Genomic DNA, 238,369 nt, shown 5'->3' with positions numbered 1-238,369 from the left:
AAGAACAATCACCGGTATACTTGGGAAGGCAGGGGAACCAGATCTGTCATTGACTATATAATAACAGATCAGGAATTCAGGAAGGCTGTGAGGGACACACGTGTATTCAGGGGATTCTTTGATGACACTGATCATTATTTAATCTGCAGCGAAATTGGAATTGTGAGGCTGAAAGTGTAGGAGGTCAGGTCCATATGTAGGAGGATAAGAGTGGAGAAACTTCAGGATAAGGAAATCGGCCACAAGTACATAACAATGATCTCAGAAAGGTACCAGTTAGTTGAATGTAATCAATTACAGTCAGTGGAAAAGGAATGGACAAGGTACAGGGACACAGTACTAGAAGTGGCTAAAGAATGTCTTGGAACAGTAGTGTGTAAAGGTAGGATGAAGCAAACAGCTTGGTGGGATGACACAGTCAAGGCAGCCTGTAAAAGGAAAAAGAAGGCGTATCAAAAATGGCTACATACTAAAACTCAGGTAGACAGAGAAAGTTATCTTGAAGAAAGAAACAAAGCCAAACAGATAATTGCAGCATCCAAGAAGAAATATTGGGAAGACTTTGGAAACACGTTGGAGACTTTGGGTCAAGCTACTGGAAAACCATTCTGGAGTGTAATTAGCAGTCTTCGAAAGGGAGGTAAGAAGGAAATGACAAGTATTTTGGACAGGTCAGGAAAACTGCTTGTGAATCCTGTGGATTCCTTGGGCAGATGGAGGGAATATTTTGAAGAGTTGCTCAATGTAGGTGAAAATACGATCAGCAATGTTTCAGATTTCGATGTACAATGGGATAGGAATGAGGATGGAAACAGGATCACATTTGAGGAAGTGGTGAAAAAGGTCAATAGATTGCAGTGCAATAAAGCAGCTGGGGTGGATGAAATTAAGTCGGAACTCATCAAATACAGTGGAATGTCAGGTCTTAAATGGCTACACAGATTAATTGAAATGGCCTGGGAGTCGGGACAGGTTCCATCAGACTGAACAAAAGCAGTAATCACACCAATCTTTAAACATCGAAACAGAAAGATTCTAACAACTACAGAGGTATCTCTTTAAAATCAGCGTTGTGGGTAAAATCTTCTCAGGTATTGTTGAAAGGAAAGTGCGAGTATTAGTTGAGGACCAATTGGATGAAAATCTGTGTGGGTTTAGGCGTCTTAGAGGTTGTCAGAAACAGATCTTTAGCTTACGGCAAATAATGGAGAAGTGTTATGAGTGGAACAGGGAACTGTATCTATGCTTTGTAGATCTTGAAAAGGCATATGACCGGGTTCCTAGGAGGAAGTTATTGTCTGTTCTACGAGATTATGGAATAGGAGGCAAACTTTTGCAAGCAATTAAAGGTCTTTACATGGATAGCCGGGCAGCAGTTAGAGTTGACGGTAAATTGAGTTAATGGTTCAGAGTAGTTTCAGGGGTAAGACAAGGCTGCAGCCTGTCTCCACTGTTGTTCGTATTATATATGGATCATATGTTGAAAACAATAGACTGGCTGGGTGAGATTAAGATGTGTGAACACAAAATAAGCAGTCTTGCATATGAGGATGACTTAGTTGTGATGGCAGATTCGATTGAAAGTTTGCAAAGTAATATTTCAGAGCTAGATCAGAAATGTAAGGACTATGGTATGAAGATTAGCATCTCCAAAACGAAAGTAATGTCAGTGGTAAAGAGATATAAACGGATTGAATGCCAAAAAGGAGGAACAAAGTTAGAACAGGTGGACAGTTTCAAGTACTTAGGATGCATATTCTCACAGGATGGCAACATAGTGAAAGGACTGGAAGCGAGGTGTAGTAAAGCTAATGCAGTGAGTGCTCAGATACGATCTACTCTCTTCTGCAAGAAGGAAGTTAGTACCAAGACTAAGTTATCTGCGCCACCGTTCAATCTTTGGACCAACTTTGTCGAATGGGAGCGAAAGCTGGGTGGATTCAGGGTACCTTATCAATAAGGTTGAGGTAACGGATATGAAAGTAGCTAGGATGATTGCAGGTACTAGTAGATGGGAACAATGGGAGGAGGGTGTCCACAATGAGGAAGTCAAAGAAAAACAAGGAATGAACTCTATAGATGTAGCAGTCAGGGCGAACAGGCTTAGATGGTGGGGTCATGTTACACGCATGGGAGAAGCAAGGTTACCCAATAGACTCATGGGTTCAGCAGTAGAGGGTAGGAAGAGTCGGGGCAGACCAAGGAGAAGGTACCTGGATTCGGTTAAGAATGATTTTGAAGTAATAGGCTTAACATCAGAAGAGGCACCAATGTTAGCACGGATAAGGGATCATGGAGGAATTTTATAAGGGGGACTATGCTCCAGACTGAACGCTGAAAGGCATAATCAGTCTTAAATGATGATGATGATGATGATGAAACAATATTAATAATTTTATTGTATAAGCGTTTTCACAGGGAAGTATTACATTTTATACTGTAACATGCAGTGGAAATATACGAATTTAATGCAAATTGTACATCCTCCTCCACACTTTTTACAGAATCCTCTATTGAAAACATTAATTTATTGCAATTCGAGTAGTATATGAAACAACTCCATTATACAACCAAAATTTCACAGCTGTATATGATTGGTTGATTTGGGGGAGGGGACCAAACAGCGAGGTCACCGGTCCCATCGGATTAGGGAAGGATGGGGAAGGGAGTAGACCGTACCGTTTCAAAGGAACCATCCCAGCATTTGCGTGAAGCGATTTATGGGAATCACGGAAAACCCAAATTAGAATGGCCGGACGGAGTTCTGAACCGTCGTCCTCCCGAATGCGAGTACAATGTGTTAACCACTGCGCCACGTCTTTCGGTAGCTGTATATGAAATCGAAACGCACTGAACAACTTTTTTGGGCAATCTGTGTATATTACGAATAATGTCTGTCATGGAGATGTCTGCTAGCTTCTTATGGTTCAAAAATGGCTCTGAGCACTATGGGACTTAACTTCTGAGGTCATCAGTCCCCTGGAACTTAAAACTACTTAAACCTAACTAACCTAAGGACATCACACACATCCATGCCCCGAGGCAGGATTCGAACCTGCGACCGTGGCGGTCGCGCGCTTCCAGACTGAAGTGCCTAGAACCGCTCGGCCACTCCGGCCGGCTAGCTTCTTATGATAGGACTGACACAGTTCTAGGTAATAAATACACTTGTCCCTACCGTACACTTCGCAAACAAGACAGTACTCGGAATCACTAAAGCACTCTCTCTGAAGCGATTGTATTATTCACTCATTGACTTCTACAAAAGGTTTTAGTTCAACAATGAATTTTCTTTTAGAGATCAATATTACCATCTTCCACTGCGTAATACTTTATGAATGGAAACTGACTTTTTTACATACACAACTATTAAATATCAGTCATTCAAAATCGACTGTATCAGTATCACTCACTCTTCCATGATGTATGTCAACTTTACCGCCGTTGAAGTAGTCGAGCTAGGCAGAACTGATGGTCGGGAGTATTGATGGTAGACATGCCTTGCAGTCCTTCAGATGAATTAGCACTATTTCGTGGTGACACGTTTTGCGCTCAATATCGGATGGCGGTTGCTCTTTTTCCAACGTTGACTGTCTTATGGTGTGTATTGCACTCCACAGACTCTTCAAGTTCTGTAACGCAGAATACCTGCTTTCATTATTACAATTAATAACTGATAAGTAAAATATATAAATTCTTATTAGTAGCAGTGCCTGTAGTAATTGCATCTTTTGCGAAAACAGCGACTGCGATATTGACTCTGCAAAGATTCTGCGGTTCTGATTCAGCTGAAAGCTTCGTAGCAATTTTTTTCCGGCTTTTATAGTACGCCGGCATGCTGAATCAGCAGGCAAACGTGTGATCAGCAGGCATTAGTCAGAAACTTTTGTAATATTTTGTTTACAACACACATTTCCCAAAGAGAGAGGACCCCTCCCCGAAATTTACCTGGGAACATAATCTTTCATTCTTTATGGATGTGTTTGTTGGAGAGGAAAACATATTAAAGACAGAATTCGCTTCCCCACAACAAAACTTTGGGTTAAAATATATATAAAAAAAACACGGAAAAAAATATTTTTAAAAGGCGTACCTTATTAATTAAAGCGTAATGTACTTAGACACAGTGGTAATGCAAATCATCTGAGGATTGGCTGCGGCCTTGTGACAGATAAGGCTGCAGTTTTAACTTTTGCAGACGTTAGCCGTGCTTTCTCGCTCATCCCGCACTATACACAGCTGACATAAATCTGGGTCTTTATGAAGGTGGCATCTATTCTTTCGGACATGTCCGAAAGAACAGATACCATCTTCATATAGTTAAGGCTAACCGGCCATTGACCTTTTTCTTCTGTGCTGGATACACTCGTATTGTCCCAACTCTCACGAGAGTCGGTAAGATTGTCTGCCGCGAGTAATGAGTGTAATGGGCAGGGGCACTACGAATGTAGTGTGTGGACAGTAAGTTGGGACTGTGGGTCTCACGGGAAGCGTGCAAGGGATAAATCCGTGCATTCGCACTATCTTCTGTGCTCTCGGTGGCTCAGATCAGTCTGCTTTCGGCTGCGGGCGGGTGGGGGAGGGGGGGGGGGGCGAAGACGTCCGCTGCGCCCCGCCGTGCGCGACCGTGAGCGCTTGCTTGTGTTTACCTTCTCGCAGCGCGAGTTGTATTTGTTCCAAGTTGAGTGTGACTATGGCACACACTTGGCGCCACGATACGATCAAAATTACCTTCTAACCAGATCGCGCGCGGCCTCGAGCCTATGAAAAAGAACGGTTCATACACGACGATCTACGTTTAGATCCGATGACTGTCGTCGGAATACATTTTTCTATAACGGCGAGCGTGGTTTATGTTAAAATAACCAGTGCAGAGGTCTGCGCGACAGTGGTGTCTAAATAAGCGCATTCAGTCAGATTCAAACATTCTGACGGGCATATCGGTGCAGTGACGGTGGATCATGCAGGCATGGGCCTGAGGACTGTAAGGGTTTTTCAGCTCCCCTTCGAGATCCCAGAAGAAGTTGTCAAGGACGCCTTCCGATCATATAGCAATGTTATCAGCCACGCTGCAGAAAAGTGGCAAACTTTTTCGACGTATAAGGTCTACAATGGTGTGCGCCAAATTGAGCTCAAGAAACATGTTCCGTACTATTTGAACATCGGTGGCTGTCGTGCAATCATAATGTACGACGGTCTACCGCGTACCTGTTCCGGATGTGGGCAGGAAGGCTGCTTACAACGTAGAACTACGCAGACACCAGTGGGAGACTCCGTTCCCCGACGAGGACGACAATCCTGCCCCTCACGCACGCTCAGACGACGATGCGTACCATAGATCAGGACGAAACGGGAGATTGGGCACATCCACGTCAGAAGGACCAAGGGAGGAAGGGACTCCCGATGCCAACCCAGATGTCACCCCCTCCACATCAACAACAGTAGCAACAGTCCCACGGATCCAGACGCAACATAACATTCAGGACGAGATGGACGTGGACGCGAACATTGTCCCGACCGCGGCTTTCCTAGCGGAAGGTGATACGACGCTGGATTGCCTCCCACATTCGGATACGGATGTCCACGTTCGAAAGCAACGTTAGCCTCGACGACGCAAGCGACGTCGGCGGACCCCTTTTGACGATTGCCTCCTGCACACGGCCGGTCAAAAAGGTGATATCTCGTCAGACGGCATGGATGCTGCTGCTGCTGAGGATCTAAGTGGTGTAGACGGTTCACTTGCCCATACTACGAGTTCCCAGTTACTTCTTGCACCACAGATGGATGGCGCTCCGTCCTCCTCTTCCAAAGACGACATGGGCGAGAGAGATATAGGTGCCAATCAGCTACACAGCATCGTATTGCACCCACTGTGATCGGACGATGTTGAGGAACTTACGGGAGAGGGCACGGGTGACTGGGGAGGGGGTGGCATTGGGGATGCCACTTCTAGTGTGAAAGACTCATAATCTGTAACGGGTTCGGTGAGTCCGGCATCTCTTGCGGTTATCTTCGATTGTCATGGCATCTACCCTAGGTGAAGAGGCTAGGTAGCACACCTTTCGCCTTGCCACAATCAACAGCAATGCGATAAGGGCACCACACAAACTGACAACGCCACAACGCATGCTCGATGCGGTGGACATCGACGTGGCCCTCTTACAGGAAGTATGTGTCGCTAGTTTCCCTGACGTCTACGTATATACCGCCCACATCTCCCACGCCTCTTCTACCGATTGTGGTGTGGCTGTCCTGCTACGGGACGGCTTGGCGGCTACGGACGTACTGTACCTACCGAGTGCAAGAGCCATGGCCGTAACTGTCAACGGTGTACGACTCATCACTGCATATGCCCCTTCAGGATCAGGGAGACGGAGAGATCGAGCCCGCTTTTTTTCGAGAGATATTACGCGCCTCTTTACACGACATGGTGGTCGGAGGAGATTTTAACTTTACTTTATCTCAGTCCGATCAGCAGCCACATCACGCCCCGTGTGCGGAATTGGAAATGTAGTGCGTGACCTCAACCTGCTCGACACGTGGTGCCACATCCACGGCCCAGCTCCTGGTTACACCCATTATACAAGTCATTCGTCAAGTCGGTTAGACAGGATTCACGTCACAAGCACCCTTTCAACGGTGACGAGAGGAGCAGAGCTCTGGCCCACTGCATTCACCGACCACACAGCCTATATTTCCACCATTGCCCTCCAACCTGCACGTTTGTGGCGCAGTAGCCCCCCCCCCCCCCCCCCCCCCGGAAGCCGAACGTCGCCCATCTGGACGATTCGGCATGTAAAGGTGCTATCGAAGAGTCATAGAACGCGTCGTTACAGCGTCGTGGGCGTTGCGGATCGACCCTCAGTTGGTGGATTGAATGTGCGAAGCCTGCTCTTAGGCGCACCTTCATGGCTTACGGCCGGGAAGCGGCGGCATGGAGGAGGAGCACGGAAAACGTTTATTACACCGTCCTACGGGATGTCTTGCTATGGAGCCCTCACCTGACAGGCAGATCATAGCCAATCGCGCGAAAGCGCAGCTCGTCTCCTTAACACGCCATCATTTTCAGGGCGCTGTTATATGGTCGCGTGCTCCATATTATGCAATGAGAAAGGCCGTCTATGCACCACATGCTCTCAGAGCGCACGAGGCGCCGTAGGGCGCTGGTAACCGACATGATAACGGACTACGGTCGACACGTGGTAGAACAAGCAGACATAGCAGAAGCCTCCTATGAGCATTACGCTCACCTTTATTCAGCAGTGCTCCCTAATATGACGACGTAGACATCGTTTCAGCACGTGTCCACGGTACAGTTCCACCAAACATGGTACCGACTTTACTGGGAGAAGTGACAGAAGAGGAAGTGCTCGACACCATTGGTAAAGGTACTCCCCATAAATCACCAGGAATCGACGGATTACCATTAGAGTTCTATCGAGCCTTTAAACAACTGTTTTCTACGTTCTAGGGGACTGATGACCATAGATGTTAAGTCCCATAGTGCTCAGAGCCATTTGAACCATTTTAAAGAACTGTTGGTACCGTGTTGGGTTGACATTTGTCACGAATTGATGTCCCCAGGTATACCGTTGCCTGCACCGTTCTTGGAAGGACTGATTGTATCCATCCATAAGCCGAAGGGACGGAATCATGTCCGCGATTATCGCTCCTTAACGTTATTGAACAGCGACTTCAAGATCTTTTCGAGGCTGCTATCAGAACGTATTCGCGGCACACTATTGCACGTCCTGTCCAGCTATCAGACGTCCTTGGGGGAACCAACAACATCAGAACTGCGTTATGTCGTTACAGAGATCTCATCTCCCTTGCACGGGCGAGACGTTTGCCGTCAGCCCTGGCGTCTATCGACTTTAGCCAGGCTTTTGACCGTATGGGTCACACTTTCCTCATGGCCGTTCTACGGCGCATGGAATACCGCGACCCCTTTATCACAGTGTTGACACGCCTTCTGCATGGTGCTACTTCTCGAGTTCTTGTTAATGGAAGACTAACGGCACCCATGCCGATCCGCCGATCAGTACGACAGGGATGTCCATTATCTACATTGTTATTTGCATTGGCCTTAGAACCTTTGTCATGTGGTCTCCGAGACAGGCTCACTGGGATACAGTTTGGCGGCTCCATCTATCGCTACACCGCATATGCGGATGATTTGATGATCGTCATACGTGGAGCTGACGATATGGCGACGGCTTTGGATTGGATAGCAACCTACGGTACAGCTACTGGTAGCCAAATCTACGTTGAGAAGTCCGTCGCCTTGAGCATCGTGATTGGGCTACCGCAGGAACACATTGCCCCCTTACGCTTCAGTGATACTGTCCGCTGCTTGGGCTTAGATTTCATGAACGACATGCGACGCGCGACGACGCTCAGTTATCGACGCCTCCTTAACCAAATTTGCCGGAATTGCAAATCAGCGCTTGCGATGCCCCAACACCGTTCAGTGGGTGCATTATGCCAATGTATATCTTGCGTCCCGCATACCGCATGTCGCCCAAACGCTACCGATTCCGAACCCCTTGGTGCACAGCATTATGGCAGCGCTGGTATACTTCGTCTGCGCTGGTATGTTACTGAAGATCAGATACGTATCTCTTACCCTCCCCAAGGAAAAAGGTGGTATCGGCCTAGTTAACGTCCATGACAGGGCCATTGCCCTCTATGTTAGCTCACATTTATGTCTGCTGCGCCGTTGTCCTACAAGCACACGAGTTTGCTTCTGACGGTGCTACGACCTGCTTCACTAAGAGCGCCGGTGCCGCCACAGGACATCCCAGCGCCCCTCTTTTATACAGGACGTTTCTATTTAGAACAAAGTTATTCCAGTGTAGCGCTCACGACACCATGAATGGCCGCAATTCGACGCCTATATCACGACATGCTGCAACGTCGCCCCCAAAATGTGGTCGAACTAAAATATCCTGATGTACGGCGGCGCGTGGTGTGGAAGACTGTACACGATGCTATGCTTGATTCCGATGTTGTTTCACAATGGTACGTAGTCGTTAATCTCTACAATATCCACATGGCAGAATCTCCCAATTGAGTGTGTTGCAATGTAGTAGATTCTGACGAGCACCGCCTCAGCTCTGGAGAGGCGGAACCGGTTTGGCATCTAGTGTAGCAGATGCTGGCTTATCTCTTGCGAGTTACGCCGAAGCATATATCTGCATGCACGTTATTGTTTCCGCATGAGACATTTTACCCCAAGACTCGGACCAACTCCGTCACCTGGATACGTGGACATGCGGTCCATTACCTCTATCGTGACGGACACAAGAACTTACTTGACTTCTGGCTCTATTTGCAAGAAAGACATCATGCTATTGCCGGGCCTACCAGATATCGACAATGCTTCGCAAACTACCTATGGAGTGCCTTTCACAGCCCGCCGTGTAGTTGGAATGTTCCAGGCAGTGGTCGATGAGGTCAGAACGAACTGCAAACGATCATACATTGAACTACCTTTATCAGTGGGCGCAGTCGCTGGGAAGCCCAACTACGATGTGGTAGATTTATTTTCATGTTATTTATGTTTACTAAATGGTTCAAATGGCTCTGAGCACTATGGGACTTAACATCTTAGGTCATCAGTCCCCTAGAACGTAGAACTACTTAAACCTAACTAACCTAAGGACATCACACACATCCATGCCCGAGGCAGGATTCGAGCCTGCGACCGTAGCAGTCCCGTGGTTGCGGACTGCGGCGCCTAGAACCGCACGGCCACCGCGGCCGGCATTTACGTTTACTATCTTCGATGGTGTCTTCATTCTGTTTTAGTTTTCCAGGCTTGATTAACTATGACTATTCGCACATTGCTATCTATGTAAATAAAAAAATTAAAAAATTAAAAAATTAAAAAATTCAATAAATAAAATAATAAAAAAATATAGATAACAAAAATATCTTCCGCACCCTCCTAGAAATACCCTTCCCCCCTTCCTTTCTTCGTGTTTTTGAGGGTTGTCGTACACACGTTAGTCCTGTATAGTATAGTTTCTTCACATTTTAGATGGGGGGTGGTTACGTATGGTTAAGAAGGCAACGCCTGAAGAGGTAAGAGTTCATTTTGTTTGGCAGGGACACAAGTGGCGGTGCCCCGTACGGATGCCTATGATTTTGTTTTCTTAAAAAAAAAAACCATTGTGATCCACAATTTTTTTGTTCCGTTTGAATAAATAAAAAAAGAAGGGCGCTTAAAAAAATGATGGATCGAGTATCCGCCATGTAAGCAGGAGACCCCGGGTGCGAGTCCTGGTCGGGGCACACATTTTCAACTGTCCCCGTTGATGTATATCAATGCCTGTTGACAACTTAGGGTCTTGATTTAATTGTCATTTCATAAAACTGGCTCAGTTATTTTCAGATCTTCTGTGGAAGCGAATGTGATCTCTCGCGATCTGTTCCCATAACCTAATGTGTGCTGTTCCATCCATATCAATAAATATGTGGGCTGTTTGCGAAACTCTGAAATGAATTCTTTGCGGATATTTCACAACTGATGGAATGACTCCATATGCAGTGTCTCAGTCTTTCATTGTAGTATTTTCAGCCGGCCGCGGTGGTCTAGCGGTTCTAGGCGCTCAGTCCGGACCCACGCGACCGCTACGGTCGCAGGTTCGAATCCTGCCTCGGGCATGGATGTGTGTGATGTCCTTAGGTTAGTTAGGTTTAAGTAGTTCTAAGTTCTAGGGGACTGATGACCACAGATGTTAAGTCCCATAGTGCTCAGAGCCATTTGAACCATTTGTAGTATTTTCGACCACCATCGTGAACTTCAGTCAATAATTGAAACTCGTTCGCTCTGTACCTATTTATTTCCTCTCTTCAATCCCATTTACACTGAGCTACAAGATATTTGAAAAATTTCAGATGTTTTATTAATCAATAACCCTACAGCATCAACCACTTTCACTTCCAAATATTCTGCAGCTCATTTTGTACCCATCTGCAACGTAAAAGAGAAATGGACAAGATTAGCTTTTTTTTTTTTACTGACTGACCAACACATGATTTTATTCAACATCCGTGTTATGCAAAAATAGCTCACCTTCGGGTCTGAGTCATTTCCACACTTTCATTGTGTTACTAGATATTTCAGTAATCCATTTCGTATCATCTGAAAAAGACATTAATTTCAACAGGATGATTACTACCACGTGATTTTATTAGACGACTATTGGTTTTCCGAAAGGTTTTTCAGCAGAAAATGCTTTATATGCTTTCACTGGTCAAATATTAAGCTCTGAATAACCGAACATCATCCATTGGGATTTTTTGTGATCTCTCAAAGGCTCTTGACTGTGTGAATCACGAAAATCTTCTCGCCAAGCTTAAATATTCTGGTATTGTGAACAGTACACAAATGGTTTGATTCGTATTTAACTGGAATAGTGCAGAAGGTTGAAATTAACAGTACAGATCGTCTGCAAAAATCAGCAGTGTCCTCTTGAGGCATGGCGCCTTATATCGGTCCTGTCTAAAGCCTGTGTAGCGGGAGAATGACGCATGCATGTTGCATGCACAGTGAGAGAGGGTTCAGTCGAGTACGTAGCCGGCCGGGTGGCCGAGCGGTTCTAGGCGCTACAGTATGGAACCGCGCGACCGCTACGGTGCCTCGGGCACGGACGTGTGTGATGTCCTTAGGTTAGTTAGGTTTAAGTAGTTCTAAATCCTAGGGGACTGATGACCTTAGAAGTTTTTTTCGAGTACGTAGTTCTAATTTTCATCTGCTAGAGGACAGTAGCGGACAGGACTAAACAAACAGAACTATGATGTAGTTAAGAATTTTGACCACCAGAGTCCAGTAGTGCACCGTGACATTCAAAAAACAGGCCAAGAGAATGTTTTTGTGACTTATTCTGTTTATTACTTCAAGACCTTTTTGTTTACTTATGTTTGCACAGATTTGTATATGCTTTTAGTAGCGTGAAAGATGTGTCAATGTGGTCTAAAGTAAATATGTAGATCATTCTTCTAATGATGAACGCTGTACGAACTAGTGTGAGAAAGTTATTAGACAGTGCGAATGCAGACGATGGAGGATTTTGTAACATAATGTGTTAAGTAAGTTGATGGTAAAAGGAAAGCTAATTCGACTACAGATGAAAATAGTTTATAGCGTAAAGTATAAAAAAAACATCAGAATGTTAAATATTTATTTCGGGAAAAAGTACAGTTCGAAAGTGTGTCATTTGTTGATTGGCTAGTCATGAAAAGCGCGGACTAACACGGCCTTAAAGAAAACTGACCAATCAGAACGTAGCATTGTTCGCGTGTCTTTTCTCTTTTAGATATAGAATACTACCGCAGTCTAAGGGCGTCGGAGCCCAGTCTTTCAATGGTATGGTCGTGTGTAGTATGAGCTCCGAAGGAAGTTATAATTTGCCGGTTTTAGTTGTGTAAAATCTTTCAAAAGTGTTTTAAAGTGAAGGCATATTTATTCCTGTGTGTTTTTTAGAAAGTAAGAATTTTTAAGTAATTATGTATACGAGAAAAGACAGTATCCCGCGTGGAATATTGAGCAGATCGATGACTGAAAACTTGAGTGCATTAGACACTGATAAACTTAATGGTTTGGTGAGCATTTTGATTTAACAACAATCCATGCTTAGTAGTTTTTCAGATTTCGGGAAATACGTTACCACAAACTTGCTAACGTGAATGAAAGGGTTTGTGCATGGTTGTGTTAAAATTAGCACGGGCTTGGCAGTGAAGGTGTACATCTCAAGGTTCAGAATGTACCGACGTTTTGGCAGTATTTCCACCTTTCATTCAAAATTAAGACCGTTTCCCGATTCTCAGAATAATTACGTTATGTGCAGCCTGCTGCGAGTTGCAGTACGGTAGGTTTTTGCTTGGCTTTCCTACCGGCGATTTGCTGAAACGAGTTTACAGGGAGGTGCAGGTAATGGTCGAAAGAAGCCGCGCCGCCGCACTCTCACTGGGAAGGTATTAAGAACAGTGCCCCACAGGGTTCAGTCAAAGGTCCCTTACTGTTCTTAATATTTATTAATGACTTGCCACTCTATATTTTTTCATGAAGATGCAAGGCTAGTTATTTTTACTCATGATAGAAGCACAGTAATCACACCCAACAAACCAGAATTAGTTAAAGAAAGTGCAAATAATGTCTATCTGAAAATTATTAAGTGGTGCTCTGCAAATTGACTCTCACTAAATTTAGAGAAAACAATATACAGTTGCTTACAGTAAATGGCATAACGCCATTGGTAAATACAGACTTTGAACAGAAGTCTATTGCTAAGGCGGAATATTCAAACTTTCTGGGTGTGTGCACTGATGACAATTTAAATTGCGAGAAACCATTGATGATCTGCTGAAACATTTGAGTTCAACTACTTATGCTATTAGAGTTATTGCAAATTTTGGTGATAACCATATCACGAAATTAACCTAATATGCCTATTTCCATAGCCTGCTGGTAATATCACTCATCACAGCTATTATGATAGTTGAATCTATGATATTCTGGTAGCTAGGGGATAGGACTCACAGAGTTCATTTTGGTGCAGTTGGTTCCGGAGAAGTTTGCTTTGGTGGGGCCCTCTACGTTCCATAGAATTTACAAGTTGCGGCGGTGTAGTTGAGCATGCTGTGTGAGAGAAGGGGGCAGCGGTATCGCCACGGGACGGGTTGACTGCTGCGTATCGTACGTGGCGGTGCTGATATATCCATTGATATGGCCTTTATGGCCTGTTCGGGAGGAGTCTCCTTATGGCAACAACTCAACAGCTGTTGAGTCGAAAGTAGCGGTAATCCTGTACCCTGTTTCGTGATGTTGAGAGGGGAGAAGAAACTACATTTGTATAAGTTCTGTTTACAAACACAGCTGCTGCTTCTCGGACGGTGATATATTTAGAGACATAATTTTGTTGATTTGCTTGTGTTTGAGAACACAATGGGCGGCTTCGAGATAGGGCATTGTGACCACCGGTACAGTGAATACAGGCAGGTTGATTTGCCCTCCCACGGGCGCCACTTGCGCGTGGGCCCGCGTTATACATACATTTTACGTTACTTCTGCACTGTTTGCTGCCATGTCAAAATCAAAAACAATTATAGCGTTCTAAGACGAACAGAACATACACATAGATTGGACAGGGAACTTCATGAATATAAACTGTGGGAGCTGCTGTTATCTAAATGTCACAGTACAAACTGGAGAGGGCTTTGTTACCTTTCGCCCACTCAAGATCGTAATTTTACTAAATCTCCTTATGGCAGTGCCAGCGGCCTTGCCGCAGTGGTAGCACCGGTTCCCGTCAGATCACCGAAGTTAAGCGCTGTCAGATTGGGCTCGAACTTGGATGGGTGACCATCCGGTCTGGCGAGCGATGTTGGTAAGTGGGGTGCACTCAGCTCTTGTGAGGCAAACTGAGGAGCTACTTGAGCGAGAAGTAGTGGCTCCGGTCTCGGAAACTGACAAACGGCCGGGAGAGCGGTGTGCTGACTACATTCTCCTCCATATCCGCATCCATTGACGCCGATAGGCTCAGGATGACACGGCGGCCAGTCGGTACCGTTGGGCCTTCATGGCCTGTTCGGGAGTAATTTCCTTATTGCAACAACTTCCCAGCAAAACGGCATTTCCGTTAGTAATTCGTCCTCCATAAGTTAGGTTTGAACATCATTGAAGATGCCTTGTTTAATAACGAAGAACTTCGGAATATAGGCCTCAAAATTTGCTTTATCTAAGAAAGGATGTTAAACCATGGCATGGGCAGTCTGTACTGACACAGTCTCAATTTTCACACGGTTTTTTACTGCCGCCGTAATATTGATTGTATGCTTGAATAGTGACTCACATTCCGGTCTAATAATTATGCCTAGTGCCATAGAATGGAGCCTGTCTCTGTTTCTGTCTCTTCTCTCAACAAATAAGACGAAAGGCCCTTTGTCGGTAGTTGCGCACAAGTTAGCAGTGCTACTTGTACGTTGGTGGGTTACAGTTCGTTCTTGGGCGGCGTCGACACGTAGCACTTTCTCCATTTTGTCTCGTTGGTCGGCGCCTCCTTCCTCTCCCGTGCCGTCCCTTTGGCGTTTCTGCGAGGCCTGCAGGTCTCTTGCTGTAGTTTCATCGACAGATGGTATATGTTCGGGTGTGTCTGTGTTGTGGTACGAAATTATTGCGTCGCTGATCACTTCACTGATGGGTGCATGGAGTGTATCAGTATCCATTGCGCCGGCCGTTGTGACCGAGCGGTTCTAGGCGCTTCAGTCCGAAACCGCGCTACTGCTATGATCGCAGGTTCTAATCCTGCCTCGGGCATGGATGTGTGTGATGTCCTTAGGTTTGTTTCGTTTAATTAGTTCTAAGTCTAGGGGACTGATGACCTTAGATGTTGAGTCCCATAACGCTTAGAGCCATTTGAACTGTCTGAAGTATCCATGACGACACTGTCTGGCTGGTTTTGCGAAGTTTGTCGAGCACGGGTTTGCGATCGCCACCGTCCATGGTTGCGATCGCAGCGTAGCAAAAATTTTAACGATTTGGCAGAGCCTATGGAAGTAGAACAAGCGCTGAAACGAACCATCACTGTGTATACTGCGTGTGCACTAGCCGAGCAGGAAGTATTTACACCGTAGCGCGTCGATGTTCTCACTTCCGCTTCCTGGAGCGAACGCAGCACGGAACATGGCGCACTATTCCCCAGCGGTGGTTTTCGGTGTACACGCTGCCCAACGAACATTCATCATTCTCCCATGGATGTCTACAGGTGTTTGTCTTTCGGCAGCTAAGAAAAGAAAAACAGCACATTTGTCCTGTTTAGGCGCATTTGATAATGAAGTCACTGTAGTTCACGTTGCCGCATGTACGGCGCAAAGTCTGAAAGACACGAGTCTAATACCCTGCTGGCAAGTCGATGCTTACACACCCGCATCAACAAATCCCTTGCTTACATATCGCTGGTTACATACTCGCATCACGTTGCAACAACGCCCTCAAATGAAAACGTTTTGATCTCCTCTTACATATATTAATGGAACACTTGTAAATAATCAGCATGTATCCATAATTACAAAATAATTTGTGATGTGTTGGTAAAGACTTATTCCATGCCATTATGGTTCAAATGGCCCTGAGCACTATGGGACTTAACATCTGAGGTCATCAGTCCCTTTAAACTGAGAACTACTTAAACCTAACTAACCTAAGGACATTGCACACAGCCATGCGCGAAGCAGGATTCGAACCTGGGACCGTAGCAGTCGCGTGGTTCCGGACTTCGCGTCTAGTTAAGTAGGCTGTTTATGTTTTATATTGGCAACGTTACGTAGCGCTCTGTATGAAAATCACTGGCTGTGCTGTGTGCAGTCGGTGGCTAGTTTGCATTGTTGTCTGCCATTGTAGTGTTGGGCAGCGGCAGCTGGATGTGAACAGCGCGTAGCGTTGCGCAGTTGGAGGTGAGCCGCCAGCAGTGGTGGATGTGGGGAGAGAGATGGCGGAGTTTTGAAATTTGTAAGACTGGATGTCAATTATGACTATTAAGGTAAATACATTGTTTGTTCTCTATCAAAATCTTTCATTTGCTAACTATGCCTATCAGTAGTTAGTGCCTTCAGTAGTTTGAATCTTTTATTTAGCTGGCAGTAGTGGCGCTCGCTGTATTGCAGTAGTTCGAGTAACGAAGATTTTTGGTGAGGTAAGTGATTTGTGAAAGGTATAGATTAATGTTAGTCAGGGCCACTCTTTTGTAGGGATTATTAAAAGTCACATTGCGTTGCGCTAAAAATATTGTGTCAGTTTAAGCACAGTCTTGTATAATTGTTCAAAAGGGGACGTTTCATACTAGAACCGCTTGGCCACCGCGGCCGGCTATGCCATTATTATTTATCGTGCAAGTGATCAATGTAACATGAAAATAACTAACTATGGCACTCGGTACAGTACTGCAATTGTGGTTTAATTAACAAAATACGAGCGTTGTGAGTATCGGACTAGAATTGTAACTGCATACAGTTCCTGCTTTTAGGATAACACTGGAGGCCCCGAGAGTTTAATCACGGACGGTGCTGTTGTTTATAGGAACGTTCTCAAGTTGGTCTAAATGGCTCTGAGCACTATGGGACTCAACTGCTGCGGTCATTAGTCCCCTAGAACTTAGAACTAGTTAAACCTAACTAACCTAAGGACATCACAAACATCCATGCCCGAGGCAGGATTCGAACCTGCGACCGTAGCGGTCCTGCGGTTCCAGACTGCAGCGCCTTTAACCGCACGGCCACTTCGGCCGGCCTCAAGTTGGTCTAACCCTACGCAAGGGTATAGTGGGCATCACGTGATAAGCCATTGATCTGCCTCCACGAAGCTCTGTCTTGGTCACTGGAAGCTGCTTGCTGCAACCCTATATCGCTCAGGATCTTCATCTGCTCCATCCACCGCAATGGTGTGCGTCCTCTTCGTCTTCTGCCGTCGACATTTCCCTCTATGGTTGCTGTTTCCATTGCCTGTTGCCTTCTGGTATTGTGACGAAAATATTTCAATTGATTTTGGTTGACAAGAGTCTAGAGTCTTGCTTTAATGCCGAGCTGCATGATAGATTCACTGGTTCTATGAGCTGCCTATGGTGCTTAAAGTAATCTTTTACGGCACCACATTTCCAGAGCATCAGTCCTGCGATGATCCGTGGTCTTCATCGTCCGAGATTCCGCTGCATAGGTCACGGTAGGATAGATTAGAGTTCGGAAGAGGGTGGGCTATGTTTTGACAGTGATGGAGGTGTCCTTTCAGATGCGAACAAGATTTGTTGTAAAATGCTCACAGTCGAAAGGCGCCTAGGATCATAAGCTCGCAGTCTCAAGTATTCTAAATACTCGAAGTGACTGACGACCTCGTAGCCAGAAATTGTTGCAATGTTATGTCTGCTCTCATTAGGGCGATCTACAATCATCAATTTGGTCTTCGTGTTGTTGGTTTCAAGACCATATCTTTTGTTTTGTACGGCCAGCTTTCGAGTGGTTGTTTCCAACTGATGTTTGTCGGTTGTAAAATTATCAGAGTATGATCAGCATAGCTAAGAGTGTTAGGTATGTGCCACCTACAACGATGCTGCCATATGTGTCTCCAAGAACCTCCCTCATAATGGAGAGAGATTGCAACCTTGTCTCACTCTGGCACTAGAAAACAGGTCTGAATAGGTGTTATTGATTCTTAGCGTCTCCGCGTTCGAAAAGCCCAGTTACCGGATCAGGTATACCAGGTGTCTCGGTATGCCCATCTCGATGAAGATACTCCATAACTTTGACCGTTTCACCTTGTCAAAAGCTTCGTTGAAATCCACGAAGCACATGAAGATCCTTCTTTATGAGCTGCCGGATGTTCAGGATCTGATCATTGGAACGTTACAAGGCCAAGAAACTGCAGCGAAAATCTGCAGAGGGTAGATGACTGGTGCAAGGACTGGCTACTGCCCCTGAAGGTAAATAATTGTAACAAACTGCTCATAAGTATCCGAAGACAGTTTCACTGTAACAATTGAGTCAAATCGCCGCTAAATGCGCACTGGGAATATATACAAATAAAACAAAAGTGATGCCATTTCAAGAACTGGAATTCATAAGAGCCAAAGTTGTTAAAGATGGGCAAATAATTTAACAAGTAAGAGTGTTTAAACACTTAGAGTTCAATTTTAAATAAATTTCCCAAGTCAGATGACGAAGAGCTAAAATTGGCCAGATTCAGACATTTCTGTGGAATTACACTCCTGGAAATTGAAATAAGAACACCGTGAATTCATTGTCCCAGGAAGGGGAAACTTTATTGACACATTCCTGGGGTCAGATACATCACATGATCACACTGACAGAACCACAGGCACATAGACACAGGCAACAGAGCATGCACAATGTCGGCACTAGTACAGTGTATATCCACCTTTCGCAGCAATGCAGGCTGCTATTCTCCCATGGAGACGATCGTAGAGGTGCTGGATGTAGTCCTGTGGAACGGCTTGCCATGCCATTTCCACCTGGCGCCTCAGTTGGACCAGCGTTCGTGCTGGACGTGCAGACCGCGTGAGACGACGCTTCATCCAGTCCCAAACATGCTCAACGGGGGGACAGATCCGGAGATCTTGCTGGCCAGGGTAGTTGACTTACACCTTCTACAGCACGTTGGGTGGCACGGGATACATGCAGACGTGCATTGTCCTGTTGGAACAGCAAGTCCCCTTGCCGGTCTAGGAATGATAGAACGATGGGTTCGATGACGGTTTGGATGTACCGTGCACTATTCAGTGTCCCCTCGACGATCACCAGTGGTATACGGCCAGTGTAGGAGATCGCTCCCCACACCATGATACCGGGTGTTGGCCCTGTGTGCCTCGGTCGTATGCAGTCCTGATTGTGGCGCTCACCTGCACGGCGCCAAACACGCATACGACCATCATTGGCACCAAGGCAGAAGCGACTCTCATCGCTGAAGACGACACGTCTCCATTCGTCCCTCCATTCACGCCTGTCGCGACACCACTGCAGGCGGGCTGCACGATGTTGGGGCGTGAGCGGAAGACGGCCTAACGGTGTGCGGGACTGTAGCCCAGCTTCATGGAGACGGTTGCGCATGGTCCTCGCCGATACCCCAGGAGCAACAGTGTCCCTAATTTGCTGGGAAGTGGCGGTGCGGTCCCCTACGGCACTGCGTAGGATCCTACGGTCTTGGCGTGCATCCGTGCGTCGCTGCGGTCCGGTCCCAGGTCGACGGGCACGTGCACCTTCCGCCGACCACTGGCGACAACATCGATGTACTGTGGAGACCTCACGCCCCACGTGTTGAGCAATTCGGCGGTACGTCCACCCGGCCTCCCGCATGCCCACTATACGCCCTCGCTCAAAGTCCGTCAACTGCACATACGGTTCACGTCCACGCTGTCGCGGCATGCTACCTGTGTTAAAGACTGCGATGGAGCTCCGTATGCCACGGCAAACTGGCTGACACTGACGGCGGCGGTGCACAAATGCTGCGCAGCTAGCGCCATTCGACGGCCAACACCGCGGTTCCTGGTGTGTCCGCTGTGCCGTGCGTGTGATCATTGCTTGTACAGCCCTCTCGCAGTGTCCAGAGCAAGTATGGTGGGTCTGACACACCGGTGTCAATGTGTTCTTTTTTCCATTTCCAGGAGTGTATACAACGTACATTAAAACATAATGTACGAAAAGAAACGTTAATTGAACTCTGCAAAGTGTTAGCGTTACCTATGCTTCTGTATGGTAGCAAATGTTGGATCCTAACATTTGATCAGCTACGTCGAATGGAACCATCAGAGATGTAGTTCCTCAGCTATGTAGAGGGATATTCATAACTAGACAATAAAAGAAATGTCGACATTAGATAATAACTAAATGCTGAATCTATTACAAATATAACAGAAAAATAGCGAATTATCTGGAAATAACATCTCCAACGTATGTCTAATGACAGAACAGCTAAAGCTGCAGTACAGTATAACCCAACCAGCAAGAGGAACGTTGGACCTCCCGTAAAGAGATGGCCTGAACAGTTCTGAAGTGGAACAGGCCAAAAGGCCTGATCTTTGAAGACGGTGATGATGATGGTGGTGATATACATTGTTCAATTGCACCACTGGCGACGGAGATTTACCGACAATCATTCTTCCCACGCACCACTCGTAAATGGAACAAGGAAGAGGAGAAAAGATAGTGATACCAGAAATACCCTCCGTCACACATCGTAAGGTGGCTTTCGAAGTATAGATACAGATATAGATTCCCAAACTGTGGGAAAGCTCCATCCCTCTGCTCACAATGATCAAACGATTTTATAGTTCATGCTACGTCATGGCAGTGAAATAATGGAAAGTAATGGACATTAATAGTAACTCCCACAATATTTTATAATAAGTGTTTGGATTTGTACAACTAAACACACAAGCAGGGCAGACTGGACAAAATTAGTCCCAGGAAGATGTGTGCCGGACTCTCAGAAAGTTACCGAGGATTACTTTGAGAAGATCACCTTGTGAGTCTCCTATAAACGTTATATACTCTGCAAAATTCTGATACGGAGACTCAGTTCAATGTTTCGGTTGTAGCCGTTCTGCTGATGTGTTACGGTCGGGTCCTCTCTAGCCGCTGCAGGACGACCTGTCGCCAACACACACTTGCCGCCTTGAGAACGCTACGTTCGCTTTAAGTTTGATAGAGCCCCCTGCCATGTCTCTGAAATAAGTTTCAAAACCAGAGTGAATAGCTGCAGTTTAATTAATCTAATGAATCGCTGATCCTTGGAACTATAATTTCAGTTTTCTTGCAGTACCGTCAAGTGCTGAAAAATACTGATGCAAGTATACGCCATAAAATTATAAAATCTACATATACATCTGCGTGATTACTCTGTTATTCACAATAAAGTGCCTGGCAGAGGGTTCCATGAACCACCTTCAAGCTGTCTCTCTACCGTTCCACTCTCGTACGGCACGTGGGAAAAACGAGCACTTAAATTTTTCTGTGCGGGCCCTGATTTCTCTTATTTTATCGTGATGATCATTTCTCCCTATGTAGGTGGGGGCCAACAGAATGTTTTCGCAATCGGAGGAGAAAACTGGTGATTGAAATTTCATGAGAAGAGCCCGTCGCAACGAAGAACGCCTTTGTTTTAATGATTGCCACTCCAACTGACGTATAATGTCTATGTCACTATCTCCCCTACTTCGTGATAATACAAAACGAGCTGCCCTTCTTTGTACTTTTTCGATGTCATCCGTCAGTTCCGTCTGATGCGGATCCCACACCGCACAGCAATACACCAGAATAGGGCGGACAAGCGTGGTGTAAGCAGTCTCTTTAGTACACCTGTTGCACCTTCTACGTATTCTGCCAATGAATCACAGTCTTTGGTTGGCTCTACCCACAACATTATCTATGTGATAGTTCCATTTCAGGGTATTTGCAATTGTAATCCCTAAGTATTTAGTTGAATTTACAGTTTTCAAATTTGTGTGACTTGTAGCGTAAGCGAAAATTAGCGGATTTCTTTTAGTACTCATGTGAATAACTTCTCACTTTACTTCATTCAGGGTCACTTTTCACGCCATACAGATATCCTATCTAAATCATTTTGCAATTCGTTTTGGTCATCTGATGACTTAACAAGACAATCTGACTGCTACTGAGATTGTCCCCTACGTCGTTAACATAGATCAGGAACAATAGAGGGACCATGAGACTTCCTTGGGGAACGCCGGATATTACGTCTGTTTTACTCGATGACGTTCCGTTTATTACTACCCACTGTGACGTTTCCGACAGGCAATCACGAATCCAGTCGCATAACTGAGGCGATATTCCATAGCCACGATGTTTGGGTAGAAGACGTGTGTGAGGAACGGTGTCGAAAGCCTTCTGGAAATGTAAAAATATGGAATCAATTTGACATCCCCTGTCGATAGCACTCATTACTTCATGAGTATAAAGAGCAAGTTGTGTTTCACAAGAACGATATTTTCTCAAACTGTGCTGACTATACGTCAATAAATCGTTTTCTTCGAGGTAATTCATAATGTTCGAACACAGTACATGCTCCGAAACCCTACTGCAAATCGACGTTAGTGATATGGGCCTGTAATTCAACGGATTACTCCTATTTCCCTTTTTGGGTACTGGTGTGACTAGAGCAGTTTTCCAGTCTGTATGTATAGATCTTTCTGTAAGCGAGTAGTTGTATATCATTGCTAAATATGGAGCTATTGTATCAGCATACTCTGAAAGGAACCTGACTGATAAACAATCTGGATCGGAGGCCTTGCATTTATTAAGTGAGTTAAGCTGCTTCGTTACACCGAGGGTATCTACTTCTATGTTTCTCATCTTGGCAGTTGTTCTTGATTGGAATTCAGGAATATTTACGTCGTCTTCTTTGGTGAAGGAGTTTCGGAAAACAGTGTTTAATAACTGTGCTTTAGTGGCACTCTCATCAGTGACTTCACCGTTGTTATCGCGCTGTGAAGGTATTGATTGCGTCTTGCCACTGGTGTCCTTTATGTATGACCAGAATCTTTTTGGATTTTCTGCCAGGTTCCGAGACAGAGTTTCGTTGTGGAAATTATTAAAAGAATCTCGCATTGAAGTACGCGCTATATTTCGAACTTCTACAAAACTTTGCCAATCTTGAGGATTTTGCGTTCTTTTAAATTTGGCATGCTTTTTTCGTTGCTTCTGCAACAACGATCTGACCCGTTTTGTGTACCATGGGCGTCAGTACCATCACTTATTAATTTATGTGGTATATATCTCTCAATTTCCGTCGATACTCTCTCTTTGAAATCATTCCACATCTTTTCTACCCTTACACGATCAGATCGAAAAGAGTGAAGACTGTCACGTGAAAAGGCGTTAAGAGAATTTTTATCGGATTTTTTTAAATAGCTGTACTTTGCGTGTGGTTTTGATGGTTGTGCGTGTTACGGTATTCAGCTTAGCAGCAGTTGCCCGGTGGACGCTAATCCCTGTATTCGTCACGATACTCCCTATTTGTCCAGGATTATTTGTTGCTAAGACGTCAAGTATGCTTTACAACCATTTACGCTTCAGTGGCCTCATGAGATAATTGTTCAAAACAATTTTCTGAGAGAGCATTCAGTACGATTTCCGATGACGTTGTATGCCTGCTGCCTGCATTAAACGTATAATTTTTCCAGCATATCGAGGGTAGACTGAAGTCACCACCGACTATAATTGTATGAGTGGGTTACCTATTTGAAATGAGACTCAAGTTCCCTTTGAACTGTTCAGCAACGATAATTTCTGAGTTGGGGGCTCGGAAAAACGATCCAATCAATAGTTTAGTCCGATTGTCAAGTATAATCTCTACCCATACTATTTCGCACGAACTACACTATGTGATAAAAGGTTTCAGGACGCCTTGCCAAAAATGACTTACAAATTCATGGCGCCCTCCATCGGTAATGCTGGAATTCAATATGGCGTTGGCCCAGCCTTAGCCTTGATGACAGCTTCCACTCTCGCAGGCATACGTTTAGTCAGGTGCTGGAAGGTTTTTTGGTGAACGGCAGCCCGTTCTTCACGGAGTGCTGCACTGAGGAGAGATATCGATATCAGTCGGTGAGGCGTAGCACGCAGTCGGTGTTCCAAAACATCCCAAAGGTGTTCTACAGGATTCAGGCCAGGACTCTGTTTAGGTCAGTCCATTACAGGGACGTTATTGTCGTGTAACCACTCCGCCTCGGGCCATGCATTATGAACAGGTGCTCGATCATGTGGAAAGATGCAGTCGCCATTCCCGAATTGCTCTTCAACAGTGGGAAGCACGAAGGTGCTTAAAACATCAATGTAGACCTGTGCTGTGATAGTGCCACACAAAACAACAGGGGGTGCAAGCCCCCCTCCACGAAAAACACGACCACACCATAACACCACTGCCTCCGAATTTTACTGTTGGCGCTACACACGCTGGCAGATGACATTCACCGGGCATTCGCCATCCCACACCATGTCATAGGATCGTCTCATTGTGTACCGTGATTCCTCACACCACGTAAACTCTTTTCACTATTCAAATGGTGCAAATGGCTCTGAGCACTATGGGACTTAACATCTGAGGTCATCAGTCCCATAGAACTTAGAACTGCTTAAACCTAACTAACCTAAGAACATCACACACATCCATGCGCGAGGCAGGATTCGAACCTGCGACCGTAGCGGTCGCGCACTGTTCAATCGTCCAATGTTTAGGCTCCTTACATCAAGCGAGGCGTCGTTTGGCATTTACCGGTGTGATGTGAGGCTTATGAGCAGCCGCTCGAACATGAAATCCTAGTTTGCTCACCTCCAGCCTAACTGTCACAGTACTTGCAGTGGATCCTGATGCAATGTGGAATTTCTGCGTGATGGTCAGGATAGATGTCTGCATATAACACATTATGATCCTCTCCAACTTTCGGCGGTCCTTGTCAGTCAACAAACGAGGTCGGCCTGTATGCTTTTGTGCTGTACGTGTCCCTTCACGTTTCCACTTCACTATGACATTAGAAACAGTGGACCTAGGGATGTTTAGGAGTGTAGAAATCTCGTGTACAGACGTGTGACATAATGACACAAGTGACACCCAATCACCTAAGCACGTTCGAAGTCCGTGAGTTGCGCGGAGTTCCCCATTCTGCTCTTTCACGATGTCTAATGACTACTGAGGTCACTGATATGGAATACGTGGCATTAGGTGCCAGGACAATGCACCTAATTTGAAAAAATGTATGTTTTTGGGGAAGTCCGGATACTTTTGATCACATAGTGTATCTACTTCAATTTCACTACAAGGTAAACTTCTTTTGACAGCAATAAATACTCCGCCACCAACTGTATTTAATCTGTCCTTTCTGAATACTGTTAGGTCGTTTGAAAAAATTTCGGCTGCACTTATTTCCGGCTTTAGCCAACTTTCCGTACCTATAACTATTTGAGCTTCAGTGCTTTCTACTAGGGTTTGGAGCTCTGGTTCTTTCCCAACAAAGCTACGACATTTTACAACTACAATACCGATCGTTTCTACAACTACCTTAGTGTGTTTTACCTGCCGCCTTTTAGACGGACGCCCTTTCTTTGATTTCCTGAGACCCTCTAACCTAAAAAATCGCCCAGTCCCTCCCACACAACCCCCGCTACCCGTGTAGCCGCTTCCTGTGTGTAGTGGACTCCTGACCTAAGAAGCGGAACTCGGAAACCCACCACCCGATGGCGCAAGTCAAGGAATCTGCAGCCTACACGGTCACAGAACCGCCTGAGCCTCTGATTCAGACCTTCCACTCGGCTCTGCACCACAGCACTACAGTCGGTTCTATTGACGATGCATCAGATGGTGAGCTCCGTCTTAATCTCGCAAGCTGCACTGGCAGTCTTTACCATTTACGCTAGCCGCCCAAAACCAGAGAGAATCTCCTACGATCCAAAGCGACACTCGTCATTGGTACCGACATGAGCCACCACCTGCAGTTGGCTGCACCCTGTACTCTTCATGGCATCCGGAAGCACCCTTTCCTCATCCGGAATGACTCCCTCCCGGTATGCACATGGAGTGCACACTGGCTTCCTACCCCTCCTTGGCAGCCATGTTCCCAAGGGGCCCCATAACGCGCCTAACATTGGAGCTCCCAGTACCTGAAAACCCACCCTCTGTGAATGCCCAGACCTTGCGGGCCGAGAAGCTTCCTCTGGAACTGTGTGGACGACTGCAATACATTTTGTAGCGTGGTTCCAATGGGCATAACCAACATAGCAATGAATTTGGTTCTAACATACGGGTTCTCGTACTCGTAGACAAACGTTCATGTTTTAAATCTCGAGGATGTATGTTATATCGCCAGCAACAACGTACTTCAAAGCTCTAGACTGTGGATCAGATGCTGATCGTCCATTAATACCGTGCTAATTTTGGCTTTCCTTTATCTGGTATAGTCAGAATTGAGCTTAGTTTCTATACACCAGCCGGCCGGTGTGGCCGTGCGGTTCTAAACACTTCAGATTGGAACCGCGTGACCGCTACGGTCGCAGGTTCGAATCCTGCCTCGGGCATGGATGTGTGTGATGTCCTTCGGTTAGTTAGGTTTAAGCAGTTCTAAGTTCTAAGGGACTGATGACCTCAGAAGTTAAGACCCATAGTACTCAGAGCCATTTCTGTATAGCATCAAAATAAGACAAATTAAAAAGAGTGTAAGAGACTGGAGCACGTATTGTAAGTTTGGGTTTCGTTGTTGTTTCTGCACTCAGTTAATGAATGTCCATAATGTTCAATGCGTGTAAATATCTGCTTCATCGATTCAGTACCACTGAAATATCTTCTGTGCTCTGAGAAAAGATAAAGTGTTTTAGAGTTTTCAAGACTTTGCAGTGCAAATAAATCTTAAAACATTTTGCGTTGCTGCTTATCAGTTGTGCATTAGAATTTAATTGTCATACACTAAAAGGTTTAAATTCAGATTTGTTACTTTATTTTTTACAGCCTGGAACGATATAACTCAACGAATTATTAGGTCTACAAGTTTGCTTCCACCACTTTTCCCTTAGTTAGAGGCTTTATTGTGAAAAGTTAATAAAAAATTTACGATTCATGGTATTGGCCGTCATTGGCCACTACTTCCTCCCATCCTTCGGACAGCATACGAATCCCGCTGCGGAAGAACTGAGCGTCTTTTGAGATGATCTGTGAATTGATCCAACTTTGCACTTGTTTTTATGACCGGAAGCTCTGGTCAGCCAGGTCATGCGCCTTTGATCGAAATAGGTGGTAGACAGCGGGAGAAATGTCTAGAGAACACGATGGCGGTATAGGACTTCCCATTTCAACGTTTCCAAGTATGTTTCCATGGCTTTTGGTACATGGGGTCCAGAACTGCAATGCTGTAAAATCACTTTTCCACACCTATCACTGTATTGGGGCTGTTTGTCTCTCAGTGCTCGGCTTAAACGCATCGAATGATTTCGATAACGATCTGCTGTGTTTGCTGACGTCGGTTTCAATTAAAAGGGTCCTATAAATCCCTTTCATTATCATTTTATTTGCTTTCCAGAGCACTTTGCGTCCTACAGAACAATTTGGGTGTTTTCGTTGCTAAATTTCGTACCATAGAAGACTACGCTATGATGCAATCTAGCTGAAACCTATTTCTTTCTACGATTTGCAAGCATCATATGGTTGTTATGATGGTTCTTTTGAGACTTGCAAATGCGTCTATAACGCCATTATAAGTCGTCCGTGTTTTTATATGTAACCCAACTCACGACTATGATTCCACAAAATGTTTATCCCTTGTTCTCCTATTCCAAAACTCTCTGGCATGCGTGAGTGAATGAATGTGGGTCTACAGTAGCAGGTTCGAATCCTGCCTCGGGCATGGATGTGTGTGTTGTCCTTAGGTTAGTTAGGTTTAAGTAGTTCTAAGTTCTAGGGGACTGATGACCTCAGAAGTTAAGTCCCATAGTGCTCAGAGTCATTTGAACCATTTTTTTGAATGTGGGTGTGTTTTATTTTGCTGTGCGGTTGTTTAGTCTGCTGCAGAGAATAAGCGGTAGTCTTACAGAATGGCCAACCGTTGCAGTTTTCAGGTAGGCAAAGAGGTTTGTTCCCTTTGTGTGAAAGTTACTGGTGTTAGGTTGGTGGCGGAAGGCCTCATCTCTGAGCTTTTCTGGCCACGGGGTCGTGTGGGGGAAGTTTTAATGTGTGATGGTCAGTCTGCTTCCAGCTCTCCGAGGATCTGCAGCCGAGGTCTCAACGAAGAAGGGTGAGTTGATTTAACCCCGTGGCGCGTTGTCTTGCAGCGAGAAGGGAGCTTTTAGTTTTTAGCCTCGCGTTTTGTCCAATACATTGTTTTGCAAGGACGCAGCAAGGAATGCAAGGCTTTTGCATACTTTCAATTTGATTCCTAATGCTGATTTCAGTCCGTAAAGAGTTTACTTATTGCTCTGATTTTGGAATATTAAATATATCCTGTCTGGATTATTCAATTGTATTTGCGGTTTGTGATTTCATGTTAAGTGTGTATGTGTGGCCCTCGTTGAGGCGATTTCTCGAAACCGAGGTTTAACTTTAAATGCAACCGTGATATTCAGATCACTCTTTTATTTTATCATTTCTCAACACAGCAGAACAAGTTCCTAGTTTCGTTGCTTGTTGGTGTTGGGGCCGTCCTTGTTGTTCTTTGAGTGAATGTTGGTCTGAATGCGAGTATTAAAACTTTCGCGTCCCCCTCTTATTACGACCGCGATTCTAAATTAAGAGATTCTGTTGTGAATCGTGTAGAGTTTCACAAGCAATCGTATGCAGTTACCAGGCAACAGCAGTTATATAGATGTCTTATATCAGTGTCTTAAGAAATAAATTTTTTTTTCATGTCTTATCCAGTGTACCAATGTTACGTCTTCTTTACCTACGCCACTTACACTATAACTTCGAAAGCCTTCCATCGCTGTGCTTGTCTTCGACGTCAAAATAACCGTTCTAGAAGCGATAAAACCAATCTCTGCACGTTTTTTCGCTAATAGGTCTCTCACACTAGGTCTTACCCAGCGTTTTATGAGCTTCAGCCGCATGTTTCTTCATATTAAAGCAGAAAATTGAAACTATGTGCACCACCACTTCCCGCTAATGTCATCTATTTCAAAACTGCGGAAGTGAAGCTGTAGACCGAACATTAAAACATCCGCTATGCACTTTTCAGGGAGTGACTTCGAGTTTTTTCAGCATTTACACGAATAAACAGTTAAAAAATCATTTGACAGTTTGTTGTGTAACTGATGGATGATTAACGACAAATTAACGCAGTTGTGCAGTAAGAGACATAACAGAAGACTAGCAGCATGCTATTTCATAAAAGACTGTTTGAAATTCCACCCTGGCTGTTTTGTCATCGCTCATTTATTTCATACAACCAGCTGATTTCGGTTATGTGGCATCTGACGTACTTACTCATATTGTAACTCTCGTGTTGTTACCAATTCTTTGACTGGATGTTAATTTGACCGTGATAGTGTGTGTAAATGCAAATAATCGGACTGTAACTCTTCACCTGAACATTTACGTACTGAATGCGTATAAAGTTATTCTAGCAGGAATCGAAGCTACAGTATGCTGTTTGAAAAGTAAAATCTGCGGTTACGCAAATAAATACAGTCGCCAGCCTAATCAGACAAGGGTAGTTTCAAGTAAATGTAGATCAAATAAAACTAACTGTTGTAGGAAATTTCAGTTACAAATCTGTTCAGTAAATGGATACGAAAACGACAGCGCACTGTAGCATGCATTAGAGAAACAGCTAGTCATGAGCATATCTGCTACGTTTTTAAGTTCAACAGAAACAAATTTCTTCACACTAACGTACACTGCCTGCTTTACGAGCTAATGTGTGAAGAATAAAGCTAATTACAACGCACCACTACTTTGCATATGAGGTGGCCTTCTAACTTCACTACTGAAAGAACGTGATTTTGGCGTACGAGGCTTGCTGAAAATTAATGTCTCGGAATTTTTATGTGAAAACTCTTAAACTTTTTAAATAAAACAGACGTTGTTAACTACTCTGCTTTCTTCATGTTCACACATTAATTTCTTAACATAGTCACCCTGACGACGAACATATTTCTCCTAGCGAGAGACCAGTTCGTTGATATTGTCATTGTGCAGCGACTGACTTTGTTGACGGAGCCACAACCCCACCTCTGCTTGCGCCGCCCCATCGCATCAAAGACGGTCACCAGATGCCGTCGCCATAGGTCACCCGATAACATCGGCCGGTCACAGAGCGAAATGATAATCAAATCAAGACCTTACGCTGCCGACAGGCTTTGATATACATCAACGGGGACAGTTGGAAATGTATGGCCCGCCCGGGATTGAAACCTGGGATCTCCTGCTTACGTGGCAGACGCTCTATCCATCTGATCCACCGAGAGCACAGAGGTTAGTGCGACTGCAGGGACTTATACCTTGCACGCTCCCCGCGAGGCCCACATTCCAAACTTAATGTCCACACACTACATTCGAAGTGCCCCTGTCCATTACACTCATTACTCGCGGCAGACAATCTTACCGAGTCCCGTAAGAGTTCGGGCAATACGTGTGCATCCGCACAGAAGAAGGAGGTCAATGGTCGGTTAGCCTTAACTATATGAAGATGGTATCTGTTCTTTCGGACATGTCTGAAGATGGATGCAGAAAAATACGAATTGAAATTTCATATGGTAAAATGTAATAAATAACTGTTTCTGTAAGCTCAGTATATTGCATTTTATAATAATATTATAATACCAGTAAATAGAATTACTTAAGTTACGAGAACAAATACATTTTACGTTTTGAGTAAAAAATAGGTTTTGCGTCATTCTACCTCACCTGTGCGGCGCTTAGATACTTCACGTGAGGCACATTGATACGAGGAGGAAATTGTATGAAACTGGTTTCACCTACTAAGAAAATTATTCTTTTATTGTGAAGAAATCGAAATCAGTCTTACATTTAACATAAAAATTCAAATTATGAGTGAAAATTAAATTTTAAATATCTTTAACGAGAATTTTTTTTTAGCGAAATTGCGAGACGAGTTGCCCACTTGAACTTAAGAAAATTGCAAGAGAATTAAAATTGCTAGTAACTGTTAGTACGCTAACAAACAATCGTTCAGAATAAACGACTTTTTAACGTAACATTCTTAATAACAACAGAAGCAACGTCTATTACACATTGTATGCACTAAAATCAACCGAAAAAGCATAGAGATATGAAGTTCGAGGAGAGCTATTTGAGAAATTTCTCTTAGTCTTCTACATTTGGGAACACAAAATAGAAGAAGATTCTGTCTTTTTCCACAACAAAGAACAATATTATGTCTTTTTCTAAGCTATGACGTTTGATAGGGACCCACAATCATCGTATTCAAACACAAACACGTTAAATGGCCAAATTCCAGGCTCTGATAAGCTACTTGTGATATTCTTTGGTGTAAAACATTCCAAGGAGGCCGATTTTGAAAGTTGAGCTATGTTATATGTGCATGAAGTGTTTCCAATGTTTTGAATGTGCCAATCATTGAAAGCTATTTTTAAGTTTGCATTTAAACGGACCAAGAAGACTGTCATCCAATGGTTTTAGCTTGTGTGACGTGTGTGGCGGTAGAGACAGGCAGAATATTCCATTGTCTCGACAGAAGTTGACTGCTCCGATCGAAAGAGGTGTTTCGTGACTGTCACACATAATAAGAACTAGAGTGTCTTTAGTGCATGAAGTGTGACGCTGATCGTTCTCAGAACATGGACGAATAATTCCATTGTTATTCAGCCGCCCCTGCTTGTTAAACCTAGGCTGGACCTCTACTTAAATGTTGATCTTCTGAATGCACACGAGGAACAACACAAACAGGAGGTAGTGCAACATCTGTTGTAGTAACTACTCCGCAAAACGTAACAGGCTTTTCCCGTTCAGCTGACACAATTTGTCCTACTTGTCTCTGTTCCTTTGCAGTCAAAAATTTAGGCGTTGGTAACACTAGTTAATTCCTGTTTCGTCAAGATTTATTACCCGATCAGGCGTAAATTTATAGTGCTTTATTACACGCTCGTAAAGGTAAAAAAACGCAGTAATTGTTGTTTTATCGAATGCAAAACTTATTGCTCCGCATGTATTTTCAGGTTTTGTGAGATTAAGTTCTTGGTTCCTTTTTCTAAATTTTGTTTCCCAATTATTTCCAGCACATGTATTTTTTCCATGATCCTGGAAAAATGCATCCCAAATGTTCAGCGTATTCTTAAGCCAATGTCAAGAGTTTCTGGATGAAAAAAAAATTCTGTAAACATCTTCTCTCGTTGTTTTGTAAATGCCTGAGCAGCAGTATATTTTGACCTGTATGTCGTAGAAGACGACGGGTGGTAATTTTCTTCGTGAGTTTCTCGAAACCTTTCAATAAAATGTTGCGAGGTTCCAGGTTTGACATCGTAATTTTTAGCTGCTTTTCGTACGGATAATATCTGAAGTGTAACTTCGGTTATGGCATCGTTTATCTTCTTCTCATCTATATTGCGTCTCTCAGTCTTTGGTTTATATATACGTACCTATTCCTTGTGAAAACGAAAAATAACTAAATCAGCTCCTCGTTCTAATAAAATATTTGTCCCGCCAGCCATTTCTTCAAATTGGGGAACAAATAGTAGTACAAGGGAGCCAAGTCTGGAAAATAGGGGGGATGTGAAACGAGTTGGAATCCTATTTCCATTAATTTTGTGACCACAACTGCTGAGGTGTGTGCTGGTGCATTGCCGTGATGGTAGAGGACTTTTTGAGGTCCAATCGCCGGCGTTTTTGTTGCAGCTCGGTTTTCAAATGATCCAATAACGATGAATAATATTCACCTGTAATACTTTTACCCTTTTCCAGATAGTCGATGAGGATTATCCCTTGCGAATCCCAAAAGACAGTCGCCATAACCTTTCCGGCCAAAGGACTGGTCTTCGCCTTTTTTGGTGCAGATTCTCACTTCGTAACCCATTGTTTAGATTGTGGTTTGGTCTCAGGAGTATAGTAATGTATCCATATTTCATCCATAGCGACGAAACGACGCTTAAAGTCCTGCGGATTCTTCCTGAACAGCTGCAAATCATCCTTGCAACACTTCGCACGATCCCGTTTTTGGTCAAGCGTGAGCAATGGCGGAACCCATCTTGCAGATAACTTCCTCATGTCCAAATGTTTATGCAGAATATTATGCACCCGTTCATTCCAGGCGCTCACAACACTAGCTATCTCACGCACCTTAACTCTTCTGTCATCCATCACGATATCATGGATTTTAGCAATTATTTCTGGAGTCGTAACCTCGACAGGGCGTCCAGAACGGTCAGCATCACTTGTGCTCATATGGTCACTCTGAAAATTTTGTAACCACTTATAATCTGTTCTAATCGAAGGTGCAGAGTCACAGTAGTGTTTATCAAACTTCTCTGTAGTCTCCTGAGGCGTTTTGCCTTTCATAGAGTAATGTTTAATCACCACACGAAATTCTTCTTCGTCCATTTTTTGATAATCACTAGACTTCCTTGATTCACACGAATGCCAAACACAAATAAATAGACCAATATGGCTGAAACTTGGTGTGCGTTATTTCCAAAGATGCTACTAACTAAATATGACCTCGATACGTGCCGGTGGTGCCATCTCTCGGACTTTGCACGGACTTTTCAAACGCCCCTGGTAGTCCCATCCGATGGTGCTGAAAGCAATAGTTGCCACCCAGCACGTCACTATGGCCAATGGACGACATGAGGAGGAGCGATACTGCAAACATTCAGCTCGCTTGTAACCGCCCGGAGCCGCTTCCCACCTGACACTCGTGCGCACGCAGGTCACGCACGCTGCACTGCCAGCTGTCTAGCCGTGGCCTGAAATTTCGCGTATGGCAGCTGCAGAGGCCCGACTGCTGCTCGCCGCAAACTGTTGCGCAACAGGTGGCGCCGTCGGTGCAAGGTCGCGCCGGCACGCTCTCTACAAGTACAGGACACAGGCGCCCGCTGGCTGGCTGGCCTGCCTGCCCCCAGCCGCTGCCTACTGTACTGTACCTCAGCTCTGCCGGGTACTTGCGCGCACAACACACATGTTCGCCGGGCGCGCGGTGCGGCTGGCCGGACTGGTGGTAGGAACGGCGCTAGCACTGGTTGCCGTGGTGTTCACCTCGCGCCGTTTGCAGGTACTGCCGCCGTCTGTCTCTTCTCTGATAATTATTATTCACCTAGGCGAGTCATTTATTACAAAACAATCGCTTCGTCACTTTGTTGCTAACGCCAGGTACATGAGTTGGATAAAAAGTTGTGGCAACACTGCCATAACATGAAGGATGTGTGACACATGGCATACCCGTTGTCTGTAGCTGACAGCGGGAGGACAGTTGCAGTGCAGAGAGTGGCGACGGCTGTGTTTGAGTCTGTTGCAGTCTGCGGAAGGCCAGTTCAACTACCCTAACAGTGTGCTAAGGAGACACGAATAACGTGCGTCTATCAAGAGTGAACTCGCACGTAGTCGGAGCGCACAACGATTCCCTCCGGCACTGCATCCATCACCGAGCGAGATGCCGCAGTCGCTAGCATACTGGACTCGCATTCGGGAGGACGACGGTTCAATCCCGCGTCCGGCCATCCTGATTTAGTTTTTCCGTGATTTCCCTAAATCGCTCCAGGCAAACGCCGGCATTGTTCCTTTGAAAGAGCTCTGCCGACTTCCTTCCCTCATGACCTCGTTGCCTGGACTCGTCCCCTAAACAACCCAACCCACTGCATCCATCATCCACCGTGACAGTGGTAGCATGTGTGGGAGATAATGGAACATCCTTGCGTACGATTAGGACGTGTTTGCCAAAATGAAAGAACCTCTTCGTGGCAAGCGCTACAACACAAGAGAAGGCAACAACCGTGCCATAGGGCGGTCCTTGCGAGACATCGACAGAGACGCGTACGCTGACAGTGTACGACAAAAAAAAGGTTCAAATGGCTCTGAGCACTATGGGACTTAACATCTGAGGTCATCAGTCCCCTAGAACTTAGAACTACTTTATACCTAACTAACCTAAGGACATCACACACATCCATGCCCGAGGCAGCATTCGAACCTGCGACCGTAGCAGTCACGCGGTTCCAAACTGAAGCGCCTAGAACCGCTCGGTCACCGCGTCCGACCAGTGTACGACACCTAGCATCTGTGTGGGAGAAGGTGATCGAGATGTGGGGCGATTTCATTGACGGCATGTAATACGGGGAACGTCTGTGAGTAAAATCTAGTATGAATTATATCCGTGTTGCCACTACCTTTTATCCAACCCATGTGTTATCGAAGCCGTTTTAGATAGTTCTGTTTTCCACTTAATGAGCTGTAAGTTTTCACTAAGTGACTTTAACTTCCATAAGGTACGTCCACGCGACGCCTTTTTTGGGTTCTACCTCTATGTACGCGCATAAATTTCCAACAGCGTAATTACGCATGCGCATGAGTAATTTCGTAGAAATGAAGGCTGTGCTACGGCAGGTGAAGGACAGGGATAGCGAGAGGAATTTCTGTGTGTATGATAATTCCCTTCCCTTGATAATTTCCTTACTGCTTGCCTCCTCTGTGTTACCACAGATGACGTGTCACTGTCTCATTTCTACTAAGACTGCAGTACACGCAAGGTGCTTAGTTGCTTCCACCGACCTGAGTTCCAGAATGATGTCACCTACATGCAGTCTTCTATAGTTGTTGTTGCCTGTGCAGAAAACAGTACGGAGGACGTGAATCCGCTACCTTGAGGCTCAGCGCGCCAAAATGATAAACATCCGTTACTAATATAAGAAAAAAAGATGGTTCAAATGGCTCTTAGCGAGGAACTGGTACTGTATAAATAATTAAATGTATATCTTTTTGTTTAAGCGGTAAGCCACGCGCTTTTCACTAGCAGAATAGAGAAACTGCACAACTGTAGACCACTTTATGAATTACAAATATTTCCATTATTCACACTTTCACAGAGAGTAAAAGAAGAAGTGAACTACATGTTGCGTAATTACTATCAGACTGGTGCTCAATTATACGTCCAAAAACCAGACATTGCTAATTATGTCTTAACTGATACTAACCACTACAGACAACATGTCTGTCTTCCGAGACTGCCGATCGAGCTCTGATACGACGGCCGAACCAACTCGCCCTCCATCCAAGTTAGCGCGACCGGAAGATTTCGAAAGTGCTTCTTCTGCCTTTCCGTTTAGCAATTGTTTATTGTTCCGTTGGTAATTAACACTTCTAAAGTAGTGGAATGATTAACTGCTATTGAACGGTGCATTTATACGAAATGCAAGTAAATTCACTGTTTAATTTTTCTTATATTAATAATGGATGTTTATCATTCTGGCACGCTACTTCCAAACACAGCAGCCAATCGCGGAGGAGGACCACAATTTAGGCGGTTTTTCTCACGATACATGTACCGAATAAACCATCTGTCACCAGTACCTCACAACAAATTACGTCGTCTTCCCACTGAAGCTTTTTGAACTCCTTTAATAAAACCTTCTTGTAGTTGAATATGAGCTGTAAAGCCAGAACTGAAAGTATTACAGTGGGTATAGCTCAGTGATACTCGCCTTCGGTGGGAATAAAAAATGGTTCAAATGGCTCTAAGCAATATGGGACTTAACATCTGAGGTCATCAGTCCCCTAGACTTAGAACTACTTAAACCTAACTAACCTAAGGACATCACACACATCCATGGCCGACGCAGGATCCGAACCTGCGACCGTAGCAGCAGCACGGTTCCAGACTGAAGCGCCTACAATCGCTCGGCCATAGCGGCCGGCAGTGGGAATCCATTTTAGCAGACGACAGGCAGCTGGGGGCCCTGTGTGTTTCGTTGCGTAGCGCGTTGTCGTTATGCTGTCAAGCGATTTATAATGTGCAATAATGTCCGTTGACTCCCAAACAAGCACATTTAAGTTCACAGATGATTACAGAGGAAAAACGTCGTATGGAATGTCGCTTCTGAAGACAATTGAGATGCGTTGCCCTGGAGAAAAGTATTAGATAAATCGGCTGTGATCATATTACTGTAAATAATAAGAAACCGTAAGTTTCCAAGTAGGAAAACAAAGAACAATAAGCCAGGAATTTATGAAAAATATGTATGAAAACCGTGGACGAATATTGATGCAATGATGATTTAAAATTACAACAACTGAGCAGCCTGACACCTGAACAAAGGAGGTGATAGGGTGTGTGTAGTTCCTCAACAAACTACTAGAAACAGAAATGAAGCGCATTGATGGCGCAAAAAATACAAAATTGAAAACACAGCCCCCACTCTAGTGGGTACTGACGGCTATGAAATTTCCAGATTTGTCGAGTCCGAGGATGTTAATCTACATATCATCTTTTATGATTAAACTTATGTAAACAAGTAGAATGCAAATGACTCATTGAAAGTTAACTAAAAAATGGTTCAAATGGCTCTGAGCACTATGGGACTTAACTTCTGAGGTCATCAGTCCCCTAGAACTTAAAACTACTTGAACCTTACTAACCTGAGGACATCACACACAACCATGCCCGAGGCAGGATTCGAACCTGCGACCGTAGCGGTCACGCGGTTCCAGACTGTAGCGCCTAGAACCGTTCGGCCACTCCGGCCGGCGAAAGTTAACTAACTTTCACTATTAAAAACCTCCCTCAAGTATTTTACAGTTTCAGGAATAATCACGGAAATGCTTTGTTTTGAAATGCGGAATAAGGAGTTCGAACCGGTATATAAATCGCTGGTTGCTAGTTAACCAAATGTTATTGGCAGCCCCATCACTGCGGTTCCCAATTGGCAGATCTAAAATCTCGCTGTGACATCGTTCTGAAATTTGCAGACGAAACGTTGTCGTCACTCTCTGGTTCTCTATTATTTAGATACTTCTTTACCTATTGTCGCTTTGGAGTTTTCTTTCTCTGTCGCCTTTTCATCACATTAAACGCGACACTAGCTCCCAAGCAAGGAAGTAGGATTCACAGCAGACTGCTTGCGCATTGAGGCAACGTGTACACACGACAATGGCGATGCGTACGTGCATTCTCTCCACAAATTTTTGTGCATGCACTTTTATTCGCGTGCGTCTGCGATTGTGGACGACGAAAGAGGCATCGTGTTGACATACCTTTCGATATCAATGTTAATTACAGATATATAGTTACCTAATTCGTATTTTTAAATGGAAGTAGAGTACTTTCCGCCGCTAATAGCTTGTACCTCAGCGACGGACGTCATTTCACTCTCCGAAATCCGACAACTAGTTCGGACATATTACAGTATATACAACTGAGGATTTTTCTGTTTCAACATCAGATATATTGCTGTCTCACGCGGAAGTTCATGAGCCATTGGCAGATTAGAATAACTCCAGACATGTTCTAGTAGAAAACTTCCTGGTAGGTTAAAACTGTGTGCTGGACCGAGACTCGAACTCGGGGTCTTTACCTTTCGCGGGAAGGTCCTCTACCGGCTGTGCTAGTTGTGCAAGGTCCGCAGAAAATCTTCTGTGAAGTTTGGAAGGTGGGAGACGAGGTGCTAGCCGAAATGAAGCTGTCAGGAGCGAGTACAAGGTCGTGCTTGGGTACCTCAGTCGGTAGAGCACTTTCCCGCGAAAGGTAAAGGTTCCGAGGCCGAGTCTCGGTCCGGTACACAGTTTTAACCTGGCAGGAGGTTTCATATCAGCGCACACTCCGCTGCAGAGTGAAAATCTCATTCTGGATGTTGTAGGAGAATGGGCAAACAGAAGCCACCAGTGAGCTACCGGAAGTTGAGAACAGAAGCTCTAAAAGTGAGGTATTTATAATATGCTGTTCATTAGGATAATGTTGCTAAAAAATAGAATACTTGCCTCTCGCAACAAGGGAGACTGCAAGGAAAGAGAGAAAAGTAATATCAACTAATGCCTTCACAAGAAGGGCTGCGTGCCAAGTCTAGGAAGTTCTAGGAATTTCTTGACGTAGCCGTATGTACAGTCAGTAAACAGATCCAGCCCTGTCATTCAGTCTCTCGTTGATCTGTATGCTTTTGGAAATTATGACAGTAGGCAGAAAGCAGAAACATTAAATTCCGCATTCGAAAACGTCGTACACCGTACTACTGTTTGACTGCTACACAGACTCAGAAATGAGAGACATTGATATAAGCAGTACCAGTGTTGCAAAACAATTAAAATTATCTAAAGCGAAAAAGGCAGGAGCCTCGGACACAATCCCAGTTGTACTTTCATTGAATAAGCTTCAAAATTAGGTGCTTTGGAGGATCGTGTTTACAGGAAATCTCTTTGTCCAGTATTTTAATCCTCGTGACGGAAAAGAACGGTGTAAGTCACTCTTTGTTACAAGAAAAGGGTAAAATGTCGGATACGCAACACGCTAACGTTTACCTGTTACAGTATCTAAAGAAAATTCTGCCCCATACAGTGTGACGTTCCGGAAAGAAAAATCTTTTCTCACAGAGTCAGCATTGAGTCAGAAAAAAATTGTTCGCATGAAACAGAGCTTACATCATTCTTACACAATATTTCGCAAATACTAGATGCCGGTGAACAACTGGTTTTCCTCTTTTTGTATTACAAAATCTCATCTGACGATCTACCACATCCTCGGCTAATAACGGATATGCTGTTGTTAAAGGTACTCGTATCTTCACAGATGTGCGATTGGATCGAAGGATTTTTCGCAAATTATAATTAGCAGAATTTTCGCAAATAATAACTACTACGTTATACTGAACAAAGAATGCACAAGAAAAGCGAAAGTAGCTCCTGGCCTGCCCACAGGCAGTGTAATAGGACTTCTAATGTTCTCTGTGTACGTAAATTTTATCAACTAGGATTAGACTTCTGACTGACTGTCGTGGTATGTAGAAGAATGTTGGGCACTAGTCGTCGGCTTTGAACAGTGACATAGGAAACTTGCAACAAAGCAATATAGTGACTATAACGTGATGTTCCCGGAGATTTTCTCGAACGGCCTAAGCTATGGATCAATCTGTCACCAGAACCAGGTTTTTTCGGTGTAACATACGTTGGCTTCGGGAGCTCACAACCAAACTATCGCCTTCCAGCGTAACCCAGATCTCGGGCAAAGCTGCAGATCGCTCTGTCACCACAAGCAAGTTTTTTTAGTAACAGATTAGTTGATTTCGCCATTTCATAACCAATTTTGCCCTCCAGCCTAACCTATACCTCGGGATAACCACACCAAATTTTTTTAGTCACCACAACCACCTTATTTAGCACTTTGTTTTTGTTTTGTTTTAGCGACATACTGAGAACATATGCACCAAAAGCTGACGTAACAGCAGTCGTTAACATTACGTCACCGGCCAAAGCCGACGATTCGTATCCACCATTCCTCTTGACCCCTATCGTGCTGTCGACAAGGAAGTGTCGTTGTTGGACGATCGTAAGAGTTGGGTTGGGTTGTTCGGGGAAGGAGACCAGACAGCGAGGTCATCGGTCCGATCGTAAGCAAACTAACATAAACTTGGGCAAAGTTTACTCGTGCTGTGATGAATGGCAGCTCTCCTTACATGCAAGACAATGCCTACCACAAAGAAAAAGAATTACGTGGAACCTGATTGTATGGTTAGTGGCGAGGATCTAGAGCAGGTGACCCTGTGCCTCTGGCAGGACTGCCACCCCCTCTCCACCTCATCGCATTTTCCTTACCGGCAGCTGTAGCAGGCATCTGGTTTTTCAGGTTAAACGCTTCTCGCTATTCCTGCATTTCTGCGTATTGTTTACTTTGAGCTGTTGTACTGCCTCTGTTGTTCGCGGAATTTATTCACGGAGCAGGTCTGGCCATCTTGTGGTCCTGCGACAGTGTGTCTGATTTCCCAGAGACGCTATGACGCTATTTCCAGACTGCCTCGGCAATTCTTGGAAAAGTGGAGCTGTCTGTTTGAATCGATCACGCAAGTACGGGCTTCCCGCCCGTGTATGCAACTCGCGCGTCGGAAAGCCTCTTGGTAGATGCAAGGCAAGTCTGACGATCCTCTCTTGTATACCTTGTAGCCGACGAACATGACGATCCCCGGCTTTCCCCCACATATTCCAGCACTGACCAGATCAGGGCTACCAGGTGTAGAAATATGAAACCGGAATTTAATTGCAATAACTACACGTCTGTTGTTTGAATCCGATAAACAATGACTTATTCAAAATAATTTCTATTGCTATTTATACATTTCCTCAACCTCTCCGGCAGGTTATGAATGCCACGTCAAAAAGAAAAAGAAAAAAACAGTTCTTATTTTAAAAAAGCGAACTAGTCAGCGAGCCGTTTTGGCACATTTTCATACGAATTGAAGCGTTGTTCAGCGACAGCGTGACCCAGTGATGCAAATAGATAATAATCGGATGGAGCCAAGTCTGGACAATAAGCTGCATGCCACTGTATTTCTCAATTGAACGCCTAGATCGTTCCCCTGCCCCGCTTTGCTGTGTGTGATGGGGCGGTATCATGGAACAAAATGACTTTGCGTTGCCTTTTTCCGTATTCCGGTTGTTTTTCACGTAATGATCGATGTAAATCGATCATTTGCTGTTGGTAGCGATCAGTGTTAACGGTTTCACCACGTTTTAGCAACTCATAATAGATGGCACTCTTCTCATCCCACCAAACACAGAAAATTGTCTTCTTTTCAAAGCGATTTTGTCTTGCAGTGGATGTCGATGGTTTACCTAGACTCACCTATGATTTACGACGCTTAGGATTCTCAAAATATATCCATTTTTCATCGCATGACGCTATTCGATGGAGAAACGACTTTCTCTTGTATCTGGCGATCAGAATTTCACAAGTGGTCTTTTGATTTGCTTGGTGTCTTTCATTCAGTTCATGCGGAACCCATTTTCCCACTTTCTGCACCTTTTCCATCGCTTTGAACCGGAGAGAAACGGTTTTCTGCATCACATCCATTTGTTCCGCAAATTCCTGTTGAGTTTGAGTATCATCTTCATCAAATAAGGTTTGCAATTCGTTGTCTTCTCGCGTCAAAATCACCACTTTTGAATTTTTTGAACCACTCGAAACAATCTTTTTTTCCCCAAGAGCATGTTTGCTGAAAGCTTCGACATGCATTCGATGAGTGCAGCAGTTTTCTTGAAATGGTAACAGAAAACCAATGCTGTTCGCAAATCGTAGTTTGTAGGCACAAAACTCGACATGTTTAGGGGTTTGAAACAGATACAGATGTATCGAACCTGGGTTACTGTGTTTTGATATTCGTCGTGAGCCGTTACAGGAAGCAGATGGCGCTGCAGGCGTGGTCTCACGTGTCCTACATTGACGGTTAGCACCATGTTCAGGGAAATTACGGTTTCATTCTTCTGCACCTGGTAGATATAGCGTTATGGCGCGGTGTGCGGAAAGAGTCAATATTGGATTTAAAAGTCGGTTCAGCACTTTCAGACGACCTTACGCATTCCCTCTGACCTCTTCTATATGTGGCTTCCATGTAATACGCCTATCAAGTACTAAACCAAGGTACTTTGTAGTGGGAGACCGTGGGATTGGACCTCCCACGATCCGCACCAGAATGAGATCCACAGGCACTTTATGCCGTTTTACGATCACTGCCCGGCTTTGAGTGGCGTTAAATTTTAGACGCCACTTGGTCACCCGTTCTCTTCCCTGTAAAACAACCTGTCTGCGACGTTTTTCTCCTTTTAGAATTGTTTTAACTTTATAAGTTGGTTTAATGAGAATGTAGCTGATTGAAAAGTATTGCTTGAACTACATCGAAGAAAAATATGTGCACCACAAATCATATGTATCATTGTAGTAAATAAGTTGTAAATTGCATGAGCTGCCCCAAAAAAGCTGAAAATATTATAAAATCTGTATATTATTATTTATGGCAGCTCTGTGCATGGAAACACCTAATTGTATTTGCTGCTCATAAATTATTAGCAGTGCATAGTTTATTAATTAGAAACGGAAAAATAGCTATAAGTAAGAGCTGAGAAACTATCACGTAGAAGGAATTGAGTGTTTATTATAATTTTATGTTACCTTTCCTTGGTTTTGAACGAAGTGAAGTCATTGACTGTGAATGAAGTCAAATTTAGCAGTTATGTCGTTTTCTATCGACGAGTTAGCTAAAGTAGACAGTCAGCTTTCACCAATACCCAACCTTACTAATTTTTATTATTTTTAATTTGCAGAAACTGCGTTCAGTCGCATACATTGTCATAAACATCCTTGAAGCAATTTCGAGGTTCGGATAAGCAATGGCTTCACCCACACTCTGAAATGCAGTTACGTCGCTGGGTTCCTCTCGTCGCCTTGTTGCTGGCACATCGCTGACGCGGCTCAGCGATGATAAATTAAACGCACTAACTGGCAGCACATTTAACCTGCAATATGTGCTGCTCGTATGGACGCTGTCCAATCGGATACGCGCATACGAACGGCACATGCCGCATGGGACAACTAGCAGACACAGCGAACCCGCCCAACTAGTGAGATTTCGTTATAAGAATTATTTGGGTTAAACGCTTAGCGGAGCGATTGTCAAATAAACTGAAAATTTTCAATTCTTTAGTGTGCGTTAGTTTCATTTGCGCTAGAATAACGAAAAAATAGCTAACAGGTGAGTTAAGGCCAACTTCCAGTGGTCTTGCAACACCAGGTACTAGGGCAACGCAACCGATGGTCTATCATGGGTATTACTGTAAACTCCTGCAATGTTATTAATCAGCCACACAAGAATTATTGTTGAATTATTTATTAAGGCAGCCGATCATACAAACCGAATTTTGAGCGCAGCAAAAGTAATGTATTATCTGAAAAAAATCTTTACAAATATGCAGTCAGATATTGATATGTGCTGTAAAGAGTGGCAACTTCTTTTAAACAGTAATGTAAAATTGTGAAATTTACAGGACGAAAAAATGTAGTATCGTATGAGTACATTATGCGTGAGACACAACTAAAATCAGTCAACTTATGGTACTAATATCACAGAGTTCCAATTTGTTGGTGTATGAAATTGGATTATCTTACGTGCTCAGCACTAGGTAAGTCAAGTAACACACCTTGGTTCATCAATAGGACACTTGGAAAACAGCAACAAGTCTGCAAAGGAGACTGCTTACTAAACATATAGAGGGTATCCCCCTCACAAAAAGGGCCAAGGTTTAGGGACGGTTTCCTTATGCCAAAACCAGAAAAAAATGTCGGTGGACATGGTCTCTAAAATGCATACTTTAAGAGCTATGAGCACTTGTTCATCGTCGATACTGTGGACATACCTCTTCCACTGCACGGACTTCGCTTTCCATATTATGGGAGGAGGTAGTATAGACCAAACCAAATCCTTAAAGATTGGCTCTAAGATGCACACTTTAAAGCCGGCCGGTGTGGCCGTGCGGTTCTAGGCGCTTCAGTCTGGAACCGCGTGACCGCTATGGTCGCAGGTTCGAATCCTGCCTCGGACATGGATGTATGTGATGTCCTTAGGTTAGTTAGGTTTAAGTAGTTCTAAGTTCTAGGGGACTGATGACCTGAGAAGTTAAGACCACAGATGTTAAGTCCCATAGTGCTCAGAGCAATTTTTTTGCACACTTTAATAGCTATGAACACTTGTTCATCTTCACTAGTGTGAAAGAAATCTCTTCCACTGAGAAAGCACCCGTATCTGTTAGGGTACGCATTTTATGGTCCATGTTTACTCCAAATTTTTTTCTTGTTTTGTTCCATATTGCCTCCTCCCAAAATATGGAAAGCAAAGAGCTTGAAGTAGAAAAGATGTATTTGATATTATCGAAGATGAACAGATGCTCAAAGCTCATAAGGTATTCCCATATTTACTACACTTTTTTTCTTGTTTAGGCTTAACTAAGTGTCCCTAAAGATTCTCGGTGTTTTTTCGGACATCCTGTATACAGATGGGCAACACGAATCGTCAGGGATTTGTTACATCCATGGGAGAGCATCACAGAGATGTTGGAAAAGCCTGACCTGGCAGGCGCTACAAGATAACGAAAGCTATCCCGCGCAAGCGTATTTACAAAGTTTTGAGTTTCTAGTCAGAAATATAGAAGTCACATAACTTATGCACATACGTGGATGTAACATTTTTGGGACATCTTGTGGATTGATCACACAACCTCAGTTGCAGCTAATCAAGACAGCACACTATGGTTCGTTGGCTGGATACTAAGAAAATGCTGTCAGTCCCATAATGGAGACTGCTTAGAAATGATGTGAGATCCCATCTTAAAATATTGCCGAAGTGTGTAGGACGAATTCCAGATATCATTAACAGAGGTATACAAAGAAAGGAACACAAATGGTCAGAGGTTTATTTCACTAACTGGGGAGCGTTACGCTAATTTTGAAAACTCATAATTACCAGATATATGCCAGATGCGTCCTGTTGACATGTGTTCTGGTATTCCACCTTGTGAGGAAGGTTAACTGGCGAATCCAGTTATATTCGAACCCTTACGTATCGCTCCTGTAGAGACAGTGAAGACGAGATTAGAGGAACTGCAGCACGCAGTCATTCGTCCTGAGCTCCAAACGCGACTGGAATGCGAAGAATCCGTAACGTCTGGTAGCACGCTGAGTACCCTCTGCCACGCACTCACAGTGGTTTGCAGTTCTCTGCCTTTTGCATTTGAGTCAAGTCGTGGTAGGCATCCACCTGTCATTGATTTCGTTAGGGAGTCAAAGTGTGCATGTCAAAATTTCCACATACCTTTCTCTTAATCAAAACGTTATGTAGAATGTCTTGAACGACTGAATCAAAGATGTTAGTCCACTGGTATTTGTGACACGGCAGTGTTGATACACTAGGGTCGCATGTCAGATACTTAAGACTACCTGACTACAACTGACTGGCTGAATGCACATCTGTTATTTTTCAGATGTTGGTTCAAGCTGGCACCGTATTTACCGCGCTGATGTCGCTTATACGCTGTGAATAAAACCAGTCGTGGTTTTGGACGGACAGTGTACTCTCCATATGCTTTGCTTTCTTCTTCCGCCGTCGCATCTCGCTCTAGCCCTCATGCCGCAGAAATCGGCAACACGCCGGAAGCATTTAGTTACGTAGGGTATTTTCTTCAACGCCAGCTAATTGACCTCTGAGATCGTACAATGCGTTCAACATGAACGTGCTGTAAAGGCGGCAGCTGTCTGATCCAACCCCAGTGTTGCCACGTAATCACGTTAGCGACAGACGTCTGTTCAGCAACTTTCTTAGGGTGCTACTGGGACAAAATAGTACAGTATAAATAACCGTACAATACAGGTGTGGGACGACGGAATGGATTAGTCTTGTTAGCAACGGACAGAAACACACCTCTCCTGGTTGATTCTTAAACCATATTCCTTGCACGTTTTTGCCGGCCAGAGTGGCCGAGCGGTTCTAGGCGCTTCAGTCTGGACCCGCGCGACCGCTACGGACTCGTAGGATCGAAAGCTGCCTCGGGCATGGATGTGTGTGACGTCCTTACGTTAGTTAGGTTTAAGTAGTTCTAAGTCTAGGGGGCTGATGACCTCAGATGTTAAGTCCCATAGCGCTTAGAGCCATTTGACGACTTTCGAAATGGAATGTGCAAAACTTCTAACCCCAATTGTCATTCCGCGTTCAAAGAATGTTAGTCCCCGTCGTGTGGCCATAATCAGGTCAGACACCTTTTCACATGACTCACCTGAGAACAGGTGACTTCTCCGCCAACGCACTGCCCTTTCATACCTTGTGTACGCGATACAACAGCCATCTGTATATGCGCATATCGCTACCCCACGACTTTTGTCACCTCAGTGTGTGGTTATCAGAATGTTTATATACATCAGCAATTCTCAACTTACGGGGCGCACCCCTCTCACACCCCCAACCCCCTAGGGGAGCTTGATAACAATAAATGGCTCTGAGCACTATGGGACTTAACATCTGTGGTCATCAGTCCCCTAGAACTTAGAACTACTTAAACCTATCTAACCTAAGGACATCACACACATCCATGCCCGAGGCAGGATTCGAACCTCCGACCGTAGCGGTCACGCGGTTCCAGACTGAAGCGTCTAGAACCGCACGGCCACACCGGCCGGCGCTTGATAACAGTAGTTGGGGGGGGGGGGGGGGGGGGGGGGAGCGGAGAGAGGTGGGGGCAGCGAGCTTTTTGGATGCAAAGTATATGAATTCAAGAATGTATTAATTTACTAAAAGGAAACTAAGCAAAATAATTGATGGTATAATGAAAATTTAAAATTCAGGTTTACACTAATAGAGTGCACTTATAAACAGGATTGTGCCAGTAGTGAACAATACAGTTAATAAGTAGCTTTTTAATACCAAATGGAAAAGAAGTTTAGTAGTTATTAGTGACTTCCTTGCACCTAGCTTGCAGAGCTCAAAACTAAAATTTCTGTTCCGACGCTGACAATGTTGAGTGGTTATTGAAAAAGTTCAAGGCAATCGTAAAATGCGTTTTAGACAGGTACGTGCCGAGTAAAACTGTGAGGGACGGGAAAAACCCACCGTGGTTCAAAGTTAGGAAACTACTGCGAAAGCAAAGAGAGCTTCACTGCAAGTTTAAACGCAGCCAAAACCTCTCAGACAAACAGAAGCTAAACGATGTCAAAGTTGCGTAAGGAGGACTATGCGTGAAGCGTTCAGTGAATTCGAAAGTAAAATTCTATGCACTGACTTGACAGAAAATCCTAGGAAGTTCTGGTCTTACGTTAAATCAGTAAGTGGCTCGAAACAGCATATCCAGACACTCCGGGATGATGATGGCATTGAAACAGAGGATGACACGCGTAAAGCTGAAATACTAAACACATTTTTCCAATGCTGTTTCACAGAGGAAGACCGCACTGCAGTTCCTTCTCTAAATCCTCGCACAAACGATAAAATGGCCGACATCGAAATAAGTGCCCAAGGAATAGAAAAGAAACTGGAACCACTCAACAGAGGAAAGTCCACTGGACCTGACGAGATACCAATTCGATTCTACACAGAGTACGCGAAAGAACTTGCCCGCCTTGTAACAGCCGTGTACCGCAAGTTTCAAGAGGAACGAAAGGTTCCAAATGACTGGAAAAGAGCACAGGTAGTCCCAATCTTCAAAAAGGTTCGTCGAGCAGATGCGCAAAACTATAGACCTATATCTCTGACGTCGGTCTGTTGTAGAATTTTAGAACATGTTTTTTGCTCACATATCATGTCGTTTCTGGAAACCCAGAATCTAATCTGTAGGAATCAACATTGGTCCCGGAAACAGCGATCGTGTGAGACCCAACTCACTTTATTTGTTCATGAGACCCAGAAAATATTAGATACAGGCTCCCAGTAGATGCTATTTTCCTTGACTTCCGGAAGGCGTTCGATACAGTTCCGCACTGTCGCCTGATAAACAAAGTAAGAGCCTACGGAATATCAGACCAGCTGTGTGGCTGGATTGAAGAGTTTTTAGCAAACAGAACACAACATGTTGTTCTCAATGGAGAGACGTCTACAGACATTAAAGTAACCTCTGGCGTGCCACAGGGGAGTGTTATGGGACCATTGCTTTTCACAATATATATAAATGACCTAGTAGATAGTGTCGGAAGTTCCATGTGGCTTTTCGCGGATGATGCTGTAGTATACAGAGAAGTTGCAGCATTAGAAATGTGTAGTGAAATGCAGGAAGATCTGCAGCGGATAGGCACTTGGTGCAGGGAGTGGCAACTGATCCTTAACATAGACAAACGTAATGTATTGTGAATACATAGAAAGAAGGATCCTTTATTGTATGATTATATGATTGCGGAAAAAACACTGGTAGCAGTTACTTCTGTAAAATATCTGGGAGTATGCGTGCGGAACGATTTGAAGTGGAATGATCATATAAAATTAATTGTTGGTAAGGCGGGTACCAGGTTGAGATTCATTGGGAGAGTCCTTAGAAAATGTAGTCCATCAACAAAGGAGGTGGCTTACAAAACACTCGTTCGACCTATACTTGAGTATTGCTCATCAGCGTGGGATCCGTACCAGGTCGGGTTGACGGAGGAGATAGACAAGATCCAAAGAAAAGCGGTGCGTTTCGTCACAGTGTTATTTGGTAAGCGTGATAGCGTTACGGAGATGTTTAGCAAACTCCAGTGGCAGACCCTGCAAGAGAGGCGCTCTGCATCGCGGTGTAGCTAGCTGTTCAGCTTTCGAGAGGGTGCGTTTCTGGATGAGGTATCGAATATAATGCTTCCCCCTACTTATACCTCCTGAGGAGATCACGAATGTAAAATTAGAGAGATTCGAGCGCGCACGGAGGCTTCCCGGCAGTCGTTCTTCCCGCGAACCATACGCGACTGGAACCGGAAAGGGAGGTAATGACAATGGCACGTGAAGTGCCCTCCGCCACACACCGTTGGGTGGCTTGCGGAGTATAAATGTAGATGTAGATGTAAGAATGGCTCTGAGCACTATGGGACTCAACTGCCGAGGTCATTAGTCCCCTAGAACTTAGAACTAGTTAAACCTAACTAACCTAAGGACATCGCAAACATCCATGCCCGAGGCAGGATTCGAACCTGCGACCGTAGGTAGATGTAAGACTTAGTGTTAGAAGCAGATACACTGAGTTCTTTTACTATGTTTATCTTAGAGCTATAATTTGTCTTCAAGTCAGTCAACATAGAAAAATCCGTTTTGCAAAGGTAGTACGTTGAAAATGGTGATATTACACGAAATGCTTTTATTTATCAATGCAGAAAACTCATCAATACTCCCTGCCGAAAATTCTTTACTAAACTGTCTTTTCGTTTCATCTGTTGTAGCGAAATCTATGAAAATTTCTTCTGCAGGTGAGAGACAACGAGGGTATTTTCAAATGGATCCATACGTTTTAAAATTCTTTTCCAGCGTGATGTTCAATGGCTGCAAAACAGTTTTTTCGTGTTTTTTCGTCACCCGTGTAAGATTTAACATATTTATCAACATTTGCGAATATTTCTTGGTTTTGGAGGAGGAGGAGGATATTAGTGTTTAACGCCCCGTCGACAACGAGGTCGTTAGAGACGGAGCGCAAGCTCGGGTGAGGGAAGGATGGGGAAGGAAATCGGCCGTGCCCTTTCAAAGGAACCATCCCGGCATTCGCCTGAAGCGATTTAGGGAAATCACGGAAAACCTAAATCAGGATGGCCGGAGACGGGATTGAACCGTCGTCCTCCCGAATTTCTTGGTTTTCCTGCTTTAGCGCGCTACATGTAAGACAGAGCTATAGAGAGTCATCGTTTCTGGTTTTGTGAATGTAGATGATCGGTGTTGCAAAACAGCAATGAATTTACTTACGTTGGGAGTTTGTAAGGACTGTATCTTTATCGTATGAGGAAGGGTGGAAGAGGGGCCGATGAAAATTGTGACTCAAACTTGGGTCGCGAATAGTGAAAGGTTGAGAAACGCTGATGTACATGGCTTACATTGATTATACAAAGTCAGGCTGCTGAAAGAACGTTCATGACAGTCCACAAAAGTGGAGCACATTGTGTGAGGGGACACACAAGCGCCAGTACGAGCGGTCTCTTCCTCAAGCACGTAGGTAGGGTGCTACCTTAAATCCTCGTACATCATATAGGCGGGCTTCTTAAACCATTGTCGAAAGAGTAGCTGCAACTATGAGAATCAGAACGATCTCTGTGAAGACAAAAGCGAGGAAGAAATGAGATAGAGATCCACTGGGAAAAACTGCTGCTCTTTCGTCTCCAACAGAAAACTGCAGTGCGTGCAGCTAAAACGACGAAACTGGATAATTTTCAAGAAAACGCAATTCAGTTATGTCTATCCACTGAATAACCAAAGAAACTGGTACACCTGCCTTATATCGTGTAGGGTCCACGCGAGCACACAGATGTACTGCAACACGACGTGGCATTGACTCGGTTAATGTCTGAAGTAGTGCTGGAGGGATCTGACAGCATGGATCCTTCAGGGCTTTCCATAAATCCGTTCATCTCTGGGAGTTTGGTTGCCAGAAGAGTGTTCCTGGAACCACTCTGTGGCAATTCTGGAAGTGTGGGGTGTCGCATTGTCCTGCTGGCATTGCCCAAGCCGTCAGAATGCAAAATGGACATGAATGGATGCGGGTGCTCAGATAAGATACTTACATACGTGTCACCTGTCAGAGTCGTATCTAGATGTATTAGTGGTCCCATATCACTCCAACTGCAAACGCCCCACGCCATTATAGAGCCTCCACCAGCTTGAACAGTCGCCTGCTGACATGCAAGGTCTATGAATCCATGAGGTTGTATTCATCTACTCGATAGAATTTGAAACGAGACTCGTCCGACGAGGCAACATGTTTCCAGTCATCAACGGATCAATGTCGGTGTTGACGGGCCCAGACGAGGTGTAAAGCTTTGTGTCGTGCAGTCATCAAGGATGCACTACTGGTCCTTCGGATCCGAAAGCCCATATCGATGGTATTTCGTTGAATGGTTTGCACGCTGACACTTTTTGACGGGCCAGCATTGAAATCTGCAGCAATTTGCGGAAGGGTTGCACGTCTTTAGTCACGATTCTCTTCAGTCGTCGTTGGTCCCGTTCTTGCAGGATCTTTCTCCGGCCGCAGCGATGCCGGAGATAGATGTTTTGCCGGATTCCTGATATCACCACTTCATCGCTACCTCGGAGATGCTGTGAACCATCGCTCGTGCGCCGTCTATAACACCACCTTCAAACTCACTTAAATCTTGATAACCTGTCATTGTAGCAGCAGTAACCGAGCCAGATACTTGTTGTCTTATACAAGCGTTGCCGCCATATCTGCCTGTTTACATTGTATCTGAATACGTATGCCTATACCAGTTTCTTTGGCGCTTCGGTGTATATTGTAAAACTGTTAAGCACTGAAAGAATATCCAATCCGGAAAAAGCTTCTTCCTTCACTGTGAGATAGTGTGTTGTTTTTTCAGAGGAAAAACCAGTCTTTCACTGGTATTTAGTAAGATAGGTTTACGATTGATAACGTTTTCCGAAAGAAGAATTCTACTTGAAAGGGCAGGATATCGTTTCCTGGATATGCTGTTTTTTGAGGGAAATATCGAAGTGCAAACCTCATGAAAACGTTTGGTTGGACGATTCATGGGTAAATGCTGATCATTTCAGACCGACCGCGTGGACTGATGACAACGTACAAGGAACAATGAAAGTTGTTTTTGGGAAAGGAAGTCGGCACATTCTTTTACATGCTAGAACAGTCAACTGATTTGTTCCAAATACTCTGTTGTTTACATCAAATAAATGTGGGGAATACAAAGAGGAAATTTAAGATGTGCATCGTACACTCTTTGCTTCCAAAGATGGAAAAGAAGTTCAAATGCCTCTGAGCACTATGCGACTTAACTTCTGAGGTCATCAGTCGCCTAGAACTTAGAACTAATTGAACCTAACTAACTTAAGGACATCACACACATCCATGCCCGAGGCAGGATTCGAACCTGCGACGGTAGCGGTCGCTCGGCTCCAGACTGCAGCGCCCAGAACTGCACGGCCACTCCGGCCGGCTGGAAAAGAAGTCCACTATAAAATTCAACCATTCACGATATAATTCTATCCAATTAAACGAAGTCCCTCCATGCAGAAGCAGGATAAGTGGGATGGCTAAAGAAAAACGGCATAGATTCATTTGATAGAGAAATGGGAATCGTAACAGCGCATGAATTACGTAATATCACTTAAAACACTGATAAAATTGCGGAAGAAAATGTTTATAATGTGTTGCACCTACCGCCATATCATTATCATTTTAATGCAATAGAACTCATGTAGTCTCAGGTGAAAACATACGCTGCAAAGAGAAACTAAAGTTTTAAATTAAAGGACGTCCAATTTTTAGAGGATGAGACACTGGGGCTGTGGTACTCCCACTTCGTAGCAATACTGCCTCTCATACGTTGCATATCTTAGAAGAGGCATGGAAACGAGAAGGTGCACTGGACAAAGAGTGCAAGAGTTAGTAATTATTTTAGGAGCTGACAGGACCAGCAGCAGTGAAGATAATGACAATGACATAGATGTGGCTAATGATGACACTCTCATTCTTCCGTGAGATTCAGGAAAGAGATTCACAATCGCATATATTGAAATACCGTAAAATAGTAATCTTTAGGTTGTCTTGACATATTTGCAATCCTTTCCGCTTTAATTACGAAGAAAGTATGTTTCGATCCACCGCGTTTTTTATCGGTTTCTCACGCTTAAGTAGTACGGCGTTGTGACGGCTCTGGACTTTTCGATGTGAAAATCGTAGTCGAGCGAACGACACAGCGTAACAACAAACAGCCGCGAAGCAGCTTTGGCAACATAGCCGCCAGTTGTCATGGACGTTCTTTCAGCGGCCCCACTATAGAGCTTCATAACAAAAGGACAGAAGAAGTTGCCACATCTCAGACTCATTGTCAGTGGCGTAACAAAGTAAGCAGACATATGTGGTAACGCCTACACTTGAAGCTAATGAACAGAAAATGATTAAAACTGCGCAATAGTAAATGCGTGAAGGTTTTAGGAAAGAAACGAATTCATTTGGTTTTTCCCTATGTTTACACAGGCATGATCATACATGCAACACGGTAAATATATGTTCATGCCGTTGATCTTGGCCTCTTTGTGTATTTACTTCCAACTGTGTCCGTTGCCAAACTCGTGAAGTCCTGTGCACCGCAGCATCCTGTCGCCCGGGTTTCGTTGCGTTTCGAAGTGTAGACCTTCTCTCGACTCCATTGCTTTTAGTGGCTCGTAGCATTGTTGACTGGAATACGCCTTGATTCTTGCCGTGACCCATCATATATACCTTTCTTCCTGTTCTGCCGCGCGACAGTTACAGTTCTGCTGCGTAATCGCACAGAAGGGACGCATGGTAGTTCTGACAGTGGCCGAAAGATGTCGGCGTGGCAGCGACTCGTTGTCGAGAGACATCACGTGATGTGCGACGAGGGCGCATACTGGTGGCGAAGGCATTGACCTCGACTCGCTCAGCATGTCTGCCGGAAAGGTACGTACGCACTGTTTGTCCATACGGGTTTCATCGCTCGGCGCTATGTCAGTCAGTAGATGTTCTGTGTATGATGGCAACTTCTTTGATCCGCGTAAGATAATAACTTACGGTAACATCATACTAATCAATGGGTATGTGAACGGTTACCATGTGTTCTTTTCTCTTGTAATGAAGCTCTTAACTCTCAAAATACCTAGGGGGGTGGTGGAGAGGTTCTTTATGCCCACCTTTTGAAAATACTGTTAACTAGCCAGTTACCTAATATTTTAAAATTTTGACAAGTATTTATAAATTCTTCTGACAATCTCCATAAATGTTATCAGTTTTTCAGTAAAACGTAACCCAAAACGTTACTTCCCTCAATGAAAGACGCATTCAATGTTTTCAGGCTCAGAACCTTACTTACACATCAAAATATTTTTTAAAAGTATGTTTTGAGTAAAAATGAACAACAGTTAAAAAATCTGAATTGTTAATTTTTTTTTTTCGTGGCTGGCATAAAGTACCCCCTGCTTGGCGGTACACGTTACTGGAAACGTGTTGATATTGCTAATAGTATTCCAAAAGTTATTTTCAGGTTCTGGACCCTACTTATACATGACTATCTCTTTAAAAAGCATTTTGTTGATGTAAATCAACTACAATTAACGAATATTGTTTCTTTTTTAACATTTTTTAGAGTGAGCACAAAATACTCCCTACCTCCCTCTCTTGGCAACGCGCCATATGGAAAATGCATTGGTATTACTAAGCTAAAATCTTCTTACACATTTCCAGTTGAGTCGCCTATTAGTGGTCAATTACGAAGATGAGTTGTGAAGGAACACTTTCAGTTGACCACCCAAATAGACAGAGCCTTTCGGGAATACTCAGTCATACAATGTTGGATATAACTGATATAATAATAATAATATTTCATCAATATTTTGAATCAATTATGAGAAATTCTTTTACCTGGTTGTATCACATTTTTGAAATTATTCGATTAAGTAAACCTGACGGCTTGTTAATGTTACTGAAATGTCTGAGATCCTTGCTGTTTGTGCACAGCACGTATTGACGCACTTATATTACGCTTCTTTAACCTACCTAATTTTTTTTGGGCTAGGACTCGAGCCTAGCAGAGTGAACAGTTGTCGTACAGCGGTGCCTTATCGTTATCGGGTAATAGTTGAGTTTCCGGTAATGGTGTAGTTTGGTGGTGGATAAAATTAGTGGTAAGATGTCTATCGAATAGTTTGCAAAGAAATGGTTTTGCAGTATGTTGAAGTCCAGTGGCGCTATTGTCTTAATGGTACAGCACAAAATTTTTGTTGATTCCAATGCAAATAAAATAAATTGATACTTACTTTTTGGCGTTATTATGTGGACTGTGCTGAAGTCACCAAGAAGACTCAACAAAAAGAAAAGTACCAAATATTTCTTTGCAGCAAGCGTTCTGGTGCCGTAGCCAAAAAGAGACAAATAGATGTAGCAAATATCGCGAAAAATAAAATTAGAAACACTATTCAACTCTATTTCGCTGCTGTAATATGGATGTTGCTTTCCTTCCTGAAAGCTGCTTCATTACACCACGTTATTTTGTTTATCACGACATTCTTAGTCGACGATGTGCTTGCAGATAATACTCAACAGTATGTTTGTAGAAAGCAATCACTCTAATTCGTTAGGTATTCGCAGCCCACATTTCCTTCAGATTTTTTGCTGTGTGTTCCCCGTTTGCACAGTGTAGAGATCCAGTCGTTCAAAGCATTCTTTGACACAGCTCTTTCGAATTCCTATCTCGGATCTACACGCTGTTCTACCTTCTAAGCTGAATGACTCAATATATTTCCTTCGCATGTTCATGTAACACTGTTCTATATTGGAACGCCTTTGTGAGTCTCACGTGCGGTATTAACAACTATATCGATTTAGTTTCCACAAGAGCTTGCTCTGGCGGCTAAGATATAGAATGACCCCTTGTTTTACGGGTAGTAGCCATACATCATCGCCTTACAGTGTGCTTACAAAGTATTATTAATGCAAGACCTTTTAAAAGCTAAATCATTTTAACATCGTGTGGAAGACGTGCTTTTACAGAGCAAGGAACGTGGGCCTAACAATGTGGCATCTGTTACATTCTCAGATACCAGGTATCTGTAGCCACTGGAAGCAACGAATGATCGTTTGGAATGGGAATGAGAACATGTAGACAACAAGATGTCTTTTGCTTCATGGGAATGTGTAAACCAACAAGTATTTTTTTTGTCTTAGCATTTTGCTGAAAACGGTGCTTTGAATGTTAGTTAAGACAATCAGTATTTAAGTATATAGCTACTTCACGCACGTATTAATTTAAAAACATCAGAGATTTATTGTTTGACGACTCCATGGCGTGTTGTGTGCACCACGACCAAACAGTGGGTAGAATTGGAAGGAAAATCAGCATTGACCGTCTTTTTGTTGTTTTATTGTCAGCAAAATCTATTTTCGGTCACTTAGTGACCATCCTCAGTGCTGTAATATACAATTAAAATTGGTAGGCACTGGTATCAAGCTATAACCACAAGCTTAGAGCGACTATAACCACAAACTTAGAGCTATCAAAAATGGCTCTGAGCATTACGTGACTTAACATCTGAGGTCATCAGCCCCTAGAACTTAGAACTACTTAAACCTAACTAACCTAAGGGCATCACACTCTTGCATGCCCGAGGCAGGATTCGAACCTGCGACCGTAGTGGTCGCGCGGTTCCAGACTGTAGCGCCTAGAACCGCTCGGCCACTACGGCCGGCTTAGAACGATCACATAAACTCAGTGCCTATCAATTTTAATTGTATATTACAGCACTGAGGATGGTCACTAATTGACCGAAAATCGATTTTGCTAACAATAAAACAACAAAATACGGCCAATGCTGATTTTCCTTCCAATTCTATCAGAGATTTATATCCGTTTCCTAGAGGTAACGTTCTATTAACCCGTTAATTTAGAGATTGTTCTGACTCGTTATGTACTTTTGCATATTAGCAAAGGAATCCAAAGCCGCGAGGTCTGAGGCGCTGCAGTCATGGACTGTGCGGCTGGTCCCGGCGGAGGTTCGAGTCCTCCCTCGGGCATAGCTGTGTGTGTTTGTCCTTAGGATAACTTAGGTTAAGTAGTGTGTAAGCTAGGACTGATGACCTTAGCAGTTAAGTCCCATAAGATTTCACACACATTTGAACATTTTGAAAGGAATCCACAATTTTTCAATTATTTCCTACGGGTGCAATAGCTATAAGGAAATAATATGTTGATTGGCTCTTCTAGGAACGTACACCGTCGCAGTTGCGCCAATAAATTACTCTCCGACGCACAACGCGTGTGTTGTAGAGTTGGATGAGCAACTCTGTGACGTTTTCACGCTTTTTAAATGAATCCATGACGAAAAGCGTTACTGTTCTTCGTATCTTTCCACTCAATCTTTTAATTCACCAGACATCACCTAAATAAATGAACTATAAACTGCTTGCTTATGAAACAAGCATGCACATGAACTACCAATCAAGTACTACTTCCCTCATCACAAAGTAAGGTGTGGCGGTAGCCAGCTCTAGGACAAGGACGGCACAAGAGTCCAAAGATGCGAAACCAAAGAAGAGATCACGGATAAAGTTTCACACAAAACCAAGAAAGATCATGATGCAAATTTTTGTTGCCAGTTTGGCAAGAGATACAGTGCTATAATCGACTACGTTGTTCTCACTATCATAAGTTTTTCAGACGCATCGTGCTATGTTGAATAGGCATTTCCGCTGCAGTAATATCATGCGGAACATATTTAAACTTCTTCTCCAATCCACTGCAGTAGTAACTTTCTTTGTCAACAAATGCCAGTACTGCAGTCGCTTGCAAAATGGCCTACATTGATGTTCGTATTAGATAGCGTTCTGTGACAGAACTCTTGAATGGCGAAGGTGAAACGCCCATTCGCGTTCAAAACGGCTTTCAATGTGTACGAAACGGGGAGCAGTAGGCCATTGATTGCAGTGTCTCTACACAACATTCAGAGAGCCGATCACAGCATTCGTGGTGACCACAGATGACTTTAGTCGCGTTACCTCCCTCAGTAAAGGCAGTCAGATGGCAATTATTCAACAATTGGGATACTCAAAGGTTTGTGCAACTTGGGTACCAGGAATGTCAACCGACCAGAATAAAGAGACAAGAAAAACAATGACTCCCGACTCTTGCAGCTCTTCCGTTTGGAGAGAGAGGAGTTTCTGGAAAAAATTGTGACTGGAGACGAAACATGGGTTCATTTTCTTGAACCAGTATCAAAGAGACAGTCATGAAATGGCATTACAGAAACACCGAAGAAGAAAAAGTTCAAAACTGTACGACTGACAACAGTATTCTGGGATAATACAAGGCCACACATTAGTCGACACGCGCTTAAGAGACTGTGAAAACTGGATGAGAAGCGTTGCCTCGTCCCCTGTATAGCACTGACCTGGCACCATCAGACTTCCATTTCTTCGGACGCTAAAAGTAGCTCATCGTGGGATTTACTTTCAAGATGAGGAGGCCATGGAAACGTCTGTGCGTTAATAGCTTGGTGCGTTTTACCAGACTGGAATAAATGCCCTTGGTAAAAGACGGACCAAAACTGTGCAGACGGACGGACATTATATTGCAAAGTCATAAATGAATCGTTAAAGTTGTGGTTTTCAACTTATGTAGTTGCCTTTTAAATTCGTAACAAATAAAAAAAGGAGGCATTAGGTTTTGACTGAGTCTCATATCACACAACTGCTGTGATAATAACGAGGCGGAAGCACAGACCTAAGTTACTGCCGAGACGTAACCAAAATAAACTGAAGGCTGTTGAATAACGAGTGCAAATGGTTCAAATGGCTCTGAGCACTATGGGACTTAACATCTGAGGTCATCAGTCCCCTAGACTTAGAGCTGCTTAAACCTAACTAACCTAAGGACATCACACACATCCATCCCCGAGGCAGGATTCGAACCTGCAACCGTAGAAGTAGCACAGCTTCCAAATGAAGCGTCTAGAACCGCTCGGTGACAGCGGCCGGCAATAATGAGTGCACAATAAAGGTAAATTACTTCTGAAAGTACCGTATGGTGTACATGCGTTTTTGTAACCACATATCACATATTATTCATAATGACGTACAGTTAAAATAAAGATAAAGGACACACATATGAGGTGTATGCATATATAACAGGCGTTGAAGTCGGTGATATAAGGTCATATTGGGAGATGTGCTCTGTCATGTCCGATGAGACGAGTAGCAAACGAGATAAGGTGTACACAGATTATGAAGGGAGCACTAAAAATTTACCGACCTACTTGTTCAACTGACATACAATCTGCTGAAAATGTTCCTAGTTGTTATATCCTAGCCAGTAATGCCACCCGAGCCCGCTGCCAAAAGGTTGGCAGCATCAAAGTCCGGACGCCGTCCGCATAAGCAGCGCCAGCGAAACAGGAAATCGCCGCAAGTCTGCGCGCGCCACCGCTGGCTTCTGGCTTCTTAAGCGCTGGAGTCGCGAGCGCTAGGACAGTTCTGTATTCGCCGCTCAGTTGTATACTCGCCACCGAATTGTGTACTTGCTAGTCAGTTGTGTGTTCATCGCAGCAGAGTTGTTGTTTGTCGTCAGCCGACGCTGACCTAGCCGCTCCGACTCGAACTAGACAGATCTCTGTAGACACGGCGTTCACTACTGTGTTCTGTATCTTCGTTAATAAAGATAAGTACCGACTTTTATTTAATCAGAGTGTTTGGGGCTTCATCTTTCTGTTCACTGTTCCAGCGGACCGGTCGGCCCGCTATTAAAAGTGTGGCGGTGACTTCGTAAGCCGTTCTACAGCGAATTGCTTGTCGCTACGAACACCGCCACAAAACTAGTTATGCCCACAACTCGACGATCCATCAACGCTCCCAGTATGTGTCCCAAAACTAATCGAGGAGCGCTTCGTATTACCTCGAAAAGGGCAAACATGAAAGGCGGAGAGGATAGTACGCACAAGATCCGGGTCGAAGAAAGGCGGTGTTACGCACCCGGACAGTCTTCTGTAACAAAACCATCTATAGCATGATAGTCAACGAGTTTGTGTGACACACGCTGAACATGCCGCCAAGAATAATTGTTTTTTTTCTTTAGGGTCATCAGTTTTCAGACTGGTCTGTTGCGGTCCACCAGGATTCCTCTTCTGTACCGACCTCTTCATAGCAGAACAACAGTTGCACACGTATTTGTTGGACATTTTCAGTCTCTGTATTCCATTAGAGAGCTTCGTCCTCCACAGCTCCCTCGAGTGTTACGGAAGTGCCGGCCGCGGTGGTCTCGCGGTTCTAGGCGCGCAGTCCGGAGCCGCGCGACTGCTACGGTCGCAGGTTCGAATCCTGCCTCGGGCATGGATGTGTGTGATGTCCTTATGTTAGTTAGGTTTAAGTAGTTCTGAGTTCTAGGGGACTGATGACGACAGCTGTTAAGTCCCATAGTGCTCATAGCCATTTGAACCATTTTTTGTTACGGAAGTAATTTCCTGAAGTCTCAACACATGTCCTGCAATTCTGCCCTTCTTCTAATCACGGCTTTCCATACATTCCTTTCTTCAGCGATTCTTTTCTGATTTTACCACAGTACTTGATTCATTTCTCTACCGTGCTACACTTCAGACGTAGAGTCTCAGAAATTTTTTCCTCAAATTAAAATCTATGATATGATTATAGTAGACTTCTTTTAAGAGGAAATGATCTCTTTGCCTCTACTAGTCTGCTTCTTCCATCCCATCTTGCTCCGTTCGCTGCGCAGAACAGAATTCCTCCACTTCGCCCATTACCTACTCCTCTAGTGTTACTCATTACTTTCATCTTTCACTGGTTTACTCCATCCATATTCAGTTCTATTTATACTGTTCATTCCACTCAACAGGTCCTGTAATTATTACGTTCATTGAATACAGCACTTCATCTCCGAATCGTATCACTGATATACACTTAAGCGCCAAAGAAATTGGTATAGGCATGCGTATTCAAATACAGAGATATATTAAGAGGCAGAATACGGCGCTGCAGTCGATACGCCTATATAAGACAAGTGTCTGACGCAGTTGTTAGATCGGTTACTGCTGCTAAAATGGCAGGTTATCCAGTTTTAAGTGAGTTTGAACTTGATACTATAGTCGGCGCACGAGCGTTGGGACACAGCATCTCAGAGGTAGCGATGAAGTGGGGATTTTCCCGTGCGACCATTTCACGAATGTACCGTGAACATCAGGAATCCGGTAAAACGTCACATTTCCGACATGGCTGCGGCCAGAGAAAGATCCTGCAAGAACGGGGCCAACGACGACTGAAGAGAATCGTTCAATGTGACAGAAGTGCAACTCTTCCGCAAACTGCTGCAGATTTCAGTGCTGGGCTATCAACAAATGTCAGCGTACGAACCATTCAACGAAACATCATCGGTATGGGCTTTCGGAGCCGAATGCCCACTCGTGTACCCTTGATGACTGCATGACACAAAGCTTTAAGCCTCGCCTGGGTCTGTCGATACCGACATTGGACTGTTGATGACTGGAAGCATGTTGCCTGGTTGGACGAGTCTCGTCTCAAATTGTATCGAGTGGATGGACGTGTATAGATATGGAGACAATCTCATGAATCTATGAAGCCTGCGTGTCAGCAGGAACTGTTCAAGCTGGTGGAGGCTCTGTAGTGGTGTGGGGTGTGTGCAGTTGGAGTCATATGGGACCCCTGATACGTCTGGATACGACTCTTGATAGGTGACACGTACGTAAGCATCCTGTCTGATCACCTGTAGTCGGCCGCTGTGGTTCTAGGCGCTTATTCCGGAACCGCGCTACTTCTACGGGCGCAGGTTCGAATCCTGCCCTGAGCATGGATGTGTGTGAAGTCCTCAGGTTAGTTAGGTTTAAGTAGTTCTAAGAGTAGAGGACTGACGACCTCAGATATTAAGCCACATAGTGCTTAAAGCCGTTTGAACCATTTTTGATCACCTGCATCCATTCATGTCCATTGTGCATTCCGACGGATTTGGACAATTCCAGTAGGACAATTCGACACCCCACACGTCCAGAATTGCTACAGAGTGGCTCCAGGAACATTCTTCTGAGTTTTAACACTTCCGCTGCCCACCAAATGCCTCAGACATGAACATTATTGGGTATACCAGTGATGCCTTGCAACGTGCTGTTCAGAAGAGATGTCCACCCTCTCGTGCTCTTACGGATTTATGGGCAGCCCTGCAGGATTAATGATGTCAGTTCCCTCCAGCACTACATCAGACATTAGTGGAGTCCATGCCACGTCGTGTTGCGGCACTTCCACGTGCTCGCGTGTGCCCTACACGATATTAGGCTGGTGTACCAGTTCCTTTGGTTTTGCAGCTTATTTATAGAGAGAATACCATACTGTGAACTGCAAGCCAACTTGACAGACAGATTAGAAGAAGCCACACATCATGATAAAGAGCGAAAAAACCGAAACACAACGTCTTTCGGAAGCAACGAGGATATTGGCCTCGGGAGAACAAGGAAGGGTTTCCTGAGACCCTAACTTGCACCCCCATTTCCAGTCACATAAGACATAAGGGTTTAGCAGAATAAAAGTTCCATGCCACTGCAGTTCCTACGTTTCCTGAGCTGTGCCTCAACGCTTCAGGGCTTATCAGTGCGCAACAGATAAGTAACAAAGAACATTCTGTCGTGTAGTAGTGTAATGTAGAATAATAAAGTACAAACCTGTGTGATGTACCACCGCACAGTACAGTACCACAACAGCATGTCGAATGACTTTAGTATTAGCATGTTATCTAAATACTACATACCACAGAGACAAATTATTGTTAACAGATCTATTTCTTGTCATTTTCTCTCCCTCCTTCTCCTTTTAGATTCCCATTATCTAGCTGTTTCACTTGAACAGAACTGTAGAACTTTATCTCGAGAGTTGGCCCAATGTTAAGGCAGTGTTACTGGTGTGTCCCATAGTAAATCACTGCCTACTATGTGGTGGACAGTGTTCAACTGTACAGTATACTGCTGCTCCCCGAACCAGGACCATCTGTGGCTTGTCAATAAAGTCACTGGCACGCAGTCTGACCAGAACTGTTTTTCTCTGGAGTCTCGTTACAATCTTAAACACACTTCAAGTTCGAGGCACATTCAAAAAGTAAGGAAAGGCCTTTCGGTCACAAGATGTATGTATTCATTAGACAAAGCTTTCTTTGGCGGTTTTAGTTTCCTACAAACCTACTTCACTTTTCTATGTAATTGCTGTTCAGTTTACTACAAACCTACTTCATTTTCTTTCATTTCTAAGCACTTTTCGTGCGGTAGCGCTAGCTGCCTCAACTCGTCTGCATAGTAGTTTTGCGTCCAAAAACTGAAACACTTGACAAAAAAAAAAAAAAAAAAAAGGTTCAAATGGCTCTGAGCACTATGGCACTTACCTTCTGTGGTCATCAGTCCCCTAGAACTTAGAACTATTTAAACGTAACTAACCTAAGGACATCACACACATCCATGCCCGAGGCAGGATTCGAACCTGCGACCGTAGCGGTCGCTCGGTTCCAGACTGAATCGCCTAGAAACGCTCGGCCACCGCGGCCGGCTTGACAAGTCCAGCCTTACGATCCTCGTCACTGTACATCGACAGGTTGTTTCAGGTACTAAAAAAGAGATGATAGTCGCTGGGTATGAGTTCGAGACTGCCGGATGAGAGGTGGAAAGTTTATCCTTGGTAAGTATTGCGGTTTGTGGAGGCGCATTGTCGTGTAGATAGACTACTTTTGTGACAGTTCACCCGGCCGTCGATTTTAGCTGATACGTCTGTTTGGTGAACATTTCGCAACACATTTCAGCTGCAGGTGTTGACCCACGATTCGTGCACACAACTAAGAGAATGACATTTTAGTCCCAGAAGACGGTAACCATCATTTTTCGACTCGTATAATGAAACTGATTGTACTTTTTGGTTTTGACGAAGCTGAGTGACGCCACCGCACTGAATGTACGTGTAGGATATTGACGTCTCTTCGCCGGTAACGATGTGGGAAACCATGTTATCCACATCTTGTCGATAGAGGTCCAAAGACGTTCTACCACTTGACATTCTATGTTCTTTGTGTCGGTCGATCGGCAATTTCGGTACCCAACCTGAATACATTTAGCGAAACCCGAGCTTTCCTGTGATAACTGTGTAATAATGGCGTGTACAACTTATTAACCAGAGCACCAACAAATGGTTCAAATGGCTCTGAGCACTATGGGACTCAACTGCTGTGGTCATTAGTCCCCTAGAACTTAGAACTACTTAAACCTGACTAACCTAAGGACATCACACACATCCATGCCCGAGGCAGGATTCGAACCTGCGACCGTAGCAGTTGCACGGTTCCGGACTGCGCGCCTAGAACCGCGAGACCACCGCGGCCGGCCAGAGCACCAACACTCATTCACGAACATATACCAGTTCGTGCTCCACTTCTTGCACGATTTTATGTTTCTGGAAACTAGAGCTGCAATTGCGCTGTTCAACACACACACTTGTACGGCTATTTCGCCTTGACACATTTGTCTAACCTTTAATTCATTCCTTACTGTAAACCCATAAACTAAGCACAATTCCTGATAATTTTGGACTGCTGTGGACTTTTTGCTCGCAAAAATCATGCTAAAGCATGCATTTCACAACTGGCGAGAGTCGTAGTTCTTTACTTACAGTTAAAAAGCTGTATCAAGACTCTAACTTACGCGGCTTCATACACAATAATAGATGATGCTTCATTCGCGCAATTTTGTCCTGAACTCCCAACGGCCCTTACTTCTCGAATACGACTTATATGCCTGAGAGTTATGAGCAAAGAACACCAGCACAGAATGAGTCCTATCGATCTTCATCCAGCAATAACGGTTATTTTAATATTTTGGCGGGCAGAAGTGATCAGGGCTACTGCAGACTGTGCATATTCTCAACAGAGAATTTTGTATGAGGGAAAACTGTGACAGAGTTACATTGACAACCAGTATGGTATGAACTGCAAGGAATGTGCCTCAGCTTCTGAAAGAAGGCCTAAACGTAGGGCAGGTAATCACTGTATGTGTGACAATGAAAAGCGGCCATTGTCAGGGAAAAGGGACAGAGGACAGTGACTTTCATACAGGCCATTCACAAATCTATTCTACTTTTACGATTGAAGTTCTAAGATGACTGACCCATCATATGCCAGTCTACCTTGATATGCTACTGATTCTGATAGTAAATGAGAAGAGTAACAAATAACTTGACGAGACAAGTCAGGACTAAAAGATGATGTATGTTTTGGCGAACGGGAAAGAGAAACCATAACTGGTGTGTGTGTGTTCCTTTTTTCTTTTCTTTTGCGGACCTTATATAGTTTTTATCGAGTTTTTAGGGGGAACCTTTCTAATTTCCCTGACAGAGCAGGCCTCTGTAAAGTAAAGTGTAATAGTTTTTAGCATTTTTTAAAATCAGAATTTTAAAATATTCTTGGTTTAAATATACACAATAAACCGAATGGAGACGCGTTAATATAATTCGCTCGCCTGTTTGCTAGGAAAACGTACACTGACGAACACCATATCTGTCTTGTGCAGTTCATTTACTTTCTCGTCCAAATCATGACTACAAAGTAGTCTGCTCAATGTCGTACCAGTTTCCGAAAGTTCGCGTAGATATAAACGCTGGTTGTACTAAATAAATAAATGTCGTGTGACTAGGGTGATCCGTCAGGTAGACCGTACGCCGGGTGCAAGTCTTTCGATTTGATGCCACTTCGGTGACTTGCGCGTCGATGGAAATGAAATGATGATGATTAGGACAACAACACACCCAGTCAGTGAGCGGAGAAAATTTCCAGCCCAGCCGGTAATCGAACCCGGGCCTTTAGGATTGACATTCCGTCGCGCTGACCACTTTTTTTCTTTTTTGGTCGTTGTGGACGTCACATGACATCCGTTCAAGTTCGTTGTTGATCCTTTAACTCGGTTTTTTTTTATTACAGATGCACCACTCAGCTACCGGGGTCGGACAATTTTGTCTTGTAGAGTACTGTATAACCACAAGTCGTGTTCTTCCTTCAGAACATTTCCGAAACTGTGTTGGAACATGGCACAGCTCATATTTAAGGAAAGTACCGCTTCTTCTCTGATTTGCCTTCTCACCTGACGCATCTTGAGTGTTTAACCTACCGATACCACCCATCGTCTTCGACCCATGACGTCATCAAAATGGCAGAAATAAACCAATAAACCATTCACCTAAATCCAGTAGTCTTAAATAGACGCCACAACAAAAATTATAGTTATTACCGTGACATCACATTCGTTTACTTCACTAACTCACAACCAACCTGTCATCTTTTAGTCTAAGCTAGACCTTTAACACACTACATATTAGTATGCTACTACAACTAAGATTTTATGTTTACATTCCTTGGCTTGGCCATTCACATCCTAACAACCTGTTCTGCGCCTCGTTGTAGGCTCTTGATTAGTCACTCACTACAACCTACAGTCAAACACATAATACCGAAATAAAGTGAATTCCCTTGCCTCTGAGCGCTCAGGTATGAGTCACACGCCGCGACACCATTATGTCACAGATTAATGGCGACGTCTGCTATTGATGGGTTCAACCAAACACGGCACGTCTCCCATAATACGCACCATGGTTTGTGCCTAATGATGCTCGTATATGCCTCTCAGCTTTGGACTGGATCACAAGTTACACACCTGTTAGGAACATTGTTTCTGAAGAGTACATGTAAATACAGTCTGATTTAATGCAGCGAAGCCGGCCGTTGTGGCCGAGCGGTTATAGGCGCTGCAGTCTGGAACCGCACCACCGTTACGGTCGCAGGTTCGAATCCTGCCTCGGGCATGGATGTTTGTGATGTCCTTAGGTTAGTTAGGTTTAAGCAGTTCTAAGTTCTAGGGGACTGATGACCTCAGATGTTAATTCCCATAGTGCTCAGAGCCATTTGATGCAGCGAAATGCAGAGAAGCTCGTAGTCGTAGCACATACACTGAATACTTTTTTACGTCTCTAAAATTATTTATTTCTCTGTAGACATAGGCTCCTGCTTGTTTCAGTATCGATTACATGTTGTACATATTTTATTCATATCTGAAGGTTTCTTCGTGACTCTGCAATTTTATGAAAAAGGCAAGAGCATTGTTCAGATAGTTGTACTCGGCAGTCGTTGTTTGGCGAGAAGTCAGCGATTTCCCCATTGTAGCGCTTTAACGAGGCTAGCTGGCAACCAGCGAACGACCTTGTGCAGTGAACTCGCAGCAAGACGCTGCTCACACACCCGCCGGCACAGATAATGGCAGCGACGTTACGCAAGGCGCGACTCGGCACGCCAGAGTTATTACGACCTCTCGTGAATGTCACACGTGCTTACTACTGTTACGACGGCAAGCGAAGTGCGGTGGCTAGCTTTTAGTTTTCTGGACTGTGAGCTTGCGGCTGCGTTCAAATCTGGTCATTATGTCGGCCAGTGGACTTCAGGAGACATTCTTCAACACTTTGCGGAAACTAACGTACAGGTTCTTTCATGTTCGCTTCTTGGGAGGGCCCCATGTAAAACGAGTGATCTTAGGACAATGAAACTTTGTGCTGACATTTGTAGGGACATGCGGAAGAGAAAATTTGTAAGGACATGCGGAACAGAAATAAGGAATAAACCACTGATAGGAAAACATTTTAATTTGCACGCAACAGAGTAACATTTATTAATTGCGCACCATGTTTACTTTCCAGGTCATCTGCGTCCAAGAGAAATTAGTACCACACTAGAGATACCATTTCACAACAAGGCTTTATAATAAAAATAATCCCTGCCAAAAATATACATTTTTTAAGAGAGCGGAAAGACATTCTAAGTAGTTGTATATGGTCTTGTCATCAACTGTATTTTTTATGTTGCTTCTTGGAAATGTCTAAAAGATTTTGAAACGCTGTGTGACTCATGTTTTAGTGCAGCTAATAGGATATTCTTTTTAAAGTACCGTCCTCACTGACCCAGACTGTTTCAGTCAGAAAATGTAGCTGAGAGTATGAGGGGGTGACTCGCTGTCTGCACTATTATACAGTATAAACCTCATAATGTGCTAATTTTTTACAGAACGAAAGATTAAATAACATTAAAGAAACAACAGAACTGGTCAAATAAATGTTCACTGGCCTGCTCCGCCACTGTCGTCGGATTCCGTCATATCCATGTTTGGCCCACCTTCTTCCTCTCTACGCGCAGTCAGTGTGTTGAGAAAGTTTTGGCTATCACTCGTCACAGAAGGAACTAGCCCCCTGAGGTCATGAGCTTTCGACTTTTTGAGCTTGAGTACATTGTTGTAACTCTGACTGAAAGTTAACTCACCAGGACTCTCCATATTGTTTTGAAATGCAACCGTATACCAAGGTCCTGTATAACTGTCTCGCCTCAGCTTCCTACTTCCTTAGCTCTTTCAGTTTAATTTTTTTTTTTCGTAGACGGTTTGAAGTAATACTCAACAGCATCTTTCGAGATGAATGCCAATGACTGATGCACTTTGCAGCTGCGAAAATGTGTTGGATGTTTTTGAGAAGAGGTAATGACAATGTCCCAGTCATCAGGTACTTTAACAACGTGATTCTGTTTCTTACGTGAAATTAGGGACAAATATTTATCATTTGGCGAAGAAAAAGACCTCTCATTAGAAAGATGTAAGTTGTTGTGTTGAACATTTTCTGGCAGTGCACTAGCAAATACAGAAAATACATAATGTGAAAAATTTTATACTGACCACCGCTTCCATCTGAAATAGAAACTAAATTTCTCTCCAGATGTTGCCTATTTTTCAAGTAATGAAACACTGAAGAGGTCACTTCGTTCTGCCCATTCTTGGCAACTCCTTCGTTACAGCTTCATCACTAGCAAAGTAACGTTCGCCGAAAACATAATACCATTGCTGTCTCGCATAAAATAGTGCATTGTTGTCATCCGAGGCACAGGAGGTTTGCGTGTAATCGAAAGACACAACTGCCACTAACACCAGTCGAGAATACTGTGTGAACTATCTTTTTTATTCATGAAAAGCTTCCAATTTTCTTAAGCCAACTTCTTTTTGAACATTGAATCCGGAATTCTCACTGGCCCTAGTAGCAGATATCTGCTTCGACACGGGTAGAACAACTGTCACACCGAGGATATCCAAATGATTTGTTGAATGTGTTGAACACGTCCCAGATGAGTTTGTAGGGTTATTAATTTGACATTCGTGCAGAAAAACTTCGTGAATTTTCGTCACGGTTGGAATTTCAGTCAGATACGTACTGGACAAATTCTTACGGGATGAGTAATGAGAAATCCTTGATTTCAAGAAATGTGATGTTCAATAAGGTCTTTGAGTGGCCGAGAAACTGAATGAGATATGGTATTGCGCTTGCCTCCCATATCCTTCGGAGAGTCGTTGTTTGAGATCAGATGCTGTTGCACTGTGCGTAGTCGAACTCTAGAAATTGCGTGAAAAGTCATGAATGCCTTTCTGCAGACAGTTACGTTGCTGTAGTAGCCTCGTGAGTCATTCGGACTCTTCTTTATTATATTTCCTTTCTTTGTTGACGTTTCTGCGTTTTAGGCCACGAACACTGTCTACGGAATTCATTACAGAACCACAGACACTGACCCTTCATTTGCCAAGGAGTAGACTGGAATAATCCAACAAGTACTACGAAGGCAACAATGAACATCTAGGTTCTATTGTCGCCTGTTTTCACACAAAAATAGCTCTTGTCAAATGACAAAGGCTATTTTGTCAGAAATTATTTTGACAAAGATTATTTTTGTAGAACCATCACATTTTTGAGCTGCAATAACTCAAGACAAGTGTCATTTCTGCCGAGATGGTTACAAAATTGCACTAAAATGGCGAAAACTAATAAGATTAACAATGTCTGTTCTTGTTAAGAAATCTTTTATTCGTAGCACTTCTCGAACTGTGGAGCATGGCAAGTTCAGCTGTCGTGACACAGCTTGTGCACTGTTTAAAATCGCATACTACGTCCAGCGTTCTCAGCCACGACACCAGCAACTTCTTCAACAATTTGCGGCGTAATTGGCCGTCGGCTTCTCCCAGGAGCATTTCATGAATCTCCAGTTCTTCAACCCCGGCAAGGAAAGAGGACTTCTCCATATTGCTTTAATGCGTCGATACTCCCAAAGAGCAGCAGCAAAGTTGTTGTTGTTTTGATAAAACAGTTTTACGAGTAAAGCCCTGCTCACTTAGACCAGACCGACGTCGACTGTCTGCAGTTGTAATGCACACCGAAAATCCTGCAGCGCACAGTCCGAACATAATTTCTGTAAAATTGAGTACCCATACAGTAAATAGTTTCCCATCTGCAATTGCTCAAGCAGCGAAAGCGTAACTATAGCCATCCCGTACCACATAATGCCGTCCCCCCTCCGCCCGTGCTGTAGATGCTAGAGAAGGTACATTACTTGCATGCCGTACGTCCCACATCGCATACGTATGTTGTAACCACAGGTATCTACAAGCATATCACGCTATCGGGTAGTTGATACGAAATGCATAATGACCCGAAGATGATCAACGCTTCGCTCATGTAGTAGCAGCCGTCCTTAAACACATGAAAGTAAAATAATTCTTGTAAATAGGGGATCATACCCCTCATCGTTTGTCTATTTGACAGGCGATCAGATACAGTACACAGTTATAAGCATAAGAACATACGTACGGGGCGACTTACGGCAGTAGCCTTGGAGACAGCAGTCGCAGACTTATCGGAAGAATAGTTAGGACATGTTATTAATCCGCGAAGGAGGGAAAATGTCATTAGACCAGTTCATGAGTTTCTCTACCTGGGATTTGTACCAATTTGGAGTGATGAAAGATAAAGAGAATATTCAGAGCAGTTGTACTATTCGCCATACTTTTATTTAACAGTGCTAGAGCGTCAGATTAATGATAAACGAAGTCCAGTAGGAAAAGACACGTTGTCAATCATAGATAACGTTCGTCACAAATTTCTATGAATTTATGTTACAATATGAGCCAAGAAATACATTATTTTCCCCATTGCAGAATCCACGAGGGACAAATTAGATAAATACAGCCGTATATAGACGCATACAGACAGTTTGTCTCTGGGGCATCATCAGCGAATGGAATAGGACCGGGGGCTGGACAAGATCGGTGAGGCGGGAGAAGGGGCTGTGAGGTGTGAGTGGGAAGACGACCTGGCCACACAAAGTGTGCTCCGTCACTCTTGTAAGGTGGCTTGCAGAATAATTATAGATGTAGATCGTTTATTGTAGATCGCATCACAGAGACCTATCGGTATATTGGGCACCATCGAAGTGTAGACAAATAGAAAGATGTTTCGGCCATTACATACTTCTATAGCTTGCTTTAAATCTTACAGCAAACCATCATTCATTTGGCGTTATCTATTTCACTTCGAAAACGGTGTATAGGGCGTCTCAGGAAGAATGGTCAATATTCAGGAGTATTACAGGAACGATCATTCTTAACAAAAAGTCTACCAAACATCGGCTCTGAAATGCTTACCGTAAGAGCTGTGAGCACTTCTTCACTAGAAGACATGTGTAGCGAATATGAAGCAGTGCTTTTAACTCTTTTGAAGGGCGGGCATCATTGTAATTTACCACAATATATACGCTTTGAAAGTGCGGTGATCACTGCGGCTGACCACATGGTTTTCTCTCTGTCGGTCCATTATGGCTAGGGGATATCGGCTGGTACGTACTTTTCAATACAATAAACTTTTTATTTTATTTCGAATGCAACCAGTTTCGGCAATTCATTTTGCCATCTTCAGGCCCCATACGCTTTTTTCCAATCAGCGAGCTTATCGTATAGCGCCATAAAACTGGATATCGCGAATCCCAATGGCTGTGCAGCTCATTCATACGAGAGCGTGACAGCAACTACGCTCTCGTATCAATCAGCTGCACAACGATTGGGATTCGCGATATCCAGTTTTATGGCGCTATACGATAAGCTCGCTGATTGGAAAAAAGCGTATGGGGCCTGAAGATGGCAAAATGAATTGCCGAAATTGGTTGGATTCGAAATAAAATACCTTAAAGTGTACGGCTGGAAGATGGCAAAATGAATTGCCGAAATTGGTTGGATTCGAAATAAAATACCTTAAAGTGTACGGCTTTTGGTAAAGTATTGTATTGAAGAAAAACACATATTTTTCTGTTTACCGCTCAGATGCGGCAGTACTAACTAACCAACTGATTATTGGCAGTAGTTTTGCCGCTTGTTTGCGACACGAGCTGATATTTTATGCGTTGTTGGTGGCGCTCGTGGAAGTGCCGCATATTTCTCTCCTCAGGTCTTCTTTATACGCCTATTTTCGATAGTAATTGTTTGTGTGTTGACCTTTCGTCAGTCTACATGTAATACTACTATTTATTCGAGTAGATTTTCTATACTTCACTTCTTCTCCGCCAGCATGTTCCGCCAAAAAAGAATAACAGAGGAAGGTTACTGAATGTTATTTGATGAAATTTTTCCTAGTGATAACAGTGTTGCAGTGATGACAATCACTCGAAATTCGCTTTCGTCGAGGTGTGAAAAAGTTTGTTGGCTCCTTCATATAAAAAGTAATTTAAAACCTTAAGAGCTCAGATCAAGACACACAAGCCATATGTGGACGACAGTATTCGTCACGAAAGCAGTTAGCATCAGTCTATTCACTGATCATCTAGAAGATATGCAGTTTGCAGTTCGAGAAAAACTCCTGTCCGAACTGTGTGGATGTGTTCAGTGTGCAAAGAATCTTTCTGCGTAAGAGCACGCAAGAACTGTTTCAAGAGATACGAAAATTAAAAGAAAGTTACACCAAAGTTGAAACAGCAACTGTCGAACTTGTATACTCTAATGAGGTGATGGTTAGCTGCGGTGTTCTCCATCGACAGGTGTTTAAAGCGTCGTCAGTCACTACCAAGCGACATACGTCGACAGATCTTCGGTTAATCTCATGTTGGTTAATAAATTCAAGGAAACGCTGAACTGTAGGTTGTTCGATATATGGAGTCCCGGTGAAATACGATTTTGGAAGAAGGAAGATGAGATTTTAACATACCGTCGCCATATTGTTGCTGTTAAGGTGAATTTTTACAAACCTACCGTAGAAAACGTATCACTGTTATGAAACCATAGTGTTACAAATGGACAAATTTGAAATATCTAAATTATTGTTGAAGCCCCTTAAGGGTAACTTTTTATGGCGTTTATCTACCTCTCAAAGAGTTAAGGTAGGCATTTAGAGCCCATGTTTACGAGAGTGTATCGCATCGAATGGTCATTTCCTGTCATATTTCCGAATACTAAACATTTCTCTTGCGACACACTGAATATGGGCATGATAAAAATAAATGTAGTCACCTGAGTGCTGTCAACCGTTATTGACTCATAACAATTCGCAGTAAAATGTTTTTATTCCCTACACAGTCTAGAAAACAATAGCCTGACAACAGACTGATGACAGATATACTAATAAATGCTTGAGACATTTGTTTGCTCTTGTTAAATTATTTACGATGGCAGATTTCAAAAATGTAACTGCTGGAGTGACTGCTTTAAATTATTTCCTTGTGCAGTGTATCTATTCTCAGCCTAATGCTTTCCAAGAAGGGATATTACTCGTATGTCGTAAGAGCTGTGGAGGAAAGTGTGTGGAAACTAACGTCCATACTGAAAAAACAGTAAACAGGGCTGAGCAAGGACACAAAATCACCGTCAGTGGACTCTCGAAGCATGACGGTCACCTTGACTGATAAGTGGCAGTATGCACTGACGGAAAAAAAACGCAATACCAAAAAGTAACTGATATAGAGTTATGAAATTTCGGTAATACATTTTGCGTATTTAAGTGATTAACAGTGCAAGATCAGAGGTTAGTTAGTATATATGCGAGATACATAAATAACCCCAGTAACCACCAGAATGTTGAATGCAAGCACGCAAACGTGCATTAATTGTATGTCAGTTTGTGGGATGGAGTTACTTGCCTGTTGCACTCGGTAGGTCAGTACAGGGAAGGCTGCAGCTGTCGACACTGTCGAGCATTTTTGGGTACAGTAGCGATAGGTGGGCGAACGCTACCCTGCTGGAAAACGTCCCCTGGGATGTTGTTCATGAATGGCAGCACAGCCGGTCAAGCCATCAGACTGACGCACAGATTTACAGTCAAGGTTCGTGGAATAACCACAAGAGTCCTCTTGCTGTCATACCAAATCGCACCCCAGACCATAACTCCAGCTGTTGGTCCATGTGTCTAGCACGTAAACAGGTTGCTTGCAGGCCCTCAACTGGACTCCTCCTAACATACAATAGTTATCACTGGCACCGAGACAGAATCAGCTTTCATCAGCAAACACAACAGACCGCACCCTGCCCTCCAGTGGGCTCTCGCTTGACACCACTGAAATCGCAAATGACGGCGGTTTATGGTCAGTGGACTGCACGCTACAGGGCTTCTGCGTTGGAGCTGTCCTTGAAGTAGCCGATTTATGAAAGTTCTTTGTGTCAGTGTGGTGCCAACTGCTGGTCACCCTGCTGCTGCAGTGCCACATGGCCGTCCGGAGCCCGGTCTTCTTGTGACCCTACATTCTTGTGCCCGCCACTGCCAGCACTCATGTACAGTGGCTACATTCCTGCCTAGCTTTTCTGCAGTACTGCAGAAGGAACATCCAACTTCTTGTAACCCTACTACACGACCTCGTTAAAACTCAGTGGGGTGTTGGTAATGGCGTCTTTGTCGCCTTAACGGTATTTTGACTAACATCAGCTCACCACGTCCACTCTCAAAGGCAACTAACGCTCACGACCGTTACAGCGTGTATTTAAAGCAAGCCTGATTTGTATCTTCGGAGTGGCACTACTAGCGCGACTGGCGCGAAACTGGGCTGTCAGACACAGAAAGACGCCAACCAACTGTCGCTTATGTCGTACATCTCCTCCGTAGTATTGCGATTTATTTTCCCGTCTGTGTATTTTGGTACTTGGCAATGGCAAGGTATGAGTACGTTGATAACCTCGTGTGGCGATGCATCAGATTTACGATATGGCACCCATAATGCGACTGCCATCACCTCGTAACACCTACCCTTCCATTACTTACTTCTGCTTGTTCGCCATCAGCCCCGTTTAGACAATATGCCACGCTGTTCATTTGTTTTAGGCTCTTCGTGTCTGCATAACTACTATATAAACGTGGTTTTCTTTGTCAAGCCTTAGTCCCCCACTATAATTTTGACACTCCACTCTTACCCCTCCCGTTGCAAATTAAGTATTTTTTGATGCCTCAGGTGTGGTCCTATCAACCGATCCCTTGTTTTAGTCGTGACATAAATTTCTTTTCTCCTCATTTCTATCCCGTCTCTCTTAATTACTAATCCGATCCTCCCATTTAACGTTCAGTATTCTTCTGTAGCTCCATATTTCAAAAGCTTCCATGCTCTGCTTTAATGAACTGTTTATCGTCGTAGTCTCACTTCCGTACAACGCTATACCCAAGACAAAAACTTTCAGAAAAAACTTCCTAACATTTCAATTTATATTCCGTGTACCAGAGTCTCCCTTTTTCGGAACTTCTTTTCTTGTTAATATCTGTATTATATTTCCTCTCTACTTCAACAATCATCAGTTACTTCGTTAACCAAATCTTGAACGTCTCATTTCCCTATCTAATTTTCTCTGTTTAGCCTGATTTAATTCAACAACATTCCATTATTCTTGTTTTATTTTTGGTGATGTTCATTCTAAAACCCCTTTTCAAGGCACTATCTATCAAAAATGGTTCAAATGGCTCTGAGAACTATGGAACTTAACTTCTGAGGTTATCAGTCCCCTAGAACTTAGAACTACTTAGACCTAACTAACCTAAGGACATCACAGACATCCAAGCACGAGGCAGGATTCGAACCTGCGACCGTAGCGGTCGCACGGTTCCAGACTGTATATCTATTTCATTCAACTACACTCCTGGAAATGGAAAAAAGAACACATTGACACCGGTGTGTCAGACCCACCATACTTGCTCCGGACACTTCGAGAGGGCTGTACAAGCAATGATCACACGCACGGCTCAGCGGACACACCAGGAACCGTGCTGTTGGCCGTCGAATGGCGCTAGCTGCGCAGCATTTGTGCACCGCCGCCGTCAGTGTCAGCCAGTTTGCCGTGGCATACGGAGCTCCATCGCAGTCTTTAACACTGGTAGCATGCCGCGACAGCGTGGACGTGAACCGTATGTGCAGTTGACGGACTTTGAGCGAGGGCGTATAGTGGGCATGCGGGAGGCCGGGTGGACGTACCGCCGAATTGCTCAACTCGTGGGGCGTGAGGTCTCCACAGTACATCGATGTTGTCGCCAGTGGTCGGCGGAAGGTGCACGTGCCCGTCGACCTGGGACCGGACCGCAGTGACGCACGGATGCACGCCAAGACCGTAGGATCCTACGCAGTGCCATAGGGGACCGCACCACCACATCCCAGCAAATTAGGGACACTGTTGCTCCTGGGGTATCGGCGAGGACCATTCGCAACCGTCTCCATGAAGCTGGGCTACGGTCCCGCACACCGTTAGGCCGTCTTCCGCTCACGCCCCAACATCGTGCAGCCCGCCTCCAGTGGTGTCGCGACAGGCGTGAATGGAGGGACGAATGGAGACGTGTCGTCTTCAGCGATGAGAGTCGCTTCTGCATTGGTGCCAATGATGGTCGTATGCGTGTTTGGCGCCGAGCAGGTGAGCGCCACAATCAGGACTGCATACGACCGAGGCACACAGGGCCAACACCCGGCATCATGGTGTGGGGAGCGATCTCCTACACTGGCCGTACACCACTGGTGATCGTCGAGGGGACACTGAATAGTGCACGGTACATCCAAACCGTCATCGAACCCATCGTTCTACCATTCCTAGACCGGCAAGGGAACTTGCTGTTCCAACAGGACAATGCACGTCCGCATGTATCCCGTGCCACCCAACGTGCTCTAGAAGGTGTAAGTCAACTACCCTGGCCAGCAAGATCTCTGGATCTGTCCCCCATTGAGCATGTTTGGGACTGGATGAAGCGTCGTCGCACGCGGTCTGCACGTCCAGCACGAACGCTGGTCCAACTGAGGCGCCAGGTGGAAATGACATGGCAAGCCGTTCCACAGGACTACATCCAGCATCTCTACGATCGTCTCCATGGGAGAATAGCAGCCTGCATTCCTGCGAAAGGTGGATATACACTGTACTAGTGCCGACATTGTGCATGCTCTGTTGCCTGTGTCTATGTGCCTGTGGTTCTGTCAGTGTGATCATGTGATGTATCTGACCCCAGGAATGTGTCAATAAAGTTTCCCCTTCCTGGGACAATGAATTCACGGTGTTCTTATTTCAATTTCCAGGAGTGTATTTCCCAATTGCCGTTTCTACCAGAAATGAAATGTCACAGACACACCCAAAATTTTTAATTTTTTCTCACAGAACTTCAATTCTTGATTTCATTTACTGCATGCTCAGTGAGCATTTTGAATAACGGCGGGAGGAAGTCACAATCCTCCCACTTCTTTCTCAACTGCTGCTTCCCTTTCACGTCCTCCAACTTCTAAACGACCGCCTGCTTTATGTACAATCGTCGATAACCTTTCGCAGCTATATTTTATCTCTGATATCTTCATAATTACAAATAGCGTATCCCAGCTTTCTTTAAATCTGCGAATGCTACCAGTTTTTTCAGTCTTGTGTAGGTAATTCATGTCATAATGGCCCCATCGTGACTTACTAAGTTCTTTATGTGTGAGAGTATTTAGCCTGTCTCATATTCGTTGCACAACAAGTGGAACAATTATGTCGTGTTGTTTCTCCCAAGGATAATAATTCTGAGGGGACGTCGTCTGCTCAAGGACCTTTTTTTTTACTTAGATCTTTCAGTGTCTGTCAGATTCAATCTTGCAATATACTTCCCTTCTCATCCTCATCTACTTCCTGTTCTGTTTCTAGAATATTGTCGATGATATTGTTTACCCTTACACAGACTGACCAAAAATAGTCTGAAAGGCTTGTAAGGGTGTTGCGGGTTAGATTGTGCTGGGAAATATTTGTTAAGAAAAAAATTCAATAGGCTGCGCCGTCTCCACGTCAGTTAACATTGGACTTAGCCAATCAGACCGTTTCGCATGCAAATTCAAGCGCCCCGCCATACCATTGTTCTCACAGCGTAGATAATAGCTACTCAGTGTTTGGCTCGGGTTCGATCCCTATTACCGCCCTGTTCACAGTTTTTGTATCGCTGTCTTGTTCTGTTTTAGAAAGTCAAACGAAGAACACATTTGGCGACACCATCTCTGGTGGGCCGCTTGAATTTGTGCACCCAGCGGCCGGATTGCGTAAATTCAGTGCTGATTAACTCGGCAACGGTGCAACGTATCGAATTTTTTTCTTAACAATTATTTCTCAGCACAAACTCCCCTGTGACACCCTTCCACACTTTCCAGTCAGTTTCTAACCACCCTGTGTGAATCTCCTATATAGTCCTTTCACCTTCCAACTTTCCGTATTTGCTTAGTTCTTGCTTGCATCTGATCTCTTAATATTCATACAGCTGCCTCTATTTTCTCCAAAGATTTCGCTGCATTTCCTATAGGCAGGATCTATTCTTGCCCTAGTCATGTGTGTAGCTGCAGCCTTATATTTGTCTTCAACTCATTCCCAGTTAGCCACTTTCTATCCATCTCATATTTTACACGTTTGTATTCTCTTTCGCCTGCTTCATTTGCTGCATTTTTGTTTTCTCCTTTCGTCAGCCAAAATCAATATCTCCTGCGTTATCCAACGAACTGCTTTAGGCCTTCTCTTTTTATCTACGTGATCCTTCGGTGCCTTTACTGTTTCATCTTTCAAAGCTACACGTTCGTCTTCTGTTCCTTTCGACCTGTTTCACTACAAATTTGCCTAACGTATCTCTAAAACTCGAAACTCTCTGTGGTTATTTGTGTTTATTCACATTCTATCACGTAATATTTACTACATTTTTGTACTTTCTTCAATTTTAATCTGCAGTTCATAACCAATAATTTATAGTCAGAGTCTTCATGAGCCCATAGAACTCTTTTCTAATATAATAGTTCGTTTCGAAACATGGCCGGCCGAAGTGGCCGCGCGGTTCTGGCGCTGCAGTCTGGAACCGCGAGAACGCTACGGTCGCAGGTTCGAATCCTGCCTCGGGCATGGATGTGTGTGGTGTCCTTAGGTTAGTTAGGTTTAACTAGTTCTAAGTTCTAGGGGACTAATGACCTCAGCAGTTGAGTCCCATAGTGCTCAGAGCCATTTGAACCATTTTTTCGAAACATGTGGATACGTCTGAAACCTTCCCCCGTCTCCAGGACTCTTGCACGTATGCAAACCTTCTTGCCTGATTATTAAACTAAGTGTTACTAATTATCTTGTAATACTTCAGTGGATGTTGGCTTTGTATCTATCTTAGCTATGATAATATGCTCACTATGCCACTATGCCATTCATAGTAGCTCATCTGTTTACAAATTTCATGATTCATTATTAGATCTATTATTTCTGTTTGATTTTTTATTTGTAAACCCGTACTCCCTTGGCCAGAAGTACTGTTCTGTCATCTGTTGCGCTTCATTAATTCCCACTATACCTATCTCAAATGTGCCATTTTTCTTCTAAACTATCTAATCTACTTACCTTTTTATGGACTATAACATTCCATTTCCGACCTCAGATTACCAGTTTTGTTTCTCCAAATGATAACATCCTTCTGAGTAGTTCCTGCCCAGATGTCGAAATGGGCGCTGTTTTACTCAGTAACATTTTACCCAAGAAGATGCCATCATCATTCCGCCTTACACTAGACCTGCACGTCCTCGAGAAATGTAACAACTGTAGTTACCTGTCTTCAACCATTCGCAGCATTAACAAAGGATGGCAACGTCGGCTAATGGTACAAGGACATATTCATCAATTATCCAGAGTGTTGCTCCAGCAACTATTAAAACGACTGCTACCTCCTCTACAGACAAGCGAACGATGCGGTTGCACCTACGCTACGGCTACCTGCATCGTTAAGGCACGCAAGTCACACTACCTCCACAAGGTCCATGCTTCGTAGTCTAGTCTGTAACTAATCAAGAAAAATTTCTACAGTTTAAAATGCACACAGCTTAAAATAAAGCGTGCATTTTGACTGATGTCAGAATTGTATAAAACTTAATTCTCATGAAACTCCTTTTACTTTCCGTAGCGTTTCTCCGGTAAACAAACAGCGTCCACACTGAGGGTTACTCGCTTATCCAGGGACTGGTAGTTACTACGTTCTCTGGCCGGATGCCATTCCCACTGCCGCATACTCATTGCTGTAAAACAGTAAGAGTACTTCCCTTGCAAGCTTCGCAGAAGAGCTTTGTGAAGTTTGGAAGGAGACGAGGTACTGACAGCAATGAAGCTGTCAGGCCGGTTTGTGAGTTATGCTTAGGTAGCTCAGTCGGAAGAGCACTTGTCTCCGAAAAACAAAGGTCTCGAGTTCTAGTCTTGGTCCGGCACACAGTTTTGACCTGCCAGGAGGTTTCATATCAACGCATACTCCGCTACAAAGTGAAAATTTCATTGAGGAAGAAAAGTACTTTATGCCACGTACTTGTGAATCGCCTAAACTCTGTTCTTGATTGATGAAATGTGACATCATCACATTTTCGCAGGTGTCAACGTTTGTTATCTATCTGTATGATGTTTAGTAGTGGCGGAGTGAACATTCCTGCTTCATCCTTATCCAGCCTGGGTGTGTGTTCCAACGCGAATGCCTGTCGTCGACGGGCTGTTAAACGTCAAACCCAAGTGATCCTTTCGTTTTGTACCTAGATTTCTTTCGAACAACGTGGAACTTGCAAAGAGCAGGTTTCGTATTGTACTACAACATAGTCTTAAGCTCAAATTTGAGGTTAAGGATTGAACTTTTATTCAAAAGTGAGATTTAATGAACACATAGTGAAAAAACTTAATGTTCCGATCAATAATGATTATGTTTAATTGACAGCGTTTCATCATGTAGTAGATGATGATAGTTATTGATTTTTTTTATGGTGTATTACTCATACAACACGTCGCAAAATTAACTGATCTGTTGTACTTCCATAGGAACGCACATTTTAAGCACACGTATATCGTCTATCGTTTCTACAGTAAATTACACAAAACAAGTGCGCATACAGTATTTTTAATCAGACAGGTGGTACTATAATACATAGATTCGAGTTCCTGAAACGAAATTTCGTAAAATAGAACAATTTATTACAGCTGAAGCAGTATTATGTCACATAGTATCACTCTTCAGGAAACTGGCACCTGTTTTCATACGTAAGAGTGATTCAGGACTTCAGTAAAATAAAATTACAGTGCACGCATGTTGTTAAACTGCACTCATATCTACTTCCTGACACCTGAGTTGGGGAAGACAGCAATTCCGAAAAAGCGCCTTCTGTGTTTTCCAGTTTATAAACAGTGGATCTGTAATTACGCTCCAGCATACATAAAATTGTAGGCATTCTGTTGTTAATTTTGATATCCACGAAATGTGATGGCACTAGTTCGCTTTTTACCATGTAGGTTGCACCTGATGATGCAGCTTTGTGCCGTGAAACCGGTTGTGTTTCAATAAACAACAATTTTACCAGCTTTGGCAGATTTTTTTCTAACATCATGACTTTCAACTGCTGCGGATGCCCGGAATACAAAATACTTCGTCATAAAATATTTGTTTCTGTTGGTATCCTTCGAGAGACAGTGTCAAACACAGATGGTGTCACTAGTTAAACACGTGGCGTCACTAGTTTGAAAGAACACTATTCGTATAGGGAAGAGTATTTACTTTGCGTAAGGAAGGAAACAGAGAACATCCTTCTCACAATAACCACCCTCGAAATCGACTCAGTTGGCTTTCAGAAGCCACAGAAAACACTAATAATATCGACCGGAAAGCCTTCTGACCATTGTGCCACTGCGCTTCTTAAACGCTACCAGCCTCGTTTTGTCGCTTACAACTTTTGTTGTTGTGGTGGTGGTGGTCTTCAGTCTAAAGACTGGTTCGATGCAAATCTCCACCCTACTCTATCCTGTGCAAGCCTCTTCATCTCCGAGTATCTACTGCAACCTACATCCATCTGAATCTGCTTACTGTACTCATCTCTTGGTCTCCCTTACGATTTTTACACCACACGCTTCCCTCCAGTACTAGATGTAGTCCCTTGATGCCTCACAATGTGACCTACCAACCGATCCCTTCTTTTTGTCAGGTTGTACCACAAATTTCTCTTCTCCCCAATTCTATTCAGTACCTCCTCATTAGTTACGTGATCTACCCATCTAATTTTCAGTATTCTTCTGTAGCACCATATTTCAAAAGCATCTATTCTCTTCGTGTCCAAAGTCGTCCATGAATCACTTCCATACATAGCTACACACCATACAAATATTTTCAGAAAAGACTTCCTGACACTTAAATCAATACTCAGTGTTAACAAAGTTCTGTTCTTCAGAAACGCCTTACTTGACAGTCTACATTTTATATGCTCCCTACTTCGACCATCATCAGCTATTTTGCTTCCCAAATAACAAAACTAATTTAGTACTATAAGTGCCTCATTTCGTAATCTAATTCCCTCAGCATCACGTGATTTAATTCAGCTACATTCCATTATAATCGTTTTGTTTTTGTTGATGTTCATCTTACATACTCCTTTCAAAATACTGTCCATTCCGTTCAACTGGTCTTCTAAGCCCTTTGCTGTCTCGACAAAATTGCAGTGTCATCGGCAAACCTCAAAGTTTTTATTTCTTCTCCTTGGATCTTAAGTCCTACTCCAGATTCATCTTTTGTTTCCTTTGCTCAGTATACAGACTGAATAACATCGGGGATAGTCTACAACCCTGTCTCACTCTCTTCTCAAAACTGCTTCCCTTTCACGCCTCTCGGCTCTTATAACTGCCATCTGGTTTCTGTACAAATTGTAAATAGACTTTCGCTCCATGTATTTTACCCCTGCTGTCTTTAGAAATGGAAAGAGAGTATTCCAATCATCATTGCCAAAAACTTTCTCTAAGTCTACAAACGCTGTAGCTAAATGTATGTTAGCCTTTTCTTAACCTATCTTGACCTTACAACTATTACAAGCTCTAAAATGTAAAAAACTAAGCTTTGAAGGCCAAATTATTATCTTGATGCTTAAAAAAGGCTTTGTTTACTGATGAATCAGTATGTCTTTTCTCTAGAAATTACTGGTGTCCGGGAAGTAAGGAAGATTTTTAATTTTGTCATATGACATTTGGCAATCGTTGTTTTTTCGTGTTTTTTATCTACGATCCCTGACATACGTATCCTGGTAGCTTTTGTGTGGTGAACATTGTTGTTTGATGTTTAGTTTCGTCATGGAACAAATGACAACTGAGCAACGTATCCAAGTGATTAAAAAAGTTATTACAAAGCAGTGATAGTCCCACAGCAAACTTCCGTGAATGGCGTGTGGCACTCGGACACAATGCTGCTCCATCTGGATCATCAGTTCGGAAGTTGATCCGTAAGTCTGAGACCACGGGTTCTTTTTCAGATGTTAAGAAAGCAGGACGGCCTCATTCTGTTCGAACACAAGAAAACATTGCTGTCTCGCGTGACATGTGACCGTTAGTCCCAGAAAATCGGTTCACCGACGAGCTCAACAGTTGCATTTATCACCAGGTTCACAGCATGAAATCCTTTCAAAAGATCTGAAAATGCATGCGTACAAGTTTCAGCTTACACAAGAGCTGAAGCTCGCAGATCATGGAAAGAGACATCGATTTGCTAAATGGGTCTTGGGTCGACAAGCGGAGAACGAGAACTTCACAAAAGGCATAATTTTCTTTGGGGTAACGGAAACCCGCGAATGACTGTGGAAGATGACCTGCATCCACAACGCACGACTGTGTGGTGTGCGTTCTGGACAGGAGTGTTCTGCCAATTAATCGCAATCTTTGGTTGGCTCTACCCACAACATTATCTATGTGACTGTTCTATGTGACTGTTCCAATTTAGGGTATTTGTAATTGTTATCTCTAAGTATTTAGTTGAATTTACGGCCTTCAGATTTGTGTGACTCATCGCGTAATCGAAATTTAACGGATTTCTTTTAGTACTCATGTGAATAACTTACCGTTACTGAAACATGCTTTCTGATTGGTTTTTCCCTCTTATTGATGAAAACGACGATCTTTGGTTTCAACAAGATGGTGCGCAATGTCACACATCCCGAGAAACGATTGCTCTGCTGAATGAAAACCTGCCTCAAAAATTATCTCTCTGCGTTGCAACCAAGAATGACCTGCCAGATCATGTGATCTTACTCCTTGTAACTTCTTTGTGGGGATTTGTGAAATCAGATGTGTGTGGAAACAAACCACGAACACTATACACTGTATGATCAAAAGTATCTGGACACCCACGAAAACATACGTTTTTCATATTAGGTGCATTGTGCTGCCACCTACTGCCAGGTACTCCATACGAGCGATCTCAGTAGTCATTAGACAATGAGAGAGCAGAATGGGGCGTTACGCCGAACTCACGGACTTCGAACGTGGTCAGGTGATTGGGTGTCACTGGTGTCATACGTCTGTACGCGAGATTTCCACACTCCTAAACATCCCTACGTCCACTGTTTCCGATGTGATAGTGAAGTGGAAACGTGAAGGGACACGTACAGCACAAAAACGTGCAGGGTGACCTCGTCTGTTGACTGACACAGACCGCCGACAGTTGAAGAGGGTCGTGATGTGTAATAGGTAGACATCTATCCAGGCCATCACACAGGAATTCCAAACTGCATCATGATCCACTGCAAGTACTATGACAGTTAGGCGGAAGGTGAGAAAACTTGGATTTCATGGTCGAGCGGTTGCTCATAAGCCACTTATCACGCCGGTAAATGCCAAAAGACGCCTCAGTTAGTATAAGAAGTGTAAACACTGGACAATTGAACAGTGCAAAAACGTTGTGTGGAGTGACGAATCACGGTACACAATGTGGCGATCCGATGGCATGGTGTGGGTATGGCGAATGCCCAGCGTGTGTAGTGCCAACAGTAAAATTAGGAGGCGGTGGTGTTAAGGTGTGGTTGTGTTTTTCATGGAGGCGGCTTGCACCCCTTTTTGTTTAGCGTGGCACTATCACAGCGCAGGTCTACATTGATGTTTTAAGCACCTTCTTGCTTCCCACTGTTGAAGAGCAAGTCAGGGATGGCGACTGCATCTTTCAACACCATAGAGCACCTGTTCATAATGCACGGCCTGTGGCGGAGTGGTTACACGACAATAACGTCCCTGTAATGGACTGGCCTGCACAGAGTCCTGACCTGAATCCTATAGAACAAAAAATGGCTCTGTGTACTATGGGACTTAACTTCTGAGGTCATCAGTCCCCTAGAACTTAGAACTACTTAAACCTAACCAACCTAAGGACATCACACACATCCATGCCCGAGGCAGGATTCGAACTTGCGACCGTAGCGGTCGCGCGGTTCCAGACTGTAGGGCGTAGAAACGCTCGGCCACCCCGGCCGGCCCTATAGAACACGTTTGGGGATGTTTTGGAACGCCGACTTCGTGCCAGGCCTTACCGACCGACATCGTTTCCTCTTCTCAGTGCAGCACTCCATGGAGAATGGGCTTCCATTCTCCAAGAAACCTTCCAGCACCTACCTGAGCGTATGCCTGCGAGAGTGGAAGTTGTCATCAAGGCTAAGGGTGGGCCAACACCATATTGAATTCCGGCATTACCGATGGAGGGCGCCAAGAACTTGTAAGTCATTTTCAGCCAGCTGTCCATATACTTTCGATCAGATAGTGTACCAATTGAAGGATGAAATTAAAAGGGTATTAACGACACCCCACCAGAAGTTTATGAACGCGTCATCGAGAACTTAAATGAACGCATTGCTCTTCGCCGCTCAGGCTTGGGTAGTCATATGGAGGATATAATTTTTCATTCATGAATGGGAGAAGTTAGTTAATGTGTTTGTCAAAAGAAAATTACATTTTCAATCAATTTTGTTTGTTTAATATTAGATATTCGTTCCTGCTTCCCGAACACCCTCTATAAACGCATATAATGTGCATTTCTGCGGATTTCTTGACTTCCATAAGATGTAGTACTGCGAACAAGATTATTCACAACATAATTCTTCCGGCAACTTATCCTGTGCACGAGTTATGGACAGTCTTCTTCTCTGAAGTAACTTTAATATATTATAACTACTGTGGCTCTTTTCCCAACTGGATGACAGCTGAGAGCGTTACTTGGTAAGAAGAAGCTGAGACCCTTCTCTAGCATAACTCTTCACGAAACTGGTTAAATGAGAATCTCCCCAACCATTGGATTTCTAACAAGGCTTTCCGTGGTCTCCACGTTCACCCGACGCCTAGTAAGTGAAGTATTGTATGTATGCCTGGGCAACCCGCTAACTACAGAAACATGACTGAAACACCAGTCAGATCAATTACTCTTGACTTGGTAGAAACGGTTAGAAAGAACTGGCTTCTCCGCTGGATATGTGCCATGTTGCAGTTATGCTGACGTGGAGTATTTCTAAGACAAAACTGCTTCAGTTACGTTTTGATTTTATGTATTATCATTATAAGTCAGTGTTTATAATTAATCTCTATAAAATTATTACAGTATATTTTGAAAAGTTGGGTACTTCGATGTATTAAGAACCAAATGTTTCAATTTTAGCTATGGCATCCTATGGATAACTGTTGTTTTACACGTCTCTGGCACGTGATGAACCAACAGAAGAAGTGTTAAGTCCTTAGCTTCAGTTCCCAAGTAAACCGAATACTATGTAACATACGCCACCTTCTGATACATTTTCAACGCTGTTAACGAGTCACGTGTTCAATTAGATTTGACACGAATATTACCTACAATCATGCAAATGAAGACGAAGAACCCACAAAGCGCTTCGGGAAGATCTTCCGCGCTTCATCAAATCGAATTCTGAGTACTTTGTATGAGTTTCAGGAAAGCTATACTCCGAATAAATTCTGCCAAAACCAAACCAAACTAAAGTTCACTAGAGGACGAATGTGCTGTACGAGACTCCGACCTTCAAAAGTCAGGCACATTCACTTATCAAGCGCCGACCGCTATGGCCGAGCGGTTCTAGGCGCTTCGATCCGGAACCGCTCGCGTGCTACGGTCGCAGGTTCGAATCCTGCCCCTCGGGCATGGATGTGTGTGATGTCCTTAGGTTAGTTAGGTTAAGTAGTTCTAAGTCTAAGGGACTAATGACCTCAGATGTTTAGCCCCATAGTGCTTAGAGCTATTTGAACCATTTGAACTTATCAAGGGAATAACTAAGCCAAGGAAAAAGTCATGGCTAGTTTATGCAGCACATAAATAATAACAGTTCTGATGAAAAATACCTAGTGAAATGCGTCGAAGGAAAGTTGTTCCTTTGTCCCTATCAGCGTCTTTAGATGCTCCAAAATTCCGAGCGATGGAGGTCGCCAGTGGTACCCAGTGGACAGCTACATCACCATGCTAGGCCGTTGCCCAGCAGCGCGATGGGTAAAGTGTTCCAGTTCCTGCATAATCCTGGGAATCTGTGAGAAGGACAATGGATGTTCTCAGTTGGGAATATAGGCATATAGCCTACTTTTCTCGAATACCACAAAGGAGGCCGTTTGCGGACGGATCACCATCGATAGTGTCACATTCCTCACTTCATGAGACACTGGGAAGAGTGCAGGAGTTTAATCCAAGGCATTGGTGCAGATCAGCAGTGTGGTCAGGAATTTTACGCCACCACCTCTGCTCCTCTTGCCAAAATGTTGTTCACCATCCGGATTCGAAGCGGTGTACCTTCGACTCGAGCGCCACTTAACCTGCACGCGTCAGCGACCTCGGCTACGGCGACAGGTTTTCCTACACAAGAAACTATATACACGTAGCCTAGCGCAGTGACAGGCCATCTCACGCCGTTCTGACAGTCAGTGCCTCAAACTTGTATTGCATTACCACGTAGTTCAGGTGTTTCTCATCTGTTACCAGAGCACATTCCGTGGTCAACTGTCAGACTTGCAATTCCTCGAGTTTCTTCGAGTCACATCTGTGCGCTCACACTCATGTTATTCCTATCTCATTAAAAAGAGATGTCTGATATTACTTTTGAGAAGGTGTTCTCTGTTTCACACGTTCATTGTTCAATCCTTTACATGCTCTTCCAGCTTTTGACAGACGTGTAAGTCCTATATTCCTTGCATTTTCCCTCGTAATGTTGAACTCTTCATATAAAGTTTTGAGCAAACGTATCCCCCTTAGCGATAAATACTTACCAAAGAGAACGGCACTTAACGGTAAATATGTTGACGGTAGGTCGTCTTCGAGGAACTATATGACGCGCGACGAGAAGTTAAGCACTGAGGATTCTTGAAGGCACGAGGAAGCAAACGTAATAACAGCCATTACTGTTACGATGCCGGAAGTACGTGGCCTGATTTATTAACTACACGCATGACGATCCTCACGTAGATCGATATGTATTTCCTGTATACTTGCTCGAACAGAGCACACGCCACTGTTAAAGACCACTGTGTAACATGTTGCTCGGGTTATGGCTCAAATCTTTCAGAAAGAATAAAGCGGTTTTAAAGCAATGCATGTTTTCTTTTTGTTTTTAGCTTTGACCTATGTTGTTAAATGACCGACTGAAGCTCTAGAATCAAAACAGCAACCAGCTAAAAGTATGGATTAACTAGGTTTATTTGTATCAAACCACGACCAGTTTCTGAGTTTTCACAAATCCATCTTCAGATGGGTGTCATACTTTCGTTTTGTTTTCTTGCTGGAGCCTCGTTTTGTATCCGCTATTCGTTGAAAATGACACATTTGTGGATGTGTACTATGCAAGTGCAGTTAAATTCCTTGAAAAACACCTCACGCCACATCTTTATCTGTTTGATTTACAAAACGTGGCCTAGTTTCACGTGAGTAACATAAACAATGTTTTTAAAGATCTTACAGTCGTAAAGATGTAACGTTACCGATGCCTTACGAGTGTATCGATTTGGTAAAATGTGTCGTTGCTACTACAATGGAATTAATTGAAAAAAAAAAACAGAGAAAGAAGTAAAATTGTTTAAAGCAGTTTCTTATATACTGATTGGTTAGAATAACACAGACAAAGGTTTTATATAGATAGTACTAAACAATGTGTACAGTACAAAAGCACAATAAGCTACTATTTCTATTATAGTGATAAAGCTCTGTTTGAACATTGAATCTGTAGTTGCATTTTATATTACAAATTGTAATGTTTTAATACATCAGACCGTGGATATCATTTAGATATGAATTTAGCAGGAAAAAATGTAATTTTTAAAGTACTGTAGCTATCTTGAACTATGAGAATATTACATTGGTTTAAACGATGAGAAGACCTCTCGGGAAATATTTAGGAAGGAGATGTTGGATGACTCTGTTTGTACATTCAGAATGACATAAAAAAATGTTCTCACGTATATGAATCTCAGTCTCCTCTCAAAGACTGATTGTGCCTCCCTTATCTGTGAGGTATAAGATCTGGAGGGCGTTTTCTATGTTGTCTACTATGTGACTATCTTTTGCAAGATGGGTGGCAAAGGCTGATTTACGTAAGTTGTTCACTCGTAGGGCATCCAGGTGTTCCTTACACTTTGTTTCAAATGTTCTGCCTGTTTGACCTTGGTAGAACTTGGAACAGTTACTACAGTTCAGTTTATAGATTCGAAATAAGTCTCGGGAGATATTGGGGTGTGAAAGCGTGTGTACATTTGTCTTCTTAAATTTATTATTGGAGGAAAAATTGCTTTTAACAGTCTTCTGTTTGAATAGGTTGGAAAGTTTATGTGAAAGCGGGCCTAAATATGCTATGACTGCGAAGTTTGTTGATTTTGTGTCCTTCACAATCGCTGTAGATATTTGTTGCACAGATTTATTGTGAGCAATTCTTTCCTTTATTTTCTGGAAGAGCTTATCTATTGGAAAAGCTTATCTACTATTGAAGCATCATATCCGTTATTACGGGAAACTGATTTAATTGTAAGGCTGTAGAGGCTTATCTCGCTAGGGGTAAGATAGATAACTGCCTACAAGAAAATTAGAGACCTTTGGAGAAAAGAGAACCACTTGTATGAATATCAAGAGCTCAGATGGAAACCCAGTTCTAAGCAAGGAAGGGAAAGCAGAAAGGTGGAAGGAGTATATAGATGGTCTATACAAGGGCAATGTACTTGAGGACAATATTATGGAAATGGAAGAGGATGTAGATGAAGATGAAATGGGAGATACGATACTGCGTGAAGAGTTTGACAGAGCACTGAAAGACCTGAGTCGAAACAAGGCCCCGGAAGTAGACAACTTTCCATTAGAACTACTGACGGCCTTGGGAGAGCCAGTCCTGACAAAACTCTACCATCTGGTGAGCAAGATGTATGAGACAGGCGAAATACCCTCAGACTTCAAGAAGAATATAATAATTCCGATCCAAAAGAAAGCAGGTGCTGACAGATGTGAAAATTACCGAACAATCAGTTTAATAAGTCACGGATGCAAAATACTAACGCGTATTCTCTACAGACGAATGGAAAAACTGGTAGAAGCTGACCTCGGGGAAGATCAGTTTGGATTCCGTAGAAATGTCGGAACACGTGAGGCAATACTGACCCTACGACTTATCTTAGAAGCTAGATTAAGGAAAGGCAAACCTACATTTCTAGCATTTGTAGACTTAGAGAAAGCTTTTGGCAATGTTGACTGGAATACTCTCTTTCAAATTCTGAAGGTGGCAGGGGTAAAATACAGGGAGCGAAAGGCTATTTACAATTTGTAAAGAAACCAGATGGCAGTTGTAAGAGTCGGGGGGCATGAAATGGAAGCGGTGGTTGGGAAGGGACTGAGGCAGGGTTGTAGCCTCTCCCCGATGTTGTTCAATCTGTATATTGAGCAAGCAGTAAAGGAAACAAAAGAAAAGTTCGGAGTAGGTATTAAAATCTATGGAGAAGAAATAAAAACTTTGAGGTTCGCCGATGACATTGTAATTATGTCAGAGACAGCAAAGGACTTGGAAGAGCAGTTGAACGGAATGGACAGTGTCTTTAAAGGAGGATATAAGCTGAATATCAACAAAAGCAAAACGAGGATAATGGAATGTAGTCGAATTAAGACGGGTGATGCTGAGGGAATTAGATTAGGAAATGAGACACTTAAAGTAGTAAATGGGTTTTGCTATTTGGGAAGCAAAATAACTGACGATGGTCGAAGTAGAGAGGATACCAAATATAGACTGGCAATGGCAAGGAAAGCGTGTCTGAAGAAGAGAAATTTGTTAACATCGAGTATAGATTTAAATGCCAGGAAGTCGTTTCTGAAAGTATTTGTATGGAGCGTAGCCATGTATGGAAGTGAAATATGGACGATAACTAGTTTGGACAAGAAGAGAATAGAAGCTTTCGAAATGCGGTGCTACAGAAGAATGCTGAAGATTAGATGGGTAGATCATATAACTAATGAGGAGATACTGAATAGGATTGGGAAGAAGTTTGTGCACAACTTGACTAGAAGAAGGGATCGGTTGGTAGGACATGTTCTAAGGCATCAAGGGATCACCAATTTAGTATTGGAGGGCAGCGTGGAGGGTAAAAATCGTAGAGGGAAACCAAGAGATGAATACACTAAACAGACTCAGAAGGATGTAGGTTGCAGTAGGTACTGGGAGATGAAGAAGCTTGCACAGGATAGAGTAGCATGGAGAGCTGCATCAAACCAGTCTCAGGACTGACGACCACAACAACAACAACAATTTCCTTTTGCCATTCATTGGGGGTGAACGCTGTTTTATGCATACGATAACGCATTGACCTGAAGTTAGCCATCTTATGCTATTTCGCTAGGCAGGATGTGTTACTGATGGTAACATCCTTGGTTGTTGGCTTAAGAAGTCTGTCAAAGTGTGTTGTAAGGCATTTTTCAAGGAACTGAACAGTACTTGCGTAGTGCATATCTACAAGTGTGTTATTTTTAAAATTCGTAGCAAAAACGCAGGGCGATTTCGTCACCCAGAAGCATACAGCACGTAAGTTTTCACCACATTTCACGTTGTAATAACCTTAAAACAATTTTTATAAACGCTTTGATAGAGATCATTAAAGATAAATGTATTGCAAACTTTACCAAATAATGAACAAAAAACTTTCCGTCTATCCTAGTGCCAAAAACCAATCACAGAGACAAAACTAAGTCCCAGTAAGAAAACAAAACTAAACGTATAACAACCAATGGAAGATGGATTTGAAAAAATCAGAAACCGGCCATGTTTAATCCAAATAAACGTTGTTAAGCCATACACGAGGCTGGTTATTGTTTTAATTATAAACTTTGTAGTACTACGGCCATGGTTCTGAACATGTTAGTTTTCGTGAAAATGGTGTTTTTGGTTGAAGACAAAATGTCCGGAAAAGAGAGAATCACCACTATAAGGCTGAACTAAGTTACTTGAGATGGTAACACGGTATATTTGCAGTCTTTACTGTACATTACAATGAAGTATTACTGTTAAATTAAACAGCAATTGCAAATTTTTTGCCACAGATATTCAGTGTAAGTTCCATTTGACATAAGGTGTGGCTCTGAGCACTATAGGACTCAACTTCTGAGGTCATTAGTCCCCTAGACTTAGAAACACTTAAACCTAACTAACCTAAGGACATCACACACATCCATGTCCGAGGCAGGATTCGAACCTGCGACCGTAGCGGTCTCGCGGTTCCAGACTGCAGTGCCTAGAACCGCACGGCCACTTCGGCCGGCGACATAAGGTGTGCACGCACGCTCGCAGGCACATACATACACACACACACACACACACACACACACACACACACACACAACACACACACACCGCATAAGCCAGTTATTCCCATAACTTTAGCAGAAAAAATGTATTATTAATGCGACAGCTGTTTTAGTCGTTACTCTTAAATCGGGTAGAACAGATGGTGGCGAAGTCACATAGCAGCACAATGTTTCGTAATCAACGAATGGAAAGATTTAAAGTTTTTAATTACTGTATGACAATAGAATAGAAAATATGTGCTTTTAGGTAGGCAAAACTAGGAAAAAGCGTTGTGCGAGTCTCGCATGTGTGTCACAAGGTTGCATTAATTTTAGATCACTTGGCATGCAATATTGTTTGTCCAACTCGTTACACCACTCATCTGACCAAATAAAAATGCGTTGGTTCTCTTATCAGTTCCGTTGTATCGGTGGCCGTTTCCGTTCACATGTGGAGTGCGAGATGAATGAGTGTCTGTATGTGCTGTATTTAGTCTAATCTTATCATAGTGATCCTTACGGGAGCAACAACTAACAGGTTGTACCACAGTCATATATTCATCAGTTGATACTTGTTCTTGAACCATTTTAGATTGGCTGTGGCGCATAATTGGCTTCTATTGCCAGGTGTCTTCCAGTTCATGGTTAGCAGCTTCACTGTAGAGCTCTAACACGACTCAGACAAACCTGTGACAGTTCCTGGAGCGGTATTTGCAGCGACTGAAGAGGACTGTTACAAAGGCGGTCGAAAAAATCGATTTTATAGTTGATTTTGTGTTTTGTAACGGCGCAGCTAATACTCAGAAGGATTTTATTCAAATTGACACTGACCATGCGCCGGCCGGGGTGGCCGTGCGGTTCTAGGCGCTACAGTCTGGACCCGTGCGACCGCTACGGTCGCAGGTTCGAATCCTGACTCGGAAATGGATGTGTGTGATGTTCTTAGGTTAGTTAGGTTTAAGTAGTTCTAAGTTCTAGGGGACTGATAACCTCAGAAGTTGAGTCCCATAGTGCTCAGAGCCATTTGAACCATTTGAACCACTGACCGTGGAAGCCTACACAACTAATATACACTACTTGGCCATTAAAATTGTTACACCAAGAAGAAATGCAGATGATAAACGGTTATTCATTGGACAAATATATTATACTAGAACTGACATGTGATTACTTTTTCACGCAATTTGGGTGCATAGATCCTGAGAAATCAGTACCCAGAACAACCACCTCTGGCCGTAATAAGTTCCTTGATACGCCTGGGCATTGAGTCAAACAGAGCTTGGATGGCATGTACAGCTACAGCTGCCCATGCAGCTTCAGCACGATACTACAGTTCATCAAGAGTAGTGAAATTGTCGCCGAACACGGATGCGTCCATCATGATGCTGTAAACAGAAACTAGATTTATCCGAAAAAATGACGTTTGGCCATTCGTGCACCCAGGTTCGTCGTTGAGTACACCATCACAGGCGTTCCTGTCTGTGATGCAGCGTCAGGGGTAACCGCAGCCATGGTCTCCGAGCTGATAGTCCATACCGCTGCAATCGTCGTCGAACTTTTCGTGCAGATGGTTGTTGTCTTGCAAACGTCCCCATCTGTTGACTCAGGGGTCGAGACGTGGCTGCACGATCCGTTACAGCCATGCGGATAAGATGCCTGTCATCTCGACTGCTAGTGATACGAGGCCGTCGGGATCCAGCACGGCGTTCCGTATTATTCTCCTGAACCCTCCGATTCCATATTCTGCTAACAGTCATTGGATCTCGACCAATGCGAGCAGCAATGTCGCGATACGATAAACCGCAATCGCGATAGGCTACAATCCAACCTTTATCAAAGTCGGAAACGTGATGGTACGCATTTCTCCTCCTTACACGAGGCATCACAACAACGTTTCAGCAGGCAACGCCGGTCAACTGCTGTTTGTGTATGAGAAATCGGTTGGAAACTTTCCTCATGTCAGCAAGTTATAGGTGTCGCCATCGGCGCCACCCTTGTGTGAATGCTCTGAAAAGCTAATCATTTGCATATCACAGCATCTTCTTCCCGTCGGTTAAATTTCGCGAATGTACGACGTCATCTTCGTGGTGTTGCAGTTTTAATGGCCAGTAGTGTGAATGTTCTGTTCTGTTCGGTTTCCCAATATTTGGTACATACACGATCTGGCCAAAAAGTTCAGAGACCGATTTTTCCCTGCAGTATAAGCGACGTCAGCGCAGTAAGTATGGCGGCAACTTGGATTAAAAACTATAAACAACAGGATGTGTGTCCGGCCAGCCGGTTGTGAGCAGGCGGCGTTTGCAGTGGAGCAACATCTATAAATCAGGTTTTCAAGACATTCTCTAAAATTTTTTGAAGAAGAGAAAAGTGTGTGCAGAGTCTGACCTGCACACCTTGACTTTCGAAAAAAAAGTAACGAAACATGGACACCTGCCGCGACCTGACTGAAATGCAAAACGCGGACAGTTGTGTTCTAGAAAAAATCATCACAGGTGATGAGACTTGGTGTTATCAGTAGGAACCCACCACAAAATGACAAAGCGCAGAAATTCACATGAGGGGTCATGAACGCTTGTACGACATAACCGACATTTAAGCCAGTGTGACCAGCGAAATGAACAAGATCCCAAGCAAAGACTTCTCTGACAATTTTACATCGTTGTATAAACGTTATGTGCGCTGAACTCAGGCGGGGGAAGACTATCTAAGACATATGAAGCATTGAAACAAACATGTTAACTTTTCTCTATTTTTTATTGATCCACTCTCGGAACTTTCTGGACTGACTGGGTATGATCTTCGTCGTGTTTTGGTTCAGTTTCTAACTAACATGTGTGACCTCAAAATGTAGGGCTTCCGTTTTTACATTTATTAAAAAGAAGATAGGGCTCCTATTTCAATTACTTCGTTGGATGGTTGTGTCCTTATTGTCAATAAATTCATCGACTCAATCTTATTACTGCAAGCAAAAAGGAGGAAAAGTAAAAAAAAAGACCAAAATGATTATCTGCCTCCCTGTGTCCCACTGTTCTACCGAACGTACAACTGCAAGACACTAAAATTTCTCTAGTTGCATAGTCAGTTCCTAACGGGATAAATTTAACACTTGTTTCAATAAAAACTATGAAGGAAAGATTAAAGCAACTCTTTAGTTGCATAGCTCAATGCGACAGAAACGTTTAGGAGTATACGTAAGCGGATGTTTCGAAAGCCTAAGCCCATATTGGTGAATGTTCGCGGCAGAACATATTTCCTGAATCGTACATGTATAAATACTCCCGCAGAGATGGTCACTCTCCATTTGCATTGTAGTAGTTACTAGAAAAAGTGGTTCTGCGGACAGCGGAAAATTAACCTCCGTTAGGCTATAGATAAAGGATTCATAAGGAAAATCCTAAGACTACGCCTAACTTCTTGCTTCTGTATATAACCAGCATTGAGATTTCAACATTTACACATCTTGTGGAGTTCACTAAGTTCCTTTACTTTAATTTCTGCTACCTGAGTTGTAACCAATCCGTGACAGCTTCGTTATAAGTATTAGGAGCCCAAGCCACTTCTTTCAGTGCCCGAAGAGATTGTCGATTGGACCCGAGTCTAGACTGCAGTGAGGGTGTTCAAAAACGTCTCATTTGAACTGATGCGACAATTCTTGTGTTTGTCGAAAGACTGTGACCAAGCATTGTCGTGAGAAAACACCGAGTGTCAGGAAACAATGTCGCTTGTTTAGAATGGCTCTCCTCAGTTTTCTTAAGGCTAAGTTCAGATGACGGAAATCTGACGCGCGTTTTCCAATTGCGCATATAAACGTGTAACGTTCAACTTACAGCAGATCATACGGGGGCTGGTTAGATAATGGCGCCCCTGCGCTGTTTAACTGACCGCGCATTTTTGTCGTGACCCGATGTATTTTCTGTGTCTGTGTTATTTTGCTTTGTTAGTAGTTGAGAAAAGTGAGTAAAACCGAAGGAACGAATATTGACATCGACCTACTAATCGACGAAGTAGAAGAAAGGCCAGCATTCTGGGATATAGCGCTGGAATTGTATAAAGAGTGAATCGTCAATCTCTTGAGGAGCGAAACGTTACTAATGATTGGAAAAAAGCAGAGGTGATTCCAATTTTCAAGAAGGGTCGTCGAACACAATCACGAAACTATAGGCATATATCTGTGACGTCGATCTGTTGCAGAATTTTTGAACATGTTTATTCTGGCGTGTTATGACATTCCCGGAGATCAACAATGTCCTCTGTAGGAACCAACTTGGGTTCCGAAAACAACGATCGTGTAGAACCCAGCTCTCTCTGTTCGTCCACGATACGCACAGAGTAGTAGATACAGACGCCTAGGTAGAGATCGTGGTCCTTGACTTTCGAAAGGCATTCGATGCAGTTCCACATTGCCGCCAAATGAACAAAGTACGAGCGTGTGAAATGTCATACCAACTGTGTGACCGGACTGAAGATATTGGTTCAAATGGCTCTGAGCACTATGGGACTCAACATCTGAGGTCATCAGTCTCCTAAAACTTAGAACTACTTAAACCTAACTAACCTAAAGACATGACACACATCCATGCCCGAGGCAGGATTCGAACCTGCGACAGTAGCAGTCGCGCGGTTCCAGACTGTAGCGCATACAACCGCTCGGCCACACCGGCCGGCTACTGAAGATATTCTAACAAACAACACAGCACGTCATTCTGAACAGAGAGAACTCTTCAGATGTAAAAGTAACTTCGGGCGTGCCCCGTGTGTTATAGAACCATTACTTTTAGCAATATACAGGTTGGTCCATTGATAGTGACCGGGCCAAATATCTCACGAAATAAGCATCAAACGAGAAAACTACAAAGAACGAAACTCGTCTAGCTTGAAGGGGGAAACCAGATGGCGCCATGGCTGGCCCGCTAGATGGCGCTGCCATAGGTCAAACGGAGATCAACTGCAATATTTTAAATAGGAACCCCCATTTGTATTACATATTCGTGTAGTACGTAAAGAAATATGAATGTTTTAGTTTGACCACTTTTTTCGCTTTGTGATAGATGGCGCTGTAATAGTCACAAACTTATAAGTACGTGGTATCACGTAACATTCCGCCAGTGCGGACGGTATTTGCTTCGTGATACATTACCCATGTTAAAATGGACCGTTTACCAGTTGCGGAAAAGGCGGATATCGTGTTGATGTATGGCTATTGTGATCAAAATGCACAACGGCTGTGTGCTATGTATGCTGCTCGGTATCCTGGACGACATCATCCAAGTGTCCGGACCGTTCCCCGGATAGTTACGTTATTTAAGGAAACAGAAGTATTCAGCCACATGCGAAACGTCAACCACGACCTACAACAAATGATGATGCCCAAGTAGGTGTTTTAGCTGCTGTCGCGGCTAATCCGCACATCTGTAGCAGACAAAATTGCGCGAGAATCGGGAATCTCAAAAACATCGGTGTTGAGAATGCTGCATCAACATCGATTGTACCAGTACCATATTTCTATGCACCAGGAATTGCATGACGACGACTTTGAACGTCGTGTACAGTTCTGTCACTGGGCACAAGAGAAATTACGGGACAATGACAGATATTTGCACGCGTTGTATTTAGCGACGAAGCGTCATTCACCAACAGCGGTTACGTAAACCGGCATAATATGCACTATTGGGCAACGGAAAATCCACGATGGCTGCGATAAGTGGAACATCAGCGACCTTGACGGGCTAATGTATGGTGCGGCATTATGGGAGGAACGATAACTGGCCCCCATTTTATCGATGGCAATCTAAATGGTGCAGTGTATGCTGATTTCCAACATACTACAAGATGTTTCACTGCATGACAGAATGGCGATATACTTCCAACATGATGGATGTCGGGCACATAGCTCGCGTGCGGTTGAAGCGGTATTGAATAGCAAATTTCATGCCAGATGGATTGGTCGTCGAAGTACCATACCATGGCCCGCACGTTCACCGGATCTGACGTCCCCGGATTTCTTTCTGTGGGGAAAGTTGAAGGATATTTGCTGTCGTGATCCACCGACAACGCCTGACAACATGCGTCAGCGCACTGTCAATGCATTTGCGAACATTACGGAAGGCGAACTACTCGCTGTTGAGAGAAATGTCGTTACACGCATTACCAAATGCATTGAGGTTGACGGACATCATTTTGAGCATTTATTGCATTAATGTGGTATTTACAGGTAATCACGCTGTAACAGCATGCGTTCTCAGAAATGATAACGTTCTCGAAGGTACATGTATCACACTGAAACAACCGAAATAAAATGTTCAAACGTACCTACGTTCTGTATTTTAATTTGAAAAACCTACCTGTTACCAACTGTTCGTCTAAAATTGTGAGCTAAATGTTTGTGACTATTATAGCGCCATCTATCACAAAGCGAAAAAAGTGGTCCAACTAAAACATTCATATTTCCTATTTTAAAAAAAAAAAACGCAGTTAATATCCGTTTGACCTATGGCAGCGCCATCTAGCGGGCCAACCATAGCACCATCTGGTTTCCCCCTTCAACCTAAACGGGTTTCGTTATTTGTAGTTTTTTCGTTTGATGCTTATTTCGTGAGATATTTGGACCGGTCACGATGAATGGACCACCCTGTATATAAATGACCTAGAAGACAACGTCGGAAGTTCCATGAGGTTTTTAGCGGATGATGGTGATGTGTTCAGAGAAGCGGCGACGCTAAGAAATTGTAGCAAAATGCAGGAAGACCTGCAGAGGATCGACACTTGGTGCAGGGAATGGGAACGGACGCATAATACAAACAAATTTAACCTACTGCGAATACATAGACAGAAAGGCCCCTTTTGTATGATTATAAAACTGCAGAACAATCACTGGAAGCAGTTAGCTCCATAAAATATCTAGGAGTATGCGTACGGAGAGATCTGGAGTGGAAGGACCACATAAAATTAATCGCGAGTAATGCAGAAGGCAGACTAAGATTCGTTGGAAGGATCCTCAGGAAATGTTGTCCATCATCAGAGGAAGTAGCTTACAAAACACTCTTTCGAACACCAGCTAACATTGGTCGTCAGTAGTGGATAGAATTGATAGGGAAGATGTAGAAGAGTCGAAGAAGAGCAGCGCGTTCCTTAGTAAGCGAGAAAGCGTCACGGAGATGCTCAGCCGACACCAGGAGCAGACGCTGCAAGAGAGCCGTTGTGCACCACGTTATGGTTTACTGTTAAAATTTCGAGAACGTAAATTCCTGGAAGCATTGGTCGTCAGTAGTGGATAGAATTGATAGGGAAGATGTAGAAGAGTCGAAGAAGAGCAGCGCGTTCCTTAGTAAGCGAGAAAGCGTCACGGAGATGCTCAGCCGACACCAGGAGCAGACGCTGCAAGAGAGCCGTTGTGCACCACGTTATGGTTTACTGTTAAAATTTCGAGAACGTAAATTCCTGGAAGCATCAACAAATTTATATGTAACGAAAAGACCACGAGTCAACTATGGAAACTCCAGGTGGGATTACCAACAATGTAGAAAAAGATAGATTGCTACTTACCGTAAAGAAGACACGTCAAGTTGCAAAGAGGCACAGTTAAGAGATACTTACATAAAGCTTTCGCCCACAACCTCGATCGGTAAAAGAGAGAAACATATACCATTCACAAACATACAAGCAAGCACACCTCTCTCTCTCTCTCTCTCTCTCTCTCTCTCTCTCTCTCTCTCACACACACACACACACACACACACACACACACACACACACGACCGGTGTTCGGCTTACCAGCAATCGGTCTTCCCGCGAACCTTACAAGACTGGAACAGGAAAATGGGGAAGTGAGACTGGTACACAAAGTACCCTCCACCACATACCGTAAAGTGGCTAGAGGAGTGTAGATGTGGATGTAGATGTAGGAAATAAAATTTTGAGACGGCGAAGTTGGGTCTCCTGTGAGGGAAATGACTGAAGGAAAAAGTACAGATATAGGAAAGAAAAACCTTATTGTAAACAAATATACTGTCGTTAGTTAACAAAATAGCTGGTTAATTTAACCCGAAGGTTTCGGTGTATAAAGTGGGTCGTCCATTGCGGGAAGTGCCTGTGAGATTTCATTCCAAGGTACCTTCGTATTTAAATCCCTCCCTCATTCAAACATAGTTGTTAAGTACTATAATCGCTTTCGGCGCAAACAAACTGACATCTAATGAAACATGTACTATTCTCCACTTATTACACATTATTCCAAAAGTGTACTCAGCATATCTATGCGCTAGAGTTAGCCGATAGTTAAATGCCTATTTTTTTCAGAAGTAAGCTGCTTTCCGCCACAGCATCTCATTAAAATTTCCGTCATCCCACAAGCTTCATCACTTAACGATCACGTAAGGAAGAGCCATTTCGTGGTTTTCTGTTAAACTCTTTGTTTCTGTGTATCCGAAGATTTTCAGGTGATTTCTCATATAGGGCGAAGTCTCCGAAAACTGCTGAGTCGCTGTGTCTTCTATAAGTGCGAATGTATATCCAGACGAAGCGATAGTCACATAGCGCTGACAGTACTACAGAAATGAATGCTTGTAAGTCTTCAAGTTCTGGATTTTGTATTACGATATGTTTACTATCGAGAGCTACAATGCAGCGAGGAGCCATTGACATATTTCAATCCAGATAGCGTTGCTGACGAATTACCCCAGATATAGTCCCCTTTCCACACCTGTATAAAGTGTATAGCTCCACCACTGGACAACCACTTGCGAGAGATATCAAACCGAAAAATACCGAGCGAGATGGCGCAGTGGTTAGCACACTGGACTCGTATTCGGGAGGACGACGGTTCAATCCTGCGCCCGGCCATCTTGATATAGGTTTTCCATGATTTCCCTAAATCGCTTCAGGCAAATGCCGGTATGGTTCCATTGAAAGGGCGCGGCCGCCTTCCTTCTCCGTTCTTCCCTAATCCGATAAGACCGATGACCTCGCTGTTTGGTCTCTTCCGCCATATCAACCAACCAATCAAACTGAAATAGACTACAAGAGAGTAATTGCAGCCACTAACGTGCTCTAGTGCTCATCATCTGAATATTCTGGAAATTCATCCGCGCGTTAGCGTGTGTCAACGCGCGCTAAATCTGAAACGAATCTGATGTCTCGCAGTATGTTTCAGAGCTGAATACCCTTCCATGTTCCATAAAAATCCATAAACAAGATTCCTTTACCCTTCCAGATCACTATATCGATAACCTTCCTTGCTGACAGAGTTTGTCATGCAATTTTTAGTTTGTGGTGTGGGACGGCATGGTCGTGCGCCACTGAATGCTGCTTTGTCTCTGCGTTAGCATAGTAAACCCACATCTCACCAGCGGTCACGATTCTCTATGCCGCGAGTTATCCTTCCACATCGCAATGAGGAAACAGTTTTGAAAAATATCCAGAGAAGCAGTCATCCACTGATATTTGGGATTTGCAGAAAATAGTTTCGGAGGCTAACGAACACAGAACTTGCGGTATTGCAGTTGTCTACTCACATCTCATTCAAAACACTTCGAGAAATGTAGAGACCACTGTCAGACGGTTGAGATACGATGAAATGCCTGCTTCACGAAATGTTTCGTCCATTTCCTGTACAAGTTTGTTGCTGCTTATAGATGGGCAGAATCTTCTGTTACCGTGAACATTCGAGTTCCCGCTTTTACACGGATGACGACATTGACTCACGATGCGTAACACACAAATACGATCTGTGCACAGCACAGATTTTGCAATGAAAGTCACCAGAGTTGAGACTTGGTAGCGCCAAACACCGTATTATAGAAGGGATTTCACATTTGGCCCGACATTGACATCCAAAGCTCATTTTTAACAGCTGGCGTAGTCGAACGAGATGCAGTGTGACTCTCTCGCTACCGCAACTCTAAGCCCACTGACCTGCTACATGGATCAGTATATCGATCGTTCCGTTCTCCCCACTACTTCCCATGCTACACGAAAATGTAGGTTATTTAACAACAGCCCTTGTACAATGAAGTTCCGGCTTAGTGCTCGCTATCACCAAAGCTGCACTACCACCAGAGAACTCTTGTAATGCATTGAACGGTAGCCTTTTGAGACTGGAATTTATGTGAGAAGGCTTTTATGAATCCTGCAAACAGCCCATGAACACTCAAATGACGACAATAGATAAAATAGGTGCACTTCATGTACACAAACGTTTTTAACCTATGATATGAAACGATACTTATTCACGTCCGCAGCCCGTGGTCGTGCGGTAGCGTTCTCGCTTCCCGCGCCCGGGTTCCCGGGTTCGATTCCCGGCGGGGTCAGGGATTTTCTCTGCCTCGTGATGACTGGGTGTTGTGTGATGTCCTTAGGTTAGTTAGGTTTAAGTAGTTCTAAGTTCTAGGGGACTGATGACCATAGATGTCAAGTCCCATAGTGCTCAGACCCATTTGATACTTATTCATGTGCAGCTGCCCCAATTGGACATTCCAAAGTACTTGACAAACCCTGCAGACAGACATAACAATATTCCAATTTTTTTAAACATTGCAAAAAAATAATTTTCAATTATTGTTAAGAAACGTATAAATTTACAAGCCAATATTAACTTTTACGTCCCTGGACGTAATCTAATATGGTGTTGCATGAATATCGTTCTGTTTCAGCTAAATACTCTGAGAGAGAAAGAGGTGCAGCTGAAATTCTTAACAGTAGATAAACGAAATAATTATTTCAAGTCATAAAGTGTTCGACATGTCAAAAACTACTCAGAACACTTCGAGCCTATTGCATAGTTAAACTAATATATTCGATATAGGTCCTGGGAACGTCTACCTGTCTCCTCATACTTATGTGGGTGGCATACATGTAACATAGGGGAATGACAGTTAGATATCAAAACTAAAACACCACAATTGGAATCGCCATGGAGGTACTTGATGAAATCATCAAGAAGTTGAAAAACGCTATAGCAACACTTTTAGATTATATTAACCTGCAATGAATCACACGTTTATGCACCAAAGGAAGTTCGTTGAGTTTGTTGGTTTTACTATGTTTATTTATCCCCAAGTAACGAACATATCATTAATAAGCATCACAAGCGTTTTCTTACTTTGGAAGCTCGTAGTAGCGGCGACGAACGTCATCGCAGTCCCGGTACCATAAGGTGTGCAGACTCACTACTCCAGGCAGTTATGCCTTTCCAGGTAAAATTTATCAGTGGATCCCAATCAACTCCCAACACTTGAGAATTACCAGAAAACGTTAGGCGAGGGTCACAGCCTCGACTTGACCCACGAGACGGGAATAAAGGCGTTACCGCCTATATATTACTATCAGATCTGCAGAAACCTGATTACATTGTGTTAAATTCCACATTTCTACCACTCAACCAAAAACGCACATCGCTACCGGTCCCCATTTAATTATCCCAGATAGGGCACTGCGATGAAATAAAAAATCTGAGCAAAGGAAAATTCTCAAGAGCAGTGCTCAAAGCAAGAAAGATCCAAAAGTCACAGGAAATCAAGCGCGTAAGGCCTCCTTTTAAGAAGCCTCTGACCGCTAGTCACTTTCACAATGGATCGCTTTCGATTAACAGCACGAGCTTCTTCTGTGTGTCCAGTTTCCACTTATCGACTTTGACTACAAAATCGCCGACCAGCCATCACTACTGGAAGCTAGACAGTAGTCCCGCACCTCTGCACGTAACCACAATACGCCTTCAGAAGTCAGAAACCGATGCTAAACCTCCACGCCGCGGACACGGGGACGTAACTTAGTGTTCTTTCAGTCAATCCGTACTCGCAAGGTAGCTCATCTGAACCCGAACTAAATAGCCCCAAATAGCTGGAGATCCCATTATCACTGTATCCTGCAGCTCTCTGGATGATATGACTCTACACGTGGAAGTCAGTTGGTAAGTGCATCTGTTCGTGTCTTGAGTGTATATGAGATAAAAAGAGAGGGGCAGGGGGAGAGAGGGAAGGCGGGAGGGGGAGAGAAAGAGAGGGGGGAGGGAGGAGAGGGGGAGGTGGGAGGAGGAAACTGAAGGCGAATAAAAATGATAAGAAATCTTTTAGGTATTTTTGGAAGGTTGCAGTGGATTGCAATAGAGGGAAGAGAGAGGTGAATTTGAAACAACAATAAGTAGCGTTAAACAATTCCTCTTAATTAGTTTCAAGTATGGAGGCAGAGAATATGGGGGGAGAAATGTCATATTCAAAAATATATTTAAAAGAAACTTATTTCAATTAAAAAGTGACTTAAAAGTAAACTAACTCATATTACTGTGTCGGATGCGATTCTTTTCTGTTGCTAAGTGATCTTCCACTGACTTTCGCTGACAGAAAGCGGAGAAAAAGACCGAGTAAAGGAAATAAAGCAATTTAATTACTCTAACGTTTGTCCAGAATCCTCCATTATTTCTAACCTCAACCATGTATCTTGAAAAGGAATCTATGAGGTGTCGGACGTAATTGCCAACTGAGGCAACTTCCTCGTAGTCATCAAGAAAATAGTCCCAAAGGGCGCCAGATCTAGCCATTTGGTTTCGTGGTCTGTTAGCTGATAGTATTCGTGTTACGTCAGCACACTTGCTCTTCGTTGGATTCATATCAGCAACACGTGGCGACCAGCCCATGACGTTGACGCCGATGTAGGATTCTGCTGCGGGAAGAATGCGGGCTAATGCACAGAAGTATGGTCTTCCTGGAATGTGAATTTTCTTTATTATGCATCATTCGCACTGAAGGCAGCATCACATTCTTGAATGTGAGGGCGTACTACCTGCTATCAAGTTTTCTCTCAAGCCTATGACGTACACCTGCCCCCTCTTACAGAAATCCAACCCCAGCTAGAAACCGACAGTCTCCCACTTCTTATTGTCACTGTTACGTGCTATTCACGATGTCTTCTCCCTTGCAGGTTGTAAACCACTGTTGCGCCGTCGTTACTCGTAGGAAACGCCTTTCATCAGCGAAAGTTACGTTTTCCCACACCACGGCGGACGGAGCTCCGCGAACGCCAGCCGGTACAAAACATTTTCCTCACTGAGTTCCTGTTTGATTGCGGATATTCGAGCGTGCTGTCCGGTTTTCCTCCAACTTCGGCGAACTGTGTCTCTGAAGCCGAGGAAGTTGGTCTCACGCTGCAACTGCTTCGAGTTAAGAAAGGGAAGCTATCGGCTCTTACGCACAATCCTCCCGTGTGTGCTCAGTGTCTTCCTGCCTGAGCCGCAGATTCTGTTGGTTCTGTCTCTTTCAACATAATTCTTCCATCTCTTTGCAGTAGTAGGTGGCATGCCACACCCCGTGCCTGCGTCTGAAATTGAAAACCAACCTTGTTCAATCAGAGCTCCGGTTCCATGTCAAACAGAATGCTGTCAATGCGCGAGTGCAATTGTCTGTCCACTATGTGATTCCTGCTTTGCCCTCTTATAATGGTGCCCGGAGGGGAAACAAACATGATTCCGCCAAAAGAAGCAGCAGGAGTGACAGACTGAAGGAAGACGTATTCGAAACTTCGTGTCGCTTTACACTGAGGGGACAAAAGTCATGGGATACCTCCCAATATCGTGTCGAACCTTATTCCGGGCGTAAAGAAGCACCCCGACGTGGCACGGACTCAAGTCGCTGGAAGTATCCTGCAGAAATACTGAGCCATGCAGCCTCTATTGTGAAAGTGTTGCCGTTGCACGATTTTGTGTACGAATTGTTGGTTCAAATGGCTCTAGGCACTGTGGGACTTAACATCTGAGGTCATCAGTCCCCTAGACTTAGAACTACGTAAACCTAACTAACCTAAGGACGTCACACACATCCATGCTCGAGGTAGGATTCCAGCCTGAGACCATAGCAGCCACGTGGTTCTGGACTGAAGCGGCTAGAACCGCTCGACCACAGCGGCCCGCTGTACGAACTGATCTCTCGATTATGTTAGATGGTCTGGGTGGTCAAGTCATTCGCCCGAATTGTCCAACGGGTTCTTCAAACTAATTACGAACAATATTGTGGCTTAGTGTCATGATGTATTGTCATCCATAAAAATTCCATCGTTGTATGAAAACATGAAGTCCATGAAAGGCTTCAGATGGTGTCCAAGTAGCCGAACATAACCATTTCCAGTCACTGATCGGTTCAGTTAGACTCGATGATCCAGTCCATTCCATGTAAATACAGCTCACACCCTTATGGAGCCATCAGCTTGCACAGGGCCTTGTTGACAACTTCGTGGAACCTGCTTCACACTCGAAACTTACTATCCGTTCCTACCAACTGAATTCGGGACTTATCTGCTCTAGCTACGGTTTTCCAGTTGTCTTGGGTGTAATCGATATGGTCAGGAGCACAGTAGACACTCTGCGGGCGATGTCGTCCTTTTAGCAAAGGCACTCGTGTCGGTCGTCTGCTGCCACATCCCATTAAAGCCAAATTCCACCGCACTGACCCCACAGATAAGTTCATCGTACGTCTCACTTTGATTTCTGCCGTTATTTCACGCAGTGTTGCTTGCCTGTTAGCACTGACAACTCTACGCAAACGCCGATGTTCTCGTCCGTTGAATGAAGGCCGTCGGCCACTGCGTTGTACGTGGTGAAAGGTAATGCAGAAATTTGGTATTCTTTGCGCATAGTCTATCGCGGAACATTGAATTCCCTAACGATTTTCGAAATCTAGCTCCAACTAATATTCCGCGTTCAAAGTCTGTAAATTTCCGTCGTGCTGCCACAACATAATCACTCCGGAAAGCTTTTCCCTTGATTCACCTGAGTACGAACGTCAGCTTCGCCAGTGCACCGCTCTTTTATACCACGTGAACGCGAAATCACCGCCATCTCTGTATGTGTATGTCACCATCCCATGATTTATTGTCACCTCTGTGTCAAATCTGCCCGTGGTGGTCGAATGGGCCAAGGTAATGACTGTTTCTCGGAGGTCGTGGGTTCGAATCCTGCCAATGACATGAACAATTAATTCTGTGTTGTGTTTGTGTTCGTCTACGCGTGTCTGTCAGCCCTGAATAAAAGTTCGTCGACTTGTTCTTAAGAAACTTGAGTTTGGACAAAAAAATTGACAGAATGCAGGCTTTCACGGCCTGGATTTGCATTATTTCTGATACATCTTTTATGGGCATTAGGCCGTGTCCAAGGCATAATTCTTTGCCTAACGTTTCGTATTCCAATTATGGAGACATCATCAGGAACTTTAACGACTCAGAAAGCAGTTACAGTCTGAAACGAGCTCAGCAAGGCAAACTGTTGATACGTATCCACGCAAAGGCCGGTTCGTGACGTTATCAGACCTCTGCCAAAGATCGCGGAGTCGCTTTGATGGGCGTTAGGGAGCTTGTAGTGTGGATAAGTTCGTTTTATTTATACTAGAGCCCACTACTTAACTAATTTCAATCCTACTTCTTTTCTGATAAAGTTGTGTTTGTGTTCTTGAATTTGTATGGCAGCTATGTACATCCCAGAGTAGTAATGATTGCTGAAACCACAGTGTCGGACAAACGAATTTGTTGCTTCTCTTGTCCCAGTGCATGATATACTACTGCCTATTTATCCGTCTTGCCCAGGCGGCTGACACTGTGGTTTTATCAAGAGATAATCATTGCAATGCTAGGATTTGTAGGGTTGCCATAGAAATTCAAAAGCACCAAAACAACTTTAACAGAAAAGGAGGAGGATTGGAATTACGCAAGTTGTGGGCTTTAGTGCTAAATGAAACAAACAACAACAACTCTTCCCTTCTAGAGCATTCGACGGCGCGATTCGGCGATCTTAGGCAGCGGTCTGATGATGTCATGATCCGCCAGTTGCATGGATACATATCAACAGTTTGGTTTGCTGAGCTTGTTTCAAGCTGTAACTGATTTATGAGACGTGAAAGCCTTTGATGAGGGCTCTAGAATTGGAAGACGAAACACTAGGCAGAGAATTATGCCCTGAAGCACAGCCTAACACACACAAAATAAATTTCAGCAATAAACCAAATAATTAATTGATAGTTGCAATGCAATGGAAAGTTACTAAATGGCAATAGTTAGCGGCTGTAGCAGGCATTTCTCAGAAGCCGGTTTCTTTAAAACATACATATCTAAATAAACAGGAAAATACCGTCTGTCCGACCTCCTGTTACAGATGAAACTTAGGCAGCAAGACAGAGGTCGCCAGTTCGAATTTGGTCCAAGGCAGGGTGATTTTCGTAGAGCGTTTGTGCTATCTTTTTGCGTACTTGGTGAGCAACAACGATGACGATAAATACTGTAAATGGCTGTTTGGTCTAATTTTCGAACGCCAGTTTCGAGGATAGGAACCGTTGTAACACGTACGTGTCTAACGTCTAATGCTTAAACAACAGAAAAAAGAATCATTTTTACTGGAAATTGCTACAACAGATATATATGCAATGTATATTAGGGTGTTATTGGTTTGTTTTGAATAGCATGCATTTACTAGGTCCCGAACTCAAGTTTACGAATAGATTCTTCACTTTCCGAGGTTCCGACTACCGCACGGGGAGATATTTAATCCACACTTCCCAAAACACAGACGTCTTCCGTTCTTGCAGATATCCTTGAGGTGATTTTGTATAGCATTTGACAACAAATGTTACTGTCGCTCAATCGCTGTTGTGTGGATGCAGGACACCTGCAAACCGATAAACGTGCCATGTGTCTGACACACGTGGATGGCAAGTCACTTTATCTGCATACTGCGGGTGTACGCTGAATCTCGCGGATCTGCAGCTGGGTTCACATTGGAGCACAGGCCGGGCGGTCCAAGAAACTGCTTAAACGCCTTCGACATCACCAACAAGAAAGGTAAATAAATATCAGATCAATGACAAAAGATATAAACCCCTCTGTCAAGACCTCCGTTACAATCATCCATCCGCAGTCAGTACCACGTGAGTGTTACAGTTAAACGGAGGTCAGATTAGAGTTGAACCAAGGGCATGAGTACCGACAGCCGGCAGTGGAACACAGTTGACAGTGAAAGAACAGCGTCAGAAAAAGGATGAAGGAGACTGTAGCATTGGAAGAGGAGGAATGAGAAGGAGAAAGTGGAAGTGGGTGAGAGCCAGTGGCAATGAGACTTTGACAATGACGAAGAGGAAAATAGAGATAGTGACAGTGAGAAGAGACAGCAGCAGTGGGAAAGTGCCAGTGAGATAGTAGCAATAAGAAAGGGCAAGAGGGAGACAGTATGAGTAGGACAGAACGAAGGAGTATGGCTGTGATACGGGGGACAGCGACAATGAGCTGAGCTCCACGAGTGAGTGAGAATGGGCAAGCGGGCATGAATTGGTGTGAATGATTAACGGCGATTGGGTGGTGTGTGTGAGCGAGTTACAATTAGGGGAGCTTGTAGAAGTGTGAGGTGAGTTGCATGTCGAAAAGACCGCGAGTATGTTCCACATGCCAAAATTTTTCATAAAATAGAGATAGGACACGAACTTGACCTTTGGCGGCGTTCTATTTTGCTCCGTAGCTGATTTCTTTCCTAATCGAGTGTCCATAGTTTCCAACAAATTGTATCGCAAGTGTTTTCACTTTGGATCCTGACCATAATTGCAAACCAGTGACGTCATGTAGCAGACGTGAGACGTTAGTCGCTTACGTGCACCGTGGATAACCTCGGCCAGCGTTTCAACGTTTATCAGCGCTGTGCCGGTCAGGGGTCGCCTACTAAAATTTGCCGTTAGTCTGTACATCCAGACTCAATGTTGTGACGAATTTTCGAGAGTTCATCTGTAAGCGCTTGTAGAGTTTCTGTCAATGCGCCGTCGTAGCCGACGCTGCTAATGCCCACTAGTGAGGTTGTAACGATACCACCGACCGCCTTAAACGGCAACCGATGCTAACGTTATACCTCTGAGTTGACCGTGAGATAATCTAATGGAAAAAGAACAAACAGACTGGGATTCGTTTCCGAAACACTCCAGCAGAGTATAACTAACAGTAAACAGGTGGGTCAGGAACAATCGTTCTCCCAGAACAGGAGCAAGTTGTAACATTACGTATTAAAACCGGTCGCCAACCTAATTAGGCATTCTTGTGTCAAGCATATTCATAAAGCAGAACGCAGTGCTAAGGCTAACCTAACCTTCCTTGACACACACACACGAAACTCTTTTCTTATATATGTTCATACTACAACACGGTAATCTAACCACAAATGCTTTACTAACAAATGGCCAATGAAATGGTGAACAACACGTACCTTGAATGAACTAGTTGCAACAGTTTATAAAACCAGTTACCGACACATATGAAATTACTAGGCTAGCAATACTTGACAGGGTAAAGGTGGAAAACTAGGGATCTCCTAATGACCATAATCTATATCTTCATTGCTTAGTACAGGGTCTATAAGCCCGCCTGGTTAGCCGTGCGGTCTAACGCACTGCTTTCCGAGCGGGAAGGCGTGCCGGTCCCCAGCACAAATCCTCCCGGAGGATTAGCGTCGAGGTCCGGTGTGCCGGCCAGTCTGTGGATGGTTTTTAGGCGGTTTTCCATCTGCCTCGGCGAATGCAGGCCTGTTCCCCTTATTCCGCCTCAGTTACACTATGTCGGCGATTGCTGCGCAAATACTTTCTCCACGTACGGGTACACCATCATTACTCCACCACGCAAACATTTGAGGTTACACTCGTCTGGTGTGTGACGTTCCCAGATTGGGAGGGGGGGGTTCCACTGGGGACCGAACCGCCGAATAACCCTGGGGGCGACGGTGGGGTGCATAGCCTGTTGTGGTGGTGTAATTCCATACCATGAAACACCATACGACACAATACAATATAGGATCTCTATGACTGTGCATTAACCAACTTGCATTAGAATAGATAACACAGTAAACAGTTCTTTCTTGGTCTCGCGGTTCTAGGCGCGCAGTCAGGAGCTGTGCGACTGCTACGGTCGCAAGTTCGAATCCTGCCTCGGGCATGGATGTGTGTGATGTCCTTAGGTTAGTTAGGTTTAAGTAGTTCTAAGTTCTAGGGGACTGATGACCACAGCAGTTGAGTCCCATAGTGCTCAGAGCCATTTGAACCATTTTGAACAGTTCTTTCTTAAACTCGGGTTTGAAGCAACTAAACAGAATGCAAATCTAACTACACTGGCTCTGAAGGGAACTTTGCATTGCTTCATTAACGAACTAGCCTAGTACACGAAGGCCCTTAAACTTTTATGGTTTGAAAAACCATGCTCATTAGCAAAATTACACTAGTATATATGGGAAATGCTGAGTATTCTTATGATTAATTATTAACTAAGTAAAGCACAACAAACTACAACTCTTTAAATAACAAATGTGCTTTCATAAACAGTCTTTTGACCTACTCTAAAGCGTAATTGGCTGTGCAAGTGGAATGTCTGACTTTGTTGACTCAGTTACAACCTCACCTCTGCGTGCACCACTTCATCGCTCTCAAAGTGAAATCCTCGAGCGCTTTCGTTAAGTTTCGGAAACAGATGAAAATCGGATGGGGCTAAGTCAAGACTGTGATTGAGGATTATCGATGTCAATGAACTCAAAGCGTCGGACTGTTGAATATGTAGAAGCGCTCGTGTGTGGCCTGGTATTGTCATGCTTAAGGAGAGGGTGCACCATATGTTGACGAAATCTTCGAATTCGAAATTCGATTACAGCACGCCGTTTCTGACGCACGGACATAGTTACATCATACACCACCATATTACACGCCACAATTTAGAGCCTTCTTGCGGTGGAGAGCTTCAAATATGTGGAGATGAAGGATAAAGGTGTAGAATGCTAATAACGTTTGTTTTATTTAAAAAGCTTTAAGAGTTTTCACATAAAAAATTCGGAGGCAGTACACTTTACATGCCTTCTGAATATTTCATCACCTATTCTTAGTCGGCAAAAGAACAAAAACCGTGATACCCTTTTTTTCGTTGTCTAATGATTAGGGTCGCTCTCTGTAGATCGCGGAGTCCTGGGTTCGACTGCCGGCTGGGTCGTAGATTTTCTTCACTCTGAGAGTAGGTGCTTGTTTATTCCTAATCATTTCACCTCATTTTCGCCTCAAAGACACGAAAGTCGCCAAGTTTGAGTTAAACAGAAAGATTTTCATCAAGCAGCCGAGCAATGTCAGACGGAATCTCCCGGCCAGTAACGCCGTGCGATCATTACATTTTTTTTCATTGTAGTAAATATAGTTAGCTTCTGCCACACGGTCCTTTATTAACTGCAGTAAATACGAGGAAAGATCGGAAAGTAACGCACAATAATTTTTTTATCCTCTGATATTGCTGCTGGAATGTTGAAATTTCACGACGACGTAGTTTAAAGTCTGCGTTACAGAGGGTATTTTATTTTCATGTGCAGCTCTAGCGAGAGAATCCTGAACTCTGAAAAAAAAGATGCGCATATTACTGTCAACTTGTGAAGAGCAGCGAAACGTAGTGTGCACAGGGAAGGCTGTATGGGCCTTGGCAAAATCTCCAAGTCGTGTGCATTCTTTCAAGAGGGCCGTGTGAACGTGTGTGATTTGCCATGCTCCGGGCGAGCGGTAACAGTAACAATCCCGCACAATGTCGTAGCCGTTGAAGCAGCAATTTTGGACGATAATTCTGTGCTACTGCGAACCTTATCGCAGCAGTCCGACATTTCCTATGGTGCGGTGTACGATGTTGTTCACCACACGTTGAAATTTCGTAAAGTAAGTGCTCACTCGGTGACGAAGAGTTGGGTTGATTTGGGGGGAAGAGACCAAACAGCGAGGTCATCGGTCTCATCGGATTATGAAAGGATGGAGAAGGAAGTCGGCCGTGCCCTGTCAAAGGAATCATTCCAGCATTCACCTGAAGCGATTTAGGGAAACCACGGAAAACCTACATCAGGATGGCCGGACGCGGGATTGAACCGTCGTCCTCCCGAATGCGAGTCCATTGTACTAACCACCGCGCCACCTTGCTCGGTGGTGACTAAGAATCTGATAGACAACCACAAGGGCTTGCGAATGCTGCAAGCTTGGATCACTTAATGCTTCACGCTGCAGAACGGCATGACTTTCTGGAGGGAATCGTCACTGGTGATGAGTCGTGGGTGTACCACTACACGCCCGAAACCAAGCAGGCCTCTATGGCGTGGAAACATGCTAGTTCCCTGGAAAAAAAAAGTCAAGTGCCTAGATCTGCTTGTAAAATAGTTGTGACAGTGTTCTGGTATATGCGCGGTGCGTTATTGCAGGAATTTACTGAACACAGGACAGTGATAATGCTGCAGCCTACATCAAAACTTTGTTTAAGTTGTGTCGTGCCCTTAGTGATAAACGCCACAACATTAGTGCTGTTGGTGTCAGACTTCTTCATGACAATGCTCGCCCCCATGTTGCTGCTCTTGTTCATGATAAAATCGCCAGATTTGGGTGGGAGGTGCTCCAGAGTCCACCATACAGTTTGAACCTCGCACCGTTTTTGGTCCCACGAAGAAATTCCTGGCCGGCCAATGCTTTGCAGAAGTGAAATCAGCAGTTCGTAGATGGCTATATTCCAACCAAACGGACTTCTACAAACAGGGCATATTGAAAGTGGTACCACGATCGGAGGAATGCGTTGATAACGTTAGTGACTAAGTGTCCAAGGAATAGAAAAGCAACTGGAATCACTCAACAGAGGAAAGTCCACTGGGCCTGACGGGATACCAATTCGATTCTATACAGAGTACGCGAAAGAACTAGCCCCCCTTCTAACAGCCGTGTACCGCAAGTCTCTAGAGGAACGGAAGGTTCCAAATGATTGGAAAAGAGCGCAGGTAGTCCCAGTCTTCAAGAAGGGTCGTCGAGCAGATGCGCAAAACTATAGACCTATATATCTCTGACGTCGATCTGGTGTAGAATTTTAGAACATGTTTTTTGCTCGAGTATCATGTCGTTTTTGGAAACCCAGAATCTACTATGTAGGGATCAACATGGATTCCGGAAACAGCGATCGTGTGAGACCCAACTCGCTTTATTTGTTCATGAGACCCAGAAAATATTAGATACAGGCTCCCAGGTAGATGCCATTTTCCTTGACTTCCGGAAGGCGTTCGATACAGTTCCGCACTGTCGCCTGATAAATAAAGTAAGAGCCTACGGAATATCAGACCAGCTGTGTGGCTGGATTGAAGAGTTTTTAGCAAACAGAACACTGCATGTTGTTATCAATGGAGAGACGTCTACAGACGTTAAAGTAACCTCTGGCGTGCCACAGGGGAGTGTTATGGGACCATTGCTTTTCACAGTATATATAAATGACCTAGTAGATAGTGTCGGAAGTCCCATGCGGCTTTTCGCGGATGATGCTGTAGTATACAGAGAAGTTGCAGCATTAGAAATGTGTAGCGAAATGCAGGAAGATCTGCAGCGGATAGGCACTTGGTGCAGGGAGTGGCAACTGATCCTTAACGTAGACAAATGTAATATGTTGCGAATACATAGAAAGAAGGATCCTTTATTGTATGATTATATGATAGCGGAACAAACACTGGTAGCAGTTACTTCTGTAAAATATTTGGGAGTATGCGTGCGGAACGATTTGAAGTGGAACGATCATATAAAATTAATTGTTGGTAAAGCAGGTACCAGGTTGAGATTCATTGGGAGAGTCCTTAGAAAATGTAGTCCATCAACAAAGGAGGTGGCTTACAAAACACTAGTTCGACCTATACTTGAGTATTGCTCATCAGTGTGGGATCCGTACCAGATCGGGTTGACGGAGGAGATAGAGAAGATCCAAAGAAGAGCGGCGCGTTTCGTCACAGGGTTATTTGGTAACCGTGATAGCGTTACGGAGATGTTTAATAAACTCAAGTGGGAGACTCTGCAAGAGAGGCGCTCTGCGTCGCGGTGTAGCTTGCTCGCCAGGTTTCGAGAGGGTGCGTTTCTGGATGAGGTATCGAATATATTGCTTCCCCCTACTTATACCTCCCGAGGAGATCACGAATGTAAAATTAGAGAGATTAGAGCGCGCACGGAGGCTTTCAGACAGTCATTCTTCCCGCGAACCATACGCGACTGGAACAGGAAAGGGAGGTAATGACAGTGGCACGTAAAGTGCCCTCCGCCACACACCGTTGGGTGGCTTGCGGAGCATAAATGTAGATGTAGATGTAGAAAGGTAGGTAAAATACGTAAGTTCATTTGTGATTTTTTCTGTTTTATTACCTAATATACGTTTTGGTAGTAAAATTATTGTGCGCTATTTTCCGATCTTCCCTCGTATAATTCCTCTCTGCCGCATCACCTTTTGTTAAAAAGGCTACCGTTTTTTGAAGACTAATCCTCCATCAACTTGAATCTGTTGACCGTGACGATATTATTGAACAGCAGAACAATAAAATAAATTACAATAATGAAAATTAATATTATAACTACGAAAAATGTTTCATTCAATTATAAATCAGTTGACCGTGGACAATTATAAACTATTTGGCGCAAGACGAGTTAATAACCTCCACCTATACGGGTTGTGCCATCTGTTAAGGATAACTATTGAAACAGTAAACTCCATATGGGAAGCATTTCAGTGCTTAATGCGCTACGATCAGACCCAGAGGACCACGCTGCGCTGCTCGATGGCCGTTTCATCCTCTGTCCTACGCCATTAGTTGGATGCAGTGTGGAAAGTATGGGGTCTCCCAGCCGTCGTTGGCTTTCCAGACGTCAGGGCCGTTACTTCTAACTCAGGTAGCTCTTCAGTCGGCTTGACGATGCAGATTATGCTCCGTTCTGGTCCTCTAAGCAATAAAAAATACAGAAAAACAACCCTGATAGTTCCTGGAATTGACCCAGTGGCTTCCGTAGGGCAGGCAGACACCTGGAGCATTTTATTATGCTGGAATTCAATGAGCTACAATGTTGTACTTATGTTGATACAAAGTTTAACCTTTATCAACACATCATATATGGAAACGGATATTCATGGCACAACAGCCGGCCGTTGCGGCCGAGCGGTTCTAGGCGCTTCAGTCTGGAACCGCGCGACCTCTACGGTCGCAGGTTCGAATCCTGTGTCGGGCATGGCTGTGTGTGATGTCCTTAGCTTAGTTAGGTTTAAGTAGTTCTACGTTCTAGGGGACTGATGACCTCAGATGTTAAGTCCCCTAGAACTTAGAATTACTTAAACCTACCTAACCTAAGAACTTCACACACATCCATGCTCGATGCAGGATTCGAACCTGCGACCGTAGCGGTCGCGCGGTGCCAGACTGAAGCGCCCAGAACCGCTAGGCCACACCGGTCCGCTTCGTGATTGTCAAAAGATACCTTTTGTGCGGTTCAAGAACAAGTTTGCGTACATGAATTTTTAAGTGCAAGTTGTGAAGTTGAACGAAATCGATAGCCTTTAATAAAGACCATTGGGGTGAGATGAACAGTGTTAACATAAAACATAGGTGATTATGTTGAGGAGTATTTCAAAGGTATAGCTGTAAAATTTTAGTAATAAGTTTTCTTTACATATTTCAGTGTTTACGAATAATTTATAGCCTAAAGGAAGTTATTGTTCGGATAACTTTCCTATTACCACAGTTTAGATCAGGTTATGTAGCTACTACAGTGCTGTGTGAGAGTGACCATCTTTGCAGTCATATTTAAACACGTACGACTCACAAACTTTGTTTTTCTGCCAGTAGTCACGGCTTTGGACTTACCTTTTTGCAGTGTCGGCTCATGTTAAAGCCTACTTGTAGTCTTTTTTGTCCTCATGTACATCATCTTTAAGTGGAGGCAGGAAATCCATTATGGCGTCCGCACTGGGCGGAAACGCAGTCATTCAGTCGGTAGGAACATAGAAAAAGTATGTGCACCAATATAATCTACAGGTTATAAATCTGATAATGTGACGTAAATACTAAGCTACTGAAAAGGAGTAACTAGAACGAATGCACATGATAAATGTTTTTCACGTAATGTTGTTGACACTGACATGGAAATTTAAGTAACTAGAATTTTGTTGTTGCTGATTCGCTGACTACCAATGTACAATCTCAATATATGTTCATATTTTCTAAACTCTGCTGAGTGTTAATCGAAAATTTATTGATCCTTCCAACAGTTGTTTGAAATGATTCCTTGCATACAGAAAGTAAGTATTCCGTACCAAAGATGAAAAACAGTCTTACGAATTGCAGAGTATGAACTGAATTCACGAATTATATTGTGAATCTGTTTCATATTTCCTACCAGCGCCATTCAGTAATATACATAACGTCGTAAGTCCTCCGGTGGTTGCACGGATTAAAATTTTTGAACCCTGTAGCTGGTATTTAAGACCTGAAATGGTGTTTTGGTAGTCGAAGTCAAGTGAGGGACTAAATTATGACTTTCGTTAAAGGTGCTTAAGTATACAAAATAAAATGCGTATTTACACGCAGAAACTGTTGCAGCAGTTTAAAATTCTTATATATCTGCCTTACAAACTGATTCAGCGTAATTTAGATTCCCAAAAACCATCTGAAGATACCATCTCGTTCCAACGAGCTTGTCGATTTTTAAATAGCCACTGAGCAATATATAGGTTGCCTGCGCTTAAAGAATAACGTCGCATGCGTCTATGGAAAACGGCTTATACGTCTGGAAGGTGGACAAGAAACGGACTTCGCGAGCAAGATCATTAAGTTCTTTAAGTTCTCGACAAAGATGATGAAGCTATGATATTATGCCTAAATTTGACAAAGTGGAAAATTTCACAACATTCGCTGTTAGCAATAAGACTCCACGCAGATCGATTCTGCTACCAGTTAGAGAGAGAATAAGGTACACCCGCACCGGAGGGCGGTTTTATCTAGTGAGGAATGTATCATTTACATCTCAAAATAGCAGCTAATCGCTGACCGAAGTTGGCAAGTTTCAAACGTTTGAGCATTTTCTCGTGGTAAGAGCCTTTCTGTAGATATTCTATATTTAATGTATCAAATAATGACTGAGACAAAATGATGATGGCAATGCTGAAAATGGATTTTAATTTTGCTCCTATTTCAGAACCATTGACGTTAAGTCTTTCTACAAAAGCCAGCAAAGAAGCCCTTGGAAAATTGGCCCATAACTCAGCAGAGGAAATAAGGCAATAAGTTTGTCGAGCAGCTACGAAACCCATTCATAAAACAATATTTTTGTCTGAGACAGCTGCTTTACGTAATGTCCGAAATAGTTCCCAGACCATGCTCCTTATTGCAGGTAAAGGCAATGCCACTGTTCTGCCTGCGAGAGACGTCTAATGGTATATTCGTAATTTCTGAACCAACGTATTGTAAGGCCGAGAAACAGAGCATTGCTCGTGTTCAAAGAAAATATGCTTCGCTTCTGAGTTCCAGCTTCCAATCTTAAGAAGTCATTGCTGATTTCTTGTCACGGGTAGGCAGATATAATATCACTATTTAAGCGTGTGTGTTTCATTAAATAACTAGTGTTGCAACCGATAGACAATATCGCAGTGAGTGGTCAGCTCCCTTTCATCCTGTTAGTGTAATTTTGGGGGTTTTGAAGGGAAAGTGATTAACTCTGCTGTTTTAGAACTTTAGATTACTTCATCGCGACAAGAATCTTCCTTTAAGAGTTTTGCTTTTAATTTATGAAATAAGGACTCACAACATGACGATGGCAGTCTTGGGAACGTTCTAGAGATACATTTACAAAACGTTCAAAATGCGGCCCCATTGTGACAATAGGTTGCTAGAGCTGTTGGAGAATCTCAGCTCCATTTATGGGAATATTAAGATTGCATACAACTGGAGAAGAATGGCTTCGCTTCTGGATGTCCTAGTTACATAGAAGGGAGTTGTGCTTACAGAGCATTCCCTGTGCCTTAAGCCAACCCATGTGGATTTAAAAGACAAAAAAGATGACGCACCACAAAGGAGTTATCCGAATGGAACGGAAATCGGTATGTGTGAGGCACATGTACAGACAAACCAATGATTACAATTTCAGAAAAATTGGTTGATTTATTAAAGAGCTTCACAAATTGAGCAAGTCAGTAACGCACTGGTTTACCTCTAGCCCTTAAGGAAGCAGTTATTCGGCGTGGCAAAGATTCACAGAGTTGTTGGTTACCGCCTGACGGATATTGTGCCAAATTCTGCCCAATTGGCGCGCTGGATAGTCAAAATCTCTAGCTGTTTGGAGGACCCTACCTGTAATGCTCCAAACGTTCTCGACTGGGGAGAGATCCAGTCACCTTTCTAGCCAAGGCAGGGTTTGGCAAGCACGAAGACAAACAGCAGAAACTACTGCAATGAGCGGGCGGGCGCTATCTTGCTGAAATGTAAGCCCGGGATGGGTTGTCACGAAGCGCAACAAAAAGGGGCGTAGAATATCGTCGACGTACTGCTGTGCTGTGAGGGTGCCGCTGATGACAACCAAAGGAGTCTTGCTACCAAAAGAAATGGCACCCAACACCACCACTCCTGGTTCTCGAGCCGTTTGGAGGACGACTGTCCTTGGCGTCTTCAGACATGTTTTCGCTCGTTGTCAGGATTTTTTTCTCTTGAATAAATCATCGTTTTTCTCTTAAATTGTTAACACTTGTATGTCTGTATAAGTACGTCATATCTATCAAATTCCCGTTCCATTCGGATAAGTCCTTCGTGGGGCGTCAGCATTTTTTTTTAAATGTAATTTCAGACGACACCTAGCTGCGACCATTCTTCGCAAACAATGAGTGTCAATGGAACTTTGGTTCGCAGGCCCATGTACTGTAAAGACTGTCGATTACAGTGTGTAAGACGAATGCTTAGAGGCTACATTCAAGGAAAAACATCTCAATAAGAAAGTCCTGGAACACAAAACTTCACACTAACTATGGGACAGAGACAGAAAAGATATGTAACATCTCCGTAATTGTGAATGGCTCTTCAAAAATTGTAAGCGGCATGAAGTTCCTTAGGCTCAGCGCCCAGAACGGCAGCTCTTCTGGGGTTTATGGTGGACGTTCACCTGTAGTATGTAAGGTAAACCACATGCAGTGTATAACAACTGTACGTCAAACAGCGACGACGCACCTGTCTTCTACAATCGACCGCATATGTATAGACTGAGCACGGCATTTCTGAAAGCTACTGCATTAATTACATCATTCAGATTGTTTTCCTTATGGGATTCTGTGAAAGTCAAAGCAGTGGAAATGCAACTGGCAGATGATCTGATGCATCGAGACGAGGGCTTCTAGAGATTCATGGAATCGTGTCACTTCAAGTCTTCGCTATCGCTATCTTTCCTGAGTCTTCTCTGCTTACCATTCCGACACCTAGCATACATTTCAATTACGAACTGTCTGATTTGCAATAGTTATGAATTTGTTCCTCCTCGTGCAGAATCGTGTTCTTTTCCATTCGGCGCTTATACTTTTCTTTCTTTAATACATACGCCTGGTAGCTAAGTCTGATATGTGACTGGTCTCGTTGTGGTCTCTCTATCATCTGTAACACACGTGTATTTTTCCCAGATATAAATTTCATAGCACTGTTCTGGCACCTCGACGACAAAGAGCTACCCTTTCATATTCGGAAATTTGTCACCTACTCGCCTTGATAATGACAGGAAAATTTCACTTTCGAATTAGCTGAAGTGCAAGAAACTATGTCCCACTTGTACATATCGAAAAATTATGTAACAGACACTTCAGTATTTTGGGGAATATATAGGCATCATTTTAACTGATTCTAGTTCTTGGTGAAACATTGCGTATTGAATTAACCAAACGAAACACATCTTTTGCCTTTTTTCGCAAAACTTTATTATTATTGTACAACCTGGTTTTCGGTTTACAAGCCCATTTCCTAGAGCACAGATGATTCCAAAGATGGCAACCAAGTAAAGATAAACACGTCAGTTTCGTAATTTATCAGTTCTTGACTATCTATAAAATTCTGTGTTCACAGTTTTGACACATTTCCGTTGATATGCTACAACATTCGTTAAGGCTGAATAATTGAACTGGGTTTTCTCTTTCAAAAGTAAATCTGAAAATACACCCCTCTTATTTCTAATACTTCTGATTGTAAGGTCTCTGCACCCTTTACCTCTGTATGTAGGACTTTTATATCAACTACTTATTTGTGGTTTGGATTGAAGAAATGATCGTCAAAGAATGAATCTGGCTCCATTAATCTCCAGCTTCTACGGTGCACCCCCTGAACGACATAAATAGCCTAAAAGCTCAACACACTATTTCCTTTTCATGGTTAATATTTCTAATGGAGTAAGAAACATTTTAAAGGCAAAGAGACATTAGATAGTCCCACAGATATTAGACAGATATTTCTTCAATTTAAAGACAAGCAAACGGCCAACATGAAAAGTGGAGTTTGTTAATATGGTGTGCCAAGAGTGTCAGTCCTGCTATATTGGCCAGACTGGGAGGTCAGTCTGTACTAGGCTCAGAGAACACCATAGAAACACGTAGATTAGAGAAGCCAAAGTCATCCATTACCGAACATTGCTTAAAGCCAAACCACAAATGAGTATTAGATGTACAAGTCCAACACGTAGAGGGAGAAAGTACGAAACCTCTTCAATTAGAAGTAATAGAAATTTTTAAAAAATACAGATGAGTGTAGCACCACATTTACCATCGAATGAGCAAATTATTCACCCTTTTTAGACAATGTTACAACCTATAAATAGGAGAACCTCATGCATTTATTCATTAATAAATCCATTCTGCTGCACATACCTCTACTCTAATTTATAATTATTAATAAATGCTGTACATGCTCTCTTACTGAATGTTGTAGAACACAAACATGAGTGTGTCAAAACTGTCAAAAGAAAGAACTTTGACACATTAACGACGGGAACTCGGCAAGCACTATAACTCGATTTCCCAGAAACTTTGCTATGTGGAAGAGGAGTCAAAACCAGCGAAGCCGTATCGGCTTATCCGTAGTTACTCGATTGTTTCTGAGAAAAAGGCGGTCGGAGTTTTTGATGTACGGTACTTTAAGTGTGACAAATTCAGCCGAAGTGATGGCGTAGCGGCTAGCGTCGCAGCATCACTTTTGCGCCTCGTGTTCGAAACCCCATTATTGTTTTTATTTATTTTCATTATCTAACCTTGTCAGCAGAATATTACTAAATGAATGTTTTTCCCTGTGTATGTTGAAACAGCGTTGTCCTTATTCGCTAGTAACTGTGTATCTGGTGAATGAATTAAAGATAAATATAGATGCTTGCTTGGTTCCGAGAAGTACACTCGTTTATAACTGCAGCCTGCAAGGAGAGTGTTGTATTCTACCGATTCTGACCTGCGCAATTAATTTCGTCTCCTCGATGGAATCACTAATGGAAACATATAACTTCCGAGTTGTTTCTCAAAGACCAAAGACAGATGTGGAGCCCCAGGAAAATTCCATACGAAAAACTAACGAAACCGAACCGTAGCAGGGACCTCGCAAACCGATCATCAAGACGAATGCATTAGGGAAGAATCTGTGGATGATCTAAACGAATGTGACGCCGTGAGCTCTGAAACAAGAGAAGAAGTAATTGTTACAGTGTACTATTGTACTGAACTGTTAATTAAATCGAATATAATTAATAAATCACAAACGAGAAAACCAAACTGGTCGATAATCTTGGGTATAGAAAATGCGGAAGGAATCACTGATCTTATTGCACATGAAACAAAATCTTGACTGCAGAGAAACTGTAGATGAAGTAGGTGAGAGGCATATTGCACACAGTCGTCGAAAAAAAACCTTGAAGTTCACAAAAAAAGAGCTAAAAATAGACGCATTTCAGATAGTATTAAAGGTAAACTGAATTCTTTATTTTTTATAAATGTATTCACAAGATTTTTCACGTAATGTCAAAATTTTGGGCAGGGAGTTCATGATATAAAAGTGCAATCTTCATTTTTTGATTACAGTTAAAGTCAGTAAGGCTTGCCGAACTTCATCCGAAATGGACGCAAAAAACGATCACGTCAAAAAACACTCGCAGACTAAAAAAATAGTGAATAGGTATGGCGATGGAATAACCAAGTGAAGAAGGGTGGAACAAATCACGAAAAATTTAAAGGGGTCGATTCGTTGGTCTATGGTCGTTTTGAAGAAGCCAAGAAGTACGGAGATGTTGCTACAACACGAATGTTGCCTCAATGGGCGATGACGGCAGCTACTTTATTGCCGTCCGAAGATCTTTGAAGTATAAACTTCGTAAACGTAGTGTGATATCGTCAAGGCAAAGCATAGCATTTGACAGTGACATGTTATCACATATGTTAGCACAAAGGTAAAACATACGATCGAAGAAATCGCAGAGATGTTTCAACGCCAATCGTGTACTATAATTCCGCACTTCGACACTGATTTTGTGGTCAATACGGATCAAACACTGGTATTCCGGGCCGACAATTTTGGCAGCCTACCATAGGGGATGGACGTGACGACAGCCGCCAGCGGCGGCGCTCCTATAACGTGCGAGCGCCGCTGTCGCCGCCACCGGGCTGTGCGCGGGCCACGGCGCCGCGCTCACGGGTGCCCTGTAAAGCCGGCAGCCCAGGCGCTTGGAAGTCACCCGTACAAGATTTGACAGGACACTGTAGCGTACAAAATGCTGACAAAGACGACCATCCCTGACATCTGTATCAAGAATGTGGATGGTTTCCTCCACAATAGAACCTTCTTAGTTACTCAGCAAGAAAAATGCTCGAGCTTAGGTCACTCGTCGACGGGTACCCCCGAGCGCTCTGTGTTATCTCCCATCCACTTCAAAATTTATGTTAATGATATGCCAGTGGTCCCACACTGCCACCTGGCGCAACACACTGACGGTACGGCGCTCTTTACGACCAGCCGCAACACGGACCAGCTCATTGCTCGTCTCCAGAGGTAGGTGGACGCAACAGTCAACTGGTATCGTTCAAACAAGATTGCCCTCAATGCCGCCAAAACTACGGCGGTCTACTTCACCAAGCGGCGCCAAATCCTCCTCCACAACATCACTATTGCGGGCGTCCAGGTCCCGTGGTCCCCAGATACCAAATATATAGGTGTCCAGATGGACAAAAAACTGCTCTTCCATCAACATACGGAATACGTCACCCAAAAAGAACAGTAGCTGATAAAGCGTTGTACCCGCTCTTCAACAGATGGGAACTGAACTCAGACACGAAGCTCCTACTGTACTAGATGGATGTCCACCCTTCCCTCACCTGTGGCTCCTCCGCGTGGGCCACGATTACTGCCTCCTGGATTCAGATCCTCCAGGGCCTGCAGAATAAGGTGCTTCGGTGAAGACTGCATGCTCCTCCACTCACGTGGGCTGTTATCCTCCACGAGGAGACAAACATTGTAACTCTAAAGACGTCCATTTGAGAGAAGGCAAGGCGTCTCTATGACAAACTGGATGCTCTGCATGGCACAGTCACTGGCTTACACCACATTTTCACTGCAACGATGGCACCGCCACCCTGATTCTCTTACCATCCTCAAGGATTCAGATTAGGACCATGGGTAACGATAGCCCTGTTACAGCTGTTAATAATGTGTCAGTCTTGATAGGCCACTTTATATGTGATGTGCATGGTACAACCACCAGTATCTGTATCTAAGTAGTTGCGTTCCCTCTTATCCGCAACCTTAAAATTCTAAACTTCCACCGTCCGAGGGTGGTACGGGACTTCAGGTCCCAGCGCGACGCCTTCAACGAGCACTCCAATGATGTCATTGCAATGATGTCACTGTAAGACAGAAAAATTTTACCCTTCCTCCAAGACAGTAATAAGACTGCCGCCCATCAAAATTTCACTCGCACCAAGACAGTAAGATCGCCATACACTAGTGACGCTGTACCACAAGCTACAACAACAACAACAAAAACTCAGAAGTCAGTCGTGCTCCGACTGCGCCCATGTATTGTTCGTTTTACCCATAGTTGTTCGGTTCCTGATCTTGCTACGTCTAAGATCTCTGTTTGGTTCGCTTCTCGGACTTGCCATTCTGCCGTATCCCTCAATACCTGTCGCTTTCGTCTCCGTTGTTGCCCACAGCCGTTGCCTTTCTGTGGCTTTTGGCGACTCACCGTCGTCGACCTCGGCTGGTCGGCATGCATTTCCAGCCCGTTTCTGGTTACTAGACAAACAAAATATCACATCAGCAGTAATCGAACATCGTCACATCGAGGTGAAAAAGTCACGGAACTTGCTGTCAACCAATTAAATCACTTGACACAGTCATATACCGACCAATTCGGTATAACTCTTTCCTCCTGCCAATTTTCTTCATTTTTCTTCAAGCAGTCAGCGGGAAGTTCGGCCCTCGAGTGCAACACGACGTTAACCAACGAAGGAGACAACATCCGAATGTTAAAATGGAGCCACGCGTGTTCATAACTGATTCACGGGGTGGACAACGCGATCCTTTGTTACACGACGAAAAATTCATCGATGAAGATGGAATACCAACAGTTCAACCTGTTCGTTTAAAGTAATTTTCCTGAAGTGTACGCAGCTGTGTCAATCCTGTGACGTATATTTTTACCCGGAAATAAAGCATTTCATTAAAAAATGCAGAATTATTCTAGGTTCATTACACAGCAGGGGGATATCACAACTAGACGCGACGCAATACACATCTATGCATTGATAATCAACTGAAAGCGCCAGCTTTCGGAAACAATGATCCGCTATGCGTGGTTTTCTTCGAAATTATTGCCAACGCATGAAATCTTCAGCAGTGTTAACGACGTTTCTTTCCCGAGTGAAATTCCTAACACCATGAGGTTCGCACGATGGCAGGTGTGCCACACTTGCGTTTCCTGATATGAATCATACCGGGAAATACGACTGTGGCTAATGTGCCTTTACGCGATGCTCATGGTCGGAAACACAATGTTTCGAATGCTTCTGCGATCGGTATTACCCAAGGGAATACACCAAATCCTTCTGAGGGATAAACATAAGAATAAAGTATAAGTATTAACTTAACAGTTAGTATAAAATTATTATAAAGATTAATATAGGAATTGTTAAAAGAATTAAATATAAGAATATGAGAATTCAAAGAGGATGTAATCCATGAAAATATCACACACACACACACACACACACACATCCATACAAATTATACAGATGTCTCTGAATGTGTGTGTGTGTGTGTGTGTGTGTGTGTGTGTGTGTGTATGTATGTATGTGTGTATGTCCTACATGTCTTCCCAAACCAATGAATCGATTTCAAGAAAACGTGGTACACATCTCTTACTGCCAGGAAACAATTGCTGTGAGGGTAAGAATCATCTGCATATCATAGTTCAGGAGACAGACGTCATAAACAATGACATGCGTGAGAACCTACCGCATCATGCAGGAGTATCCACATATGCCGCTAAATGTACCTACAAAAGTATATCACAGTTCAGGAGATATGACGTCATAAACACTGAGATGTGTGAAAAACTGCTGCATCATACATGTCGTCTAAATTTATTATTTCTTCCCTACTAACTGTATTCGCAAAGCATTTCGCTGACAGTATTCACGTATGTCGCTGAATGTACCTTTATAAATTTATCATCGTACAACACATAGTCCAAGAGGTATGACGTCATAAACATTGAGATACGTGAAAAAATTGCCGCATCATGCGTGAAGTTTTAATGCATTTCTTCATTACTATACGAACACAATCCTACAGTTGAGTCAACTTAAAGAAATCCCTGACACCTGGCAACGCTTTTGACAGTTTTCGACTGCAAAGCGCAAACTGGTGCAGGCGAAAATGTTAGCAGTCTATAGAGCTATGAAGAGGCGTTGCCATACAGACGTTTTGAAATCGCGTTGTAGACACGCGAAGCAGCTACGCTCAGGGCAAAGAAATTGTCAAGTTTCTTAATTTGGATAATGTACTTACACATTCGGACATTATGTGTATTTTTTTGTACCACTGTTTGATAATTTCAAAGGTGTTTTCACCAATATATGGAAATGAAATTTTTTTCGATACTATCCTACAAACACAGTTCATTTTTTGCTTTCGTTTCGAATAGATCACTGGCAAAATGAACATCTCTTCAGTATCGGGTTTTTCAGCTAGCCGGCCGATGTGGCCGAGCGGCATACAATAAAACACAAGGCACATATTGTGAATCCCTGTTCTAATTATACAATTAATGTAACGCCCCTGTATCCCCTAACTTCATAAGAAACATTCGTGCAGTAACCTTCTACGGACATGCGTAGATAAATGAAAAACAGACAAGAAAAATCGTCTTTCGAGCAAGGAGCACAAAAGGATGCTCCGACGCTAACCGCTGTGACAGCGTTTCGGTTGGACATGTCACGTGCTAAAAGGGCACATAAAGTACGTCGAAAACTATGACCGTCTTTTCTCAGAAACGGTGAAGTAACTACGGATAAGCTGGGACAAGTATTCGCATATTTTGGTCCCTCTGGAACTGAGCAAGTTTCTGGAAAATCGGTTTATGGCGCTTGCTTTGTTCTCCTCGTAAGTCAAGAACTGATAGAGTAGGACGCTGACATGTGTTTATCTTCTCTTGGTTGCCATCTTTGGTATCACCTATGTGCTAGAAACTGGGCTATAACGCGAAACCTAGGGTGTACAACAGTAATTAAGTTTCGTGAAACAAGGAAGAAAATGATTTCCTTTAATTAACATAATATGGATATTACGTTAGTGTTGTTCCATGCTGGTTTTTATTACAGCGTTATGGCTTGAGAGCTGACGTTTTGATAACCGCAGGCTAGTAGGCTTGATGAATGACTCTAATAATATAAAATGAAATAGAGGAAGCAGAAGATGTGATGCAGTCTTTGTTTTGCCTGACGCTAGAGGCCGGCCGCGGTGGCCGTGCGTTTCTAGGCGCTCCAGTCCGGAGCCGCGCTGCTGCTGCGGTCGCAGGTTCGAATCCTGCCTCGGGCATGGGTGTGTGTGATGTCCTTAGGTTAGTTAGGTTTAAGTAGTTCTAAGTTCTAGGGGACTGATGACCACAGCAGTTAAGTCCCATAGTGCTCAGAACCATTTGAACCATTTTGACGCTAGAGATTATTGTACTTAGCAAGAGCAGTGTGACAACTCGGAGGGAGCAGCGCTGTGGCGGCTGTTCAATATTTAGACCTTTGAGACCCAACAATATGAAAAAATACGCAACAGTAAAATTTTCACAAAATTACCCATTATTATCATAGTAATTAGCGAATACAAGAAGAAATTGGCAAAAACCAAACAATCAGTTGTTCTGAAGAGAAGCTACACTTCTCCTAGATAAAATCCTACATCTCGAAACTTCGATGAACTCATAATGGCTACAACAAATTGTAGTCTCAAATAACTAGCAAAAATGGGCCCAAAGTTTAGTAAGTTTCATATCAAAATTACATACTGCCATGCTGGTTTAATTTCGAAAGTACTCAAATGTTCAAATATGTGTGAATTCATAAGGGGCCAGGCTGCTTAGGTCATCAGTCCCTAGACTTACACACAACTTAAACAACTTATGCTAAGAACAGCACACACCCATGCCCGAGGGAGGACTCGAACCTCCGGCGGCAGGGACCGCGCAGTCCGTGACACAACGCGCTAAACCGTGCGGCCACTCCGCGCGGCTCGAAAGCGCTTATAGATGCAGTAGTATGAATTCAACATGCAGGTTGCGATAATGTCAGATGTATCTACTTCCATTGTCAACAGTCTCTTCACTACGACCACTATAAAAAAATAAAAAATGGATGGCACAATCTCCTACAATCACGTAGCACAATTTCCACTCCGACTGTAGCTTTAAACGTTACAAGTAAGTAGTGTCACAGTGCACTACTTTTGTTGAAATACGAGGGCGTCATGAATAGCAATGCCTCCGAATTTATTATGTGCAAACTCTTAAAGCTTTTCAAATAAAACAAACGTTATTAACATTCTCCGTCTTCATTCTTCATGTCTACATATTTATTTCGTGTCATAGACACCCTGGAGAGGAACACATTTCTCTCAACGAGAGACCAATTTGTTGATGCAGTCACGTAGAATGTTTGACATAGTTGATGGAGCCACGACGTCACTTCTTCCTGCACCGATATCAAACAGAATTCCTCGAAGGGGTTTGAGTTTCGGAAACAGATGAAAATCGGATGGGTGCAGTTGGGACTATGTTGAGGATGATCGATGACAGTGAACCCAAGGCATCGGGTCTTTACAGATGTCGCAGCGCTCGTGTGTGGTGTGGCATTGTCATGCTGAAGCAGAGGGTGCTCCATCTGTGGGCTACCACGTCGAATTCGAAGCTCGATTACAGCACTCTGTTACTCACGCACCGACATAGTTACGTTACACGCCGCCATCTTACTGGCTTCAGTTCTGAGCCGTCTTGCAGATATAGAATGTTAATAACGTTTGTTTTATTTAAAAAGTCATAAGAGTTTTTATATAAAAATTCGGAGGCATTACTTTTCAGCACGCTCTCACACCTCAGTGCACCGCTAGATGTTTCTGTCTTGCAACAGCGTCTGTGGTTTCTCGCTGAAGGCTCTGCGACTTCAAAACACAATTAATAAAACGGTGGTTTCAGGTAGCAACTACTGGCACTGACAGGGTTGAAGGGAAGCGAAAGAGCGACACAGGCAGATGTAATATCATCTGTCAACTCTGAGGCGATATGTAGTCTGGGGGTAAAAGATAAAAATCTTCTTTCGCCAGAACAGATCAGCTGTGTACAAAGATCAGGAACGTAGTTTGACAGTGAGAAAACTGAGTAATATCAATCGTGAATCGTTAATATGTTTAACACACGTAACAGATTTCTCACATTTTGAGTCCATACCAGTAGATGAATATTTTCTGTTTTTTTCTACAACCTCAAGAAACGTGATAGCTTACTGGGAACACCTTAAACCAAGTGCCTTGACCTAAAAGGGGACGCCATGAAAAAAAAAAAAGAACTACGTTGGGCCAAAAACGCAGTCTTCGACTGTCGAATCATGAACTTTTCTCACTGTTTTCATATGAGGAAACAAACGGTTGTTGCGAAGTACAAGTGGTCGTTCTATGCTCGCGCAATCTGCCGTTTGCCAATAGTAGGATGTGGTTGTGCGTAGGAGCCCCTATCTGACACCGGCGGTCAGATGAATGAATTGGGCGTGTGAAGGACACTCGGTGCAACGTAAGGAATGGCACGATGACGCCAGTATGAGTACGATAGCTGATGGAGGGAGGGGGGGGGGGGGGGGGAACGGGACGGGGAGGGCAGTGTAAGTGGCCAGCTTAAATTGCCGGCGGCCGCCCGCCGCGCCACAGTACGACATGGCGGCGAGGGAAGCCAGCACGAGAACACCCGCGACCTGCCCGAAGCTCCGAGGGTCGCCACTTCTTCTGACGCTGCTGCTGCACGCCGCTGCTGCCAGACCGGTAGGCCTGCCTCTGTGACTACACCCATCGCTGACGTGTCACTTGTTTATTTATTTATTTTATGTTTTCGTAATTCGCCCCTTCATTTCGCCTCCCAATATTAGGACCGTCAGGCCCTTTCTGACAACCTTTGCAAGTCGGCATTACAATATGCATAGCACTAGAGCAGTACATAACGATAACAATGATAGTAATAACGATAACTGGAAAAAACGAAATCCCAGTGAAGGAGACCAGTGACTGATATATTGTGAACTTCTGACTGATATATTGTGAACTTTCTTTTAATTCAGACGTGAACACATTCTATGTTACAATCATAACTTGTTCTGGCCTACATTGGCCTTCTTTAGATGCTGTTTGCTATGGGGCGGTATTCGGCGAATGAAATGTCCATTACATGTTACAGCCAAAATGCATATCACATAGGATTTTCTACATTGCATTGACAACATGTGTGATGAAAATATAATCTATCTACATCCGGATCCCGCTCCAGCTACTGCCTGGTCTGGGTGCTGACGAGTCCTCTCCATTTGGCTCGGTCCTCCCACCACTTTTCTTCCTCCCCTTGCTGCCAGGTCACACCTCTCCTTTCCACAGATATTTTCACTTCCATTTTCCACCGTGTTCTTGGGCGCCGTCTAGATCCTTTCCCATCCATCTTTAGTTGTTACATAATTTTGGGGAGTCTCTGCCCATGCATCCTCTTAACATGCTCATACCATCTTAATCTCTTTTTTTCAATTTCTTCTCTCATGCTTTCTTGGATAAGGTCCTTTCTAATCTCTACATTCCTTACTCTGACCATTCTTGTTTTTCCCTTAACTGCTTTAAGAAATTTCATTTCCCCAGCTTGTAGTCTGTTCCAGCTCCTTTCTGTCATTGTCCTTGTTTGTCCGCCATAGGTGACAACAGGGAAGTAATAATTCTTATACATAAGGAGTTTTGCTTTTTCTGAAACTTCAGGTGTTTTATTGTTTGGTAGAAATTGCCTTCCTTTTGTAACCTCCTATTAATTTCGTTAGTTATTCTTCCATCCCTAGGTATTTCACTCCCTAAATAAGTGAAACTTTCTACCACTTTGAGGGTTGGTTGGTTGGTTGGTTGGTTGTTTGGGGAAAGAGACCAAACAGCCAGGTTATCGGTCTCATAGGATTAGGGAAGAATGAGGAAGGAAGTCGGCCGTGTCCTTTCAAAAGAACCATCCCGGCATTTGCCTGGAGCGATTTAGGGAAATCACGGAAAACCTAAATCAGGATGGCCGGACACGGGATTGAACCGTCGTCCACTTTGAGGGGTTCTCCATTCAAAGTAATATTTCCGTTGACCCATTTCTCTTTTCCAAATACCATTACTTCACTCTCATCTTTATTTATTTTTAATCCATACCTTTTCATTATTTCCTTCCACACATCATGTTGTAACTGTATATCTACCTTTTTATCACCCCATATTACCACATCATCTGCAAAAATCATCTTTTAGTCTTTTTCTTTTACTATATCTTCAACTGCCCTATTCATTCGCTCCATCACAACATTAAAAGGTGCAGGAGATAGAATACTTCCTTGCTTAAGTTCTTGTCTCATTTCGATGTATTCAGAGTTCCCCAGTGGTGTTCTAATTCTACAGTTGTGTCCTCTGTACATTGTCTTTATTACATTAATGTATCCATCTTCTATATCTATCTTCGTCATTTCTTCCCAGAGTATTTCCCTGTTAACTGTGTCATACGCCTTTTCTATGTCTACAAAAACCATTATCACCCTTTTGTTATACTCCCAACTTTTTTCCATCAGTTGACAGATAGAAAATATCAGCTCGATCTTGCTTCTTCCTTTCCTAAACCCATACTGTTCTTCACTCAGTTCCTTTTCTATCTTTTCACTTATTCGATTTAGTAAAATTCTTTCAAAAATCTTGGCTTTATGACTCATAAGGGTTATTCCTCTGCAGTTTTTACAAAGTCTTTTATTGCCTTTTTTGAAGATGGGAACAATTTCTTCTCTTCTCAATAACAATAATATGATATACAGGGTGTTCGGTAATTCCCGTTACAAACTTCTACGACTTGTAGAGGGGACTGAATTCACAATATTTTGAACTGAAACCGATTTCCGGCAACGTACCGTTTCTGCACTACAGCCATTTGAAAAATGCTTGCTAGCTGGGTACGCAACAGGGAAGTCATGGTGGGGAGTGTTTACGTCGGATTGGCTGATGCCATTTGACGTCTGTCATATCTCTCTGACATGGTTCGAGCCTCATTCACGTGTCTTTGAGCGTCACAGCAACATGACCGAGTACACGTTTGCAGAATACACCAACATAATCCGCCATTATGGCGAATATCAGAGTAACGGAAGGGCTGCTCGTCGCCTTTATCAAGATTGTTACGCACAATGTTCGAGTCCCTTGCATACCATTTTCGCTGCAATAACTCAACGGCTTCGAGAAAGGGGTTCCTTCACCGTCAGCAGGCGTGATTCTGGTGATCCAAGGAGACGCCAAATACCCGAAGTGGAAGAGTCCATACCGTACCACGTTGAAGAGAAGCCGTCAACGAGTTCAAGAGCAATTTCTTTCGCTGTTCAACGAGTGGAACTGTAAAACAAGTGACGTACTTGATCACGCCTAATAAATTACCTGTAAAAGTAGTAGTATTATCAACATGTTTTCAAATGACTGTAGCACATAAACGATACATTTCTGGATTTGGATTCATATTCAAAACATTATGTACTCATTCATCTCTACATGTCGTAGCAGTTTGTAATGAGAATTTCCGCACACCCTGTAAGCTAATATATAAAGACAAGTCGTTGTTTAAAACTGTTACCAAAAATCTCGAAAAGTTCTTAACTGATTTACTTCAAATATTTACATGATGCTCTAATAAATGTTGAGATGAACATAAGATACATACACTAATGTCCAGAATTAAAGCACCAACGGATATTTTGCAAGTTGCGTATATTTTGCCACAAAACAGAATAATTAGGTGATTGTAAAGCAGAAAAATGGTTCAAATGGCTCTGAGCACTATGGGACTTAACATCTATGGTCATCAGTCCCCTAGAACTTAGAACTACTTAAACCTAACTAACCTAAGGACAGCACACAACACCCAGCCATCACGAGGCAGAGAAAATCCCTGACCCCGCCGGGAATCGAACCCGGGAACCCGGGCGTGGGAAGCGAGAACGCTACCGCACGACCATGAGATGCGGGCAAAAGCAGAAACAGTGTAAAGAATACAGAACGTAAACAACTGCAACATCCGTAACAATAGACAAAAGTGCATTTCGTTTTTAGAGATTTGCACACACATTCCGACCACTGGTTAATGTGCTCAGTATGGTGTGCGACCACCTGTGGCCACAATACACGTCTGACAAAAACGGGGAATGCTGTGAACAATATCATCAATCACTTGTTGAGGCAATGACGCTTGTTCTTCAAGCAGAGCTGTTCACAAGTCCTAGAGAGTGGTTGTTGGATGCTCACGTGATGCATCCCGTCTCCCTAGTGGATCCCAGACATGCTCTGTGAGATTCACATCGAGAGAACGAGCAGTCCACGTTGTTGTTTGTTGTGGTCTTCAGTCCTGAGACTGGTTTGATGCAGCTCTCCATGCTACTCTATCCTGTGCAGGCTTCTTCATCTCCCAGTACCTACTGCAACCTACATCCTTCTGAATCTGCTTGGTGTATTCATCTCTTGGTCTCCCTCTACGACTTTTACCCTCCACGCTGCCCTCCAATACTAAATTGGTGTTTCCTTGATGCCTCAGAACATGTCCTACCAACCGATCCCTTCTTCTAGTTAAGTTGTGCCACAAACTTCTCCCCAATCCTATTCAATACCTCCTCATTAGTTATATGATCTACCCATCTAATCTTCAGCATTCTTCTGTAGCACCACATTTCGAAAGCTTCTATTCTCTTCTTGTCCAAACTATTTATCATCCATGTTTCACTTCCATACATGGCTACGCTCCATACAGATACTTTCAGGAAGAACTTCCTGACACTTAAGTCTATACTCGATGTTAACAAATTTCTCTCCTTCAGAAACGCTTTCCTTGCCATTGCCAGTCTACATTTTATATCCTCTCTACTTCGACCATCATCAGTTATTTCGCTCCCCAAATACAAAAACTCCTTTACTACTTTAAGTGTCTCATTTCCTAATCTAATTCCCTCAGCATCACCCGACTTAATTTGAATACATTCCATTATCCTCGTTTTGCTTTTGTTGATGTTCATCTTATACCCTCCTTTCATGACACTGTCCATTCCGTTCAACTGCTCTTCCAAGTCCTTTGCTGTCTCTGACAGAATTACAATGTCATCGGCGAACCTCAAAGTTTTTATTTCTTCTCCATGGATTTTAATACCTACTCCGAATTTTTCTTTTGTTTCCTTCACTGCTTGCTCAATATACAGATTGAATAACATCGGGGAGAGGCTACAACCGTGTCTCACTCCCTTCCCAACCACTGCTTCCCTTTCATGCCCGTCGACTCCTATAACTGCCATCTGGTTTCTGTACAAATTGTAAATAGCCTTTCGCTCCCTGTATTTTACCCCTGCCACCTTCAGAATTTGAAAGAGAGTATTCCAGTCAACATTGTCAAAAGTTTTCTCTATGTCTACAAATGCTAGAAACGTAGGTTTGCCTTTCCTTAATCTAGCTTCTAAGGTACGTCGTAGGGTCAGTATTGCCTCACGTGTTCCAACATTTCTACGGAATCCAAACTGATCTTCCCCAAGGTCAGCTTCTACCACTTTTTCCATTCGTCTGTAGAGAATACGCGTTAGTATTTTGCATCCGTGACTTATTAAACTGATTGTTCGGTAATTTTTACATCTGTCAGCACCTGCTTTCTTTTGGATCGGAATTATTATATTCTTCTTGAAGTCTGAGGGTATTTCGCCTGTCTCATACATCTTGCTCAGCAGATGGTAGAGTTTTGTCAGGATTGGCTCTCCCAAGCCCGTCAGTAGTTCTCATGGAATGTTGTCTACTTCCGGGGCCTTGTTTCGACTCAGGTCTTTCAGTGCTCTGTCAAACTCTTCACGCAGTATCCTATCTCCCATTTCATCTTCATCCACATCCTCTTCCATTTCCATAATATTGTCCTCAAGTACATTGCCCTTGTATAGGCCCTTTATATACTCCCTCCACCTTTCTGCTTTCCCTTCTTTGCTTAGAACTGGGTTTCCACAGGCCACGTTGTGCGTGTAAAATCTTCCATTTGCAAGAAAACATCAACCAACCGTGCTGCATGAGGTCGTGCATTATCTTCCATCACTACGAAGTTTGGGTCCACAGTATTCTGCAACAACCGCACTCCATATCCAAAGATCTCGCTATGAAGTCTGATAGCAAGTGTCGATTCACCTGTACAATTTCATGAAGAGGTCTTCGATTGCTCAACATAAACCCTGCCCCTCCTCCTCGATATTTTGGCCGCGAAATCGTGTTCCACGTTCCCTCCAGAGGCGAATCCGTCGGGAATCACTCTCCAGACCAAACAGGGATTCTTCTGTAAATGAGCATCGGTCCACTGTTAGACCATCCAGGTGGCATGTTGACGACTCCACTTTAGACGCTTCCTTCTGTGAAAATGCTTGACAGGTATACATACAGCGGGTCTTATACCCCAATAACGGTCGTCTCTTTCTGATGTGACACGTGGTCGTCCGTGCCCTCGTCTTCGAGGTACAGTTTCGGTCTCTATAAACTGTCACCACATCCGACAAACAACGGAACGACACACATTAGGCCATCGGGCCACATCAGTTTCCGATTGTCCTGGTTCCATTCTTCCTATGGCCATCCACAGCGATTGTGGATGTGGGACTATCCGGCAAACAGGCATCATGATGTTAGTGTGGCTGTCCGTGGAGTGGAATGCCACCTTCCGTACAGAATACGATCGTACACACATTTCTTGACAGTTTGTATGATTATATCGTGAATTAGACGCAAGACGGGGAAAAAGTGGTTTGTTGCTTTAATTTCAGTCGTCAGTGTATATATGAGCGTTAGTTACATTTGAGATTGGACGTTATGAGTTGGTTTTGGTCAAGAATGCCGTTAAGGTAACATATACGCCATAATCAACACCTCGCTGAGTGTGAGCGAAGTCGGGTAAACAAGGACTACGAGACGCTCGATCTTCCTTCTGCAATATTGCAGAATAATTGGCAGAAATGTAGCCATTGTACACGTTTGCTGAGAGCGGTGGTTGCGGGAATGTATGGTCGCAAGAAGACCAGGATCTGGATGGCCATGTGGCACTACCGAGAGGGAAGACATTGTTTTCGGGGCATTTGCTCTGGAGAATTGCACTGCATGTACAGCAGCAATTTGAGCAGCATTTGGCACCACAGTGACACAGCGAAATGTTACAAATCTGTTACTTCAAGGACAACTCCGAGCCGGACGCCATGTAGCGTACACTCCACTGACCACTAACCACCGCCATCTGCGACTTCCATGGTGTCAAGCGAGAGCTCCTTGGAGGGCAGAGTGAAAGTCTGTTGAGTTTCCTGATGAAAAGTGGTTCTGCCTCAAGGCCAGTGATGCCCTTGTGTTGGTTAGGTTCAAATGGCTCTGAGCACTATGGGACTTAACATCTGTGGTCATCAGTCCCCTATAACTTAGAACTACTTAAACCTAACTAACCTAAGGACATCACACACATCCATGCCCGAGGCAGGATTCGAACCTGCGACCGTAGCAGTCGCGCGGTTCCGGACTGCGCGCCTAGAACCGTGTGTTGGTTAGGACGAGGCCAGTTAAGGGCGTGCAAACAACCTGTCTGTGTGCTAGACACACTGGACCTACACCAGGAGTTATGGTATGGAGTGCGATTTCATATGGTAGCAGGAGCACTCTCGTTGTTATTTCACACATCCTGACTACAAATTTGTACATCAGTCTGGTGTCTCTACGTGTTGTGTTGCATTCGGGAGCAGCATTCCAGGGAGTGTTTTCCTACAGGATAACGCTCGCCCACATACCGCTGTTGTAGCCCAACGTTCTCTACAGAGGGACGGAGCGACCGGTCGGCACCTGTCAATGCTAAGCGCAAATTGTGACGGGTGTATAATCCGTTCGTCATAACAGTAAACCTGATGTAAACAAACACAAACGCGATGATTGGTCATAAGCCGTAGAACACGTATACCGGTATTGTTACGCTCTTGGAAGCAGGTCCTACTTATGTATTAGATACCTTATTACTAAGTTACGTTAAATGAAACTTTAAGATATTCAAATGTATTAACAGCCATCATAGTTTTTCTTAGTTGGCCGGCCGCGGTGGCCGTGCGGTTCTAGGCGCTCCAGTCCGGAGCCGCGCTGCTGCTACGGTCGCAGGTTTGAATCCTGCCTCGGGCATGGATGTGTGTGATGTCCTTAGGTTAGGTAGGTTTATGTAGTTCTAAGTTCTAGGTGACTGATGACCACAGGTGTTAAGTCCCATAGTGCTCAGAGCCATTTTTTTGACTGATGCCCACAGCAGTTGAGTCCCATAGTGCTCAGAGCCATTTGAACCATTTTCTTAGTAAAGTCGTGTACGGTCACAGCCGCTGCAGCCTTGTGCTCTGATTTTCGCACTGTTAATGCGCAGTATAAAAATCGCTGACGCTGCTTTCTGTTCCGTAGTAAAACACGCGCATGGAACACGGTTAAAAAGTGCCGAGAAATAGGCTGTTCTTAATGTTTTTCATAAATTTACGGAGATTATCGGCTTTGAAGTTCTCCCAGCGTTGTATGTAATGCAGATAATAAATAAATATTTGTTAAACGTATAACGCAGTCGGTAGCGTAATGGAATGTAAACTGAATGATGTAGTTATTGTGTTGGTTCAAATATCTCCAGTGTCGTTTTTTTTTCTCGTTCAATTTGAAATACCTACATAAAACTCATCATCATTTTTCATGAATTATGCACTTCTTCTTGTTTCTAATTACATATTAGACGTCAATTTCCTGTTTCCATTTCAAATACAAATGCTTAATTATCGAAGTTTTATGAAAGAGTGTTCATAAAAGTTGTTTAAATTACGAAAACATAGCAATTTAATTTTTAAGGCAAAAATTAAAAACCAAATCCCCTTTATTTGGACTATTTCCATCGTTTTATACCACAGAAGTAGATAAGTATCCTAGAAACATGAAAGACAATCATTTTCTCAGCATCGTGCACATCATACAAATGCTGCGTTTTTACATTTGCTACTGTAGCATGACAATATGAACTCAACAGAACTGATTTGGAGCCAAGCTGCGGGATTTGGCCCGAGAAGTAACAAAACTGTTAAGCTGCCAGACGTACTGGAACTAACGCACGGCCGGCCGCGATGGTCTAGCGGTTCTAGGCGCTCAGTCCGGAACCGCGCGACTGCTACGGTCGCAGGTTCAAATCCTGCCTCGGGCATGGATGTGTGTGATGTCCTTAGGTTAGTTAGGCTTAAGTAGTTCTAAGTTATAGGGGACTGATGACCACAGATGTTAAGTCCCATAGTGCTCAGAGCCATTTGAACTAACGCACGCAGCTTTTTCATACGTCACTGCCCAACGCTGGCGGGTATAGAGTGGTTCGTCATAAAAGAAAAAGAGAAAATGCGGCGCCTGGTTGGCTTCGTGAATTCTGTTGTTGATAGGCTCGTTATCACTGTAGCAGATGATACTTTCAGAATTGAAATGTATTTCTTGAATTCGGATAAGGAAGGAGCTAAGAGATTACCAGACGACTTACTGTAAGTAATACCTTTAATGGCTTCAATATTTAACTATACGGTGAAATCCTTCAGTACTCTCTTACGTTACACACACCTTATGCAGAAAAATTACCCTGTGGTTAAGTCAGGAATTTTCGTCATTCTTATTTCTAATTACAATAGTATGTTAGCTAAAAACGATAACGTGTTGCGGTTTTCGTCTAGTATAAGGAGCGTATTGTGGGAGATTTGCAGTGTATTACTCGTATTTCATTCTGCTTATAAATTAAACGACATTCGAAGCTGTACTGCTCCTCTTCTCGCCTCGTTTTACGTGTGATCTGCAGCTCGCCACGTGACTGCAGGCTAGCTGTACCAACTGACCGGCCAGTGCTGTCCAAGTTAAAAGCGCCGGTAAAGCTGTTGTCCCGTACTAACGCTACGTGAAACGGAAATCCAATGAGGTTACAGCAAACGCGGAAGAATACATAATGCAATGTTTACATCACGTTCATTCTTATGATGAACGGATTATGGTACGTGTTACACTAAGCGCGACGCGCACGTTCCGCACATGTCGCGCCGGTCCTGCGCCTATTGAGACGCGTACACATACTTCGCAGGCGCCAATTGGCGACGTTCTGCGCTGCCTATAATTTTTCTCAAACGATTTTACAGAAATTATTCAGTGAAAACATTTGATTTTTGCCTTCCTTGTACCGTTATACCTCACCTTCGTGGCGAAGTTCTCATTATCTCGCTAGCGGTCATACTTATTGTGATATACACAGTTTTGTAAGACACTACGCAGAATTCAGAAAGTTTTCAATGGAAAATAGGCTGTGATTTTGCGTTTGGTGCGTATTACACCATATGTTGCTGCGTATGAAATTTAGCTAACATATTGAATTTTTGTTTAGACTTGGGAGGTGGTCTCTATCTGTCTCGGAACTCGAGAAAATGGATCCTATGTAGCGCATTCACTTCCGATCTCACACCCGTGGTAATGAAATATTCACATCTGTCATATCTCCTAAACCGCTCGAGGTATCGAAACAAGAATTTGGCGAATGATGCCACACAAGGAGGAGAGTACTTTGCTAGTTCGCAAGCACACTTATCTATGGCGATACATCAGAAGTTGTACTTTCTATTTTATTTTTTTTTCATTTCTGTTACTGTAATTCTTTAAGAGTTATCGACAGCTAGTGAAACAAGAGTTTCCTAGTTTGAAAATAAACATGAAATTTCTTCTCTTGTGTTTCCGCAAACCCACACAATGAGGTTTTTCGCAAGCTATTGAGCTCTCTGGCCGCCAATTACTTGTTTAATGAGACACTATGTTTCAGAATTCTGTCACAGCAGCGTGTGCAAAAATAAGTTGATGCAAATTTCAAAAGAGATGTTTAGTACGAATCCTGCTGCAGGCAGTTTCTTTTGTAGACTGTCATCATTATTTTTATTAAGTTAATTGTAGCTGCTTGGTGTGACACCCAACTTTACAGGGTGAACATTATGTTATTAAAACCAACGAGCTCCCGGGACAGATTCCTGACTAGAAATGGAGGAAAAAATGTCATGAACATGTGTCTGGAAACGCATCGTTCTCACGGTAGATGGCACTGACGAATGACAGTTCCTTCGAAAACGTGCCACTTGTTCCTTGTATGTTGCAGGCTGTGTAATTGGGGTTAGGTTGTTTGGGGGAAGGAGACCAAACAGCGAGGTCATCGGTCTCGGGAAGGATGGGAAGGGAAGTCGGCCGTGCCCTTTGAAAGGAACCATCCCGCCGGCATGTACCTGAAGCGATTTAGGGAAATCACAGGAAACCTAAATCAGGATGGCCGGACGCGGGATTGAACCGTCGTCCTCCCGACTGCGAGTTCAGGGTGCTAGCCATTGCGCCACCTCTCTCGATCTGTGTAACTGACGCAGCGCACTGTAATCAGCAGAATGGTCCGGTATTCATGTCGGGAACGAGCCGAGCTGGCGTCAGTAAAATGCCAAAAAAAAAAGGTTCAAATGGCTCTGAGCACTATGGGACTTAACTGCTGTGGTCATCAGTCCCCTAGAACTTAGAACTACTTAAACCTAACTATCCTAAGGACATCAGAAACACCCATGCCCGAGGCAGGATTCGAACCTGCGACCGCAGCGGTCGCGCGGTTCCAGACTGTAGCGCCTAGAACCGTTCACCACTACGGCCGGCCTAAAATGCTAAGAAGGTGAAAAAAGTCGAGAGGCAGCACACTTATACCAAAACAAGTAACGTCACAGATACCAACCACATCACACATTTCAAATCTTTTTTGGGCATATGTGTGATCATGGGTCCTTTCAGACATACGAACGTGCAGGGAGACGAACCCTACTGCAAGCTCCAAGCAAGGGCCCCCCAACATGGTGTACGCCAAAGCACGATTATGTGTATCCTGCATGACAATCGCTACTGTCCCATCACCTGCAGTCACATGGAAGCCACTCTGAACATCTGTTGTGACGTGGATACGATGACGCTCTGTACTGTGTTCTCGGAAAATTTGTTGTCGTTGCACACATACTCTCCATTTCCAGACACATGTTCATAGGACCTTTTTTCCTCCATTTCCAGTTAGAAATACGACCCTGCAGTTTGTCGGTTTTATTGGTGTTAGCCCTGGATATGTTGTTTCAAAAGATGATCCCAGCCCAGGGGAACATCCTTGTTGATGGCATCCGTACATCCTCAGCAGAATGCAGTCCCACATCCCGAAGTATTTTTTTTCATTTCTCTGCCGTTTATGCCAAAACCGAGTGTGAAATTCCAGTTCGATAATTCTGACAGGGGTATCGTGAGGAAAACTACACAAAATTTTTACTTAGTGCAAAAAATTGTTCCTCGTGTGCCGAGTCCTCGGTCAGTACTCAACGAAAAGATCGGCTGGAGTTGGGGCATTACATCTCTAAGGCACATTTTGTTGTCGATGGGATTTACTTGGACAAAGGTGCAAAATAAAAGGACTTATTTTAGAGTCCGGAGATCAACAGTCACGTTTCATTGTACATATGAAACATATTAAGGAAGCAAAGAGTGAAATATTTTATCTGAATGAAACATGGATTGACAGCGACATGAAAGTTGGGAAATGGTGGCAAAAGGATGATGCTGCCATGGAAGCCGAGCTAAAATTCTGAGCAAATTCATCCACAGATGACTACCAGGGTCAGATGAAGTCCCAGAACTTTTAGAGATGGTTCATGGATATGGTCTTCCCAAATCATTAACTGTGTTGGACAACGCTTCATACCACAACAGACTCGTGGACAAACCACGCACGCAATATGACTCGCGGATGATGGAATGGCTGCAGAAGAGGAATGTTGAGTCAATGAGACCACGAGAAAGCATGCCCTTTTCTCTTTAATTCAAGAGAACAAACCTACGAAGGAGTGCTATATGGTCGACGAAATGGCGAAAGAGAAAGGCCACACAGTTCCCTACTTGCCTTCATATACTAGCGACTTATGAGTTGGGAACTAGTATCGGCAAAAATTAAGAGATCGTTTAGAGAGCGAAATACTTCTGGCGATACGTCAAATGAAAATTTGTTTACGATTGCCAGCTAATCCCTTCTGGCAGTAGCTGCTGAAGACGTGCAAGCATACTGCAGGAAAGTCTAGCGTCTGGAAGAATATTATTGGAGGCGCGACGGTGTTGTGGAATTTACGATAGAGCAATTCATTACTGATTGTGCCGAACTGGACGATAACAGCTACTGTTGAGCACATGAGGAATGCAATAAGACAGATTCAGTGTGATTGATTCGTGTGTTTTTTCTAGTTATTATATGTTTCATAATGATTTATCTTTTATAATTATGTGTTGCATATGTTAATAAATGTTCGAAATGTTTATCACTCTTCCTTGTTGCTACAATGTAGCTTATATTTCTGGCACATTTAATTTCGAATTGTCTGTGAGAACTGGCATGGAATTAGTATCAGCGTGTACCTTGATTTCACACAATACTATTAATTACAATATCACGAATCTTGTAAGCATTTGTTACGCCCCTGTTTTACTCAGTTTTTGATTTCGAGGATACTGCCGCCGTGGCAATAAGTAGCAGTTGATATAGCAGCCAGCAGGTGACACTGTCAGCGCCTCTTGGAACATAAATTTATTTGTGACGATAAGTACTTTGTCAGTACTGCGTTACGTAGTCTCGACATGGTCTTCCAAAACTTTCCTGCAGATTGATTTGACGCGTATTGAGATTCGGTGGGCGGAGCTTGCTTCGTCCGCTCCCCCTGCACCGCCCCCTCAGAATCCGTTCTTCTCGTTCTGAACAGAAATTATATGACGGAGGCAGAAGGGGTGGTGAGGGGGGGGGGGGGGGAGGAAGAGGTGAGAAAGCTAAAATCGATTTGTTCATACGGTGGAAAATTCCAGTGGTGCTTTTAAGACTTTTTAATTTCAAAAATTGAAGACCTAAAAGTATTTCTCCTCTCAGTTCTGTGTGCAGTATTTCGACATTTCAAGAAACTTTGTGGGTGGTTTCTAAACGTTGGAAGTTATGGGTGTTGATAGCAGCTTTCAAATGGCTCTGAGCACTATGGGACTTGACTTCTGAGGTCATCAGTCCCCTAGAACTTAGAACTACTTAAACCTAACTAAGCTAAGGACATCACACACATCCATGCCCGAGGCAGGATTCGAACCTGCGACCGTAGTGGTCGCGCGGCTCCTGACGGTAGCGCCTAGAACCTCTCGGCCACTCTGGCCGGCAGCAGCTTTCAACAAACGGGTTTGTCGTGGTCGCAGGGAGAACTAGCCGTGACTGCCGACAAAGAATTGCTCGCACGGTAGAATTTGAGATGTTGTAGTATCTCTTGGGACAAGATTAATCAACAAAGGGCCGTCAACTTGCTTGTGGAATGGAAACTGCAAAAAATATGGAGGTGATACAAACCATGTATCGACATTCCCAGTTTTGACTGTTCTAAATTTCACTAACAGCACTTCGTCATACGGCGTGTGATGCATGAGCGAGTGTAACTTCCCGGCGTAAAAATAAATAGTATTCTAATACACGAGGAAAGCCGAGTACCAAGGATGTTTCTTAGCACCGATATTTCGAAAACTGCAGGCGCGTGTCTGGCGACAGAGAGATTGCTTGCAGAAAACGTTCTTCTAGTCACTCAGTTCTTAACCAGTCTGCCAAGACATATAAAAAGTAGTTGGCTGTTGCATTATTCAACGCCAGCTCCCAGCCCTCGTAATCCGCTTTAAAAAGCTGCGCTATTGCATCACTTATTTTTTGAAGGACTGCTTAGCAGCAAGGTGAGGCTTTAACACAATGCTCCGTAATTTGACTCTGTCTGCCTACAACTAAGTAGCACGATTTTCTCAAATTACCATACTGAAAAACACCTACTAGCTGTATAGTTATCTTTGTGTGCTCTCACAATGACCAGCAAAACGTCTAGGTTCATAGTAATAGCAACAATGAACACAATAACTTCGTGCTTCTGTATGCCACTCCCTTGCAGTTGGGAACTAAAACCAAGCAACACCGCGTCGCACTGGTCTAGTTTCTACCAGCAAGTTTAGACATTGTGCCTAGCTAGTTTTAAGTAAAGGACATTCTGAATTCTTATTGGTTGTGCTTGTCTGTACTTAGTCCTCTGGCTGTGTTGCTTATGCTGTTGACAGATGAAGCACTTACAGCCGTCTCCTACATCAGCCATTCCGCACTTGTCTGTCTGAGCTTTTATGACATCAGAACAAGATTATATAGTGAAATGGCTTCCTGTTATTGCACACAGATGAGGCCAGAGAATAATTAGGAATGGGAAAAAGTGACCGGTTAAAACTGAGACCGATATTTTAGTTCCGAATAAGTGGTATTTTTCGACATTTTTATGGTCTCCAATATATCAGGTTTTTTTCGTTTTTTGGCAACAACAGAGTAAAAATACCGGCATAATAATTTTCCGTGACACTAGTGCTTAACTTTTTGGTTTTTAAATAAAATTGTTTTTAAAACACGAGTAGTGTTGATTCGTACAACTTTAATTGCTTTGAAATCTTGGATTATTTAAGAACTTGGAGAAAGCAGTCAGCATTATTTTAATAACAACGCATACAGTTAGAAACTAGTAACAAACACATGAGATAAGAATTGGTACGGCACTGCAGACACAATAATGCACCTGTTGCCGTGTGGCGTAGCCTATTAGACGGACGCGTGTACGTGCAGTGAGCCCGCGACTGGTCTGTAGAGCAGTCCCTCGCTGGTGTCTTGCAGAATAGTACCATCCCTAGTTAGGAAGTATTTTACGACGTCGCGGTAACAATGAAGTACACTGTCCATTTGGATAAAAAGAATAAGAACGGAGGCACAACAAAGTTGCAATATCATATTAGGAGAAAACGTCCTCAGTGTTCCGTGGAAGGAAAGGCAGATCTGATTTATTTACCTATAATTCTTTTGACATGCTGTCAACTTGGGATAACAACTGAACTCTTGATTTTGTGCTTGCTTCAGGATGAAAAAGTAATACCATCCAAAAGTGAAGATGCAGGGAAGTCATCAACTTGTGACCTTTCGTTTTCCTTGTCGCCGTGCCCGTCATTCTCACCTTCGCAGTCTTTGCTGAAGACAATGAGACCTATTTCTGCAGCGGCCTCATTTCATTCTCTGGTATGGGTCAGGACGGGTAGTACGAGATGCGAGCTCTTTGGAGTTCGGTTCTTTTCAGCCAACTCCCAGAGACCTGGGAGCTGGTCAGTGCAGTTCCAAATTGTAAATTACGACGAGTTACTAGTTCCGGCATTTTCTTTACACCTAAGAAAAGCCTCCGATATACCTTAGCCGGAACTGTGGCATTAATCCCACACGGATCGTGATATCCTACTCCTTCACTTTCATTAGAATTTTTCAATCTTCGTTCGACGTCGACGTTTATTATCTGGAAGTAATAAGAATAAAAAAACGAAAATCGGTTATTTCAGAAACCGGTTATTTTGAGCGGTTTTAACTGTCAGGTTAAGCTTCAGGCGAAAGGAAACGGTGTAACAGAACACCAGTTGTTTCAGCTATAATTGCCATCCGAAGGGTTAACCAGCAGCGTCAACCGAGCTGCATGTGTCGCGTAAGCCGAACATTCAGCAGACTGTTCCAGTGACTTGCAGACGTGAGATCATTCTCACTGGGAGCAAGGGATCGCCGTAGGACTTGCACAGTTCACACAACGGATATGGAGGGGACGAGTGTCGAGATGAGTAGGTGAAAGTCCTGAAACAAGCGTGCGGAGAATTGGAGCTGTGGAAAGCATAGACCATGCTCTGGCCGGTAAATACTGCCCCAACAGATAGTTTATCCATATCACTTGTAATATGTGCAAGTCCTTTTTTGCTCAAGATCGCCATGCCACCCTGCAGTTCTACCGCTGGATTATAACAGTGAAACAGAGAGGAGAAGCTTGCATTCGATTTATAAAGTAGCGGGATTGTCACATAGCGGTATAATAAATCACCTCAGTAATTCGTAGTGACTAGACGCAAAGCCACGAGCGATCGCGGAAACAAGGCATCACCAGGTTCGCTTTAGTATTAATTTGTGTGAGTGAAAGTCGTCTTGTGGTACACTTTACCGGACAAATGCTGATTATCAGCAATTTGCGAATGAAGAATTGGAGAAAATATCACTTGCAGAAAGACTGCGAATGTAATTTTTGCACGATGGGCTGTGTTCTACGCTGCGTACGACAGATGCATTGGTCAAGGAGGACCTCCTCGTTCACATGTCATTAATATCTTACTTTTCCGTCTAAGGGCATATTTGAAGACAATAAGGTGTTCGATACCTATTGGCAAGAATCACACGTTAGAGAGAAGCGTGTGCCACATCCATATAGCCAAACCCGAGGACAGCCAAATGTGGTCGCAAAATTTCGTGATTATACTAGAAAGAGAGAAAGATCTGTAAGAGCGTGTGATAACCTCACTCAACATCCCCTGTAGTAGCTAGAGACAGACGGCTGCCACAAAGCCGAATGAGCCGTATTTCAAAAAGTATGTTTCCAGTCACATACGAGGTCCGTTCAAAAAATTACGGAACTTTGTCCACAAATTTTTTCTACGCATACGTTTTAATTATTGTGCATGGTCTTCTTGCAAATACCCTCCTCGACAGTTGATACACCGCTCCCAACGACGTCTCCACTTCCGGAAACAGTCTTGGTACGCCTCTTGCTACATCACGCGAAGCGCCGTCGGCGAATTTTCTTTTATCTCGTCTGTCGTTGCAAATCTTCATCCTTTCAAAGGGGTTTTCAACTTTGGAAATTAAGGACGTCCGCAAGGGCGAGGTCTGGAGGACGAGTCAGCACACTGATTTGGTTTCTTGTGCAGTAGTCACGCACCAACAAGGATGAATGTGTGAGTGCTTTATTGTGATGCAATAGCCATGAATTGTCTCGACATATTTCAGGCCGTTTGCTTCTCACATTTTCTCGCAGGCGTCGCAACACGTGTCGATAGTAACATCGATTACCAGTTTGTCCCTCTGACACGAACTGATGATGAACTAATCCTTTAAAGTCAAAGAAAACTATCAGCATGGCTTTGACATTTGACCTGACCAGAATAGCTCCTTTTGGTCTTGGAGAACCTCCTTTCCCTACCCATTGTGAAGACTGCCCCTTGGTCTCAAAACCATTACCGTAGATCTACGTCTCATCACGGGTTATGATTCTCTTAAGGAACACCTCGTTCTCATTTGCGCGATGCAAAAGCTCTTCATGGAATGCTGGGCGAAGGTCTTTCTGGTCTTGACTCATGAGCTGTGGGACGGCCGGCCGGGGTGGCCAAGCGGTTAAAGGCGCTACAGTCTGGAACCGCGCGACCGCTACGGTCGCAGGTTCGAATCCTGCCTCGGGCATGGATGTGTGTGATGTCCTTAGGTTAGTTAGGTTAAGTTGTAGGGGACTGATGACCTTAGAAGTTAAGTCCCATAGTGCTCAGAGTCATTTGAACCATTTTTTGAGCTGTGGGACGAACTTGGCGGCAACACGATGCATTCCAAGATGCTGGGTCAGGATTTGATGACATGATCCAACGGAAGTGTTACATTCTTCTGCAATCTTTCATTGGCACGCACAATTACGTTGACGTTTCTGACATGAGCGTCGTCGGTAGACATCGAAGGGTGTCCTGAGCGAGGGTCATCTATGACTTCTGTCCGGCCATTTTTAAACCGTGTGAACCATTCGTAACATCGAGCACGGCGTGAGCACTCATCACCGTAGGCTTCCTGCATCATTTGTATGTCTCTGTAAAAGTTTCCTTGAGTTTCACGCAAAACATCGCTTCAGCTACCTCATCTCTTACGGTACCCTTTCCGCGTCTCAAGTTTTGATGATGTTTATCGACTTCTGGATTAAACATTCCATGCAGGCAGCATACTGTTGAATACCGGAACGAATTTAGAACGAATATTTTGCTCTGTAACGGAGTTAACGCTGTAATTGTAGGGGGAAGGAGGGTAATACAGGCAGAAATGCAACTGTGCGGGTGGATCATAAATCGCGTCTGAGTAGCTCAGTAGTGGTAAGAGCAGTACCGAGAAAAGGCAAGGATTCAGGTTGGTATCTCGGCCCGACGTAGAGTTTTAATCTCTCAGGAAATTCCTGTCTTGTTGGCATTTAGATTTTGAACGTAACATGAAGCATAAGTGTTAACAGAAAGCATTAGTGTAAGAATCTATAGAGTAATCAATAATCGATACTTGCACTACCATGTGTGATAACGGACAGAAAATGTGGTTATTATCTAAAGCAATTAAAATATGCAAAGAAAAAGAGGATATCAATATTGATGTTCGATTTTATGCTAAATTTCTGTATAATTCTTATGATCATAATATAGCTTCCACAACACACAGTACTGAAGAAGACACTACATTTTGATAGATATTATGCTATGAATAGATGCTACTCTCAATGAAATTACGTATGCTGATATATGTGAAATTCGGATTTATAAATTCCATCGCGGCATGTTTTGATGTACAAAAATTACACTAGTTGGAACATGTGATTCAGGCTGCTTAATCTCTCAAAAAATAGTTTTTATCGTTTTCCGTTGTGTATTTTGATTGCTTTAGAAAAGAAACACATTTGCTGTCGGTTATCACACATGACAGTACAAGAATCCGTTATTGATTACTCTGTAGATTCTAGTACTAATGTTTTCTGTTAACATTTACGCCTGTGTTATAGTTCTGTTAAGTTCAAAATCCTAAATGTCAACGAGATATGAGTTTCCTGAGAGATTAAAAATGTATACACGAAAATAGTAAGGGAGTTAATGTTACCCTCTCTTAGTGTTGCTGTTGTGAATAGCGTATCTGCTTTTGAAAGCCACGTATGAAGTCAAAATTTCGCAAAGCACTCAATGAAGTTTTTCCTTACGATACTCATGTCAACTTTCTCACATGGGTGATATAGAAAACAGTGAATCCCTGAAAATCGTCGTAAATGCCAGTCACTTCTTAGTTCGACTAGTTACACCGTCCATCTCCATTTTTATTCAACATCAATAAACTATTCATACACATATTGCACCACTCTCTCTACAGTTTCACTCTGAAACGTTAATTCTGCTTTCTCGCCTGCTTTTGCATTATGCACAGGGTGAGTCAGGAGAAACGGTACATGCTTTGAGTGGTGATAGGATTAGTGGTTCTGAGCAAGAAAACGTCGTGTGGACATGTTCCCTATTCCGAATGGCCACGCGAGGTGACGCAGTGGTTAGCACATTGGACTCGCATTCGGTAGGACGACAGATGCATCCCGCGTCCGGGCATCCTGATTTACGTTTCCCGTGATTTCCCTGCATCGCTTTAGACAAATGCCGGGATGGTTCCTTTGAAAGGGCTCGACCGACTTCCTTCCCCATCCTTCCCTAACCCAATGAGACCGGTGACCTCGCTGTTTGGTCTCTTCCACCATATCAACCAACCAACAAACCTATAACGAATGATTTTCGAGATACATTGTTTTTTATTTTCTGTATGACTCAACAGTTGTTGTTTGCAACGTACCACAGTAGTGTAGAAGAACCCGAGACGAACGATTTGATACGGACCCTTGTGGTCTATCAAGTCGGGAATCTACCTCAAACTGGCCCTCAAGAACTACATAAGCTACACCGCGTGCGCCTCGCGCGAGATTTTCAGGATTCCACGCTCTCTTTGAGCAAACTATTAGCCCCAGAGAAGAAATGCATAGGACTTTTTTTGTAGGATATTTAATGTAGTTTAATTTTTAAGTGATATTAAATGTGTTCTGTTTCAGAAACCATTCGGAATAGGACGTATGTCTGTATGAAGTTTTTTTTCTCAGAATCATTGTCACTATCACCACTCGAAGCATGTACCTTTCCTCCTGACTCAACCTGTATTGCGAAGACCTAGGTATCGTAATCACCAAGCCTTGCAGTCGAGAATGAGGTTTACAAAAACGAAGCGCGCTTACAACCACATCCTGAATGCCCAGCGCTTCCTTACAGCTGCCACAGAGCGTAACTTCCGTTTGCGCTTTCGTTTTGCAGCCTCTTCCTCAAGAGCAGCCTGTGGTGCGCTTAGAAGAAGGCCTTGTCAGGGGCTACGCTAGCCTCACCGTCTATGGCTTCCCGTACGTCAGTTTCTCTGGTATCCCTTACGCAGAGTCTCCAGTGGGACCACGCAGATTTAAGGTAAGATAATGTAACATCATTCCAAAAAATTAGTGTAACTTGCTTACTACAGTAAATGGTAGCCTTACTTAGTCAGAAGTGAGCCAACGCTCTCACAAACTGACTCTTATGCTGCTGTGGTAAAGCTATACATCATGATAACATGCCAAACACCTTCTATGTAAACATTAATAAGAAAATGGGGCTGAGCACAGCTTTCTTTTAATTATATACACCAAACGAGATATATTTAGGACCTACATCATTAACTGTTACACCATGATTACACTGTAGAGAAGCAGTTTGTAATATTGGCACGTCTGGGTGGAGACCATCAGTTGTTTGGAATCTTATATCCCGGCCTAACGGTGTTTCAGACTCCGACTAAGTCATCAATATCGACACAGTACAATCACCGACAGACGCAGCGGCACGCCCTAGGCAGCTTTCCCAGCAGGTAAAGTGCTGCCCTCAACTACGGCTGAAGGCCAGTGTGAAGGGTGTCAGAAACAGTCTCAAAAGCTTGCAATGGTGTTACAGCGTTGGTTGTGCTGAGAAATAATTGTTAAGGAAAATTTCCGTTGATCTGTTTCCTAGTTAATTAGCACTGAAGTTAGCCAATCAGGCGGCTGCGCTCGCAAATTCAAGAGATCCTTTAAGGACGTCGCCAAACCTGTTCTTTGTTTGGTTTCCTAGAAACCAACAACAGAACGATACGAAAATCGGACATGGGACGGTAATAAGAATCGAACGCGAGCCCAAAGCTGAGCAGTCTCGTGAGCTTTCACCTATGCTATGAGAACAACTGATATTATATTGTATCTGGCAGGCCACTTGAATTTGCGCACGCAAGGGCCTCGTTGGCTAACTTCAGTGCTAATTAACTCGGAAACGGCGCAACGCATCTAATTTTTTCTTAACAATTATTTTTCCAGCACAACCTACCCTGCAACACACTTACAAGCTTTTGAGACTATTTCTAACTACCCTGTATAAAAACCTGGATCGGCCACGCAACAGCATTTCGTATCTTCAACCTGCTTGTGACATACCGTGAAACGATTGTGAAAGCCTACCGTTGCCAGTGGATTCAGATACGCATTGGATTCTCGTGATGATTGTCTTAGGTATAGCGTACGATGACTTGACTTTGACCCCCTGACATTCAGCTTAAACTATATTGTTCTGTTTTGGCCTCTTGGAGACGTTAACTCAATACGGCCTGATTACGAACTTGTACACTTGTCGTACTGTGAAAGTGGAATAAGAGTACTCGTCAGGTCCAGAGTAGAATACTTCATAGATCAATACAGAAGACGTCTAAAAGTCAGTCCAGGACTGATTAGTGTGACATCTAAAATTTACAAGACCAAAGGAATGGCGGAAGATTTGTTTTTGGTTTCTTTGTGTAGGTGGTTATCTGAAGACAGTTTGTATCCTTTGGTAACAGGAGGCGGAGCCTAAGAGACCATGGGACAGCGTGCTGGACGCGTTGGCGGAAGGTTCACCCTGCGCCCAAGTGAACGACGCGGGGGTCTACCTGGGCAGCGAGGACTGCCTCTACCTCAACGTGTACACACCGCAGGTGAGGCAGGAACTCACCCACACTTAATGTACTGTCTCCTATCTGTTTACATACCTCCCAGAGATATCAGTATAATGGCTTATCACTTACATCAATTAGCACGCTCTCAAATGACCATGCAGATATATTACAAATTACTGAGTGATTTCTTAAGGGCCGGCCGCGGTGGTCTCGCGGTTCTAGGCGCGCAGTCCGGAACCGTGGGACTGCTACGGTCGCAGGTTCGAATCCTGCCTCGGGCATGGATGTGTGTGATGTCCTTAGGTTAGTTAGGTTTAAGTAGTTCTAAGTTCTAGCGGACTGATGACCACAGCAGTTGAGTCCCATAGTGCTCAGAGCCATTTGAACCATTTCTTAAGGGCAGGTTTTCGCCAACATTAAAACATTTCTCCATGACCGTAAGTTCCACACGCAAATTAGATTCATTCAACGGAAGATTCGTGTGTAATACGACAAACGCACGCAATCCAGTCCCGTATATTAAACGAGCGAAAAACGCTGGTTAACTAAACTTACATTTGGTAATCAAGACGCGTTTGTGAGACATAGGTCCATCATCAGGCTACAGTCTTGTTTCTTAGCTCGTTAGCATGTCTCTCAGATATGTTTCAGAACTGTAATACACAATCGTGGACATGGATGATCAAGAGTGAAGCAGTCCCGCTCCCGGTAAGCTTCGTAAGAGGTTCTGATACTTCACCTTCTGACACTACAGCTGGACGTCTTTTTCTCTGACGAGTACCACAGGAGGAAATCACTAATTATCGGAAGAAATCATTAATTATCTATGCTGCCGGAGACCGGAACGGCCATCTACGAAAGCTAAAGTTTGCGACCGATGCATGACCATTCCATCAGCCTGCTACGAGTGGATTCATGTTCTTCCTGACGTTCTGATGGCGATTTCGTGGATCCATGTTTCATTAGTGTCTCTTTCTCCTCCTCTGTTTACAGCATTACTAGGTGGGAGTGCAACAGGACCCTTTCAGCCTGGAGAAGGTATGATGCTGATATAAAAATAATGTAAAAAAAACGTTCAAATGTGTGTGAAATCTTATGTGACTTAACTGCGAGGGTCATCAGTCCCTAAGCTTACACTCTACTTAACCTAAATTATCCTAAGGACAAACACGAATGCCGGACATTTGCCACACCGGACATTTGCCATGCCGGACATTTGCCACACTTGCCCCTTCGCCAGGTAGCGATCCCTCAGGTAAGGGACGCTCTTCCTCGTACTTCTTCTGTCCGCTTTCAAACCGCCGTCTCCACATTTTACTCGATACAACCAGTACGTAAGGACCCTTCTTCTTCGACATCTTGGCGAAATGCAGAACTTCTTTTCCGAAATCGAGATATTTATATCTTTTGGGAAACGAAAGCAATTCCGACGATTATGTCAGTATGTAATTAGTTCTGCCAAGTATAAATATAGATCCCTCTGTCTGTACGGTAGCTTCCTTTCACGCTTACTGATTGCGATAGAAACAGTCCATCGGCATGAGAGCAACAAGAAAGGAACGCTGTAAACAGAATGTGAATGTACGCTAATCATTTCTTTTTGATCGCTGCATTTGTGCCTACTTTAATTACCACAACTGTATCACCAAAAGACAATAAAGAAAGAAGAAATAGGTATGTGAATGTTTGAAAAGAAGGACGACATACTCCATACTATTTTACTCTAAAATCCGATATCCCTTGCGGCGAAACATTAGTTAATAAAGTGTAGCGGGACAATGTTCAAAAGATGACTGAAAGTACGTTCATCAACAGAGATAAGAACATCTATGATTGACGTGTCATCTAAAGTCGACGTACAATTTTAAAATGTTAGAAATATGGAAATGAAGTAATACAGAATGCTATGCTTGTACTGTACGTTGTTGTACTACATTGTGGTATTTACAGGGTCACAGAGAAAGCATCCTAGGTTTTGGAGGGAAAAGCCGTAATTGTAATGATCTTCACTACAACAGAAACAAGAAGCACAACTTAAGGAAAAATAATGTAATGTGTGTTCCAGCTCACAAGCGACATTGAAGCAGGTAGTTCCTGTGACTTAGTATGGACAGCGGTTATATTCGACAACCGGAATAAATTAATTACTGGCTCCTTTTACCAACCCCCGGTCTCAGATGAAACAGTTGCTGAACATTTCAAAGAAAACTCGAGTCTCGTCGCAAATAGGTACCCTACTCATACAATTATAGTTGGCAGTGACTTCAATCTACCTTCCGTATGTTGACAGAAATACATTTTCAGACCTTACTGTAGATAGAAAACAACGTCCATGATTGTTCTAAATGCTTTCTATAAAATTATTTTGAACAATTAGTTCACGAGGCCATTCAAATTGTAAATGGTTACGAAACAACACTTGACCTCTTAGCCACAAATAATCCTGAGCATCACGACGGGTACAGGAATTAGTGAACACACAGTCGTAGCGAGGCTGAATTCCGTAACAAAGAAATTCACCAGAACTAAACGCGAAATATATATACTTATAAAAGCAACTAAAAATTTGGTTGACGTCTTTCTAAGAGATAGTCTCCTATCCTTCCAAACTATTTAAGTGAAGACCATATGTGGCTTAAGTTCAAAGAAATAGTATCAACAGCACTCGAGAGATTCATAACAAATAAATTAATATCAGACGGAACTGATCACCCATGGTACACAAAACACGACAGAAAGCTGCTGCAGGAGCACCAAAAAAGGCACGTATAATTTAGACGAGCGCAATATCTCCAAGATTGGCGAAGTTTTACTGTGGCTCGAAATTTGGTGCGGATTTCAATGCGAGATGCATTTAATAGTTTCCACAACGAAACTCTCTCTACAAATGTGGCGAAAAATCCGTAAAGATTCTGGTCCTATGTTAAGAAAAGCAGCGGAAAGGCTCAGTGAGTACCTTTACTGCGGGTCGGGCGGCGAGTGAGAAGGAGGAGGAGGAGGACGAGCAGGAGGGGGAGACAAGGGACCCGACACTTCGGAGCAGGTAAAATAGTGGCAAATGTCCGCCGTGGCAAATGTCCGGCGTGGCAAATGTCCGGCGTGGCGAATGTCCGCACACCCATGCCCGAGGGAGGACTCGAACCTCCGCCGGGACCAGCCGCACAGTCCATTACTGCAGCGCCTAGACCACTCGGCTAATCCCACGCGTCAAAAATAATGTACTTTTGTTTTTATTTTGTTGGTAAGTGTTACATAGAATTGTACTTTGTCAACCTGAACTGTGCAATACTTTTGTATACGCCACTATTTAAAGTAGTTGTGTCGTAAGGAGTTCTTTCAAAAGGGTAAACTGGAACACTAACACAGCTTAAAGTTGTTTGAAGTGAACAGATTATGTAGTCTTTTGCCACTGTAAACCTATATAACCTATGTAACTTGTAATACTGTGACTGCGGAAAAAGAGGCCATGAAACAAGGAAGCCAACATGTATTAACTTTATTCCTTTTCTACGCTGAATCACTAACCAAATATAGAAGGGTTACAAATCGTGTAAGGAGTCCGCAGCTTCATTTGTAGTAGGTGCGAAATAAGAATTGAAAGCAGCCAAGTTTTCCCTGAAAGTAACCTGCGTGAAGGACGAATAGAGACTGCAACAACAGATGAAAGAATCAAACAAGTTAAAAATATCTTATTGATGGCCCACAGTGTATGGAACAGCCGACTTCCTCAACTCATCAGATGAAACTGTAAGATACAATTTCCGTGTATAATTATGTATGAGTGACGTTTGTATTTTATGATTGTCGTATTAATGAAAAATGCCAAAAGCTAAAGGAAAACGAATTTCTCAGAACCATTTGGACTGCTTTAAAAAGAATCAGGCTGAATTAATGCTTCAAATTGTTATTGTAAATGACATCTGTGTTCACCACTATAGGCCAGAAAGAAACAGCAATGAAAGTTGTGGGAGGAATCCCGTAGAGTAACACGAAGAAAGACGAAGTGGACTTAATTTGGCGTAAACGTAATTAGTGGATATAATCATTATTTATTCTCCCAGTACTCTTCTACTACGTTTTCTTCTGTGTTCACTCATCTCATCTTAATTTTCCTCATCTCTGAATGTCTTGTATTCTACTGTTTCCTCAAGTTCTTCCGCCTCTCATCTCTCTGTCCCCACACAGCCATTGCTTATACAGAAGCGTAGCAACCAGTATAATTATGCGTATTATTGTCGTCTTCACAAAGAAATGTAAACTGTGCATATGATCTGTTCTAGCTATTACTCTTACTACCCTTTCAAAAATTAGAGATTCAAGGCTATATATGAAAAATCTATTCTGAAAGAGTTAGGTCTATAAAATGTGTGATAAGTAACACTATGTAACAAGAATTTGTTTGTCAGTTCAACAACACTTTCTGATTATAATTGACCTTCAGAACACAAAATGATGATATTTTTGTGAAAATATCAATTATTTTATAAATAATGAGGATATCCTTGTGTTTAAAAGACTTAGATATAAAATCTTACGTTCATTTACTTCGATAAATAACCAGTAGATATCACCCAATGCCATGTTGGTTATAAGTTTCCTCTCTATTTCCTTTGTTAATACTGTAGGTTACCAATAGATAATACTAAAGTGCAATATTGTTCCGCTGTTTTTTAGATTATTATGTGGAGATTTTAAAATAACTGCACTCTTTGTAGGACTTCAAAGAGGCTTCACAAAATACTCATGTTTCTCCTGTCTTTGATATAGCTGAGAAACAGCCAAACATTGTGTTAAGAAAGAATGGCCTGTGAGAGAATAGCTAATTCGAGCCATAAATAACATACTGCGAGGAACTCTTGCACCCAGGAATAACCGGCGGTACCATCCCTGCATAATAAATTGGGACTAACTAAACAGTTCCTTAAAGGTTTGGCTAGTGATTCTGCAGCTTTTCATTTCATAATGTAAATGTTTCCCCAGATGTCTGATGCAGAAGTGAAAGGAGAAATTTTTTCCGGACTCCAAATTTGGCTCATTTTGCAATAAAAACATCTGGAAGAAACATTGACTCCAAAACAATGTAATGCATGGGAATTATTCAGAATACTGGTAGATAGGTTACTAGGCAAGAAGTGAGAATTACGCAGAACATATACATGCTTTAATTCAAAGCTGCAATATCTTTGGATGCAGAATGTCAATTAAAATTCCCCTCTTACATTGACAAATTGTGCAAATGGCTCTGAGCACTATGGGACTTAACTTCTGAGGTCATCAGTCCCCTAGAACGTAGAACTACTTAAACCTAACTAACCTAAGAACATCACACACATCCATGCCCGAGGCAGGATTCGAACCTGCGACCGTAGCGGTCGCACGGTTCCAGACTGTAGCGCCTAGAACCGTCCAGTCAGCATTGTCATAAGCTTTATCTGAGTCTACAAATGCGTAGATTTGTTTTTCTTTAACCAATCCTTTGAGATAAGTTTAGTTTTTCCGTTCTTCTGTAGTGAATTCGTGTTAGTATATCGCAGCCATGAATTGTTAAACCGATAGTCCGCAACTGCTTCCCATAGAACTGAACTGCTACATCCTTCTTGAAATATTGAGGGTATTTCGCCTGTCTCAAACATCTTGCATGTCGGATGGAGTAGTTTCGTCGTAAGTGGCTCTCCCATAGATATCAATAGCTCTGATTGAATGGTGTCTTAACTAGACGCTTTGTTTCGACTGGGGTCTGTCAAGTTCATCTCGCAGTATCACATCTTCAATCTGACATTCATCTACTTCCACTTCCCTTTTACTCGTATAATAATACGTCGTAAGTTCATTTCTCGTGTATAGCCCCTCTATGTATTCCTTACACCTTTCTCTTCTTTGCTTTGTGTTAGGTTTTCCACCTGAGCTATTGACACACAGCTGATTCTCTTTTCTCCAAATATCTCTAATTTTCGTATATGCTGTATCGGCCTTCCCCTAGTGAAATGTGCTAATTAGTCTATTGTCAGTAAAAGCGAATATTTTGAATTAACACCTAAAATACTGATTTCAGAAAAAATGGGTTTATATTCTTCATCAGCACAGCAGAGATATGTATAGAAAATAAAAACATGCAGATAAGGCGAGCGGAGTGGCCGAGCGGTTTGAGGCACCATGTCACGGATTGCGCATCCCCTCCCGCCGGAGGTTCGAGTCCTCCCTCGGGCTTGAGTGTGTATGTTGTTCTTAGCATAAGTTAGTTTAAGTTAGTTGAGGTAGTGTGTAAGTATAGGGACCGATGACCTCAACAGTTTGGTCCCTTAGGAATTCACACACACTCACATGAAGATAAATCTCAACTTGTTTAAATTTTGTTACTGTGTGTAAGGTACCAAAAAAACACGAAGACTGGTTGGGCAGATGACCTCACGGCTCAACCTCGACATGATAACCATTTCCATATACACCTAAAGAAAGCAACTTCCTGCTAACTTTCACAGACACATTTATACGCCTACGATGTACATAGCCACTTTTTTATTTTGGAGAAGTTGTCGAGTTGACAAGTGCTATGTAATGTCCTATATCGCCTGCAGCTGCCGAATGACACGGACTCCGCCGACCCCCTGAAGGTGATGGTGTGGATCCACGGCGGCGGCTTCGTGCAGGGCGAGGGCGGCCGTACGCAGTTCGGGCCGGACTTCCTGGTCGAGCGCGGCGTCATCGTAGTCTCCCTCAACTACCGGCTCGGCGTGCTCGGTGAGTAGGCTAGCGGGCAGGCAACACGCCTCACCGGTACCCACTCATCTGCAGCGGCCTAATTTACGAGATCACGGGGAATTACCCTCGGCCTGCCAGTGAGAGACAGGATTTTTGTCGATCAAAATGAAAATATTTTAACTCGTAGTGCTTTCTCAGGGCAATGTACACTCTCAGACAAAAACAAAAACGACACACCACAATGGAATTATACATGTACAGACAAACAAATGATAACGATTTCAGCCGGCCGTGGTGGCCGAGCGGCTCTAGGCGCTACAGTCTGGAACCGCGCGACCGCTACGGTCGCAGGTTCGAATCCTGCCTCGGGTATGGATGTGTGTGATGTCTTTAGGTTAGTTAGGTTTAAGTAGTTCTAAGTTCTAGGGGACTGATGACCTCAGTAGTTAAGTCTGATAGTGCTGAGAGCCATTTGAACCAGTTGATAACGATTTCAGAATATTGGATGATTTATTCAAGAGAAAAAGATCCCCAAATTGAGCTAGTCAGTAACGCACCGGCCCTTTCGCAAGCAATTGTTAGGCTTAGGACTGATTAACAGAGTTCTTGGACATCCTCTTGAGGGATATCGTGTCAAATTCTGTCCAACAGGCGCCTTTGATCATCAAAATCTCGAGCTGGTTGCAGGACCTTGCCCAAAATGCTCCACACATTCTCATTTGGGGAGATATCCGGCGACGTTGCTGGCCGAAGAGTGATTTGGCAAGAACGAAGACAAGCAGTAGAAACTCTCGCCGTGTGCGGGCGGACTACATCTCGCTGAAATGTAAGTCCTCTTCATCGGACACTGACGTTTATCAGCCACAAATTTATTCCGATGTGAGAATAAGTGAAGGTGCAAAAGAAGGGTCATATTACAACAAATCGTGCTTCAACTCTCTAAATTTTTCCCTGCCCGAGCTTTTTATAGTGCACTGCAATTATTTTTTGCAGTCACACGATTTTGTTTATACTTCAAGTTCTGTTTTGCAATTGAAGTCGTTCGTTGGCTGATTTGGCAAAACATTTTTTTCTGTTTACACCGCTGCTAGAAGACGGGAATTTCGTTGGTGTCTACCTGTGAGGTCTCGGAGCACGTAGGATTCCTGCGTTACACGTATCACCATATGTAGTCACTTATAAAGTCTCCGATCATTATCGATCAGTTTCGATCTTATCGACAAGCATAAAGTACACAATAGTAGACGAAGGCCTGATCTTACGAAGCTAAATCGCTTGTAAAATCCGATATCGTGTGGTCCCAAAGTTCTGGCAAGCCACAGTACCCATCAAGCAACTGCCGGACTTAAAGAGAAAACTAATCTAATGCTTTTAACGCAAGTGTGAATGGTCCACCACTTGTAATAATTTTAATAATGTATCCTACTACGTTGCTAACTCATGTACACCTCAAATATCGTATTACGGCACAACACAATATTACGTGTGTTCGGGCTGTCGTCGACCATTTGTGCCCAGTTTCGACTTCTTTCGTATTTTCACAGAGTCATATCGTATAATGATCGTTTAGATATTTCTGTATTTTCGCCAGACATTTCATGTAAGGCAGTACTAAAACTGGTGCTTCCCAACGTTTTCCCGCCAACCTTCGGAAACACTGGTATCAGTGCTGCTTGTCCAAAATATGCAGCTCCTCTTCATACGCTTTAACACGGTAATATGAATCCATAAACCTCCATCAATTTAGTATGCTGTCACTAAGAGACAACAGAAGAAAATTACGTGGTATAAGTTCAAAGCCGCGAGAAGGATACGTGAACAACTACAGAGTTCCTTTACGAGGTTCATGATATTCACGTCCAGTTCGTGCTGAGACATTGCACACGCCTGTAGAACAATTTGTGGTTTTCCTCAGCTGTTCTAGGGAGACTGATGTTGTTGCTTCATAACTATTACTTTCAAGGACAGCACTGCCGACAGCGGTCACAGAAGAACGGTCTCTCTCAAGAATTATACTGGCCCCAATCGTGTCCTACACACATAAAAAAAAAAAAAGTTTTGCGTCACCTAGATTCCGAGAGTTCCGGAACCTGTGTATAAAATTGGAATAGAGATCAACATAAACATCATTTCCGCCCTTTTTATTGCTCATGAAAACCGCACATTGTATGTTGCACCACCATACAGCGAGACCTTCAGAGGTGGTGCTCCAGACTGCAGTACACACTGGTACCTCTAATAACCAGTAGCACGACCTTTTGCATTGATGCATGCCTGTATTCGTCGTGGCATACAATCCACAAGTTCATCAAGGCACTGTTGGTCCAGACTGAGGCATTCCTCAACGGCAATTCGGCGTAGACCCCTCAGAGTGGTTGGTGGCTCACGTCGTCCATAAACAGACCTTTCAATCTATCCCAGGCGTGTTCGATAGGGTTCATCTGTGGAGAACATGCTGGCCACTCTAGTCGAGCGATGTCGTTATCCTGAAGGAAGTCATTCACAAGATGTGCACGATGGGGGCGCGAATTGTCGTCCATGAAGACGAATGCCTCGCCAATATACTGCCGATATGGTTGCACTGTCGGTCGGAGGATGGCATTCACGTATCCTACAGGCGTTACGGCGCCTTCCACGTCCATGAGCGGCGTACATCGACTCCCCATAATGCCACCCCAAAACAGCAGAGAACCTCCACATTGCTGCAGTCGCTGGACAATGTGTCTAAGACCGCCAGCCTGACCGGGTTACCTCCAAACACGTCTCCGACGATTGTGTGGTTGAAGGCATATGCGACATTTATCGGTGAAGAGAACGTTATGCCAATCCTGAGCGGTCCATTCGGCATGTTGTTGGGCCCATCTGTACCGCGCTGCATGGTGTCGTCGTTGCAAAGATGGACCTCGACATGGACGTCGGGAATGAAGTTGAGCATCATGCAGCCTATTGCGCACAGTTTGAGTCGTAACACGATGTCCTGTGGCTGCACGAAAACGTCTGGTCAATGGTGGCCTAGCAAATGGCTAGTCACAATACGCCAGTCACTACTCTTGATGACCTGTGGTATCGTGTTGAAGCTGCATAGGCAGCTGTACCTGTACACGCGATCCAAGCTCGGTTTGACTCAATACCCAGGCGTATCAAGGCCGTTATTACGGCCGGAGGTGGTTGTTCTGGGTACTGATTTCTCAGGATCTATGCACCCAAATTGCGTGAAAATGTAATCACATGTCAGTTCTAGTATAATACACTCCTGGAAATGGAAAAAAGAACACATTGACACCGGTGTGTCAGACCCACCATACTTGCTCCGGACACTGCGAGAGGGCTGTACAAGCAATGATCACACGCACGGCACAGCGGACACACCAGGAACCGCGGTGTTGGCCGTCGAATGGCGCTAGCTGCGCAGCATTTGTGCACCGCCGCCGTCAGTGTCAGCCAGTTTGCCGTGGCATACGGAGCTCCATCGCAGTCTTTAACACTGGTAGCATGCCGCGACAGCGTGGACGTGAACCGTATGTGCAGTTGACGGACTTTGAGCGAGGGTGTATAGTGGGCATGCGGGAGGCCGGGTGGACGTACCGCCGAATTGCTCAACACGTGGGGCGTGAGGTCTCCACAGTACATCGATGTTGTCGCCAGTGGTCGGCGGAAGGTGCACGTGCCCGTCGACCTGGGACCGGACCGCAGCGACGCACGGATGCACGCCAAGACCGTAGGATCCTACGCAGTGCCGTAGGGGACCGCACCGCCACTTCCCAGCAAATTAGGGACACTGTTGCTCCTGGGGTATCGGCGAGGACCATTCGCAACCGTCTCCATGGAGCTGGGCTACGGTCCCGCACACCGTTAGGCCGTCTTCCGCTCACGCCCCAACATCGTGCAGCCCGCCTCCAGTAGTGTCGCGACAGGCGTGAATGGAGGGACGAATGGAGACGTGTCGTCTTCAGCGATGAGATTCGCTTCTGCCTTGGTGCCAATGATGGTCGTATGCGTGTTTGGCGCCGTGCAGGTGAGCGCCGCAATCAGGACTGCATACGACCGAGGCACACAGGGCCAACACCCGGCATCATGGTGTGGGGAGCGATCTCCTACACTGGCCGTACACCACTGGTGATCGTCGAGGGGACACTGAATAGTGCACGGTACATCCAAACCGTCATCGAACCCATCGTTCTACCATTCCTAGACCGGCAAGGGAACTTGCTGTTCCAACAGGACAATGCACGTCCGCATGTATCCCGTGCAACCCAACGTGCTCTAGAAGGTGTAAGTCAACTACCCTGGCCAGCAAGATCTCCGGATCTGTCCCCCATTGAGCATGTTTGGGACTGGATGAAGCGTCGTCTCACGCGGTCTGCACGTCCAGCACGAACGCTGGTCCAACTGAGGCGCCAGGTGGAAATGGCATGGCAAGCCGTTCCACAGGACTACATCCAGCATCTCTACGATCGTCTCCATGGGAGAATAGCAGCCTGCATTGCTGCGAAAGGTGGATATACACTGTACTAGTGCCGACATTGTGCATGCTCTGTTGCCTGTGTCTATGTGCCTGTGGTTCTGTCAGTGTGATCATGTGATGTATCTGACCCCAGGAATGTGTCAATAAAGTTTCCCCTTCCTGGGACAATGAATTCACGGTGTTCTTATTTCAATTTCCAGGTGTGTATATCTGTCCAACGAATACCCGTTTATCATCTGCATTTCTTCTTGGTGTAGCAATTTTAATGGCCAGTAGTGTAGTTGCAAGTGGGAGTGTTCATACATCCGAAAGTCTGTTTTGTGTGGTCGGTACGTAAAAATATTGAAATAGATTGGTGTTTGAGCGATGTGTAACCTATTTTGAAGTAGAATTCAATAGCATTATGACAAATTTTGATACTGATGCCCTCCGTATTCAAAGAAAAATTCTGTAACGACTTCTATTGATTCGGTACAGCTCTTTGTGGAGAAATCCGCGAATAAGAAAGAAATGTAACGCTTTCTTGCCTTATTAAATTTGATCTCACTGTGAACTTCTCAAATCCGAATATGGGGAGAAGCTACAAAAATCATGAATGTCTGTATCTGTGGACGGGCTCAGTGTGGTAGATGATAGCAGTGGATTATGATAATATGTGTTAATGACCTGACAAATGAAACGTTCGAAACAATAAATCGAGAGTAGAGTGATACGGAAGTTATTTAGACTCCAGCCCACTTCGTGAACCTCATAGGGATCGTCAGTTGCAGGACGTGTGAAGCTTACATAGTGTGAATCATGTCTTTAATGCATCATTATAGACATTTAACACATTCATGTTAGCTCCTTTCCATTAATATGCACGGCACATAGTGACAGTGTGGATAATAAGCACAATTTTGGTGTTATGGTAACTAAAAGAAAATTAAAACGAAATTGTTTTCTCCAATTTACAGAGTTAGCGAATCTGCCTATGGAATTCCATTCTATGCCTTGTAGAACCAGATACTTCTTTCTATCACAAGTTTTCGACACGCAGATTCAGTCAGCAGCTCTGTTTTTACACGAAGAAAGACAAATACGATTACGAGGTGTGACTACAAAATAACGTGACTGATGCTGTCCCAAAGTACGCATGCGCCAAGGATGAACGACCAACAGCTGTAAAGCGTTGAAGCCTTCCCTGTCCAATGCGGCATCTCTGTTGTCTGTAGGCAAATCAGTGTGGCCGTGGACTTCATCTGTGTAGAGCTGTTATTTTGTTTTGCTGGAAAAATTACAATTGTAATAACAGAGCAAAGAATTGCCGTGAAGAGTCACTTGAAACTTGGAGAAACTGCTACTGAAACCTATATTTTGCTAAAAGAAGTGTACGGCGAAGACTGTTCATCTCTTAAGCTTAGTTTTGAGTGATTCAAGCTTTTCCAAGGTGGCCGAGAAGACACTGAAGATGACTCACACCCGGGACGCCATTCAACATCAGAAAAGGGTGAAAAGCTCAAAAAAATTGGTAGTGTAATTGGATGTGACCGTCGTTTGAGCGCAACTGTAAGAATTAACAAATAATGCGTAAGGCAAATTTTACGTAACCAAGTTAACAGGAGAAAAGTGTGAGCGAAATTAGGTCCGAAAATTCTCTCGATCGAACAGAAAGAAGCTCGTGAAAATGTTTGTACTGACTCTCTCTGTACCACTGAAAATTCTTCTAATTTCTCGGAAAGAGTGGTAACATGTGACGAACCTTGGCTTTTCCCCTTACGATCCAGAAAGTAACCGCCAATCCATGCATTGAAAGGGGCTAATTTCACGAGAGCGAAAAATTTCGAATGAGCAAATTAAAATGCAAAGCAATTGATATTTGCCTTTAAAAAAAAATAAAAAAAATGGTTCAAATGGCTCTGAGCACTATGGGACTTAACATCTGAGGTGATCAGTCCCCTAGAACTTAGAACTACTTAAACCTAACTAACCTAAGGACATCACACACATCCATGCCAAAGGATTCGAACCTGCGACCGTAGCGGTCGCGCGGTTCCAGACTCAAGCGCCTAGAACCGCTCGGCCACACCGACCGGCTGCTTTTTTTCGATATTCATGGAATTGTGTATCTTCACTGGGTTCCTGAAGGTCATACTATTGCTCAACATTACTACCTTGAGGTTCTTGCTCAACTCCACGAGAAAATAAGAAAAACACAACCCACATAAGTCGCGGGTTCTGGATCAAGACAATGAACCGGCACGTACCGCATTATCAGTTAAGAGGTTTTTAGTCAAATACAGCATTCCAGTGTTAGACTATCCACCTTATTCGCCTGACCTAGCACCATGTGCCTTATATATATTCGCCAACGTCAAATCTGCATGAAAAGTAACAAGATTTCAGTCCGCTGAAGTAGTGAAAGAAGAAGCGGCACTCGTGATCAAGGAGCCCATAGAGGAAAACTTCCAGCAGTTTCCATCAATGCAAATTTCGCTTGGAGCTGTCTAGGGATAGAGGACGGTGTTACATTGAGGGTGATAACAACTAAATATTTATGTTTTTGAAACATACATATCTTACGTTATTTTATAGCCACACCTCGTATTCGCAGATCTAGACAATTCGAAACTGTTTAGCATGCTGCTTTGATGTTGTTACGTTGTAGCGCCTTTCGACTGCACACTCAGGAGTCCCTCCGTGTCCGCGAGCGAGCTTGGCCTCGTCCCGGCTGAACTGTGTCATTGCCGCGCTGACATTGGCGGCTTGTGTTCAGTCAGCTGTTCGGAGCTTAGTCGCTTACGTCACGTCAAGGACAACGCTGCACGGAGACGGCGAAGGCTGACGACTCTCTGATAAAGCGAGGCAACGAAGGAAGACTATAGGGACCAACGTCCTGCCCACGGCGCAGTCATTACACAGAAAAGTTTCCGATGGGACAACTTTGCGAAAGGGAATCGGCTGTATCACATTCAAAGTGTCCAAAATCTACAAGGGCCGTATTTAGAATCTGCAGACCTCTAGCGGAGATGTAGTGGTAACTTACCCGCCAAAGTAGTATTTTAGAGCAAATTAACATAATGTGAAGATGCAGGCCGCTAGTCTTCTTCGCTTGATCCAACCAACTACTTGCTGATCTGCCTTGGTTTTCTGCCGACGATTTTGTCTTGCAAGGTGGTATAAATTATTCCCCTCTCTTAAAATATGCCCAAGGAACTGGAAGTATCTTCGGCTGACACGCGAAGATAAACCTTTTGTGATACTAAGTTGTTATATGAGGGGCGATCAAAAACTTTCCGTTCGAGCGCGTTGTTGCAGCGTATATGTAAAGTAGCGCGATTCACTGCGAGTATACTCGTATTAGTTGCGAGTTTTAGGCAAGGGATTAGCGTGCGTTAAATGCGAAAAGGTGACCTATTGTGAATTGTATAAACCCAGCAAATTTTACATGTATTTAAGTCAAATACATTACATTACCAAAGAGTCAGTCTTAAAATGAAAGTTTTAAATAATGTTATCGCCTTATTGAATGCGCCTACACTATTACTGAAGATACTTATAACATCTTCATAACTTAATTGTCTTAAAATATCCCTTTCAATACCGACCGAAGGTAAAATTTTCCGTCTTCTAACATGGAGATTCAGAGTCTTCTTTTGATGAACTTCAATTCTGATGGTGACCTTTTTCCACTGCTGTTTGTGATCATAAGTGGCAGGTACATCTTAGAATGCCCTAGAAATGAAGGGAACACTTTTGAAACTTTATGGTTCCTGGTTTGAATGCAATTACCTATCGAAGAAATTGTTTTTCGCGAAATCTGACTCATTTCAAACTGCCAAAATTATGTTAACTGTTCTGTTCAGTCCTTGCGATTTTTTCGACTGAAGTGCCACGGGTTTGAACGGGTAACACTGGATATATTGCGCGACGTTTGCGTGGTGAATGGTTGACTTAATTCGTACCAGTACTCCAACGGAAAACTCAGGCGAATAAGTCCCCGCAAAATAGTTACGTCTTTACTACAATAAGGGCGCCTGCACCATAGTATTCAGGAACTTCTTTTAAAAATATTAGTGTTACTGATCGTTTTGTGGTGCGGCCACGATAGTCTGCTGCTAAATGCAGTCATTATACCTACGCCGACATTTTGGAGTGGCTAATACTTTTACAATGCTGTGATGGTGACGTATCGTTGTTATCAAGACGTGATCTGGAGAAGCCCACGTAACAACATTCCACAACATTAATTTATGCGTACACCGGTATCCTCACGTACTTTCTCCTTATATCCAAACAAACTTTGACTAGAAATTCGACGCCCCTGTTTGCATGTCCCCTTACATGCAAACTGGACGTGACGATTGCAGGCTCTGGGATTTAGAAGCACTCAGGTAGACTGCGATGCTGTAACCATAGCTTTGCCCGTCAGCGGTTCGTGGTTTTGTGGGTAACATTGCTGACTCTCAAACACGGGGTTCCGGGTTCGATTGCCGCTACGGTCGGGGATTTTCTCCGCTCAGGGCTAGGTAAGTGGTTGCGCTCACTATCATTTCGTCATCACACACTCGCAAGCTGCCGAAATAAAGAATTGCAAAAGGTGGCCGAACATCCCAGATCGGAGTCACCAAGCTAGTTTTATTTCGCAGCTTTGTTCAAATGGTTCAAATGGCTCTGAGCACTATGGGACTTAACAGCTGTGGTCATCAGTCCCCTAGAACTTAGAACTACTTAAACCTAACTAACCTAAGGACATCACGCACATCCATGCCCGAGGCAGGATTCGAACCTGCGACCGTAGCAGTCGCACGGTTCCGGACTGCGCGCCTAGAACCGCGAGACCACCGCGGCCGGCGCAGCTTTGTCCTGGCTTATCATTATTCACGTGTTTCGCGAAACTCTTCAGGTCCTGGCAGGTTAGTGCGCAAGGATGTGGTTGTCGGACGCCCTACTGCCAGTGCAAGTTCCCGTGACTTCCTTTTTTCCGATCTAGGTGGAAGAATATTGGGAATAGTGGACTAAGGAATTTCAGGCGGCGGCTTGAGGCGTAGCTTACGGGATATAGGTCTCGCTTCAGGCTTTCGAGCACAGCTACTACTGTCCGCGTACGTCCCTACTCGAATAGTTTTGTTAAATAGCAATCATACGAATCGCTACTGCTACATCTCATGTAGAGACAATATATTGCTGAACCTTAAGATTCGAAGGGCGATTTTAACGTTGGGTGAGGAATTAAATAAGATCGTATGATTATTGTAGGGTCGTCGGAAGTGCGGCGAAAAAAATCGGGCTAGATGTAATTAAAATCAGAACATGTGTGTTATTGTAGAGGAACAGAGCACGAGGAACTTTAGGCGTAGGCTTTGTTGTACGCAAAATTGAAGGAGTCTGAAACAATGAAAAATTACTTAAAAAATAAACATAAGATATTTTGTGAAAATGATTCAAGTATATATACCAACATCAACATGCTCATATTCTGACGAGATGGCGAAATACCCCTAGAAAGAGTTAATGAAACTCATAAACGCTATTGCTTTGTGGTAATGCAGGATTTCGGTGCGGTAGTAGGACAAAAACTAAAAAAAGAAAGAAAATTATTCTTGAGTTGGTAACTTTGGGAATGATACCGTAAATGACAGTGGCCACACATTCACACAATTATTAAGTATTAAATGTTAAAGACATTATCATTAATAAAAATGATAAACGTAATTCTAACAAACACAAAATATAAAGTTCGGAGGAGAAGTATCTGATCCATTTACGATTAAAATAGTATTAAGACAGGGAGATGGCTTATCGCCATTACTTTTCAACTTAGCTCTGGAGTACGTGATGATGAAATAGTAAAAGAAAAACCCCCAAATACGTGAGAATTGGACCCAAGAAATATCAAATGAACTTAAATTGATTGGGATTCGCAGGTGACTTAGCCTTATTAGCTAGTAACATTCAGGAACCCATAAATCAAATAACAAGCCTACAAAATGTAGCACAAAATGAAGCACTCCAGATACCATTCGAAAAGACTAAAATGATGGTAGCAGATCCACTAATAATCAACCACATAACAGTAAATAACAGGAAAGTAAAAACACTGAAACACTTTAATTACATAGGAGAAATTATAATACACAACTTGGACGAGAAACCTGCGTTCGATAAAGAAGTCTATCGGTTAAAACTAAATTAAAAGATGGCAAGGCGGTGTTTCAACCAGAGCTGACATACGGAAGTGAAGCTCCTTACAAAGTCATCCAGAAAAACAGAATCGAGAAGCTCTTAAAATTAGAAAGAAGAATAGCTAGAAAACGCATAAATAGGAAATATCAGAAAGACGCACTCTGGTGGATAGTGCCAAATGAAGTGGTGTACAGTGAACTGAAGTCCATTACAAATACCATACTGAAAAAAGGACTTCTTTTTTGGTCACGGTATGAGGACACTAGAAACTAGATAACCAAGAAAAAATATAGAGAAACTTCCGAACATGAAGCAACAAATAGGATGGATAAAGGAAATCAGGGAGGATAAGAAAGAAGTAGAATTAACCTTGGATTATTTCCAAAACAAAATAGAAAATTTAAAAAAATAAAGAACATAAAAAATAAGATTTAAATCAAAAGTAGACAAAAGACAAACAATGAAAAGGTTGTTGGTTTGTTGGATTGTTTTAGGGCGCAAAAACAATTAAGGTCATAAGTACTTATGCCATAACCTCAGATCATCAAGCAGTAAAAGAACTTAAAACCGACTATACGTGCTCTCCCGCCGGAGGCTCGAGTCCTCCCTCGGGCATGGGTGTGTGTGTTGTTCTTAGCATAAGTTAGTTTAAGTAGTGTGTAAGACTAGGGACCGATGACCTCAGCAGTTTGGTACCTAAGGAATTCACACACATTTGAACATTTAACTATACGTGAAGCCAAGTCGACGGAAGGAAAGCGAGATATCAACAAGGACTTCTTCGTAGAGAAAAGTCCACAAAATACGCTGTAGAGACAGCAGAGCTCCCGAAACAAAGATTAAATGTCCTTCGCCATATTGCCACGACGTATAAAAAGTAAAAACGCGACCGACAGCCCGCGCGTCGTTCGCTAAAATAGCCGATAACTCAGACGGCAAATGTACATCAGAACGTAAGTGGTTTAAAACAGGGCATACGGTCAGGAAATGGCGAATCGTCAAAGGTTGACGACAATGGGCACAAAGTGGCGGGGTATCACCACTCAACAAATGGTGATGGCTAAAACGGTAGTGCCCAATACGCACCTAGCTAAAAAGATTCGCGGTGAGAGGGCCGAGAAGTTTGATTCCCTGGAGCTTGTTCCCGTGAAGAGAAGACTAGTGGTGATTCCAAAGTGACACTATCTGCCAACAGACAGCAACATGGAGAGTATCCGAGGGGATGGAAGAGCTAGCGGACCGAGGTAGGAGGACTGCAGCCTTGGCAGCAGGGTCAGCAGCCTCATTTCCCATCAGACCGACGTGACCAGAAAGCCGTCTGAACATCACAGTGGCTCCCTCAACAGCGAGCGAGTGGAAGGTCTTGGACCCGTTGCACTAAGGGATGGACTGTGTACAGTACACAGAGGCTCTGAAGGGCACTGAGAGAACTGGAGCATATGACACAATTAAAAAGCCTGTGTCGCCGGATGTACTAGGTAACCTGACAGACGGTGAAGAGCCTATGAATATTGAGCAGTGCTCTGGAAGCCGATATCGAAAATGATCGATGCCAATGATGAAGGCATACCCGACACCACGGTCAGTCTTAGAGCCATCGGTGTACACGAAGATACTGTCGAGGAGATCGAATCGGAGTAGTTTCCTTAGGAAGCGAATGAAGTCCAAGGTGAACACGGGCCGCCGCACGGGGAACGACAAAAAAGATCAGAAGGACTGGAAAGGTACTGAATAGTTCAGAAAGAAAACATGTCGAAGAAGATGACTAGAAAACGGCTGACTGAAGTGGTCCATTGAGGCCGTAAAAGCAGAAAAATAAGAATGCCAAACACGTTTATTTATTACACATTAAATATTTTCAAGAAGAAGTTTCGACTAACTTTTCGCTTCCGTATGTACTCATATGTCTATACACGACTCTTCTCCTTGCAAAATTTTAATGCGGCGAAGAGAAGCGGCAACGGTGAACAAGTCAATTAATACGCGAAACAGGTGCTCCAGCAGTTTCGCTCCAAGTGAAATACGAAACTTTATATGGATGTCCATGTGGAAGGTCCCTTCGCTTCACACGTTTACTCTTCTGTAGGTCAACACCCTAACTGTTGTGAAATTCGGGTTATGTGAAAAGAATTTAGTTGTCTGTTGACTTTTGGTCGATTGTGGCAGTCCATGTAGCGGCGTGGGAATAGACGCCTTGAGATCCGCACTCACACACTTTCCTAACCAGCGATTCAGCGTGTGATCTACTGAATGTGTTCTATAAGATGCTGCACAATATCAATAAAATTGCCCCTAGCGTGGAAACTACGCATTCGTTCTTCACTCTCCCATAAATCGTTTTCTATACTGTCCAGTCATCCCTTATAATCAATCAGCTGTCATCTATCCTCACCTGATCAAAAATTATTTTACGTTCTTCATAACGTATATATCGAAGAACGCTATATCAGTATCCTGTTCGTTTCTGAATCGGTTGTACTGGCGGTGCTACAGGTTTCCTGAGCCTCGAGAACGAGCTAGCGCCGGGCAATCTCGGACTGAAAGACCAGCACCTGGCGCTGCGCTGGGTGCGTCGCAACATCCGGGCCTTCGGAGGAGATCCAGATGACGTCACGCTCTTTGGAGAGAGTGCTGGAGCTGCTTCCGTGCATTACCACCTACTGTCAGGGATGTCAAAAGGTGAGTACAATTCCACTCCTTTCTCGCAGATGGATATAAAAACTGCATGTCCAGGGAGTAAATAGATGAGGGTAGATGAAATGCAAAGGGAGATGAAAGGCCTAAGCGATTTCAGAAGGTGCAGTGTACAACGTGGCATGTGCTCGGGGTGACAGTGTACAATGGTCTGGTCACACAAAATTCACTTATGCTAAGGTTGCCCATAAAGTAATGCACTGCATTTTTTTCTTCAATATTTCCTTATTAAGAATGATGAGAATTACACACACGAAACAATTATGTTTTACGGACACACCCTATTGTTCCACGTAATCTCCATCCCGTTCTATGGCCATCCTCCACCGCGAAACAAGAGCGTGTATGTCCTGTCGGCTCCAATCCTTGTCCTGGTGGCGGAGCCTGTGCTTCTCTGTGTGAGTCACCTCCAAATCGTCCTCAAAATGTCTTCCGTGAATGGCATCCTTTAATGGCCCAAACAAGTGGAAGTCCGAGGGCACTAGGTCAGGTGTGACAGCCGTGGAAACCCTCACATTTTGACATAGTTCGCTTCTGGGTCAATTCTTAGTGAGCAGATCACGTCCATGAAGTGCGACAGCGTAAGGTCTGAAAAATATCAAACTACTGCTGCTTCTTTTAATCGCAAACTTTTACCCAGGTATGTATTTCTTCGGATGAAGGAAAATCGAGTTAAACGGTCTCAAATCTGGTGAACTCGGAAGATGTTTCAACAGTCCATGCATTAGATCCCTGGTTTCTCAATATCCATATACTTTTGTGGACAAACGTATTTTATCTTTCAATGGGAGAAGACTTTTCTTCTTTGCTCTTATATCCGTGCCTCTTCTCGACCAATTTTCATCCAGTTGACCAAAAAGATTTGCTTACTATTCACCAGTTACTTTGTCACCCTCTGAAAGGTACTTGTGAGGTAACCCTTTTACATTCCACAAAAAGGTTATTATCTTTTCATCTAGACGAAATAGAAATCACTGTTTAGGCATTTGCTTTTGGTCGGCTTACAACCAATTCGGCAGCCATCTTACACAAAATTTTCAGAAAGTTAGAGCTTCATGTAAAATGTGGCGTGAAATTTCTACTGATTTGCCTATGAAGTCATTTTTACTGTACAACATTAATCGGCGATCGAACAATAGTACATTGCTCACTTTCTGAATGTTTTTAATCGAGGCTGTTGTTTAGGATGTCCTTCACTTGGCTCTTCCTCTATAGAAGTACGGTCACGTTCACGTTGAAGTATCAGTTTCTTTAATGTTCAAAAATGAAAGAATGACTTCTCCGAAACTATTACATACAGTTCAAAAAGTTCCCTTGGTGATAAACCGTCCACAAAGAATTATGGGAGCCTGTTATTTGGGATGAACACACACAATACGGCTGCCTGAAAAGGTATAAACAAGTGTGTGTGTGTGTGTGTGTGTGTGTGTGTGTGTGTGTGTGTAGTGTTTTTCAATCAATAGATACTGGAATGTAATAAAGTAAATTGTAATAGTAAAGTGTTGAGTGACATGTTACGTGGAAACCTCTGTCTTGTCACTATTATTGGCACAGTTTCGATTCAGTCCACTCGCACTGGACAACACAAACAAATAGGCATAATGAATTTTTGTTACAAATCGTTACGGAGTATAGCTGTTATACTTCTTAGTGTAGGAAACATGTTTAGTGAAAACAATATTAAGCTTTGGTTTCTATATGCAAATATTACATGATAACGTCGCACCAGACAACTGAGCTATGCCGACTATGCCTCACTTGTGAGCACGAAATTAAGTACAAAAATACCAACATTGCTTTGCAGCGTCGAGTTTCTATAACACTGTAATAAAAAAAACCGATCCAAGTGGAATATTTTGTGATTTAACGAGCAGAGACTTAAATTGAAGTAAAGTATGGGATCTATCGTTCAAATTGATTAGTTCCCGTCGGAAATCATATTGTACACAAATTACGTCTTGGAGACAGACTCCCAACTGAACGCCACCAAGAAACAGTCCTCCTCCTGACAGACTTAGTTTGGGCTTCAAAATTTAAAAAAAAATGCCTGGTTGGAAAGTGTGTGTTCCTCAGGCATGTACAAAAGTTTTGTCAAGTTGAAATGGCTAAAACACCCCCTCCATTTCTAAGGGTTAAGTCTGCATATCAAACTCTATGGTATTGACAATTCGGGTACTCCTTGTCACACACTTTTAGAGGGACTAAACAACTACAGAAGGATGCTAGTACCCTTACGAGGAAGATTCAAAGCCGGTAAGGCAGAGGACTTCATACAGTTTCTAGAACACCTTGATCCGTGCCGAAATATTCACAGGGACGTGGATCCCATATAATTTGGGAATCAACAAAGAACGTGCACGAAAGTTATAAAACAAATAAGACTCTGCACCCTAAAATCATGTCATCGTAAGATAGAAACAATAGAAACATAACTAACTTTGATAACAAACGCCCCAAACTCGACACTTTCAGGATATTTAATTTCTGATTTAACCCTCCCATAGTTCCTCAAGACAACATAACCAACCACTCTCTACCCACATAGGGCATATTGGAGTGCGGATAGTACCTTCTACCAAACCTTGAAATACTTTGTGGCTTTATAACTCAATCGTGGTACATTGGTTACTGTACAGACAGCGAGTAACAAAACTGCGACCGCTATACTGGCAGAAAGTGCTAGAAAACCAGAACAAACATTGTGAAGTATGACAACATTAACTTGAATACAAACTTGAAAATATGGAGCTTACCAGTTTCGTTGGGAAAGTTCGAAAGACAATTAAAGTTCTCATTGTAAAACTTCATAACTGCCCTTTGCGCAGCCCTATTTCTTCGCTAACTTTGATTGCATACGGAACCATTGTGCACAGTGACTATATATTATTATGAGGAAGGACGGGAACACAGAAATCAGTCACAAACCCATTGTTTTTTTATGATTCTTGTACGTCCAAATTTCAGCTTTAAATTGCCATCTTCAGTGCTTAAAAAATACAAGGAAATTATAGAATCAGAATTGATTTGTATAGCTTTAAATAGCCATCTTCAGTGCTTAAAAAATACAAGGAAATTATAGAATCAGAATTGATTTGTATAAAACAATAAATAATATACCACGTTATCTAATAGAAATGATCCACTTTAGTTAACATACCATCTCAGTGACTTATAATGCACCAAACTTCCAGCAGTACATGTTACCATACGATTTTATTAGTGTACTGGAAGAGGGAAACTGAGCTTGTTGTTTGCAACATGTGCAGCAGCCTCAGTTTGCTTCCTGTAATGTAAATAACGCCTTCTGTATTCCAAAAAACTAGCTAACCCAGTTCCTTTCGGATATAGTAATTTAAAACCCATTTTTTATTAAGTAAAATCAGCAAGTGTAGTTGCATATCACATTTAAAATACATCAAGAAACTTCGATCGACGACGTGTTTATTCATACGTTAGTGTTGAAGCGATACACAGAACTGTTACATCACATTCGAATAAAAATTATTTTCCTTTAAGATTGTCTTGATAAACTGTAGTTACATACCAAATGGAGTTCGTAAGAAAGCTAAATTGTGTGTAGTCACTACATCATAGTGGCTTAACTGAGCCACTAAATAATTAATATAAACGAAATATAAAACTTCATACAAAGCGTGTTTTTTAAGTACTGTTAACGTCATAGTAAGATACTGAAAATCAATATGACTTAGTCTACTTTAATCAGGCAGAATTAATAAAAATATACTAACCCCTCTATTGACGTAAATGTCTTACTTATGTTGTAGCTCCAATTGTGGTGCGCTGCTTGCAAAGAACGATATAACGCATTGCCTTATACTGAGTCACTAGCAATAATTGTTCAACGATGTTTCACTTGTTTGATGGTAAAACAGATACAGCAATGAATACTACCAGCAAAATGGAAGAGAAATAGGTCCACTAACAGTAATAAGTTATGTCCTCACACACTACCATGCCTAGTGTTATATTTAAGTAAGGCCAACATTTCATTATTAGTCCTCGTCCTCTGTCGGCTCCTTCCCCCCTCCCCCCCCAAATAGTTTTTCCTCTCCTTCCCCTCCCACCTCCCACTACGCTTTTCCTCTCCTTCCCCCTTTTCTTTCCCATCATCTGTCCAGGTTCCCCCCATCCGTTCTCAGCTGTGGTGTGTCGTATTTGTGCCAACTTTGTAGTGCAGTGTTTTAAGAGAGTCTTCAGTGTTGTGCGTCTTTTCCAAAGTGTTGCGAACAGAAATCATGCTGTCGCTGGGTGTGGTTTTTATATCTCTTGCGAACAGAAACCAGACTGTCGCCGTGTTTTTTAATTGTCTGTCTATTATTTTACCTGTCTGCTTCCTGTGTACTTTATTAGCATCGCCAAAGCTTTGTTTTATGTTTTAAGTTCCACAATTTTCCGCCGTTTTACCATTTAAGTCACCGATTTTATCTCCTGATTTTATTATTTATTATCTTCATTAAAAAGGAAATTCTGTAGGCTGAAGAGCGGCGTACTAAGCTGCTGCCAGCCTGTCCCATTCGGGAGGAATCGAATCTCAATAAAGGAAATTCAATATTAGTTCGCTGCTGGGTCGTGACTTCTCCTGCCCTGAAGCAGGAGACCGTCGATGAGCTCCCAAAATTGGCTGCCCTTCACCAGGATGTGCTCACTGAGTGGGTGAATCCGAGGCCACCTCAGGTGACAGTAATCCTCCATCTCTTCCAGGAGATCCATGAATCTGCCCTTCTCAGTTTCTTTTTTTTTTCTCTTTTGGGTTGCACAAAAATCAATTAGTGATCTTTTACATAGGATTTGTTGGATCGCTTCACCACTGACATATGAAGAAACACATTGTAAATGGACGTTTCTTGATGTATATTAAAGATGGTATTTGCTGATTTTACTTAATAAAAAATAAGTTCAAAACTGCTACGTCGGAAAGCTGCTTTACTTGTTATAAACAACAACCTCAGTTTCCTTCTACCTGTACAGTAACAAGCTCCTATGGTGACATGTACTAATGGGAGTTTGTTCGAGTAGAACTCACTCAAATGATATGATGGCTAAAATGGATCATTTCTATTGTTTACTTATCGTTTTATGTAGATCAAAAGATGGCTATTTGCACCTGAAATCCGGATATGCAAGAATAATAAAAAACAGTGGGATTGCTACTGACTGCTGTGTTCCTGCCATTCCTTTTAAACTGTGTGTCTTGAGAGCCGTCGGCCCTAGGCTGGCCAGCACGGCGGCACTGACCGTCCGCCTTCCTTCGCCAGGGCTGTTCTCGCGCGCCATCGCCCAGAGCGGCTCCGCGCTCAGCCCCTGGGCCTTCTGCGCCGCGCCCCGCCAGAGGGCGCTGTCCCTGGCAGCGTCTCTGGGGCTGCCCGGCGGCTCCAGCGACCGTCAGCTGCTAGAGTTCCTCTCACAGCTGCCGGCCGAGCGACTCCTCAGCGACACGAAGGCCGCTCTTTCCGACCGAGTGAGTTCATGTATTTACTGATGTGTTTTCTCCACAGTGATAGTACTCTCATTTGTTTTGATAACTATCTTCGCAGCCTTTTATAGAACTGTCCAGCCTAATACATAATCTGTTTTGTTTGAAAAAATAACTGTAGTATGTGAGTTTGAGATGTAGTGTTTCAAATGTGGCGATAGTGGGACAAACTCTATTGTCAGCAGCTGATTAGGGAAAGGGAAACACATACAACCAAGGTTTCAACAGTGAAAAAATAAAAATGGAAAGCTATTAAATGTTTGCGCTTTCCTTGGAATACAATAACAGTTACAGAATTTACCATTTTTCATTTCCAGTACATTTTAGTATCACAAATTCACTAGATTAAGTTTTAAAAGTACCGTACAAGAAACTCTGCTGAAATCCGACCTGATACGTTAAACAAGGGTACTTTTAAAATCTACAAATCAAATTTCCTTTTTTAAAAAAAATTAGGTAAGTCACACATATATGATTTAAATTTACGATTTTTATGCTGACCAACGACTTTTAATTGAAATCTTTTGATTAAAATCAACCTTTCAGAACCTTCAAAAGAAATTTAGGATCACAATATTAAAAACACAATAGATAAAAAATTAAACCAAATAGTATCCAACCGTAGTAACTGCCTCTCACTGAAATTACCTGAATTTTTATTTGGGAGCTGGACTGATCGAAATGTACTACTTTCAGTTATCCACAACAACAAGGAATCGCCGGCCGCTGTGGCTGAGCGGTTCTAGGCGCTTCAGTCTGGAACCGCGCTGCTGCTACGGTCGCAGGTTCGAATCCTGCCTCGGGCATGGATGTGTGTTATATCCTTAGGGTAGTTAGGTTTAAGTAGTTCGAAGTCTAGGGGACTGATGACCGCAGATGTTCAGTCCCATAGTAGTTCGAGCCATTTGAACCATTTTGAACAAGGAATCGGGTCCGTGGACATGCCCCTTATACAGACAACAAGATTATTCTCTTGTATGTATTGCATATTAAACCAGGGACCTAGAAACGACGGAGAGGCTTCGTCCCACCCTGGCCCTCAGTGGTTCACAACTCCACAACAGGCCACAGAAGTCCACCCACCCCACCCTCCCCACACCGAACCCAGGGTTATTGAGCGGTTCGGCCGCAGTGGATCCCGGGAACGTCTCACTCCAGACGACTGTAACCCCAAATATTTGTGTGGTAGAGTATTATGATGTACGCATACATGGAGACAGTGTTTGCACAGCAATCGCCGACACAGTGTAACTGAGACGGAATAAGGGGAACCAGCTCGCATTCACCGAGGCGGATGGAAAACTGCCTTAAAAACCATCCACAGGCCGGCCGGCACCCCGGACCTTGACACTAATCCGCCGGGTGGATTCGTGCCAGGCACCGGCGCGCCTTCCCGCTCGGGAAGCAGCGCATCAGACCGCGCGGCTAGCCGGGTGGGCAGATCATTCTCTTACTTAGGTGCAGAACGTTCCGTGAAAGACGAGTACTTCAGGAACAATTCAAATGATTGGTTTATACACAACCACAACACAGCTTTCATAGTAAATACCGACTAACTGCTCGCCATAGCGAGAACAGAGCCAAAAAGCCCATGATATAATTCTATTTTTTTTAATTCCATCTGCCTTTCATACATCCATTAAATGCCATCAATGCTTAACAAATGGAACGTACCATGAAAATATGGAGTCTCGTTGTGTTCACCTATAACAGAGTCAGTATGGAGCGAGACACACCCGTTCCACGATGCTGAAGGAACTCATTATGCTCCACGGAGGCTGCCAAGGCTCCGCTCACTGGCAAAGATGCTTAGCACTCAAGCCATTACGCGTGCTTCCACCCAGAAGAACTTGCACCCCGTAGCCATAGTCACTTCTGAAATGTAGGATATTCATGTAATCAACTGCCCAACCACCGGAGTTGAGTGCATTCTCTGACCGCCAAATTGGCCAGCGGTATCTCCTTTCATCACGAAGAATTATCACTCTGCCTCATCCAGACACTTCCGAAGCAAGCGACACATACACCACTACTCATCAGGCGCGGTAGAGCGTACCATGCGACAGCGCAGAATCAGCTAACTTTCTCTTCACTCCACGCACCTACCCGCTCTAGCCACATGACCCATTACACGCCTCTGCTTCACTTATACTACTGCACGATGGTGCCAACCTTTGGCACACAGATGAACAGATAGCGAAATATCATTTCCTGTCCGCGTCTGTGTGCTCGAACTGTGGGTATTGTGTAATCCAGAGTTGTTTTTCGGTGGTCAGGAAAACAACGAGGCTTTCTCCAGCCTAGAGATAATCCTCCAGAACGGTTTGGGAAGGAGGCCTATGCTGTCGGCTCAAGGGGGAGGGAGACACCTGGATCACAGGTGTCTCCCAGCACCTGTTGGAGGTAAAGTTATGAAAAGACCTGGCAAGAAGGGGCGTTTTACGGTGGAGAGTTATCAGCGCGATCGCGAATTCTCCAGTGAAATTACCTGCAGGCAGTTATTGGTTCTGATTTTTTAAATTTCTTTATTCATGATAATGTTAATGATACTGGTTCTGATTGGTCGAAAGGCCTGAACGTTGAAACAGTTTTCATGCAACGGTTTGGAGCTCGTGAAAACGATGGGAAGATGGTCGAAAACACTCGCGGGTCTGAGGTGGCAAAACCTTGTAGGACGTTGGTAAGATCCCTCCCATGGCCAGCAAGGTCCTCCGATCTCTCTCCCGTAGAACATGGGTGGGACCAGCTCGGACATCAAATGAGTCTCAGTGCCAATATCCTGGATATCAAGGACCAGTTACAACAGTTATGAACCAGATTACCTATGATAAGGGGGCTCCTACTGCCAAGCTCTTTGTAAAATTGACCCACGAAGTTTCATTTTGTTTCCTCGTCCCATACTGGATGCTTCAATATTTTTTCAGGCATTGCAGTTCATTGTATTAGTAGAAGTAGTGGTAATTAGCAGAAGAAACTAGTCATTCTAATGGGCACTATTATATTAACTGTAGTAGTGTTTGCAGTTTCAGTAGTTCCATATGTCTAGATGTTAAATGTATACTGGAGTAATATACGTTGGAAACGACTACAGACTGTGGGTGAGTTAAAGATAACGGATCATGATGTAATAAATAAATTAACTTTATCACGGTTACCTATACATTATATACCTTTAATGACGAACCGTACGATATTGCACCGCGCCTTGCTCAATGTTTTCGTCATTGGCAGCCTGTTTTGGACGTCCTTCACATGGATGATTCCAAGCAGAAGTAGAGCTATGTTAGAATTTAGCCACCTATTTCGTAGATGTAGAAAATACACAGACTTCTCATAAACATTAACTTTTTATTAAAATATGTTGCCTATAAACGGCGCACAACAAAGAATTTTGTAACAGATTAGTATTCTACGTTGTCCGTTTGAATAAAACAGACGCACAGTATGACATTGTTAAAAAGTATAGCTGAAACTATTCTGCCGCTGATGTTGTCACTTGTCACATGTTTTTGACCAACACGCAACAACATAAAAACCTATATGTGTAACCGCCAGATTTGTGTCTGGCCGAGAATTTTAAACCTTGGTGTTGATAAGTTTGATAAATTTCCATGAAATAATGGAACAGTTCTTTTGTGCCATTGTGATTGGTAAGCTTGATTATTCCAAAGATTGTATAAAGAATGTCAACAATGCACAACGTACTGTTCATTGTTGACCGCCGTCTGAATTTGTTAGTATGATGACTACAATTGAAAATGGAATTTAGTGCTGTTATTGCACATTTTCATTTGAAGGGTTGGACTGCCGCACAAATCTAGTTCACGCGGACTCTGTACCACCGTTGCAGACCATTTGCTGTTGGGTAAATGGAACTAAAATCAGTCGGACAAGTATCGAAGCCGAAGCGCGCTCTGGCCGTCCAGTTGAGGTCACCACAAAGGAAAAATCGACAAAATCTATGATATGGTAATTATAGCCTTGCTGACCGAATAAAAATTCACGAAATTTCTGAGGCTGTAGGCATCTCAACTCAGCAAGTGCGTAATATCCTGCACACATAATTGGCTATGAAGAAGTTGTGTGCGAGATGGGTGCCGCGATTGCTCAGTCTGCTAAAAGCACTACAATGTCTAGCGACGTTTAATCGCAATCCGCATGACTTTTTGCGCCGATTTGTGACTGATGATGAAAAATGGATCCATAATTATACATCACAATCAAAACTGCAGTCAAAACAATTGAGAATGGCTGCTGAAAGTGCACCGAATAAGGCAAAGACCATTTTGTCAGCTGGTAAGGTGATGGCCACTGTTTTTTTGGGATTTTCATAGGTTACTTGGAAAAGGTTGAACCACAACTGAACGCTATTATTCTTCATTGCTGGATCGTTTGAAACATAAGTTAGCTGAAAAAAGACCAAGGGTGGCATGAAAAAAAAAAAGATGCTTTTTCACCAGGATAATGCATCTTCCCAAACATCAGCGAAGACAATGGTGAAAGTGCATAAATTGGGCTCTGAATTCGTTCCTCATCCACCCTATTCATCATACGTACCCCAAAGTGACTTCTTCCTGTTCCCTAACTTGAAACTTTGGCTTGCTGGGAAGAAATTTTCATCAAATGAGGAAGTTATGGTTGTAGTCAACGAGTATTTTGCATAGTTTGACAGAAGCTATTTTTCTGGTGGAATGAAAAAGCTGGAGGACCACTGGAGCAAGTGTATACTTCTCAAAGGAGATTATGTCGAGAATCAAGATGAGTTGTTTTCGAAGCAAACATTTTTTCTTGCTTTTTCACCAGACTTATCAACCCATGTCGTGCCACTCGTTGCATTTCAACTCTTTCATTTTACCACCACCATCAGTGTCCATCTCTGAGTGAAGATGTCAGAATCAAGTGCATGTTGCTAGAATGAAGAGTGGAAAACCACATGAGACGTTTGACTCCGCAGGACAGGAGGCGGCTGTTCAACTTCGTGTTCGTGCCGAGCGTGGAACCGGCCGTGGCCGGCGCCTTCCTCACGCAGGAGCCGGCGGCGCTGATGGCGCAGGGTATCTCCCACAGCCTGCCCTACCTCACCGGCGTCCTCTCCGCCGAGTGCAACTTCTTCACATCCAGTGAGTACCTCTGCTGCCCCCGCTTTCTGCGCCCATACAAGGCTGAACGTATTCTACAGCTATAAATCGCAAGCGCAAGATCAGTCCGCTGAATATACACTACTGGGCATTAAAACTGCTACACCAAGAAGAAATGCAGATGATAAACGGGTATTCATTGCACAAATATATTATACTAGAACTGACATGTGATTACATTTTCACGCAATTTGGTTGCATAGATCCTGAGAAATCAGTATCCAGAACAACCACCTCTGACCGTAATAACGGCCTTGTACACCTGGGCATTGAGTCAAACAGAGCTTGGATGGCGTGTTCAGGTACAGCTACCCATGCAGCTTCAACACGATACCACAGTTCATCAAGAGTAGTAACTGGCGTATTGAGACGAGCCAGTTGCTCGGCCACCACTGACCAGGCGTTATCAGCTGGTGAGAGATCTGGAGAATGTGCTAGTCAGGGCAACAGTCGAACATGTTCTGTATCCAGAAAGGCTGTTCAGAGTGCCGTCAATGCGAACAAGAGGTGACAGAGACTTGTAACCAATGGCACCCCATACTATCACGCCGGGTGATACGCCAGTATGGCGGTGACAAATACACGCTTCCAATGTGCGTTCACCGCGATGTCGCCAAACACGGATGCGACCATCATGATGCTGTAAACAGACCTGGATTCATCCGAAAAACTGACGTTTTGCCATTCGTGTACCCAGGTTCGTCGTTGAGTACACCATGGCAGGCGCTCTTGTCTGTCATGCAGCGTCAAGGGTAACCGCAGCCATGGTCTCCGAGCTGATAGTCCATGCTGTTTCAAACGTCGTCGAACTGTTCTTGCAGATGGTTGTTGTCTTGCAAACGACACCATGTGTTGACCCAGAGATCGAGACGTGGCTGCACGATCCGTTACAGCCATGCGGATAAGATGCCCGTCATCTCGCCTGCTAGTGATACGAGGCCGTTGGGATCCAGCATGGCGTTCCGTATTACCCTCCTGAACCCACCGATTCCATATTCTGCTAACAATCAGTGGATCTCGACCAACGCGAGCAGCAATGTCGCGATACCATAAACCGCATTCGCGATGGGCTACAATCCGATCTTTATCAAAGTCGGAAACGTGATGGTACGCATTTCTCCTCCTTACACGAGGCATCACAATAACGTTTTATCAGGCAACGCCGGTCAACTGCTGTTGTGTATGAGAAATCGGTTGGAAACTTTCCTCATGTCAGCACGTTGTAGGTGTCGCCACCGGCGCCACCCTTGTGTGAATGCTCTGAAAAGCTAATCATTTGCATATCACAGCATCTTCTTCCTGCCGGTTAAATTTCGCGTCTGTAGCAAGTCATCTTCTTGGTGTAGCAATTTTAATGGCCATTAGTGTAGGTACGACATATCACGCAGTCCCCTTGTGGAGAAAATCTCCGACCCGGTTGCGAATAGAACCCAAGCCCCTTCAGATAACAGCCTGCCGTGCTGACACCGCAGCTACCGAGGCGGACTGGTGCGAAAGTTTTTATCGTCTGACAGTTGGAGAGACTGGCGCCGTAAGTGCAGAGCAAGCCAGACCCAAAGTTATTGTTTTTTCTTAATTATTTTTCTTCTTAAATCACGAAATTTTTATGATACACTGTCCATCCAGGTTAATGTGCCAGAGCCGCCTATGTTCGACGTCAACGTACTATAATCACTCACAGACGGCAGGTGGCAACACTAGCAGAGAAGCGTTTACAAGGCGTGTAGGGGGGGGGGGGGGGGGGGGCGGCGGCGGCGATGCGGAAAACAGTACAGTCGTCGTAGTGCGGGAACGGAGCGATTTATCTGACGTCCGAAAGGGCCATGATCCTTGACTTTCGAAGCAAGGATGAAAGCATTTCCGAAACGGCTACTTTTGTGAAAGGTTCGCATTCCGCCGTGGTTAAAGTATACCGCGCATGGCAAAATGGCGCTGCCCAAAACCGGAGCTCAGGTAACTCTGGCGGACCGCGGGTCGTAGATGACAGGGGTGAACGACGGCTGTGGAGCTGTGTACGGCGAACAGACCTGCAACTGTTGAGTAACTGACCACCCAGTGAATCAAGAGACTACCAGTAGTGTATTCTGAACGGCCTTTTAGCGAACGTTGCTGCGTGTGGACATCGACAGCAGACGCCTGGTTCGTGCACCCATGCTGACTGCTGATCATCGGCAACAAAGGCTAGATTTGCTCGCCACTACCGCAACTGGACGTCCACTGAGTAGCAAAAAATGTTCAAATGTGTGTGAAATCTTATGGGACTTAACTGCTAAGGTCACCAGTCCCTAAGCTTACACACTACTTAACCTAAATTATCCTAAGGACAAACACACACACCCATGCCCGATGGAGAACACGAACCTCCGCCGGGCACTGAGTAGCGAGTGGCGATAGATGGCCTTTTCAGATGACTCATGTTCTATGTTCCATCGGACAAATGGAAAAAGTCCTGCAAAAGTAGTCGTAAGGGTCCAGGTCGGAGGAGGAAGCGTTATGATCTGGGGAATCTTTTCGTGGCCTTCCCTAAGTGATCTATTTCGTTCTGGAAGGTACAGTGGATTAACACAAGAATACGTCTATCCTTGGGGACCATGACCACTACTAAATGAAGTTTGTTGTTCCTCAGCACGATGGCATCTGCCAGCAGGACAATGTGGCATGTCACACAGCTCACAGTACGCGTGCGTGGTTCGAAGAGCACCAGGATGAATTTACCGTACACCCACGGCCACCGAACTCTCCAGACTGAAACCCAGTCAAGAATCTGGGGGACCACTTCGATCGGGCTGTTTGCGCCATGGATCCTCAGCCGAGAAACCTAGCGCAGCTCACTCCGGCAATGGAATCGGCATCGCTCCATCTCCCCATCGGTACATTCCAGAACCTTACTCTTCCTGCTCGCCTCGAGAGGCCCGCGTTGAAAAAGTTGGTTGTTTAGAATTCTGACAGATGATCACATTAATGAGACCGGACAGCGTACTTTTGCGTCCCAAACAGTAGTAAACTATAAGAATATAAACACAGTATTTCACACATGAGAAGCATATATTTCTGCAGCTATCTGTTCGTATTATGATAGGCACTTTCCTCGACACGTAACAGTTTTGGACAGAGCCTAATGATGCACATTCTTACACTTCACCTCCACTATCCACAACATGAATATTTTTGTAAATGTTATTACATTCTATTCAAAAGACGACTGCATTGAAGATTCTGCCGTTCGTGGCTCACATGTGGTAATAAATGAGGAATTAGTTTCTTCCGTGATGGGGAAACAGTTTTATTGCCTTTGACATTTTATCATCATCTCTATGTGGTTTTCTCTTCAGCTGAAATTGACGTGGCTTATTTGGTGTGTTAAACAATGTAGGTACTGCATTTCATACACTTTTCCTACGTTCCACAATTATCAGTTTGGCTGGAAGTAAAGCGAACAAGACATTAAGTTTTTGTGTAGATATACGGCGTCATGTATTCTGTAGCTTATTAGCCACTTTCTGTTCATAAAAGAAAACTAAATTCTTCGCTAAATGTCCGTAGACTACCTGGTTACAAGATAATCGAAAATACATTATTCTGTAATATGCTGTACTGTTATCATTTAGTTATTTCTGCTATTTTAATCAATACATACGGTCCCTTTCATAAAAACTATGTCACAAATCAGTATAATCGGTACCACTCGCACTCGCCCGATATTTTATTGAAAAGGGTAGCTTACCTCCACTTGAAGCGCCACTGCCGTAGCAGGAGAGTCGTGACAATATGAGCTACAAAGATGTCTCCACTGCACGCCTTGCTCTGCTGTGTTCCATTCGACGATAGAACTTCGGACGGGTTTCGCGCGTCAGTTTCGAGCACCTACCTCGCCCAATCACGTAACGCAATTTTGTTTACATCTCTATGGTAACGCTGTGACGCCGCACTTACAAGCAATAATGTCTTCCAGGCAGTATCGACGGCAGCCTTGCGCTCGAAATGTGGCAACAGCACTGCCATCATACATATCGTATGTATTCGTTACTGAGTAGTGAACATACCAGAAGACTCGAAGTATCGTTTCGTTTCTGCCTCAAAGGTTTCGTTTCTCGCCAGTCTTCTTCCACGCACGTTTCGTACTGAATATGTAGATTTCGCAGTCTTTAAAGTATCTCATTCTCAGCGGAGTAACGGATACATTTTGTAGTAGTAATAGTAGTAGTAGTAGTAATAGCTTTATTGCTAGTTTCCAAGAATGATTGCCTATCGGCGTTGGTGGGCTCCAAACGATACGTATCGAACGTGCGATAGTAAATCGATTATGGAAGTCTGGTGGCGCGCGTTATGATCAATTATTTGTGATCCCCATTTTTTTCAGTTTTGCGTTGTTTCTTCAGTTCGTGTACAATACATTCCCGCCGTAATTGTGAGTCCATTGGGAAATCGACACGGTTTCTCTTGATAGCGAGTGTAATGTCTGCTGCTTCTCACGATTCTTCTGCAGAATGCCTCACATGGAAAACTCTAATTCCATGCCTATCCAGCATAGAAAAATGTTTGACTTTTTGCCGGAAATATGGACTTCTGCCGGACGAGGAAAAGAGGGACTGTGTTGACTGTGGTGCCGCGAAGTCTGTGAAACTTCGTAAGAGGAGTGTGGACACTGAAATGCCGTTGCAATTTCATTGCCGACTTTGCGAAAAGCAAAGCAGCATCAGGGGAAACACGTGGTTCCAGTCCTCCAAATTATCGATTCAGTCGAGCGTAATTTTTGTCGTGCTGGATTCGAGATTACACGTTGCAAGCCACAGCATCAGAAACTGAGTTATGGGCAAATACTGTGTGTGACTACTTCGGGCCGGCCGGTGTGGCCGTGCGGTTAAAGGCGCTTCAGTCTGGAACCGAGAGACCGCTACAGTCGAGGGTTCGAATCCTGCCTCGGGCATGGATGTGTGTGATGTCCTTAGGTTAGTTAGGTTTAATTAGTTCTAAGTTCTAGGCGACTGATGACCTCAGAAGTTGGGTCGCATAGTGCTCAGAGCCATTTGAACCATTTGACTACTTCGAGTTTTGCCAATTAAGTGTGCTACGTGATAGTGACAAATGAGTGTGCCAATTGGTGGACCGAATAAACCAGTAGAAGTAGACGAATCTCATATTGCTAGACGAATGAATCAGAGGACGACCTCATAAAAGTGAAGTGGATCATATTTAGGTTTTCGGTGGGATAGAAAGGGAATCCCGCAAGTGTTTCGTTGTGAGGGTATTGTCCCGAGACAAGGTGGCTTTAGTGTGTCTCATATAACATTCATACCGCCTGGAACAAAAGTCACCACAGACGGGTTTTAGTCATACTGAACTCTCAAAGCTGAAGGGTTCGACAACAAATTCGTTAACCACTCTGTGGAGTTCGTCTCTTCAGATGACGCCAGTGTCCACACTTAGAATATAGAACGGCTGTGAAAGTCTGTCAAGTCTACCATAAAAAGAGAAGGGCGCCCAGAACGAACTGTACTTGTTCCAGTACCTATACTTTCAAAACTTGCGTTTGCAGGGGAAAAAAACAATTGCCCCTGTAGCTTACACATCACGCGGAGTGTCACAAGACGATAACACCAACGACGACTAAGGTAAGTTATCTCCTTCGAATTTAGAAATGCTTCTCTAACGCATTTCTTTTGTCATTGCTGTAGTGACAACTTGAAATATACTCGTATCGCGCGCCACGAGACTTCTGTTATCGATTTACTATTATCGCACGCTCGATATGTATCGTTTGGAGCCCTCCAACTTCGATAGGCAATCATTCTTGGAAGTTACCGCTTTATTCATCCGTAGATCTCTTTTTATAAGGATATAGGACATGTCAAAGTATTTAATAATTGAGATCAATTTAAAATAAGCTAATTCGTATACACAAATATTTGCAGACTTCTAGTTAGAGACAATCATTAGATTTACTCCTGGTTTACAATACTTTTTTTACAAATAACTTATTAAATGATGAAATGCCACATTGTTAACTCATATCTCACTATCAGTCGCTGCACACGCTATACACACATTGTTTCATAACACTACACACACACACACACACACACACACACACACACACAGACAGGTGATCTCTGGGCCATTTTCTGCACCGCAACTTCCCATTTGCTATCCTGAAAAACTGAGTCAGCATCCCTCCATAATGAGTAAGATGTTGAGCTCGGAAAGAGGAAGAGATGTTAGTAATTTTGTGCTATGCATGGCTTGGGGGTAAGTATTTCTAGAAAGGAAAAAAAAACATAAAGTTAAGGTGTCATGTGGAATGTTGGATATTTTTTGTAATCATTATCATTACTAGGCCTATTTATTTGTATAACATTTTTATCAAATCCCTACTCTGTTTTAGCTAAGTAATCCTTCAATGTATAAAATGTATTGCATAACAGGTACTTCTTAGCTGCTTTTTTAAATAAGTGTATTCTGGCAATTTCTTTAATCTCTTTTGGTAATTTATTGTAGTTTTATGCCTTGGTAGAAAATGCTGTTTTGAGTTTTATGTTTATTTTTTCTTGGTAAATGTAAGTTTAGTATATCTCTTGTTGCATGGTCATGGACAGAGCTGTTTGTGCAGTAATTACCAATGTTATTTTTGATGTGTACAACTGACTGATAAACGTATTCACATGGAGCGGTTAAAATCCCCAGTGTTCAGAACAGATCTTAAACAATGAGCTCGACTAGTATTTTTTGTTATTATTCTTATGGCTCTTTTGTGGAGTTTGAAAATTGTGTTCATGTTTTGTGCATTTGTTCCCCAAAAAAGAATTCCATAGCTAAGACTTGAATGTACATATGAATAATATGTAACTAAAAGACACTGCATGTTACATACTGATGATAGGATTCTAAGGGCATAACATGCTGATGACATTCTATTTGCAAGTACCTTTGTGTGTTCACACAAAGATAGCCGTGTTTTCTTTCCCGTACGCAGTTCGTGTTCATTTCGGGTAGATGGCAGAATTACATTTAGTCCCCAATTCCTTACTCGCAGACACCTTCATGCATGCAGTAGATTGCGTGCGTGGTTTCTGCGTGGACGGTGTTTCTCCAACATCACTTGATTTGACCTGCGACCTGCCTACGTTTTTTACAAAATGTTGAGTTCAATTACAAAGTTAAATTGTGATTTGAAGTGAGAGAAGAGATTAGTTCTATTTTATAACCTGTTTCAGGCTACTTTTCGTTCGAGTTCAAAGTAACAGTAATTTAGTTCATTTTCTCAATGTGTGTGAAACAGTCACGAAGAGCAGAAAAGTACATTGTGGACCTTTTCTTCTTTAGAGAAGAGCCAGCAGGGAAAGCGAAGTGTGATTTATGTTGACAATCACATACAGCTAAAGGAGAGTTTACTACAAATTTTGAAAAACATTTGCTCGCAAAACAATCTACTTAATAGTTTTCGTCCACTACAGCTACAACAGCTACCATAGATTTTAACATTCCCACAGCCACTACTACCACAACCGGCCTAGTTTTTAAGAAAACCACTCTACACAACACTTTACCTTCAGAACTATGAAATAAAACCTGTTTGAGACAGAGAGTTACTGTGAGCCGCTGGTAACATTAGTTCCCATGTAGTTGTACATTATTACATTAAAGTCTATAAGTGCATAGTTTATTCCATTGAAAGCTGAATCACTCGTATAGTATTTGCTATCATACAGACAGTCATATCTGTTATCAGTTCTTCAGAGCAGTTCATTATTTTCTTGATGATGGTGTGGAAGAAAACTTACATGGACAGTGGTATTTCTGAAAAAGTGGTGAAATATGTAATCCTTTTGTTTCGTGCACTAAAATTTAAGGGACTACTTCTTGCTGGTTGCAGATTTCTGTGATAGCTACCTTGCAAACCACAAGGAGAAGATACCCTGTTAAATCTGTTTTATCCTGTTTGAATACATTTCTAACTCGTGGGTCACAAATTTATTTCACAGTCGCTGTTTCTGGTTCACTGTCAACAAATGAGAGCCTCAGAAATTTCAACGAGAACTTTGAAGCAATTATTGGGCCTGATCTGCGACTGAGGGAAGTGAGTGATCAGAAAGCAGCAGCTGCACTCATCAGGAAGTTCTACTATGGAGAAAAAGAGATAACTAGGCTCCAGGATGTGACTACTGGAAAGGTAAGCATCACTACATAGATGAAGCCTCATTTTAAAGGAAATGAGTGAATTCAGTCTAGCTCTTCTTCAGCTCTGCATTTTTGGCTGTACTGTATGGCTTATCTTACCCAGAGTGCTGTTGAAAGTATTTTGCAATCATGCTTTGGTTAAGCACTTTGGAGGTTATGAAAGAAACTGATAAACTAGTCTTCTCCATTTTGATATGTAAATGTTATGGCTTATAGTTTGAAACAACTATTGGTTAATCTGTTGAAGTGTAATAAATGACACACATTGGATACCATGATTAGATGTTTGTATACTCTGGATACAAACCTGCATAAAAAAACTTGTTGGCATATTTGAACACATTGCATTTTTGTAATGTCATTTTCTAAAAATTTCTGCCAACTTTTATAAGGAATGGCAATCCAGGCAAATTTTACATGAAACTTCAACCATGTGACACACATTAATCTTTGATTATAATTATTACTTACAGGACCCTTGAATGGGTTTTCCCTTTACTACTAATGTTGTGGAGGAACATGGAGATTTTTGTTGCATTTTATATTTCTTATACATACGTGTCCTGTGAAGTAGATCATAGATATGCTATAGGCTATAGAGCTCCCGTTTTTTCATGGCTAATACCTTACAGGCTGAATAACCTGTTCTTTTCCTAAGAACAACCATACTACATTAAAATATTTTTGTGTGTATGGTTATGGAGCTGTATCTCACAGATACAGCAAAATTCAGAATATATAGATAGATATCACCCCTTTTTATGGTGTATTTGAAAAAACACTGAAAATTGCTGATGGTTGTTTCGTAGTGAGTTCTTTAGTTTTATCTGTTATGCGCGAAAATGCTACCTAACTACTCAACTCCCTTTTATTTGCAGATGTTGACAGATCTGTACTTTGAAGAAGGTATAGATGCAGTAGTGCATAATATGGTAGAAAATGGGTCGGAGCCTCTCTATTACTATCGATTCTCATACAAAGGGCCTAACTCTGCTGTTCCTGATCAACAAGGTAAATGAAAGTAAAAATTGAAACTGTATTTGTCTGAAAAAATAATTAATATTTGTAGTAAAATATATCACATCTAATCAATATATTCAACAATTATAACTGTCGCAGCACAGATTTTAATCATTAAGTCATGTGAGTCAGTCATTAATTAATCTCATTATAATCCTTCTTCTACGTTATGTGGTACAACAATCAAAAGGAAAACTGATACCAGTATCTTGTTATAGTACACAAAAGCACACAAAATCCAAGAGGCGAGACACATCATATTGAGCTGATCACAACTATAGCCTCTGGTATGAACATGTCAGGTATAAGGGTCATGAGATTACACCATCTAGCTCACTATCAAAGTCCAGTTTTGTCCAAAAACCATGTAAATAAGTTCATGTGGTTGAATATTCTTGCAGTACCCACAGAACAGGAATATGCACTTTGCCCTACTGCAAAATCTGATGCATAAATATTGCAACTTGTTTCAGCAGAGTGAGGCATAATGATGGTGACCCAAGCCAGCTAAAGTAGGTTGTTGTACAGATATTATTATGAAAAGTATAGACTGCTACTCACCAAGTGGAGGAGATATTGAGTTGCTGACAGGCACAACAAAAAGGCAGCTATACATTAAGCTTTATGCCAAAAGGCCTTCTTCCGAAGTAGAAAACACACATACACATTCACACAAGCACAACTCACACGTACATGACCGCTGTCTCTGGCCACTGAAGCCAGAGTATGTACAGCCAACTGGTTATGTGTGTGTGAATGTGCTTATGTGAATGAGTGTTAGTTTTCTACTTCAGAAGAAGGCCATCTGGCTGAAATCTCAAATGTTTCGTTGTGCCTGCCTCAACTCAGCATCTCTTGTATATGGTGAGTATCAATCTATCCTTTTCATTATATTGTTGTTACTCCATACTGGATTTTACATTGTCTAATTGTTGTGCAGATATTTTAGGCACCAATACACAGACTTCTAATGTGGCATCCTTAGCATGACAAAAAATATCAAAATGACTGCCGATGACACAACAAAAAATGGCACTCAATGTTATAAGTCACATTGCCATGATATACAGTGTCTGCAGTCCCTCAGATGTGCAGACAAAATGTTGAATCGTGAAGACAAAGCGTTGACGAGAGAGACCAATTTTGAGATAGTTGACCATCCACTATAGAGTTTAACCTCCCGCTACCCTTTCCAATCCAGAAACACAATTGGAGAATCTGTTTCAAGTTCTGTATTATATTACTGTAACCCCAAAAACCTAGTGTCAACTTCCCATTCATAAAGGATCCTTGACCTCAGGAACAACATTTGCATGTGGTCATGATGGCTGCATATCATCAGTCCAAGTTTCAAGGTAGGTTCAATAAAAAATAGAAAAATGGGAAGATGATGGTTTTAATGCTTCAGGTATTTTACTAGTCTTCATCCACTTGAGTACAATGTGCAAAATATTCATACAACCATTTTATGCAGCCAGAGAAGCTGTTCATTGTGATGATGTTCAACTTGTGTTTAGCATTTGCTTCAGTGTCAGTTGTGTTGACAAAGCATTGACGCTTCATGTGTGTTTCTGCACAATGTCATTCTGTGGTACATTCATTTTGATAGCACCTAGTCTCCACAACTGTGATGATTTTCCAGACAATAACTGTCCCCAACCTGCTTCAATCAATTCACAGCAGACATACGTGCACCGCTGTTATTGTTTGGATGTGTGCAGCAAAAACTTTGCCTTACTTAGCTCTTCTTAAGTGTTTTGAATACTTGATTTGGAGGTGTTGCTCATTGAGATTTATGACACAACATTGACACACTATGGCCTCATGTCCACTACTTAATACTACCTGCTTACAACTGACTGGTCAAATTCACATGTGTCGTTTACAGTTGTTAGTTCAAGCTGACACCATAGCTACTCTGCTGATGTAAATTGTACACCAGGAATAAAATCAGTCTCAAAATTTTTTAGATGGATGGTTTAGACATATCCCAACAAGAAGTTGGTCGCATTGGTCATCCATTCATGCTGGTCAGGTGTTTCACCACATGCAGTCAGCACCTTCTCTTCAACAGAACTGTATAGGAGTTACATTATCTCCATATGGCTAACATATATGAGCAGCAGAGGGTGAAAAATTGGATGTGTGGATTCCACATTCAATGTCCTCCTGCAGGCACTGCCCTTGATTGCAGATTGTATTAATGAAAACAGTTTACTGCAACCTGCCCTGCCACAGATGTGGCCTGTATCAGCAGGCAGAAGGTATGCTCAAGTTTCCCTTGGATGACCACACCAACAACACTAAAAATATTATTTCCAAGAAAACATAAAAACCGAGACAAATGTGGATATATGGAGTTTTTAGCAGGGGCAAACTTAACATACACAGCTATGAAAACTTGTAAAAAAGATGTCAAATTTTACTTGATCTATGTAACTCACAAAAAAAAAAAAAAAAAAAAAAAAAAAAAAGAACTACGTCAGACAATTTATTTACCCTGTGTAGCTCAACCAAAATCCACAATACCACCAACCCTCACACAGCCCCAACACCAGACCACACTCCATAATACCCACTAATATAAACTAGTGTATATAAGTTTGGCTATCAGTCCAAACCTTAAATGATAAAAAATTACTCAACATTAGTTACAATACTGACATCTCACGCAGGAGGATCGTACAAACATACCGCCGTTTGAGTCTCGTACAGATTCCCATATGGAGGACATAATGATAGACATCCCTGGGGTTGTGAAGCAGCTGAATGGGTTGAAAATAAATAAATCACCAGGTCCTGATGGGATTCCAATTCGGTTTTACAGGGAGTACTCTACTGCATTGGCTCCTTACTTAGCTTGCATTTATCGCGAATCTCTTGCCCAACGTAAAGTCTCGAGCGACTGGAAAAAAAGCACAGGTGACGCCTGTATATAAGAAGGGTATAAGGACAGATCCTCAAAATTACAGACCAATATCCTTAACATCGGTTTGTTGCAGGATTCTCGAATATATTCTCAGTTCGAATATAATGAATTTCCTTGAGACAGAGAAGTTGCTGTTCATGCATCAGCACGGCTTTAGAAAGCATCGCTCCTGCGAAATGCAACTCTCCCTTTTTTCACATGATATCTTGCGAACCATGGATAAAGGGTATCAGATGGATGCCATATTCCTTGACTTCTGGAAAGCGTTTGACTTGGTGCCCCACTGCAGACTACTGAGGTATGAGCATATGGGATTGGTTCCCAAGTATGTGAGTGGCTCAAAGACTTCTTAAGTAATAGAACCCAGTACGTTGTCCTCGATGGTGAGTGTTCATTGGAGGTGAGGGTATCATCTGGAGTGCCCCAGGGAAGTGTGGTGGGTCCGCTGTTGTTTTCTATCTACATAAATGATCTTTTGGATAGGGTGGATAGTAATGTGCGGCTGTTTGCTGATGATGGTGTGGTGTACGGGAAGTTGTCATCGTTGAGTGACTATAGGAGGGTACAAGATGACTTGGACAGGATTTGTGATTGGTGTAAAGAATGACAGCTAACTCTGAATATAGATAAATGTAAATTAATGCAGATGAATAGGAAAAAGAATCCTGTAATGTTTGAATACTCCATTAGTAGTGTAGCGCTTGACACAGTCACGTCGATTAAATATTTGGGCATATATAAAGTGGGACAAGCATATAGTGGCAGTTGTGGGGAAGGTGGATAGTCGTCTTCTACATTCTACATTCTACATTGATACTCCGCAAGCCACCCAACGGTGTGTGGCGGAGGGCACTTTACGTGCCACTGTCATTACCTCCCTTTCCTGTTCCAGTCGCGTATGGTTCGCGGGAAGAACGACTGTCTGAAAGCCTCCGTGCGCGCTCTAATCTCCTTCAGTTCATTGGTAGAATTTTGGGAAGATGTGGTTCGTCTGTAAAGGAGACCGCTTATAAAACACTAATATGACCTATTCTTGAGTACTGCTTGAGTGTTTGGGATCCCTATCAAGTCTGATTGAGGGAGGACATAGAAGCAATTCAGAGGCAGGCTGCTAGATTTGTTACTGGTAGGTTTTATTATCATGCAAGTGTTACGGAAATACTTCAGGGATTCGGATCGGAGTCTCTAGAGGAAAAAAAGGCGTTCTTTTCATGAATTGTTACTGAGGAAATTTAGAGAACCAGCATTTGAGGCTGACTGCAGTAAAATTTTACTGCTGCCAACTTACATCTCGCGGAAAGACCACAAAGATAAGAGAGATTAGGGCTCGTACAGAGGCATATAGGCAGTCATTTTTCCCTCGTTCTGTTTGGGAGTGGAACAGGAAGAGAAGATGCTAGTTGTGGACGAGGTACCCTCTGCCACGCACCGTATGGTGGATTGCGGAGTATGTATGTAGATGTAGAAAATTATGTACATAAAAAGCTGTACTCTTATAATTACAACCAGAAACAACATAAAAATATACTCACCACCCACAGTAAGCTGCCAAATTAGCAAATTAGCCTAGGCTGACAAACACATGTGCCCCCTGCCTCTCTCCCCCCCCCCCCCCCCCCCCCCCACTCCCACACTTCTCTCTCTCTCACACACACAAACTAAAACCCTAAAATAACTATTACTATGGTTTGTTTCCATCAGGAAAAACATGCTCACTACCTTACTAGTGAGATCCAAGATAGGAGGAAGAGAAGTATGTGTTTTAAATTTTTAACCTCTTTTTGCAAATAAAATCAAACATGGTATGGCACTGCAAACAGATAAACAGTTTAAACTGTTTGTTATCTGAAATAGTAATGCGGTATTACATATGATTTTATTTACAATGAGTCATGACTTGGATATAATTACACTGAAAATAGCTACACAGTAATTGAAATCAATCTGCAATAAACATATTTAAAATTTATGACTGATACTTTGTAACTATTACTGAAATCCACACCTCTGTAACCATACTCCCTAGACACCACCCACCCACCCACCAACTGATACTGTCTCCAACACAATACTTGCATAAAACTACAAATAAAGCATACAAACATAATTAACAATCACAGTAACACTAATATAAGCCTCCTCACTCTCCCTACCACAGTACTCGAAACCACATTAAACAAACCCTTCCCTCTCACAAATTTAACTACCAACCTTAATCTTGTACATTTTCCCTATAAGCTTCAAGAAACACTAATAAGTACAATAATTTTCCAGCAAATTCTTCCTGCAACAATTCTAATCAAAATGGGACTGTAGAGTAGAAGACAGCCTCTTCCCTCTCCCTACAACAGACTTCACAGCCCTTCAAATAACCTTCTATAATATTGGTACAAGTCCTTGTAGTATAATTTTTAAACTCTACACTTTGGTTTACCATTAAATGTCAAAAACCACTGTATTATAAAAAAGTCTGAAACAATAGTTGACCCCTCTAACAGACAACCCCAGAAACAACAGCCCCCAAACCCATATTCCCCCAGGATGACCACCCCTCCCATGCTTAGCTTTCCCAAACTGTGACTCATCAATTCCTAGAACTATCCCCCAATGCCACAGTGATCCCCTATATTTTATAAACTCTGAACAAAGTTCACAGTGAAAATAATACCAATCTAAAACACATCTTTCACTCATACTCATTTCATGCACACAAAACCAAATAGATGAATGATAGCACCAATGACAAGTTAACAAAGTAGTATCCTGTATGGCTAGCCTAGATTGCTCAAACCATGAATCCCTCCTCCAAATATTAATCATCACAATGGCACCATCAGAAATGTTGGTCCCTCATTTGAGAAGCAGCAACTTTTGTCAACTTCATCAAATCTCTATACTGATGACACCTCACGCATTCTGCAGTGAGGCCATACAACTGTAGAAATTTTATGGTATCAGTCATATCCTCACCAACAGCAGCGATTAAAGGACAATTATTAAATTTAATCATGAATGACAAAAACACAAAATTAAAGACCAGAAATGAACAAATTTCAAAAAGTGAACTAACTACTATACTGAAAACAGATCAGTGGCCAATGTCTATCATGGTTAAAATAACTCATTGACAAGCTAACAACCACCACCACCACCTTTGAAACCACACAGTGATAAGCCCAATGCCACATTAACATCACTCACAAACAAATCAGAAACATAAGCATCTAACATAAGAGTGCACTGTTGCTTCCTCCAAGATGCCCTCTGCACACATGCTCCATTTCAAAGGTGCCACACCAAAATGACTTCACACAATACACCACAATGCAGTTACATCATGGATCCGGAAGGCGTTCGATACAGTTCCGCACTGTCGCCTGATAAACAAAGTAAGAGCCTACGGAATATCAGACCAGCTGTGTGGCTGGATTGAAGAGTTTTTAGCAAACAGAACACAGCATGTTGTTATCAATGGAGAGACGTCTACAGACGTTAAAGTAACCTCTGGTGTGCCACAGGGGAGTGTTATGGGACCATTGCTTTTCACAATATATATAAATGACTTAGTAGATAGTGTCGGAAGTTCCATGCGGCTTTTCGCGGATGATGCTGTAGTATACAGAGAAGTTGCTGCATTAGAAAATTGTAGCGAAATACAGGAAGATCTGCAGCGGATAGGCACTTGGTGCAGGGAGTGGCAACTGACCCTTAACATAGACAAATGTAATGTATTGCGAATACATAGAAAGAAGGATCCTTTATTGTATGATTATATGATAGCGGAACAAACACTGGTAGCAGTTACTTCTGTAAAATATCTGGGAGTATGCGTACGGAACGATTTGAAGTGGAATGATCATATAAAACTAATTGTTGGTAAGGCGGGTACCAGGTTGAGATTCATTGGGAGAGTGCTTAGACAATGTAGTCCATCAACAAAGGAGGTGGCTTACAAAACACTCGTTCGACCTATACTTGAGTATTGCTCATCAGAGTGGGATCCGTACCAGGTCGGGTTGACGGAGGAGATAGAGAAGATCCAAAGAAGAGCGGCGCGTTTCGTCACTGGGTTATTTGGTAACCGTGATAGCGTTACGGAGAAGTTTAATAAACTCAAGTGGCAGACTCTGCAAGAGAGGCGCTCTGCATCGCGGTGTAGCTTGCTCGCCAGGTTTCGAGAGGGTGCGTTTCTGGATGAGGTATCGAATATATTGCTTCCCCCTACTTATACTTCCCGAGGAGATCACGAATGTAAAATTAGAGAGATTAGAGCGCGCACGGAGGCTTTCAGACAGTCGTTCTTCCCGCGAACCATACGCGACTGGAACAGGAAAGGGAGGTAATGACAGTGGCACGTAAAGTGCCCTCCGCCACACACCGTTGGGTGGCTTGCGGAGTATCAATGTAGATGTAGATGTAGATGTAGATCAAAGCCGACAGTTGGTATTGCAACTTTTGTTTGACCCCCGACCCCCTAAAGAAACTGCTTACCTCTTAGTTATCAAAATTATCTACCTTCAAAAACTGTAACACAGAGAATTGTCATTCCTTTGAGGTGCAATGAATTTTCTGATCATCTGCAAAATGCAGTTCCTGGGGCATAACACATCTTCAATCTCACCAAATTAGTCACTTCAGAATCTTGCCTTCTTTGGATAAATTTCTGTGGACACCATAAACTATGACAAAATAATTTTAATTTCACAAAAAATCCAATAACTGATACTGATTTTAAAAGTGCAAGCTAATTGCTTTCAAGTTTTCACAATTACGAATTGATTCCCAAGCTCATTCCACCCAACTGAGAATCTAGCAAAGTAAATTATATGGGAGCAAACATAAAATATTCGTGAATGACATTAGAGGGGTTCCTGTTGTGCAGCATCTATACCTTTACTCCAAGCCATGATGATGATGATGATGATGATTGGATTGTGGAGTGCTCAACTGTGCGGATATCAGCGCCCGTACGGATTCCCAACCTTTGCTCAGTCCAATCTTGCCACGTACGTCACACTTAGTGTGAAAGATACAAGAGACAGCTGAAAGACCCTCAAACTTTAGAAAAAATACAATAATTCCAGTACCAAAGAAGGCTTGTGCTGACAGGTGTGAATGCTACTGAACCACAAGTTTAATAAGACATGGAAGCAAAATACTGACACATTATTTATAGAAGAGTGGGAAAACTGGTACAAACTGTCATTGAGGAAGATAAATTTCGATTCTGGAGAAATGTAGGAACACATAGGCAATACTGAATCAACGACTTTTCTTATAACTAGATGGAAGATAGGCAAGCCTATGTTTATGGCATTTCTAGATTTAGAGAAAGCTTTTGACAATATTCACTGGACTACACTCACCAAAATTTTGAAGGAAGTAGGTTACCTACAACTTCTTCAAAAAGCAGACTGCAGTTACAAGAGTGTTTTGACACAAAAGAGGAATCATAGTTCAAAAGGGAGTGTGACAAAGTTGTAGTCTATACCTTATGTAATTCAAGCTGTATATTGAAGGAAACCAAGAAGAAGTCTGGAAAGGGAATTAAAGTACACGGGGAACAAATAAAAAGTTTCAGGTTTTGCTGATTATATTGTAATTCTGTCAGAAAAGGTAATGGACTTGGATCAGTAGTTGAACGAAATGTATAGTGTCTTGAAAAACGATTATATAAGATGAACATCAGCAAAAGTAGAACAAGAGTAAAGGAATATACTTAAATTGAAATCAATGGGATAACTCAGTGTCAGAGAGATTTTATATTCTAGTGTAAAGTGGAAACATACTATATAGGAGTTCAATTAGGAAATAAGCCAACATGAGCAGCAGATAAGTTTTGCTATCGTGGCAGCCAAATAGCTGATAATTATCAAAGTAGAGAAGATACAGAATGCAGATTAGCAATAGAAAGTAAAGCATGTCTGAAAAAGAGAAATTTGTTAACATCTAACATAAGTTTAAATATTAGCATATATCTCTTCTAAAGGTGTCCATCTGGAGTGTAGCCATATAGGGAAATTAAATATGGACAATAAGCAGTTCAGACAAGAAGAAATATAAGATTTTGTAATATGGTGCTACAGAAGAAAGCTGAAAATAATAAATAAGGCAGTACTGAACCAAAATAAGGAAAAAAAGATGTTTATGGCACAACTTGACCAAGCCAAGGGATCAGTTGATTGGACAAATCTTGATGCATCAAGGAACTGTTAGTTTGGTAATAAAAGGATATGTTGGGGGTAACAATTGAATATAGTAAGCAGGTTCAGATGGATGTAGGTTGTGGTAGTTATGGAGAGATGAAGAGGCTTGTACAGAGTAGACTAGCATGGGGAGCTGAATGAAACCAGTCTTTGAACTTAAGACCACAACAACATCAGCTTTTATGTTGAAACAATGTTTTTCCAAATCAATTCCCCGACTTCATCACCTTCTTCTCCTTTATTTCCAATGGAATTCTGGTTTTGCCAGTTTCTCAACTTGCTAGTTACTCTACAGCAAAGTAATCTACATAATGTACTGTAGGTTGGAAGGGGGAGAAAATGGTCCTGTAGAGGAGTTACAAAAAGTGCGCTAACAGTGCATGGGAAAAAACTAATGAAAAACATTTTCAGGAGCTTGTAAAAATGCACACTCCATTAGAGATGGAGCTAAAGTATAACGGAGGTTGCTCTCATGAGTCAAATAGGTTTGTTTGAAGAGGGAATGGGGTAACTCAGTGTCAGAGAGATTTTATATTCTGGTGTAATGTGGAAACATACTATATAAAACTAACTTAGACATAGACAGTGGTAACAGAGTTGTACTGAAAAGGACAGTTATTATGGGGAGAAATGAGACTTTGAGAACATGTACAGCAGTGGTTGCTTATGTTTGGTAATGTGTAATTTGACTTGTTCCAAATCACTGAATGCTCTCCTTCATAATGGGTTTTATAGAACTGAATGACTGGGTGAATGCAGTGACATTTGGATCAAAGCCAGGAAATTGATCCAGAGGATGGTGTTGTACAAGGGGAAAAAGAAGTGAGATCAGATGGGAAAGAACATTAGGTTTTCTCCCCTACTGTTTGTTTAATGTCAAGTAGAAAATGTCATTTCCATAACAGTATTGCTTATTCTTAAGAAAGAGATTTAGTATTCTACCAAATGGCAATTACCTTACTAAAAATTGTTAATTTTAATTATGAAGTTTATCTAAGTACAGAAAGAACTTTATTTCTTAACAAATAATTTGTGTTCACAAGTTGCAGCTGTACTTAGAATCATTAACTCTTGTACTCCTGCTGGAAAAAAGTACATCTGTTTTGGTTGTGTTAATATTTAAGTTCTTGCTGCTGCAATTGCATCACTGTAAGAAATTCTACCCCAGTTTCAGACTTAAGATGAAGAAGAATGAAATAGGCCTACCAATATTATAATCTTAATGAACTTTTAACACTGTTGTCTGAGTGGAATTTGTATGAAACCTTGTTGAAAACTGATTATGAAGGTTTGCATTATTTTGTTATACCTGTTTTTGTGCATCTTCAGTAACATCACTTTTTTCCCTCTTGAACACAGGTGTTCCCCATGCTGATGATCTGAAATATGTCTTCCTTGATAACAGAGGTGGGCAAAATCTGGACCAAACATCAGATGAAGGCCAAATACGTGACAGAATCATTACTATGTGGACAAATTTTGCTAAATATGGGTATGATGAAAATATTCAGTGATGACAGATATTCATAGTCTCTTAAATTTTTAAAGAGAATATTTAAATTTTGTGCTTTACAATGAAATAATTATTCAGTGTGTTCACTAATCAAGTACATGTTGTTGTTGTTGTTGTGGTCTTCAGTCCTGAGACTGGTTTGATGCAGCTCTCCATGCTACTCTATCCTGTGCAAGCTTTTTCATCTCCCAGTACCTATTGCAACCTACATCCTTCTGAATCTGCTTAGTGTATTCATCTCTTGGTCTCCCTCTACGATTTTTACCCTCCACGCTGCCCTCCAATACTAAATTGGTGATCCCTTGATGCCTCAGAACATGTCCAACCAACCGATCCCTTCTTCTGGTCAAGTTGTGCCACAAACTTCTCTTCTCCCCAATCCTATTCAATACTTCCTTGGTGTCTGAACATGCTGATATCCAGCTTCAGGTAGTTCCTACCATAAACACTATCAGTGATAATGGAGCAACACAATGTGTTGGACATTGACATCTTGTTTTAACTGTATTGCAATGTCTGTTCCTTCAGACATGCATGCAAGTCTGTCTGAAGGAACAGACAGTGGTGATTGTCTGCAGCTATAGTAATATCATGGAATTTTGTCACAGCTATAAATATTTCTGACATCAGCTGCATTAGACGTGGAAATGATACCAATTGGCAACACATGAAAATTTGTGCAGGACCTGAACACAAGTATGGATTTCCTGTTTATCCCAATCTGTCATGGTAAGTGGGCAATCTGTATTCAATCCCTGTCTGGCACAAATTTTCATGTGTCACCAATAGGCATGATTTCCATGCCCAATACAGCTAGTCTCAAAAATATTGAGTTGTAAAAACATTTTGTAACTTGTTTTAAATTGTACTGCCTTTAATGAATGCAAAGAGGAGGAAGAACAGTTTTATTTTGTGTTTATTGTGTATTTATTTGTCCTGCTTTAGCATACAGTACAGATCATTCAGGTGCTATTGAACAGGTCAACAAATTACTTTTTTTTTCTTATTTTGTTATTCTTGTACAGAATAACACATCACATGGTTAGGAACACTTTTAGTTAGTTCTTAAATATTATATCTGAGCCATTTCTATTTGTTATGCTATGTTACTGTGTAATGTTACACCATAGTGGCTTACACTTTCTGGTGGGATGATGACCTGGAAAATGTTTGGTGTACATTTGACTGTACCTGGTCCCATAACGGTACACATCCTTGTTCTGCATTAGTTTACCAGCTTTTGTGAGACAGTCCCTAGCTGATGAGATTGTTTCAAGGATAAAAAATAAAAAATAAATAAAAAATGGAACTGAACCTGGTGTTCAGTAAAATTAAGTTTATAAGCATCCATTCTTTTAAAGCCACAAATTATCCTCACTGCTCTTTCTTTACATTCTGAATACATTTATTTTCTCAGCAGCATATCCTCAAAAATGATTCTACAGCAAAAAGAACTGTTCATAGAATGCCAATACCACTGTTTGTTTACTTGCACCATTTAATATCATCATATGACTCATAGCACACTGTTGAGAGGTTCCTCAACAAGTTACTTACAACTGTATTCCATTTAAGGACTTTTTTAACTTATAGACCCAACAATTTTGTAGTACTAAGATTTTGTACAAGTTTCTTTTGTAATCTTTCTTGGATACTGTTTTGATCAGATTGAGGAGATAAGTTTTGACACACACTTTTTTTTTTCTTCAGAAGTTATCATCAGCTGGTTTGTGCTGAACTACCCAGAAAGCCCTGTCATATATGGGGGTCACTCCGAAAGAAATGTACACTATTTTTGTAAAAATACAGTTTTCATTCTGCATGTGTGGAAGTTTTACAGTGTGTAGATACATCCTTCCCACTTGTTTCAAAACTTAGTTCAACCTGTTCCCGTGAGTGGCGCCATCACAGCATGTCTTCAAAATGGCTGCGACACTTGACATTCGTCAGAAGCAATGTGCTGTCATAGAATTCCTGTGCTGTGAAAACAAGACAGTGGGAAACATCCACAAGAGGTTGGAAAAGGTGTATGGAGATGCTGCTGTTGATTGCAGTACAGTTAGTCAGTGGGCAAGCAGGTTACGTAATGAAAGCAGGCACGGCAATATTGAGGATTGTCCTCGCAGTGGCAGACCTTGTACTGCACACACTTCAGACAATGTGCAGAGAGTTAACAAATTGATGACTGCTGACAGACGCATCACAGTGAACAAATTGTCACGCTATGTTGGGATAGGGGAGGAAGTGTTTGCAGAATACTGAAAGTGTTGGCGTTAAAAGAGGTTTTACCTGGTGGGTTCCCAGGATATTGACAGTGGCTCACAAAGAAACAAGAAAAACAGTATGCAGTGAACTTTTGGGACAGTACGAGAATGGTGGAGATGAATTTCTTGGAAGAATTGTGACAGGTGATGAAACATGGCTCCATCATTTTTCACCAGAGACGAAGAGGCAATCAATGGAGTGGCATCATGCAAATTCACCCAAGGAAAAAAACTCAAAACCACACCTTCTGCTGGAAAAGTCATGGCTACAGTGTTTATTGATTCTGAAGAACTCTTGCTTGTGGACATCATGCCAAGTGGAACCACCATAAATTCTGATGCATATTTGACAACACTGAAAAAACTTCAAGTGTGACTGAGTCATGTTCTACCACGTCAGCAAAAGCGGGATGTTTTGCTGTTGCATGACAATGCACGGCCACATGTCAGTCAAAAAACCACGGCCGTGATCACAAAACTCAGATGGACAGCACTGAAACACCCACCTTACAGTCCTGACCTGGCTCCATGTGACTATCATCTCTTTGGGAAACTGAAAGACTCTCTTCGTGGAACAAGATTTGGAGATGATGACTCCCTTCTGCATGCTGCAAAACAGTGCCTCCAACAGGTTGGTCCAGAATTTTACCATGCAGGTATACAAGCACTGGTTCCAAGATGGTGTAAGGCAGTTGAGAGGGATGGAAATTATGTGGAGAAATGAAAATATTATTCCTAAAGGATGTATCTACACACTGTAAAACTTTCGAACATGTAGAATAAAAGATGGATTTAAAAAAAAAATAGTGTGCATTTCTTTTTGAGTGACCCTCGTAGCTTTCTGCTGTTGCTTCAAACTTTCTATGTTAGATGCGAAAACTAGAACACTAGAGTCATTAAAAACACTGGTTTTGGAGGTCCTTGTGTTCAACAGGATCATACACATAAATTAGATAGACTGGGTAATGGGTCCAGGATGAAGCACTGAGTAACTCCACATTTTGTGGTAGCTCATCCGAAAAGAAAATGCTGTTTCTGATTTCATTCTGAATTTTCTACTCTTACTGAAGTGATATCTTCTATCTGTCGTTTACTAAACATAATGACAAACAGTTATATGTTACACCTCTTATAACCCATGTTCCTAATTTTTCAATCATGATTTTGTGATTCTGTATATCAAAGGCTTTTGAAATGTCAGGAATAATTCCTACAAAGAGTTTATGTTCACTGTGAAATTTTACGGCATGATCTAAAAACTCAAGGATTGCTATTTGGGCAATCTTAATCTTTCTGAACCTTGCCCTTGGAAAGTGAGAGTTGAAATTTATGAGTCTGACATATAAAAGATTTTCTAGCATTTTTGGAAAGTAACTTAATGGAAATGCAAGCCAGTTGTTGGGAGACTATATCAGCAGAACCTTTTTCCAGCAGTGATGACACTATTGCTATTTTGAGGATATCCTGAGAAATATCTGTTTCAAATGAGATTCTGAAAATGTTTGTGAAGGATATTACTATGTGCATAGTACTTGCTTTTAAAATGAAACCTGATGTTTTATTATTTAATACTTTCTTCTGAAAAGTTTTACCAGTTCGATTCCATGAAGAAAAAAAAAAGTGGTTGGACTCCTACAGAGTACATGGATGATTTCTCTAGCTAGTGATGTGGAGTGTTCATTGAATTTTTTCACAACTAATTTTAGATCTGCCACACCTATCATATGATAAAGGTTTATTCAGGCAATACACTACCCACTCTATTATAAATTTATCATTGTTTTTTAGAACAGTCAGCAATTTTTTGGGAAATTGTATATCTTTCAGAGCAGTTCTGCAAAAGTCAGTGTCCATCACAGGACAGTTGTCCATTCTTTTTCGGTCTTGACGTCTGTCATTTTGGTTTTAAGAAGGAAAGGTATATTAAAGTAATAAAGAAGATACTATGGAAACACACATACACCATTTCCCAGTTTTTCTTAGCTTAGTGGAAAGTCCAGTATTCTGATATCTTCAGAGTATGCTCCTTTTTTGTTTGTTACTGCTTTGCAACTGGAATGATGCGTAGTGACTGTGCCTCATTGTCATTATATCCCATACTCAGTACACTGATAGTGAAGTCAAAGCTTTTATCTGAGATTAATCTTTGTGTCTGCTGAGGTTCTTGTTGGTGAGCATATTGTGGGGCTAATTGAATGTTTTTGTAATGTTTGTTAAAAAAGCATCTCCAGCATTGTTGTGTTTTCTTTGTTTCAAAAAATCAGAAAGTCACACAAAGCACTGGCTTAATATTTAATGAGCTGAAGCTATTCAGTAGAACATTCATTTGGTTATAAAAATAGATAAACAATTGCTTGATGCTCTATATAGATTAATATTTATGAAGTTAAGTTCTGGGAGTATGGTTGTAGATAACTCAAAATACCTTTCCACAGAGATAATACAACATAAAATTTCATTCACCCTACTGAAATTTATCTGCTTGAACACAAAAATAGTACTACCACAAAGTGTGAAGGATTCCTTACTATGGTGACTCATTAGTGCAAAGGCTGCTATTGACGTCAATTACATTTCTCATCACTTTATTAACACATAGTTTGTGCTGGAGTAGAATTTCTAACATTATAATATTGTTTTTAAAGGACTGGACATTATGATGTAATACAGGAAAGAGACCTTCATTGCCTTAGTTGATGCAGTTCTGAATACATATCTGATGCTGTTCTGAATACATATCTAATCATGCAGTTACTGTCAGAAATCTTCATCGTTGTTCTCCAGTGTGGTTTCCACTTGTAGATCATCAGCCACTGCTGACTTTATTTGTGGATGTTTTAGTTGTACTGTTTCCTTTGCCATTGCTCGTATCAGGAGAAACCAGTATATAGTGTGTGATTGTCTGGTGCCTAAGTTGGTATTTCTAGTTTCCAGTTGTGGTTTTCCTTGACCTGTGCTGTTCAGTTTAAACCAATTTGTAATCTGTGTTCCTTAGGCTCCGAGTTGATTTAAAGAGATTTCAGTTACTTTCCTCCCTTCATCACCATTCTTTTTGGTTTAAACCACTTGGTGATTTACTCTGGTGGGTCAGTCTTACTGTCTACAACTTGTTTCCTTCATGCATCTGTAAATGTGTCTTCAGCCAGTACCTGCTTGCCTAAAGCATTTAAGTAGAGAGTTCATAAGTGGTATGATATCTTTACAATGGACAGCTTATGTCAAAAAGCTCAGCTTCCTTAAAGTGAGTACATATTTTTGTAATATGCTTGTTCACAGTACATAGGTCCCAATTCGCACATAAACCAAATCTTGGCATTAAATCACAATGATATGTAATATTCAGAATTAATTCATTTGTATGAATTAGTTGGTTTAACTATTTTTTCATTTGTTAAGTTGTATTGTAAAAATCTTGAATGCTTGGTGCTCCACAGCTTTTGGATATTGATTGTAGAACATCTTCTAAGCACCATGAGCTGCACCATAAATCTTTATTAGCCAGACAGGTATTTAGGTGCATAACTCATCAGCTGTGGCATCTGATGCAGAGGAACAAAACAATTGTATGTACATCAGCCCCTACAATATGACACCTGTGTGTATAATAGCAGAAACACAAGTGTACTTACATTATGTACCTATATATCAATGACATGCATGTCAGATATAAATCCTTTGACATTCTACCTGATGTGCACCTAGAAAACATACAACCATGTGAACACCTAGAATCCAATCACACTGATGTCTACATCTGATACACACTGTAGGAGATTGCAGATATATGTGTGTGAGGTGTGCTTGCTTGTTTGAATGAATCCGTGTGTTTCTTTTTCTGATAAAGGCTGTAGCTGAAAGTTAATGTGTAAGTGTCTTTTAATTGTGCATGTCTGGAACTTACTCATCTTTACAGTAAGTAGCAATCATCCTTTCCTTACATTGTTGATATTCCAACCTGGAGTTTCCATTGTTTAATACAATAGAATGTGGATTCCATATTACCTCACAGTAAACAGTGAGTCATGTATGTTACTGCTGTTAGATCTTAAGCAGTGATTTCAGGTAGTCTCATTGCTTCAACACTTTTTTATTTATTTTTTGCTTAAACTACTTAATAATACATATTGTCTTGTTGATTTTACTGTCTGCAACGTGTTTCCTTGACACATCTGTAAATGAATGGCAACCAGAAGCTACGTTCCTGAAGCATTTAAGTAGAGTTCATAAGCTATATGGTATCTTCACAATGGGCAGCTTATATCAATAAGTTCAACATTCTTAAAGTGAGTACATATTACTTTAATTTGCTTGTTTGCAGTACAAATCTCACTCCCTAATATCTGACAATGGTAACATACATGACAAACTCTGTATTGTGAGGTACATCAGATTTGTTATAGTACTGTATTAATGTAGACATTGTTGTAATTAGGTTTTAGATATCCACATGGTTGCTTGCTTTCTAGGTGCACATAAAGTTGAATATCATAAAGAATTTATAACTGACAAACATCATTGATATAGAGGTATATAATGTAAGTGGAATTATGTTTCTGCTGCTGTGTATACAGTTGTCATGTTGTAGAAAGTCATGTACATATAGTTGTTTGCTCATCTGTATCAGATGCCACTAATGATGGGTTATACACCTGCGTATCAGTTTGGCTAAAAACATTTAAAGTGTAGCTCATGATGTTTAGAAGATGTCCTTTAACAAAGTGCCTTGTAAATCTGATTCCTATGAATATCATTTCAGCTGCCAAGCAGCGTGACAAAAATGTAATTTTTCAAACTTATTACTTTGACAGATATTGCTAAATTTGTTACTTCACATTGTGTCTCTATTGTCAGTAAGGCATTAGTCATCAAAAAATGGAAGCAATGATGGATTGTGGAGAGATAGTGAAGGAAATGAGCAATGCCCTTTTCAAAGGAATTATCATAGTATTTATCTTAAGTAATTTAGGAAACCAAAGAAAAATTTGGACCTGGCTTTCTACATCAGATTTCAACCCCAGTTCCCTTAAATGCACATTCAGCATCTTAACAAGTACACAACTTTGCTTGGTTGTTATAATGCTTTAGTTAATCAAGTGTTGTATGCCTCGAAATCTTATTGTTCAGCAAGCCTGGCTGCTAATCAGAGGACCCGAGTTCGATTCTAGTACTGACAGGGATTTTTCCTTGGTGGGAGGACTGGAACAGCATGTACTCAACCTTGTGACGCCTACCTGTATACCATTCACTATTCAAGTACAGTGCAGTATTGTCGTCTTTTCTGGGCATTATGGAACTGATGTGTTTGTTCTTTTTTCATATTTTTATGAAACATCTTAAGTACCTACAATCAGAACACAGGAAGATAGCCCAATTTACAATTTACACAGTTGAGTTCCATCTGCAGGAGTGCCCATGTGTCCAAGCTAGTGGAAGCGATGTGGAAGTGAAGATGTTATTGTTTATTATTGACATCTCAAATGCTGATGTCTACTATCAGTTTGAAATACAGCTTAAAAAAATTGATGCATCAGTTGATTTAATCAGTCATATGATCCTGAATATGAGGAATAAATTGGTTGCTGACATTAACTGTCATGTTTGTGAAGTACTTGATGAACTAATTGGGAGTGTGTCCACAAAAGTCGAGCAAAGGAAAGGGAATGTGTGTAACGGACGACAACAAAGGGCAACTGTCTCTAATGAATGACAAATTGGTACAAGTTGTTGAACAGAAGATGAGGGAAAATCATTGGTTCACCATATGCATTTTCTACTGATTTATTTATCATTTTTGTATAAATTTTTGTTGGACAAGTTAAATTTCTGAAATTCGTGTGTTTACTGGATTTCATGTTTAACAGAAAACAGCACAAAGCAAAAAATGAGAACTACATTATTGTTTTTGACTTGGTGCTATGAGAAGAAAGTTTTTAAAAAAAATTATATGTGGTACTATTAGCAGAATGATACTTTTTAAAATTATACATTGATATTGATTGTACAGAAGGAAGAATTATTGGTTCCAACATGGAGCTAAACATTGTTGCAACATAGTTTGCTTTGTCTCGATTCATGTATATCCATTACAAGTGCTATGGCTTCAGCTGCTTCATAATAAGTACTCAAAATTGCACTTTCAACCAATAAAATTTGTTGACAGTCTTAGGTGAAAATGAAAATGTTCAGAATTTGTACAAAAGGCTATGAATTTGTTCCTCCATTGAACTTTTATTCATATTATATGAACTTTTATCTTCAGGTGCATACCTCTTTCATAACTTTAAATTATCAGAGGTCTTAAGAAGGTAGAAGTTGCCACAGATATCCCTATGTTTTTTCTTAACACACTCTTCTATTAGATATCAAACAGATGATGGACCTGACAGGCACAAATGGAATGAAAAATTAAACTGATTGTACTTTACCAAACAATAAATTGGAGAGGATGTAATGGTTCTAAGCCACTTTGAAACTGTGAATCATCTACACTTACACATGTAAAATACACACAAAGCTAGAGAGAAACATACTCATCAAGCACCATATTTTTTAAAAAAACATACATTATGACAACTTATTTCAGATTAGGGAGGTATGCCAATTTTAATGAAGTAACATGTTCATCATCTAGAAAATAAAGATTGTACAGAAACAGATGAAAGAAGCAGTTATTTAACAAAAGTAACATCTTTCATTAAACAGAAAAAGATGGTGCAGAAATGAAGGAAGCAAAAGATTGCAGGTACAAGAAGGCAACTATTAAATAGCATTTTGAATTTGAAAAGCATTAGAAATAAAATCACCAATGAGGTCATAAATCCAGTTTATCAGTTTTCCTAATTAGGGCAGTTGAAGACAATAATTGAATGGGCAAGTAAAGAAATACACAAAACACCAAATCATGGCTTTGATTGATCCTGGCGTACTAGAGTTTTCAGAACAAAGTTTTAATATTACTTCATTGTATGTGTGTATTACCAGTTTTGAATTATGACAGTGAAACACAGACTTATAATGCGTAAATTGTTTGAAACTCTGAGCTGCTCAGGTAGCAATGGAAAGTTCCATGTTGTGAATAACTAGGAGGATCAGAAAAAAATGAACTAATGGATCAGAGAAAACACTGGAGTGTAACCTGTAATTATGAGTGTAACAAAAAAGAAATACAGATGGTCAGGGCATGCTGATGAGCAAATAGTTTATAGGCCAATGAAGTTCCTGAGAGAAAATAAAGGTTCTGGGCAGTGACCTAAAGGGATACAGGTACATGACATTGAAAAACTTGCAGGAGGAACATTGATTTGTTTAACTGGCAACTACAATGCATAGAAAAGTGTAGAGAGGGCTTTTGTCCAGCTCTGAATACTATCTGAAATCTTGATGGCAATATTATCATATGTCAAAATATTTCACTTCCTCCACGTTCAGATACACACGTTATTTCCAGAATCCAGTGACTATGTGTGCACAAATGAGCTGCAATTTATAAAGATATAAATGTAAATGATTTTTTCAAATGGAAAAGGGCAATTTAAAATAAAAATTAAGTTATCACAAATATTTTGTACATACAGCCACTTGTAAATACTACAACATATTTATTTAGTGGAGTACATATTGTATTGGTGTGCAAATTTTGAGGACAAAAATAACTTTGGCATTATGTCACTGCCAAGTAATGTACCGTATTTACTCGAATCTAAGCCGCACTTTTTTTCCGGTTTTTGTAATCCAAAAAACTGCCTGCGGCTTAGAATCGAGTGCAAAGCAAGTGGAAGTTCTGAAAAATGTTGGTAGGTGCCACCACAACTAACTTCTGCCGTCGAATATATGTAGCGCTACACAAGCATGCTTTGTAGGCACAAAGGTAAATATTGGCGCCAAAACCAATGCGTCAGTAAATAAATTTAAAAAAAAAGGTGGAAGACGAGCTTTTTTCTCCACCCCGAGTTTCGACCACTGCATTTTCATACATTATCCCACGAAATAATACAAATTCCGAATTGTTCATCTTCGAATGTAGCAGAATTTCAATGTACTACGAAAATCCGACTGACAAGACTGTTTGAGATGTTTGTCAATATGGCCAACTCTAAGTTCTGAATTTTTTCCTACGTGTGAGAAGAGATGGTTGCTAATAGAAACCTGATGAAATGTGAATCACATGCAGTATTCTCTTCACCATAAGAGTAATACGAATATAAACATTTTACCATGTATTCTTTTGTGTTTCCTGCTATCTCATTTAAATCCTGTCTGCCTAATAAACTACGAAACTAGAGACAACAGCAAACGCGTAAGAGTATACGTATCGTGTCATGTTTATATATTATTCTTATGCCTAATAGTGATAGTCAGAAATGAAGCACGGCAACTGACTAGATTTTTAAATCTAAGACGACTCTAATTTCTGTGCAGAATTTGACGTACTAAAGAAGCGGCCACAAAGATCTTCAAATGGGGAAAAATTTTCGCCTAACTCTCGTTCAGAACATGTTCTATCATACGCAGTCTATTTGGTTCTTGTTCATCATTATCAAAGAAAGCAGCAGTGTAAGTAACAACAAATAGCAGTCTCTTGCCATTGTTTCGCTAATGATACGATTCCTCTCTCTTGTTTTTAATTGTAAGCGGCGGTAGCGCGCAAAAAAGTAAGCCATGCCGAGAGCGGCGACAGGCCGTAAACACCCACTATCAGAATGACACAGCGCAGTAATGCATTTTCAGCTTAGAGTGACGTAAACACCTATAACAAAGAAAACGGCACTTATAAGATAAAAGCAAAATAAGCAATCGATCCAAACCAGACGAAGCACGTGAAAAAGGTACCCGTATAAATACGGACGGAGCGCCTGACGCATAGCAATGGCTACGTGGTAAAGCTTAACTGCTAAGCTTACGACTCGAACCAAACTACTGTAGCTGTATCGTCATTCATTATACCTAAATTGTGTCTCATATTAGAATGGACCAACTTTGTTTCGATTTGGAGGTGCGGCCTAAAACTTTTCTCTCCCCTTGAATTTCGGGTCTCATTTTTCAGGTGCGGCTTAGATTCGAGTGCGGCTTGGATTTGAGTAAATACGGTAATTCAATGGAACTTGGACCATGTATAGAAATAACTACTGCAGTATAATATAGGTGACTGAAAGAATTATTGAGACCAACAGAAATGACACTTTTGTTCACAGATATTAATTACACTGAAGTCACTGCACTTTATGATGTACTCTGGATATTACAAAAGGTGAGACATGGTTCTTGATAGGAATGGAAGGCAATGCATGCTCTGCAATATGCTCCCTTGCTGGTTGGTAAGGAGTTCTTGTTGTTTGGTGTTCCATTTTTGAACAAGAGTAACCAATGGGTGGTCAGTGGTTCATGTGGGCATGCTGCAGTACATCTCCACAATGCATCCCACATGTGCTTGACGCGATTTAAGTTGTAGGGAATGGAGAGGATAGTCCATTTGCTGAGCATTCTATTGTCCCAAGAGCTCCTCCACCAATGCTATTTGATGCAGTTCTGCATTGTCACCCATAAAAATGAAGTCAGGGCTGAATGCACGTCTGAAAAGATGCACATTGTGATTACAGGTCACATAGCATTGACTGATCAATGGACTGCGTCCAAAGATTAGATCTGGTCAGTACACCCATGCAACATTATGCCTCATCAATCATGTTTGACGATGTTCTTGGGAGCATTACTTGTTCCCATCTCTCACCATATGAGGCTACATCCAGCATTGTTAAACATAATTGTTTTGGTGGGTGGGGAGTTATGGTCTACACCATGTTTAATTGGTGTATGACCTCCAATTCTGGCACTGTACTCCTTCCCCTGTGCACCTATTTAGGGGTGCATTCAGCCCTGACTTAATTTTTCTGGATGGTAGTGTGCAACCGCATTAAACAGCATAGGTGTAGGAGCTCTTACCATGAAAGGATATTCAGAAAATGGACTGGTCTGTCTGACCCCTTCCCCCCTCCACCTGCCAAGTTAAATCCCATCAAGCACATATGGTATGCATTGGGGAGAAGTACAACAACATGTCCACATGCACCAGCAACTGTCAGGCAGTTGTCAATCACACTCATTGAGGACTGGATCACCAGACAACAAAATGTCCTTACCAACATTCTGGCACTGCAGAGCATAAATTGCGATCGATAGTGATCACATGTACCCTGTTGCAACCCACATTCCACCTTTTGTGGTATACGGGATGCCCATTATGAACTGCAATGACGTCATGTAATTACTGTCTTTGAACAGAAGTGTTATTTCTGTTAGTCTCACTGTGTAATCCTTTCAGTTATTTCCTGTACTATATTGTAGCAGTTCCTTCTACCTATGGTCCACGTTTCATCAAGCTACAGTACTTGGCAGTGACGTACCATGCCAAAGTTACTTTTGTCCATTTTGCACACCAGTGTATCATGATGATGAATTACATAATGGAAACTTTGCACATATGTTTGTTGTCATTGGTGACGGCACCCTAGATCGGTAATTTAAAAATTACAATGAATGATAGAAAATTTCCTTTTTTATTTTTTATTTGTTTATTTATTCATCTGTCCACAGACAGCTTGGATGGAATCATTATATTTATATTCATTATTTATAGATGATTTATCTAAGATAAGAAACATGAGGAAAAGGATATATACGAGATATTATTGATATAGACAAATATATTCTAGTTTTCTCTCAGTTACATAAGGTTAACTTAAAGGAACAGAAAGAACAGATTCACACAAGAAAAGTGAATCACAAGACTCCTCTGATACTGCACCTTCATTTTTAGATCACACTGTATAATTTACAAACTAGACACATATTGTGATACAAGTTTACTCCAACATTACAGGTTATGTTGTTATTGGTCAGCCTGATGGTTTAATCATAATTATTTGAATGAACTCTTTGACAGAATAAATACTAGTTTTTTAGAAAATATACTGTAAAACACATTGTAAATTTACTTATTTCCTATCTGTTTTGCTCCTCGGTAATATGTAGTGGTTTAATATATTCTTAGTGGGACATCCACAGCTGTTACTTGGATTCATCATGATGGATAAAGGAACTTTGAAATTACAACCATCGTGGATTTTATTCATTACAAACAATACTGGTTTAGGTCTTGACTTTATCTTTATATCCAGATGTATGTAACCACTTACTCTGGTTTGGCGATCATTTATGAAACTGATTACCACTTACTGCTCAATGTTTCTCTGTACAAAAACTTTAATTTGAAAGACATAGTCACTTGGAACCATGAAATATTCTATATTTTTAAGTAGCTCAATGCAGTGGCCCCATTTGTGACCCTTAGTTATTATTTTGAAGACCAGTTTTTGCACCTTGAACATATTTTAAATATGTTCAACATTTGCACCTGAGAGCATTACACCATTACTGATGATAGAATATTTGTGTACAAAACATACAGGCCTGTGCGAATACACTGTGCTTTATATTTGTACGACGTAGCATGCTGTGCTACTTTTTTGTCCAATTACTCAGATGTGTTCACCCCACTTTAATTGCTGACCTACATACATACCTAAAAAATTTGTGTTATCCACAAACTCTGTGGTCTCATTTTGTACTTTTAAGCCTTGTTTTCTTTAGGTTTTTTTACCTACATAGAAGTTCATGTTACAAGTCTTTTTATATTAAGTGTTACCTTATGGGTTGTTGACCAATTGCAGATGACCTTAAGCACCTTGTCAGCTTTTCTTCTAACATTTCTGATGACCATCTGTAATTATTGTATATTGCTGTCATCAACAAATAACATTGTTTCATACTGTGTGATTCACAGTGGAAAGTTATTAGTGTAAATAAGGAACATTATAGGGCCTAACACTCACTTGACGGACTACAGTGTACCAATATTCTGCTTCTGAAAGATGTTTCCCTATACAGAGTGTCCGAGGAGTGGTCAGTATTCAGGGAAGTGACAAGAATGGTCACTAAAAGTGAAAAAGTGTAGTAAACTTGGGCTCCAAAACACACACCTTAGGAACTATGAACACTTCTTCAGTAGAAGAGATACGCTTCATTAGCAAAGACGAATAAGTGCGTATAGTTCTTAACATATGCATATTAAAGCCCATATTTACTGGACATTTTTTTCTTTTTTTGATCTATTGCTTCCACCTCTCAAAATACGGAAAGCAAACAGCTAGCAGTAGAAGAGACTTGTTTTGTAGTATTTTTCATAGCTCTTAAGGTATTCCTTTTAGAGACTGTGTTTATTGGACTTTTTACTTCAAATGATCTTTCCTGTCATTTCTCTGAATACTAGCCATTCATCCAAAGACACCCTTTATTTTGCAAGTCAGTGGAAATTTGGAAAATCTCCACCCCTTGCACTCTGTTTGCTACATAGGACCTTAAGTCCCTTCATTTCCAGTGCTTCAAGTTTACATAAAAGATTTGGATTCCAACTGTGTCAAATGCTTTATTGAGTACTAGAAAAAGACCTGTTACATGTTCCCATTAATCCAAGACTTCTGAAACGACTGTTGTAAATTTTTCTGCAGCAGCTTCCTTTCCTTTTCCAGATATACCAAGTTTTTCTTTACACAGAAGTATGTGTTTATATAAACTATAAATCTGTTTTTCATAAACATTTGTTATTTTTGAAAAAGAAGGCAGTAATGAAGCTGGTCTGTAATTTTTTACATTTTCTGTGTCATATACTTTGAGTATGGGAAGAACCTTTGCTTGCTCTAGATAATCAGGAAGGCAACAAATTGTAAAGACTCACTTATAATATCTATTAGGGGTGCTTTTATGCTGCTAATACAGTATTTTAGCACACACATCAGGATCTTATCTAGACCTGTGAACATTTTACTCCTAAATTTATGCATGGTCCCACTGATTTTCTCCTCAGTTGGGATAGCAGCAGCTTTGTGTAAGGTTCATTGTTAATTGTAACTGTATGGGAAGATTCCTTGCTGCTTGATCGCAAACAATTACTTTAGTAATATAGCAAGTAATATAGCAATGTTAGTCATGTCCTTAGGGTTATTTACTTAACAATCTTTATTTGTGATTTATATGTTTATCTGTTTTGGTTTTACCCAGTTTCATGTTTCGCTCTATTCAAAATTGCTTTGCTTAATTATTTCAGTTCTTTATAGTATTCACAGTGAATTCAGTCAGAACTAGGAGTTTTATATAAATCAGAGCTATGCTTATCACAGTGTTTAATTTTCATGAGAATAAGTTTTCATTATATACAATATTAAACTGTAGCACTAAACATGTATATTTATTTTTCAGTGATCCAACACCAAATGAAACATCACATCTTATACCAAAATGGGAAGCATTCACTAAACAGAATTCAGCATTTCTGGACATTAATGTGGAACTAAATATGGACAGTAGTTTAGACAAGGAACGGATGGCCTTTTGGCATGGTATTCTTCCTCCATAACAGACTATTTTCAAAAGATTAAGGAGGAATTCATACAGCATTCTTAAATTCATGTACCTGTTCAATATTTGTCTTGTGTCTGATTTCTGCCACACTCTGGAATAAGTTATAAGGTCACAGAATCTCCAAAGTTCCAAGTAATTTGCCAGAGAAGCATATCCTTACGAGAATTCAGGGTGTGGTCTTATACTGTGCTGTTCTGTGTTCCCTATGTGATTATTTTATACCAGATTTACATTTTTGGTGCTTTTACTAATATTTATTGTAGCATGGAATGTGATTTGATGTGTAAAAGATATAGTTTTATTTTGGAATACTTTATTCACAAATAGTGTGTGTGTGTGTGTGTGTGTGTGTGTGTGTGTGTGTGTTCAAAGAGTATGTTTCACTTGAGTCCAATGTAAGAGGACCACCAGTATTTAAATGTATAGTATTTTTGAATGTTGCAATGTCATTGCGAATTACATTAGAGCTTAAATACTGTTTAAAACTCCTATGGAGGTATTCTTCAGTGAAGTAAAAGTTAATTTCAAACAGAAAATTACTGCATCTTATTTCACTTTATACTCCCAACCAACAATACATTGGATATATTGTGACGGACTGTTAACCACCTCAATGGCATGTATTCAATGGATGCAAGGTAAGCACTGATTAGCCAGCATAAACTGGAAACAGTGGCTAAACTAATGGAAATGTTAAAGTTTAATAATGTCCCTTGCATGGGTTGGCAAATTTGATACTATACAGTATTTTGTGGGTTGTAATTAGGCAAGCTATAAGAGCCAGTGGCTCCTTCTTCAGGCAGAAGGGTCAAAGGGAAAGAAAGAGAGATGAAGAAAAAGGACTGGAGAGGTCTAGGAAAAGGGGTAGATTTTGGGAAAGTCACCCAGAACTGCAGGTGGGGGGAAACTTACTGCACAGGATGAGAACGAGAGACAACCCTCTTTCATTTGTGTGTTCTGCTGCTGCTTGGCAAGTAGATTTTTTTATTCATTCAATTAAATTATCTTGTCAAAAACTGATTGTAGTTGTTGTTATATACAATATTTTGGGATTAGTGCTGAAGTGCTATGATTCAGGCAAGGTCAGATGTCCTCTAAACAGGTTGCACAAGTGGCAGCTAGAGTTTTGGGAAGCATGGCTAACTGCTTCGCCCAGCCTTCAACACCAGGTCCCACAGCATGGTGACTGTGGACCTTGGTGTGGAGTTTGAAGAACTGAAAGTTGTAATTTCTTATCTTGTGAAGTGGATAACATACTTGTCGCTAATGCAAATGACTAATTATTCATGAGCTGAATATTACAAGGGTTGCCCAGAAAGTAATAATGCACCACATTTTTTTTCTCATCCAAAAACAATGCTATGAATGCAAAATGTTACGTATGTATTATTGAAGCCTCCTGAGTGAGTGCGCCAAGTTTCCATTACTTCTGACACAGTGTAGCTGCAGGAAAGTTTCAAAATGGTGAATGTACATGGTGTACGTTACAAGCAACATACTGTCATTGAATTTCTCATTGCAGAGAAAGAAACTGTGGGGAATATTCACAAATGCTTGTGCAAAGTCTATGGAGCATCCACTGTTGACAGAAGTACAGTTAGTCGCAGGGTGAGGTCATAAGAAGGTGGGTAGGTGGAGCTCTATGATTTGCAGTGGATGGGGAGACCATCCATGGCTGTCCCACCTAACATGCTGCAGCGAGCTGATGTTTCCATTCGCTTGTTTGAGCCATTACAGGATGCCTTTCATGGGAGACATTTTGAGGGTGATGAGGAGGTGATTCACACAGTGAAGCACTGGCTCCACCACCAGGACAAGGATTGGTACCGACAGGGCATACATGCCCTTGTTTCGCATAGAATGGGATGGACATTATGTGAAAAAATGTGTGTAATTCTCATTATGTTCAATTGAGAACTGTTGAAGAAGAAAAATGCAGTGCATTACTTTCTGGGCAATCCTCATATATCAACACTATAAAGAGCCTCAACAGATTATACTGACCATTGCATAAGTAGGCTGCTGTTGGTGGGAACATAAGCAACCAAGATAGCGGCATATTGTACTGCTGAGAAGCAAAACCATGTAAACTGAAGCAGAGTGGTGCCAGTGTGAATGTGGAGCTCTGCTGCATAACTTTTACTGCCCACATTTTCCAAGAGGTGAAGTATATAATTGGATAAATCTAAAACTGATTCACATACCACAATGAGAAAGACTGCATACTGTGCTATTGTACACAACTTCAGTACAGTAAACCCATGCATCTTGGGAGACTTTTCATCGTGGAATACTGAAAATATTAAATAATTCCTACTTAATATTGCAGTAACTGGAAGAATGCTTTTGTTTGAATAAAACCTAAATTGGAAGTGATTATAACTTGTATCAGTAAGATGTTAGTGTCCAGTTATTTGGGTACACAGATGCCACATTGCTAATTAGTTCATGCAGGCTGTTTGTATGATACCACAACCACCTCAAACACAGACATACTACCAACTTTATGATTTTGCACTCAACTGCTTTTCTGTCCTTGTTACTGCCCACTGTAATTATTTACAAGCAATCTTATTAAAATCAAAATAAAAAGTCTGAAATTGTAATGAGCCATTAATTTTTAAGAGGTGTGTTCTCCTCTCTGAATCTGCCTCAAACACAACTATAATCATCAGTATCTTGCTAATGATTACAGTTGTGTTTGACACCTATTATTTTTGGTGAGAGCACAAAAAAGATGTCTGTATCTAATCTACATCTACATCTACATTTATACTCCGCAAGCCACCCAACGGTGTGTGGCGGAGGGCACTTTACGTGCCACTGTCATTACCTCCCTTTTCTGTTCCACTCGCGTATGGTTCACGGGAAGAACGACTGTCGGAAAGCCTCCGTGCGCACTCAAATCTCTCTAATTTTATGTTCGTGATCTCCTTGGGAGGTATAAGTAGGAGCAAGCAATATATTCGATACCTCATCCAGAAACGCACCCTCTTGAAACCTGGCGAGCAAACTACACTGCGATGCAGAGCGTCTCTCTTGCAGAGTCTGCCACTTGAGTTTGCTAAACATCTCCATAATGCTATCACGGTTACCAAATAAGCCTGTGACAAATTGCGCCGCTCCTCCTTGGATCCTCTCCATCCCCTCTGCCAACCCGACCTGGTATAGATCCCACACTGATGAGCAACACTCAAGTATAGGTCGAACGAGTGTTTTGTAAGCCACCTCCTTTGTTGATGGACTGCATTTTCTAAGGACTCTCCCAATGAATCTCAACCTGGTACCTGCCTCACCAACAATTAATTTTATCTGATCATTCCACTTCAAATCATTCTGCATGCATACTCCCAGATATTTTACAGAAGTAACTGCTACCAGTGTTTGTTCCGCTATCATATAATCATACAATAAAGGATCCTTCTTTCTATATATTCGCAATACATTACATTTGTCTATGTTAAGAGTCAGTTGCCACTCCCTACACCAAGTGCCTATCTGCTGCAGATCTTCCTGCATTTCGCTACCATTTTCTGATGCTGCAACCTCTCTGTATACTACAGCATCATCTGCGAAAAGCCGCATGGAACTTCCGACTCTATTTACTAGGTCATTTATATATATTGTGAAAAGCAATGGTCCCATAACACTCCCCTGTGGCACGCCAGAGGTTACTTTAACGTCTGTAGATGTCTCTCCATTGAGAACAACATGCTGTGTTCAGTTTGCTAAAAACTCTTCAATCCAGCCATACAGCTGGTCTGATATTCTGTAGGCTCTTACTTTGTTTATCAGGCGACAGTGCGGAACTGTATCGAACGCCTTTCGGAAGTCAAGGGAAGTAGCATCTACCTGGGAGTCTGTATCTAATATTTTCTGTGTTTCATGAACAAATAAAGCGAGTTGGGTCTCACACAATCGCTGTTTCCGGAATCCATGTTGATTCCTACAGAGTAGATTCTGGGTTTCCAGAAACGACATGATACGCGAGAAAAAAACATGTTCTAAAATTCTACAACAGATTGACGTCAGAGATATAGGTCTATAGTTTTGCGCATCTGCTCGATGACCCTTCTTGAAGACTGGGACTACCTGTGCTCTTTTCCAATCATTTGGAACCTTCCATTCCTGTAGAGACTTGCAGTACACGGCTGTTAGAAGGGGGGCAAGTTCTTTCACATACTCTGTGTAGAATCGAATTGGTATCTCGTCAGGTCCAGTGGACTTTGCTCTGTTGAGTGATTCCAGTTGCGTTTGTATTCCTTGGACACTTATTTCGATGTCAGCCATTTTTTTGTTTGTGCGAGGATTTAGAGAAGGAACAGTAGTGCGGTCTTCCTCTGTGAAACAGCGTTGGAAAAGGGTGTTTAGCATTTCAGCTTTACGCGTGTCATCCTCTGTTTCAATGCCATCATCATCCCGGAGTGTCTGGATATGCTGTTTCAAGCCACTTACTGATTTAACGTAAGACCAGAACTTCCTAGGATTTTCTGCCAAGTCAGTACATAGAATTTTACTTTTGAATTCACTGAACGCTTCACGCATAGCCCTCCCTACGCTAACTTTGACATGGTTTAGCTTCTGTTTGTCTGAGAGGTTTTGGCTGCATTTAAACTTGCAGTGAAGCTCTCTTTGCTTTCACAGTAGTTTCCTAACTTTGTTGTTGTACCACGGTGGGTTTTTCCCATCCCTCGCAGTTTTACTTGGCACATACCTGTCTAAAACGCATTTTACAATTGCCTTGAACTTTTTCCATAAACACTCAGCATTGTCAGTGTCAGAACAGAAATTCTCGTTTTGATCTGTTAGGTAGTCTGAAATCTGCCTTCTATTACTCTTGCTAAACAGATAAACCTTCCTCCCTTTTTTTATATTCCTATTAACTTCCATCTTCAGGGATGCTGCAACGGCCTTATGATCACTGATTTCCTGTTCTGCGCTTACAGAGTTGAAAAGTTCAGGTCTGTTTGTTATCAGTAGGTCCAAGATGTTATCTCCACGAGTCAGTTCTCTGTTTAATTGCTAGAGGTAATTTTCGGGTAGTGCACTCAGTATAATGTCACTCGATGCTCCGTCCCTACCACCCGTCCTAAACATCTGAGTGTCCCAGTCTGTATCTGGTAAATTGAAATCTCCACCTAAGACTATAACATGCTGAGAAAATTTATGTGAAATGTATTCCAAATTTTCACATAAATTTTCTCTCAGTTTTTCTGCCACTAATGCTGCTGAGTTGGGAGATCAGTAAAAGGAGCCAATCATTAACCTAGCTTGGTTGTTGAGTGTAATCTCCACCCATAATAATTCACAGGAGCTATCCACTTCTATTTCACTACAGGATAAACCACTACTAACAGCGACAAACACGCCACCACCGGTTTCATGCAATCTATCCTTTCTAAACACCGTCTGTGCCTTTGTAAAAATTTCAGCAGAATTTATCTCTGGCTTCAGCCAGCTTTCTGTACCTATAACGATTTCAGCTTCGGTGCTTTCTATCAGCGCTTGAAGTTCCGGTAATTTACCAATGCAGCTTCGACAGTTTACAATTACAATACCGATTGCTGCTTGGTCCCCGCATGTCCTGACTTTGCCCCGCACCCTCTGAGGCTGTTGCCCTTTCTGTACTTGCCCGAGGCCATCTAACCTAAAAAACCGCCCAGTCCACGCCACACAACTCCTGCTATGCGTGTAGCCACTTGCTGCGTGTAGTGGACTCCTGACCTATCCAGCGGAACCCGAAACCCCACCACCCTATGGCGCACGTCGAGGAATCTGCAGCCCACACGGTCGCAGAACCATCTCAGCCTCTGATTCAGACCCTCCACTCGGCTCTGTACCAGAGGTCCGCAGTCAGTCCTGTCGACGATGCTGCAGATGGTAAGCTCTGCTTTCATCCCGCTAGCGAGACTGACAGTCTTCACCAAACTGGATAGCCGCCGGAAGCCAGAGAGGATTTCCTCTGATCCATAGCGACACACATCACTGGTGCCGACATGAGCGACCACCTGCAGATGGGTGCACCCTGTACCCTTCATAGCATCCGGGAGTACCCTTTCCACATCTGGAATGACTCCCCCCAGTATGCACACGGAGTGCACATTGGTTTTCTTCCCCTCTCTTGCTGCCATATCCCTAAGGGGCCCCATTATGTGCCTGACGTTGGAGCTCCCAACTACCAGTAAGCGACCGCCCAGATCTTGCAGACTGAGGAGCAACCTCTGGAACAGGACAAGCAGCCATGTCCGGCCGAAGATCAGTATCAGCCTGAGACAGAGCCTGAAACCGGTTCATCAGACAAACTGGAGAGGCCATCCGTTCAGCCCTCCGAAATGTCTTTCGCCCCCTGCCACACCTCGAGATAACCTCCCACTCTACCACGGATGAGGGGTCAGCCTCAATGTGGGCAGTATCCCGTGCAGCCACAGCCGTAGTCCTATCGGGGGATGTGTGGGACGAGCTGGCCGTTCCCGACAAACCCCCATCCGGACCCCCACAGTGATGCCCATTGGCAACAGCCTCAAGCTGTGTGACCAAAGCCAACACTGCCTGCAGCTGGGAGCGAAGGGATGCCACCTCAGCTTGCATCCGAACACAGCAGTTGCAGTCCCTATCCATGCTAAAAACTGTTGTGCAAAGAACGTCTGAACTAATCTACAGAGAGCACGAACAATTCGACACAAAATGTAAATGGTTATTAAAATACAAGATTGACTAGTAAATGCAGTAATGCTGCTACTTGTGCACTGCTGACACACTGCTCAGCGGTGGAAGGAGACTACGCGATATTACACTATTCAGGTACTAAAACGCGATGCTGCAACTCTCAAATACTATAATACGCCTGAAATTTATGAATTAAACAATGCAAGTACCAAAAACATGCAAAGAAATGAAGAATTAAACTATGTAACAAATAAGTGAGCTAGGAGTATATGACTCGCTGCTGGCAGCTGCTTATCCAACGGCGGCAGGGAGCACACTGGCTGTGACCAACCGACACTGGCCGTTCAAAACAAAAACAGAAGACAGACGACTTCTTTCCTTGGGATCCATTAAAGATACATCAGTTAATTGTTATATTTAGCGTAAAACAGGTGTTCACTGCAGAAAGAAACTATCCATTTGTTAACCATTTATAGAATCTAAGAAAGCTACCACAAGCACTTTAAATTTAGAAAATGTATAGAACTGTAAAATAGTATTTAACAAAAATTGAACTGCCACATGGGACTTTAAACAAAGATTTTAAAATAAACATTTGCTTGCTTGAGCATTATAAAGCTGTACAAAAAACCAGGCCCAAGTACTTTGAACACACAGTTGTCTCAGCCATCTGCGTGATTGTACAGTAAAGACAAAACATCAGCAATTCTCCCAAACATAAAACCCTGCACTGGAATCACTTACTCATTATGCTGAAACAAAATTTTGGCGCAAGAAAGATGGCCTTCCATCACGTTTAAAACCAACACAAACAGAAATTGTACTTGTACACACAGTCAATAGCCACTTCCTACATGACATGTTTTATATAACTAATGTGAAATAACCTGTCACTATGCTATTTCTGACACTCAGAGCAGTGTTTGAAAAATGTTAGTACCTTGAAAAAATGGGTACTAGAACATTTTCAGCAGAGTGTTCATACACACAGACTATCTCCAAGGCTATCAGAAAGTGAGCTGTAGTTAAAAGTGCATCACACTAACAGCTGACCAGACACTTCTCCCCACTAGACATATGCTTCCATATCACAAATCACATTAGGCATATTCACTTTTGAAGATGAATAAATGCATAACAAGTCTAACATAGGAAACTAATCATTAGTCTGCTCTTCATTATCTGCTTTCATATGTTACTAAAATAAATAGTTCTTAACTTGAAGTATTAAGAAACTACAAGGACTATTTTACAACATTTTTGATGTATCAACATATCAAATGGCAGACAAGTACAGGGATTCCCCTTTGACATAGGCCCTCCGTTTGTGTTTCTGTTCATGGGAAAACTACCTCTGTGAAGATTGTTTTAGGACAATGTAATTAACCTCTGATTTCCTGCACAAATGACATACCTGTCTAACTTCTGGTCATGTAAGTACAGAAGTTTTGCTGCCCTGGTTGATTTGGTGCTGTCTGTATGTAACATCCAAGCAATGCTCTCTCACTTCAATTTAATTATGAAATGGTTATTCATGTTACTTTATGGGTGACATGAATTCTACTTTTTGAAGTTGGTTGAAGCCTTTTACATCATCATCATCATTATTATTGTTATTATTATTACCAAAATATTACTTGTGACTTTAAATATAAGTAAATGAAAGATAGAGGGGGAGATATTTAAACAATCCTATGTAAAGTAGTTGCTTCAATTCAATCTTCTCAGTGAACATGAAGAAAACTGAAATATCATGTAGAACATACTCGTGTGTTTGCAGAAGTGTCAAATCTGATAAAGAATAACATGATTAATTATGTTTCAAACATGCTCATAAATAAAATAAGAAAGAGGTAAGTGAACTGAGTTTTGTGTTAGCTATTCTGGATGAACAAACTGATGTGTGTAATTACTTGCAGCCTACTCAGTGCTTCACTACTTGTCACAGCTGCTCATCAAGCTTCTTGAACATCCCAAGAGCTATGATGGAGCTGCTGTTATCATTGATCATTTGAATGTCTCACAATATTGAGTAATGTACACATTTTCTACTGCAACATTCATTCATAGTTTCTCCAGTGACTGATTCATGGCTATTGCAAGCTGTGGCAAAGATTACAGGATTTTCTTTCTCACTATGAATGGTCTTGTTATTGTTTTTTTGAGTCTACTAAAAAAAACCAGCACTCTAAATGAGGACGTAAAGAAATGACTGGTGGAGTTCTGCTTTCATTTGGGAAGAAACTTATAATGTAGTGAACTGGTCTGACTTCTTACACCCATTACTCACAACTACTATTCCATGGTTCCCATGACTTGCCTAAGATGAGCCTATTTTCAGTATTATTAAAATCAATATATTTTTTATTTTGCAATGAATAGGAACTGTTACCAATTAATTTACATGTGAAAATATGGTCAGCAGAGAATAAAGACATATTTTGCAAAATAGTTTCCTAAGATGCAGAGTTTTCAAATGCAAAGCTGTAAGATCAATAATTTTAACAATTAATACTACAATATTTACGTTTTCATTGAAAATAAATTATACTTTACTTACCTACAACAGTGATCACTCTAATGCCAAAGCTTTTTCATTTTGTATGAAACACACCATTCCAACTTGTACTGAAGGTTAATAAACCAAAAGTCATTTGCATTATAAACAATCAGTTTCATTAATAATTATAATTTCATTTAGTTACTTTCTTTTATGAACTAGTTATTGCATCATCATAAAATATTTGTGTTAGTGGAAAAATTAGAACATAAGCATACATATGATGTGGCAAAAGTCATGGGATAGTAATATATGCACCTTTACAGTTGGCAGTAGTATCCTGGACACAAGGTGCATTAGGGTAATTCATTGGTGGACATGTCATTTGTACTCACGTGATTCATGTCAAATGGTTTCCAATGTGATTGTGACCACACAACAGGCATTAACATACTTTGAGTGCATAATGGTAGTTGGAGCTAGATGCATGGGCCATTTCACTTTGTGAATCATTAGGGAATTCAATATTCTGAGATGCACCATGTGAAGAGCTTGCTGAGAATACCAAATTTCAGACATTACCTCTCGCCATGGACAATGCAATGACCAACGCCCTTTACTTAATGACCGAGAGCAACAACTTTTGTGTAGGATTGTCAGTGCTAACAGACAAGCAATACTGTGTTAAATAATCACAGAAATCAATTTGGGTTGTACAAAAAATGTACCTGTTAGGACAGTGTGGTGAAATTTGGCATTAATGGGCTATGGCAGCAGTCAACTGACATGAATGCCTTCGCTAACAGGGGAAAATTGCCTGCAGTGCCTCTCCTGGGCTTGTGACCATATCATTTGGACTGTACACAATTGGAAAACCACAGCCAGGTCAGATGAGTCCTGATTTCAGCTCATAAGAGTTGATGGTAGAGTCTGAGTGTGGCCCCAAGTTGTCAACAAGGCACTGTGCAAGCAGATGGTGCCTCAATAGTGGAGTGGACTGGGTCCTCTGGTCCAACTGAACCGATCATTGACTGGAAAAGATTATTTTTGGATACTTAGAGACCATTTGCAGCCCTTGATGGACTTCATGTCCCAAGTAATGATTTAATTTTTATGTATGACTATGAGCTGTGTCACAGGGCCACAATTGTTCCTGACTGGTTTGAGTAGTGTTCTGGACAATGTGAGTGAATGTTTTGGCTGACCAGATTGCCCAGCATGAATCCCATCAAACATTAATGGTACATAACTGAGAGGTCAGTTTGTGCACAAAATCCTGCACTGGAAACATTTCCACAATTATGTACAGCTACAGAGATAGCATCTCTCAATATTTTTTCAGGGGGACTTCCAATGACTTGTTGAGGCCATGGCACATTGAGTTGCTGTACTGTGCCATCCAAAAGGAAGTGTAACACAATATTAGAAGGTACCCCAAGACTTTTGTCACCTCTCTGTATGTTTATCTAATGAAAGTATTATCTCTTATGATGTATATTAGTCATGTGTATCACACAGTTCAGTTGTAAAATCTGCCTGTCGCATTACATTTAACATCCACTCACCATTTTCCAGAATTTCATACAAAAAACCTTTACATGAGAGTCTGTCAAAATATTTGTGAAACAGAAAAATGAAAATCTGTAACATGTCAGAATTGTGTGGACACAGGCTGAACTGAATCAGCATGTGGCTTTATTTCTTATAGGGGGCCCCACAAAGAGTTTCTGTACGTATTGTTTTTCAAACAACCTAACTGTATAAGTGTTGGTAATGCACCATATGAAATGAAAAATTCATATTCTTGCTTTTTTCTTATTTCATGTCTCTTTTCTCTCAGGACCATCTTCTATATTCATCTCCTTTGGTTGAATATAAATTTAAAATTCCTGATCAAAAATCTCTTTTTCTCCTAGAATCATACAGTGCAATTAGTGTCAAATCAAACCTATGGCATAATAGGTACAATAAGCATGGAAGAACAGTAAATGCTGCGTATATAAGTAAGATATACAGGTAATCAGAAATGTGTATTATTATTTCTTCAAGTTGAGATGTATGATAATTGATAACTGAAAATATATTCACAAACAAAAAGGTTTACATCAGTGAACATACAAATTTAAATACACTGTAAGCAGACAGAACTCAATGTCTCAATTAAAGCGAGTCTGAAATTCTGTTTGTTGGTACTGCTCTAAAATAATTTCTTGATTATATACTGTACAAATTACATGTCCAACATCAGCTGTGGGTAGCATATGTGTCAAAGTTGACAATGTGAGCAAAGAAATTACACTTTTGAAGAAAGATGCACTGAAAGAAATTCATAATTCCTAGAAAAATTACAGAGGTACTTCACATATCTTACAGGAATAAAATAACTGACTGGTATGGTGATTACTTTGCTCATTAGACATTAAACTGGTTAATACCCCTTCCTACAACATATATTTACTTTAAGAAACATTGACATGTTTATCACCATACAAACTGCTGTATCCTGATATTAGTGCACATGAGTATGAGTGTGAGTGAGCCAAGTGTAGTGCTGCGATCTCCGCTGCACCGCCTAGAAATGACTCACAGCTATATAAGTGCCGAGCAGTGCTGGCTCACTCTCACTGTGTTCTTTTAGTTTGTATCACTCACATTAGTTGTCCTATGTATTGCTTCTGTCTCACCTTTTTCGTCTTCTTACATGTGGAGTCACAAGAAGCTTATTTCTTATTTCTGGTGTGAATAAAGCCATATTTGTGTTACTTGGATCAGTTTCATGTATTGCTTGGTTACTACATGATTGTCAATGAGTTTGGAACATTTTACATGTGTGCAGTCTGTATGTTCAGTTTCATAAGGTTTAGACATTATGGATGCCATGCTACCAGCCTTGACTGAACAGCTTACTTCGACAGTGACCACTTTGTCAGCTTCCACTAACAGACAGGATACTGTTCCACAGGTCTATCTGCCTACTTTTCTTCCATACAATGATTCAGCCAAGGATCAGGAAACTTACAAGAAAAGACTCAGACAGCATTTTTTGGCTTTCAGTGTGACAGACTCGAGTTTGTGCAAAGCCTTATTGCTTTCATGGATTCCACCTTAGGTGCATCAGTTACTGTGTCAGCTTGTCCCTTTACAAGATCCAGGAGCTCTTACTCTTGAGCGCATGTGCAGTTTATTGTCCATGTACCATCGCAAGTGAATGTGTGTTATAGCGGCGTGAGTTGAATTGTACTGATGCTGCAAGAAACCAAACCAGTCATACAGGGCCTGGGCAGCCAAACTTCATGCCTTAGCCACAAGTCTCAATTCATTACTGATGCCCAGAATGACTATTATGGAGACTCTGTGGTACACAACACATTTCCGGACAAGGAAGTGCAAGAGAAGGCTTTACTCTGTGAAAACCCACTGTTGGCAGAAGTTTTGCAAACAACACAATCTTCTGAAGTTTCTTGGGCAGCAGGTGAGTAAATTGAAGTATGGGGTGATGTGGCAGTAGTGTGACAAGATGTGTGTGCACAAGGAAGTGGCAGTAAATATGCAAGCCCAGCACTGAACAGACCAAGGCCAGCCCAATCAGCCACAACTGCCATAGCACCAGCATTAGCATTCTCTGTTTCTGTCTTGTCCTTTCTGTTTTGTCCATCATGAATGTTCAGCGTGCCCTAGGCAATGGGCTACTTGTAATGTTCGCTGAAGATTGCTCAGGATACGGAATGTACACACACTGTGTGACACCAATAGCTGTGGCTTCAACCAAGTTGTTTGGCAAGTTAAATGTTTTTTGCCAAATACTCTGACTACATGTCAATACCGATGTTGCAGTACTGTTATTGAATTCTCAAATTTATGTGAATTTAGGCTTGCTGCCATTGACACCGGTCATGCAGAAGCTAGTCAGTTATAACAAACAGAACATTGTGCTGTTGGGAAAATTTACGCTGTCTACTGTTACTGAGCAGTCAATTGTGGGTATGTATTCTCTCCCATGCCAGAAGGAACTATTTGCAAAAATATTGGGAAGCCAGTACTTTTCTAGAAATGATTTGTCTGAAGCAAATCTGCAGGTTCCTGTGGATGATGAGTTTCATCAAGTTCTGGTTCTGAATACTACTTTTGGTCTCTACCAATATTTGCGCCTTACTTTTGATGTGGCTAGTGCTCCTGCTATTTTCCAATGATTTTTAGAGCAATTGACTATGTCTGTCCTGGGTTGCATTAATTATCTGGATGATACCAGCTCTCCCAAGGCCAATCACTTGAAAAATGTGTGCACTTTGTTTTCTGTCTTATGGTGTAACCTCTCAACATCTCAGTTTTTTCAACCTTCTGTTGTTTATTTGGGTTCAAGGTCTTGCAGGGTAGGGTTTCCCCTCTGTCAGACCATATCTCTGTTGTTACAGCTATTCTCACCCCTCATCCATGGACAAGCTTCTGGCCTTTCCAAGAAAAACAGCCTACTACAATAAAGTCCTGCTGGGGGTGGCCTCATTAGCCTACCCGTTGCATGCCTTATTCCACAAGAATGTACCTTTTTTCTGGAACCTGGATTGCAAACATGTTTTTCGAATGTTGAAATTCAAACTACTTTGGCCCCCTGTTCAGCTACATTCTCTCTGCCCCAGCACATAGTTTTGGTGACTGATGCATCACAGTATGTCGTTGGTGTGGTACTAGCCCACTGCTATGCTGAAGGCTCTGAATGACCTGTTGCTTTTGCTTCTAAATCTCCCACTGTGGCCCTGTAGTGTTACTCTCAGGTGGAATTATAGGTGGAAAAAAAGGCTCTTGCCATAGTCTATGTTCTCTGGGTATTTCACATTTTCTTGTATGGCTCCAAGTTGTCCACAAAAGATCTCTCTCCCAGAGTACTCATTCACACTGTGCTATGGCATGAGATTCTACAGTTCTACACCTCTTACAACTGGGCCTTTGGGAAGTTACACACACAAAACTGTTAGCTGGGCAGGGAGTGATGGCAAAATCGTCCATTTAGTCACAGCTTGTGAGCAATGTGCTTGACAACAGGCAGCTCCCAGGGTGTCTCTATCTCCCTGGCCAGCTCCATGCCAGCCATGGAGGGGGCTCCATTCTTGAATTTCCGTTGGCTGTTGATTTTGGATGCATTTTCCTGGTTTGCTTACATTCTCTGGTGTGTGATGACATCGGCTGAGGTCACAATTCGTACGCTTTGTGATGACGTTCGTCTTCTTTATTTCTTGGTTTGTCATCCTCAGTGTTTGCATTGGATACTGACTGAAAAATGGGGTGTGGAAGTACAACACTGACTACTTTAATCGATGTAGCTGATAGGTGCACATTTGCGTTTCACAGTACTATACTTTCACTGTTCACAATCCCCCAATAATACATAGTTATATATGGCCAGTGCACTATTGTTTTAACTTTTCATAAGCCTCATTAATATCTTGCAGGCAGACCTCCACATACTTCTGTAACAGTTTGCTATTGAACATCTACGAGCAGTAAAAACCTAACCACAAAGTTCACAGTTTCTGAAGAATAGAAAGGTATGTATGGAGCAGACACTTTGATTGTTTTAACACATGGCCTAATTGTGTTACGCTTATTTCATGGATGCATTGTTGTTGATCTAACCAATAAAGAGTTACTCCACCGAAACTCGGCTGTGAACTGACTTGTCTTGGGACCAAAAATCGGGCCTTTATATATCCTCACAATAACAGGTACTGAAAGTGCACATTGTTTGAAGTTAAATTTACAGAAATTACAATTAAAACTTAACTCATTAAGTTAAATGAACACATTGAAAGATTAGTTCCTTTTAACAGTTACAAGGTTTAAGCCAAATTATTTGTTTAAATCATGAAATTAACAGATATTGTTATGCAAACAATACTTTTGACAATACTGTTAATTACTTTGGAATTAATTAAGGGCTGCCTTTGCTAACATGTTTTCAAATAGAGCCAAATAGATCCTTTAAGACTACTATTAGTTGTTTCTCCAAATGTTTATAATTAGTATAGAATTTATATTTGTTTATAAGTCAACAATAGAATTTAAGTTACGAAACAATTACTGATTACGTCCTATAACAAAAGATACTAACTAGGCATAATTGGAATAAATTATAAAATCAATTACATACACAAAACTATGCACAAAATTAGATCCAGGGTAATATTCTCTAAGACTAAGGACCAACCTTTCTCTTTTATGAAAATGCAGATTATACCCAAGTATGTTAATGGTAATTAGTCAGAAGTGAAAAAATGAATTTTAAGGAAGCAACTGACAAAACAAGAGGGAAGTAAAAATATCCCAGCTTGCTTCGTCACAGCTTTTGAGGTGTTTTTTTTCTCTCTCTCTCTCTCTCTCACTCTCTCTCTCTCTCTTTTTTTTTTTTTTTTTTTTTTGTCTGGGAGGTACCTTGAGCCTTAGTTTCTGATAATGGGCCCCAATTTGTTTCTCACACTTTTCAATGTTTTTGTTTCAATCACAGCATTCATCATGTTATGGCTCCACCATTCCACTCTCAATCAAATGGCAAGGCAGAATGACTAGTGCATATTTTCAAGTATCAAATGAAAAAGTATGTTGTTGGCTCTTTGCCAGATGACACCCTTCTCCATTTCCTAAATTCCCGTTGCTTCACACTGGTGGGGGAGTGGAGCCTAGCTGAACTGCTTCAGAAATTAAATGGCGTGTGACTAGGTCCTCCCGCCGGGTAGACCATTCACCTGGTGCAAGTATTTCGATTTTGACACCACTTCGGCGACTTGCGCATCAATGGGGATGAAATAATGATGATTAGGACAACACAACACCCAGTCCCTGAGTGGAGAAAATCTCTGACCCAGCCGGGAATCAAACTCGGGCCCTTTGGATTGACATTCTGTCGCGGTGACCACTCAGCTACCGGGGGCGGACAACTGCTTCATAAGTGGCAGTCATACCTGCTCCTCCACCTTCTACAGCCTGCGCCACACCTGCTGAAGTCAGATTCATGCAGCCATTTTGTACTGGGATCACCAGTCCGGCTGCAAGGGCTTGGTTGTCGGCCCAAGTAGATACCAGCTACTATTGTCCACCACCAGGAACACCATCCCTGTGACATCTGTATGGCTGACTGGCTTGTGGCATGCCACTTTGATCAGCTGCATCCTCCCTCACCACCTCACCACTGCAAGCTATTGATTCGTGGGTGTGGCCTCCACTACACAGTAGTCTGTCTCAGCACCCTCTACATTGGGCCTGTCGTCACCTGTTACAGCAGCTCCCCAATACTATTGGCTGCCTCTTTTAACATGCTTCGCTTCCTCAGAAAGTTCAGCTTCACATATTTATTTCAGAATATTTTTATGAAACTCTGCTAATGTTTTACAACTTTTCTGAACCAGCTTGCAAAGAAGAGGATATTTGAGCTGAACCCAGTTAAATGGTTTCAGCACACGCAATGGCCCATTTTTAATGCAGTCAATTAATGTCTCAAAAAATTATTTTGAAATGATCAAGAAGTCAGAATCTCTCAGCAAGTCATCTTCTTGCAATGTATTTATCAAAAAGAATTTCATAGTATGAAATTGATTTCAGTTTTCTTATCAATATTTATAACTCCTTAAAAACTTCATTTGCTGAGATATCTGCTGCCTCAGTGGTTTTTATTGTTGATCAAAGCATGTTCAATTGGGTCTGAATAAAATACACCCAAAGCAATGACTAAGGATCTCTAAAAATGATTTTAAGATAATAAAATATTTTACCTGAGACAAAAAAATAATAATTTAGTCCCTCATAAATATCAGCAGTTCTATTAGCAGCCTGTTCCAAGGAAAACCATCTTCTTTTAACTCTATCAAGCACTTGTTCATATTTCACTTCAGAAAATACACAAACCTCTTTCAGTTATTCAACACAAGTGGTGTCAACGTGGAATTACTAAAAAAATGGTTTACAATAGTTTCTATGTCTTCTGGCAGAATGTCTGCACTGATTTTTACTGCATTATGAAGTATGTGCACTGCACAACCCACAAACCTGAATGTTGTTCTTCAGCAAAAGTTTAAGTCTTTTCTAAAACAGTGTTTTGTCTTATTCTTCTGGCACCTCCAAAGTTCATGTTTAAGTTGTCACCATGAAATGCAACATTTTAAACTATAAGGTCCCAGATAGCACAGTAAGCCGGTTTCAAACTTGTTTCCAGATGTAAAGTTCAAGTATATAAGCTTGATCAAAGCTGGAATATTCAGGCCTGTTAGTTGGATTCAAGCTTGAAACAAACATCAAAGTTGGCAGAGTTCAAGCTATATTTCAAGCTTGACTTATCAAGTTTGGTTCCAGCTGTATCTACATACGTGGAATACAGCCTGGTATTTACAGCTTGTTTTAAGCTATATAATTATTAATCTGAATTTATTGAACCTAATTAATTAAATAAATATCAGAACGGAAATGGTGTGAAAAAAATTATCAAGACATTTATGTTTAAAATTTTTTATGTTCAAAGTGTTTAAAATTGTTTTATTTTAAAATTAAATTATTCTGAAGCCCCTCCGGCCCCAGCACACAGACCAGAGCAGGCTCAAATTTCGCTGACTTCTGCCAGTATAATGATCCTCTAACAGGTAAAAGAAAATGTTAGCCATACCTAAACATAACAAATGTAAAAAGTTGAAACTGATCAACCTAAATATGAAAAGTAATGTTACACTTATTATGAATATGCTTATCTTTTGCCAAGCATGAGTCACAAGAAATTTTGTGTCTATCATCACAGAAAGAATTAACAGCTTCAACAAAATCTCTCAGGACTGATGGTGTAATAACCGATTGCAACTATGATTTTACTGTTGCCCCAACTTTAAGACTTCTTTGGCTTGAATTTCTTGAGTATGTTTACTTTGTGCAAGAGTGTCATACTAATGGGAAGAAATTTCATATTACTGCAATTAAAGAGCAGTCAAAGCTACATAAATAAAAAAGACTGACACCTATGTAGTGACTGGTTTTGATGTACTTTTTCCTGTTCACCATGTCATTACTATTTGTATTTGCAAAGAAACTTTTCACACTTCACGATTATTTATTCATGGTGTGACACAGACAGGTACTTACAAGTAAAAAAATGAATAGGGCGATATATATAAAAAGGTGAGATTTTAAAAAGGTAAAATAACATTAAGTTTTAATTTATTGGTGCCACGTACCAGAGAGCTAGTTTAAAATGCCCTCTTTTTGCTGAACAACTTGCAATATGTATTCTTAGCTGGTAATCCATTTCACTTTCATCCAGGCTCAAATTTTCTACATAAAAGAATATGATATTTCTTTACGTTACGTAATAGTATTCAACATTTGTAATATCAATGTACCACTAGAGAAAAATGCACCAACGTACCTGTAATACACTATATATCCTCTTCAGACCCAGTGTAGCAGTAAGGCAGGAGACGCCACACACTTATCGAACTATTTTCCAGTATAAAACAAACTTCACAACAGTCAACAATCATTAACGCACATCACAAAAGTAAAATGGC

General features: G+C 42.4%; 1 protein-coding gene across 1 annotated transcript; it reads left to right on the top strand.

The window, feature by feature from the left end:
• Window positions 1-34,113: 34,113 nt before the first annotated feature.
• On the top strand, window positions 34,114-220,193 carry LOC124595341 (cholinesterase 1-like). The gene is made up of 11 exons (XM_047134054.1): window positions 34,114-34,247; window positions 151,767-151,910; window positions 153,340-153,474; window positions 160,011-160,173; window positions 173,258-173,443; window positions 178,735-178,937; window positions 183,907-184,072; window positions 192,070-192,257; window positions 193,144-193,276; window positions 203,780-203,912; window positions 219,509-220,193. The coding sequence occupies exons 1-11, from the start codon at window positions 34,155-34,157 to the stop codon at window positions 219,663-219,665; spliced, it is 1,701 nt and encodes a 566-aa protein (XP_046990010.1). The 5' UTR covers window positions 34,114-34,154; the 3' UTR covers window positions 219,666-220,193.
• Window positions 220,194-238,369: the final 18,176 nt, after the last annotated feature.

This window comes from Schistocerca americana, chromosome 2 (assembly GCF_021461395.2).
Source record: "Schistocerca americana isolate TAMUIC-IGC-003095 chromosome 2, iqSchAmer2.1, whole genome shotgun sequence".
In the NCBI taxonomy this organism is placed as follows: domain Eukaryota; kingdom Metazoa; phylum Arthropoda; class Insecta; order Orthoptera; family Acrididae; genus Schistocerca; species Schistocerca americana.
Note: the sequence above shows the minus strand (reverse complement) of the source record. Positions and strands in the feature narration are given on the sequence as shown.

Bases quoted from the DNA above. Each gene is read 5' to 3' on its own strand.
- LOC124595341 (XM_047134054.1), top strand. From the start codon at position 34,155: ATGTTCGCCGGGCGCGCGGTGCGGCTGGCCGGACTGGTGGTAGGAACG. The intron at 192,258-193,143 runs GTAAGCATCACT...TTTTATTTGCAG, and splicing joins AGGATGTGACTACTGGAAAG to ATGTTGACAGATCTGTACTT. The intron at 203,913-219,508 runs GTATGATGAAAA...TTTATTTTTCAG, and splicing joins ACAAATTTTGCTAAATATGG to TGATCCAACACCAAATGAAA.